Source organism: Notamacropus eugenii, chromosome Y (genome assembly GCF_028372415.1).
Source record: "Notamacropus eugenii isolate mMacEug1 chromosome Y, mMacEug1.pri_v2, whole genome shotgun sequence".
NCBI lineage: Eukaryota > Metazoa > Chordata > Mammalia > Diprotodontia > Macropodidae > Notamacropus > Notamacropus eugenii.
In genome coordinates this window covers 11,086,482-11,374,839 of record NC_092880.1, presented here as the reverse complement: position 1 = coordinate 11,374,839, position 288,358 = coordinate 11,086,482, and the positions used below count along the sequence as shown (strand labels likewise).

General features: G+C 37.2%; 8 protein-coding genes, 1 long non-coding RNA gene and 3 pseudogenes across 10 annotated transcripts; 4 read left to right on the top strand and 8 right to left on the bottom strand.

Annotated features, from left to right (window-relative positions):
- Positions 1-30,710: 30,710 nt before the first annotated feature.
- LOC140516867 (olfactory receptor 14A16-like) lies at positions 30,711-31,667 on the bottom strand. The gene has a single exon (XM_072627734.1). The coding sequence runs from the start codon at positions 31,665-31,667 to the stop codon at positions 30,711-30,713; it is 957 nt and encodes a 318-aa protein (XP_072483835.1).
- Positions 31,668-53,846: 22,179 nt separating this feature from the next.
- LOC140516550 (olfactory receptor 14A2-like) lies at positions 53,847-54,926 on the bottom strand. The gene has a single exon (XM_072627496.1). It carries the CDS (start codon positions 54,923-54,925, stop codon positions 53,969-53,971), a length of 957 nt encoding a protein of 318 aa, XP_072483597.1. The 5' UTR covers position 54,926; the 3' UTR covers positions 53,847-53,968.
- A 36,253-nt stretch (positions 54,927-91,179) lies between these two features.
- LOC140516659 (uncharacterized) lies at positions 91,180-195,955 on the top strand. 2 transcript variants are annotated; one of them, XR_011971414.1, is made up of 4 exons: positions 91,180-93,097; positions 93,959-94,115; positions 158,887-158,926; positions 195,170-195,955. It is a non-coding gene; the product is annotated as an uncharacterized lncRNA (long non-coding RNA). The 2 variants fall into 2 exon arrangements; XR_011971413.1 differs by having other exon boundaries at positions 91,180-94,115.
- On the bottom strand, positions 95,041-95,973 carry LOC140516679 (olfactory receptor 14A2-like). The gene has a single exon (XM_072627667.1). The coding sequence runs from the start codon at positions 95,971-95,973 to the stop codon at positions 95,041-95,043; it is 933 nt and encodes a 310-aa protein (XP_072483768.1).
- Positions 104,484-105,440, bottom strand: LOC140516678 (olfactory receptor 14A2-like). The gene has a single exon (XM_072627666.1). It carries the CDS (start codon positions 105,438-105,440, stop codon positions 104,484-104,486), a length of 957 nt encoding a protein of 318 aa, XP_072483767.1.
- Positions 119,072-120,028, bottom strand: LOC140516677 (olfactory receptor 14A2-like). The gene has a single exon (XM_072627664.1). It carries the CDS (start codon positions 120,026-120,028, stop codon positions 119,072-119,074), a length of 957 nt encoding a protein of 318 aa, XP_072483765.1.
- Positions 135,601-140,562, top strand: LOC140516569 (L-lactate dehydrogenase B chain pseudogene; annotated as a pseudogene).
- A 621-nt stretch (positions 195,956-196,576) lies between the features above and the next one.
- LOC140516658 (olfactory receptor 14A2-like) lies at positions 196,577-197,546 on the bottom strand. The gene has a single exon (XM_072627656.1). It carries the CDS (start codon positions 197,544-197,546, stop codon positions 196,590-196,592), a length of 957 nt encoding a protein of 318 aa, XP_072483757.1. The 3' UTR covers positions 196,577-196,589.
- A 32,102-nt stretch (positions 197,547-229,648) lies between these two features.
- LOC140516865 (olfactory receptor 13G1-like) lies at positions 229,649-230,338 on the top strand. Its single transcript, XM_072627733.1, has one exon. The coding sequence runs from the start codon at positions 229,649-229,651 to the stop codon at positions 230,336-230,338; it is 690 nt and encodes a 229-aa protein (XP_072483834.1).
- A 36,046-nt stretch (positions 230,339-266,384) lies between these two features.
- On the top strand, positions 266,385-267,014 carry LOC140516864 (olfactory receptor 13G1-like). The gene has a single exon (XM_072627732.1). The coding sequence runs from the start codon at positions 266,385-266,387 to the stop codon at positions 267,012-267,014; it is 630 nt and encodes a 209-aa protein (XP_072483833.1).
- Positions 267,015-275,238: 8,224 nt separating this feature from the next.
- LOC140516863 (ribosomal RNA-processing protein 7 homolog A pseudogene) lies at positions 275,239-281,025 on the bottom strand (annotated as a pseudogene).
- Positions 281,026-288,044: 7,019 nt separating this feature from the next.
- Positions 288,045-288,358, bottom strand: part of LOC140516862 (cyclin-dependent kinase 1-like) — a 1,127-nt pseudogene continuing 813 nt past the window's right edge.

The window sequence follows — 288,358 nt, the reverse complement described above, 5'->3', positions numbered from 1 at the left end:
GCTTGACCTCTGAATGTTCTCCTCACACCCACCTCGCCTCCTGGTCCTCCCAGCCAGCGTTTGGGGAATGAGATTCAAATGCTGCTTCCCGCCTTAGGGCTTTTGGTGGGGGCAGGGCTGCTATTCAGTGTGAGAATTAAGTTCAGATGGTCAGGTTGGGGCAGGGCCACCTCTCTGGCTCAGTTCCCTCAGGGGGTTCATGCACAGACCTTCCACAATGGATCCAGGCTCCCGCCCGCTTGGGGAGCCCCTGTCTGCAGCCGCCTCTCAGCTTCTATCTCCCGGGGGGGCCCGAGCCATGGGGGCACCCCACTCCACTCTCGACCTGCCAAAGAGACTTTCCCACCGACCCTCACCTGTGGGTGGAGGGGCTTGTGCCGCCGCTGGAGATCCCGTCCCTAAAGCCTGCTCGGATCTGTACCTCTCGGAGCTGCGGCTGCCGCAGGTCCGGGCTGGGCTCCGCGCCTGCAGTGTGACGGACCCTCCACGAGAGGTTTGCAGGTCCCTCTGTGGGTGGAGGGACCCTCGTGGCCGCAGGATATCTCGTCCCCGTAGCCTGCTCGGATCTTTTCCTCTCAGTGTCGCGGCCGCTGCAGGGCTGCCCTCAGCTCCCAGTCCCGGTGCCCAGTCCACAGCGCGAAGGACCCCCCGCGAGAGGTTTGCAGGTCTCTCCGGAACAGAAATCTCCCTCGCTCCAATATTCCGTGGCGTCTGGGTGCAGAATTCACCGTGGGTTGGTCCCCTCTAGCAGTTCTGTGGGTTGTGAGTTCGGAGCTATGTGTATGTGCGTCTTTCTACTCCGCCATCTTGGCTCCACCTCCTGAACCTGCAATTATTTCAAGGAATGAAAGGACAGAGCTGTGTAGAAGAATTACTATGAGTATTACCCAGGTTGAACAAAAGCTTGGAGATGTTATTTTACTAGACAGTGTTGTCAAAAATTTGATGGACCATTCTCACAAGATCATCCCACACAAATGTTCCACAGGGTTAATAAAAAAGTTAATGAGCAAGGGAATGTAAAACTGTGCATACCATTTGGTCCAGTGATACCACTGCTAGTTTTATATCCCAAAGAGATTTAAAAAATGGGAGGAGGAGCTACTTGCAAAAATATTTATAGTAGCTCTTTTTGTGGTTACTTAGAATTGGGAATGGAGGGGATGCCCATTGATTGGGGAACAGCTGAACAAGTTGTGGTATATGATTGTGATGGAATATTATAAGAAACACCACACAGGATGATTTCAGAAAAAAAGCTGGAAAGACTTACATGAACTGATGTCAAGTGAAGTGAGCAGAATCAGGAAAATATTGTACACACTAATAGCAATATTGTACAATGAAGAATTGTGGGTGACTTTGGTATTCTCAGCAATACCATGATCCAAGACAATCCCAAAGGACTTATGAAGAAAGATGAGAAAGAAATGACATTGTCTGAATACAGACTGAAGCATACTAATATTTTTTACCTTCCTTCCTTCCTCCTTCCTCTCTCTTTTTTCTTCCTTTCTCTTTTCTCTTCCTCCCTTCCTTCCTTCCTTCCTTCCTTCTTCCCTCTCTTTCTTTCTTTCTCTTTCTTTTTCTTTGTGCTTTCCTCTCTTCCTCCCTCACCTTCCCTCTCCTCTCCTTTCCAGTTTTCTTGTACAAAATGATTAATATGGAAATGTTTTACACGATAAAAATGATAATGGACAGGAGAGAATTTTCTTTGGGGGTAAGATTCCAGAAGAAAAATAAAAATGGCAGAGAGTTTGGCCACTTATATAATTAAAATAACAAAAAGGAAGGAACTTAATTCTTGGATGAAAGTTGTTAGAAATGTTAAGCAATGTGGAAGGGGAGTATATAAAATTTAAAAGTATATTTCTGTCCTAGACAAAAAAGAGTTAAACAGTAAATATAAGAATAAGATTTGGAATTAACTGAATTAACATCTTGAAGCCAGGATTAGGTTTGTGAGTATGTCTTGGAAAGATACTGTACTATGTTCAGATTGTATGTTGGTGAAAGAGCTAGTGTCTTGGTGTGTATGCCTGTGGCCATAATAACAAAAGAAAAGTAGATCTTACATTTTACTGAAAAAAGAAAGATTATAACAGGATCATAGAGGAAAAACAAAACATACAACTATAACCTTAATTATTAATTGATTGAATTAACCTATAAAAAGAGAGCAAGCTAGAAACATATTTTAAAAAAAGAGAAGGCTCAACAATATATTTCCTATCCCTAAAACATCTAAGAGAAAATGACATTTATAGGCTTAAAATGAGTATGAAGAAAAATATGCATCAGATGACATTAATCAGCAATTGCAGTTATAATTTTAGCTAAAACTAATTTCAAATTAGAAAAAAATGCCATAATATGGCAATCACATTATGATGAAAGGAATTATTGATTGAAAAAGGATATGCCAATGTATGTGTGACCTCATTGATGGGGATATTACCAATGATATGATTATAACCTATCCAGATCTTCACATCCTATGTGGCTCTTATCTATGCGTTCATATTAATACATGATGTGTCCAATTGTATGTGTATGATTTGATCTATTATATGTTACTATTTGTTCAGTACCTATACAAAGAAAGGAGGGAAGTACATTTTCTGTATAGTGAAATAAGCAAGTCCAAGGAAATAAATAAGAATTACAACAATATAGATGGTAAGAACAACAACAACAAAAATACATATATTGTTTTCTATATTTTATGTCCCTGGGCTACATGCTTACCAGGGTTCTCTCTGGGTCATTTAGATAGGATGTTTAAGTCACCTTTTCTTTTTATTAGAATTTCAAATTGCTTTTCACATTGGTGGAATCAGTGTACAGCTTTATCAAACACGTATTAATGTACTTTCTTTTCATAGCTCCTCCATTATTTTTCTACATTCTTGGATGTTGAGGGAAAATCTCAATTTTTAGTACTGGTTATTTGGAGCAAACTTTATAGGGTTTGAATACTAATCCCTTGGGAACAGTGGCTTTTGCTCTTGCATCTTTATAAATGCCCCAAATATCATATATATCAGAGAAGAAGCATAGAATAGTGGATAAAGGGCCAGCCTCAAAGTTAAAAGACCTGGTTTCAAGGTTTACCTCTAGCACATACTAATAGTCTCTCTCAGATCCTCAAGCAATTCTCCAAATATAAATTACAGATTAGTTGCTGATGTGTTTTGCTAAAGGAGATTTGCTCATGGAGAGTTCTCTCCATCAGTAACATAAGAGGTTTGGAGAAATGTTTGATTTGGACCCAAGTAAAACTAAATCAGAGAATCATCAGAGATATTTCCTGCAATGATTCCTTACTGCAAGTTGATGGTTTTTTAATTTTTGCAAAAGCTTTTCAATTTTATATTACTGAAATTACCTGTTTTAAGTTTTATACTCTGCCCTAACCCACAGCTATGAAAGACAACTAATCTCATTTTTTTTTGTGATGTGATCTTTCACATTCCAGTTAGATATCCAATTTTAGTCTATTGTGATATCAAGAATAGAATGTTGAATTAAACTTAATTTCTACTGAACTGATTTCCAGTTATTCCACCAGTTCTAGTCAAACAAAACTCTTCCTCAAATAATTTATTCTAAGGACTATTGGACTCTGTTATTGATTTAAGTTATTTTGACTCTTGCTCATCTGATTCATTCTGCTGATTTACTTTTCTATTTTTTATCCAGCAACAAACAGTTTTGATAATGACTATTCTGAAATATAATTAGAGCTCTGAATATGCTATTTACCTTTAATTGTTACTTTGTTCATTTTTTCCATTGAGATTATAAACTTTTTCTTTTTCCAAATGGATTTTTTAAAATCTCTGTGAAGTAACCCATTAGTAATGTGATTAGTATAACACTAAATCTGTGTAGCGGCATGCTACTAGATGCCAGATATAGGGCAGTTATTTAGCTATGAATTTTTTCAGCTACAAAAGCATAAAACAAAGAAAGTGTTATAAACATGTAATAACAAAAATTTAAAACATAAACTGTACATTATCTCAGCAGATAAAGATTGCCAGAAGATTTGTGTATTACCAAATGAATGTTTCATATTCTATAAACAGAAGATTAAGATCCTTGTCTTTTGGTCATCTAAGAATATGTGTATATATATATATTTCTTTTGATGGTGACTACCACCTCTGAAAAGGGGATAGTTGCACGAATCAGTGTTGTTATGAATATTTTATTGTATGAGGGCCTTTCTCTCTGTTATTTCCTTGAGACCTATGCTTAGTAGTCATACTGCTAAGGCAAAATATGTGTACAACTCAGTGACCTTTTGGGTATAACTCCAATTTACTTTACATAAGAGTTGGACCAATTCATAAATCCATCAGCAGTGTATTTGCATGCATGTCTTACTGCATCCCTTCTACCAAATCTCATTTCCCTTTTTTTGAGTGGTGGGTGGGTCATCTTTGCCAATCTAATGGATATGAGCTGAAATCTTAGAGTTATTTTAATTTTCATTTCCCTTATTTTTGATTTGGAGCATTTTTTTTCACATGAGTAGTAGCTTGCCCTTCTCTTGGGAACTGTTTATTCATATTCTGTTAGTACTTATCGGTTAATGATTGTCTTTTTTTCTCACATATTTATACCTATTCCCTGTATATCTTAGATCTCAGAACTTTATCAGAGAAATTTGCAGCAAAGACTGTTTTCCCCTTCAGGTAACTATTTGCCTTCTAAATTTGACTGCATTAAATTTTGTTAGTGCAAAAGCTTTTTAATTTTACATAATCGTAAATTTCCCTTTTATCTCTTGTAATTTCTCACATATCTGAGCTCTTGCTTTGTAACATCTTTCTAACATCTCTTGAATATGCCTCCCATTTTCCTCTGACGCTGCCACCACTGCAGTTCAGGTCTTCATCACCTCACATGTTGATTATTGTAATAGAGTTATCTCTTTCATATTGTGGGGATTAGGGGCACAGTTCCCCCATGATCTGGAAAATCCATGTAAAAATTTTGGTCCTCCCTTAGTTCCAGAAGTCTGAATTATAATGGTATTAAAAGGTAAAACATATTGATATTATGTAATGCTATACGTATATTTTATATATTTCTGAATTTCTGAACTTTTTCTGTGTCATCCACTGACCCTTGTGTGTCATCTGTGACTTCCACAAAGCTCCCCTCAAATTCACATTTAATTTCTTATGCAGACCCGTGATTTATTGAAACCTGGGATATGGAACGGATAACCATACTCTGCTAGTGGGCATGTCTGACTCAAGTCTCTCCCCATTTTAATCCATTCTCCATTAAATCACTAAAGAGATTTTCCTAAAATGCAAGTCTGATCCTGTTATCTCCTACTCAATAAATTCCAGTGACTTCCTTTTGCTGCCAGGCACAAATACAAAATGCTCTGTTTGGCATTCAAAGCCCTTTATAACCTAGCTGTCTCCTACCTTTCTAATCTTTTTACATCTTGCACTCTGCTATTTACTCTTCAGTCCAGTGACATTGGCCTTCTGGCTGTTTCACAAACAAGACACTCCATCCCTTGGCTCTGAATGCTTTTCCTGGATGTTCTCCATACTTCTAGGAGGGGAAGTGAGCCCTCTCTCACTCAAAACAAAGTCAAGTGCAAGTCATGTCATCATTTCTCTGATGTCATGGTCTTCTTCAGAAATGAAGGACAAACATGGACCCGTGAGTAGACTGAGCTGTCCTGCTAGGTAACTCAGCCTATCTGCTCCCTTCTGTTCCCCCTCCCGCCCCCCACCTCTCCCTCACCTTTTTCTCCTCTCCAAAGGAAGGTAAATTTGAATGGCAAGAGGATGCCCAGTTAATGTAGAGTTTATGGACCAGATTCCTTCCTTCCTTCCTTCCTTCACTCTTTCCCTCCTTCTTTCCCTCCCTTCCCTTTGCCAAAACCTTAAACCCAGTGCACTCTGAAACCCATATATTGCACAATAGGTCTCTGCCCAAACTCCATTTCAGGACACTCCTGGCTTCAGAATAATTATCAATAGTAACTGTTGCTCTTTCCCTCCTAGCTCCATTTACTTATTCATTTTTTCTTTCTTTTGCTTATTAAAGGGGTCATTCCCTGTTTACTTAAAGAGGACTATTCGCTGAATGGCCATTACCTCACTCTAAGTGATTACCTGAATAGGCCAAGGTCTCCCAGTGCATCCTGGGCCTTCTCCAGTCATCCTGATGAATATCTGATCACTGGATCCAGATGGCCCAGGAGGGAAAGTGAGGTTGATGACCTACACAGCCCTCCCTCACTCAAAACAAAGTCAAGTGCAAGTCATGTCATCATTTCACTGATGTCATGGTCTTCTTTGAAAGTGAATGATGAACACAGACTGATCTCCATACCTGGAATGCTCTCAGTCTTCCACTCTGCCTACTGACCTTCCTGTCTTCCTTAAAGTCTTAACTGAAATGCCATCTTTTGTTGCTACTTCTTTAACCCCTTTTAATTGCAGTCCCTTCTTTTAGTTAATTATTTCCTATTTATCCTGTGTGCAGCCTGTTTTATATGTGTTTGTCTTTTCAGGATTTCTATTTTGATAGTTAGGGTTTTAAAGTCTTACTCTTTATTTTTTTTTTTAGTTACATGTCCAATTCGCTGTTCTGTTCTTTTTCTTTTTAGTTGATGGAAATGTTTAATCGGAATTTTTCCCTAAGAATATTTTTGACTGCATCTCAAAAGTTTTGGTATGTTGTGTCTTTGACTGTTAATGACACAATCGATTGTTTCTGTGATTTATTCTTGTACCTACCCATTCATTAGGATCAAGTTATTTAGTCCTTATTTAAGTTTTAATCCTTTAAAATATTATATTATGATTTTATTGTTTTATTCAGTAAAGTATGTATTTAATTTTTTGCTTTTGCATTTAACAATTCTATGCACTTCATCAATTTTTGTAAAGGTGCCCTGTATAGAGAAGAAATATGTGTATTCTTTTCTATTTCCATTCAGCAATCACTAGACATCTAGTGTATGTAACTATTCTGAAGTTCTATTAATGTCCTGAACTTCATCTTTTTTATCTTTTTGCAAATTTATCTAGGTATGAGTGGGGTAAATTTAGCTTCCTAAGTATTGTAGTGTTACTTATAATTACATTGGAATTTTAAAAAAGTACTATGCCACTTGTGGTGTGTTATTAATATTGCTGTATTAGCATTAATATATTAGTATTGATACATAACTGTTTATGTTAAATTTAGGCATACTGTACTCTCATCATTGATCTCTCCTAACCAAAGCAGTTACTTTCTCCGAACTCATAATTACTACTCATGCTTTTAGAATTTACCTGAAGCCTAATAAATTTTACACCAGGTTCACATTTTCTTGCTTTGTGACATTTCCACTTGGCTCCCAGTGCTTCAAATAGTTTATTGCTTGTCTCTGATTTCTGTGCAGTGAAACGTAGGCTGCTTCTATTCTCTGCTTCTATTCTGTTTGTTTATTTATTTTCAATTTTCAACATTCATTTCCACAAAATTATGAGTTCCAAAATTTCTCCTCTTCCCCACCCCAAAATGGCATGCATTCTGATTACCCCATCTCCAAATCTGCCCTCCCTTCTATCACACCCCTCCCTTCCCTTATCCCTATCTTCTCTCTTTTCTTGTAGGGCAAGATAGAACTCTGCTTATATTCTGACAGGCCAGGGCTAGGACGAGGGCCAGGATCTGACTTTAGACTTTAATAACTGAGCTTGGATTGGATTCCCTCCCTCCCACCCCTTTTACCCTGAGCATATTCATGATCATTCCCATGACTTCAGGTATGTTTACTGAAATTTGTATTGGCTTTCCTGGCATTACCCTTCTCCTAGACTCCCCTGAGTTCTGGCCATCTTTTCATGAAATTGTGGACAGGACAAAAAAGTTTATTTCTCTTTCCTTTCAATTTTCTTTATCATTGCTCTCTCTGATGCTCTTTTAAGATAGTTTTTGGGGCATAAGCATGAATGCTGAGAACCATTATGATCTTTCCTGTACCATCTTAACTGGAAGTTAAGAACTGGATGCTGTTTTCTGTGAAATTATGGGTATCTCAACTACTATTCTTCTTTCATTGTAGCTACTCTTTACGCTATTTAGTTTGATGAGTAGCCATGGGAAGTTTTTCTCCCTCACCCAATCCTTTGGATTGGACCAGGGCTGGTGAACCTGTGGCCTTGAGGCCACATGTAGCTCTCTGGATCATCAAGTGCGGCCCTTTGACTGAATCCAAACTTCACAGAACAAATCCCACAGGTTCCCCATGCCTGGATTAGACCAGGTCATTTGATTAGATCTATGACATCTGAAAAAAACATTTATACCAACGTTAGGTAGGTGTAGTCTATCCCTGGCAAAGAGTTTGTCATTCTTCTAGTTTAAGTGATGGCCCAGAAATCCAAATCCTAATCTCAGGTACTATTTTATTAGCCAGATCATAATAAACTTGTGAGGTAGGTCCTACAAATATTTTTATACGCATTTATCAGATGTGGAGACTGAGGTTCTGTGAATTGAAGTTATTTCACACGGGCACACTTCTAGTGAGGGTAAGAGGCTGAATTCAAACTTAGATGTCTCCTAAATCAAAGGTAACTCAATTTTCTAATGCAACGCTAATCTCAGTTTCTGTCAAACTTTATACCTCTTGCTCTCTGAATATGTGTTATGCTCTTGAACCATCATGCTTTTTGTTTTTTCAGGGTGTTCCTTATTTTTTGGAATAACCTCCTTTCCTCCTTTCATGCATTGAGTTCCAACTCAAACTTAAAGTCCAAATCAAATGCCATTTCCTTCAGGAAGTTTTCCCTGACTCTCCAGGGTGATGACATCCTTGTCCTTTAGAACTCTCATAATATTTTCCATCTCTCTAAAGTATGTTACACTCAAACATGCTCCTCATATGTGACATTTATCTCCTGTTGCACAGATGATCCCTCATACCTGGAATGCACTTTCCATATTTACTTATTAGAATATCTAGTTTTCCTAAAGGCTTAGATTAAATGTTACTTCTTACCTGGGACTTTCTGTGATAACCCCCACCCCCAGCTACTAATAATTTCCAAATTACTTTTTATTTGCTTTGCTTACAGTTTGTGCTTACTTTATGAACACATGCTGTTTCGCCAAATAGAATGTGAGCTCCTTCTGGGCATGGATTTTTTGGTTTTTCTTTTTGTTTACTCAGTTCCTACCACGCAGTAAGCACTTGAAAAGGTTGTTAATTGTTTGACTCATACAATATTCTGTATTGGTTTCTTATCCCCTTCTAAAATTATAGACTATTTGTCAAATTTTCATTTACACCTTGGCAATTGGCAAATGCTATAAATCAGAGTTTGGTTTATGTCTACACTTAAGAAAGCAGTGGGGAAAATGTTAATCAAAAGTGTGACTTAGTTATATATTTTTATTTTCAGAGTAGCAATTGTTAGACATTTATAAGGACATAGCTGGCTCTGCACCCAGTAATATTCAAATGCTCTAATGAATCTGTGATCTCAGTGAAGTGAGCATTTCCTCCAGTAATACAGATCACCCTCCCATCCATGTCTGCCCAACCTGTGGGACTCTTGCCTTCATTCTCCTATAAGGTCACCTTAGGAGTTCCACCCAGTGTGCCAGAGAGCTGCCTTGCTTTCTGTAAATGATACCCATTGTAGGGTTCAGTTTTACCTCTACTGGTGCTTCTCTAGGGTGTTTGACTTCGGATGTCTGAAAACTTTGCTTTTACCAGGAAACATTTTAGCAGCAATCTTATACATGAGTGCAAAAGCTTGACATTCTTAGGGATGGACTGACAATTAGCAAGATTGCTTCCTCATAAGACTCAAGAGAATTTCATTTCTCTGTATTGTTAACTTCTTGACTTCTCCAGAAAGATTTTTTTAAAAATGAAGGCAGAGTGATATGGATTGAGCCAAGATTAAATTATCACTGAGAAAGCAACAAATAGTTAGCAGAAACAACTTTGTTTTCCTTATTTAGCAGCTTGAGTCACAAATTGTTTCCTTAGAACTTAGTGATTAATCCCTCCCTGTAGAGAAAGGTTATTGCTGGAGTGGCACAGTGGGACTTGTTAAAAGTGTTGCTGATCCAGTGATTAAAAAGTTATTAATAAGAAGGACTGATTACATGTGTGTGCTTCTGCAGTCTCTGTTCCCAGCATCAAGGGTTTTATTATGGAGTCTCCAGAGTTTTCAAATCAGCTCTGACAGCCTAAACAATGATGAAGACATGAGAGCATGGAAAAATTGCCCACAACGATACAATGATAGAGAAACTTCAAGGATGAAGTATCACTTGTCCTTTTGGGATTTCTTGTGTATCTGATCTACTACCTGTGAACTGCTAAACCCAGTGGATTTTTTCAGTCCTTATCCTCCTTGCACTCTTTGCAGTTTTGAAATTGACCAGTCCCTCCTCAACATCTGTGATACTGCTGTAATAACACATCAATGGCTTCTGCCACAGTGACAGTATATACTGTTACTCTTATCTTTAAGAGGCAATGTAATCTTGGAAGTTAGAATTTGACTGTCATTATGTCCTAGTCCAGTAGTTTTAAGGGTACAGAGGCTGGAGTATGATTGTTCAGGCAGTCTGCTAGAGGAAAAGAAAGGTTGAGATCAAGAGTACAAATAAAGGGATGGCCTATTTGGAAAGAGTTGTATCTTCATCAGCAGTTGGAAGAAAGAGTAGAGAATGATGTCCATGGTTTTTGAGATTTGCAACAGGGGAAACGAGGAACTTGCAGAAAAATAGTCTCTATTTCTTCAGTAAAATAGGAAATAAGGATCTTAGTTGAGAATGTGGGGACCAAGGGACATGCTGTGGGAGGCTTGAAGAGAGAAGAGGTTTGAAATAGAGAGAATCAGAGAGGATTAAATAGATCCTCTGCTGAAGTGGATGGAATGGAGGATGGAATTGAGAGTAGATAACATTAATTTGTAATGGACCCAGTCATCTTGGTAGTTTCTATTCCTCAACTGTTTTCAGAAGCATGGGATAGGAGTGGAGGAGAAAAAATGGGTGGCAATTTCAGTGAGGTTAATTTAGGCTTGATATAAAGAGGAGCATACTAACAATGAGTACTCTGTCAAAGTGTAATGGGAAGTGATGGGTTTTTCCTTATTGGAAGTCTTTAAGGAGAAGTCCCTCCTCAAAAGTGTTTGCTTCTGATTACTCCCTCCCCTAATCTGTCCTCCCTTCTATCATCCTCCCCACCTTTATCCCCTTCCCCCTCTACTTTCCTGTAGGGTAAGATAGAGTTTCATACCCAATTGAGTATGCATGTTATCCCTTCTTAAGCCAAATCCAATGAGAGGAAGGTTCACTAATTCCCTTTCACCTCCCCCTTCTTTCCCTCCACTGTAAAAGCTATTTCTTGCTTATTTTATGTGAGATGATTTGCCCCATTCTACCTCTCTCTTTTTCCTTCTTCTAGTACATTCCTCTCTCACCCCTTAATTTAATTTTTTAGGTATCATCCCTTAATATTCATCTCACCCACTGCCCTCTCTCTCTCTCTCTATGTTCCCTCCAACTACCCTAATACTGAGAAAGGTCTCATGAGTTACAAATATTATATTTTCATGTAGGAATATAAACAGTTCAACTTAAATAAGTCTCTTATGATTTCTATTTTCTGTTTACCTTTTCATGTTTCTGTTGATTCTTGCATTTGAAAATCAAGTTTTCTATTCAGCTCTGATCTTTTAATCAAGAATACTTGAGAGTGCTCTGTTCCATTGAACATCCATTTTTTCCCCTGAAGTATTATACTCAGTTTTGCTGGGTAGGTAATTCTTGGTTTTAATCCTAACTCCTTTGACCCCTGGGATATCATATTCTAAGACTTCTAGTCCCTTAATGTAGAAGTTGGTAAATCTTGTGTTATCCTGATTGTGTTTCCGCAATACTTGAATTGTTTCTTTCTGGCTGTTTGCAATATTTTCTCCTTGACTTGGGAGCTCTGGAATTTAGTTGCAATATTCCTAGGAATTTTCCTTTTGGGATCTCTTTTCAGGAGGTGATCTATGGATTCTTTCAATTTCCATTTAACCCTCTGGCTCTAGAATGTCAGGGCAATTTTCCTTGATAATTTCTTGAAAGATGATGTCTAGGCTCTTTTTTTGATCTTGGCTTTGAGGTAGTCCAATAATTTTTAAATTGTCTCTCCTGGTTCTGTTTTCCAGGTCAGTTGTTTTTCCAATGAGATGTTTTACATTGTATTCTATTTTTCCATTCTTTGGTTCTGTTTTATAATTTATTGATTTCTCATATAGACTATAGCTTCCATTTGCTCCATTCTAATTTTTAAGGACTTATTTTCTTCAGTAAGCTTTTGGATCTCCTTTTCCATTTGGACAATTCAGCTTTTTGAGGCATTCTTCTCCTGTTTGAATTTTTGGATATCTTTTGCCATTTGGCAAACACCTTTTTTTTAAGGTGTTATTTTCTTCAGTATTTTTTTGGGTCCCCTTTAGCAAGCTGTTGACTCATTTTTTCATGACTTTCTTGTATCATTCTCATTTCTCTTCCCAATTTTTCCTCAACTTCCCTTACTTGATTTTTAAAATCCTTTTTGAGCTCTTCTATGGCATGCAACCTATTCATATTTTTCTTGGAGACTTTTGATGTAGGAGCTTTGACTTTGTTGTTTTCTTCTGGTTGTATATTTTGATTTTCTTAGTCACCAAAGTAAGATTCTAAAGTCTGTGTTTTCCCCCATTCTTTGCCCATTTTCCCAGCCAATTACTTGACTTTTTAAATCTTTGCTAAGGTAGGACTCTGCTTTCAGTGTGGAGGGTATACTGTCCCAAACTTCAGGGTTTTGTGCAACTGTTTTCAGAGATACTTCTAGGGACCTGTAAATTTTCAGTTCCTCCAAGGTGGTATGATTAAAGGAGAGGTGTTTACTCCTTTCCTAGCCTGTGCTCTGGTCTGTGAGTGACTACAAGCACTATTTTCTGCCTTAGAACTGTCTGGAGAATTCCCTCTCCACAAACACTACAAGTTCTGCCATGCCAGTACCTCCCACCCTCACCCCAGGACTGCCACCCAGGACTGCAACCCAGATCCAGCAGGGCAAAGCAAAGAGAAGCCTTCCTGAGCACCAGCAAAGAGATCTCTGCAATGCCCTGCTGATCAGCCATTTGGTCCTCACATCTTCTATGGTCTGAGAGCTCTGGAAGCAGCCACTGCTGCTGCCCTGGGGCTAAGCCAAAGCATGTTTCTCTGTCACCTGGGTCTGACAGACCTTTCCTACTGAACTTGCAAATTGTATTTGGTGTTTGTGGGTTGAGAAGTCTGGAAACTGCTACAGCTGCCAGTAATTCAGTCCCCTGAGGCCTGCTCCAGGTTTGCTGAGGGGCCTGGTCTGTACTAGCATGCTAGTGTTGGTCCACGCTTTCTTCCAGACTGCTGCAGTAGATCTTTCTTGTTGACCTTCCAGGTTGTCTTGGGCTGGAAATTTGTTTAACTCTGTCATTTTGTGGGTTCTGCTGCTCTAGAATTTCTTTAGAGTCATTTTTACAGGTATTTGGAGGGGTTTAGGGGAGAGCTGAAGCAAGTCCCTGCTTTTACTCTACCATCTTGACTCCACCCCTATGTCAATTTCTTTAAATGTAAAATGACACTTGAGAGTCTTTTTTTTGCTCTGTCTATGATGTTTTACAGAAAAGTTGATGATTTTGTGAATTTATTTTATATCCCTATATTTTGCAGAATCTATCTTCTCAATTTTTGTTGAATCTATAAAATTCTCTAAGTAGATGACTTATTTTTAAATAACAATAGTTATTTCTTTTTCAATGATTCTTTTGCTTTGCCTTATTTTAATTTCTTTTTCTTCTCTTTTTGATATAGCTGGCATATCTAGCAGTTTGTCAAATAAGAGTGGAAATAATGAACAACTTTCTTTTTCCTTTGTGATATTATTGGGAAACCTTCCAAAGTTTTAGCTTTCAGCTCTTAGTATTAGATCAATTGTAACTGATCTCTCCAGTTATTTCTTAGTTGCCAAATCCAACGACCTTTTCTCAAAACCTTTTTGACCTTAATAGTATTTGGTAGTGTGTATGGGGTGCTTGGGAGCACTAGTATATCTGTGTGAGTGCTTGCTAAGCCCTTTTCAAGGCTGTTCATCTACCTTTGGAGTCCACCTGATTTACTCTTGTGGCTCCAGTTGCTATAGCATGCACAGTGGCCTCATACCTGTAAACCATAGTGGAAAATAGGCTCAATCAGGTTCAGGGTAACTGGCAAGCATCAAATATACTAGTGAGTTGGGGTATATCTACCCCAAGTGTGTGAAGACTTACCCTGGTGGAATAGGTGTATGAGAATGTTTTGTTCCAATGGCCAGGTGGCTGAAGCAGGCATCACGGAATGGTTAGAGTTTGGCTAGTCCTTGAAGATGCCAAGGTCATCCACTGTATCCCAGCCTATCACCAATTGTCTTGACTTGTTTTCCTGTCACTGAACTTTGATGACTCAGGAAGAGAGAAGGTTGAAGATGTTGTGCAGCTCTACTTCACTTAAATCCACTTCACGAGCAAGTCAAGATATTATTGGTGATATCATTGGTCCCTTTAGAAAACAAAAAAGACCCCAACAACAGGATTTCATACTTTTGATCTTCTTCTTTTGGATACTTACTACTCCTTGGGTTTTCATGACCTTGATCTCTCTTGGTTCACTTCTCCCTCTCTGAATCCTCTCATTGATTATCTAGGTTGAAGACCATGCAAAGTTTATTAACTTTTGGGTCTAGTTTCATATTGATCTCCAGAATTTCTGGGCCAGTTCACAATTCTTCGAGTAGTGCAGTAAGGTACCAGTCTTCATTGTCAGTTTCCTTTTACATTAATTTCACCAACCTAACGGGTGTGAGGTGGAACTACAGCATTGCTTAATTTTCATTTCTATAATTTTTAATGATTTAGAGCATTGTTTCAATATTATTGATAGCTTATATCACCTCTGAAATATTCCTGTTCATATCTATCTACTATTTATCAATTAAGGAATGACTTATTATTTTAAATTTTAATCAATTCCCTTTATGTCTTAGAAATGAGGTCTTTATTAGGAACTTTCTGCAAAGATTTTCCCATTTATCTGCTTTTCTTCTAATTTTATGTTTATGTTATCAAAATTTACCATTTTATGTCCTGTGATCCTACCTATCCCTTGTTTGGTCATGAACTCTTATTCTATTCAGAGATTTAACGGGTTGTTCCCTCCTTTTCCCTCTAATTTGTTTATGACATGACCTTTTGGTTCTGCTCACTTCACTTTGTGTCAGTTCATGTAAGTCTTTCCGGGTTTTTCATCATTTCTTTTAGAATATTAAGTATTTATATGCCACAATTTGTTCAGCCATTTCCTAACTTATGGGTATCATTTTACTTTTCTGTCATATTAGCTAACGTGATAGGTGTGATGTGGTACCTCAGAGTTGTTTTAATTTGAATTTCTCTCATCAAGAGTGATTTAGAGCAGTTTCCCATATTACTATAGACAGTTTTGATTTCATCTTCTGAAAACTGCCTGTTGATATCCTTTGACCATTTAAAATTGGGGAATGATTTTTATTCTTGTAAATTTGACTCAGTACTCTTACATATTTGAGAAATGAGGTCTTTATCAGAAAAACCTACTACAACAAATTCCCCCTAGTTTTCTATTTTCCTCCTAATCTTGGCTGTATTGGTTTTGTTGGAGCAAGATCTTCACTTTTGAATCCATTTGGTCCTAGGGATTTTTTCTTAGGGGGTTCATTGCTGTCTCGTTCTATTTCTTTTTTAAGATAGGGTTATTTAAGTATTATTTTTTTTCTTTTCAATCTGGGCAATTTATTTTTTATAATTATTCATCCATTTCACTTTTATTGTCAGATTTATTGGCATATAATTGGGCAAAATAGCCCCTAAACATTGCTTTAATGTTTTTTTTCTCACTTGAGCCAAAGCATAAGAGATTCTGCTCCAGCTTCTTAATTTTATTCTTTGTGTGTCTCTCTGTTTCTTGTAAGCAAAATATTGCTGGATTCAGGTTTTTTAATATGTTCTACTGTCCTTTTCTATTTTATGGGTCACTTAATTTTATTCACATTCATTGTTATAATAATTGACTATGTATTTCTTTCCATCCTATTTCCCCCTTTATCCTTCTCTCTCTCCTTTTACCACATCCCTCCTCAGAAGTTTGGTTTACTTCTGACTACTGCCTCACTTAATCTACCCTCCCTTTTATCAACCCCCTTTCCCTTCCCTTATCCTCTTCCATAGATTTCTATATCGTGCTGAATGTGCATGTTATTCCCTTCTTGAGCTGATTGTGAGAGTAAAGTTCAAATGTTGTCACCCCTCCACCTTTCTCTCCTTCATAAAAGCTCTTCCTTTCATGTCTTTTATGTGAGATTTTTTGTTCTTCCCTTTCCTTTTACTAGTGCATTCCTCTTTCTTGTCCCTTAATTTTATTTTAAAAAAATTATCCTGTCATAATCATGTCACACCCATGCCCTCTTTCTAACTTTTGTCTAACTCTTCTAATAATGATAAAGTTCTTTGGAGTTAAAATTATCATCTTCCCACATAAACATGCAAACATTTTAACTTTATTAAATTTCTTATTATTCCTCTTTCATGTTTGCCTTTTTATTCTTGAGCCTTGTATTTGAAAATCAAAATTTCTATTCAGCTCTAACCTTTTGAATCAGACATGCTTGAAAGTCCTCTGTTTCATTAAGTATCCATTTCTTCCCAGAAATACTATACTCAGTTTTCTGGGTAGGTTATTTTCGATTTTAAATTCTAGCTTCTTTGCCTTTCAGAATATCATATTCTAAGCCCTCCAATCCTTTATTGTTGGAAGCTGCTAAATCTTGTGTGAACCTGGCTAGGGTTATATGATATTTGAATGATTCCTTTCTGGCTGCTTGCTAGGTTTTCTCCTTGACTTGGAAGCTCTCGAATTTGTCTATAATAATAGAGACATCTTTCCTGCCAACCTCCTAAGTTGCTTTGGGTTGAAAAATTGTTTCACCTGATCTTATGCTAGTTTTGCTGCTCCAGAATTTGATTTAAGGTGTTATTTTATAGTTGAGTGGAAGGGAATTTGGGAGAGGTTGGCTGAGTTAACTCTGCCATCTTGGCTCTACTTCCACATCTCATAAGTTTTTGTCTGGACTATTTTAATAGCCTTGTAATCAGTCTGCTTCAATTCTTGTCACAATAAGTTTGTGATTAAGGGAAACTGAGGTTTTGTTAAGTTATTTTTCAGTCATGTCTGACTTTCTGTGACCTCATTTGGGTTTTCCTGGTAGAGATACTGGAATGGTTTGCTATTTTCTTCTCCAGCTCATTTTATAGGTTGAGGAGCTGATGAGGGTTAAGTGGCTTGCCCAGGCTCATGGATATCAATTACCAACAACAGAGATCAATGGTCTCTTATTGATCAAAGATCTTCTCATACCATCAGAGCATCCTTTTATAGAATTTGATTATAGAAGTTCATCACACAATGTCAATTGGTGCCAATTAAACTGAAATTGTATTGATTCATAATTACCCTGACTTGCAACAGAGGTCTTCCAGAGTCCATGCTAATTCAGAGTTAATTAATACCTTTTGGAAAGTCCCCAACTCAATATTTCCCTGTACCAGAGAAACCCATCTCCTTACAAGGATGTATCATCCTCCCTTCATTTTCTTTATCTCCTTCAAGAGACAGGTTTGCTCAAAATTACATGAATAGTCTCCTATCAAGTATCATGCTATCAAGTCCTATATAAAATGACTCTAAATCTAAGCCTTTAAAAAGTAGTTACAATGGTAAATGCTTAAGTATTAATAAGTAATTGATAAGTGTAACAACCTCACCCACTTTAATCCTTCATGTCAGAAGGGTTTTTGAAAATTTTAAAATGAATATAACAATAGTTACCCTGGCCCTCATTGCCTGGAAGGTTAGTTATGTTCCATTTCACCTCTTTTCCAGGGTTCTTTGTTTTTCTTTAGATGCTTAGAGTGTTTAGGCTTACAGCAAATAGTTCTTGCCATCAGGAATAGTGCTCCTCCAAGTATGAGGGGTTAATTCCTTACACCCCAGTTCCAATTATCCACTAGATTAACTTTACAAAGAAATGTTTATTTTAAAAGGTATAATCACAATTATATGAATTTACTTACCATGTGTGGGAGTCATAATCTCACCTTTTGTGACCTGGTCAGGGGAAAGAATTTATAACTTATATCTCTGGCCAAGGCAGGGTTTGTAGCTTAACTCAGTTTTTATAAGGGTCAGCTCCAAGTTCCAAGTTTACAACCCCCTTCAGACTTAAGTCCAAGGGACCCTGGTTTTTCTGCTTGCTTGCTTGATTGCAATATCCTATAATCCTGTCTCCAAGGTCACCATGGCTCAATCTCCTAGTTCCACTGGGATCACTATTTGCACTTGAAACTAAGAAAAACAAATGACATGGAACACAAACAAATATTTCCAGAACCATTTCATGGAACTAGGGTAAAAGAATGGGAGATCAGGGGAAGGAAGTCTTTTCCCTATCACTAGTTGAGTTCATAGTGACACCATGACATCACGTTGTGAGTGAACTCTGATCTTCACCCTCTGAATGCAGCCGGAGGGAGGAAGGGAGGAAGGGAGGAAGGGAGAGAGAGAGAGAGAGATAGGGGAAGAGAAGGGAAAGGAAAAGAAAGGGAAGGGGAGAAATGGGAGGGGAAAGAAAGGAGAAGGAGGAAAAGGGAAGGTAAGAAGTAGAGAAAGAAAGACTATATCAGTCTAGTGAGTTTTAAAGATGTATGTTGTTCTTGTTACAGCCAGTCAAACGAGGCTACTCCCAATCATTTGGTATGAGTGCAAAAGTCATTCCATATTAGACAATCTGGATATACCCAAGCAAGCCCCATTACACTAAAGCATGAGTCTACCCCTCCAAACTCCAATGGTTCCCTGTTACTTCTAGGATCAAATATAAACTCTACCTTTAGATGTACTTTACATTCTAGTCCGAGTGGTCTACTTACTATTTTTCATACATGACACTTCACTAATAAATGTCTTTGCACTGACTGTCCTTATACCTGGAGTGCTTGCTCTCCCCTTTCCCCAGTCCTTCCCTCTCTTAGAAAGTCTAGCTCCTCTCAAGACTAAGCTTAAGAGTCACATTCTATATGAGTCTGATCTCAGTCTCTCTAACTGCTAGTGTTCCCCCATCCAATGTTATCTTCTACCTGTTACATATATATCATGTTTGTACCAATATGTATATGCATGATGCCTCGCCAATAAGGAGGTAAGCCCTTTGAGTCCTTACTATTTTTGCTTTTTCCTCATAGCCTCAGTGCTTTGTACTGTACCTGGCACAGAGTAGGTGCTTAATAAATGTTTATAGATTTACTGATTTCTAAAATATATACAATAATGGACCAGCTCCAGTAATATGCATCCAAGTGAATATTTTATTAAATGCTGGGCATATAAAAAAGATGTATGTGGGGGAAGACAGCTGCCATTATTGAGCTTATAATGTAAGAAAGGAGACAATAAGGAAAGAGAAGTGTGGCCATAAAGAAGTATTTAGGTTTAGAAAGGCATAGGGATTGTGAGTAGAGTTATCAAGGAGTAGGTTGATACTTTATTCCTTCCACAAAAGTAATGAAAGGTTTGATATGATTATAATTTCAGAACTACAAACAGAAGGTGGGGATAAGAAAGGGCTACATGAAGGATATCAGCAAGACTACTGGTTAGGTGTTGTCTGGGGAGTAAAGTTAACATAGTTAGAGTCATTTCTGATATTTATTTACTTCTTATTTTTTTTTTATTTTTATTTATTTATTTATTTTTTTATTAAACTTTTAACATTTATTTTCACACAATTTTGGGTTACAAATTTTCTCCCCTTTTTTCCCCCTCCCCCCCCAGACCCAAGTTTTCTAATTGCCCCTGTGACCTGTCTGCTCTCTCCTCTCTCCTCCCTCCCTGCCCTTGTCTCCGTCTTCTCTTTTGTCCTGTAGGGCCGGATAGCTTTCTTGACCCCTTAATCTGTGTTTCTTGTTACCCAGTGGTAAGAACATTACATTTGGTCCTAACACTTTGAGTTCCAACTTCTTTAGCTCCCTCCCTCTCTACCCCTTCCCCTGGGAAGACAGGCAGTTCAATATAGGCCATATCTGTTTAGTTTTGCAAATGATTTCCATACTAGTTGTGTTGTATAAGACTAACTATATTTCCCTCCATCCTGTCCTGTCCCCCATTACTTCTATTTTCTTATGGTCCTTTCCCTCCCCGTGAGTGTCGACCTCGGATTGCATTCTCCTCCCCATGCCCTCCCCTCTATCCTCCCCCCCTTTCTGCTTGTGCCCCTGTTCCCCACTCTCCTGTATTATGAGATAGGTTTTCCTATCAGAATGAGTGTGCATTATATTCTTTCCTTTAGTGGAATGTGATGAGAGTAGATCTCATGTTTTTCTCTTGCCTCCCCTCTTTATCCCACCACTAATAAGTCTTTTGCTTGCCTCTTTTATGAGAGATAATTTGCCCCATATAACTTCTCCCTTTCTCCTCCCAATATTTCTCTCTCACTGCTTGATTTCATTTTTTTTTTTTTTTTAGTATATGATCCCATCCTCTTCAATTCACTCTGTGCACTCTGTCTCTATGTATGTGTGCGTGTGTGCATGTGTGTGTGTGTGTACTCCCACCCAGTGCTCAGATACTGAAATGTTTCAAGAGTTACAAATATTGTCTTTCCATGTAGGAATGTAAACAGTTCAACTTTAGTAAGTCCCTTATGATTTCTCTCTGCTGTTCGCCTTCCTATGGTTGTCTTCATTCTTGTGTTAGAAAGTCAAATATTCTTTCCAGCTCTGGTCTTTTCATCAGGAAAATTTGAAAGTCTTCTATTTCATTGAAAGACCATTTTTTCTCCTGAAGTATTATAGTCAGTTTTGCTGGGTAGGTGATTCTTGGCTTCAGTCCTAGTTCCTTTGACTTCCGGAATATCCTATTCCATTCCCTTCTATCCCTCAATGTAGAAGGTGCCAGATCCTGTACTATCCTGATTGTATTTCCACAATACTTGAATTGTTTCTTTCTAGCTGCTTGCAATATCTTCTCCTTCACCTGGGAACTCTGTAATTTGGCCACAATGCTCCTAGGAGTTTCTCTTTTTGGATCTCTTTCATGTGGTGTTCTGCGGATTCCTTGAATATTTATTTTGCCCTCTGGTTCTAGAATCTCAGGGCAGTTTTCCTTGATAATTTTGTGGAGGTTGATGTCTAGGCTCTTCTTTTGATCATGGTTTTCAGGTAGACCCAGAATTTTTACATTGTCTCTCCTGATTCTATTTTCCAGGTCAGTTGCTTTTCCAATAAGATATTTCACATTATATTCCAATTTTCTAATCTGCGCGGTATGTTCTGAAATATCTGTATTTCTTGAAAAGTCCAAAGCTTCCATCTGTACCATTCCAGATTTGAGAGATATATTTTCTTCAGTAAGCTTTTGAATGTCCTTTTCCATTTGGTTAATTCTGCTTTTGACAGCATTCTTCTCCTCATTGGCCCCTTGCACCTCCCTTGCCAGCTGAGTTAGGCTAGTTCTCAAGGTGCCAATTTCTTCAAGATTTTTTTGGTTCTCCTTTAGCAGGGAGCTGATCTGTTTTTCATGCTTCTCCCTTATCCCTCTCATTTCCTTTGCCAGTCTTTCCTCCACCTCTCTAACTTGATTTTCAAAATTCCTCTTGAGCTCTTCCATGACCCGAGCCCATTGGGTGGGCTGGGGCACAGAGTCCTCGATTTCTGTGTCTTTGCCTGATGGGAAGCCTTGTTCCTCCCCATCAGAAAGGAAGGGAGGAAGTGATTTTTCTCCCATAAAGTACCCTTCGATAGTTTTATTTCTTTTCCCTTTTCTTGGCATTGTCTCCAACCAGTGACCTGACCTCTGAATGTTCTCCTCACACCCACCTCTCCTCCTGGTCCTCCCAGCCAGCGTTTGGGGACTGAGATTCAAATGCTTCTTCCCCCCTTAGGATTTTTGGCGGGGGCAGGGCTGCTATTCAGTGTGAGAATTAAGTTCAGGTGGTCAGGTCCGGGCAGGGCCGCCTCTCTGGCTCAATTCCCTCAGGGGGTTTATGCACAGACCTTCCACAATGGATCCAGGCTCCCGCCCCCTTGGGCAGCCCCCGTCCGCAGCCGCCTCTCAGCCCCCACCTCCCGGGGGGCCCGAGCTATGGGGGCACCTCACTCCCCTCTCAACCCGCCAAAGAGACTCTCTCACCTTCCCCCGTCAGTCACCTGTTGCTGGGGGGCCCGTGCAGCTGCTGAAGATCCCGCCTCCGGAGCCCTCTCAGAACTTTGTCTCTCGGAGCCGCCGCAGGTCCGGGCTGGGCACCGTGTCTGCAGCGCGACGGACCTTTTGTGAGAGGTTTGCAGGTCCCTCTGTGGGTGGGGGGACCCGCGTGGCCGCTGGAGACTCCGTTCCGCAGCCCTCTCGGATCTCTTTCCCATGGTGTCGCTGTCGCGGCAGGGCTACTCTCCTCTTCCCGCCCCGGCGCCCAGTCCCTGGCGTGAAGGACCCCCCGCGAGAGGTTTGCAGGTCTCTCCGGAACAGAAATCTCCCTCGCTCCAATATTCCGTGGTCTCTGGGTGCAGAATTCGCCCTGGGTTAGTCCCCTCTGCCGTTCTGTGGTTTGTGGGTTCGGAGCTATGTGTATGTGCGTCTTTCTACTCCGCCATCTTGGCTCTGCCCCCAACTTGCTAATTTCAAAGAGGAAAGGGTTAAGTCATCCAGGGCATCATGTTTAATCTGGGCAGCAAGATGACTGGCAAATAGATAGCTGAGAAACACATTTCTCAAAAGTGGAAAGCACAATGGGTCTTCTTGATCCACTTGGCAGCTAAATGACAGAGTGGTTAGAGCACTGGACTTGGAATCAGGAAGACCTTAGCTCAACTCCTATCTCTGACCTAGTTGTATGAACTTGGGTAAGTCACTTAACATTTATTTGCCTCAGTTTCCCCAACTGTAAAGTGGGGATAATAACGGCATCCACTTCTCATGGTTTTTGTGAATATCAAATAATATTTAGGAATCAGCACAGTACCTGGCACAGAGTGGGTGTTATATAAATACTAGTTATTATTGTAACTTGTTCTGGGTAATTTGTTTGGCTAAATTCTCTTGGACAGGCACCTCGTTTAAGGGATTCTGAAGTATTTTTAGACTTGAAGAAATCAGTGGAACTTCATCCATGAACAGGAGTATTAGAGGATTTCATCATTAAAAATTCTTATTTCATTGTGAAGTTATATTGCATATTCTCAATGACAGGAAAATGGATATATCCCCTTTTTATGTTTTGTTTAATAATTGGAGGATCATTGAAAATAGTCTTCAGTGCTTGCATCTCTCAAAGAAACTGGCATGATTGTATCACATATATGGAAGACAGAACAATGGACCTTTTTAATCTAATTTGCACCTAGGTCATGCATAATGAATAGATTGCTGGGCTTGGAGTCAGGAAAACCCGAGTTAAAATCCAGCCTCATACATTTACTAGCTTTGGGATTTTGAGCAAATCACTTAACCTCTATTTGCCTCAGTTTCCTCCGCAGTAAAATGTGGATAGTAATGGCACCTCTAGGATTATTGTGAGGTTCAGTTGAGCCAATATGTATAAAGTGGTTATAACTATGTGCTTTGCATATAATAGGAGCTGTATAAATGCTTATTCTCTTCCTCTCCTCCCATTGTGATTTACTGAATTAATTGTTCTACTGAAACAAATACACTCTGTGCAAAATTGGATGTTATATTCTGTGTAACTTTCAGTCAATTTGACTGTAAGTATATGATTTACTGTATAGTGTTCTTTGTGAAAGCCTGTTCATTCACTCTGTAATCTACAGCATTACCAAACTGGTTTTCTTGCTGTTGCTTTCTTTTTATGTTTATTTATTTATTTTTAGTTTTCAACATACATCTTCACAATATTTTGAATTCCACATTTTCTTCCCATCTCTCCCCTTCCCCCCACCGGAAAACACTGAGCATTCTGATTATCCTTCCCCCAATTTGCCCTTCCTTCTATCACACCCCTTCTTTCCCTTTTCCCCATCTTCTCTCTTGTCTTTTAGGGCAAGATAAATTTCTATACTCCATTACCTGTATTTTTTATTTCCCAGTTGTAAGCAAAACCAATTCTCAACATTCGTTCTTAAAACTTTGAGTTCCAACTTCTCTCCCTTCCTCCCTCCCCACCAAGATGGCAAGCAATTCAATATAGGCTATATATGTATAGTTTTGCAAATGACTTCCATAATAGTCATGTTGTGTAAGACTATCTTTCCCTCTATTCTATCGTGCCCCCCATTTTTTCTCTTCTCTCTTTTGACTTTGTCCCTCCCCAAGAGCATTTACTCTAATTGCTTCCTCCTCCCATTTCCCCTCTGTTCCATCATCCCCCCCCACCCTGCTTATCTCCTTCTTCCCTACTTTCCTGTGGTTAGAGCACCAGTGCAGGAGTCAGGAGGACCTGAGTTCAAATCTCACCTCAGACACTTGACACTCACTAGCTGTCTGACCTTGAGCAAGTCACTTCACCTCAGTTGCCTCATCCTGGTTCATCTTCAGTCATCCTGATGAATATCTGGTCACTGGATTCAGATGACTCTGGAGGAGAAGTGAGGCTGGTGATCTGCACAGCCCTCCCTCACTCAAAACAAAGTCAAGTGCAGGTCATGTCATTATTTCTCTGGTGGCTTGGTCTTTGGCAATGAAGGACGAACACATTTTCCTGTAGTGTAAGATAGGTTTTCATATCAGATTGAGTGTGCACGTTATTCCTTCCTTAAGCCAAAAGTGATGAGAGTAAGCTTCACTTTTTCCCTCTCACCTCCCCCCTTTTCCCCTCCATTGAAAAAGTTTTTTCTTGCCTCTTTTATAAGTGATAATTTGCCCCATTCCATTTCTGCCTTTCTCCTCCCAATATATTCCTCTGTCACCTCTTAATTTTATTTATCTTTTTAGATATGATCCCTTCTATTCAACTCACCCTGTGCTCTCTGTGTATACATATATATATATATGTATATATATATATATATATATATATATAAAATGCGTGTGTGTGTGTGTGTGTGTATGTGTGTGTGTGTGTAATCCCTCCAACTACCCAAATACTGAGAAAAGTTTCAAGAGTTACAAATATTATCTTTCCATGTAGGCATGTAAACAAACTTAGTAAGTCCCTTAAGATATCTCTTTCCTGTTTACGTTTTCATGTTTCTCTTGTTTCCTGTGTTTGAAAGTCAAATTTTCTTTTCAGCTCTGGTCTTTTCTTTAAGAATGCCTGAAAGTTTTTCTATTTCATCGAATGACCATTTTTTTCCCTGTGGTTGCCTCTGCCACTGCCTGGGGCTGGGACTAGGGTAGGACCCTGCTCCCTTCTCACCCAGTTGAAAAAGCTTTCTTACTGACCTTTGAAGTTGTCTTTGGCGTTTGCAGGTTGAGGGATCTGATAACTGCAGCTGCTGCTGGGTACGCCACCACCAAGGCCTATTCTGGTGCTGTTCCTCCTGGTGCTATATGGCCAAGCTGGGCTGCACTCTGCTCTTTGCCCCATGGGATAGATCTTTCCTGTCAGTCTCTCAGGCTATCTTGGGCTGGAAATCTTTTTCACTCTGTCATTCTGTGGCTTCTGCTGCTCTAGAATTTGTTTAGAGCCATTTTTTACAGGTATTTTATGGGCTGTGTGGGAAGAGCCTAGAGTATGTGCATTTTTCTACTCCACCATCTTGGCTCTACCCTCAGCTTATTTTACTTGCTGTTTCTTGATTATTATATCCTGGCTTCTACCTCTTTGTCTTTGCCTTAGTTGTGACTTGTGACTGGAGTGTGTTTCCTCCTCACCTCTTCTAAAATAAATAAGTCCCTTCAATAATTCTTTTTGTTTCACTTAGTTGTTACTGTACTTAGCACTGAAAACAGTATTTATTTTGTATGTATCTTACATTTATGTATTTACTTATTCTTGAACAAGTTGCACACATAAGTAGAATGTAAATTCTTTTTTTTTTTAAAATTTATTTTTAACACAGTTTATAACAGATAAAGCAATTCAAACTTTTGGTCAGGTGATACATCTTTTTAAAGCATTTACAATATGGACCATGAAAGAATTTTTTTTTTTAAACATAAGCCAACTGAGACACAGATAATATTTATGTTGCTAATTTCACAATCTCTTGATCTAATTGTCTCCACAGTATTACTAAGAATAAAAGGACCCTAACTTGATATTGTTGGTCTAAAGTCCTATGCCTAATAGCTTAATTTTAGACAGCCTGGGATGTTCCTCTACCCATAATTTATAATTGAATGGATCTGGTATTAAGCTTACAAACCTTTTGACTATAGGAAATTGCCACCAAGAGTAGGGACATTGCAGGGAAACAGTATCTCCCCAACTTCATGTCTATTTCAGGCAGGATTAGATTGTCCACTTGCATTCAGTCAGGCTTAAAGTCTGCCAGGTGTCAGTGGGGAAATTGAGTCTGGAGAATCCCACCTCAGCCCATGCTGAACAGCTGCTCTCCCACTCTTCTCTTGAGATCATCTGTGCAGTTCATACCAGCATCTCATGAGCATACTGGCATCATGTAATGGAGGCTCAGATCGCCTTTCTTGCTTCCCATACCTGGAGTTAGACTCAGAAGAACAGTCACTTAGTAGTCCCATAGTATCTAAGAATGGCAAATTCCTATAAGCAGGTTTGAAATATGATTATAGTTTCACTTTGGCTAAGGAACATCTTTTAGGCAAGTCTTAAGTGGCTTACATGCCTTTCTATACATGTTCTAGTTCCTGATTAAATGGTAGTCATAAAATCAAATTTACCATTAAAACCTTGACTTTTCCATCAATGGCAAATTTTATCAGAGGTTACCTTCCTCTTGGAAAGTTAGACTGAAATTCTTTTCTCCAAACTAAAGATGTCATTGATTTATTCTCAGTAATTAATTCAGTCTATTGTTTTAATAGTAATTGCTTTTACCTCACTTTGTAACGTGACCAATTTTTCTCCCCATCACCCCTCTCCCCCAACTTCCTAATACCTTGCATTCTGGTTGCTCCTTCCCTCAATGTACCCTCCCCTCGATCACACCCCACCCCTGTCCTATCCCCATCTCTCTCTTTTCTTGCAGGGCAAGATAAATTTCCATATCCCTATCCCTGTAATTCTTATTTCCCGATTATATGCAGTAAAAATTCTCAACATTTGTTTCTACTACTTTGAATTCCAACTTCTCTCCCTCCCCCCCTCCGCAGCCCCACTAAGAAGGGAAGCAATTCAATACAGACTAAACATGTATTGTTTTGCAAAAGACTTCCATAGTAATCATGTTGTGTAATACTAATTATATTGCCCTCTGATCTACCCTATCCCCCTTATTTTTTCCCCCTACAATTGACCTTGCCCCTTCTCAAAAGTGTTTATTTCTAGTGACTCCCTTCTCCCATTTGCTCTCCCTTCTAACATTCCCCTCACTCCACTTGTTGCCTCCTCTCCTACTTTCCTGTGGTGTGATATAAATTTTCATATCAAATTTAGTGAGCATGTTATTCCTTCCTTCAGCCACATATGGGGAGAGTAGCTTTATTCCCCCCTCCCTCCACTTCTCCCTTATCTCCTCTATTGAATAAGATTTTTCTTATCTATTTTATGAGCTATAGCCTGCCCCATTTCATTGCTCCCTTTCTCTTCCCGGTATTTTACTCCTTCACCCCTTAATTTTAATTAAATTAAATTAATTAATTAATATTTGTGTGTATGTGGATATCATCTCTTCTGATATAACACACCCTGTACTCTCTATCTATCTGTGTGTATGTGTGAGTGTCCAACTACGCTCTCCAACTACCCAAATACTGAGAAAAGATTCAAGAGTTAGAAATATTCTCTTTCCATGTAGTAATGTAAACAGTTCAGCTTTAGAGAGTCTTTTATGATTTTTATTTTTTTTCGTTTACCTTCTCATGCTTCTCTTGATTCTTGTCTTGGGAAGTCAAATTTTTAAATGCAGATCTCATCTTTTCCTCAATATGAAATCTTCAAATTTGTCTCCATCATTGAATGTCCATTTTTTCCCTTGAAGTATTATGTTCAGATATGCTGGGTAGGTGATTCTTGGCTTCAATCCCAGTTCCTTTGACTTCTGAAATATCCTACTCCAAGCCCTTCATTCATTTAATATTGAAGCTGCCAGATCCTGTGTTATCCTGATTGTATTTCCACAGTACTCAAATTGTTTCTTTCTAGCTGCTTGCAGTATTTTCTCCTTGGTCTGGGAACTCTGAAATTTGGCCACAATATTCCTAGGAGTTTCTCTGTTTGGGTTTCTTTCAGGGGGTGAGCGATGAATTTTTTCTGTATCCATTTTGCCCTCTGATTCTATAACATCAGGCCAGTTTTCCTTGATAATTTCATGAAAGATGATGTCCAGGCTCTTTTTTTCATCATGGCTTTCAGGTAGTCCAATAATTTTTAAATTATTTCTCCTGGATCTATTTTCCAGTTCAGTTGTTTTTCCAATGAGTTCTTTAAGGTCTTCTATTTCCTGAGCCAAGTTTCAGTCCCCTTTGGAGGGAGGGCCCTTGACTTTCTCTGACAGTATGCCATTTTCCCAGCCAGTTACTTGACTTCTGAGTTTCCTCTCCACACCCACCTCACCTCCAGTTCTGCCCAGCCAATGCTTGGGGGTTGAGATTCAAATGCTGCTTCCCAGCCTCAGGGTTTTCGGCAGGGGCAGAGCTGCTATTCAGTGTGAGATTAAGTTCAGGTGCTTAGGTGGGAGCAGGGCCACCACACGGGGCTTAGTTCCCTCAGGGGGTTTATGCTGACCTTCAACAATGGACCTGAGCTCCTGCCTGCTTTGGGAGCCCTTGTCTGCTGCTGCCTCCACTGCTCCCTCCTGAGGGGGCCTGAGTTATGGAGACACCCCACTCCCCTCTCAGCTGGCCAAAAAGACCCTCTCACTGACCTTTGGTGCCTGTGGGTGAAGGGACCTGTGCTGCTGCTGGAGATTCTGCCCCTCAAGCCTGCCCAGATCTGCTCCCCTCGGTGCTGTGCAGCCAAGGCAGGTCTGGGCTCTGCTCTGGGTCTGATGCATGACAGACCTTTGGTGTTGGTTTTTCAGGTCTCTCTGGAACAGAAATTGCCTCCACTCTGTTGTTCTGTGGCTTTTGCTGCTCCAGAATTTGTTGGGAGTTCTTCTTTACAGGTATTTTATGGGCTGTGGGTTAGGAGCTAGCATATGTATGTCTTTCTACTCCACCATCTTGGCTCCTCCCTCAGAATGTAAATTCTTTAAGAGCAGGGCTGATTTTGTTTTTATCTTTGTATGCCCAATTCCTATCATAGTCCCTGTCATTTAATAAAGATTTATTGATTGATTCTCATAGTTTCATGAAAGAAATCATTGATACATATGTAGCTCATTCTCATAAAATGCTTAGAGAAATGAAAAAGAAAGGACATAGTTTAATAGTTATCATGCCTTCTTAATTTTTTTTTTTTTTTTTTTGGTACTGATGTCCTTCTGGATTTTGTGTATCAGTTGTCCCTTCTTCACTACAAATTACAAACCCAAATAACCTACATCTGAGTGCCTTGAAAGGAGTGGTGGAAGTAAAACAACTGTCAGAAATTGCAGGAGGGCAATGTTTGGTCTAATGTGAGGAAAGTATCTGAATGATTAGCCTTGCATGAAGTTACTGTCTCTTATTTAACATACTCACATGATGTTTGGATGGGTAGGAATTGCAGATGTTTTATATAGAAGCCAAATTCAGGTACAGGTTGAACTGGAAGAATGACCTTTGGTGCTCTCCCAATTCTGGATTTCTCTGCTTATGTTCTAAATTTGAAGGTAAAATTAAGAGGATACCATTTTTCTGAAAGAAAATTAACTATTTGAAAGTAATGTATTTAAATCATGACATCATCACTCATTGTAGACCTTGAAAGAATTTAGTTTTCTTAAATATAATATGGTGATAATAATACCTTTCCTTACTATTCCTTACTGCTACTGTGCAAATAAAATATAAGATTGTGAAACCTCTTAAAATGTATAGCAAAGTAGAGATATAAAGCACTTTTGATGTTTCATAGTAAGTTAAGGAAACCTGTTTCAAATGCTTCATCAGTTTTCAAGTTAGATGATAATTTCTATTATTCCATGTAGTCAATTGTTCAGCAAATCGTTGACATGAGTTGATAAGAGTATCTTCATATGTTATTTTCAAATAAATCTACCTGTTTCCCCAGAAATTCAGTGATCTCTTGATTTTAGGACTGGAATGGGTGTACATACTTTAAAAAGCATATTTTTATCATATTCCAGTCCCTTTGAGAGTCAATATTTTAAAACTGATGAGATTGACATGCTCATGTAAGTGAAGAATTCAAGTAAGTAAACACATAAAGTGAAGTGATATATCAACATATAAGAAATATATGCATCAATACATACACATAAATATGTAGGAAGTGTATACAATATGCATGTCTGTGTGTGTATATATATACATGTATATATATATATACACATAGGTGTATACATAGGCATGAACATATCTGCACAGGCCTACCATCATGGAAAAAACTTTGGTATTAATCCCTTTGAGAAGTATTTCCAGGCTGTTAGCTTCCTCAAAGAAGTCTTCATGTCCTTATTTCTCAGACTATAAATAACCGGGTTCAGAGTTGGGGGCACAACTGTATAGAACATGGACAACAACAGGTGCAAAACTGTGTCAGATTCCTGGGGGGGCATTAGATAAGCAACGACACCTGTTGTGATAAAAAACGTGAAAACAATGAGGTGGGGCAGGCAAGTGGAGAATGCTTTTGATCTACTTTCTTTGATTGGAATCTTCAGTACAGTTGAAATGATGTGGCTGTAAGAAATTGTGATGTAAATAGAGCAAAAAATCCCTAAACTAAATGCCAAAACCATAATGACATCAACTGTAAGGTGTGAGTCAGAGCAGGAGATCCTGAGCAAGGCAGGGACATCACAGAAAAACTGGTGGATCTTCTTGGAGCCACAAAATGGCAATGTAAAAGTACTAACTGCATAGAGGACCCCAAAGAAACCTCCAGTGAGCCAGGAAGTAGTTACCATCTTCACACAAGTTTCACTGTTCATAATGACTTCATAGTGCAGGGGTTGACAGATGGCTACATAACGGTCATAGGACATTACTGTGAGCAGAAAAAGTTCTGATGCGGCAAATAACATCATTAAAAAGAGCTGTGACACGCACTCCCAAAAAGTTATGGAATAGCTGTTACTCAGGGAGTTTGCAATTGATTTGGGGACTGTGACAGAAACAAGACAAAGATCTAAAAAAGACAGATTCTTTAGAAAGAAGTACATGGGAGTGTGGAGTTTCCCATCCAGAGAGATGAGGGTGAAGATGAGCAGGTTTCCCATCAGAGCCACCAGGTAGATCAGCAAGAAGAGGATGGCATGTAAGACCTGCAGCTCCCAGGTGTTGGAAAAGCCCATGAGTAAGAACCCTGTCACCACAGTGAGATTGGCCATGTTCTAGGGGTGGAGTGCTCTTGCCACTAACTGCATGAAGAAAAGAAACAGATGTAAAATGATGAGAACAGTCATTGTTTGGAGAGTCAGATTCCCAATTACTGTGTGACCTTGGGCAAATGGCAGGTTCTCTGTCGGCATTTAGTTTCTCATTTTTTACATGAAGTGATGGAGGTGTTTGTTCCTGAGGATTTTAACCCAAGGTTCATGTACCTAAAAATATTTTGATAAATTCATTTCCATTTTAATCTATTTTATACATTTGTATATACATGATTCTCAGAAATGAGGCCATAGACTTTAGCAGAGTTCCAAACAGGCCCATGAAAATAAAAATGGCCAGTATAACTGAAGCAGATTATGTTTAAGGATCTTTTGTATCTTAGATGAACTAGGAATTTTGAACAAATTGATAAAAATAGCTCTATCACTCAGTGGATAATTTTTATTTTCTTGAAGTACTTTCATCATAAGACCTCTTTAGGTAGACAATTCTAGTAACATTATTGCTAATCTATACACAAGACGTTGGAGCTCAGAAAAGTTATGTGACTCTATAGTGGTTTCACAAGGAGTGTCAGAACCAAGATGTTAATCCAGGTTTTCTGATTCCAAGGCTGTCTGGAGAGCTCCTCTAGGTTCCTTTGCTGAAGTTTCCTTCATATGCTTTTCCTAAACAAATGATCATTTTCCCAATCTTCAAGAGTGGCAGTGATATAGATCCTCTAGTAATTTTATATTATATCCACTGCTCTGGATTGGTTTACTTTCCAACACATTTGACAACATAATAAGCCCTGTAGACTGGAATTGTCATGTACATGAAGACAGTGTCATATCTAAGACTTCCGCATAGCTTATCTAATTTCAAACTCTCCTTAGGTCACTACCAATGCAGACCAGCCATTCTGAAATGCACATCTGTCCTCAAATGGAAAAATAACTCACAAAGTTTTCTCTATTGTGTTGGGTCCCTTCTGTTTCTTTGTAGAATGCAGGATGTAGAAAGTTTTCTCTCCCCTGCAGTCCTCACTGTGGATGTTGATTCTCCTTATCCTACTTAAAACACTCTTGTATCTCACATCCAGAGACTCACATCCTCAAGAATTATTTCCTAAGCTATATTTCTTGGAACAATTGTTCATATCTACAAGACTGTCATAAACAGAAATTTGCATTGTGGCCATGGGGTAAAGGAATTACCAATGATGGATCAACCATGATATTTGAGAAAACATTTATAGAGTGCTTGCTCTATATAAGCCTTTGTAGTAAAACTGGAAAGTTTAAAAAACATGAATCACTTTGCTTTTCTGGTTCTGGGAGCCAAAATAATGAAGTGATTGGTAATTACTTTCTCCCTCCCCTTGTTGACCTTGATGAGCCCAGAGAATAACTCCCTGGGAAAAGCCCTGAAACAGTGGGACCAGCAGAAGAGGTAAACAGACTCTTAGCCTGTGGGGCTAGAAAGATTGCTAAGGAGGGCTCCTCTTGCTGTGGCTGAAGGGGACCAGTGTAGCATAAGAGCTGTCCCAGACATCCCCCCCCAAGAAACCAGGAGAAGATCCTGAGCCCCAGGGGGGTGAAACCAGCAACTGCCAACACTAGTACCCCATGTGTGCCTCAGCACTCCAAGGTAATTGGGAAGACACTAGTGCAGACAGGATCACCAACCACTGAACTTGCCTATGCTCTAGCTCAGCAGAGGAGACCTCTGGTGGCCAGACCCCCCCCACACTTAATGAGCTAGCTCCAGGGTAACTGCTGGGAAAACCGAAAAAGACCTCACCTGGCCCCTGTGTTCCAACACCAGCCCGCTCAGCACCAGGTAAGCTGCAGAATTTTACCTTCTACCTGAAAGAACCAGAAGCCACAACACACAAAGCCTTAGGTGTTAGGCACAAGAATTGTGGGACAGAACTCCTTGTGCCCCAGATGCATAGATCTACTATAAATGCCAGAAAAATGGTTATTATCATGAGTAAGAAGCAAAGCAGAATAGACCATAGAATTCTTCTATGGGAACCAGGACCAAAACACAAACATCAAAGAGGTCATCATTAAGACTATACTCCCATCTGAAACTTCAGAAGGGAAGATGAACCGGTCTGAAGCAAAAAGAGCCTTCTTGGAAGAGCTCAGGTTGGATTTTACAACCCAAATTAGAGAAACAGAAGAAAAACTGACCAATGACTTTAAAAATATGAAAAAAGAAATCACAAAAGAAATCAAAAGGACAATTGGACAAATGGAAAGGGAAGTACAAAACCTAACTGGAGAAAATAACTCCTTAAAAAGAACAATTGGATAGATGGAGAAGCAGATGCAAAAGTTAACTGAAGAAAACAATTTGATAAAAAATAGAATTGGGCAAGTAGAAGCTAATGACTCTATGAGACATCAAGAATCAGTCAAACAGAATCTAAAGAATGAAAAGATAGAAGAAAATGTAAGATATCTAATTGGAAAATATCTTACTGACCTGGAAAATAGATCCAGGAGAGAAAAAAAAAAAATCTAAGGATTATTGGTCTACCAGAAGGCCACGATGAAAAAAAGAGCCTGGACAATATCATCGAAGAAATTATCAAGGAAAATTGCCCAGAAGCCCTAGACCTAGAGGGCAAAATAGTCATTGAAAGAATCCATTGTTCACCTCCTGAAAGGGACTCCAAACTAAAAGCACCAAGGAATATCATTGCCGAATTCCAGAAGTATCAAGTAAGCAGATAATACTGCACGCAGCCAGAAACAAATAATTCAAATATTGAGGAGCTACAGGATCACATAGGACCTTGCAACTTCTACATTAAAAGATCAAAGGAATTGGAATATGATATTCCATAAGGCAAAGGAGCTGGGACTATAATCAAGGATTAATTACCCAGCAAAGTTGAGCATAATATTCCAGGCAAGGAGATGGACATTCAATGAAATAAGGAATTTCCAGACCTTCCTGATGAAAAGGCCAGAATTCAATAGAAAATTTGATCTTCAAATGCAGTTCTCAAGAGAGGCATCAAAAGGTTAACCAGGAAAAAAAAACTTGTTACATAATATGGGCAAACTGTTTACATCTCTATAAGAGAAGATGATATTTGTTAATCTTGAGAATTGTATATTTATTATGAAATATAAAAGGGATATATGTAGATAGAGGGAGTGGGTATAAATTAAATGATGTGATGATAACACATGTGATATAAGGGTGCAAAGGGATTGTAATGGGAGATGTGAAAGGGAGGAGGTAGAAAAAAATAAATTTCATCACAGGAAGAGGAACAAAAATATATTACAATAGAGTGAAAGAGGGGAGGGAGATGAGCATTGTTTGAGAGGTACTCTCATCTGATTGGATTCAAGGAGGGTACAATAAACTCAGTTAAATATAGAAATACAATTAGCTCTATAGGCAGTAGGAGGGAAAGGGGGAAAGAAAAGGGAGGAGAGGCTAAAAAGGAGGGAAGAAGTAGTAAGGGAAAAGGGGATTAAAAGGGAGGGGAGCAGAAAGGGAAGGAAGACTGAGGGAGGCCATGGTCAAAAATTAAAACTCTATTGTGGAGGGGAAGGGAGAAGGGAGAACTAAAAGCATGAAGAAGGGAAAAGAGGATGGAAGGAAAGACACAGATAGTAATCATAACTGTGAATGAGAATGGATTGAACTCTCCCATAAAATGGAGAAGGATAGCAGAAAGGATTAAAAACCATAATCCAACAATATGCTGTTTGCAAGAAACACATTTGAAACAGGCATAGACACAGGGTAAAGGTACAAGGTTGGAGCAGCATATTCTGTGCTTCAGTGAGTGTAAAAAAAGCAGGGGTAGCAATGCTAATCTCAGACAAAGCAATAGATCTAATCAAAAGAGATAAAGAAGGAAACTATATCTTACTAAAAGTCACCATAGTTACCAATACAACTTCATTACTAAACATATACGCTCCAAGTGGTGTAGCATCCAAATTCTTAGAGGAGAAGTTAAGGGCATTACAAGAAGAAATAGACAGAAAAGCTATACTAGTGTGGGACCTCAACCTCCCCCTCTCTGAGCTTGATAAATCTAACCTCCAAATAAACAAGAAAGAAGTTAAGGAGGTAAATGGAACTCTGGATAAGGTAGATATGATAGATATCTGGAGAAAATTGAATGGGGATAGAGAGAAATATACCTTTTTCTCAGTGGTACATGGTACATATACAAAATTGGACAATATACTAGGGCACAAATACCTCACAGTCCAGTGAAGCAAGGCAGAAATAGTCAATGTATTCTTTCAGATCATAATGTAATAAAATTTATATGTAATCAAAGACCATGGAAATATAAACCAAAACTAATTGAAAACTAAACAATCTAATCCTAAAGAATGAGTGGGTTAAACAAGACATTATAGAAACAATCAACAGTTTCATTCAAAAGAATGACAATAATCAGACAACCTACTAAATCTTATGGGACACTGCAAAAGCAGTTCTTATGGGAAGTTTTATACCTTTGAATTCAAAGGTATAAAATAATGAATATGAATTAATGAAAATAATGAAATATGAATAAAATAGAGAAAGAGGAGACCAATGAATTGGGCATGCAGCTGAAAAAGCTTGAAAAAGAACAAATTGAAAATCCTCAAGTTATTACCAAATTAGAAATACTGAATATAAAAGGAGAGATTAATAAAATTGAAATTAAGAAAGCTATTGAACTAATAAATAAAACTAAGAGTTGGTTTTATGAAAAAACCAATAAAATTGATAAACTTTTGGTCAATTTGATTGAAGAAAAGAAAGATGGAAGACAAGTTACCAATATCAAAGATAAAAAGGGTGAAGTAACCTCCAATGAGGAGGAAATTAAAACAATAATTAGAAATTACTTTGCCCAACTGTATGCCTATAAATTTGACAATATTAATGAGATTGATGATTATTTTAAAAATTTAAATTGCCCAGATTAACAGAAGAAGTTGAGTACTTAAATAACCCCATCTCAGAAAAAGAAATTGAACAGGCCATCAATGAACTCCCTAGGAAACAATCTCCAGGGCCAGATGGATTTACAAGTGAATGCTATCAAACATTTAAAGACCAGTTAATTCCTATACTATATAGACTATTTGGGAAAGTTGCCGAAGAAGGAGTCCTACCAAATTATTTTTATGATACAAATATGGTTCTGATACCTAAACTCAAAGAGCCAAAACAGAGAAAGAAAATTATAGACCAATTTCTCTAATGAGTATAGATGGAAAATTTTTAAATAAGATATTAGCAAAAAGAATACAGCAATTTATCATGAGAACAATACATTATGATTGGGTAGAATTTATACCAGGAATTCAGGCTGGCTCAATATTAGAAAAACTATTAGCATTGTTGATCATATCAACAACAAAACTAATAGAAGCTACATGATTATGTCAACAGATGCAGAAAAAGCTTTTGTCAAAATATAACACCCATTCCTATTGAAAACACTAGAAAGCACAGGAATAAATGGAACCTTCCATAAAATAATAAGCAGTATCTACCTAAAACCATCAGAAAGCTATATGCAATGGGGACAAGGTAGATATATTTCCAATAAGATCAGGGGTGAAACAAGGATGTCCATTATCATCACTGTTATTCAATGTATTACAAATGCTAGCTGTGGCAACAAGAGAAGAAAAAGAAATCTAACAAATTAGAATAGGCAAAGAAGAAACTAAGTTATCACTCTTTGCAGATGATATGATGATATACTAAAACCTATTTGAAATAATCAACAACTTTGGCAAAGTTGCAGGTTACAAAATAAACCCAGATAAATCATCTGTATTTCTATATATTACTAACAAAGCCCAACAGCAAGAGATAGAAAGAGAAATCCCATTTAAAGCTATAGTAGACACTATAAAATATCTGGGAGTCTACCTGCCAAAACAAACCCAAGGACTATATGAACACAATTACAAAACACTATTCTCACAAATAAATTCAGATCTAAGTAACTGGAAATACATCAGTTGGTCATGGGTAGGCTGAGTTAATATAATAAAAATGACAATTTTACCTAAATTAGTTCATTTATTCAGTGCCATATCAATCAATCTACCAGATAAGTATTTTCTATAGCTAGAAAAAATAATATCAAAATTCATCTGAAGAGCAAAAGTTTGAGGATATCAAGGAAACTAATGAAAAAAATGCTGGGGAAGGTGGCCTAACCCTACCACATCTCAAATGGTATTTTAAAGCATCAATCATCAAACCACTTGTTACTGGTTAAGAAAAAGAGGGGTAGACCAGTGGAATATGTTAGGTACTCAAGACATAGTAGTTAATGAATATAGCAATCTACTCTTTGATAAACCCAAGAACCCCAGCTTCTGGGATAAGAACTCACTGTTTGCAAAAATTGCTGGGAAAACTAGATAACAGTGTGGTGGAAAATGGGTATAGACCAATGCCTGACACCATACACAAGAATAAAGTCCAAATGGATACATGATATAGGTATACAGATTGATACTGTAAACAAATTAGGGGAGCAAGGAATAGTATATTTGTCAGATTTATGGAGAATGGAGAAATTTATGACCCAACAAGAGATAGAGAACATTATGAGTGCAAAATGGATAATTTGATTACATTAAATTGAAAAGTTTTTGTACAAAGAAACCCAGTGCAACCAAGATTAGGAGGGAAGCAGAAAACTGGGAAAGGATTTTTGCATACAGTGTCCATGACAAAGGCCTCATTTCTGAAATATATAGAGTACTGAGTCAAATGTACAAGAATACAAGTTATTCTCCAGTTGATAAATGGTCAAAGGATATGAACAGGGAATTTTCAGAGGAAGAAATTAAAGCTATCTATAATCATATGAAAAAATGCTCCAAATCACTATTGATTAGAGAGATGCAAATCAAAACAACTCTGAGGTACCACATCACACCTATCAGAGTGGCCAACATGACAAAACAGGAAGATGATAAATGTTGGAGAAGATGTGGGAGAGTTGGAACAGTAATTCATTGTTGGTGGAGATGTGAGCTGATCCAACTGTTCTGGAGAACAATTTGGAATTTTGCCCAAAGGGCTACAAAAATGTGCATACCCTTTGACCCAGAAATATTGCTTCTGGGACTCTATCCCAAAGAGATCATAAAAATGGGAAAGTGTCTCACATATACAAAAATATTTATAGCCTCTCTCTTTGTGGTGGCCAAAAACTGGAAATCAAGGTAATGTCCATCTATTGGGAAGTGGCTGAACAAATTGTGGTATGTGAATGTAATGGAATGCTATTGTGCTATAGAGAAATGATGAACAGGAAGACTTCAGAGAAACCTGGAAAGACTTGTATGAACTGATGCTGAGTGAAAGGAGAAGAACCAGGAGAACTTTGTACACAGCAACAACCACAGTGTGTGAGGAATTTTTCTGGTAGACAAAGTACTTTGTTGAAATGCATGGACTTAAAAAACTTCCAATGAACTCTTAAGGCAAAACACTGTCCACATCCAGAGAAAGAACTGTGAAACTGGATCGCAGTCAGAAACAGACCATTTTCTTTTGTATTACGTTTTGTTTTGTTTTATGATTTCCCCCATTCATTTTAATTCTATGCAACATACATTTAATAGGAATGTATGTGTAGAACCTATATAAAATTGTACAGCATCTCAGGGAGAGAGTGTGGAGGGATGGGGGAATAAGGTGGAGGGAGTGGAAAAAAATCTAAGTTATTTGGAAGTGATTGTCGAACACTGAAAACAAAATAATTCATTTAAAAAAAACCATGAATCATCTCCAGTCACAGGTCTCAAGGTGTTTCCAGTCTGTTAGGAGGACAAGAAATATATGCAAATAATTATGGTATAGAGTAGAATGGGATAAATGCCTTGGAGGAGATCAAGGAGCTCAGAGAGATGTGAGACAGCTTATTCCTGACTGTGAAGAAAAAGGGAGAAATTCATCCTTTATAGAGTTTGGTTTCTAAGGAATTTCTTGGGGTTGGGTAGTATTTCAGGAGGCATAAATATTGATGTCAGAAGAGGAGATACTCCATTTATGTTATGAGCATTAACATGAAAGCCGTGATGAGCAGGACAAAAAAGAGGGATTGTCTTTTTTCTTAATATAAAGTCATTTTGTAATTCATATATGGATTTCAAGATGTGTAATTTCAGTCAAAGTTCTTGTACTTTTACTTCTTTTCCAGTGCATTATTTTTCTTAAGCTTATTCTTTATTTTTGTTTGGCTCTCCAGTTCCTGTACCACTCAACCATGTGTCTGGCTATCATTCTTGATCTGATTTTACTTTCTTGCTTTCCTGTACTTAGCCAATTTAACTGAATTATTTAATTTTTCTCTTGAATCACTTACTGCTTGGTCCTATTACAGATTATACTGAACTAAACTCCAACACCTGGTTACTTTAGTTATCCATCTCTTATAATTTTACTTATATACTCTTGAATGGAGCTGGGCAAAGTCACAAAACTCTACTGACTTAGTTCACTACTAATTTATGCCATACAATTAACCTGTTGCTCACTTTAGCCAGGCACTCGTTTTGTTCCTTTCATGTTGATTTTTGTCCCACTCCTTACCTTGGCTGCTCCTCGTCTTACATTGCCCCCTTATACCTCCTCTACCTTCTGCCCCAAATATTTGTATCAGAGAAGACTTCATATCACACTTCATTTAGAATACAGAGAACGTTTTTGGTGAGAAACTTATTTCCTCTTTCTTTTCAAATCACAACTTTTTGTCATTGTCCCCCATTTTCTCCTGCTTTATTCTAGTTTCCAATGATGTTTCAAGGTGTCCCTGCTGCCGACAAAAGTGAAATCGTCCATGTATGTACCTTTGATTCTATTCCCCTTTCTAAAGTTTTCCCTCTATTGTTAGTCTCTTCTCTTTCTCTAATATTCGGTCTTAATCTATTCAGTCCTTTTCTGCTACCTAAAATTTCCCTTATCTTTAGAAACCCCCAAATAGGTAATATACTTCCTTTCAAAGCTGTCTTTCAATATTGCTTTTTTTCTCTGTGAAAATCCCATAAAGTTATGTCTGTCTGTGTGTTTGTGTATCTCTCTCTCTCTCTCTCTCTCTCTCTCTCTCTCTCTCTCTCTCTCTCTCTCTCTCTCTCATTTTTTGATTTCCACTGCCTTTCCTTTCCATCCTTATGAACCCTCTATTATCTGACCTATGAACTCGTGAATTAACTAAATCTACCATTTCCAAAATAACCATTAACTTATTAATGTGTAGATCTGATTTCTTTTTTTATTCTTCTCTTGCCTTCTGTGCAGTATTTGACAGTTGAGCACTCTCTTTACCTTTATAGTCTTTTGTCTCTAGATTTTTGTTTCTCTGCTATCTCTTGGTTGTACCAATTCCTATTTGATAACTAATTCTTAATTTCTTTTGCTAGATGGTAATCATCCCCTTGTGATCTCTACAAGGGTGTATGCTGAGGTTCTGTTTTAGGCTTTTTTCTATACTCTATATGTGCTCTATGTTAGTGATCTTATTATTTCACATGTCTTTGTTCACGTTCCCTATGATACTGAGTCCTACAGCTATATTACCTGCACTAGTCTCTCCATTGCCATTTACCATTGCTTTATGTATTAGATATTTCAAAATGTATGTCCTTTATCCCAAGCTCAATATATCCAAAACCCACCCATTAATTTCCCCATTCTCGAAAGACCCTGTGTTTCCTTAACTTTCTTATTTCTTTGTGAGTACCACACTCCTTTATATCACTGGGCTCATACATTCTTTGCTATCCTTTCCACTTCATTCTTGTCTCTGTCTCCATATACTTCCTTCAATACCTCCATCACGGATCTGCCAAATCAATTTTCCTAAAACACCAAATAGAGCATGTCCCTCTTCTACTCACTGAATCCCAGAGGGCTCACTAATCCTTACAGAATGAAGTATAAACTCCTCTGTGTATTTTTTAAATGCTTTTTGAAAGATGACCCAAACTTTATTTCCAGAGGTACACAAACACATAACGTACACATTCCAGTGCATGTTAGTCATCTCTATCTCAGTTGAAACTCATGTTTGACCAAATTGACCTTCTTGCTTTCCTCATATACAGCACTCCATTTCCCATTTCTGTGCCTTTGCCCTGCTTGTTCAAAAGGCTAAAATCAAATACTGTTTTCTCTTTTATCATTGAATGCCTAGCCCATAGTACAGTGATTGACCCATATTATAACCTTAGTAAATTATTGTTGATTGGTTTTTATGGTTAGTCATTTAGTGATCACTTAGTCTGAAAATCACAAGAAGCATTGCAAAGATCATTGTACTTCCAAATATAAGCTTAAATAGACTGAAATGCTCAATTTCACTCTTTTGTGCTTCTGGAATTTTACCATTAGGTATATAGTTTTGTTGGTCAGGCTCTTTTTCTTTTCAAATGTTATGGAGAATAGGTATGTAATTTGGAACTGGCTACAACATAAAGAAAATTAGTCATGAATGAGTAGGGTGATAATTGGGGAGGGAAGGGGAGTCTAAGTTGGAAGTTCACTGGGTAGCAAGGAAGCAATATGAGGGATCTGGGCTCCTAAAGAGTAGAGAAGAAAGAGTTCTAAAACTTTGTAAAGAATATAAACATGTAGAGGATTACCTAAAGCAATTATCACATTCTCTTTAATTTTTGTCCACTGGGCTTTGATTTTCATAAAATTTCGGATAGATGTTGCCATATTTTGCTTTTGCCAACACAGGTTTTTCATATTCCTAGAAATTTAAGATGGGTTTTGTCATGGTTGTTTCTAATCTTGGGCACAAAATCACTGATGCATCTACATTTGGATTAAAAACAAGTGGAAATTTATACCTTTTATTCTGTTCAATTCTTTCATCCCTTGCTTGAGATAAGACTATCTGTTCTCCATTCAGGCACCAAATGCTTATGTAGAGATGGAGTAAGTGTTCCAAAATGAAGAATATTCATATATCCAGTGGTAAAATGTGCTGTTAACACTTTTCATTTCCTTGTAATTTTTGGTACTAGTAGTATCTCACCATAATCTTAAGTCATTAAGGGACACTGAAGTGGGAAGCACTGATGTCTTCTTAGCTATGTTTACCACTTTTCTTCTTCAACTGTAACATTTAAAGTGTTTTTAAGGTATCAAGTTTCTTAGTATCTGGTTCAGTTCTTTCTCTGAGGTTGATACATTTGCTGTATTCTTACATCATTTTATTTTCCTTCTGAGATTCAAGCACTCTAAATTTGCTGGGATTCTCTGAGGATGATAGAACTAAAGATCTCCTGAGTGTTTATTTAGTTACTCAGTGTTAAGGATCGCACAGTCCTTGAGAAGCTCAAATCCCAGAACCCATGTCAGCTTATTAGCATGACCCTTGGGAATTAGAGGGTCACTTGAGAACTTTTTGATACCTAGATCCTATAACTTATCTTAATAATACCTCAAACATCCCAGTAATCATTGGATCCTATATAAAATTATTGTTTTTTGATTCAGAGACTATTTTCATATGCCACAGAGAACATAAAGTAACATTCTGCTGCTTCCCCAAACAACAGAACAAATGAAAACAAAAGACATTTCTCTGTAGCTCTTAAGAAAAATAGCATACCTTATAATAACCATTGTCTTTTATAATTTTCATTTGTTATAAGAAGGGCCTTCATTTCAAAATTTGGCACAGATTTTGTCCCTGTTTCTAGTAGTGCCCAGCATATGTAAGAACACATAATTGACATTTATTGAGATTTCAAAATGTATGAGGGAGTTAATCACTTCTGCCCCACACCCACTCACTCTCACACACACATATATGCAAATAAATAAATAAATGTACATATAAAGAGAGACACAGAGAGAGACAGAGACAGACAGACAGGGAGGCAGGGGGAGAGAGGAAAAATAAATAGATGAAGATGATATAAATCTGGTCAGTTATAAAGATGTAGACTATTCTTGTTACAGTCAGTCAAAGGAGGCTATTCCCACCCATTTGGTATGAGTCAGAAAGTGTTCCCATATTAGACAATCTGGATATACCCAGGTAAGCCTCGTTACATTAAAGCATGGGTCCATTCCTCAAAACTCCAATGGCTCCCTATAACTTCTAGGATCAAATATAAAGTCGTCCTTTAGATGTACTTTAATTTGAGCCCTAGTGGTCTGCTTACTATTTTTCATACATGACACTTCACTAATACATCTATATCTTTGCATTGGTTGTCCTCATACCTTACTCCAGGTATACTTCCCCTCCCCTGTCCCCTTCCTTTCTTAGAATGCCTAGCTACTTTTTAAAACTAAACTTAAGGGTCACATTCTATATGAGTTCTATCTGAGTCCCCCTAACTGCTAGTGCCTCCCCATCCAATGTCATCCTCTACTTGTTACATATATATCATGTTCATTCCAGTGTGTATACATGATGCCTCTCCAGTAAGGATATGAGCTCTTTGAATCTTCACTATTTTTTCTTTTTCCTCATACTTTCAGTACTTTGTACTGTATCTAGAACATAGCAGGTGCTTCATAAATGCTTACGTGTTAACTGATTTCCAAAATATATACAATGATGGCTCAGCTCTAGGAATATGCATCCAAGTGAATATTTTATTTAATACTGAGGATTTAAAAAAGATATATAGGGAGGAAGGCAGCTGGCATCATTGATCTTATACTCAAAGATGGGAGACAACAAGGAAAGAGAAGTGTGGCCATTAAGAAGTGTGTGTGTGTGCCTGTGTGTGTGTGTGTTCGTGTGTTCGTCCTTCATTGCCAAATAAGACCATGCCTCAGAGATATGATGATGTGACTTGCACTTGAGTTTGTTTTGAGTGAGGGAGAGCTGTGCAGGTCACTAGCCTCACTTCTCCTCCAGAGTTATCTGAATCCAGTGACCAGATATTCATCATGATGACTGGAGATGACCCAGGATGATGCAATTGGGGTTAAGTGACTTGTCCAAGGTCACAAAGCTAGTGAGTGTCAAATGTCTGAGGTGAGATTTGAACTTAGGTCCTCCTGACTCCTGCATTGGTGCTCTATCCACTGCACTACCTAGCTGTCCCCCATCAAGAAGTACTGTGTCTAGAAAAGCATAGGGATTGTGAATAGAGCTATCAAGGAGTATATTGACTCTTCTCCCCCCCAAAATAGTAATGGAAGTTTTGATTTGATTATAATTTCAAAACTACAAACTGAGGATGAGGGTAAGAAAGGGCTACCTGAAGGATACAGGTGCATCACCAAGACAAGTGGTAAGGTGTTATCTGGGGAGTAAAGTTAACCGTAGCTAGAGTTAGTTTGTTCTGATATAGTAGGCCATTTGACATACTCACCACATTGCTAATTTCAGAGATGAAAGGGTTAAGTCATCCAGGGCATCATCTTTGATCTGTGCAGCAAGATGACTGGCAAGTAGATAGCTGAGAAACATGTTTTTCAAAAATATAAAGAGCAATGGGTCTTCTTTATACAATTGGCAGCTAAATGACAGTGGTTAGAGCACTGAGTCCAACTCCTATCTCACCCTCTAGCTGTATGACCTTGGGCAAGTCACATAAATTTTATTTGCCTCAGTTTTCCCAAGTGTAAAGTGAGGATAACAATAGCACCCACTTTTCAAGTTTGTTGTGAATATCAAATAATATTTATAAATCACTTAGCACAGTGCCTGGCATACAATGGGTGCTGTATAAATGCTAGTTATTATAATTTATTCTGTATAATCTGTTAGACTAAATTCTCTTGGACAGGCATCTCATTTCAGAGATTCTGAAGTATTTTTGGACTTCAGGAAATCAGTGGAACCTCATCCATGAACAGGAGAAACAGATGATTTCATCATTAGGAATTCTTGTTTCATTGTGAGCCTATATTGCATATCCTCCATGATGGGAAAATGGATATATCCCCTTCTTATGTTTTCCTTAATAATTGGAGGTTCATTGAAAATTATCTTTTGTACTTGCATCTGTGAAAGAAACTTGTGTGATCATAACACATACATGGAAGATAGAACAATGGGTCTTATTGATCCATTTGACATGGGCTTGGAGTCAGAAAAAACTGAAATAAAATCCAGCCTCATCCATTTACTTCTTGGGTAAGCCACTTAACCTCTGTTTGCCTCAGTATACTCCACAGTAAAATCTGGATAATAATGGCACCTCCAGGATTGTTGTGACAATTCTTAAATATCTTAAAAAGTTTTCTTAAATACAAAATGGTGATAATAATACCTTTCGTTACTATTCCTTACTGCTATTGTGTTTGTGTGGGGTACCAATAAATCAGAGACTTAGAGATATTTACAGAAAGAGTAGTTCATTTATTGACTTTCTTGAGAGAGGGCTCCCTCAGAGCACCCAAAAGATGGCACTGACCAAAGAGAGCTGAGGTGTGTTCACCTATGATTATATGGATCCTTACTGTGATCCCCTCCTCACTAGCCCCTCTCTTCAGTGCTCATTGGTGCAAGCCCTGAGGGTATAATCTATTATGGGCAATCTACCCCAGCAGTAGAGAACAAAGACAGCTTTCAAGGACTTTTCAAGAGTAAACAGTTTTACAAAAAAAAGAGAAAGAGGTGGGGAGGTGTTATTCCTCCCCTGCTATGTGTCTAAAAATAAAGGGGGAAGTCTGGGAAAGTACAGAATATGTTGAAAATATTTCTGTGCAAAGTCAACCTACTGCAAATGTTTCAACAGGACAAGAAACAATGAACTCTCTGAGGAGGCTTCTTTCCTGAAAGATCCTCAGAGATCATCTTTCACACTTCCTCCTCTTATCTTTTACCCTTTGAAGACTCCTCACACCATTCCTGATATACTTCTTCCATCAAATTATCTTCTCTGGCCTCAGGCTCATTTAGATCTTGAGCATCTACAGGGGTCCACCCCTGACTTTTCAAAATCATCAGTAGCACGGACCCCTCTGCCTTTCCTTCTAATCTGATCATTTTGGACAGGGCATCTTGAACAGTTTGAGTAATTAGCTGGATCAGACAGAAGAGACATGCAGGGAGTAATATTATACCACAAACTGCAATTAACACAAACCATACAATTTGTTTCCACCAACTTCCCCCAAACCAGGACCACCATGACATTAAGAGGGGAAGATCATATCTGGAAAGGCACATGGACAATTTTGCTGATACTTTCTGCTATATTTTTTGCAATGTGGTCATTATCATCTGTCTTCATACAACAGGTGGAGAGATTCAACTTCCCACAAACTCCACCTTCTTCAGTCAGCAAGTGATCTAATACTAACCTATGTTGCATAATAGCCTCTCTGCTTTAAGTTAATTGGTCTGCCAATAAATGGAGAGCTTTGACAGGGTGGTTAGTTATTATTTCAACCACATCTTCGAGGCAGATAATCCTGTTTAGCATATTAGATAGGGGTTCTATACCCTCAACTCCCATCCTGCACCTACGTTGCTGGTCCATACTCTTTAATGATCCTTTCAGGTGGCCAAGTATCACCCCATCCATTATCATTCCCTGTGGTAGCAATGAATGTGTCTGTAGTCCTCCTTGATTTCTCTAGATTATCATACAACTTTATTCCTAAGTGGTCTCCCTCTTGACCTAGTAGGAGGGTCTAATTTGGGTCTAATTAGGCCTATGTAGTCCCATTAGTAAGCCCACAAATCCAATAATGTCCTTTCAATGCAGAATTCCTACTTTGAAATAGCTTTTGCCCAAAAGCAGGTAGAAAATAGTGCAACTCCTCTGGACCCAGTGGTCTCCCTTTCATAAATGTTGAGTTACACCTCCACAATTGCTGCTTCTCTTTCCAAGTACAATTATATAGCTTCCCAGTTTTGTTACCTGCACTCCAGATCTCATTAAATAACATTCTTGTTCAATTCCTTTCCCACCTCCATTTCAGTCTCTTAATTTCTATATTATCCTTAGTACTATTAGCCTCCATACAATGCCGCATGTCTGGCTCTACACATATTGATTTTGGTCCCCTTATAGGAGCTCTGAATCTGCAGCTACTGTCTGTATGAGACTGGTACATGGTATAATGAGTGCATTTTATTACAGTACCATTTGTACAAGTTACCCCAGTCAGGGTCCACCTTCCCTTATACTTAGTACAATCGAGAGTACATGGTGACAGGATATTGAGTTGACACTCTGGCCTCAGTATGAATGTCCATTCACAATTACTTTCTCTAGGACGTGTCCCTTCTCCCATTTGGTTCAAACAATATTTTCCCCGGACTGATTTTGACAAAGGCCAGCGATGTTCCTCATATTTGGCCCAAAAGCCAGTACCAAAATGTACCTCAGACTTGTTGCTGAGGAGCCACTCAGGTTTTCAAAGATACTGGGACCCAGGACCAACATTCTAATTGTTGAGGCTCCCCACATATCCAACAACGGATGAGGTTAAAACTGCCTGCTATTGCCTCAATCAGCTGTTCAAATTTATTCCCTTCCTCCTGCTAGGGTGCTCAGATGGGGGCAAGGGCTCCTCAAGATAAGAGAGATCTACTACTAAGATCGATATTAAGGAAAGCCCCATGGTGTTATGCTGTTATTACAAGTAAAGCGATTATGCAGATCATTGGAGATACAAACAAAAATACTGTGATTAGAAACAGCAGCAGCAAGGTTGGGATCAACACGTTCAATAATATATAGAGTCTCATAGGTAGGGATAGATCAGGGTTCATGCGTTCAGCCTGTGGGCGGCCTCGCCTCAGGTGTATCTTTAGTCCCTCCAGCCCCTCAGTGCCTGCAGAATCAACTATCCACTCTGCTGGAGGAGTTACCTGTCCTTTGACTTGGAGATGATGACTCCAGTCAAGCTCTTCAGTTCAGATTGTTGTGTCAGAAGTCAATAGGACTTGGAAACGATCCTCCCAGGATGGAGCAAGCTTCTCCTTCTTCCAGCTCCGAATCAATACTCAGTCACCAGAGTGGTATCAGTGAACAGGAAATCCCAGAGGTGGGGTCTGGGCCATCAGCCCCTTTTTCTGTAATGAAAGTAAAGTTCTGGCCAAAGATTATACATATTCTCTCAGAAATCTGTCCTTATTAGGATGGGAATATCAGTCAAAGTAGTAGTTGGGTAGGGGTGCCTGTATAAAAGTTCATATGGGGACAGTTCAATATCCCTTCGGGGTTTAGTTCTAATTTTTAACAAGGCTAAGGGAAGACATTTAGTCCATGGAAGCTGAGTTTCTAAGGCTAATTTGATCAGCTGCCTCTTAATTTCTTGATTCATCCTTTCTACCTTGCCTGAGGATGGGGAATGCCAGGGAGTATGGAAGTCCCAAGATATCTCCAGGGCTGTCATAATAGATTGGAGGATCTTTGAAGTAAAGTGCATTCCCTGATCCAAATGTATCCTCTCCATCAGGCTGTATCTGGGAATGATTTGTTCTAAAATAATTTTACTTACCATCGCAGCAGTGGCCTGAGCCAAGGGATAGTCTTCGACCCAAAAGGTTAGGTGATCTACTACCACTAGGAGGTATTTGAGTCTTCCAACAGGAGGTAGCTTGGTGAAGTCCACCTGGATGTTTTGGAATGGCTGAATACCCGGAGGTCTCTGTCCTCCCTGTGCCTGGCATAGAACAGCCTTATTCGTCCTTCAACAAATAGTGCAGCCATCCACCATCTGATCAACCAGGGTATAAATCCCAGGAGACACAAATCAGGTCAAAATTTCATCACACAGGTTTTGGACATCCCAGTGATGTAGGTGTTGTAAAACCTGCCTCATACTGGCCTTATTGATCACCCCTCTCCTATCTGGTAGGAGCCACTTCCCTTTGGCATTTTGTATGGCTCCTAAATTCTGAGCCATTTTCTTTTCATCCTCAGATATGCTAGGGGGGCCAAGATTTGAGGGAAGGTCAGGAATGAAAACTAATATCTAATCCTCCATTGTTCCATACTCCCCTTCACCTGCCCTCTTTGCTTCCATATCAGCTAATTGATTCCCTCTTGCCTCAAATGAGTGCCCTAGCTGATGTCCCTTTACATGGACCAAGACAACTTTAAATTTTTAAGAACCTGAGAGAAGACATGGGTCAATTCTTTCTCCTTACTGTTTATCATACCTCTTTCTTCCCAAATATTTCCAAATCTATGTACCACTCCCCAAGCATGCTTGGAATCTGTATATATGTTTCCTCTTTTTCCTCTTAAAAATTTTAAAGCTTGATTCAAGGCATGCAGTTCACAGGTCAGGATTGACCAAGTTTTTGGCAGCTTAGCTGCCTCTACCAAGGCTGTTCTATCCTATCCACAACAGCATACCCATTCTGACTCTGTCCCTCCAGTACCCTGGAGGAATCATCAATAAATAAATTAACTGCCTCAGGGATGGGAGACTCTTGAAGGTCCTCTCTAGTTTTGGTCTGATAATCCATCATTTCCATACAATAATGTTCCACCTGTGCCTGCTCCTGGTTAGGCAAGCCTGACAAGAAAGAGACTGGATTCAGGTTAGGGTCTTGTAGCTCCAGTATCAATTAAAAACACAGCCTCCTCACCTAATGACCCCACCCTCAGGTTTATTAAGGGTTTGGGGTGGGTTTGATCCATGAACACCTGACACCCCTAATCCTCCATTTCTATGAGGGAGAAGATTTTCTGATCCTTACTCAGTTGGGGGCAGTCTCATTTTAAATGACCCTCCTGGCCACATACCCAACAACTAAGTGGGGTCCTCAGACCAGCCCCTCTCCCTTGTCCCATTCCTGGGTGGGGCCTGGGGTACCATCTGGAAGATTATCCATGCCCACTTCCTCTTCCCTGAAACCCTAAACCTTGATTCCCTGGGTTCTTCTTTACTGTTCCTGACACAGTATGAACTGTCTGTAGCATGTTAATGTATTCCTCCTGTTGTTTCAAAGTTTGTAGCATAATAAGGGAATGCCTGTCCCAGCCCTTCTTCTCTTCCTCTCCTCTTGTTACATACGCTTTCTGAGCCACTCCCAAAAGTTCTTCCATGGGCTTATTCTTCCATATTTTGTAGCTTTTTGCTAACATCAGGCCATGAAATAGTCACAAAATAAACCCAGAGGAGGCTTTGAGCCATAGGGTGCTGCAGATTAAGGCCCGAGAATTTTCTTATACTCTCTTTTAGTCTGTCTAAGAACACAGAAGGGGCCCCCTTTCTCTCCTGATGTACTTCTTGTATCTTGTTTAAGTTCTGGCTCTTTGGTACTGAGTTTCTAATTCTCTGAACAATGATCTCCCTGAGTTCTTTCATATTTCCCCTAAGAGCTGCATTATTATGATCCCAGTTAGGATCCTGGAGAGGAAACTTCTCTTCACCTCTGGGACCCCCTTGTGCTACTGGGGGTATGTCATCCCAAGCTTTCATTGCAGCCCTCCTAATCTGCTCTTGTTCTTCCTCTGTGAACGGAATATCTAATATTGCCATTATCTCTCCCCAAGCATGCACATTTGGTTCTAAAAACTGATTAACCTGATTAGCGACCCCAGAGGGGTCCTCAATTAATTTCTTCATATCCTTTTTGAAACTTCTAATTTCTTTGATACTTAGGGGAGCATTCATATAACCTATACCCCTCTGGGCTAATGGGACTTCCTTCAACATGAATGCCTTAGCACTTTCAGGGAGAGGAAAGTTTTCTTGGTCTTTGAGCAATTGCTTCAATTCCCTCCTGAGAGGCATGTAAGGAGTGTCACTTGGCCCTACTAAATCAATCAGATCTTCTCTGTCCCTTCCTCCTGTGGGGGGCAGGGGGAGTAAGGGGGAGGGTATTGGGACCTGTTCAGGGTGGGGGCTGGTAGAGGAAGGTAAGGAGGAGGAAGAGCAAGAAGCAAGTCCCACTGGTGGGATTCTTATCTCTCCTCATCCTTGTCCTTAGGCTTCTCTTGCACAACGAATTGACCCGCCAAAGAGCTGCATAGGAACTTTCTTCCTCATTAAAAGGCTCCTTAGAATTATCATAGAGGTTCAATTTTTGGCAAACCCAGCCCTCAGAGGATCCGTACTTGGGCCAGAAGATGTTTGCTCCGAGTTTGGGCGCCTGTCCAAACAAAACAACAATCATAATTATTTTCTTCTTATCCTTACCCCTATAATTTGGAAGTTCATCCCAATGACTAAGTCTAGATCCCAAGGGACTATCAGCCAGCACATCTGGTAGCATTTTGAATTTGATTTCCCCTCCTCTTGGATGGCTGCTTTACCAACTCAAAAGAGTCTAGGTGGGCTCACAGGGCTTCCCCTCACTAGACGTCGGCTCCCTCAGACATCTTACGGACCTCTCTGCTTAGAGTCTGGGGAACCCTGTCACCCAGATGGTTGCCCTGGCCTTGTGACACCTTATGGGCTCGTCCAGCTTAGGTTCCAAGTCCTCCCGGTCCGCTTACCTGAGTCTGTGCACACAAACTTATGTGACCAAAAATTTCTTTCACTTCACACGGTGGCCGAGGTAGTCTTCTGTTGGGACTGGAAGCTCAATTCCGTGTGGACGGTCTCGGGCCGGTAAAAGTGGGACTTCTAAATCTTAGAGTCTTACGAGGCCCTCCATGAACAGCGGGGGTTCGAGAAGGTCAGACTGAGCTAGCTCGGCTAGCTCGGGTATTTCCGCCTCTCCCCGGGAGATACGTGATGGGTGGAGTCTCCCTGCCCTCGAGATTGTCCCGGATTGGAGCACACCTAGTTACCTAACAGCACGGTATTGAGATGCAAACTGTGTGGCTGAAGGTTAAGTAGGATTGAGGAAGCCTGAAAGCTCTCTTAGCACGTGTGGAGCCAAGAGGACAGTAGGCTCCGCTTCTTTTCTTTCCTCTCTCCCCTCCCCCTCTCTCCCCGCTTGTACTTCTACTTCCAATCCCTTAAGCTTAGCCTCCTTAGGAAATCTCCCCCTCTTCCTCCTAAGGAAGACCACCCCCTGCACTTGTAACCGATTCCCTGGAATAAAGCTCAACCCCTGTTCGACTCTGGAACGTCCTTTCTCTCATATGTGCATCCGGCGTGGCCAGCCGAAGACCTGGGACAGGTAGGAAAGACTCGGGTAGCCCAATACAGGCCTCTAGGCTTGGCAGTCTTCTGCTATTGGTGCTGCGGAACTTTCATTCTGCTACTCTCAGATCTCCCTTTGGGTGTTCTCCTCAGGGGAAAGTCCCAAACTAGCCAAAACCCAGAGGCCACCAGAAAAGTCTGGTGTGGCACCTGTCCCCAAATTTGGGTTTAGGGAGTCCCCCAAAAGGGGTACAAAATCCCAGATGAGCCCCCCAAACTGTGTGGAGTACAGAGACCTTACCAATAAATCAGAGACTCAGAGATATTAACAGAAAGAATAATTCGTTTATTGACTTTCTCGAGAAAGGGCTCCCTTAGAGCACACAAAAGATGGCACTGACCAGAAAGTTGAGGTGTGTTCAGTTCAGCAGATTATATAGATCCTAACTTCAGTCCCTCCTCCCTAGTCCCCTTCCTCAGTGCTCATTGGTGGAAGCCCTGAGGGCACAATCTATTACTGGCAATCTACTCCACCGCAGAGGACAAAGATATTTTTCACAGGCTTTTGCAAGAGTAAACAGTTTTACAAAAAAAAAAAAGGGGGAAGGGAGGTGTGTGTTATTCTTCCCCTGCTATGTGCCTGGGAAAGTACAGAATATGTTGAAAATATTTTTGTACAAGATCAACCTATGCCAAATGTTTCTATAGGACAAGAAGCAATTAACTCTTTGAGGAGGATTCACTCCTGAGAGATCCTCGGAACTCATCTCTCACATGTTGATCCCATATCAGATTGTAAAACCACTTAAAATACTGTATAGCAAAACAGCCATGTAAAGAACTCTTGCTACTTCATAGTAAATTTTGACAACCTGATTCAAATATTTTCAATTCATATTACGTTTTCTATCATTCCATGTAGCCAATTGTTCAGCAAACATTTGAGGTAAGATTATAAGAGAACCTTCAAATGCATTGTTGTCAAATATATCCACCTTTATCCCCCAGAAAAGTGGTGATCTCTTGATTTTAGGACTGGAATGGGTATACATACTTTGAAAAGCATATTTTTATGATATTCCATTTCTTTTGAGAGTCAATATTTTAAAATTGGTGAGGTTGACATGGGCATATAAGGAAAGAATTCAAATCAGTAAAAACATAAAGAGAAGTGATATATCAACATGTAGGAAATATGCATATCTATGCATACATATACATATGTATACATATGAAATTTACACAATATGCATGTCTGTATGCATATATATGTGTATACATAAGTATAACTATATCTCCACAGACGTAATCATGGAAGTAACTTTGGTATTAATCCCCTTGAAAAGTATTTCCAGGCTATGAACTTCCTCAAAGCATTCTTCATATCCTTATTCCTCAGGCTATAGATGACAGGATTCAGGACTGGAGGTACCACTGTATAGAACATAGAGAATAACAGGTCCAGACCTGGGTAAGATTCCTGGGGTGGCATTAGATAAGCAATGACACCTGTTGTGATAAAAAACATGAAAACAATGAGGTGGGGCAGGCAGGTGGAGAATGCTTTTGATCTACTTTCTTTGGTTGGAATCTTCAGCACAGTTGAGATGATGTGACTGTAAGAAATTGTGATGTAAATGGAGCAGAAAATCCCTAAACTAAATCCCAAAACCATAATGACATCAACTGCAAGGTGTGAATCAGAGCAGGAGATTCTGAGCAAGGCAGGGACATCACAGAAGAACTGGGGAATTTCTTTGGAACCACAAAACGGCAATGTGAATGTATTAGCTGTGTATAGGACCCCAAACAAACCTCCAGTGAGCCAGCAAAGAGCGGCCATCTTCACACAAGTTTCACTGTTCATAATGTTTTCATAGTGCAGGGGTTGACAGATGGCCACATAGCGGTCATGGGACATCACTGTGAGGAGAAAATGTTCTGATCCTACTAATAACATCATTAAAAAGAGCTGTGATGCACACCCCCAAAAAGAGATGTTGTAGGTATTACTCAAGGAGTTTGCAATTGATTTGGGGACTGTGACAGAAACAAGACAAAGATCTAAAAAAGACAGATTCTTTAGAAAGAAGTACATGGGAGTGTGGAGTTTCCCATCCAGAGAGATGAGGGTGAAGATGAGCAGGTTTCCCATCAGAGCCACCAGGTAGATCAGCAAGAAGAGAATGGCATGTAAGACTTGCAGCTCCCAGGTGCTGGAAAAGCCCATAAGTAAGAATCCTGTCACCACAGTGAGATTGGCCATGTTGTAGGGGTGGAGTGCTCTCTGCACTGTCTGCAAGGACAAAACAAATAAATGCCAAATGATGAGAACAGTCATTGTTTTGAGGGTCAGATTCCCTTGATTCAGATTTACTGTGTCACTTTGGGTGAATGGCAGCTCTTCTATCTGCCTTAATTTTCTCAATTTTTAAATGATGTAATGGAACTAGTCCTGAGAATTTTAACCTAGGTTTCATGTGCCTCAAAATATTTTGATAAGTTCATTTCCATTTGAATCTATTTTATATATTTAAAGATAGGATTATCAGAAATGGGGCCATAGGCTTTATCAGACTGTCAAAGGGGCCTACAAAACAGAAAATGGCCATAACACCTGAAGCAGATGATTTTAAGACTTTTTTATGATCTAGGAGTTTTTGAACAAAATTCTTACACTGAAAAAATTGGTAACAATTGCTCTCTCAGTGGATAATTTTATCATCCTGAACTAGTTTCATGATAAGACCTCTTTGGGTAGACCATTTTTGTAAAATTATTGCCAATATATGCACAGGACTCTGGACCTCAGAAAAGTTATGTGACTTTTCAGGGGTTATACAAGGAGTGTCAGAACCAAGATGCTAATCCAGGTTTTCTGATTCCAAGGCTGTCTGGAGAGCTCCTCTAGGTTCCTTTGCTGAGGTATGCCTTAACACGCTGTTCCTAAACAAATGACTGTCTTCCCCCTCTTCAAGACTGGCAGTGATATAGATTCTCTAGTAATTTTATATGATATCCACTCCTCTTGATTGGTTCACTTTCCAAGACATTTTCACACCATACTCAGCCCAATTGGCTGGAATTATCATGTAGATGAAGACAGTGTCACATATTAGAGTTCCACATGACCTGTCTAATTGCTAACTCTCCTCTTGTCACCACCAACCCAGACTAGCCATTCTAAAATGCAAGTATGTCCTCAAATAGAAAAATAACTCCCAAGGTTTTTTCTATTGTTTTGAGTTTCTTCTGTTTGTTTATAGAATGCAGGATGCAGAAACTGTTTCCTCTACTCCAAAGCTCACCTTGGATTTTGATTCAACTTTTTCTACTTAAAACACTCCTGAAGATCCTGTCCAGACACTCACATCCTCATGAATTGTTTCCCAAGCCCTTGGGAACCATTGTTCCAATTTACAAGGCCATTCATAAACAGAAATTTTCATTTTTCCCTGGGGCAAAGGAATTACCGAGGATGGATCAGCCATGACATTTACCAAAACATGTATGGAGCGCTTGCTCTATACAAACCCCTGTAGTAAGCCTGGATGGTTTAAAAAAACATGAATCATCTGCAGGCACAGACCTCAAGATGTTTCCAGTCTGCTGGGGGACAAGAAATATATGCAAATTATTGAAATACAGATTAGAATGGGATAAATGAATTGGAGGAGATCAAAGAACTCAGAGAGATGTGAGACTGTTCATTTCTGACTGTGAAGTTTAAAGGACTACTTGATGCTTTACAGAGTTTGGTTTCTATGGAAGGTCTTGGAGTTGGGTAGGATTTCAAGAGGCATAAATATCGAGTTCACAAGAGGAGATATTCCATGTTTGTTATGAGCATGAGCATAAAAGCACTGATGAGCAGAACAAGGAATAGGAATTGTCTTTTTTTAATATAAAGGCCTTTTGTAATTCAAATATATATTTCAATAGGTTTAATTTCAATCATAGTTCTTGTATTTTTACTAAATTTTCCATGCATCATTCTTAAACTTATTCTTTTTTGTTTTAATTTGGATCTCTAGTTCCTGAACCACTCTACAATTTGCCTGGCAATCATTCTTGATCTCATTTTACTATCTTCCCTTCCTACAGTTAGTCAGTTTAACTCGATATTTAATTCTCCTCTTGAGTTGCTTGATCCTTGGTCCTATTGCAGATTATACCTTACCAAATTCCAACTCCTGGTAATTTTAGCCATCCAATTCTTATAATTTTACTCATATAGTACTGAATGGAGTTGGGCAAAGTCACTACACTCTGCTGACTGAGCTTTCTACTAATTGAAGCCATACAATTGCATCTGGTCCTCCCTTTAACCAGGAACTCGTTTTGTTTCTTTCATGTTGATTCTTTATCCTATTCCTTACCTTGACTGTTCCTCATCTTATGTTGTCCCCTTACACCTTCTATATCTTCTGTCTCAAACATTTGTACAAGAGAATACTTCTGATCACACTTCATTTAGAATATAGAGACCATTTTTGGAGAGCTATTTATTTCCTCTTTCTTTTGAAATTCAACTTTTTGTCATTGTCTCCCATTCTCTCCTGCTTTATTCCACTTTCTAATGATGATTCAAAGTGACCTTGCTCCTGAGAAAAGTGAAATCCTGTTTATATATACCTTTGATTCTATCCCCTTTTCTAAGGTTTTTTCTCTATTCTTAGCCTCTTCCCTTTCTCTAATATTCAGTCTTTTTCTATTCAGTCCTTCTCTGTTGCCTGAAATTTCCCTTATACTTAGAAACCCTCAAATAGTTAAATCAATTTGCTGCAAAACTATCTTTCTACCTTGTTATCTTTTCTTGGTGAAACTCCCAGAAAGATTCTCTCCTTTTCTCTCTATTATCTTTTGATTTCCACCTCCTCTCTTTTCCCTCTTTATAAACCCTCTATTATCTGTCATATGACCTCATGAATTAACTAAAACTATACTTTCCAATGTAACCAATAATTGTTTAATGTGCAGCTATGATGACTTTCTCTCAAGACATATTCTTTTCTTTACTTCTGTGTAGTATTTGACACTGTTGAACACTCTCTTTACTTAATTGTATTTTCTTCCTAGGTTTTTATTTCTCTGCTCTCTCTTGCTTGTCCCAATAGGTATTTGCAACTAATTTTTAGTTTCTCTTGTTTGATGATAGTTATCCAATTGTGTCCTCTAACTGGGTTTATGCCAAGGTTTTGTTATAGGCTTTTTTCTATAATCTACGTGTGCTCTGCCTTAGTGACTTTATTATTTCACATATCTTCTTTCATATTCCCTGTGACACTGAATTCCACAACTATATTTCCTGCCCCTAGTCTCTCCCTTGAGATTTAGCACTGCTTCATGTATAAGATATTTCAAAGTTGATGTCCTCTATCTATCACAAACTCAACATATCCAAACCTGATCCCATTATTTCCCCCATTTTCTAAAGACCCTCTGTTTCCTGAACTCTCTTATTTCTTTGTGAGTACCACACTCAGTCCCTGGTTTCATAACTTCTGTGCTATTCTTTTCATCTCAGTCTTACTCCCGTTACCTCATCCAATCGGTTTTCAAAGAATTTTCTATCACTGCAATGTCTCCCATGTTTCTTTGTTTACTTCATTTACTTAGCCAGTACTGTATAGGTCATACCACTGTCTTATTATCTAGAATATTGCAGTATCATTCCAGTTGGTTTCCCTGTGCCATCTCTCATCTCTTCAATATCTCATCTTCTCATCACTGAACTGTCAAATTAGCTTTCCAAAAATGCAAATTTGAGTATGTCCCTCTTCTACTCATTAAACCCCGGAGGGTTCACTAATCCTTACGGAATCAAATATAAACTCTTCTGTTTGGTTTTTAAGTCTTTTCTGAGAAATTAACCAATCTTTATTTCCAGTCCATGTTAATCCTTTCTATCTCAACTGAAACGAATCTTCAACCAAACTGACCTTCTTGCTTCCTTAACATGGAGCACTCCATCTCCCATCTCCTATCTCTATGCCTTTGCCCTGCCTGTTCAAAAGACTGAAATGAAAGACTATTTTCACTTTTATTTTTGAATCCTTAGTCCCTAATACAGACTGACCTACAATATAACTTTAGTAAATCATTATTGATTTCATTTTTTGTTAGTCATTCAGTGATTACTTAGTGTATTAACCATAAGAGGAATTGGAAAGATCATTGTACTCCCAAATATAGCCTTGAATTGCCTGAAATGCTCAACTTTACTCTTTTGTGCTTCCTGAATTTCATCATTAAAGAAGTAGTTTTATTGCTCAGGTTCTTTTTATTTTTAACACTTAGTTGTGAGCAAATACTACAAAGAGTGTTTTGACAGAATGTTATGGAGAATAGATGTATAATTTTGAAATCGACTACACCATAAAAAATTTCTCTTCAGTGAGAAGGGTGATTATTGGGAAGGGGAGACTAAACTGAAAGTTCGCTGGGTAGAAAGAGAGCAGCGTGAGGGAACTGGGTTCTGAAGAGAAAGGACTAGGTTCTAAAGCTTAGTAAAGAATATAAAGAAGTAGAAGCTTACCTAAAGCAGTCTTCCCATTCTCTATAATTTTTGCCCCACTTGGCTTTGACTGTCATAAAATTTCAGATAAAAGTTGTCACACTTTGTGCTTACATAGCTTTTAATATTTCTAGAAATTCAGTCTGGATTCCATCACACTTATTTTTAATCTTGGGTACAAAATCACTGATGCATCCTCATTTTGACTACAAAAAAGTGGAAATTTGTACCTTTTTTCTGGTCACTTCTTTAGTTCATCACCTGAGATAAGACTAACCCTTCTCCATTCAGCCACCTACAAGCTTACGTATAGATGGATTAAGTGTTCACAAAGGAAGTATGTTCATATACCCAAAGGTAAAATGTGCAGTTAGAAACACTTTTCATTTCCTTCTAACTTCAGGTACAAGTAGTATCTCACCATATATTTAGTCATTATAGAATACTGAAGTGGGAAGCCCTGATGCTTTCTTAGCTATGCTTACCTCTTTTCCGCTTCAACTGTAGCATTTAAAGTGTTTTGAAAGAATCAAGCTTCTTAACATGTGGTTCGGTTCTTTCTCTGAGGGTGATATATTTGCTGTATTCTTACATCATTTTATCTTCCTTCTGAGATTCACGCTCTCTAAATTTGCTGGAATTCTCTGAGGATGGTAGAACTATAGATCTCCTGAGTGTTGTATAATTATTCAGTGTTAAGGGTCCCACAGTCCTTGAGAAGCTCAAATCTCAGAACCTGTAGTCAGCTTGTTAGGTTGGCCCTTGGGAAATAGGGTTCACTTGAGAACTTTTTGATACCTGTATCCCATGACTTATCTTGATACCACCTTAAATATCCAAGTAATCATTGGATCATATTAAAATTATTGTTTTTTTGATTCAGAAAATATTTTCATATGCCGTAAAGGAATTTAAAGAAATATTCTATCACTTCCCTAAATTGCATAACAACCCCCAAACAAAAGATATTCCCCTCCAGCTCTTTGGAAAAGCAGTATACCTCATGATAACCATTATCCTTTATAATTTTCCATATGTTATAAGAAGGGGTATCATTTAAAATTTTGGCACATATTTTGTCTATTTCTAGTCCCCAGCATATTTCTTGACACATAATTGGCATTTATTGAGATGTAAATATGTATGATGGACTTATTCCCTACTGTGAGAGATAGAGAGAGAGAGAGGGAGAGGGAGAGGGAGAGGGAGAGGGAGAGGGAGAGGGGGAGAGAGAGAGAGAGAGTGGGAGGGAGGGAGGGAGGGAGGGAGAGGGCAGAAGGCAGGCAGGAAAAGGAAATAGAGAAAGACTATGTCAACCTGGTCAGTTATAAAGATGTAGACTGTTTCTGTTACAGTTAATCAATAAAGACTATTCTCATCCATTTATTATGAGTCAGAAAGTGATTCCATATTAGACAATCTGGATAAACCCAGGCAAGCACTATTAGACTAAAGCACTGCTCTAACCCTCAAAACACCAATGGCTCCCTGTTACTTCTAGGATCAAATACAGACTCTTCCTTTTGATGTAATTTACATTCAAGACTAAGTGTTCTACTTAATATTTTCATACATGATACTTCACAAATAATTCTCTGTCTTTGCACTGGCTATCCTTATGCCTGGAGTGTGTTCCCCCTCCCCTGCCCCCTTCTTCTCTTAGAATGCCTAGCTTCTTTTAAGACTAAGCTTAAGGAACACATTCTGTAGGAGTCTTATCTCAGTTCCCCTAACTGCTATCACCTCCCCATCCAATGTTATCTTCTACCTTTTGCACATGTATCATGTTTGTACCAATGTGTATGTACCTGATATCTCCCCAGTAAGAATATAAGCTCTTTGAGTCCTTACAAGTTTTGCTTTTTCCTCATAACCTCAGTGTTTTGTGCAGTACTTGGCACAGAGTAGGTGCTTAATAAATGCTTGTGGATTTACTGATTTCCAAAATATATGTACTAATGGACCAGTTCTAGTAATATACCTGCAGGTGAATATTTTATTAAATGTTGCATATATAAAAAAGATGTGTGTGGGGAAGACAACTGCTATCATGGAGCTTATAATCTATGAAGGGAGACAACAAGAAAAGGGAAGTGTGACCATGAAGAAATATTTGGGTTTAGAAAGGCATAGGGATTGTGAGTTGAGCTATCAAGGAGTTCATTGACACATTCCCCTTCCACAAAATAATGGAAACTTTGATTCAATTAGAATTTCAAAACTGCAAACTGAAGGTGGCATAAGAAAGGACCACATGAAGGGTACAGGTGTATCAGTAAGGAAACTTGTGAGGTGTTGTCTGGGGAGTAACATTAAGCATAGCTGGAGTTAGTTTGTCCTGAAATAGAAGGCCATGTGACCCACTCACCAACTTGTTAATTTCAGAGATGAAAGGGTTAAGTCCTCTAGGGCGTCATCCTTGATCTGGACAGCAAGATGAATGGCAAGTAGATCGCTGAGAAATATTTTTTTCAGAAGAGGAAAGTGCAAAGGTTCTTCTTGATTCATTTGGCAGCTAAATGACAGAATGTTTAGAACACTGGACTTGGAGTCAGGAAGACCTCAGTTCAATGCCTTTCTCAGACTCTAGCTGGAGGACCTTAGGCAAGTTACTTAACATTTATTTGCCTCAGTTTCTCCAAGTGTAAAGGGAGGGGTAATGACAGCATCTACCTCTCAATGTTGTTGTGAGTATCAATAATATTTGTAAATCACTTAGCTCAGTGCCTGGCACAAAGTTGAGTTCCATATAAATCCTAATTATTATTATAATTTGTTCTTTGTAATATATTAAGCTAAATTCTCTTGGACAGGAATCTCATTCAGCAGATTCTATAGTATTTTTGAACTTGAGGAAATCAGCGCAACCTCATCCATGAACAGGAGCATTAGATTTCATCATTAGAAATCTTTATTTCCTTGTGAAGCTACATTGCATATCCTCAGTGACAGGAAATTGGTTATATCCCCTTTTTATGTTTTGCTTAATAGTTGGAGGATCATTGAACACGGTCCTAAATGCCTGCATCTGTCAAAGAAGCTTGCACGATTATGTGTATGTGTTCCTCCTTTGTTGCCAAGGAAGACCATGCCATTGGAGAAATGGTGACATGACTTGCACTTGACTTTGTTTTGAGTGAGGGAGGGCTTTGCAGGTTACCAGCCTCAGTTTTCCTTCAGAGCCATCTGAATCCAGTGACCAGATATTCATCAGGATGACTGGAGTTGACCCAGGATGAGGCAATTGGGGTTAAGTGACTTGCCCAAGGTCACACAACTAGTGAGTATCAAGTGTCTGAGGTGAGATTTGAACTCAGGGCCTCCTGACTCCTGCACTGATGCTGTATCCACTGCACCACCTAGCTGCCTAAATAACACATACGTGGAAGACAGAACAATGGGCTTTTTGATTTATTTGGCATCTAGGTCATAGTGGATAGATTTTTGGACTTGGAGTCAGGAAAGCCTGAGTTATAATCCAGTTTCAAATATTTACCAGCTATGTGATCTTGGGCAAGTCACTTAACCTTTGTTTGCCTCAGTTTCCTCCACAATAAAATGTGGGTAATAATGGCACCTCCAGGATGGTTGGGAGGATCTTAAACACAGTTTTCTTAAATATCTTAAAAAAGTTTTCAAAAATATAAAATCATAATAATAATACCTTTCCTTGCTATTCATTATTGTATTCTGTTGATCAAATATCAAATTGTGAAACCACTTAAAATATAATACCAAAACAGAAATATAAAGCACTATTGATGCATCACAGCAAATTGTGGTAGCCTAATTCAAATGCTTCAGCTATTTTCAAGTCTGATTATGTTTTTATCATTCCATGCAACCAGTTGTTCACCAAACAACTGACATAAGATGATCAGAAGTCTTCTAAACTCATTATTTCCAAATTAATCCTTGTTTTTTTCCCCAGAAAAGTTGTGGTATTTCGATTTTAGGACTGGAATGCATGTATATATTTTAAAAACCATATTTTTATGATGTTCCATTCCCTTTGAGAGTCAGTATTTTAAAATTGGTGATGTTGAGTTGGGCATATAGGGAAAGAATTTAAGTCAGGAAACACATAAAGAGAAGTGACATGTCTATATATATGTACATATATGTGTGTGTATGAAATATGTACACATATATATACATCGATATGTATATATATGAAATGTACTCAATACACTTGTGTATATCTATTTCTCTATTTATCTATACTTAGGTGTGAATATATCGGCACAGGCATATAATCATGGAGAAAACTTTGGTAGTAATCCCCTTCAGAAGTATTTCCAGGCAATGAGCTCCCTCAAAGCAAGGCCTTGTTCCTCAGGCTATAGATGAAAGGATTGAGGGTTGGAGGCACCACTGTATAGAACATGGACAACAAAGAGGTCCAGAACTGGGTAAGCTTCCTGGGGCAGCATTAGATAAGCAATGGCACATGTTGTGATAAAAAACATGAAAACAATGAGCTAGGGCAGGCAGGTGGAGAATGCTTTTGATCTAATTTCTTTGGCTGGAATTTTCAGTACAGTTGAGATGATGTGACTGTAAGAAATTGTGATGTAAATAGAACAGAAAATCCCTAAACTAAATGCCAAAACCATAGTGACATCAACTGCAAGGTGTGAATCAGAGCAAGAGATCCTGAGTAAGGCAGGGACATCACAGAAGAATTGGTGGATGTCTTTGGATCCACAAAAGGGCAAAGTGAACGTACTAGTTGTGTATAGGACCCCAAACAAACCTCCAGTGAGCCAGGAAACAGCTGCCCTCTTCACACAAGTTTCACTGTTGATAATGATTTCATAGTGCAGGGGTTGACAGATGGCCACATAGTGGTCATAGGATATCACTGTGAGGAGAAAAAACTCTGATGCTGCAAATAACATTATTAAAAAGAGTTGTGACACACACCCCCAGAAAGAAGTTATAGCTGTTACTCAGGGAGTTTGCACTTGATTTGGGGACTGTGACAGAAACAAGATAAAGATCTAGAAAGGACAGATTTTTTTGGAAGAAATACATGGGAGTGTGGAGTTTCCCATCAAGAGAGATGAGGGTGAAAATGAGCAGGTTTTCCACCAGGTGGATCAGCAAGAAGAGGATGGCATGTAAGACCTGCAGCTCCCAGGTGTTGGAAAAGCCCATGAGGAAGAATCCTGTCACCACAGTGATATTGGCAGTGTTGTAGGGGTGGAGTGCTCTCTGCTCTGTCTGCATGGAGAAAAGAAACAGATTCCAAATGATGAGAACTGTTATTGTTTTGGGGGTCAGATTCCGTTGGTTCAGACATTGTGTCACTTGGGGGGAATGGCAGTTCCTCTATCTTCCTTAATTTTCTCAATTTTTAAATGATATAATGGAACTAGTTCTGATGATTTTCACCTATGATTCCTGTGCTTAAAAATATTTAGATAGATTCATTTCCATTTAAATCTGTTTTGTATATTTAAAGACATGAGTATCAGAAATCAGGCCATATGCTTCACCAGACTGCCAAAGGGTCCATAAATCAAAAAAGGGACAAGAATCCCTGAAACAGATGATTTTTAAGGTGCTTTTATATCTTAGATGACCTAGGAATTTTTGAGCAATCTTCTTAACTTGAAGAAATTAATAACAATAGTTATATCTCTCGGTGGATAATTTTTTATCATCCTGAACAACTTTCATCATAAGACCTCTTTGGGTAGATAATTCTTGTAATATTTTTGCCAATCTGTACACAAGGCACTGGAGCTCAGAAAAGTTATGTGAATTTCAGTGGTTATACAAGGAGTGTCAGAACCAAGATGCTAATCCAGATATTCTGATTCCAAGGTTGTCTGGAGAGCTCCTCTAGGTTCCTTTGCTGAGGTATGCCTTAACATGCTGTTCCTAAACAAATGACTGTCTTCCCACTCTTCAAGACTGGCAGTGATATAGATTCTCTAGTAATTTTATGTGATATACACGCTCTGAATTGGTACACTTTCCAAGACATTTTGATGCCATAATTGGCCCAGGAAAGTGGAATTGTCATGTAAATGAAGGCAGTGTCACACATTAGACTTCCGCATGGCCTGTCTAATGCCAAACTCTCCCTTGGTCACCACCAACCCCAACTAGTCATGCTGAAATGCAAGTCTATCCTCAAATTGAAAAATTCACTCCCATAGTTTTTTCTATTGTGTTGGGTCTCTTCTGTTTCTTTCTAGAATGCAGAGTGTGGAAACTGTTTCCTCCACTCAAAACCACACTTTGAATTTTGATTCACCTTGTCCTACTTAAACTACTCTTGGAGCTCACATCCAGATACTCGCTATACTCATGCAAGCTTGTTACACTAAAGCTCAAGTCTACCCCTCCAAAATCAAATGGCGAGCAATTACTTCTAGGATCAAATATAAACTCTTCCTTTAGATATACTTTAAATTCCAGTTGAAGTTGTCTACTTACTATTTTTCATATATACCACTTCACTAATAATTCTGTATCTTTGCACTGGCTTTCCTTATGCCTGGAGAACTCTTGCTATCCCATTTTCACTTCTCTTAGTATGTCTTCTTTCCAGACTAAGCTTAAGGATCACATTGTGGAGGAGTCCTATCTCATTCCCCCTAACTGCAAATGCCTCCCCATCCAATGTTATCTTCTACCTGTTACATAGGTACTATGTTTGTACCATTGTGTATATACATAATGCCTCCCAATAAGGATGTAAACTCTTTGAGTCCTTACTATTTTTGCTTTTTCCTCATAATCTCAGTGCTTCGTTTTCTATCTGGCACAGAGTAGGTGCTTACTAAATGCTTATAGATTAAGTGATTTTCAAAATATATACACTGATGGACCAGCTTTAGTATGATACATCCAAGTGAATATTTTATTAATTGCTGGGGATATAAAAAAGATGTATATGGGGGAATCCAGCACCTATCCCTGAGCTTATAATTTAAAAAGGGAATCAACAAGGAAAGAGAAGTGTGACAATGAACAAGTATTTGGGTTTTGAAAGGCATAGTGATTTTCAGTTGAACTCTAAAGGAGTATTTTGACACTTTTTCCCACACAAAATCATGGAAATTTTGATTTGATTTTAATTTCTGAACTACAAACTAAGGGCGGGGCAAGAAAGAGCTACATGAAGGGTACAGGTACATCAGCAAGACAACCGGTGAGGTGTTATCTGGGGAGTAAAGTTAATCATAGCTAGAGTTAGTTCGTTCTGATATAGTAGAACATGTGACATACTCACTGACTTGTTAATTTCAGAGATGAAAGGGTTTAGTCATCCAGAGCATCATCTTTGATCTGGGTAGCAAGATGACTGGAAAGTAATTAGCTGAGAAAGATATTTCTCAAAAGTGGAAAGAGCACTTGGCAGCTAAATGACAGAGTGGTTAGAGCCCTCGACTAGGGGTTAGGATGACCTTAGTTCAACTCCTGTCTCAGACTCTAGCTCTATGACTTTGGGTAAGTCACTTATCATTTGTTTGCCTCAGTTTCCCCAATTGTAAAGTGGGGATAATAATGGCATCTACTTCTCAACATTGTTGTATCAAATAATATTTATAAATCACTTAGCACAGTGCCTGACACAGAGTGGGTGCTATGTATATGCTTCTTACTATTGTAATTTTCTGTGTAATCTTTGCGGCTAAATTCTCTTAGACAGGCATCTCATTGAGGAGATTCTAAAGTATTTTTGCACTTGAGGAAATCAGTGGAGCCTCATCCATGGACAGGAGTATTGGAGGATTTCATCATTAGGAATCCTTATTTCCTTGTGAAGCTATATTGCCTATCTTCAGTGACAGGAAGATGGATATATCCCCTTTTAATGTTTTGCTCAATAACTGGAGGATCATTGAAAATATTCCTCAGTGCTTGCATTTGTCAAAGGAACTTGCATGATTATAACACATACATGGAAAACAGTACAATGGGCCTTTTTGATCCACTTGGCACCTATGTCACAGTGGATAGATTACTGGGCTTGGAGTCAGGAAGCTTTGAGTTAAAATTCAGCCTCAAACATTTACTAGCTCTCTGATGTTGCACAAGTCACTTAGCCCCTGTTTGCCTCAATTTCCTCCACAGTAAAATGTGGACAGTAATGGCACTTCCAGGATTGTGGCGAGCATAAGTTTAGGACTATGAAATGCTTCAAAATTTGTGCCTTGCACATAGTTGGAGCTATATAAATGCGTATTTTCTTCCTTCCAATTTTACTTTACTGAATGAAATGTTCTACTGTAATCAATACATTGTATGCAAAATTGGATGTTATATTCTATGTAGCTTTAAGTCAGTTTGAGTGTACGCATATATACGATTCACTCTGCAGTGTTTTCTGGGGAAGCCTGCTCATTCACTTCCTGCACTCTACAGTATCACCAAACTGGTTTTCTTGCTGTTTCTTAGATATGACATGCTATCTTCCACCTCTGTGTCTTTGCCTGGTTATTACTCATGGCTGGATTGTTTTTCCTCCTCATCTCTTCTGGAATATGGAAGTCCCTTCTAGAATCCTTTTTGTTTCACTTAGTTGTCACTGTACTCTGCACTGAAAACATTATTTTGTATGTATCTTATATTTATATATTTTATTATTCATGGACATGTTGTACACATCATTAGAATGTAAATTCTTTAAGAGCAGGGATGATTTCATTTTGTTCTTTGTATGTTCAATTCCGATTAGAACACCTGGCAGGAAACTGCCCCTTAATAGTGGTTTATTGATTGATTTTCATAGCTGCATGAAAGATATCCTTGTTACACATGTGGCTTATTCTCATAAAAAAGTTTACAGAAATGAAAAAGTAAGGACATAGTTTAGTAGTTATAATGCTCTCTTAATTTTCTTGTTTTTGGTCATAATGCCCTTCTGGATTTTGAGTATCGTTTGCCCCTCCTTCATTCCAATATTATAAACTCAAATAACCTACATCAGAGTGCAGTGAAAGGAGCGGTGGAAGTAGGAGCAATGGGTAAAAATTACAGAGAGGCAATGTTTGCCCTAATGTGAGGAAAATATCTGAATATTTAGCCTTACATGAAGTTACTTCCCCTCTCTGAAAATAGGTGAAAGTTGGATGGGTAGGAATCCAGATGTGTCATATATAGGCTAAGTTCAGGTAGAGGTGAAACTGGAGGAATGACCTTTGGTGCCCTCACAGTTCTGGACTTCTGTGCTTATGTTCTAAATTTTAAGGTAAAATTTCAAGGCTCCCACTTTTCTCAGAGAAAATTAATTATTTGAAAATGATGTATTTAAGTCATGACATCATCATTTGGTGTTGACCTAGATAAAATTCAGTTTTCTTCAATATGAAATGGTGATAATAATACCTTTCCTTACTATTGCTTACTGATATTGTTCTGATCAAAGATGAGACTGTGAAAACTGTACAGCAAAATAAACATATAAAACACTTTTAATGTTTCATGGTAAGTTGTGCCAACCTGATTCAAATACTTCATCTATTTTCAAGTCAGATAATAATTTCTATCATTCCATGTAGTCAATTGTTCAGCAACCAGTTGAAAGAAGTTTACAAGACCATCTTTAAATATGTTATTTTCAAATAAATCCACCTATATCCCCAGAAAAGTGGGGATCTCCTGATTTGAGGACTGGAATGCGTGTACGTACTATAAAAAACACATTTTTATGATGCTCCAGTCCCTTTGAGAGTCAATATTTTAAAATTGGTGGGATTGGTATGGGCAAATACGCAAAAATTCCAGTCAATAAACACATGAAGAGAAGTGGGTATATCAATATATATGAAATATGTACACCTATCCATGCACAAGATATATTTAGAGGAAATGTGCAAAAAATATCCATGTCTGTATGTATGTGTGTGTGTGTGTGTGCGTGTGTGTGTGTGTATATATAGGTATGAATATATCTGCACAGGCATATAATCATAGAAAAAACTTTAGTATTAATTCCTTGAGAAGTATTTCCAGGCTATCAGCTTCCTCAAAGCAATTTTCATGTCCTTGTTCCTCAGGCTATAGATGAAAGCGTTCAGGGTTGGAAGCAACACTGTATAGAACATGGAAAACAATAGGTCCACAACTGGGTCATATTTCTGGGGGGGAGTGGGCATTAGATAAGCAGTGTGACCTGTTGTGATAAAGAACATGAAAACAATGAGGTGGGGCAGGCAAGTGAAGAGTGCTTTTGATCGTTTTTTTTTGTTGTAATCTTCAGCACAGTTGAGATGATGCAACTGTAAGAAATTGTGATGTAAATAGAGCACAAAATCCCTAAACTGAACGCCAAAACCAGAGTGACATCAACTACAAGGTTTGAATCACAACAGGAGAACTGGTGGATCTCCTTGAAGCCACAGAAGTGCAAAGTGAAAGTACTAACTGTGTATATGACCCTACACAAACCTCCAATAAGTCTGGAAGCAGTTCCCATCTTCACACAAGTTGACACCTTCATGCGAGTTTTGCTGCTCATAATGACTTCGCAGTGGAGAAGTTGACAAATGGCCACATAGAGGTCATAGGACATCACTGTGAGGAGCAAAAGCTCTGATGCTGCAAATAACATCATTAAAAAGAGCTGTGACACACACCCAGAAAAAGAGGTAGCTGTGGCTCAGGATGTTTCAATTGATTTGTGGACCGTGACAGAAATAAGACAATGATCTAAAAAGGACAGATTTTGCAGAAAAAAGTACATGCAAGTGTGAAGTTTCTCATTGAGAGAGATGAGGGTGAAGAGGAGTAGGTTTCCCAAGAGAGCCACCAGGAGATCAGCAAGAAAAGAATAGCATGTAAGACGTGTACCTCCCAGCTGTTGGAAAAGCCCATGAAAAAAAAATCCTTTTACCACAGTGAGATTGGCCATGTTGTAGGGGTGGAGTACTCTCTGCAATGTCTGCTTGGACAAAAGTAACAGATTCCAAATAATGGGAATAGTCATTGTTTTGAGGGTCAGATTCCCTTGTTTCAGGCTTACTGTGTGACCTTGGGCAAATGGCAGTTCCTCTATCTGCCTTAATTTTCTCATTTTTAAATGAAGTGATGGAGCTAGTTCTGAGGATTTTAACCTAAGGTTCATGTACCTCAAAATATTCTGATAAATTCATTTCCATTTGATCTGTTTTATATATTTAAAGACATGATTCTCAGAAATGAAGCCATAGGCTTCACTAGACTGTCAAAGGGCCCATGAAATAAAAAAGGGCCATAACACCTGAAGCAGATGACTCTTAAGGCTTTTGTATCTTCGATGATCGAGGAATTTTTGAACAAAATACATACCTTGAAAAAACTGGTAACAATAGCTCTATATCTCAGTGGATAATTTTTATCTTCTTGTTCTTTTATCATAAGCTCTCTTTAGGTAATTGTCAATCTAAACACAGGACACTGAAGCTCAGAAAAGTTATGTGACTTTTCAGTTGTTATACAAGCAGTGTCAGAGCCAAGATGCCATTCCAGGTTTTCTCATTCCAAAGTTGTCTCAAAAGCTTCTCTAAGTTCCTTTGCTGAGGTATGCCTTAATATGCTGTTCCTAAACAAATGATTCTCTTCCCATTCTTCAAGACTGGCAGTGATTTCCCCTTTTCAAATCACAACTTTTTGTCATTGTCCCCAATTTTCCACTGCTTTATTCCAGTTCCTAATGACGATTCAAGGTGGACTTGCTCTTGGCAAAAATGAAATCCTCTATGTGTACCGTTGATTATATACTCCTTTCTAAGATTTTTCCTCTATTATTATCCTCTTCCCTTTTCTAATATTCTGGTCTTATCTATTCAATCCTTTTCTGCGACCTGAAAATTTCCTTATACTTAGAAACCCCCAAATAGGTCAATTGATTCACTGCAAACTCTTTCTATATTGTTTTTTTTTCTCAGTGAAAGTCCCAGAAAGATTCTCTCTCTCCCTTTCTCTCTCTCATCTTTTAATTTCCAATACCTCTCCTTTCCCTCTTTATAAAACCTCTAAAATTTGACATATGGCATCATGATTGAACCAAAGCAACACTTTCCATAATAACCAGTAATTGTTTAATGTGCGGCTCTGATGACTTTCCCTCAAGACATATTCTTCTCTTGACTTCTGTGTAATATTTGACACTGTTGCATATTCTCTTTACCTTTATATTTTCTCTCTAGATTTTTGTTTCTCTTCTCCCTCTTGTTGTTTCAATACCTGTTTCACAACTAATTCTTAGTTTCTCTTGCTGGATCATTATCATCCTATTGTGCTCTTTAATTGGGTTTATGCCAAGGTTCTGTTTTAGGGTTTCTTCTGTACTCTACATGTCTTAGTGATCTTATTATTTCACAATTCTTTGTTCATATTCCCTATGATGCTGACTTCCACAGCTATTTTTCCTGTCCTATTCTCTCCTTTGAAATTTAGCATTGCTTCATGTGTAAGATATTTCTAAGTGAATGTCCTTTATCTATCTCAAACTCAATATAACCAAACCCCATGCTATTATTTTCCCCATTCTCCGAAGACCCTCTCTTTCCTGAATTCTCTTAGTTCATTGTGAGTAACACTCTCAGTTCCTGGCCTCATAACTTCTGTGCTATCCTTTGCACCTCCCTCCTATCCCTGTCCCTACATCCTATCAGTTTTCAGAGAGTTTTCTGTCACTACAATGTCTCCCTCATTTTCTCTGTTCTCTTCTTTTACTCAACCAGTATTATAGTTTAGATTACTGTCACTTCTTATCTGAAATATTGCAGTATAATTCCAACTGGCATCCCTGTGCCATCTTTCATCTCTTCCATACATCCATCATAAATCTGGCAAATTACTTTTCCTAATACACAAAATTTGAGTATGTCCCTCTTCATCTCATTAAATTGCAGAGGACCTACTAATACTTATAGAATCAACTACAAACTCCTCTGTTTGATTTTTAAAGCCTTTCTGCAACATGACCCAGTCTTCATCTCCAGCCATAGTGCATGTTGATCCTTTGTATATCAGTTGAAACTAATTTTCAATCAAATCTTCAACCTTGTTGCTTTCCTAACATGCAGCACTCCACTTCCCATCTCTATGCGTTTGCCGTGCCTATGCAAAAGACTGAAATCAGACTGTTTTCACTTTTATCTTTGAATTCCTAGCCCCTAGTACAGTGACTGACCTACAATATTACTTCAGTAAATTATTGTGGATTTCATTTTTTTTTTGTTAGCCTTTCAGTGGTTGCTTGATGTATTAACCATAAGAGGATTTGGAAAGATAGCCTTAAATATAGCCTTAAATTGCCTGAAATGCTCAACTTCACTCTTTGTGCTTCCTGAAATTCACCATTGAAGATGTAGTTTTGTTGGTCAGCCTCTTTTCATTTTTAACATTTAGTTGTGAGCAAGTACTGGAAAGTGTGTTTTGATAGAATGTTATGGAGAATAGTCATGTAATTTTGAAACTGAGTATACCATTAAAAAATCCTATTGAGTGAGAAGGATGATTACTGGAGAGGGAAGGGGAGACTAAACTGAAAGTTCTCTGGGTAGCAATGAAGCAGCATGAGGGATCTGGGCTCATAAAGAGGGTCCTAAAGCTTAGTAAAGAATATAAAGAAGTAGAAGCTTACCTAAAGCAGTCTTCACATTCTCTTTAATTTTTGCCCCACGTGTCTCTGACTGTCATGAAATTTCAGATAAAAGTTGTCACACTTTGTTTATCCTTACGTAGTTTGTAATATTTCCAGAAATTCAGGATGGATTTTGTCACACTTATTTCTAATCTTGGGCACAAAGTCACTGATGCATCCTCATTTTGACTACAAAAAAGTGTAAATTTATTCCTTTCATTCTGTTCCCTTCTTTAGTCCATTGCTTGAGATAAGACTATTTCTTTTCCATTGAGGCACCTACAAGCTTATATATAGATGGATTAAGTGTTCAAAAGTGAAGGATATTCATATATTCAATGGTAAAATGTGCATTTAACAAACACTTTTCATTTCCTTCTAATTTCTGGTACAAGTAGAATCTCACCATATATGTAATCATTATAGAATACTTACGTGTGGTGCACTGATGCCTTCTTCGTCATACTTACAACTTTTCCACTTCAACTGTAACATTTAAAGTGTTTTGAAGGAATCCAACTTCTTAGTATGTGGTTCAATTCTTTCTCTGAGGGTGATATATTTGCTGTATTTTTGCATCATTTTATTTTCCTTCTGAGATTCAAGCTCTCTAAATTTGCTGGGATTCTCTGAAGATGATAGAACTACAGATCTCCAGAGTGTTTGTATAGTTGTTCCGTGTTACGAGTCCCATAGGCCTTGAGAAGCTAAAATCCCAGAACCTTGAGTCAGCTTGTTAGCATGACCCTTGGGAATTAGGGAGTCACTTGAAAACTTTTTGATACCTAGATCCTATAACTTATCTTGACACCACCTTAAACATCCCAGTAACCACTGGATCATATTAAAATTATTGTGTTTTATTTAGAAAATATTTTCATATGCCATAAGAAATTTAAAGAAATGTTCAGCTGCTTCCCCAAACTGCAAAACAACCTACCAAACAAAAGACATTCCCCTCCAGCTCTTAGGAAAAGCGGTATACCTCATGATAACCATCATCATTTATAGTTTTCCAAATGTTATAAGAAGGGGTATCATTTATTATTTTGCCACATTTTTTGTCTGTTTCTAGTTCCCAGAACGTTTCCTGACACATAATTATTTATTGAGATGCAAATATGTATGATGGAGTTATTTCCTGAAAGAGAGAGAGGCAGAGAGAGGGAGGAGAGAGAGAAAGAGAGAGGGGGGAGAGGTGCAGAGAGGAAAAAGAAATAGAGACAGACTGTGTCAACCTGGTCAGTTTTAAAGATGTAAACTGTTTTTGTTACAGTCAATCAAAGGAGGTTATTTCCACCCATTTGTTATGAGTCAGAACGTGATTCCATATTAGGAAATCTGGATATACATAGGCAAGCCCCATTAGACTAAAGCACAGGTCTACCCCTCCAAACTCCAATGGTTCCCTATTACTTTTATGATCTAATATAAACCCTTCCTCTAGATATACTTTACATTCTAGCCTGAGGGGTCTACTTGCTATTTTTCATACATGATACTTCACTAATAAATCTCTATCCTTGCAATGGCTATCTTTATGCCTGGAGTGCTCTCCCCCTCCACTGCCCCCTTCCTCTCTTAAGATGCCTAGCTTCATTCAAGACTAAGCTTAAGGGTCATGTTCTATATGAGCCCCATCTCAGTCCCCCTAACTGCTAGTGCTTCCCCCTCCAAAGTTATTTCTACCTGTTACACATATATCATGTTTGTACCAATGTGTATATACATGATGCTTCCCCAATAAGAATGTAAGCTCTTTGAGTCTTTACTATTTTTACTTTTTCCTTATAATCTCAGTGCTTTGTAGTGTATCTGGTACAGGGTAGGTTCTTAATAAATGCTTATAGATTTGCTGATTTCCAAAATATATGCACTTATGGTCCAGCTCTAGAATATGCCTCTATGTGAATATTTTATTAAATGTTGGGGGTATAAAAATATGTATGTGGGGAAGACAGCTGCCATCATGGACCTTATAATCTATGAAGAGAAACAACAAGGAAAGGGAAGTGCGGCCTTGAAGAAGTATTTGGGTTTAGAAAGGCATAGGGATTGTCCATAGAGCTATCAAGGAGTACATTGATATTTTCCCTCTCCACAAAATAATGGAAACTTTGACTTGATTATAATTTCAGAATTGCAAGCAGAGGGTGGGATAAGAAAGCACCACATGAAGGGTATAGGTGCCTCAGGAAGAAAATTGATGAGGTGTTGTCTGGGGAATAACATTAAGCATAGCTAGATTTAGTTTGTTCTGATATGGCAGGCCATTTGACACACTCACCAACTTGTTAATTTGAGAGAGGAAGGAGTTATGTCATCCAGGGCATCATCTTTGATCTGATCAGCAAGATGCCTGGCAAGTAGATAGTTGAGAAACATATTTTTCAAAAGTGGAAAAAGCAATGGGTTTTCTTGATCCACTTGAAAGCTAAATGACAGAGTGGTTGGAGCACTGAACTTGGAGTCAGGAAGACCTTAGTTCAATTCCTATCTCAGACTGTAGCTGTATGCCCTTGGCAAGTCACTTAACATTTATTTGCCTCAGTTTCTCCAACTGTAAAGTGGGGGTAATGTTAGCATCTACTTCTCAACGTTGTTGTGCATATCAACAATATTTATAAATCACTTAGCACAGGGCCTGGAACAGAGTTGGGCTCTACATAAGTGCTAATTATTATCATAATTTGTTCACTGCATTCTGTTTGACTAATTCTCTTGGACAGTCATCTCATTTATTAGATTCTGAAGTATTTTTGTACTTGAGGAAATCAGTGGAACCTCATCCATGAACAGGAGCATTAGAGGATTTCATCATTAGGAATCCTTATTTCCTCATGAAGCTATGTTGGATATCCTCAGTGACATGAAAATGGTTATATCCCCTTTTTATGTTTTGCTTGATAATTGGAGGATCATTTAAAATAGTCCTCAGTGCTTTCATCTATCAAAGAAACTTGCAAGATTATGATGCGTACACGGAAGATGGAACTTCAGTGCCTTCCTCTATGAAAGAAACTTGCAAGATTATAACACATACATGAAAGACAGAACCATGGGCCCTTTTGATCTACTTGTCATCTAGGCCACAGTGGATAGATTGTTGGTCTTGGAGTCAGGAAAATTTGAGTTAAAATCCAGCCTCATGTATTTACTAGCTGTGTGATCTTGGGCAAGTCACTTAACCTCTGTTTCCTCAGTATCCTCTACAATAAAAGGTGTATAATAATGGCACCTCCAGGATGGTTGGGATAATCATAAATACATTTTTCTTAAATATCTTAAAAAAGTTATCACAAATATATAAAATTGTAATAATAATATTATCTTTTCTTACTATTCATTATTGCTGTTGTGGTGATCAAATATCAGATTATGCAACCACTTAAAATTGTATACTAAAGTAGAAATATAAAGCAATATTGATGCTTCTCAGTAAATTGTGGCAGCCTCATTCAAGTGCTTCATCTGTTTTCAATTCCAATAATGTTTTTATCACTCCATGTAGGCAGTTGTTCAGCAAACACTTGATATAAGATGATCAATAGACTTTCAAATTCATTATTTTTAAATAAATCCACCTTTTTTCCCCCCAGAAAAGTTGTGATATCTCCATTTTAGGACTGGAATACCTGTATATATTTTAAAAAGCATATTTTTATGATTTTCCAGTCCCTTTGAGAGTGAACATTTTAAAACTGATGACATTGACTTGGGCATATAAGGAAAGAATTCAAGTCACTAAAGAGATAGAGAGAAGTGATGAATCAGCATGTATATATATATATGTATGTGTATATATATATATGTATGTATATTTGTGTGTATGAAATATGTATACTTATATGTATGTACCACTATATATATATATACATATATATATATGAAATGTATGCAATATGCTTGTTGCTAAATATGTATCTAACTATTTTTACTTAAGTTTGGCTATATCAGCACAGACATATAATCATAGAAAAAAATTTGGTATTTATCCCCTTGAGAAGTATTTCCAGGCTATGAGCATACTCAAAGCAGTCTTCATGTCCTTGTCTCTCAGGCTATAGAAAGGCTTCAGGGTTGTAGGCACCACTGTACAGAGCATAGAAAACAAGAGGTCCGCAACTGGGTAAGATTCCTGGGGTGGCATTAGGTAAGCAATGATACATGTTGTGATAAAAAACATGAAAACAATGAGGTGGGGGCAGGCAGGTAGAGAATGCTTTGATGTACTTTCTTTGACTAGAATCTTCAGCACAGTTGAGATGATGGAACTGTAAGAAACTGTGATGTAAATAGAATAGAAAATCCATAGACTAAATGCCAAAACCATAGTGACATCAATTGCAAGGTGTGAATCAGAGCAGGAGATCCTGACCAAGGCAGGGACATCACAGAAGAACTGATGGATCTCTTTGGAGCCACAAAAGGACAAAATGAATGTACTAGCTGTGTAGAGGACCCAAAGCAAACCTCCAGTGAGCCAGGAAGCAGATGCCATCTTCACACAAGTTTCACTCTACATAATAACTTCATAGTGCAGGAGTTGACAGATGGCCTCATAGTGGTCATAGTACATCATTGTGAGAAGAAAATCTCACATGCTGCAAATAGCATCAATAAAAAGAGCTGTGACATACACCCTCAAAAAGAGATGAAATAGTTGTTACTCAGGGATTCTGAAATTGATTTGGGACTGTGACAGAAATAAGACAAAGATCTAAAAAGACAGGTTCTTTAGAAAGAAGTACATGTGAGTGTAGTTTCCCATGAAGAGAGATGAGGATGAAGATGAGCCAGTTTCCCATCAGAGCCACCAGGTAGATCAGCAAGAAGAGAATGGCATGTAAGTCCTCCACCTCCCAGGTATTTGAAAAGCCCATGAAGAAGAATCCTGTCACCACAGTGATATTGGCCATGTTCTAGGGGTGAAGTGATCTCTCCAGTGTCTGCATGCAGAAAAGAAACAGATGCCAAGTGATGAGAACAGTCATTGTATTGAGGGTCAGATTCCCTTGGTTCAGGCTTATTGTGTGACTTTAGGTGAATGGCAGTTCCTCTAACAGCTTTAATTTTCTCAGTTTTTAAAATGATGTGATGGAACTAGTTTTGAGGATTTTAACCTAAAATTCATGTGTCTAAAAATATTTTTGTGAATTAATTTCCATTTGTATCTGTTTTATATATTTAAAAATATGTTTCTCAGAAATGTGACCATAGGCTTCACGAGACTGCTAAACAAGCCCATCAAACAAATATAGGGCCAAGAACCCCTGAAGCAGATGATTTTTAAGGTTCTTTTATATCTTAGCTGATCTAGGAATTTTTGAACAATCTTCTTACCTTGAAGAAATTGATAACAATAGCTGTATCTCTCAGTGGATAATTTTATCATCCTGTACAACTTTCATCATAAGACTTCTTTGGGTAGACAGTTCTAGTAATATTATTGCCAATCTATACACAGGATGCTGAAGCTCTGAACAGTTATGTTACCGTTCAGTCATTATACAAGGAGTGTCAGAACCAAGATGCCAATCCAGGTTTTCTCATTCCAGGATTGTCTCAAAAGCTCCTCTAGTTTCCTTTGCTGAGGTATACCTTAACATGCTGTTCCTAAACAAGTGATTGTCTTTTCTTCAAGACTAGCAATGATATAGATCCTGTAGTAATTTTATGTGATATGCAATGCTCTGGATTGGTTCACTTTCCAAGACATTTGGACACTGTAATCAACCCAAGAAAGTGGAATTGTCATGTAAATGAAGACAGTGTCACATATTAGACTTCCTCATGGCTTGTCTAATTACAAGCTTTCCCTTAGTCACCGCTAACCCATACCAGTCATTGTGAAATGGAAATCTATCCTCAAATGGAAAAATTACTCCCAAGGTTTTCTCTATTGTGTTGGGTCTCTTCTGTTTCTTTGTAGAATGCAGGATGTAGAAACTATTTCCTTTACTCCAAACCTCATTTTAGATTTTGATTCAGCTTACCCTAATTAAAATGCTCCTGGAGCTCACATCCAGACACTCACATCCTCATGTGCCAGGCCTAGAGGCCTGAGGGCTACCCGAGTCTTCCCTTACCTCTATCCCGAGGTCTTCGGTTGGCCAAACCGGATGCTCGTATGAGAGAAAGGACGTTTCAGAGTCGAACAAGGGTTGAGCTTTATTTCAGGGTCCAGTTACAAGTGCAGGGGAATTCTTCCTTAGGAGGGAGCGAAGAATCTCCCAAGGAGGCAAAGATCTTACAATAAGAGATTGGAAGTAGAAGTATAAGTGGGGAGAGAGGGGGAGGGGAGAGAAGAGAGAGGAAAAGCGGAGCCTTGTTGTCCTCACTGCTCCGCGCCCCTCCACCCAAGAGAACTTTCAGGCTTTCCTGATCCTACTTAAACCCTCCAGCAGCATAGTTTGCATCTGAATACCGTGCTGTTAGATAACAATAGTGTGCCCAGATCCGGGACAATCTCAAGGGTGGGGAGAGCTCTCTCCCATCACGTTTCTCACGGGAAGAGGCGGAAATACACGAGATAGCTCGGTTCACCTCGATTCCCAGTCGTTTCCTGGGGGGTCTCGTGAGAACTCTAAGATTTAGAAGTTCCCACCTTTACCCGCCCGAGACTGTCCACCTGGAATTGAGCTTCCATCCCCAACACTCATGAATTATTTTTCAAGCTATTCCTCTTGAAACCATTGTTCATATCTATAAGGTCTTACATAAACAGAAATTAGCATTTAGCTATAGGGCAAAGGATTTACAAATGCTGGATCAACCATGACATTTGACAAAACACTTATAGAGTGCTTGCTCTGTACTGGCCTCTATGGTAAACCTGGACAGTTTCAAAAAACATTAATCATCTTCAGTAACAGGCCTCAAGATGTTTCCTGTCTGTTATGGGACAAGAAATATATGCAAATAATTAAACAACTGAGTAGAATGGGATAAATGCCTAGGAGAAGATCAAAGAACTCAGAAAGATGTGAGAGCTCATTTCTGACTATGAATATTAAGGGACAACTGCATGCTTTACAGAGTTTGGTTTGTATGGAAGTTCTTGGGGTTGGGTAGGATTTCAAGAAGCATAAATATTGAGGTCAGAAGAAGAGATATTCCATGTAAGTTATGAGCATGAACACAAAAGCCATGATGAGCAAGATAAGGGAGAGGTATTGTCTATTTTTTAAAATATAAATGTGTTTTTGAATTCAAATACTGATTTCAAGAGGTATAATTTCAATCAAATTCTTGTACTTTAACTACTTTTCCCTTGCATGAGTCTTCTTAAGCTTATTCTTTTTTTTTATTTGGCTCTCCAGTTCCTGTACCACTCAGCAATTTGCCTAGCAATCATTTGATCTGATTTGATTGTCTTCATTTCCTAAAGATAACCACCTTAAATGTGTATTTAATTCTCCTCTTTTATCACTTGCTGCTTGTTCTTACTACAGATTATACCTTACCAAACACCCACCCTTGCTTACTTAAGCCATCCACCTCTTACAATTTTACTCACATAGTGGTGAATGGAGCTGAGTGAATACACCAAACTCTACTGACTGGGTTCTCTACTTGTCCTGGGCTTTCTACACTAATTTAAATGTCCCAGGCTCCCTACACTAACTTTCCCTCCCTGGGCTTCTCTTGCAATCTTACCTCAAGATCTAGATCTAGATCTCTGTTAGTCTTCAGACATCTCTGGCCCCTCCTGTGGGGGAGGGGGAATAACTAGACAGAGCACCCGAGTTGGCAGCTGCACACACTTTAATGGCTACATCACTCCCCTTGGGATCCCCCCAATGCCCCAGTATATCTTTGGGCACCCGAGCTCCTCCCATGTTCCTCCCCAAAGGTGGAGCCTATCCTGTTACTGAGGCGTTCCCAGTACCACGTAGCCTACTAGACCAGCTAGCGTGCCACGTAAGCAGGTTAGCACCTCCAGGTGTCTCAACTTTCCATACAGGAGGCCACAGTCCAGAGCTGGGCCCCAACATCTCCCCCTTTTTGTTTTATGCAGGAGTTATCTCTGGTGTTATGGGGATCTTGGGGTTATGCATAAGGTTTTGAAACTCAGCTTTGGTATCAAGTACAGCTCGTCTTATCAAACTACAAGCACATTGTAACATGCAAGGAAGAAAAAGGCATAGGAATAGGAAAAAAGGCTATAGGTCCTAGAAATGCGGTAAGCCACTGGAAGTTTACAAGACTGTCAAGCAAATGAACCAAGTCCGTGGCTTCCCTTGTTGTCTCTTCTTCATATTTCTTTGAGACATTATGCATTTCTTATAGTGGCATTGAAGCTGCAGATAAAGCTGGGTAAGTTGCAGTTCATCTCCTATGTTTGAAGAAGGGGTGCAACATGGTTGCATAGTAGGAGTGTTGCGAGAAAGATCAGGAGCACCATTATGTTGTAGATGGCTAAAGGCCTGACAAAGTTTCTGTAACTTTCTTTGTTGTCTCTATCGTGTCCCCTGTGACTTCTTCATCGTGATTGCTGTCTTCCAACACTTGGATACGTTTCACTGGAACCCACACTTCTTTGTTGTCATCTGTTAAAACACAAACATATCCTTTTCCCCAAGTTAATACTATATGAGGTCCAAACCATTGTTTATTCTCATCATGCCACATCACCTTATGGGCTTTGGCATTCAATGCATTTGCTGTAATTGACTTGGTCTTAATAGACTCAGTCTTTGTAGGAGATGTTAAAAATTTCACAGCGGCTGATAAGCCATCATCATCAAATTTCAAATAATTTAATGTGTAAACAGCCAATTGTAATTTGTCATCAACTCCTGGTCCAGCTCCCCCTTTTTGTTTTTGCAAATAAGTTTTCAATGAGCGATTCACCTGCTCTACTATAGCTTGACCAGTAGGATTATGGGGGATTTCAGTAACATGTGATATAGAGAATTCTGCCATGAACTGTTGAATGGCTTTGCTAGTATAAGCTGGACCATTGTCTGTTTTAATACTTGGCACACCATGATGGGCAAAGCAATGTAAGAGGTTTGCTCTGACATCCTTGACAGCCTCTCCACACCTCACTGACATCCTTCCACAACACCTATTGTTGCTGGGGTGCAGTCTGCTTTTTACTAATAATTCTGATATTATTACGGCACAAAAATGAAAAGAATGTTTGTGAAGGGGTAAGGTTGTCATAATCTAAGGTTAAGTTGTTCATAGTATATATAGCCTGTGCCAATTGTTCCCGAGGGGACCTACCCTTTTTGGTTTTGAAGGAACAGGTTGAGAGTTTTATTCTTCCTATATACTATTGCCTGACTCATAAAGTTATATGGTATTTCTGAAATATGAATGATTTATAAAAAGAAATTCAATATTAGAACTGGAGCCCAAGTATAGGCACTCAAGCACCACACCCTGTCCCCCTATAAACAGATGGGACTCAACATATTTTTGGGATAAGGGATGAAGGTCTCAACTTCTGAAATTGCTTCCTGCTGAGATTGGACGTAGAGCTGACCCTGCCTCACAGGGTCCCAACATTGGAGGGGTTGCGTCTTTAACCAATATGAGGAACTTGATGATTCAGAGGGTGATAGGTGATGGTCTTGGACAAAGAAACCTAGAAAACACAGATCTGGCACAAAGATTAAACAAACAAGAATCAAAAAGGAGTAAGAATAAAATAACTAGAAGTGAGGTGGGTGTGAGAATACTGTCAGACATCCTCACACTCTCTTGACATACTTAGTAACTATCTAGGATAGGAGGGGCTTGGATGATTCACATTTGTCTCCAACCTCCTTATCTGCTTTCTATATATTTTAATCAAGCTTGTATTTAGCTTTCCAAATCTCTAGAACTGATCATTTAGGCTGCTTCATATTCCCTTATATTTCTACCATAGACAAGATAGTCCATAAGTTATTACTGTTAACTAGCATAGCTGTATTATCTTAAACAAAAGAGATTTCTAAGTTGAATCTCACAACTGAATAGATGATCATCGTTGTTTCATCAGCTTGTTTATCTTTTTCTGATTATATTCACTCTGGAAGAAAAAACTTTAGAAATTAAGTTGTTAATAAGTTCACACATTAATATTAACTTTTGCTTATTAAAACAACAAGATCTGTTCTGCTTTATAGATCATTACATATTAAGTAGCAATACATTATCTTGAAAATGAAAATTTTAATAGGCTTTATCCTTATTTTGAAAAATATTTCTTCTAAAAATATTCCTTGTTCTTTTTTTTTTTAAAACAGTTGAAATTTTATCATAATGTTAAGAGTTACTAAACTTTTTTAAAAAAAGAAGATTAGGTGAAGCCTTTTAAAATGATGGTTGTCTTTTCACTTCGAAGCAAAAATAAACCTTTTAAAATTAAAATTTATTAAAACTTAGTTGGTATAAAAATGTTCTAAAGAATATAAATTCCCAAAGTATTATAAGAAACCAAATTCTTAGATATTCCAGAATTCCTAAATATCACAAAATGTTTTAATAAAAGTGCATAATAGAATCTCACATTGGTAACAGTAAGAGACTGATTACAAAAAAAATTACTGCTTTTAAACAATAGGGACATCTTAAGGTGAGTCTTAAATCATTTACATAAATTTCTGAACATGTTCCAGTTTTAGATAAAAATAATATTAAGTTTTCCAGTAAGATTACACAAAAGGGCTCACATGTTATACTGACTACTTGTAATTGATCATAGAAGTTTGCTATAAAAGGAAAAAATACGGACATGTGATATAGCAAATATGATAGTATAAAACATCTTTGACTCTGTTTGAATTCAAATAGGAGTGAAATTTTCCAATCATGCAGTATCTGTATTATTTTCTCAGATACTGATCTAATGCAGACAACTATACCCAAATTCACACTTAAACAAAAATATTTATGGTTCCAAATGCTTTTACCTTAAACAGCAAATTTCACTAATCTCAACTTAAAGCCAAATACAGTTATTTGTAATTCCATGGAGCTGCAATAGGCAATGAAGATTAACAGGATTCACATACATATGAGATTTCATTTAAGATCCTTCCTTCTCAAATTTAAAACTTGTCCTGATATAAAAATCAATTATTAAAAATCTTTTCTATCTATTACAACTATTGAGCACGCCACATTCATTGTTTATGAATTATATAAGCCAAACAAATTTCTTTCTTGGGACTGATGACCTTGTCCACATGAAAGAGGCCTTGGCAGTTTTAAAAATAAAAGAAATTGGCATGAATCCCATGCTTGCCAAACCCCAAACATACCATCTGGATTGTTCTGAATGGGCAGAACCAGTCTAAATAAAATTTTTACTCCATTCTTTTCTTTCTATACACAGTAATCAATTAACAATTTTAGGTTTAGCATTAAAACAGCAACTTCAAAAACTTAGTTAAGAGTCTTACAACTTTTATAAATGATAAATTATTTTTGCTATAATTTCTTTAACAGGCAAAGGTGAAAATACCTGGTTTTCTAAATGGTAATTACGAAACATTATAACATAAGGTTAGTAGGACTGATAACAGTTCTAAGCAACGTAACTGGCTACACACAATTTTTCCAACATCTTTTAGTGTCAATGAAATTACCATGAATACTTCATTTTTACAATACAAGACAGTGTTATTACAACTTAGAAAGACAATAGTAACCCAAACAGTGAACTTCAAGCACCATTATTTCCAATATACAAATTATGCATAGAAGACTAGGCTTACCAAATGTGGAGGCTGGTTGGCTTGTGATCTTGTACTACCTTGGTTTGCCCCCTACTCCCAGGGAGGAGGGCTTAACTTCCCTATCATCATCCCCTCTACCCTACCACTAATCCGGGAAGAGAGGAGTTAACAGAATCCACTAAATGTGTCCGCTATACTACCAGCCACTTCTTTCCACTGATCAACAGTGAGACTCCTCTGCACTGTCTAACAGTGACTTCTTCCCACTATGCGAGTGGGGCTCCCCTTTCCCGCCAACACACAGCGAGGCTTCCCACTGACTAACGGTGAGGCTGTTTGGTCCTTCTCCCCAGCTACGGGGAGGCCAGGCGCCGTCGCCTGGAAGCTTACCTTTCCTGTAAGCGAACCGATTTCCCAGTCTTCGGACCTCTCCGGCCCCTCCCGACACACAGGAAGGGAATCCCCTCCTCCTGAGGGGGAGGGGAATGACCAAACAGTTCACAAGGAGGCTGCTTTTCTTCACATTATAGCCTACCTCAGTCCCTAAAACTTCGTGAATCTGCCAGTGGAAATGAGGGAGACTTCTGGAACAAGGTCCAGTCGCGCCTAGCCTCCTCCTTTCCACTTGCGAGTTCACATCTTCATCTCCGAGATGTCTTTTTTCATTTTTAGTTTCATGCATATTCTCAATTTGCCTTTATGCCAAATAATACAATAAATTCTGACCTGTCTTAAACATCCAATTAGGAGTGACATGTTTCACTTAAAATATGACCAGAATAACTACCTTTTAGTTGTATCCCATACACAAAAACTTTTCTCTTTTAGGTGAGGCATGAGATAATTAAAATGCTATTCAATCTGCGTTTGTGATAGGAGGGGAAAAATTTCCCCAATTTCTTCTTGTCTTTCTCTCCACCTTCATAACTTGGCCAGAGTTAGAAAGTAGAAAGAGAGAGAGAATTTTACCTACAGCTTTCCAATAAATTCCAAAACTTTTATGCTTTCCTTAAACTTCATACCCATGTTGTACTCCTAGTGGGCTTTGATTAAAGCTCCTTTAAAACTTCACATATCATTGCCTTTTATTTCTTATGAAAAACTACATTCAGTAGTCATATAAACTAAATAATTATAAGATTAGTTCCTCTCTTTCTCTCTCCCATTCTCCTCCCTGATGCTGCAGCCATCAGAGAGAAGGGATGAGGGGGAGGGAAAGAGATAACACTCTGAATTCCAGCTACAACGGAGCTGGCCGTAATAACTCACAAACACATGCACGTAGAGCATGTAAAGACTGAACACATATACAGACAATAAAAAAATTCAAAAACTGAGAAAAGATTGTCAGAAATCCTCTGCACAAACTAGACCTATGGCGTGATTTCTTTTACTTAGTTCCAAACATAATTTTAAACTTGTTGGCTCCATATATTCAGCATGAGACTCTATAATGTCCTCCTTAAACGACACATTCTTTCTAAACTCTAATTGCTTCATTTTTTTTTTTTTGCTTATCTTTAGAAGCTCAGTCTCCAAATTATTAATTTTTTCTTTTTCTTTCCACTCTGATAGCTCCTTCTGCAAATCAGGATACATTTTTTCTGGGCTATGCTCTCTTGAGCTCTCTGAAGAGCTTGAAGGAGTGGTCTGTGTCGAGGTGAAAAATTGTCTGACTTGTTTATAGAAACTGCCTCTTTAAGTTCTTTCAATAGTTTAAAGGGCACCGGCCGATGATAAGGCTTCCCAGTTCCTTGTCCATTTTCATTAACACAAACGGGGAATAAGAGGGAAGGGTTTCTATTCCACACATCCCAATCTATCTCCTCTCCCTCCTCTAAAGCAGCCTTTAGGCTCTGAGTAAGCATGCTTTTTGAACGGGGATTCGTCGGTAATTTTTGAGACCCCATGGTCATAGCTGCACAAGCTGTACAGGGATCTCCATCAGAATCCTCCGTTTCCCCCTCCTGAGTAACGTCCCACTGTACAGGACGGATCTCACTTCCTCTATTCTTTCTGTGCTGCGCAATAGCCCTCTCTCCCCTCCCTGATTCCTCACTCCCTGATTTCTTTGTTTGCTGCACAGCCAATAGAATTGAAGCAGCTCCCCCTTTTGAGCCTCCCCCTCTCTCCTCCAGTTTTGCTTCGTTCCTCGTGACTAATTCTTTGTTCCCTTTTTTTCCAACACCATCTTTCTTAATTCCCCTTAACTCTTCCCAAGGATAGATAGGTGGTAGGTCATCATCTGAAGTTTCCCCCAAAGAATCTCCCTCCTGGGTGCCCGCTGTGCTCAGTGAGAAAAGGGCACTGTGGCTCCTGCAGCAACAGCCTTATCAGGGAGTAAAAGGTGAAATCATGATCGGTCAGAGTGCCGGGTTTAGTTTCAGCATAAGAGACCATCTGCCAACCGACTACACCCCAATTAGCCTTGTTTATTCCAGGGTGTTCTAACCAAGGAGAAATCTCCCAAATCTTTTCTACAAAACTGCGGCATTGTCTCATATGGGGCTTAATGTGCTGCTGCTTACACAACTTATATAACTGGCATGCAAGCACTGCCTTTTGCTCGGGTTTGATCAGGGGGATATTATACCCCTGACCCATGTTTGCTTCCCCGCCTTCCCAGGAAATTCCTGAGGCTGTCTAGCTCTTCTCCTCAAAGTGAGGAGGCCAAGCGGATTTCCTAGCGTAGCAGTCCCTGTTTGGGCGCCAAAATGTCCCGGGCTTTCTACACTAATTTAAATATCCCAGGCTCCCTACGCTAACTTTCCCTCCCTGGGCTTCTCTTGCAATCTTACCTCAAGATCTAGATCTAGATCTCTGTTAGTCTTCAGACATCTCTGGCCCCTCCTGTGGGGGAGGGGAATAACTAGACAGAGCACCCGAGTTGGCAGCTGCACACACTTTAATGGCTACATCACTCCCCTTGGGATCCCCCCAATGCCCCAGTATATCTTTGGGCACCCGAGCTCCTCCCATGTTCCTCCCCAAAGGTGGAGCCTATCCTGTTACTGAGGCGTTCCCAGTACCACGTAGCCTACTAGACCAGCTAGCGTGCCACGTAAGCAGGTTAGCACCTCCAGGTGTCTCAACTTTCCATTCAGGAGGCCACAGTCCAGAGCTGGGCCCCAACATCTACTAATTTATGCCATATAATCATAACTGTTTCTCACTTTAGCCAGGCACTCGTTTTGTTCCTTTCATGTTGATTCTTTATCCCATTCCTTACCTTGGCTGCTCCTCATCTTCTGTTGTCCCCTTGTACCTCCTAAACCTTTTTTTCCGCAAACATTTGTACAAGAGAAGACTTCATATCACATTTCATTTGGAATATAGAGAACCTTTTTGGTGAGATACTTGTTTCCTCTTTCTCTTCAAATCACAAGTTTTTGTTGTTCTCTCTCATTCTGTCCTGCTTTATTCCATTTTCTAATGATGATTTAAAATGACTCTCCTGGACAAAAATGAAATCCTCTATGTATATCTTTGATTCTAACCCCCTTTCTAAGGTTTTTCCTCTATTGTTAGCCTCTTCTCTTTCTACGATATTCAGTCTTTATCTATTCTGTCATTTTTTGCTGCCTAAAATTTCCCTTTAACTTAAAAACCCCTAAACCCCCAGTTTCTATGATTCCTTGTCAAAGCTATCTTTCTATATTGTTTTCTTTTCTCAGTGGAAGTCCCAGATTCTTTTTGTCTGTCTGTCTGTCTGTCTGTCTGTCTGTATCTATCTATCTATCTATCTATCTATCTATCTATCTATCTATCTATCTATCTATCTATCTATCTATCCATTCATCCATCCATCCATCCATCCATCCATCATCTTTTGATTTCCACTCCCTTTCCTTTCCCTCTTTATAAACTCTCTAAAAATTGACATATGACATCATGAATTAACTAAAACTATCCTTTCCAAAGCAACCACTAGTTTATTAATGTACAGCTCTGATGACTTTTTCCCAAGACTTATTCTTCTTTTGACGTCTGTGTAGTATTTGACACTGTTGAACACTCTCTTTTCCTTTAGTGGTATTTTCTCTCTAGATTTTTGTTTCTCTGATTTCTCTTCATTGTCCCAATATCTATTTGACAACTAATTCTTAGCTTCCCTTGATGGATCATCATCATCCCATTGTGCCCTCTAATTGGGTTTATGCCAAGGTTCTGTTTTTGGCTTTCTTCTGTATTCTATATGTGCTCTGTCTTAGTGATTTTATTATTTCACATGTCTTTGGTCATTTTTCCTGTGATGCTGAGTCCCATAGCTATATTTCCTGCTGTATAATCTCCCTTGAGATTTTTCATTGCTTCATGTATTAGATATTTCAAATTGGATGTCCTTTATCTGTCTCAAACTCTATATCCAAAACTCACTCCATGATTTTCCCCTTTCTTTAAAGACCCTCTGTTTCCTGAAATTTCTTAATTCTTTGTGAGTACTACAGTCTTTTCAGTCAATGGATTCATAACTTCTCTGCTGTTCTTTTCATTTCACTCTTTCCCTTGTCCCCACATGCAATCAGTTTTCAAAGAGTTTTCTATCACTACAATGTCTCCCACATTTTCCCTTTTCATTTCATTTACTCAGCTAGTACTCTATTTCAGATCACTGCCTCTTCTTATCTTGAGTATTATAATATCTTTCCTATTGGATCTCTATGCTGTCTTTCCTCTCTTTAATGCATCTATAATGGATCTGCCAAATTGGTTTTCTTCAAACAAAAAAATGAGCATGTCCCTCTCCTACTCATTAAACCCTACCTATTAAATCCTCACAGAATCAAATGTAAACTCCTCTGTGTGGTTTTTAAATCTTTTCTGAAAGATGACCCAATCTTCGTTTCTAACCATAGTGCATGCTAATCCTCCGTATCTCACTTGAAACTGAAATTCACCCAAACTGATATTCTTCATTTCCTCTTTTACAGGACTCCATCTCCCATCTTTGCCTTTACCCCCTGCCTGTTCAAAAGGCTGAAATCAAAGACTTTTCACTTTTATCTTTGAATCCCTAGCCCCTAGTACTGTGATTGACCCACAGTATGACTTTAGTAAATTATTGTTGATTTTTTTCTTTGTGGTTAGGCATTCAGTGATCACTTAAATCTATAAACCATAAGAGGCAATGGACAGATGATTGTCTTCCAAAATATAGCTATAAATTACTTGAAATGATTAAATTCACTCTTTTGTGCTTCCTGAATTTTATCATTAAAGTTTTGTTCATCACACTCCTTTTATTTTAAACACTTAGTTGAGATCAGATACTGTTAAGAGTGTTTTCACTAAATGTTATGGGGAATAGATATGTAATTTTAAAACTGGCTACAACGTAAGGAAAATTACTCTTGTGTGGTCATGGTGATAATTGATGGCAGGAGAAAAGGAGACTAAACTGAATGTTCAGTACGTAGAAAAGGAACAGAATGAGGGATGTGGGCTTCTAAAGAGTAAAAAGTGGGAGTTCTAAAGCTTAGTAAAGAATGTAAAGAAGTAAAAGCTTACCTAAAGTAGTCTTCACATTCTCTTTTATTTTTGCCCTACTTGCCTATGATTTTCATAAAATTTCACATAAAAGTTGTCACACTTTTCTTTTGCTAACAGAGTTTTTTAATACTTTTGTAAATTCAAGATGGGTTTTGTCATGGTTATTTCTAATCTTGGGCACAAATTCTCTGATGCATCTACATTTTGTTTCCAAAACAGTAGAAATTTGTACCTTTTGTTCTCTTTACTTCTTCAGTCCTCTGTTTGGCCTAAGATTATCTCTTCTCCATTCAGACACCTACAGACTTATGTACAGATGGAGTAAGTGTGCAAAAGTGAAGGATATTCATGTATTCAATGGCAAAATATGCAGTCAACTAACACTTTTCATTTCATTCTAATTTCTGGTACTAGTAGTATCTCACCATATTCTTAGTCGTTATAGGATATTGATGCCTTCTTAGCTATGTTCACCAGTTTTCTACTTTAGCTGTAACATTTAAAATGTTTTGAAGGAATCAAGCTTTTCAGTATGTGCTTCAGTTTTTCCTCTGAGGGTGATATATACTTTCTGTATTCTTACATAATTTTATTTTCTTTCTGAGTTTCAAGCTCTCTAAATTTGCTGAGATTCTCTGAGGATGATACAACTATAGATCTCCTGAGTGTTTGTATAGTTATTCCATGTTTAGGGTTCCACAATCCTTGAGAAGCTCAAATCCCAGAACCTAAATATAGTCAGCTTGTTAACATGACCCTTGAAAATTAGGGGGTGCTTGAGGACTTCTTGATACCTAGATCCTATAAATTATCTTGATAACACCTTAAACATCCCAGTAATCATCAGTATTTAAATAATTATTCACAAAAAAGTTTTGTACACCTCAAAGGAATAAAAAGTAATATTCTACTGCTTCCCCAAACAACAAAACCCCAAAACAAAAGACATTCCTCTGCAGCTCTTATGAAACATACCGTACCTCATAATAACTATTATCTTTTAGAATTTTCCATTGATTTTAAGAAAGGCTATCATTTAAAAATTTGGCACAAATTTTGTCTCTCTGTTTCTAGTGCCCAGCATATTTACTGATACATGATAGGTGTTTACTGAGATGTAAAAATGTATGATGGAATTATTAACTTCTGCACGATATATATATATATATATATATATATATATATATATATATATATATATATAAATATAAACTTACATATATACACATATATAAATACATACATATACATATATACACATATATGAACACACATACAGAGAGAGAGATAGAGACAAGGGGACGGAGGAAAAAGAAATAGAGAAAGATGATATCAATCTGTTCAGTTTTAAAGATGTGGACTGTTGTTATCATAGGTAATCAAAGGAGGCTATTACTACCCATTTTCTATGAGTCAGAAAGTGATTCCATATTAGACAATCTGGATATACCCAAGCAAGTCCATTACACTAAAGCATGAGTCTACAACTCCAAATTCCAATGACTCACTTTACTTCTAGGATCCAATCTAAACTCTTCCTTTAGATAAACTTTACATTCTAGCCTGAGTGGTCTACTTATTATTTTTCATACATGACACTTCACTAAAAAGTCTATATCTTTGCATGGGCTTTGCTTATGCCTGGAGAACTCTTGCTGTCCCCATTCAACGTCTCCTCTTAGAATGTCTATGTTCTTTCAAGAATAAGCTTAAGGGTCACATTCTGGAGGAGTCCTATCTCAGTCCCCCTAACTGCTAGTGCCTCCCCATCCAATGTTATCTTTTGTTACATATGTATCACGTTTTTACCAATATGTATATACCTGATGCCCCCCAATAAGGATGTAAACTCTTTGAGTCCTTACTATTTTTGTTTTTTTCCTCATAACTTCAGTGCTTTCTACTGTATCTGGCACAGAGTAGGTGTTTAATAAATGCCCGTAGATTAACTGATTTCCAAAATATATACACTGATGGACCAGCTTTAGTAATGTCTCCAAGTAAATATTTTATTAAATGCTGGGAATATAAAAAAGATGTATGTGGGGGAAAGCAGCTGTCATTATTGAGCTTATAATCAAAGATGTGAGACAATAAGGAAAGTGAGTGTGGCCATCAAGAAGTATTTGGGTTTAGAAAGGGATAGCAATCATGATTTGAGCTATCAAGGAGTATTTTGACACTTCCCTCTCCAGAATAGTAATGAAAATTTGATATGATTATAATTCCAGAACTACAAACTGAAGGAGGGAGTAAGAAAGGGCTACATGAAGGATACAGGTACATTAGCAAGACTACTGGTGAGGTGTTGTCTGGGGAAGAAAGTGAAACACAGCTAGAGTTAGCTTGTTCTGATATCATAGGCCATGTGACTCCCAAACTTTCTAATTTCAGAGAGGAAAGGGTTAAGTCATCCAGTACATCTTCTTTGATCTGGATAGCAAGATGACTGGCAAGTAGATAGCTGGGAAACATATTTCTCAAAAGTGGAAAGAGCAATGGGTCTTCTTGATGCACTTGGCAGCTAAATGACAGAGTGGTTAGAGCGCTGGATTTGGAGTCAGGAAGACCTTACTTCAACTCCAGTCTCAGACTCTAGTTGTAGGACGTTGGACCAGTCACTTAACATGTATTTGCCTCAGTTTCCCCAGTTGTAAAGTGAGGATAATAATAGCATCAATTCTTAAGGTTGTTGTGAGTATGAAGTAATATTTATAAATCATTTAGCACAGAGCCTGGCACAGAGTGGTTGCTATATAAATGCTTGTTATTATTATAATTTGTTCTGTGTAATCTGTTCAGTAAATTCTCTTGAACAGGCATCTTATGTAGGAGATTCTGAAGGATTTTTATACTTGAGGAAATCAGTGGAGCCTCATCCATGAACAGGCGCATGAGAGGATTTCATTATGAGGAATTCTTATTTCCTTGTGAAGCTATATTGCCTATCTTCAATGACAGGAAGATGGATATTATTCTCTTTTTATATTTTACTCAATAACTGGAGGATCTCTGAAAATATTCCTCAGTGCTTGCATCTGTCAAAGGAACTTGCATGATTATAACACATACATGGAAGACTGAAAAATGGGCCTTTCTGATCCACTTGGCACCTACGTCATATTCGATGGATTGCTGGGCTTGGCGTCAGGAAACCCTGAGGTAAAATTCAGCCTCAAACGTTTGCTAGGTGTGTGATGTTGGGCAAATCAGTTAACCCATGTGTGCCTCAGTTTCCTCCACAATAATATGTGGATAATAATAACGCTTCCAGGATTGTTGTGAGGATCAGTTTAAGCACTATCAAGTGCTTAAAACTTTGTTCCTTGCACATAGTAGGAGTTATATAAATGCTTGTTCTCTTCCTTCCAATTTTACTTTACTGAATGGAATGTTCTATTCTAATCAATAAATTGTATGCAAAGTTGAATATGATATTCTATGTAACTTTCAGTCAATTTGACTGTAAGGATATGATTTACTCTACAGTGTTGTCTGTGGATGCCTGCTCATTCACTTCCTGCACTCTACAGTATCACCAAACTGGTTTTCTTGCTGTTTCTTAGATATGACATGCTATCTTCCACCTCTGTGTCTTTGCCTGGTTATTACTCATGGCTGGATTGTTTTTCCTCCTCATCTCTTCTGGAATATGGAAGTTCCTTCTAGAATCCTTTTTGTTTCACTTAGTTGTCACAGTACTCTGCACAGAAGACATTATTTATTTTGCATGTATCTTATATTTATATATTTTATTATTCATGAACATGTTGTACACATCATTAGAATGTAAATTCTTTAAGAGCAAGGCTGATTTAATTTTGTTCTTTATATGTCAAATTCATCTTATAATGCCTGGCGAGAAGCCGGCCCTTAATAAATGTTTACTGATTGATTTTTCATAGATGCGTGAAAGATATTCTTGTTGCATATGTAGCTCATTCTCCTAAAAAATTTAGAGAAATGAAAAAGTAAGGACATAGTTTAGTAGTTATAATGCTCTCTTAATTTTCTTGTTTTTAGAGATAATACCCTTCTGGATTTTGTGTATCATTGCCCCTCCTTCACTCCAACATTATAAACCCAAATAACCTACACCAGAGAGTAGTGAAAAGCATGGGGTAAAAGGAATGAAAGGAGCAATGGGTAAAAATTGCAGAGAGGCAATGTTTGGTCTAAGGTAAGGAAAGTATCTGAATGGTTATTCTTGCATGAAGTGACTTCCCCTCACTGAAAATACATGAAGTTTGGACGGCTAGGAATTGTGGATGTTTCATGTAAAGGCTAAGTTCAGGTACAGGTGAAACTGGAGGAATAACCTTTGGTGCCCTCACAGTTCTGGATTTCTGTGTTGATGTTCTAAATTGTAAGGTAAAATTAAGAGGTCACCACTTTTCTCAAAGAAAAATTAATTATTTGAAAATTGTGTGTTTAAATCATGACATCATGATTTGTTGTTGCCCTAGAAAAAATTCACTTTTCTTAAATATAAAATGGTGATAATAATACCTTTCCTTACTATTGTTTATTGCTGTTGTTCTGATCAAATATGAGATTGTGGAACCACTTAAAAATTGTATAGAAAAATAGACACATAAAGCACTTTTGATGTTTCATGGTAAGTTGTGGCATCCTAATTCAAATGCTTTATCTGTTTTCAAGTCAGATCATAATTTCTATCATTCCATATAGCCAATTGTTCAGCCAACAGTTGACATAGGTTTATAAGAGCGTCTCTAACTAAGTTATTTCAAATAAATCCACCTATTTCCCCAGAAAAGTGGAGATTTGAGATTCTGAATTGGGGAGTAGAATGCATGTACAAACTGTAAAAGGCACATTTTTATGATGCTTCAGTCCCTTTGAGATTCAATATTTTAAAACTGTTGCAGTTGACATGGGCATATTAGCAAAAATTCAAGTCATTAAACACAAAAAGAGAAGTGATATATCAATATATATGTAATAAGCACACATACACACACAAAATCTTTATACATAGGAAATGTACATAGTATTCATATCTGTATGTATCCATGTATATGTGTATACATAAATATGCATATATCTGCACAGGCATATAATCATGGAAAAGATTTTGGTATTTATCTTCTTGAAAAGTATTTCCAGGCTATGAGCTTGCTGAAAGCAGTTTTCATGTCCTTGTTTCTCAGACTATAGACGACAGGGTTCAGGGTTGAGGGTATCACCGTATAGAACATGGACAACAACAGGTTCAGAATTGGGTAAGATTCCTGGGGTGGCATTAGATAAGCAATGATACCTGTTGTGATAAAAAACGTGAAAACGATGAGATGGGGCAGACAAGTGGAGAATGCTTTTGATCTGCTTTCTCTTGTTGGAATCTTCAGCACAGTTGAGATGATATTAGTGTAAGAAATTGCAATGTAAATAGCACAGAGCATACTTAAACTAAATCCCAAAGCTATAGTCTCATCAAATGCAAGGTGTGAATCAGAGCAGGAGATCCTGAGCAAGGCAGGGACATCACAGAAGAACTGGGGGATCTTGTTGGAGCCACAAAAGGGCAACGTGAAAACACTAACTGTGAATAGGACCCCAAACAAACCTCCAGTGAGCCAGGAAGCAGCTGCCATCTTCACACAAGTTTCACTGTTCATAATAACTTCATAGCGCAGGAGTTGACAGATGGCCATGTAGCGGTCATAGGACATCGCTGTGAGGAGAAAAAGCTCTGATGCTGTAAATAACATCATTACAAAGAGCTGTGTCACACACCCCCAAAAAGAGATGTAGCTGTTAGTCAGGGAGTTTGCAATTGATTTGGGGACAGTGACAGAAACAAGACAAAGATCTAAAAAGGACAGATTCTTAAGAAAGAAGTACATAGGAGTGTGGAGTTTCCCATCCAGAGAGATGAGGGTGAAGATGAGCAGGTTTCCCATCAGAGCCACCAGGTAGATCAGCAAGAAGAGGATGACATGTAAGACCTGCAGCTCCCAGGTGTTGGAAAAGCCCATGAGGAAGAATCCTGTCACCACAGTGAGATTGGCCATGTTCTAGGTTGCTCTCTGCACTGTCAGCAGGGGAGAAAAGAAACAAATGCCAAAGGTGAGAACAGTCATTGTTTTGAGGGTCAGGTTCCCTTGTTTCTGGCTTACTCTATGACCTTGGGCAAATGGCAGTTTCTCTATCTGCATTAACTTTCTGTTTGTTTAAATGAAGTGATGGAACTAGTTTTGAAGATTTTAACCTAAGGTTCATGTACCTCAAAATATTTTGATATCAATTCATTTCCATTTGAATCAGTTCAATATATTTAAAGAAATGATCATTGGAAATGAGGCCATAGTCTTCACCAGACTGCCAAGGGGGCCCATGAAACAAAAAGGCTGAAAACCCCTGATGCAGATGATTTTTAATGTTATTTGATATCGCAGGTTATGTAGGAATTGTTGAACAGTCTTCTTACCTTGAAAAAAATTGATAACAATAGCTATATGTCTCAGTGAATAATTTTTATCATCCTAAACTGCTTTTATCCTAAGTCCTCTTTGGGTCAAAAGTTCTAGTTATATTATTGCCAATCTATACACAGGCTTTTGGAGCTCAGTTAAGTTATGTGACTTTTCATTGGTTATGCATGGTGTTTCAGAACCAAGATGTTAATCTAGATTTTCTCATTCCAAAGTTGTCTCAAAAGCTTCTCTAAGTTCCTTTGCTGAGGTATGCCTTAATATGCTGTTTCTAAACAAATGATTGTCTTCCCATTCTTCAAGACTGGCAGTGATATAGATCTTCCAGTAACTTTTTATGATATCTACTGCTCTGGATTGGTTCACTTTCCACAATATTTTGACATCCTAATCAGTCTAATGGACTGAAATTGTCATGTAGATGAAGATGGTGTCACCTATTAGACTTCCACATGGTCTGTCTAATTACAAGCTTTCCCCTGGTCACCACCAACCCAGACCAGTGATGCTGAAATGCTAGTCTATCCTCAAATGGAAAAATAACTGCTAAAGCTTTCTCTATTATGTTAGGTCTCTTCTGTTTCCTTGTAGAATGCATGATATAAAAATTGTTTCCTCCACTCTAAACCTCATTTTGGATTTTGATTCAAGTTGGCCTATTGGAAACGCTCCTGGATCTCCCATCCAGACACTCACATCCTCATGAATTATAACCCAAGTTATACCTCTTGGAATCATTGTTCATATCTACAAGACCATTCATAAACAGAAACTTTTATTTGGCCATAGGGCAAAGGGTGGATCAACCATAACATCTGACAAAACAATTGTGGAGTCTTTGTTCTATACAAGTCTCTATACTAAACCTGGATAGTTTATTTATTTCCTCTTTTATTTCAAATCACAACTTTTTATCGTTGTCTCCCATTCTTTTCTGCTTTATTCCAGTTTCTAATGGTGATTCAAAGTGGCCGTGTTCCTGACAAAAGAGAAATCCTCTATGTACACCCTTGATTCAATCCCTTTTTCTAAGGTTTTTCCTTGATTGTTAGCTTCTTCCCTTTTCCTAATATTCAGTCATGATTCTGTCCTTTTCTGCTTCCTAAAATTTCCCTTCTACTTAGAAACCCCAAAATAGGTCCTATAATTCCCCTCAACGCTATCTCTCTATATTGTTTTCTTTTCTCAATGCAAAGCCCAGAAAGATGCTTCCTTCCTTCCTTCCTCCCTCCCTCCCTCCCTCCCTCCCTCCCTCCCTCCCTTCCTTCCTTCCTTCCTTCCTTCCTTCCTTCCTTCCTTCCTTCCTTCCTTCCTTCCTTCCTTCCTTCCTTCCTTCCTTCCTTCCTTCCTTCTTTCCTTCTTTCCTTCCTCCCTCTCTTCCTTCCTTCTTCCTCTCTTTCTTTCTTATCTATCATCATTGATTTTTACTATGTCTCTTTTCCCTTTTTATAATCACTCTAAAATCTGACATATGACTTCATGAATTTACTTAAACTATCCAAAGCAGTCAATAATTTATTAATGTACAGATCTGATGACTTTTCCCCAAGATTTATTCTTCTCAATACTTCTCTGAAGTTTTAGACACTGTTAAGAACTGCCTTCCTTTATAGTATTTTCTCTCTAGGTTTTTGTTTCTCTGCTCCCTCTTGGTTGTACTAATACGTCTTTGACAAGTAATTCTTAGTTTCTCCTGCTGGATCATCAACAACTCATTCTGCCCTCTAACAGCATTTATACCAAGGTTCCATTTAGGTTTTCTTTTGTTCTCTATATGTCCTCTGTCTTAGTGATCTTATCATCTCACATGCCTTTGTTCATGTTCCCTATGATGCTGAGTCCTACAGCTATAATTCTTGTACCAGTCTCTCCATTGATATTTAGCATTCCTTCATGTATTAGATATTTCAAAGATATTTATCTGTCTCAAATTCAATATATCTGAAATTCACCCTATTACTTCATGAATTCTCTAAACATCCTCTGTTTCCTAAACTTCCTTTTTTTCTTCGTGAGTACCACATTCCTTTCAGTTACTGGATTCCTAATTACTCTATCCTTTTTACCTCATTCTTGTCCCTGTCCCCACATCAGTCAGTTTTGAAAGAGTTTTCTATGACTACATTGTTGCCCACATTTTCCCATTTCTCTTCATTTACTCAGCTAGTACTGTAGTTCACACCACTGTCCCTTTCTATCTAGAATATGGTAATATCATTCCACTTGGTATCTTTGTACCATTTCTCCTCTCTTCAATACATCCATCACAGATCTGCCAAATTCGTTTTCCTAAAACACAAAATTGAGCATGTCCCTGTTCTGGTCCTTAAAACCCAGAGGGCTCAAATGTAAACTCTTCTGTGTGGTTTTTACATCCTTTTGAAAAGATGACCCAATCATGATTTCTACCCATAATTCATGTTAATCTTCCCTAACTCAGTTAAAACTTATGTTCAGCCCAAACGACGGTCTTGCTTTTCCTCACATACAGCACTCCATCTCCTATCTCTATGCTTGTTCAAAAGGCTGAAATCAAAGACTGTTTTGACTTTTATCTTTGAATCCATAGAACCTAGTACAGTGACTGACCCACATTATGACTTTTGTAAATTATTGTTGATTGCTTTTTCATGGTTAGGCATTTAGTGATCACTTATTGTGTAAAACATAAGAGACATTTGAAAGATCACTGCACACCCAAATATAGACTTAAATTGCCTGAAATGCTCAACTTCAGTCTTTTGCGGTTCCTGAATTTTACCATGAAAGCTGTAGTTTTGTTGGTCAAGCACTTTTTTAGTATGTAGTTGAGATCAGGTACTGGAAAGTGTGTTTTGACTGAATGCTATGAGAAAAAGTTATGTACTTTTGTAACTGGCTATACCATAAAGAAAATTAGTCATGAGTGAGTAGGGTGATAAATGCGTAAGGAAATATAGTCTAAACTGAATATTCAGTGGATAGTAAGGGAGCTGCATGAGGGATCTGGCCTCTTAAGAGTAAAAAAGAGGGGGTTATAAAACTTAGTAAAGAATATGAAAAAGTAGAAGCTTACCCAAAGCCGTCTTCACATTCTTTTTAATTTTGCCCAAGTTGGCTTTTCATAAATTTTTCATAAAATGCCAAATAAAAGTTGTCACACTCTACTTGTGCTAACTTAGTTTTTAATAGTTCTGGAAATTTCAGGTGGGTTTTATCATGGTTATTTCTAATCTTGGGCATGAAGCCACTGCTGCATCTACATGTTGATTACAAAAAAGTAGAAATTTATACCATTTTTTTTCCTGTTCACTTCTTGAATCCATTGCTTGAGATCTTGTCCATTCAGGCACCTACAAGCTTATGTATAGATGGAGTAAGTGTACGAAAGTGCAGGATATTCATACATCCAATGGTAAAATGTGCAGTTAGCACTTTTCATTTCCTTTTAATTTCTGATACTAGTAATATCTCACAATATTCTTAGTAATTATAGGATACTGAAGTGAGAAGCACTGAAGTTTTCTTAGCTATGCTGACCACTTTTCTACTTCAGCTTTAACTTTTCAAATGTTTTTGAGGAATCAAGGTTCTTAGTATTGGGTTTACTTCTTTCTCTGAGGTTGATATATTTGATATAGTTCTTACATCATTTTATTTTTCTTCTGAGATTCAAGCTGTCTAAATTTGCTGGGATTCTCTGAGGATGATAGAACTATAGATCTCCTAAGTGTTTTCATAGTTATTCAATATTAAATGTCCCACAGTCCTTGAGAAGTTCAAGTCCCACAACCTATAGTCAGCTTGTTAGCATGGCCCTTGAGAATTAGGGGACACTGGAGACTTTTTTGACACTTAGGTCCTATGACTTATCTTGATTACACCTTAAACATCCCAGTAATCATTGCATCATATTCAATATGATTACTTTTTTGTTTCAGGGAAATTCTATGCCACAAAGGAATAAAAATTAATATTCTACTGCTTCCCCAAACAACAAAACCCCAAAACAAAAGATATTCATCTGCAGCTCTAAGGAAAGCAGCGTACCTTGTAACAAAAATTATCTTGTAATTTTCCATTTGTTATAAGAATGGATATCATTTAAAAATTTGGCATAGATTTTGTCTCTCTGTTTCTAGTTTCCAGCACATTTCCTGACACATAATTGCCATTTACTGAGATGTAAGAATGTATGATGGAATTATTCACTTTTGCCAAAGTGAGAGAGATGTTGAGATATATAGATAGATAGATGGATAGAGAGAAAGAGAGAGAGTGACAGAGGCAGAGACCGACAGAGACAGAGACAGAGATAGAGATGGGGGGAGGGTGAAATGGAGAATGATTATGTCATTCTGGTCAGTTTCAAAGATATAGACTGTTCTTGTTACAGTGAAGCAAAAGAGGCTATTAACACCCATTTGGTATGAGTCAGAAAGTGATTCCATTTTAGACAATCTGCATACACCTAGGCAATGTGTATATTTTACACTAAAGCATGGGTTTACCCCTCCAGACTCCAGTGGCTCCCTCTTACTTCTAGGATTAAACATAAATTCTTCCTTTGGATGTACTTTACATTCTACCCAGAGTGGTCTACTTACTATTTTTCATACATGACACTTCACTAATAAATCTCTATCTTTGTACTGACTGTCATTATGCCTGGAGTGTTCCCGCCTCCCCCAATCCCTCCCTCTTTTAGAATGCCTAGCTTCTTTTAAGACTGAGCTTAAGGGTCACATTCTATATGAGTCCTATCTCAGTCCTTCTGACTGCTAGTGCTTCCCTATCCAAAGTTATCTTCTACCTGTTACACATTTACCATGTTTGTATCAATGTGTATATACACAGTGACTCCCAATAAAGATGCAATCTCTTTGAGTTCTTACTATTTTTGCTTTTTCCTCATAGCCTCAGTGCTTTGTACTGTACCTGGCACAGTGCAGGTGCTTAATAAATGTTTATAGATTTATTGATTTCCAAAATGTATACGCTGATGGACCAGCTCTACGAATATGCATCCAAGTGATCATTTTATCAAATGCTAGGTGTATAAAAGATGTATGTTTGGGAAGGCAGTTGGCATCATTGAGCTTATAATCTAAAAAAGGAGACAACAAGGAAATGGAAGTGTGGCCATGAAGAAATATTTGAGTTTAGAAAGTCATAGGCATTGTGAGTAGAGCTATCAAGGAGTAGACTGACACTTTTTTCCCTCCATAGAAGTAATGGAAATTTTGGTTTGATTATAATTGCAGAACTAGAAGCTGAGGGTGGGGTAAGAAAGGGCTACACTAAGGGTACAGGTGCATCAGGAAGACAACTGGTGAGGTGTTATCTGGGGAGTAAAGTTAAGCACACTTAGCATTAGTTTGTTCTGATATATAGTAGGTCATCTGCTAATTACCAATCTGCTAATTTTGGAGATGAAAGGGTCAGGTCTTCCAGGGCATCGTCTTTGATCTGGGCAGCAAGATGACTGGTAAGTAGATAGCTGAGAAACATGTTTTTCAAAAGTGGAAAAAATCATTGGGTCTTCTTGATCCACTTGGCAGTTAAATGTCAGAGTGGTTAGAGCACTGGACTTGGAGTCAGGAAGACCTGAGTTCAACTTCCATCTGAGCCTCTTGATGTATTACCTTGGGAAAGTTATTTCACATTTATTTGCCTTAGTTTCCCCAAATATAAAGTGAGGGTAGTAATAGCATCCAAAGCTGAAGGTTGTTGTGAATATCAAATATTTATTAATCACTTAGCATAATGCCTGGCTCAGAGTAGGTTCTATACAAGTGCCAGGTTTATTATAATTTTTCTGCATTATCTGTTAGGCTAAATTAAATTCTCTTGCATAGGCTTCTCATTAAGGAGATTCTGAAGTATTTTTGGACTTAAGAAAATCAGTGGAACCTCATCCATGAACTGGAGCATTAGAGGATTTCATCATTAGGAATCCTTATTTCCTTGTGAAGCTATATTGCATATCCTTAATGATGGGAAAATGGATATATCCCTTTTTGTCTTTTGATTAATAATTGGAGCATCATTTAAAATAATTATCAGTGCTTGTATCTGTCAAAGAAACTTGCATGATTATAATACTTACATGGAAGACGGAACAATGGACCTGTTTGATCCACTTGGCACCTAGGCCACATTGAATGGATTGCTGGACTTGGAGTCAGGAAAATCAGAGTCAAAATCCAGCCTCAAACATTTACTAGCTGTGTGATGTTGGGCAAGTCAATTAAACTCTATTTGTATCAGTTTCCTCCTCAGTGAATTGTGGATAGTAATGGTATCTCCTGGATTGTTTTGAGGATCAACTGAGCTAATATCTATATGGTGCTTATAGTTATGTGCCTTGCACCCAGTAGGAGCTAAATAAATGCTTCCTCTCTTCCTCCCCCCCCCCCCAGTTTGCTTTACTGAATTAAATGTTCCACTGTAATCAATAAATTATATTTATTGGATAATTGGATGTTATATTTTATGTAACTTTAAGTCAATTTGACTGTAAGCATATGCTTTACTCTCTAGTGTTATTTGTGAAAGTCTGTTCATTCATTTCCTGTACTCTGCAGTATCACCAAACTGGTTTACTTGCTGTTTCTTGGATATGACATACTATCTTCTACCTCTGTGTCTTTGCCCTATTTATTTCTCATGGCTGGATTGTTTTTCCTCTTCATGTCTTCTAGAAAACATAAGTCCTTGCAAGAATTCTTTTTATTTCATTTAGTTGTTACTGAACTCTGAGCTGAAAATGCTTTATTTTGCACGTCTCATATTTCTATTTTTACTTATTCATGATCAAGTTGCACACATCAGTAGAATGTAAATGCTTTAATAGTACGGATGATTTTGTTTTTAATCTTTGTATGCCCAATTCCTAGCATAATGCCTGGCACATAGCAGGCACTTGATAAAGGCTTACTGATTGATTCTCATAGTTTTTTGAAAGATATCCTTCATACATATGCAGCTCATTCTCATAAAAAGTTTAGAGAAATGAAAAAGTAAGGATAAAGTTTATTAGTTATAATACCCTCTTAATTTTCTTTTTATAATAATGCCCTTCTGAATTATGCATATCATTTGCCCCTCCTTTACTCCAGCATTACAAACCCCAATAATCTACATCAGAGTGTAGAGAAAGGAGTGGTGGAAGTAGGAACAATGGGAGAAAATTGCAGAGAGGCAATGTTTTGTCTAATATGAGAAAAGTATCTGAATGGTTAGCCTTGAATGAAGTTACACTCTCTCACAGAACATACTCACATGAAGTCTGGACGGTTACGAATTACAGATGTTTTATATAGAAGCCAAGTTCAGGTACAAGTACAGGTACATGAAGCCCTTCCAATTCTAGATTTCTGTGCTTCTGTTCTAAATGCCAAGGTAAAATTATGAGGCCACCACTTGTCTCAAAGAAAATTATTTATTTAAAAATGATATATTCAAATAATGACCACCTCTTACTGTAGACCTTGAAAGAATTTACTTTTCTTAAATATAAAATGGGGATAACAGTACCTTTCCTTACTATTCCTTACTGCTATTGTGCTGATCAAATATGATTTTGTGAAATCAATTAAAAATATGTAGCAAAATGGACTTATAAAACAACAGCAAATTGTTGCAACCTGATTCAAATGCTTCATCTATTTTCAAGTCAGATGATAATTTCTATTATTCTGTGTAGCCAACTGTTCAATAAACAGTTGATATAAATTGATAAGGGTATCTTCAAATATGTTATTTTTAAATAAATTCACCTTTTTTCCTTATTAAACCTGTGATATCTTCATTTGAGGACTGGAATGCATGTACATACTATAAAAAGCACATTTTTATGGTGCTCCAGTCCCTTTGAGAGTCAGTTTTTTAAATTATGAGGTTGACATGGACATGTAAGGAAAGAATGCAGATCAGTAAACACATAAAAAGAAGTGATATATCAGTGTATATGAAATATGTCTACCTAAACATACGTATAAATATATATACATAAGAAGTGTATACAGTATATTTGTATGTAAATAAATATGTTTGTGTGTGTATGTATGTGTGTACATAAGTATGAATGTATCTTCACGGGCATATAATCATAGATAAAACTTTGGTATTAATCCCCTTGAGAAGTATGTCCAGGCTATGAGCTTCCTCAAAGCAGTTTTCATGTCCTTGTTCCTCAAGCTGTAGATGACAGGGTTCAGGGTTGGGGGCACAACTGTATAGAACATGGACAACAAGAAGTCCACAACTGGGTCATACTTCTGGGAGGGCCTTATATAAGCAATGTCACCTGTTGTGATAAAAAACATGAAAACAATGAGGTGGGGCAGGCAAGTAGAGAATGCTTTTGATCTACTTTCTTCTGTTGGAATCTTCAGCACAGTTGAGATGATGTGACCGTAAGAAATTGTGATGTAAATAGAGCAGAACATCCCTAGAGTAAATGCCAAAACCAGAGTGACATCAACTGCAAGGTGTGAATCAGAACAGGAGGTCCTGAGCAAGGCAGGGACATCACAGAAGAACTGGTGGATCTCCTTGGAGCCACAAAAGGGCAAAGTGAGCGTACTAATTGTGTATATGACCCCAAACAAACTTCCAGTGATCCAGGAAGCAGCTGCCATCTTCATGCAAGTTTTACTGCTCATTATGACTTCATACTGCAGAGGTAGACAGATGGCCACATAGCGGTCATAGGACATCACTGTGAGGAGAAAATGCTCTGATACTGCAAATAACATCATAAAAAAGAGCTGTGACACACACCCCCAAAAAGAGATGGGATAGGTGTGACTCAGGGAGTTTGAAATTGATTTTGGGACCGTGACAGAAACAAGACAAAGATCTAAAAAGGACAGATTTTTTAGGAAAAAGTACATGGGAGTGTGGAGTTTTCCATCAAGAGAGATGAGGGTGAAGATGAGTAGGTTTCCCATCAGAGCCACCAGGTAGATCAGCAAGAAGAGGATGGCATGTAATACCTCCAAGTCCCAGGTATTGGAAAAGCCCATGAGGAAGAATCCTGTCACCACAGTGAAATTGGCCATTTCCTTGGGGTAGAGTGCTCTTTCTACTGTCTCTGCATGGAGAAAATAAATAGATGCATTATAGTCATTATTTTGAGTGTCAGATTCCCTTGGTACTGTGTGACCTTGGGCACATGGCAGTTCCTCAATCTGCCTTAATTTTCTCATTTTTTAAAAATGAAGTGATAGAAGTAGTTCTAAGGATTTCAACCTAAGGTTTATGTACCTAAAATATTTTAATAAATTCATTTCTATTTGAATCTGTTTTATGCATTTAACATCATGATTTCCAGAAATGAGCTGATAGTGTTCACCAGATTGGTAAAGGATTCCATGATACAAAAAAGGGCCAAGAACCCCTGAAGCAGATATGTTTTAAGACTCTTTTACATCTTAGACAATCTAGGAATTTTTGACAAGCTTCTTACCTTGAAAAAATTGGTAACAATAACTCTGTCACTCAGTGGATAATTTTTATCATCCTGAAGTACTTTCATCATAAGACCTCTGTGCCTAAACAATTCTAATAATATTATTGCCAATTCAAACACAGAGTGTTTGAGCTCAGAACAGTTATGTTATTGTTCAGTCATTATACAAGGAGTGTCAGAACCAAGGTGTTAATCCTGGTTTTCTGATTCCAAGGCTGCCTGGAGAGCTCCTCTAGTTTCCTTTGCTGAGGTATGCCTTAACATGCTATTCCTAAACAAATGATTATCTTCCCATTCTTCAGGACTGGCAGCGATATAGATCCTCTAATAATTTTATTTGATATTCACTACTCTGGATTGTTTCACTTTCCAAGACATTTTGATACCATAATCAGCCCAATAGATTGGAATTGTCATGTAGATGAAGACAGTGTCACATATTAGACTTCCACATGGCATGTCTAATTTTAAGCTCTCCCTTGGTCTCCACCAACCCAGACTAGTAATTCTGAAACATAAATCTATCCTCAAATGGAAAAATACCTCTCAAGGATTTCTCTATTGTGTTGGGTCTCTTCTGTTTGTTTGTAGAATGCAGGATGTAGGAACTGTTTCCTGGACTGCAAATCTCACTTTGGATTTTGATTCAACTTGTCTTAAAACACTCCTGGAACTCACATCCAGACACTCACATCCTCATGAATTATTACCCAAGCTATACCTCTTGAAGCTATTATTCATATCTTCAAGGCCATACATAAACAGAAATTTGCATTTAGCCCTGGGGCAAGGGAATTACCAAGAACTGATCAACCATAACTTTTGTCAAAACGTTTGTAGAATGCTTGCTCTACGCATGCCTCTGTACTAAACCTGGAGAAGGTAAGTAACATGAATCATCTCCAATCATAGGCCTCAAGATGTTTCTCTAGCCTGTCAGGGGGACAAGAAATATATACAAATAGTTCTACTACAGTATAGAATGGGATAAATGCATAGGAGATCAAAGAGTTCAGAGAGATTTGAGACAGCTTATTTCTGACTGTGAAAATTAAGTGACAACTTCATTCTTTACAGAGTTTGGTTTCTATGGAAGGTCTTGGAGTTGGCTAGGATTTCAAGAGGCATAAATATTGAAGTAAAAAGAGGAAGTATTCCATTTATGTTCTAAACATGAACAAAAAAGACTTGATGAGCAGGACAAGGAAGTTGTCTATTTTTTTTTTTTTTTTTAGTATGAAGGCCTTTTGTAATCCAAATATTGATTTCAAGAGGTATAATTTCAATCAAAGTTGTTGTCCTTTTACTACTTTTCCCATGCATTATTCTTCTTAAGGTTCTTTAGTTTTATTTGGATCTCCAGTTCCTGTACCACTGAACATTTTGCCTGTCAATCATTCTTGATCTAATTTTGCTTTCTTCCCTTCCTAGAGTTAGCCAGTTTAACTGGATATTTAATTCTTCTCTTGAGTCACTTTCTGCTTTGTCTTGTTGGGGATTATACCTCACCAAACTCCAACCCCAGATTATTGTAGCTATCCACCTCTTAAAATTTTACTCATATCCTGTTGAATGGGGCTGGGCAAAGTCACAAAACCACTGATTGGGTTCAGTACTGATTTATGCCATGTAATTATAACTATTTCTCACTTTAGCCAGGCACTGCTTTTGTTCCTTTCATGTTGATTCTTTATCTCATTCCTTGCATTGGCTGCTTCTTATCTTCTGTTGTCCCCTTATAACTCCTAAAACTTTTGTCTTCATATCACACTTCTTCATTTAGAATATAGAGACCCTTGTTGGTGAGATATTTATTTCCCCTTTCTTTTCAAATCACACCTTTTTGTCTTTGTCCCCCATTCTCTTCGGCTTTATCCATTTTCTAATGATGATTCAAAGTGGCCCTGTTCCAGACAAAAGTGAAATCCTCTATATTTACCCTTGATTCTATCCCCCTTTCTAAGGTTTTTCCCTCTATTTTTAGCCTGTTATCTTTCTCTAATATTCATCCTTCCTCTATTCAGTCCTTCACCGCTGCCTAAAATTTTGCTTATACTTAGAAACCCCCACATAGGTCAATTAATTCCTCTCAAAGCTATCTTTCTTTATTGTTTTTTTTTCTCACTGAAATTTCCAGAAAGTTTCTTTCTATCTATGTGTCTATCTGTATATCTGTGCATCTTTCTATGTATCTATCATCTATTATCTTTTGATTTTCACTGCCTCTTCTTTCTGTCTTTATAAACCCTCTAAAATGTTACATATGACCTCACGAGATAACTTAATGTTTCCTTTCCAAAGAAACCAGTAATTTATTACTGTATAGATTTGATGACTTTTCCCCAAGACTTATTCTCTTGACTTCTGTGCAGTATTTGACACTGTTGAGCACTCTCTTTACCTTTATAGTATTTTCTCTCTAGATTTTTGTTTCACTGCTCTCTATTGGTTGTCCCAATACCCATTTGACAGCTAATTCTTAGTTTCTCTTGCTGGATCATCATCATCCCATTGTGCCCTCTAACTGGGTTTATGCCAATGCTCTTTTTTTGCATTCTTCTGTATTATACATGTGCTCTGTCTTAGGCATGTTATCATTCACATGTCTTTGTTCATGTTCCCTATGATGCTGAGTCCCACAGCTGTATATTCTTTGTCCTAGTCTCTCTCTTGATATTTAGCATTGCTTCCTGTATTAGATATGTCAAAGTGGATGTCCGTTATTTATCTCAAACTCAACATGTCCAAAACCCATCCTATTATTTTCTACATTCTCCACAGACCCTGTGTTTCCTCAACTTTCTTATTTCTTTGTGAGTGCCGCACTCTTTTCAGTCACTGGATTCATAATTTCTATGTTATCCTTTTCACTTTTCTCTTGCCACTGTCCCCACATCCAATCAGTTTTCAAAGAGTTTTTTGTCACCAAGATGTCTCCCACATTTTCCCTGTTCTCTTCATTTACTCAGTCACCACTGTAGTTCAGAGAGGAGAAGTGAGGCTGGTGACCTGCACAAAACTCACTCAAAACAAAGTCAAGTGCAAGTTATGTCAACATTTCTCTGATGGCATGGTCTTCTTTGGCAACGAAGGATGAACACTCTAGTTCAGAACACTGTCACTTCTTACTTAATGTATTGCAATATTTTTCCAAATGGTATCCCTGTCCCATCTCTCCTCTCTTCAATACATCCCTCATGGGGGGCAGCAGGTAGGTGGTGCAGTGGATAGTGCACCAGTGCCGGAGTCAGGAGGGCCTGAGCTCAAATCTCACCTCAGACACTTGACACTCGCTAGCTGTGTGACCTTGGGCAAGTCACTTAAACTCAATTGCCTCATCCTGGGTCATCTCTAGTCATCCTGATGATCCAGTCACTGGATTCAGATGGCTCTGGAGGAGAAGTGAGGCTGGTGACTTGCACAGCCCTCTCTCACTCAAAACAAGGTCAAATACAAGTCATGTCATTATTTCTCTGAGGGCATAGTCTTCTTTAGCAATGAAGAACAAACACACACACACACACACACATCCCTCATGGATCTGTCAAATTCGTTTTCCTACAACACAAAATTGAACAAATCACTCTTCTACTTATTACACCCTAGAGGGCTCACTTATCCTCAGAAAATCAAATGTAAACTTCTCTGTTTGGCTTTTAAATCCTTTCTCAGAGATGACCCAATCATTATTTCGAGCCATAGTGAATGTTAATCCTCTCTATCTCAACTGAAACTTAAGTTCAACCTAACTGACTTCCTTGCTTTCCTCACATACAGCACTCTATCTCCCATCTCTATGACTGTTCAAAAGGGTGAAATCAAAGACTGCACTTTTATCTTTGAATCACTTTCCCTAATACAGTTATTGACTCACATTATGTCTTTAGTAAATTTTTTTGTGTGTGATTAGGCATTTATTGATCATTTAGTGTATAAACCATAAGAGACATTGGAATAATCGTTGTACTCCCAAATATAGGTTTAATTGCCTGAAATTCTCAAAATCACTCTTTTGTGATTCCTGAATTTTAGCATTAAAGATGTAGTTTTGTTGGTCAGGCTCTTCTTTTTTTTCTTTTTTTGACACTTAGTTGAGTTCATGTACTGGAAACAGTGTTTTGACTGAATGTAATGGCGAAAATATATGTAATTTTGGTACTGGCTGCACCATAAAGAAAATTAGTCATGAGTGAGTAGTGTGATAATTGGGGAAGGAACTGAATGTTTACTGGGTAGCAAGGGAGCAGCATGAAGTATCTGGGCTCCTAAAGAGTGGAAAAGAGGGAGTTCTAAAGCTTAGGAAAGAATATAAGGAAGTAGAAGCTTACCTAAAGCAGTCTTCACATTCTTTTTAACTTTTCCCCAACTTGGCTTTGATTTTCATAAAATTTCAGATAAAAGTTGTCACACTCTGCTTGTGCTAACATAGTTTGTAATATTTCTGCAATTTTAAATGGATTCTGTCACAGTTATTTCTAATCTTGAGCACAAAGTCAATGATTCATCTAGATTTTGATTACAAAAAAAGTGGAAATTTTTGCCCCTCATTCTCTTCACCTCTTCAGTCTACTTACTGCTTGAGATAAGACTATCTTTTCTCTATTCAGGCACCTGCAAGCTTAAGTATAGATAGAGTAAGTGTTCAAATGTGATGGGTATCCATATATCCAGTTAACAAACACTTTTCATTTCCTTTCTTCTAATTTCTTTTCCTAGTTCTATATCACCATTTTCTTAGTCATTATAGGACACTGAAGTGGGAAGCACTGATGTCTTCTTAGCTATGCTTATCACTTTTCTACTTATCTGTAGCATTTAAAGTGGTTTTAAGGAATCAAGTTTCTTAGTATCTGTTTCAGTTCTTTCTCTGAGGTTGATATATTTGCTGTATTCTTACATCATTTTATTTTCCTTCTGAGATTCAAGTTGTCTAAATGTGCTGGGATTCTCTGAGGATGATAGAACTACAGATCTCCTGAGTTTTTGTATAGTTATTCAGTGTTAAGGGTTCCACAGTCCTTGAGAAGCTCAAATCCCAGAACCTAGAATCAACTTGTTAGCATGGCCTTTGGGAATTAGGGGGCACTTGAGAACTTTTTGATACCTAGATCCTATGGTTTATCTTAAGAACACCTTAAACATCCCAATAATCATTCAATCGTATTTAAAATTATTATTTTTTGATTCAGAAAATTTTCAATATGCCCCAAAGGATTATAAATTAATAGTCTACTGCTCCCCCAAACAACAGAACAACGCCATAACAAAAGACATTCCTCTGCAGCTCTTAGAAAAAATAGCATACCTCACAACAATCATTATCTTTCATAATTTTCCACTTATTGTAAGAAGGGGTATCATTAAAAATTTTGGCACAAATTTTCTCTCTCTCTTTTTATCCAACATATTTCCTGACACATAATTGACATTTTTTGAGATATGAAAATGTTTGATGGAGTTATTCACTTCTGAGAGAGAGAGAGAGAGAACTTATCTTAATACTTAAAGTCTCCCCATCGCTATCATATCATGTCTCTGTGCTAGGCTTCTGATCATTTCCCTTTATTCATCGTTGCTTTTGTCTTTTTTATGTAATTATTGCTGTTACTATCTCCACTGATCTCCACTTAAATGTTCTTTACCATTCTTGTGCCCTACCTTGAAAAAGAATTTAGAAAGTCAAATGTTTGGCTGGGAAGATGTGCAAACAGTGTAAAAAATTCAGACTATAGAATCAGACTTTGGTCACAATAAATATCAAAACATACAACCAAAAGACAACAAAGTAAAATTTCCTACATCAAAAGTTTTCAAGAAAAATATGAATTGGTTTATATTTCCATGACCTTTGATTACATATAAGTTTTATTGCATTATGATCTGAGAAAGATGCATTGACTATCTCTGCCTTTCTGTACTGGATTGTGAGGTTTCTATGGCCTAGTACATGGTCAGTTTTTGTATACGTGCCCTGTACTGCTGAGAAAAAGGTATATTCCTTTTTTTCCCCATTGAATTTTCTCCAGATATCTATTATATCTGCTATATCCAGAGTTTTATTCACCTCCTTAACTTCTTTCTTTTTTATTTTGAGGGTAGATTTGTCATGTTCAGAGAGGGAGAGGTTGAGATCCTCCACTAGTATAGTTTTGCTGTCTATTTCTTTGAGTAACTCCCTTAACTTCTCCTCTAAGAATCTGGATGCTATACTACTTGGAGCATTTATGTTTGGTAATGAAATTACATCATTTAGCAGAAGATAGTTTCGTTCTTTATCTCTTTTAATAAGATCTATTTCTGCTTTTGCTTAGTCTGAGATTAAAATTGCTTGCTACTCCTGCTTTTTTGCATCAGCTGAAGGACAGAATAGTCTACTCCAAGCTTTTACTTTACCCTGTGTGTATGCCCCTGTTTCAAATGTGTTTCTTGTAAACAACAATTGTTGGATTATGGATTTTAATCCATTCTGCTATCCTACTCCATTTTATGGGAGAGTTCATCCCATTCACATTCAGAGTTATGATTACTATCTGTGTCTTTCTCTCCATCCTCTTTCCCCCTGTTTATGCTTTTAGCTCTCCCTTCTCCCATCCCCTCCACAATAGTGTTTTAATATTTGATCAATGCATCCCTGAGTCTTCCTTCCCTTCTTTCAGTCCCCCTCCATTTTAATCCCCTTTTCCGTTATTACTTCTTCCCTCCCTTTTAGCCTCCCCTCCCTTTTCCTTCCCCCTTTCTCTTCTACTGCCTACAGAGCTATTTTTATTTCTGTAATTAACTGAATTTGTTGTACCCTCCTTGAATCCAGTCTTCCTGTGATGGAATTTATTATTTTCTGCCTCCTCTCTTTCACATCTCCCATTACAATCCCTTTGAATCCTTAAATTACATTTGTTATCATCACATCATTTAATTTATACACACTCCCTCTATCTATGTATATCTCTTTTGCATTTTATAATAAATATGCAATTCTCCAGATTAACAATCATCATCTTCCCTTATAGGAATGTAAACAGTTTGCCCATATTGTGTAACAAGTTTTCCGCCTGTTTACCTTTTTGTGCCTTTCTTGAGGCCTGCGTTTGAAGATCAAACTTTCTATTGAGTTCCAGCCTTTTCATCAGGAAGGACTGGAAATCTCTTATTTCATTGAATGTCCATCTCATTGCCTGAAATATTATGCTCAACTTTGCTGGGTAATTAATCCTTGGTTGTAGTCCCAGCTCCTTTGCCTTATGGAATATCGCATTCCAATTCCTTTGGTCTTTTAATGTAGAAGCTACAAGGTCCTGTGTGATCCTGACTGTAGATCCTAGATATTTGAATTGTTTCTTTCTGTCTGCGTGCAGTATTTTCTCCTTCACTTGATCTGAAATTTAGCAGCGATATTCCTTGGTGTTTCTAGTTTGGAGTCTCTTTCAGGAGGTGAACATTGGCTTCTTTCTATGACTATTTTGCCCTCTGGGTCTAGAACTTCCGGGCAACATTCCTTGATGATTTCTTGGATGATATTGTCCAGGCTCTTTTTTCATCATGGCTTTCTGGTAGACCAATAATCCTTAGACTTTCTCTTCTGGACCTATTTTCCAGGTCACTTGGTTTTCCAATTAAATATTGTACATTTATTCTATCTTTTCATTTTTAGATTCTGATTGACTGATTCTTTATGTCTCATAGATTCATTAACTTCTACTTGCCTGATTCTAATTTTTATCATATTGTTTTCTTCAGTTAACTTTTGCATCTTCTTTCCATCTGTCCAATCATTCCTTTTAAGGAGTTATTTTCACCCATTAGGTTTTGTACTTCCTTTTCCATTTGTCCAGTTCTCCTTTTTAAGGATCTGTTCTCTTCAATGAATTCTTTTTTTCGTATTTTTAAAATCATTACCCAGTTTTTCTTCTACTTCTCTATTTTGGGTTTGAAATCTTCCCTGAGCTCTTCCAAAAAGGCTCTTTGTCCTTCAGACCACTTCATCTTCCGTTCTGAAGTTTCAGGTGGGAGTACAGTCCAAGTGCTGACCTCGTTGGTATTTGTATTTTGGTTCTTGTCCCCATAGAAATATTCTGTGGTCGTTTCCGCTTTGATTCTTACTCATGATAATAACCCCTTTCCTAGCTTTTATAGTAGATCTCTGCATCTGTGGCACAGGGAGCTCTGTCCCACAGTTCTTGTGCCTAAAACTTGAGGCTTTGTGTTTTGTGGCCTCTGGTTCTTTCAGGTAGAAGGTAAAATGCTGCAGCTTACCTGGTTCTTAGCTGGTTGATGTTTGCAAGCAGAAGCCAGGTGAGGTCTTTTTGGGTTTCCTTGCAGTTGTCCTCGAGGTTGTTCTGGATGCTGGTGGGTTCTCTGCTGAACTAGAGCATAGGCAAGCTCAGCTTTCTGCTTTAGAGTCTTCCTGGTTCCCCTTGGGTGCTGAGGCAAGCCTGGGGTCCTGGTGTTCGCAGTTGCTGGCTTCAACCCTCTGGGGTTCAGGAACTTCTCCTGGTTTGTTGAGGCAGCATTGTCTGGGGCAGCTCTGATCCTGCACTGGTCACCTTCAGGCACTGCTCTGTTGTGTGCTGCTGTTCCAGATACCATTACCTTAATAGAAAAGATCCAGAAATACTCTAGGACTTGGTACACAGTTATTGAGGTAGCCATCGCTTTCTTTAGTATCGCAATAGGTACAAAACAGTGGGATCAATTTGTCTTCATTTGACAAGGCTGATAATATACCTTTCCATGCTTTCCACAAGGATATCTACATAGCCCCACTATTTGTCATAGGATTGTGGCTGAACATTTGGATGAATCAGAGCTACCCTCTGAATTATATCAACAGTTGTTACAGTCCTCTGTTAAATGAAATGAGGAATATGATGAATTAACTGAAGAACAGAAGAGACAAGCATGGTTTACTGATGGGAAAGCAAAATATTTGGGCCACAAAAGATGTTGAAAGAGAAAATCTATAACTCATGTATTAGGAATACTTTGGAAAGTACTGGGTTATGTGGAAGTAGTCAATATGCTGAACTTATGGCTGCACATCAAAGTATCAAAAAAGAACAAGGTGAACAGTGTTATATATTCACTGATTCATGCATGGTAGCTAATGGAATAGCTACATGGATGTCCATGTGGAAAAATAAAAATTGGGAAATTCATGGCAGATAAGTCTGAGGCAAAGAATTATGGGAAGCTATAAGCTAAATGGAATATGTCTTTGATTACTAATTTTTTAGTTTTTCATGTAGATGCTCACATGGACCTCACCATGCCATAGTGTGAGTACAATGCACAAGCTGATTGACTAACAAAGATTGTTATGCAATATATTGTCCATTCTCTGACTGCAACTGATGATCTTGTACTAGTAAAATGGGTCCATCAAACAGGCATCCATTTAGGGGTTCAGGCCACATACCAGTGGGCACAAGAACAAGATATTAGTATCTTTCATTCATTGTTTAAACAAGTAGCAGAAGAATGTTATATGTGTCATTTAGAAAAGGAATGAATTGCTCCTTGGGGAGTAACTGGAGAAATAGAAATGGGAAAAGTACCAGTCTAGATTTGGCAAATTGATTATATTGAACTCCTACCACAAGTTAAAAAGTGCAAATTTGTACATACTTGTGTTGAAACCTATTCAGGTATACTAGTGGCTTGTCCCTCTAAGAATAAAAACCCAGAAAAACACCTGTAAAACTTTAGATATCATTAATCTGTACTATGGAACCCCAATGCAGACACAAAGCAACAATGGATCACATTTCAAAGGTAAGGAAATGAAGAGATATGGTGTATTATATAACATAGAATGGATATATTATATTCCATATTATCCACAAGTGTCTAGATTAGTTGAAAGAATGTGTATTTGTTCTTTGTTGCCAAAGAAGACCATGCCATCAGAGAAATGATGACATGACTTGCACCCCACTTTGTTTTGAGTGAGGGAGGGCTGTACAGTTCACCAGCCTCACTTCTCCTCCAGTGTTATCTGGTTCCAGTGACCAGATATTAATGACTAGAGATGACCCAGGATGAGGCAATTGGGGTTAAATGACTTGCCCAAGGTCACACAGCTAGTGAGTGTCAAGTGTCTGAGGTGAGATTTGAACTCAGGACCTCCTGACTCCTATACTGGTGCTCTATCCACTGCACCACCCAGCTGACCCGATTGAAAGAATGAATGGATTATTGAAAGAACATTTAAGGAAGTTAAGTTTTAATAATCCTTATCAAAGTTGGAAATATTATTTTTCATTGCTTTATGTAATTTGAATAATAGACCATTGGGAAGAAGTACACCTCTGGCCAGATTGATGACCCCCAAATCTGCAAATTAGGAAGGAACAAGCAAATAAGATCCTAAAAGTTGAGTATTGAACTGTGAGGCCCGATGTCCTGGCACTCTATCCAGGGATACCTGGTTTGGCAGGATATGATTTACATTGTTTAGAGGACTTTTGATTGTTTAGGAAAGAAATAAGAATAATCTATAATGGTATATGTATGAGAATCCCTAAGAATCATTTTGGATGAATATTACCTAAATTAGGATTAGCAACTCGAGGAATACATGGATTGGCTGTAGTAATAGATTCTAATTATCAAGAAGAAATTATTGTGACATTCCAAAATGTAGGTGATGAACTCATACAGTTTTATAAAAATTATAGAATAGTTCAAGTGATCATTATTCCTTGTGAAACAATAGCCCTTGTGAAAACTCACCCTTCTGCTGAAATAACTAGCAGAGAAACTGAAGGACTGTGTACTACTGATAGAATAAAATTGTGAGATAAAGTATTTGTAAATCAGAAGCCAGACGATATTCCAAAGGCTGCAGAAATTATAGCACATAGGAAAGATAATACTGTAATTGTTGTTTATTCAGGAGAGGATGATTACCAAATTGTACCCTTAACTCATATATTCTAGCATGAATGAGGCTATAATGGTGGGTTCATGGACTCCATGTATCTGCCCTGCTTCTCGTTATTGTCTTCTGGTTTCTTTTGGGATTTTTGTCTGTTAACTTGTTTACTAGATTTGTTTCCTATAGGCTTAGTACCCTCCATCTGCAGATGTCTCATTGCTTAAGCTGATGTCCGCCCCTATCCACGACAGTGATATGTCATCTCTAGACCTGAAGTCAACCAAACTCCAGATGCCAGTTAAAGAACTGATCTCTCAAATGGGACCTCTTGAGGGCAGGGACAGCTCTATGTCCAATTTCAACAGGAATTAGCAATGGAAGAAGAAATCTTTGCCCCTTACCCCATGCTCTATTCATTCGAGGGGGGAATGATAGGGTACTTATGCTTAAGCCCCACAGAAAAATATTGTTTTATATGATCATTTTTGTGTGATCCCTGTTGTACTGATATGAAGTTCTATTAACACCAATTACCTGAGATATTGTTTTACATGCTTATTCTCTGTTATCCCTGTTGATACCCATTGCCCCACCAACCTATGTAATGAATTCAAAAGATCTTGGGGCCATATGTAATAGCAATTTAAATGGAAAGATCTTTCTGATTCATTAATATGCCCTTGTGACCTGCTTAAATAACCTGGAAGTCCAAGTCACATGTGGTAGGAGGAGCTTGCTGAACAGGTGGAACAGGAAGGGTGGAGCAGAACCTAGAGGAAATTACCAACAGTGGTCAGGGCAGAAGAGAGAGGATGTAGGCAGGCAGGCATGGTAAGGCTCAGGATTTTGAGCATTTGCTTGTGAGGAGGCCCCAGCAGAGTGGGGGAGGCTTGGGAATGACTTTGCCCCCTGAAGTGATCATGTTTATTAACTTCTTGGTCACCATGACAGATTTTGCTTTCTGCTTCTGAAATTTGGCTTTATGGAGTCTAAATAATTGTTTTTCTTCTGCCTTCTATATGAAGAATCTTTTATACTTCGCAGTTGAGAACTACGCCGGCATATTCATAGTCACCATCGAGTCATAGCTTAATTCAAAAGTCCCATACAGTGGGCACACACTTGGTGTAATTTTAAATATATGTGAACAAATGGATTTACCTGTGTTTAAAATTAGAGTGCAGAGAAATAATGTTAGATGAGGTATGGCACAGATTTAAATTGAAGTTCTACATATTCTTTAAAATGAAGTTCTACATATTAGGTGAATCTGACAGTTATGTAATTAGATCCTAACTTTCTATAAGACCTTATGCTGCTCCAAATATGACAGACCCATGAGAATTAGATCTTAGATACTGACAGGATTGGGCCAGCTAATCAGTGGGCATAGTAAAGAGGAAGTTTTTAGTTTAGGGCAATCTTCCCAAGTATTAGAATAATCGTAATGTGGAATGAGCTTCCTCATCAATTTTCCTCCCATAAAAGCTGGATGATGGCTTGTTTTGGATGTTTTAGATACAGGTACAGCCTAAATTAAATGTGATTTGATATCCTTGGCTGGATTTCTGATCCTTTTTTATATTTGTAAGTGCAATCAAAAGTATTTTTTTTCTTTGTGGACAGAAAAGCAATTCTCAGAAAGTAATGTGTTTGAAGGTCCTTACATTATGAGTTTACTTTTGAGGCAGTGCTGTGGAGCAGATGAAGTATGTGTCTCAAAATCAGGAAGACATGGATTCTAGTCCTATATTTTCGTTGTGTGACTATAGTCAAGTCATTTAAGCTATCACTTCCCCTGTAACTTTCTAAAACTATGTTGGTAGAGAATTTCCCCTTTAGGAGTTTCCTAGGCCATTAAAATCACCTATCTAGACCAAAAAACCCCCACTTTTGGTATGAAAACTTTTTATTTAACAATCATTTGCATGATATGGTAATATTGAAAGTAATTTTACCTGAAAGTCTTGATTGAGTCAAGATTATGACATTTCTTATGTATGACCTTGAACAAGGCACTAAACATGTAGAGATAGCTACGAAATAACTTTATTTAACTCTCATTTAAATCTAAAATAGTGCTAATTATATCTTTATTAATCACCTCTTACAGTTATTATAGGGATCAGATTCTAGGTTGTGAAAGCACTTTAAAATTATAAAAAATCACAGAAATGTAAAATATAGTTATAATTTGGGTAACATGAGTATATGCAGTTATCATATATGATGATCTTGATAAAAGCACACAAGGAATAAAAGCTTGTCAGTAAACACATAAAGCATAATATAGATTTCCTCCCTCCTTTTCTTCTTCTTTCTTTCCTTCCTTCTTTCATTCCCGCTGGTCATGGAAAAGACTTTGGTATTAATCTCTCTGAGAAGTATTTCCTGGACATTAGCTTCTTCACAGAAATCTGTATGTCCTTATTCCTCAAGCTATAAATGACAGGGTTCAAAGTTGGGGGCACTACTATATAGAACACAGGTAACAGCAGATCTAGAATGGAAGCAGAGTCCCAAGGTGGTTTTAGATAATCCATGAATGCAGTTGTAATAAAAATCAGTAGAACAACGAGATGAGGAAGGCAAGTGGAGAAGACTTTTGATCGCCCCTCTGTGGTTTGAATTTTCAGTACAGTTGAGAATATATGGCCATAAGATATAGCTATGGAAATACAGCATAAAGTCCCTATGATGATTCTAATAGCCACAGTCACATGAACTGCAATGTATGAATCAGAGCAGAAGATCCTAAGTAAGGAAGAGGTATAACAGAAGAATTGATGGATCTCATTGGAGCCACAGAATGTCAATGAAAATGTATTAGCAGAATATAGGACTCCAAACAAACCTCCAGTGATCCAGGAGACAACTGCCATCCTCAAACAGTTTCCTTTGTTCATGATGACATCATAGTGCAGGGGCTGACAGATGGCCACATAATGGTCATAGGAAGTTGCTGTGAGGAGAAAAATCTCCAACCCTGAAAATAAAATCACTAAAAAGAACTGTAACATACACCCTAAGGAAGAAATTGAATGGCTACAACTCAGAGAATTGACAATAGATTTGGGAACTGTGGTAGAAATAAGGCAAAAATCTAAAAAGGATAGATTCTTCAGAAAAAAGTACATGGGATTGTGGAGGTGCCCATCTAGAGAGATGAGGGTGAAGATGAGTAGATTTCCCATCAGAGCCACCAAGTAGATCAGTAAGAACAGCATGGCATGCAAGACCTGCAACTCCCAGGTTTTGGAAAAACCCATGAGGAGGAATCCTCTCACCATTGTGAAGTTGGCCATATTCTGGGTCTTCTCTTGACTTTATCTTCAGGGAAAAGAAGCATCTGCCAAATAACAAGCACAACATTCATTTTATCAGATGCCAGTGGACCTTAGTTCAGGTCTTCTGTGCAATGTTGGGCAATTCACAGCTCCGTCTACCTATTTTATCATTTGGTAGGTTAGGGCATTGATCTAGATCAGAGGATATTAACCTGAAGTCAATGAACATGTCTTTATTTTTTATAATTGTTTTATATATAAAAGGTTTCATTTTTAGTCGTATGTATTTTAATTTTATATAAGAATTTATTTTTGCAAATTTATTTTTCATAAAAGTGACCTCTGACCCAAAAATGATCAAGAACCACTGAAGTAAATTATCTTTAGGGTTGTTTAATATTTCAAAGCATTTGAGAATTTATGAACAAGGTTCTCATATTGAAAATAACAGTAATAATATATCTTAAATATATGATGTCCAGTGTTTTCAAGCACATTCATCTCAAGATTTCCATGAAATAGGTTTCCTCAGTAGTCTTTTTACTATTTTATTCAGAAATTACTTAGGAAATTACATTATTCAAGTGTTCCAGCAAGTTATATCATTTTCCAGGGGTCACAAAAGAAGTCTCAGAATCTTGCTGACTAAGTTGGGTTCATGATTCCAGGGCTGACTTGAAGTTTTGAGGCAAGGGCAAACTTGTTTTTTTTATAAACAAATGATTGTTTTTAAGCCTAATAGTTATATAGATTCTCTAGCAATTTTAAATTATATTCACTGCTCAGAATGTGTACTCCATTCAAGATATTTTGATGTCATAATTATGCCAACAGCTTGGAATTTTTATGCAAATGAAGACAGAAGTAGGGATGTGACCTCCACTTGACTCATTTAATTTTCTGCTCTTCTTTGGTCAAAAAAATATGCCATCTTGAAAAGCAAATCCATTCCCAACTACAGAACTCACAAAAGCCCCTCCATCAGTAAGAGGTATGTTTCACATTTTATACAGAAGGCAGCACAGATAATAACTGCTCTTCTGGATTCTGATTCATCTTGCCTGATTTAAAATAACCATCTTTCCTCATGGACTCATGAATTACACCCTAATTCATCCATTATGGACTTACTGCTCTCTGTAAGGTCATACAGAAACTCATCCATTTATTTAGACATAGAACAAAGGAATTGCAAGGTAGTATGAATCAATGATAATTTTTTTTAGCAAACTTTTATCAATATCTACTGTGTACAATCATCTATCATAGACCAGGATAGTTAAAAGATGAACGTTTTCTAGTCATAGGCCTCCACAAGCTTCCAGTCTTTCAGGGTGTCAAAAAATGTGTGAATAATTGCAATTTTAAGTAGAAAAAGATAATTACATGGGAAGATTAAAAGAAGTTCAGAGATATTTATGAGAGGGAGAGCTTAATTCTGCTTGGCAAGATCAGAGATGATTTCATATTTCTGGAGACAATAAAACTTTCAGAAAGTGGGTAAGATTTCAATAGGCAGAAATAGCACGGTTGATGTTGGAGATATTTTGTATATATTGTAGAAAAGACAGAATCAGGGACAGGCAGGACAAATTTGAGAATTTCTAATTTTTTAATATAAATGAATTTTGGCATCCCAAATATTCATTTATGAAGGTATATTTTAATATTATCTCTCATCTCCCCTCCTTTACTCCAGTCTTTTATGAAGACATCCTTCTCCTGAAAAAGTGGAATCCTTTATTTGTACCCTAAATCACTTTCCCTCCTGACCTTATTGCCTCCATTATAATTTCCATTCCTCTAGTATTCCATCTACTAAGGTGATCTTTCCTCAAGCATTCTTCTTGACTATTGTGCAGCATTTGACACTCTGAAACACTTTTTCCTATGTTATCTCTTGGTGTTATTCTGACCCTGCTCTCTCTGTTTTCCTGTCAGTATGATTATTTATTGTTGGTGTCTCTTAGTTAATCATCATCATCATCATCATTATGCTCTCTGTGGGCATATTCCAAGGCTTTGTTCTAGGTAGTCTTCTATAATCTCACTAAATGCTCTTTCTTAGTGCCCTTATTGTTTCATGTGGGTTTATTTAATGTCTCTTTGATGATAAGTACCATATCCACATGTCTTTCCCTTGTCTCTCTCCTAAGTCCCAGAACCATATTATTGCTTATTTGATATATACTGGATATCTTGTAAATATCTCAAACTCAGAGTGTCTAAAACAAAAGTCATTATTTCTACTCCCCAACAGAGTTCCTTTTTTGAATTTTCTTATTTCTTTCAGGGACACCACTATCCTTTTAGTGACTCAGATTTATCAGTATATTATATCTTTATCATATGATTCCCATCCCACATATCCATTCAGTTTCCACATCTTGTTCTTTCTATCTCTAAAATACCTTTCATATCAACCCCACTCTCTTCACTCATTAAGTCTCCTCTCTACGTTAGAGATGCTTTAGTCTATCCCAGGGTTGAGGAACCTGTGGTCTTGAGGCCACATATGTCCTCCTAGATCCTTAGGTGTGGTCTTTTGACTGAGTCCAAGTTTTTGAGAACAAATTCTTTTATTGAGGGAATTTGTTCTGTCAAATTTGGATTCAGTCAAAGCGTTGCACTTGAGGACCTAGAAAGCCACATGTGGCCTTGAGGCCACAGGTTCCCCACCCCTGATAGACTATTGCAGTAGCCTCCTAACTGATGCTTCTGACTCAACTGCCCCCTCTTCAAGTCATCCTTTACGCAGCTGCCAAACTGGTTTTCCTAAAACACAAATCTGAGCATGCCACTTTCATACTCAAACTCAAGAATCTCTCTAATACATAGCATTCCATCTCCCAACTATGTGCCTTTCATATATCTCTTCCCTCTGCCTCGAATGCATTTTCTCTTCACAAAGTCTCTCAGAATCCCTAGGTCTTAAAGGTATTAGCTCAAATGCTACCTTCCACATGAGCTCTCTCCTGATTCACTCAGCTTCTTGTACTGACCCCTGAAATTGATTTGCATCTATTTTATATTTATTTTTATATATTGTTACAGACATATGTACCTACATATACATATATTCATACAAGCATATACATCTATATGTATATATATTTGTGTATATATACATACTTACATACACACATATCCAATTTTTCTCATCTAGACTCTAAAGTCTTTGATGTTAAGGATGATTTTTACTTTTGCTATTGTATCACCAGCACAATGTCTGGTCCACAGTAGTGTCTTACAACGTGCTTATTGATTGACAGACTGTGATCACTCTTTCAGTAGTCACTTAGGCCATAAGCTTTAAGAGGACATTGGAAAAGTCATTGCAATTGCAATATAGCCCAAACTCCCTTAAATGTTCAAGTTCTCCGTTTCATGCTGCCTGAAGATTCATGATTAAAGATATTGTTTTGTTGTATGTAATCTCTTTAACACGTGATTTAGATCAGCTGTCAGAATATTACTTAGGAACTAGGAACCACACATGCAAGGAAGTTCTGAGCGAGTAGGTTGGTAACCAGGCAGAGAGAAACCAGCACCCCATGTAGATTAAATAATAAGGTATTATAATGAAAGGAATGAGTTTGTAAAAAGTGGAAGATAGAATGGACCAAAGCTAACTAAAACGGCCATAAGAGACCACCTACATCAACCTGCACCTTCTCTTTAATTTTCTCCATGTTTGGTCTTGATTTTCATACCCAAGGACCTATTTATTGCATTAGAGATAAGCAATCCAAAACACCTTCTGAATGTACTCATATAGTCTGTCATAGCCCTAGTCATTTCAGATTGATAGTTGCACTTTTTGTTTTCCTAATCTTGGTCATAAAGACATTGAACCATATGTAACTGCTACAAGAAAATGCAAATTCATAGCTTTTAATTTGAATACTTGCTCAACTGATTGCTTGAAGATCAGAAATCAAATTTCCATTCAGGATTCAATACATTTATGCAAATGTAGAATAATTTTTTTAAAAAATCTAAGAGATTCATATACTTAATGGAGACATAGCAAGATACAAATAATTCATATTTCATTTATTCTTATTGTTGGTCCTCATATAAGCCTACCATAAGCTAAGCCCACTGCAATTATACTGAGATAGGAAGCATTGCTGTCAATATAGCTATAATTATTACTTCCCTACTTTGGGTAAATATTTAAAAGGTCTGTAAAGAACTATGTTTCTTCTTCAGATGTAAAATACTTTTCAGACTCTTACATCATTTCATTTTCCTTCATAGATCCTAGTCCTTTATGTTTTTTGATGGTATTTTCTGAGGATGATAAAGCCAGAGTTCTCTTGTGTGTTCATAAAACCATTCTGTCATGGGCTTCTAGTCCCTGAATAGCTCAGGCTCCAGAACCTACAGTCAACTTATTAGATCTTTCCTGAGAATTTGGGTGGGTGTAGAGGACTCCATGATCTCCAGATTCTATGATTCATCTTGAAAACATTAATATCCTAGTGTCCATTGAATTGCATTTAAGATTATTTTTTCAATTTATAATAAAGTTATATTCTACAGAAAAATACTAAAGAGTATCCCCCCCCCCAAACCCGAGGGGAAACAAAACAAATCTAGCAAGAAAGTATATTTAGTTTCCTACAACTACTAGGAAGAGAAGCACAGAAGAGTGATTTCTACCCATTCCATATAAAACGTTTATCTGTTATAATTTATCATTTAATAAAAGAGAGGAAGGGCACTTACCTTCTGTAAGTTGGCATAAATGTCTTAGTATTCTCAATGCTCAGTACAGAGCCTAGCACATAGTAGGAATTTTTTAGCTATGGAAACAAGACATGGAATTATTCACTTTACTACTTTTGACAGAGATAAAATACTTTAGTATAAGTCTTAACAATTAGAGTTCCATGAAACTACCATGTCATAGATCTGTGACAAATTTTTTTTTTATTTTTTAATGTTTAACAATCACTGCCATACAATTGTGATTTTATCCCCCCCACCTACCCCCCACTCCCCCCCTCCCTCCCCACGACTGCATATAATTCTGTATAGATTCTACATATACTTTCCTATTGAGTATATTTTCACTATAGTCATGCTATGTAGTCAGACTAAGATAAATGAAAGAAATCATATAACAAATCAGAACATGATACACAAACACATACACATACACAAACATGATCTGTTACATTATTTGAGTGACTTCCATATTTCTCTCTCTGAGTGTGGAAGGCATTTTGCCTTGAGAACCACCATTGGGATTTTTTTTTTTTTGTAAGAAGTTCTTGTGTTATTACAAAAATCTAAGTCTACCAGAAAAAACTCTCACACACTGTGGTTGTTGCTGTGCATAAAGTTCTCCTGGTTCTGCTCCTTTCACTCAGCATCAGCTCATATAAGTCCTTCCAGGCCTCTCTGAAGTCTTCTTGTTCATCATTTCTTATGGCACAATAGTACTCCATTACATTCATATACCATAATTTATTCAGCCATTCCCCAATTGATGGACATCCCCTTGACTTCCAGTTCTTGGCAACTACATAGAGTGCTGCTATAAATATTTTTGTACATGTGGGACCCTTTCCCATTTTTATGATCTCTTGGGGATACAGTCCTAGTAGCGATATTGCTGGGTCAAAGGGTATGCACATTTTTGTAGCCCTTTGGGCATAGTTCCAAATTGCTCTCCAGAATGGTTGGATGCACTCGCAGCTCCACCAACAATGAATTAGTGTTCCAACTCTCCCACATCCTCTCCAGCATTTATCATTTTCTTGTTCTGTCATGTTTGCCAATCTTATAGGTGTGATGTGGTACCTCAGAGTTGTTTTGATTTGCATCTCTCTAACCAATAGTGATTTAGAGCATTTTTTCATATGATTATAGATAGCTTTAATTTCTTCTTCTGAAAATTGCCTGTTCATATCCTTTGACCATTTATCAATTGGGGAATGACTTGTATGATTATACATTTGGGTCAGTTCTCTATATATTCTAGAAATGAGGCCTGTATCCCCGAGCTTAGCTGTAAAAATTCTTTCCCAATTTACTACATCCCTCCGGATTTTGGTTGCATTGGGTTTGGTTGTGCAAAAACTTCTCAGTTTAATGTACTCAAAGTTATCCATTTTGCATTTCATAATGCTTTCTATCTCTCCTTTAGTAAAGAATTCTTCCCTTCTCCATAGATCTGATAAATACACTATTCCTTGCTTCTCCAGTATATTCATGGTATCAATCTTTATACCTAAATCATGTACCCATTTGGACTTTATTCTTGTGTACGGTGTCAGGTATGAGTCTATGCCTAATTTCCGCCACACTGTTATCCAGTTTTCCCAGCAATTTTTGTGAAACAATGAGTTCTTATCCCAGAAGCTGGGGTCCTTGGGTTTATCAAACAGAAGGTTGCTATATTGCTTGCCTACTGCATCTTGAGTGCCAAGTCTATTCCACTTGTCTACCTCTCTGTTTCTTAGCCAATACCAAGTGGTTTTGATAATTGCTGCTTTATAGTAGAGTTTGAGGTCTGGTAGCGCTAGGCCACCTTCCCAAGCATTTCTTTTCATTAGTCCCTTTGATATTCTGGACCTTTTGTTTTTCCAAATGAATTTTGATATTATTTTATCCAGCTCTAGAAAGTAATTGTCTGATAGTTTAATTGGTATGGCACTAAATAAGTAAATTAATTTAGGTAGAATTGTCATTTTTATTATATTAGCATGGCCTATCCATGAGCAACTAATGTTTTTCCACTTACTTAAATCTGACTTTATTTGTGCAAAAAGTGTCTTGTAATTGTGTTCATATAATCCCTGGGTTTGTTTTGGCAGGTAGACTCCTAAGTATTTTATACTGTCTACCCTAGCTTTAAATGGGATTTCTCTTTCTATCTCTTGCTGTTGGACTTTGTTGCTAATATATAGGAATGCAGAAGATTTGTGTGGGTTTATTTTGTAACCTGCAACTTTGCCAAAGTTGTTTATTAATTCAAGTAATTTTTTACTTGAATCTCTGGGATTCTCTAGGTAAATCATCATATCATCTGCAAAGAGTGATAACTTAGTTTCTTCTTTGGCTATTCTTATTCCTTGAATATCTTTATCTTGTCTAATTGCTACAGCTAACATTTCTAGTACCATATTGAATAATAGTGGTGATAATGGACAACCTTGTTTCACCCCTGATCTTATTGGGAATGCATCTAGCTTATCCCCATTGCATATAATGCTTGCTGAAGGTTTTAGATAGATACTGCTTATTATTTTATGGAAAATTCCCTTTATTTCTACGTTCTCCAATGTTTTTAGTAGGAATGGATGTTGTATTTTGTCAAAAGCTTTTTCTGCATCTATTGAGATAATCATGTGGTTTTTGTTAGCTTTGTTGTTGATGTGATTGATAATGCTAATAGTTTTCCTAATATTGAACCAGCCCTGTAGTCCTGGTATGAATCCTACCTGATCATAATGTATTAATCTCGTGATAAGATGCTGTATTCGTTTTGCTAAAATCTTATTTAAAATTTTTGCATCTATATTCATTAGGGAAATTGGTCTATAATTTTCTTTCTCTGTTTTGTCTCTTCCTGGTTTGCGTATCAAAACCATATTTGTATCATAGAAAGAATTTGGGAGGACTCCTTCTTCCCCGATTTTCAAAAATAGTGTATGTAGTATTGGAATTAACTGTTCTTTAAATGTTTGATAGAATTCACTTGTGAATCCATCTGGCCCTGGAGATTTTTTCCTAGGGAGTTCATTGATGGCTTGTTCAATTTCTTTTTCTGAGATGGGGTTGTTTAAGTATTCCACTTCCTCTTCTGTTAATCTGGGCAATTTGTATTTTTTAAAATATTCATCCATCTCATTTAGATTATCGAATTTGTGGGCATAAAGTTGGGCAAAGTAGTTTCTAATTATTGTTTTAATGTCCTCCTCGTTGGAGGTGAGTTCACCCCTTTCATTTTTAATATTAGTAATTTGGTTTTCTTCTTTCTTTTTTTTAATCAGATTGACCAAAGGTTTATCAATTTTATTAGTTTTTTCATAAAACCAACTATTGGTTTTATTTATTAAATCAATAGTTTTCTTAATTTCAATTTTATTAATCTCTCCTTTGGTTTTCATTATTTCTAATTTGGTATTTACTTGGGGATTTTCAATTTGTTCTTTTTCTAGCTTTTTCAACTGCAAGCCCAAGTCATTGATCTCCTCTTTCTCTATTTTATTTATGTAAGCATTCAAAGATATAAAACTTCCCATAATAACTGCTTTTGCAGTATCCCATAAGTTTTGGTATGTTGTCTCACTATTGTCATTCTCTTGAATGAAATTTTTGATTGTTTCTATGATTTCTTCTTTAACCCAACCCTTCTTTAGAATTAGATTATTTAGTTTCCAATTGATTTTTGGTTTCTCTTTCCATGGCCTTTTATTACATGTAATTTTTAATACATTATGATCTGAAAATGATGCATTGATTATCTCTACCTTTCTGCACTGGATTGTGAGATTTTTATGTCCTAGTACATGGTCAATTTTTGTAAATGTTCCATGTACCGCTGAGAAAAAGGTATATTCCTTTCTATTCCCATTTAATTTTCTCCATAGATCTATCATATCTACCTTATCCAGAGTTTTATTTACCTCCTTAACCTCTTTCTTGTTTATTTTGAGGTTGGATTTATCGAGTTGAGAGACGGGGAGGTTGAGGTCCCCCACTAGTATAGTTTTGCTATCAATTTCTTCCTTCAACTCCCCCAACCTCTCCTCTAAGAATCTGGATGCTATACCACTTGGAGCATACATGTTTAGTAATGATATTGCTTCATTGTCTATGGTGCTTTTTAGCAGGATATAGTTTCCATCCTTATCCCTTTTGATTAGATCTATTTCTGCTTTTGCTTTGTCTGAGATTAGGATTGCTACTCCTGCCTTTCTTACATGAGCTGAAGCACAATATATTCTGCTCCATCCTTTGGCCTTTATCCTATGTGTATCCCCCCATTTCAAATGTGTTTCTTGTAAGCAGCATATTGTTGGATTATGGCTTTTAATCCATTCTGCTATCCGTCTCCGTTTTATGGGAGAGTTCATTCCATTCACATTCACAGTTATGATTACAATCTGTGTATTTCCCTCCAACCTCTTTCCCACCATTTGTGCTTTTAGCTCTCCCGTCTCCCTTCCCCTCCTCAATAGTATTCACTTTTCTCCCCCTCCTCCTGCAGCCTTCCCCTCCTTCTTTTAGCCCCCCTCCCTTTTACTCCCCTTTACTCTTATTGCTTCTTTCCTCCCTTTTAGCCACCCTCCCCTTTCTTCCCCCTTCCCCTCCTACTACCTATAGAGCTAATTAGGATTATCTACTTAAGATTATTGTTCCCTCCTTTGAACAAATCAGATGAGAGTACTTCTCAAACAATGCTCATCTCCCTCCCCTCCTTCCCTCTACTATAGTTTTGTACTTCTTCCTGTGATATAATTTGCCATTTTCTGCTTCCCCCTTTCCACACCTCCTATTACATTCCCTTCTCATACTTAAATCATATTTTTGACATGACATCATTTACTTTATGCCCATTGCCTCTACATATATCCCTTTTATCCTAATAGCTGCACAGTTCTCAAGATTAACAGGTATCATCTTCCCTTACAGGGAGGTAAACAGTTTGCCCTAATTGAGTAGTAAGTTTTTGTTTTTGTTTTTTCCCCTCTGCTTACCTTTTTATGATTCTCTGGAGACCTGCATTTGAAGATCAAATTGTCTATTGAGTTCTGGCGTTTTGGTGAGGAAGCTCTGGAAATCCCTTATTTCGTTGAATGACTTTCTCCTTGCGTGAAATGTTATGCTGAACTTTGCTGGGTAGTTGATCCTTGGTTGAAGTCCCAACTCCTTTGCCTTACGGAATATTGGGTTCCAGTTCTTTCGATCTTTTAATGTAGAAGCTGCAAGGTCCTGTGTGATCCTGACTGTGTGTCCTTGATATTTGAATTGTTTCTTTCTGGCTGCTTGTAGTATTTTCTCCTTCACTTGATAGCTCTGGAATTTGGCAACTATATTTCTTGGGGTTTTGAGTTTGGGATCCCTTTCGGGAGGATAACGGTGGATTCTTTCGATGAGTATTTTGCCCTCTGAGTCTAGTACTTCTGGGCAGTTTTCCTTGATGATTTCCTGGAAGATGTTGTCCAGACTCTTTTCTTCATCATGGGTTTCTGGCAGGCCAATAATTCTTAGATTTTCTCTCCTGGATCTATTTTCCAGGTCAGTTGTTTTTCCAATTAAATATTTTACATTTTCTTCTATCTTTTCATTCTTTAGATTTTGTTTGACTGATTCTTGTTGCCTCATTGAGTCATTAGTTTCTACTTGCCCAATTCTAATCTTCATCGTATTGTTTTCTTCCGTTAGCTTTTGCATTTCCTTTTCCATCTGACCAATTTTTCCCTTTAAGGAGCTATTTTCTCCATTTAATTTTTGTATTTCTTTTTCCATTCGACCAATTTTCCCAGTTAGGTTTTGGGTTTCCTTTTCCATCTGTTCAATTTTCCCAATTAGGTTTTGGGTTTCCTTTTCCGTTTGATTAACTCTTCCTTTTAGGGAGTTATTCTCTCCAGTTAATTTTTGAACTTCCTTTTCTATTTCTTCAATTTTTCTTTTCAGAGTGATGTTCTCATCAGTGAATTCTTTTTTTATAATTTTAAAATCATTGGCCAGTTTTTCTTTTATATCCTTCTTCAGACGTTCCAGGTAATCTAGTTGTGCTTGCGAGAAATTCATAGTCCCATCTGAGGTTTCAGATGGAAGTACAGTCTCAGCTCTGACCTCTTTGGTGTTTGTGTTTTGGTCCTTATCCCCATAGAAAGATTCTATGGTTTTTTTCACTTTTCGTCTGCTTTTTCGGATTCATGATGTTGGCTGAGTGTTGTAGCTTTTGGTTCTTTCAGTCAGAAGATACAGATCTTTTAAGTTGGGCTGCTGTGTGTCTAGGCTGAAAGCAGGCTTTTTTTTTTTTTTTTTTGGTTGTTTCCCAGATCAACCCTGGGGTTAGCTTGTTAGGTGTGTGGGAGGGGAGGTCTGGTCTCAGGAGATCTCCTCAGCTGACTTGAGGCAAAGGCAAGGTCAGGGGATGGTGATCCCAGCTTCCCTATTGTCTTCCCTTTTCCCCTGGAGGGCTGGGCTACGCCTAGAAGTTAATGCATGTTCCCGCCCCTCCTGGGGCTTGTCTCCTGGCTCTGAGGCTTGCCTGGGTCTCAGTGCGAATTTTCTCTGCCCTGGGTCGTCTGTCCCTCCAGATCGCCTCCACCACAGTAGGAAGAATCCCCCCTTGCCACTTTTCCAGCCTCTGGTGTTGTGAGACCACCCACCCCCTTCTACTGTTCCCGCTGATCCAGGATTAATCTGGGGAAGAATTTTGTGGTTCCCTCACGGTCATCAGGGGGGAGGAGAGAGCACTTACTGATCACTCCGCCATCCCAACTCCTGGAAGTTCAAGTAGCTGACCCACCGAAGTCCAGTCTTCAGGCTGAAGGTTTTAAGGGCTGCTGCGCTGATATCTGGCACTCAGTGGCTCTCATCGGCTTGGCCTGGCTTATCTCCTGCTCCGCTGGTCTCGCCCGCCACTCTCGGGCCCCTCAGGTCCCCTCCGCCCTGTCGCGCCGACCACTCTGCGGTGTGCGCCGGGGTCTTACCCCCGCGGAACAGATCCCTCCCGTGGACCCTCCAGTCCAACCAGGGCTCCGAATCCGTCAAAGTCCGTCACCCACTGGATTCTATACCTCCAAAGTCTGGTCAGACTCTCCCCCCAGAAATATCCAGAGGAGTTTTTCCAGGAGCTTGGGTGAGTCGTTGCTTTCACTTCGCCATCTTGGCTCCGCCCCCCTCTCTGTGACAAATTTAAGATCAATTTCATGAATTTTTTCATTGCTAGTCTCTTTATGTCCATTCTATTCGTAGCATATTCTGTTCAAGCAATTACTACTGCCTCTATTGCTCTTTATCCAAATCCTCTTCACTATTTTTCTCCCTTCTGATTCTTGGATTTCTTCACATGAGTGTAGCGTCTTAATTTGTAATGCCAGCTTTCCACATTCCAATTGTTTTGCCTTTCATATTTCTTTTGAAAAAAAAATTCCCATCCCCCAAATTTACTTATTGGAGCTACTTATAAAAAAGATATATTGTTGGAGTACACTTTCCTTTCTACCATATGACCTTAAATACGTATAGATCCAATATATCATTTTTGAATGTGGAAGACAAATTGAGGAGTAAATTTTCTGTCCCCATCCCCATTCTGATTCACCTTGTTTGAGTTAAAATATCTATCTATAAAATGATGTCATCAATTACATTCTGATGTCCGCATTTTAGACCTACTATTCTTAGTAAGGCCAGACAGAACCATACTTGTACAACTGGGCAAGGGGAAATGGTATAAAAAAGAATCTTTCTAAAATCCCGCTCAACAAAACCAAGTATTTGTTCTGTGCAAGCATCTGGAACACGGATAGTTTAAAGATATGAATCATCTCCAGTCGCAGACCTTAAGGAGCTTCCAAAATGTCAAAGGGACAAAAAATATGTGCAAATAATTATTGTCCAAACTAAAATGGAATAAATTCATTGAAGAGAACAACACTCAGAGATGTGCATGAGAGAGAGAGAGAGACAGAGAGAGACAGAGACAGAGACAGATAGAGATTACTTTTGATAGAATCAGAGATAACTTCATTCTTTATGAAACCTGTAAGCTGGGTCTTAGGGAGTAGTAGGATTTCAATAATCCAAGAAGTATTGAAGAGGAACACAATTCCTGAGTATTGCAAGCAATTATGAAGATACAGGTATATGTAGGGCAAATGTTAGGAGAAATTATTTATATACTTAATGTCATGCCTTATCTTAGGCCTTATACTAATAAGCCCTTTATAAAACAGCCTTATGAAACTTGAAATAATTGACTTCCTCCTATTGATTTCAAGAGGTATAATTTAAATAGGCAATATCTGTACTTCCAAAAAAGATTTTCGAGAAAATTTGCTTAGGAGGGTTCCCCTTGCTGTGACCAAAGGTGACCAGTACAGGTTCAGAGCTTTCCCAGATATCCCCACCTCAACAAACCAGGAGAAGATACTGAGCCCCAGGGGGGTGAAGTGAGCAACTGCCAACACCAGGACCCCAGACTTGCCTCAGCACCCCAGGGGAAACAGGAATAAACTAGTGCAGACAGCTGAGCTTGCCTATGCTCTAGTTCAGCAAAGGAGCTGCCAGTGTCCAGATCATCTCTCCCCCACATTTAACGAGCTAGCTCCAGGGTAACTGTATGGAAACCCCAAAAGACCTCACCTGACTTCTGCTTTCCAACACCAGCCAGTTCAGCCCCAGGTAAGCTGCAGCATTTTACCTTCTAGCTGAAAGAACCAGAGGCCACAACACACAAAGTCTCAAGTTTTAGGAACAAGAACTGTGGGACAGAGCTCCCTGTGCCACAGATGCAGAGATCTACTTTAAAAACCAAGAAAAGGGTTATCATCATGAATAAGAAGCAAAGCAGAAAAGAAAAGAACATAGAATTTTTCTGTGGGGACAAGGACCAAAACACAAATACCCAAGAGGTCAGCATTGAGACTGTACTTCCATCTGAAACTTCAGAAGGGAAGATGAACTGGTGTGAAGGACAAAGAGCCTTCTTGGAAGAGTTCAGGAAGGTTTTCAAACCCAAAATAGAGGAACAGAAGAAAAACTGGCCAATGATTTTAAAAATATGAAAAAAGAATTCACTTTAGAGAACAAATCCTTAAAAAGGAGAATTGGACAAATGGAAAAGGAAGTAAAAAACCTAACTGGTGAAAACAACTCCTTTAAAGGAACAATTGGACAAATGGAAAGGAGATGCAAAAGTTAACTGAAGAAAACAATGTGATAAAAATTAGATTTGGGCAAGTAGAAGCTAATGAATCTATGAGACACCAAGATTCAGTCAAACAAAATCTAAAGAATGAAAAGATAGAAGGAAATGTAAAATAAGTAATTGGAAAAACAACTGACCTGGAAAATAGTTCCAGGAGAGAAAATCTAAGGATTATTGGTCTACCAGAAAGCCATGATGAAGAAAAGAGCCTGGACAATATCATCCAAGAAATCATAAAGGAAATTTCCCAGAAGTCTTAGACTCAAAGGCCAAAACAGTCATTGAAGGAATTCACCATTCACTTCTTAAAAGGGACCCCACACTAAAAACACTAATGAATATCGCTGCCAAATTTCAGAACTATCAAGTGAAGGAGAAAATACTGCAGGCAGTCAGAAAGAAACAATTCAGATATTTAAGATCTACAGTCAGGATCACACAGGACCTTATAGCTTCTACATTAAAAGACCAAAGGAATTGGAATACGATATTCCATAAGGCAAAGGAGCTGGGACTACAATCAAGGATTAATTGCCCAGCAAAGTTGAGCATAATATTTCAGGCAAGGAGATGGACATTCAGTGAAATAAGGAATTTCCAGACCTTCCTAATGAAAAGGTCAGAACTCAATAGAAAATTTGATCTTCAAACGTAGGTCTCAAAATAGGCACAAAAAGATAAATGTGGGAAAAATCTTGTTACACGATATGGGCAAACTGTTTACATCCCAAAAGGGGAAGATGATACTTGTTAATCTTGAGAACTGTATACTTATATTGTGAAATATAAAAGGGATATACATAGATAGAGGGAGTGGGTATAAATTAAATGATGTGATGATAGCAAATGTGATTTAAGGGTTCAAAGAAATTGTAATGGGAGATGTGAAAGGGAGTAAGCAGAAAAAAAAAAACAAGTTCCATCACAGGAAGAGGCACAAAAATATATTACAGTAGAGGAAAAGAGGGGAGGAAGATGAGCATTGTTTGAGAGGTACTCTCATCTGATTGGGTTTAAGGAGGGTACAACAAACTCAGTTAAGTATAAAAATAAAAATAGCTCTATAGGCAGTAGGAGGGGAAGAGGGAAAGAAAAGGGAGGGGAGGGTAAAAGGGAGGAAAGAACTAGTAAGGGAAAAGGGGATTAAAAAGAGGAGGGGTACTGAAAGAAGGAAGGGAAGACTAAGGGAGATCATGGTCAAAAATTAAAACTCTATAGTGGAGAGCAAGGGAGAAGGAAGAACTAAAAGCATAAACAAGGGGAAAAGAGATGGAAGGAAAGACACAGATAGTACTCATAACTGTGAATGTGAATGCGATGAACTCTCCCATAAAGTGGAGAAGGATAGCAGAATGGATTAAAAACCATAACCCAACAATATGTTGTTTACAAGAAGCACATTTGAGATAGGGGCATACACACAGGGTAAAGATAAAAGGTTGGAGCAGAATATTTAGTGCTTCAGCTGATGTAAAAAAAAAAAACAGGGGTAGCAATCCTAATCTCAGATACAGCAAAAGCAGAAATTGATCTGTTCAAAAGAGATAAGAAAGGAAACTATATCCTTCTAAAAGGCACCATAGGTAGCTAGGGCATGGCTGGAGAAAGATATAGTTGCTTCTCTTCTCTCTTTGGGACAAACTTCATCCCAGGCAATCACCTACTCTTTAGGCAGAACAAAATGGCTACTCTTAAAGAAAAACTGTTCCAGTTGCAGAAGAGGAGGCAGCAGCCCCAAACAATAAGATTACTGTTGTGGGTGTTGGACAAGTTGGTATGGCCTGTGCTATCAGCATACTTGCAAAGAGTCTTGCTGATGAACTTGCCCTTGTTGATGTTTAGGAAGACAAACTCAAAGGAGAAATAATGGATCTACAGCATGGGAGCTTGTTTCTTCAAACTCCTAAAATTGTGGCTGATAAAGATTACTCTGTCACTGCTGGTTCCAAGATTGTTGTAGTCACTGCCAGAGTCCACCAGCAAGAGGGAGAGAATTGCCTCAATTTGGTACAAAGGAATGTGAATGTTTTCAAGTTTTTTATTCCCTAGATTGTAAAGTATAGCCCAGACTGTATCATAATTGTGGTTTCCAATCCGGTAGATATCCTTACATATGTCACCTGGAAACTGAGTGGCCTGCCAAAGCCCCAGGTGATTGGGAGTGGATGCAATCTGGATTCTGCCAGATTCCGCTATCTTATGTCTGAAAAACTTGGCATCCATCCAAGCAGCTGCCATGGCTCGATCCTTGGAGAGCATGGAGACTCAAGTGTGACTGTATGGAGTGGAGTGAATGTGGCAGGCATTTACCTCCAAGACCTGAATCCAGAAATGGGAACTGACAGTGACAGTGAAAACTGGAAGGAGGTTCATAAGCTGGTGATTGAAAGTGCCTACGAGGTGATCAAACTCAAAGGATACACTAACTGGGCTATTGGATTAAGTATTGCTGATCTAATTGAGACCATGTTAAAAAATCTTTCCAAGATTCATCCTGTATCCACTATGGTGAAGAGGATGTATGGCATCGAGAATTAAGTTTTCCTTAGCCTTTCATGCATTTGAATGCCAGAGGACTGACCAGTGTCATCAACCAGAAGCTGAAAAATGATGAAGTAGCTCAACTCAAGAAGAGTGCAGATACCTTGTGGGACATCCAGAAAGACCTGAAAGACCTGTAATATTCTGTAGAAACTCAATCAACATGGGAATCCCTGTGCCCACTTAGTAATTAGCCATGGAGGTGGATAGAATTTTTCTGTTGAATTCAACTCTGGCCACAGCATCAAAGTACATGATTAAAAGGCTTGTTATATGAACCTATGAACCAATAAATATACTACTGAAGTGCGAAAAAAAATAAAAGGTACCGTAGACAATGAAGCAATATCATTAATAAACATACATGCTCCAAGTGGTAAAGCATCCAAGCTCTAAGAGAAGTTTAGGGAGTTACACGAAGAAATAGACAGCAAAACTATACTAGGTTGGGACCTCAACCTCCTGCTCTCTGAAATCAACAAATCTATCCTCAAAATAAAAAAGATGTTAAGGAGGTGAATAAAACAATGGATATGTTAGATATGATAGATATCTGGAGAAAATTCAGTGGGGATATAAAGGAATATACTTTTTTCTCAGCGGTACATGGCACGTATATAACAATTGACCATGTGCTAGGCCATAAAAACCTCACAATCCAGTGCAGAAAGGCAGAGATAGTCAATGCATCCTTCTCAGATCATAATGCAATAAAACTTGTGTGTAATTAAAGGTCATGGAAATATAAACCAAAAAGTAATTGGAAACTGAGCAATCTAATCCTAAAGAATGAGTGGGTTAAACAACAAATTATAGAAACAATTAACAACTTCATTGAAGAGAATGACAGTAATGACACAACCTACCAAATCTCATGGGATATTGCAAAAGCAGTTCTTCGGGGAAGTTTTATATCTTTAAATGCCTATGTGAATAAAATAGAGAAAGAGGAGATCAATGAATTGGACATGCAACCGAAAAAGCCTGAAAAAAAACTAATTGAAAATCCCCAAGTAAATACCAAATTAGAATTACTGAAAAGCAAAGGAGAGATTAATACAATTCAAATTAAGACAAGTATTGAACTGAGAAATAAAATTAAGAGTTGGTTTTATGAACACAGCAATAAAATTGATAAACCTTTGGTCAATTTGGTTAAAACAAGGAAAGAAGAAAACCAAATTATCAATATCAAAAATGAAAAGGGCAAACTCCCCACCAATGAGGAGGAAATTAAAACAATAATAAGACATTACTTTGCCCACCTGTATGCCCATAATTTCGACAGTCTAAATGAGATGTATGATTATTTTAAAAGACATAAATTGTCCAGATTAACAGAAGAGAAAGTTGAATACTTCAATAACTCCATCTCAGAAAAAGAAATTGAACAGGCCATCAATGAACTCCTTAGGAAAAAAAATCTCCAGGTCCTGATGGATTCACAAGTGAAATCTATCAAGTATTTAAGGAATAGTTAATTTCAGTACTATATAGACTATTTGGGAAAATTGGGGAAGGAGTCCTCCCAAATTCCTTTTATGATACAAATAATCATTTTGATACTTTAACCAGAAAGAGCCAAAACAGAGAAAGAAAATTATAGACCAATTTCTCTAAAGAATATAGATGAAAAAAATTTAAATAAGATTTTAGCAAAAAGAATACAGTCACTTATCATGAGAATAATACATTATGATCAGGTAGGATTTATACCAGGAATGCAGGGCTGGTTCAATATTAGGAAAACTATCATATCAAAAACAAAACTAACAGAAACCACATGGTTATCTCAATAGATGCAGAAAAAGCTTTTGACAAAATACAACACCCATTCCTATTTAAAACACTGGAGAACATAGGAATAAATAGAACTTTCCATAAAATAAAAAGCAGTATCTACCTAAAATCTTCAACATGCATTATGTCCAATGTGGATAAGTTAGATGCATTTCCAGTAAGATCAGAGGTGAAAGAAGGTTGTTCATTATCACCACTATTATTCAATGTAGCACTAGAAATGTTAGCTGTAGTAATAAGAGAAGAAAAAGAAGTTTAAGGAATTAGAATAGGCAAAGAAGGAGCTAAGTTATCACTCTCTGCAGATGATATAATATACTTAGAAAATTCAAAGAATGATGGAGAAACTACGTGAAAAAATAAACAAGTTTGGCAAAGTTGCAGGTTACAAAATAAACCTACACAAATCTTCTGCATTTCTATATGTTAGTAACAAAGTCCAATAGCAAGAGACAGAAAGAGAAATCTCATTTAAAGCTGCAGTAGACACTATCAAATATTTGGGGGGTCTACCTGCCGAAACAATCCCAGAACTATATGACCAAAACTACAAAACAATTTTTGCACCAATAAAGTCAGATCTAAGTAAGTGGAAAAACATCAGTTGTTCGTGGGTGGGCCAAGCCAATATGATAAAAATGACAATTCTCCCTAAATTAATTTACTTATTCAGTGCCATACCAATCAAACTATCAGATAATTATTTTGTAGAGCTAGAAAAAATAACAATGAAATTCATCTGGAAGAACAAAAGGGCCAGGATATCAAGGGAACTAATGAAAAGAAATGCTAGGGAAGGTGGTATAACTCTACCAGATCTCAAATTTTATTATAAAGTAGCAATTATCAAAACCACTTGGTACTGGCTGAGAAACAGAAGGGAAGACAAGTGGAATAGGTTAGGTACCCAAGACACAGTAGTCAATTAATATAGCAATCTACTGTCTGGTAAACCCAAGCAGCCCAGTTTTTGGGATAAGAACTCACTGTTTGACAAAAATTCCTAAGAGAACTGGATAATGGTGCAGTGGAAACAAGTTATAGACAAATGCCTGATACCATACACGAGAATAAATTCCAAATGCGACATGATCTAGGTATAAAGATTGATACTATAAGCAACTTAGTGGAACGAGGAATAGTGTATTTATCTTATTTATGGAGAAGGGAAGAATTTTTAACTAAAGAAGAGATAGAAAATATTATGAAGTGCAAAATGGATAATTTTGATTACATTAAATTGAAAAGTTTTTGCACAAGCAAATCCAATTCAACCAAGATTAGGAGGGAAGCAGAAAACTGGGAAAAAATTTTTGCAACTACTCTCTGTGATAAAGGCCTCATTTCTAAAATATACAGTGAACTGAGTCAAATGTACAAGAATACAAGTCATTCCCTAATTGATAAATGGTCAAGGGATATGAACAGGTAGTTTTCATAGGAAGAAATTAAAGCTATCTGTATTCATATGAAAAAATGCTCTAAATCACTCTTAATTAGAGAGGTGCACATCAAAAGAACTCTGAGATAACACATCACACCTATCAGACTGGCTAACGTGACAAAACAGGATGATGATACATGTTGGATAAGATGTGGGAGAGTTGGAACACTAATGCCTTGTTGGTGGAACTGTGAGCTGATCCAACCATTCTGGAGAGCAATTTGGAACTATACCCAAAGGGCTACAAAAATGTGCATACTCTTTGACCCAGCAATACTGCTTCTAGGACTATATCCCCAAGAGATCATAAAAATGGGAAAGGGTCCCATATATACGAAAATATTTATAGCAGCACTCTTTCTGGTGGCCAAAAACTGGAAATCAAGGGGATGCCCATCATTTGGGAAATGGCTGAATAAATTGTGGTATATGAATGTAATGGACTACTATTGTGCTGTAAGAATTGATGAACATGAGGACTTCAGAGAGGCATGGAAAGACTTACATAAACAGATGCTGAGTAAAAGGAGCAGAACCAGGGGAACTTTGTACACAGCAACAACCAGAGTGTGTGAGGATTTTTTCTGGTTGACTTAGTACTTCATTTCAATGCAAGGACTTAAAAAAATTTCCAGTAGTCTCAAGGGAAAATGGCTTCCACATCCAGAGAAGAACTAAGCAATTTGATCACAGAATGTAGCAGATTATTTCCTTTTGTATTATGTTTTGGTTTGTTTTATGATTTCTCCCATTCATTTTAATTCTTCTATGCAGCATGACTAAGATGAAAATGTGTTTAATAGGAATGTATGTGTTGAGCCTATATAAAATTATATGCTGTCTCCAGGAGGGAGGGGAGAGGGAGAGAGGGGAAGAAATTTAAATTGTATGAAAGTGATTGTAGAACACCGAAAACAAATGAAATAATAAAAAAAATTGTGAAATATATTTAAAAAACAATACAGTGTTCCTGGTACTACAATGAGCACTTTTACGAGTACTGTCTCATTTTATTCTCACAACAGTCTTAAAAGTCAGGTATTATTACCCTCATTTTACAAATGAGGAGACTGGAGTACACAGAGACTGATTTTCCAAGAGTCATAGTTATTAAATGTCTGAGGTCAAATTTGAACTTATGTCTTCCTGACTCCAGGCCCACTGTCTATTGATTATGCTTCCAGATATCTTTGGGAGAATGAGAAGAAAGAAGGACTGTAAGAAATAGATATTAGAAATATGTAAACTGTGGGAACCAAAAACTGATTAGATTGAGGGAATAAAAGAAGACACCTAGGATGTGAGCCTGGGTCACTGGGACGATTATGTTCATAAGGAAGGAGAGGGCAGAGTAGAAGCTGAGACTTGCCAGAGCTCTACACTCAAACCCAGGCAAATGCCTGTAAATATGATTCTTAAAAAATTCTGAAACTGCATAACCCATAGAATAATGGAGTGAAACAAATCTCCAGCCCAAGACAGCCTGCAAGGTTAATGGGAAGCATCTATTGCACCACAATGGAAGCAGAGAGTATGGGCTGTGCCTGTGAGATCAGACCTGAGCAGGCATCCAGCGGACTGAATCTCTGGCACCAGTGGCTGTTTCCAAACTTCATAACCCCAAAACACAGAGGACAAATTGGAAGGTCAGTGGAAAAAAAAAAACTGTGGGACCTCTGTGAAAGAATAGAGTGGTCTGGCCCCAGCTCCAGGGCACAGAGCAGGTGGAGGAGCCTGATGCAGCAGCAGCACCAGGGGCAGTGGCAGCAGTTGTTTCTGGAGCTTTAGGCCTCCAGATTGTGGGGGGAATCTAGTGGCTGACAGTACACTCCTCACTCCTACTGAAAGCAGAGAATTACCTTGACAGAGCCCAAAAGCCAAATAAATGGCTGGGGAAATGAGCAAAAACTGGAAAAAGAATCAGACTATAAAATCATACTTAGGTGACAATGAAGATCAAAAAATAGAAACAGAAGAAAACAAAGTCAAAGCTTCTACATCCAGAGCCTCCAAGAAATATATGAATTGGTGTTAGGTCATGGAAGAGCTAAAAAAGCTTGAGAATCAAGTAAGAGAAATAGAGGAAAAATTGGGAAGAGAGATGAGAGCTATGCAAGAAAATCATGAAAAACAGCTGCTTGCTAAAGGGGATCTAAAAATGCTGAAGAAAATAGCACATTAAAAATAGACTAACACAAATGGCAGAAGAGATCCAAAAAGTCAATGAGGAGAAGAATGCCTTAAAAAGTAGAATCAGCCAGATTGAAAAGGAGGTCCAAAAGCTCACTGAAGAAAATAATTCCTTAAAAACTAGTATGGAGCAGAAGGAAGATAATGACATTATGAAAAAATCAAGAAATTATAAAACAAAAACAAAGGAAAGAAAAATAGCAGACAATGTGAAATATCTAATTAGAAAAACAACTGAAAAATGCTCTAAATCACTCTTGATTAGAGAGATGCAAATCAAAACAACTCTGAGATACCACATCACACCTATCAGATTGGCTAACATGACAAAACAGGATGAAGATAAATGTTGGAGAAGATGTGAGAGAGTTGGAACACTAATTCTAGGACTGTATCCCCAAGAGATCATAAAAATGGGAAAGGGTCTCACATATACAATAATATTTATAGTAGCACTCTTTGATGAACATGAGAACTTCAGAGAGGCCTGGAAAGACTTACATGAACTGATGCTGAGCAAAAGGAGCAGAACCAGGAGAACTGTACACAGCAGCAACCACAGTGTATGAAGATTTTTTCTGGCAGGCTTTGAACTTCATTGCAATGCAAGGACTTACAAAATTCCTAATGGTCTCTTAAGGCAAAATGCCTTCCACATCCGGAGAAAGAACTATGGAATTCAACTGCAGAATGTAGCAGGTAATTTTATTTTATATTATGTTTTGGTTTGTTTTATGCTTTCTCCCATTCATTTTAATTCTTCTATGCAACATGACTCAGGTGAAAATGTATTTAATAGGAATGTATGTGTAGAACCTATATAAAATTGTATGCCATCTCTGGGAGGGAGGGGGGAGGAGGGGAATGGAGGGGAAAAAAATCTAGCATATGGAAGTGATTGTAGAACTCTGAAAACAAATAAAATAATAAAAAAGAAAATTATGAATTGACCACAAGCCATAGAAGTCCTCAAAAACAATTTTGAAAATCAAGAAAGAGAAGTGGAGGAAAAATTGGGAAGTGAAATAACATGATGCAAGAAAATAATGAAAAAATGCATCAATAGCTTGCTGAAGGAGATCTCCAAAAGTACTGAAGGAAATAACCTTTTACAAAATAGACTAACCCAAATGGCAAAAGAGGTTCAAAAAGTCAAGAATGAGAAGGATGTCATAAGAAGCAGAATTGCCCAAAGAGAAAAGGAGGTCCAAAATCTCACTGAAGACAATAGTTCTTTAAAAATTAGAATGGAGCTGATGGTAGCTAATGACTTCATGAAAAATCAAGAAATTATAAAACAGAACCAAAAGAATGAAACAACGTAAGACGATGTGAAATATCTCATTGAAAAACCACTGACCTAGAAAATAGACCCAAGAGGGAAAATTTGAAAACTATTAAATTGTCTGAAAGTCAAGATCATAAAAAGAGCCAGACATCATCTTTCAAGAAATTATCAAGGAAAACTGCCCTGATATTCAAGAATGAGAGAGTAAAAGAGAAATTGTAACAATCCTCCAATCACCTCTTGGAAGAGATCCCAAAAGGAAAATTCAGAAGAATATTTTAGTCAAATTCCAGAGTTCCCAGTTCAAGGAGAAAAATATTTCAAGCAGCCTGAAAGAAACAATTTGAGCGTTGTGAAAATACAATTAAGATAACACAAAATCTGGCAGCTTCAACATTAAGTGATAGAAGGCGCTAGAATATGATATTCCAGAGGGCAGAGGAATCACCTACCCAGCAAAACTGAGTATAATCCTTCTGGGAAAAAAGTGAATATTCAATGAAATAGATGACTTTAAACATTCTTGATGAAAGACCAGAACTTAATAGAAAATATGAGTTTCAAATACAAGAAACAAGAGAAGCATGAAAAGGTTTATAGGAAAGAGAAATCATAAAGGACTTAGTAAAGTTGAACTAATTGCATTCCTACTTGAAAAGATGATATTTGTAACTCATGAGACCTTTTGCAGTATTAGGGTAGTTGGAGGAAATAGATAGATAGATAGATAGATAGATAGATAGATAGATAGATAGATAGATAGATAGATAGATAGATAAATAGATACAAGAGGGTGAATTGAATATGAAGGAATGATATATAAAAAATAAAATTAAAGGATGAGAGGAATATATTAGAAGAAGAAGAAATGGAGAGACAAAAATGGAGTAAACTATCTCACATAAAAGAGGGAAGAAAAAGGTTTCACAATGGAGGGTAAGAGCAGGGAGGAGTGAGGGAAGAGGGAATGAATGGGCCTTACTCTAATCAGATTTGGCTTAAGGAGGTTATAACATATACACTCAATTGGGTATCTTATCCTACAGGACTGTAAGGTGGAAAGAAGTAAAGGCTGGGGATGATATAAGGGACGGAAGATTGGAGGAGGAGGTGGTCAGAAGCAAACACATTTGAAAAGGGACAGGGTCAAAGGTGAAAATAGAATAAGTGGCGTTGGGATAGGATGGAGGGAAATATAGTTAGTCTTTCACAATATGACTATTATGGAAGTGTTTTGCATAACTACACATATATAATCTATATTAAGTTGCTTGCCTTCTCAATGAGAGTGGGTGGGGAGGAAAAAGGGAGAGAATTTGGGACTCAAAATTTTAAAAACAAATGTTAAAAATTGTTTTAACATGCAACCAGAAAATAAGATATAAGGCAATGGGGTATAAAAATCTATCTTGCCCTACAAGAAAATTGTTTGATTGGTTGTTTTCCTTCATCTTCGAATAGGACCAAAATGACATCACCACTGTAAAGTGAAATTTCAGTGTGTGCGGCTGTAGCTAATCAGACCAATACAAGCTCGGAATGCTCTACCACAGGTTGGGCACAGATAGTCCGTTTGCATATTTGGGATGGATATCCCAAATTTGTGCATCCTGTGTTTACTTTGTGCTGTCTCAGTTCTGCTTTGCTCAAAGAACACAAAACCTTTTCTTATGTGGGCATGCCATGCTGAGCAGTCCTGTGCCAGTGTCTCCCATGTTGCACAGTTGAGAGAGACCTTGAGAGAGTCCTTGTATCATTTCTTTTGGCCATGATGTGATTGCCTGCCCCATGCAAGTTCTTCATAAAAGTCTTTTTGGCAAGCATACATTTTGCATTCAAACAACGTGTCCAGCCCATCAGAGTTGTGCTCTCTGAAGCGTAGTTTGAATACTTGGCAGTTGAACTCTAGCAAGGAGTTCAGTGTCTGGTACTTTATCATGCCAGGTGATCCTCAAAATGTCCCAAACACAATTCAAATGGAAACAATTCAGTTTCCTGACATGTCACTGGTAGACTCTCCATGTTTCACAAGCATATAACAATGAGGTCAGCACAACAGCTCTGTAGTCCTTCAGTTTGGTAGTCAGTCTAATACCTCTTCTCTCCCAAACTTTTCTTTGGAGCCTCCCAAATACTGAGCTAGCTCCCTGGAATGTACGCTACCAAGGTAAGTGAACTTATCCACAGCATTCAAAACTTCTCCATTTGTTGTAACCAATGGTTCCACATATGGATGTGTGGCAGTGGCTGATGGAGCACTTGTGTTTTTTTGGTGTTAATTATTAGGCCAAAATTACCACAGGCAGCAGAGAATTGATCCATACTTTGTTGCACCTCAGCTTCAGAGGTTGCATTGAGTGCACAATCATCTACAAACAGAAAATCATGCACAAACACTCCCTCTACTTTGGTCTTGGCTTGTAACCTTTTCAAATTGAAGAACTTACCATCAGTACAGTAGTTGGCTTTGATGCCGTGTTCATCTTCATTGAAAACAGTTGTTAACATGGCTGAAAATATCATGCTAAAACATGAGAGCAAGCACACAGCCCTGTTTCACTCCATTGGTGACTGGGAAGGCACAAGAGCTTTGTCCATTATCCAGGACGCGGGCAAACATGCCATCATGAAATTGACATACAATACTGATGAACTTCTCCAGGCAACCCAATTTTGACATAATTTTCCATAAGCCCTCACAACTAACAGGGTCAAAAGCCTTGGTCAGATGCACAAACGTTGTGTACAGACCTCTATTCTGCTCCTAGCATTTCTCCTGGAGTTGTCAGGTAGCAAACACCATATCAACTGTTCCTAGGCCCTTTCTGAAGCCACACTGGCTCTCAGGTATGTGCCCATCTTCCAGGTAAAGGATCAGCCTATTAAAGAGGACTCTAGCAAGAATTTTGCCAGCAATGACTAAGAGAGAGATCACCCTGTTATTGTCACAAGACAATCTATTCCCTTTACCTTATAGAGATGGACAATGGAGGCATCCTTGAACTCCTGGGGGATAACCTCCTCTTGCCATATTACCTGGAAAATTTCAGTCAGCTTTTGTATGAGCAATGGTCCCCCTTCCTTGTAAATCTCAGCTGGAGTAGAATCAGTACCAGGTGCTTTGCCACATGAGAGGAGCCTAATGGCCCTGAAAACCTCTTCTTCAGTTGGAAGTTTAGCTAAAGAGAGATTGACTTCAACCTGAGGTAAATAGTCAATGGCCTCAGCATTGATTCATGATGGTCTGTTGAGAACACTATGGAAGTGTTCAGCCCATCTCTCTAGGACCATGTCCTTATCACTAGTTAATGTGGCTCCAACAGCACTGAGTAGTTGTAAAGCACCATAAGTTTTTGGTGCTTTCAGGGAATCATAAAAGTGCTTTGGATTGTTATTATCAGCATAAAACTGAATTTCATCTGGTTTCTTACTGAGCTAGGAATCTTGCATCTCTCTAAGCTTTGCTTGCTCTTTGCTTTTGATGGAATTAAATGCTGCCCTCTTAGAGGTGGATGAACTATCCTGCTGGTAAATCCTCTGGAGTTCAATTTTTCATTTAGCAGCTTCTGAATTTCCCCATCATTTTCATCAAACCAGTCTTGGTGTTTGTGAATGTTCTGACCCAGATGAACAAATGCGGTACTGTACACTAATCTCTGAAAGCTGCCCACTCCTTTTCTACTCCACTGTGGCCAACTGTATGTGGGCTCAACTTTCCCTCCAAGTCAGCAGCAAACTGTTCATACTCAGAGAAGAGCTCTAATTTGTTGACATTAATGCTTCTGGTAGTCATTTTGCCTGGGGGGGGCGGGGCAGCGCTTTTGATGAATGTGAACATTTAGCTTAGAAAGGATGTCTATGATCATTCCAGCACTCTGCACCACACATTGCCTTTGTAATTCTCACACATTGCCTATCTCTTCTCCTTACAATCATATAATCTATTAGATGCCAGTTTTTGCTTTGAGGGTGCATCCATGAAGTTTTTTTGCTTTTAGGTAAACAGAACACAGTGTTGGTGATGAGAAGGTCATGTGATACACAAATCTTCAGCAGTAAATGACAATTGCTATTGCTGTTTCCAACTCCATTCCTCCCTAGGACTCCCTGCCAAATCTGGTAGTCTGAGCCTAGTCTAGCATTAAAGTCACCTAGAATTATAAGATTGTCCTCTTTTGGCACATTGACGATAATGGTCGCTAGGTCTTCATAAAAATTTTTCTTTGACTTCATCAAGGTTTGTCATGATGGGAGCATAGGCACTGATGATGGTGGCATGGTGTTTTCCTGCAAGTGACAATTGCATTTTCATGAGCCTTTCATTCACTCCTTTTGGCAGGCTTACCAGCTTGCTGGTAAACTCAGACCAGCTTCATGGTGCTCCCTTTCACTGCACCCCCTCCAGAAAAAGGTGTATCCAGCTCCAACTTCAGTAAGCTGGCCTTCATTTGCCAACCTTGTTTCACTCAAGGTTGCTATTTGGATGTGATATGTGTTGAGTTCTCTTGCAATAAGAGCAGTTCTTTCAGGTCTTTTGGGCTTTTGTGTTGTCTATTATTTTTCACATGATCCATGTGCCCATGATGAGTGGAATAATCTTTGCAGATGTTTTGTACATTTTTTTTTGTGTTTTGATTGCATAGTGGGATACCCCAACCACTGCAGTAATCAGGCCAGGGTTGGGTAAGCAGGCAATGTTAAGAGCACCTTTTCTAGCCCCCTTCCTCACACCAGGAGGTGAGCAGTACTATCCTTAAAAGGCTGCTCAGACACCCAGGGGGCTGCTGAGTCCCACTGCTGCTTCCAGTGAGAAACGACCCTATGTCCTGGGCCGCCTGTGTGCAGGGTCGTGACTACAGCTCCCAGTGTATCTGCACCTGCTGCTTCATCGCTTGCCTATTGCCACAAGACTTTGAGGCATAATAGTGAAAAGGTATGGGTGATGTTTTTTATTTGTGGGTAAATTGAATTTAAGTGAGGCAGAGTTGCACAAAGTCATCAGCCTTACTCTCTCCTCCTGAGTCATCATAGTCCAGTGGCAGGGCAGGGTCAAGACAGATGGTGATGGCTCAGGATGCAGTGGATGACCTTGGTGTCTTTGGTGTCTAACCTGGCTGTAAGCGCTCCATATCACCTGCTTCATCTGCCTTCGTGGTCATTAGAACAAATTGTTCTCATCTGCTCATTCCACCAGAGGAAGTCTTCACACGCTTGGGATATACACCCCCCCCCCCCCCCCCCAATTCACCAATGGGTTTGAGAACCCTTGGTTACCCTCAACCTGGTTTGGCCCATCTGCTGAAACAGTTTACTGGGATGTGGCTGCTGTGCTTGCTGCAGCTTCTTGGAGACACATGAGAGAGTTAGGTGAAACAGGTGGACACCAAAGGTGGAAAAAGCCCCCAAAAGGGCTTGGCAGCCATCATACCAAAGGTACTGGTCTTCCCTGAACATACCCTACACCCCACAAGAAAGTAAGGGAGAAAGAGATGGGGGGGTGATGGAAAGGACAGACTGGGGGAAGGAGTAATCAGATTGCATGGCATCTGGGGTGGGGGGAAGTGAATGATGGGGAGAAAATTTGGAACTCAAAATATGATGGAAATCAATGTTGAGAAGTAAAAATAAATTAATAAAATAGAAAAAAAATTGTTGTAAATTTCCCCCAAACTGGAGACATCCTGATCCAAATACAAATAAAATCTCCAGAGTCAAGGGGACAAACCTTTGTGGATTATCTACCATCTGAAGCCTCACACAAGTGGCCTAACAGCACAGATAAGCTGAAGCACTTTTGTATGGACTTTATTTTAAATAAAAGAAAAGATCCTGACAATTAAAAAAAATGCTTCTTACCATTCTTGTTTTTTGTTTCTTGGATTTCCTTATATGAATATAAGTTAAATTATAATCCTATCCTACCAAACTTCAGTATTTTTTAGCTTTTCTGCCACTGTTACATAAAGTAGTGTAACAGCAAGCATCCCGGCATACACAGGAGGGCCTGTTGCACAGATTCTTAGATTTGCTTTTCTAAGGAAAGCAGCCTTAAAAGAGGTAAACAATCTTACTTTAATCAAGTACATATATTATTGACTTAGTTCAGGGGAAAAATTCAGGACCTTGAACTTCAGAGAAAATACAAACAGAAATTACAAGCAGAAATTGCAAACAGAAAGACCAACAGACAGGGCTTCCAACTGTCTGACCATAGCACATACATCTTTATCAGAGAGACAATCACCAGCATCTGGGTTTTCAAATCTGTGGGGCTTCTTAATGGCTCCCCAGAGTCTTGTCTTTTCTAATCAGACACTCTTCCAATGATTTGAGCCCCAAAGCAAAATCTCACCCCAGAGAATACATACACTTTTCAGAGCAGGAGGGCAGAACCCTTGTGACACAGTGCCTCATTAACAATCAACAAAAGGTGTGGGCCTTCATACAAAACCTTATCAAGCTTTTCTTAATAGCCCCACCTGAGGCCTATTAATGGGCAGGAAAGATTTTTAACTCGCATTACAAGTAGTCCCCTTGATAGTGATATTCCAGTCATGGATTTCATGACACAAAGAATTGGTGATAGTATGAAGTCAGGTTTTCTTCTTGAATTATGACCTCTAATTCTTCTTGTTTATTACCTAAATTTTGATATTTATACAGGGACTTTTAAGCCCATGGATTTTATTTTCTGTTTCTTTCTTAGAATTTTTATTGTGGTCTTCTAGGCTTCTCATCTGCCAACCTTCCTCCTTCATTTTACCTATCCTTCATGCCATTTATCTTGGTGAATGTGTATAGGAAATGTTCTTCTCTGCTTTCCACCCAATTACAAGAAAAGCAATATGCTATTGAGTATGATGTGAAGCCATGCAAAATCTATTTCTATATTAGCCATGTCACAAAACACAAATAAAATAAAACAATAAAAATGAAGAAAATGAAAAAAAAACGTATAGTTTGCATTTGGAGTTCAATTTTCTCACTGGAAGTGGGTAGCATTTTTTCATGATGGGTTCTTTGGAATTTTCCTGAATAATTATCTTAGTCAGATTAGCTAATTTTGTCACACTCTACCTTTGCTCTTACTATGGGCAATGTCTTCCTGGTTCTGCTCACTTCACTTTTCATGAGTTCATATATGTCTTCCCAGGTTTTTCTGAAACCACTTTGCTAATCATTTCTTATAGAAAAATAGTTTTCTATCACAATCATATCCCACAACTTGTCCAGCCCTTCTCCAATTGATGGGCATCCCTTTGATTTCCAATTCTTTGCTACAACAAACAACTGCTGTACATATTTTTGTACAAATACATCTTTTTTTCCTTTTCTTTGATTTCTTTGGGATACAGACCTAGTAGTAGTGCTGTTAGACCAAAGAATATGCACAGTTTTATAACTCTTTGAATGTAATTCCAGGTTTTTCTCCAGAATGGTTGAACTACTTCACAGCTCCATCAACAGGGGCATTGATGTGTTCCAATTTTATTAATGGTTTTCATTTTCTTATAGATTTAAGAAATGAGGTCTTTACCAGATAAATTTGTTGTAAAAATCTCTCCCTCCCAGTTTCCTGTTTTCCTTTTAGTTCTGTCTCTATTATTTTTGTTTGTGCAAAAGATTTATGATTTCATGTAATCAAAATTATCTATTATACTTCCCATAGTCCTCTTTACTTCTTGTCTCTCCTCATCCATAGTTCTGATAGGTACATTTTCCCATGTTTTCCTAACTTACTTAGGATGTTACCTTTCATGTCTAAATCTGGTATCCATTTTAGACTTTATCTTGACCTATGGTTGGAGATATTAGTCCATGCCTAGATTCTGCCAAATTGTTTTCCAATTTTTCTAGCAATTTTAATCAGATGGTGAGTTCTTACCTTAAAAGTCTGGATCTTTGGGTTTATCAAATACTAGAATACTATGACCATTTACTAATGTGTCTTTTATACCTTATCTATTCCACTGATCCACCACTGTGTTTCCTAGTCAGTACCAGGTTGCTTTGATGATTACCACTTTTTAATATAATTTAAAATCTGGAACTGCTATGCCACTTTCCTTCATATTTTAAAATTTATTTCCTTGATAATCTTGCCCTTTTGTTCTTCCAGATGAATTTTAGTATTATTTTTCCTTAGCTCTGTAAAATATAGGTTGGTTGGTATGATTGAATAAGCAAATTAATTTAGGTAGAATTGTCATTTTTATTATATTGACTTAGTCTACCTATGAACAATTATTATCTTTCTACCTATCTAGATCTGACTTTGTTTGCATGAAAAATGTTTTGTAAATATGTTTTTAATAGTTCCTGGGTTTGTCTTGGCAGGTATTATATATTATTAGCAGTTATTTTAAATGGCATTTGTCTTTCTAGCTTTTGTTGCTGGAATTTGTTGGTAATATGTAGAAATGGTAATGATTTATTTAAGTTTATTTTACATCCTGCAACTTTGCTGAAGTTGTTAACTATTCAACTAGTTTTTTAGTTGATTTTCAAAGTACACCATTCTTTCCTTTGCAAAGTGATAGTTTGTTTCCTTGTTGCCTATTCTGATTACTTCAATTTCTTTTTCTTGTCTGATTGTTATAACTAGCATTTCTAGTATGATATTAGATAGTACTGATGATATAGACATCCTTATTTCACTCTTGATATTATTGGGAAGACTTCTAGCTTATTCCCATTATAGGTAATGCTTCCTGATGGTTTTAGAGAGATATTACTTATCATATTAAGGAAAGCTCCATTGAGTCCAATGCTTTCTGCTATTTTTCCACAAATAGGAATGTGTTATTTGGTCTAAATCTTTTTTTGCATCAATTGAGATAATCATATGATTTTGTTATTGATATGGTTGATTTTACTGATAGTCTTCCTAATGTTGAACCAGCCCTGCATTCACGGTATAAACAACATGTGGTCACAGTCTGTGATATTTGCAATATATTGATGTAACCTCCTTGCTAGGATTATTTCTAAATTTTGCATAGCTATTCTTTAAGGAAATTGATCTTTAGTTTTCTTTCTCTCTTTTGCTCTCCTTGGTTTAGGTATCCACATGATATTTGTATCATAAAAGGAATTTGGTAAAACTTCCTTTTTTGCCTATTTTCCCAAATAGTTTTTGTAGTATTGGAATTAATTGTTATTTAAATGTTTGTTAGAATTCACTTGTGAATCCATCTGGAACCGAGTATTTTTTCTTAGGTAGTTCATTGATCTCTTGATCAATTTCTTTTTCTAGGATAATATTATTTAAATACTGCATTTCCTCCTCTGTTAATTTGGGCAGTTTAGATATTGTTTTTTTAAATATTCATCCATTTCACTTAGATTGTCAGGTTTATTAGCATATAATTGGGCAAGATACATCCTAATAATTGCTTTTATCCCTTCTTCATTGGTGCTGAAGTCACCATTTTAATTTTTGATACTGGTACTTTGGATTTCTTCTTTTAGCAAAATCAAATTAGCCAATGTTTTATATATAAAACCAATTTATAATTTTATTTATTAGTTCAATCTTTTTTCTCACTTTCAATTTTATTAAGCTCCCTTGGATTTTCAGGATTTCCACTCTGGTGTTTAATTGGAGATTTTTATTCACTTTGTTCTAGATTTAAAAAAAATATTATGTGCCCAATTTATTGATCTACTCTTTCTCTACTTTATTTATTTCTCTACATTTACAGATATACATTTCCCCCCAAGTATTACTTTAGTTGCATTCCATAAGTTTTGGTATATAGTCTCATTATTGGCGTTATCTTTAATAAAATTGTTGATAGTTTATAGGATTTGTTCTTTGACTCATTCATCTTTTAGGATTAGATTATTTAATTTCTAGTTAATTTTAATTAATTTTTAATCTATGTTTCCATGGCTCTTTATTGAAAACAACTTTTATTGTATTATGATCTTAAAGGGATGCATTTGTCTGCTTTTCTGCACTTGGTTGTGAGGTTTTTATATTCCAGTATATGATTCGTGCTGTGAATTCTCTATGTACAACAGAAAAAAATATGCTCCTTTTCATTTCCATTCATTTTTCTCTGGAGGTCTTTAATGTATCCAACTTTTCTGAAATTCTTTTAATCTCCTTAACTTCTCTCTTATTTATTATATGGTCAGATTTTTCTAGTTCAGATGGTGAAATTTGAAGTCCCCCACAAGAATAGTTTTAATGTCTGTTTCTTTATTTAACTCATTTAACTTTTGCTTTAAGAATCTGAATTCTTTGGGATATCAATCTGTACTGCTTTTCAGAGTTCCCCCTCCCTTGGGACCTGACGTGAAATTTCCCCTTGGAGCTTACACTTCCTCTTGACTGAAAATGCTCCTGTCTTCTTAAAATATGACTCAGAAGTGGGTGTAGGCATTGAGGTTACCAAATAGTATTTGGTCCTGCATACAGTGCTAGCACAGGGGTAGCCTGTAATCTCTTTTTGATCAGTTGCCAGATCATTTTACCACCTCTAGTTTTAGCTCCTGAAGCTGTTGCACTTTTTGTCATCACCACCTAGTCCCACAAATGGTGTTTTTATACATGTGTGCTCCAGGCCAACCTCCTCCTCTGTGTCACAAATCTCTGTTTTCAACTTGTTTTGTCTTGAGCTGGAAGAATGTCTCTCGCCTTTTGTTAGTTCTGCAACTTCAGAATTCAATTTGATCATTATTTTAACGTTGTCTAGAGGAGAATTTTGGGAGAACTCAGCTGAATATTTTCTCTACCATCTTGGCTTTGCCCCCCAAAGTCCTGAATAAAATGTAACAATCTTAACTGCAACCTCACTTCAACCGGAAATCCTTCCTCTCCACTTGTCTTTTCTCTGTACTCCAGCTGCTCTTACAGATCTCTTCTATGTCCCAGCTTCTTACAACACTTCTTTATTCCATCCTTTTAGAAGAGGACTTTGCCTCAGAATTCATGGAAAAAATCAAGACCATATGTTGAGAGTTCCTTTCTCATTTGATGTCTCTGACACTACCTTTCTTCACTCCAATCTCTGATGAAAGGCAATTTTATTACTGGCCAAGGACAACTCCTCTACCTGTACCCTTGATCCCTCCTTCTCATCTTCTCCAGTGTATGCCCCCCCCTTCCATCATTCTAGTAATTCTTTCCAACCTTCAATCTTTTGCTATCTACTTGTTTCTTCCTTGTGTCCTACAAACGTGCTTAACTTCCCTGAGCTTAAAAAACCTCACTAGCACCTATCATCCTTTGCTCTTTATTATCCTTCCTTTCTCAGATATGTCTGTAAAAGATATGGGTACAAGATATGCTCCTTTCTAAAATGCAGTTTTGTTAAAGTTTTTAAAAATACAATAGTAATAATTCACCATCTGGAATACAAATGAATGATTTTAATCAATCAGTCAACAAGCATTTTTAAAAGTGCCTACTATGCGGCAAACATGAGAGACACAAAAACAAAACCAAGAATACTTCCTCCTTATACATATACATACATATATATACATGTATGTATATATATATGTTTACATGTAGGTATATACAAAGTAGGTAAAAGGTGATTTTTAGAGGAAGTTACTTGCAGCTGATGAGCATTAGGAAAGACTTCATGTAATAATTGACTTTAGGTTTGAACCTTGAAGAAACTTGTTATTCTGAGAGACAAAATTGAGCAGAAACTTCATTTCAGGCACTGGGAAAACCAGGATAAAGGCATAGAGACAGGAGATGCAGTGTTGGTTATTAGGAACAGTGAAAAGGCCAATATGACTGGACCACAACATTTCTGGAGGGGAGTAATGAGTGGGTAGGACACGTAGTTTGGGGTCAGGTTGTGAATGGCTTTAAATACCAAACAGAAAATTTTATGCTTGAACCTGGGAGATTGGAAGGGTGGTATTTCCCTTGACAGAATGAGGGAAACTCAAAGATGTACTTTTGAGGAAACATAAAGAATTTATTTTTGGATATATTCAATTTGAAATGTCTGGGAAATACTGTTTGAGATATTCAGTAGGCAGTTGGCAATTTGGGATGGGAGCTCAGGAAATAGGGTTAGACTGGAAATAAAGAATTTGAGAATAACCTGTGTATAGATGAACACTGAGATGATAAAATAGACGAGGAGAGAAGGAAAAGGAGAGAGGAGTGAGAAGATGAGAGAGTAGAGAGTAAGGAGGGGAAATGATGAAAGGAGATGGGAAGGATCAGTTGGGGAAAGGGGAAAGGGAGAGAGTAAAAAGAAAAGACAGCACTTTGGAGGACATCAACAATTAGAGGTTGTTGTGGAGAGGATGATCCATGAAGAATGCTGTTCATCTCATGGTGAATGGCCTCTATGTTTTCTATTTTCAATAAGAATAATAATAACCATTAACATTCACATAATATTTTATGGTTTACAGTAAACTTAACATGCATTATCACATTGATCTTCACAATAGTAATGTGAGCTTAGTATGGAAGTATCATTATCTCTTTCTGTTAGATGAAAACACTGAAAGTCAGAGAGATTAAATGACTTGCTTAATATAACACAGGAAGTCCCAGGTTTTTTGATTTCTAGGCCATCACTCTTTATATTACACTATGTTGTCACAGGTGTAATTTCTTTTATTACTGAGAAAAAAAATTATTTTCTTATTATATTTATAGCCAATTTAATATACAGGACCCAAATATCTCTTTTTGATGATTAATAACCAATTATTGGTAGGTTAGCTATTAGCAAAGTCTTTTCCCCTCTCATTGTACATCCTTATTCAGAGCCCAGTCCTTTTTAAGGATGGGGCTGACAATGAGATGCTCTCAATCCTGGGTGGCGCTCCACCCAACTGGGAGAGCTAATTTCTGATTAACTGGTAAAAAGGATCTAATCTAGGTGAATTTTGGCCTGTTGAACAATTTAAGTGGTCTGAATGAAGATGAATCTCTTTATCTAGATATCTGGAGGCAGCTGAATCTAATCAACCCACGTCCTCAGCAGGAGCAGCTGAAGACTTTGACCACCTCCATATTAATATGTTCACCCCCTCATTAATTTTAATGACTCAGAGTTGATTACTACCTTCAGAAACCACCTCTTTCCAAAGATGTTTAAACATTCAATAATCTCAAAATGGAATCTCTCAGAGAGAGGCCATTGATCATCAATTTATTGATTATTTTCTAGCCTAATTAATAAAGTGATTATTAATAACACAGAAACTCTGTTTCTTGGGCTTTTCATTTGATTCACTATAAATAAAAGTGACTTTAACTGTGCCTGTCTTTTTTTGGGGGGGAGAGTGTGTACAGAATGAACAACAATCATTCAGCATCCTTCTCAGTATTGTAGCAATGAAATGAAATCTCCTAGAATGTGGTTTTCTTTGTATTCTGGTAATTTCATAAACATTTAAAATTTGTTGAAAAGTGTTCCAACTATTGGCATCCCTTTGGGAAAGGAGGAAAAGCAACTAAATCGAGTTGATCAGTTTCTTCCCCTAGAGGTGTCAGTGCATTATTTGAGTCATTTCATATCTATTCTCTCTTTGGAAGTATGGCTCAGACAACGATGAGCAGGTTTGTAATAACCACTCAAATTGAAAAGATTCATTTGAAAAAAATCCTAAGATTTTCTTTTGACTTTGGTCTTATAATAATAACTAGAAATTGTAAAATTTTGCCATTTCTACCTCCATAACATTTCTTGAAATTGACCTCTTCTCTCTAGTCACACAATAACCACTTTAGTTTGGGATTACTGCAATGGCCTCCTAATTGGTTTCTCATTTTTCGGTATTCTAGTTCATCCTGCACATTGTTACCAAATGGGAGTGCTGGAGTCATCTCGACCTGGCTAGGGGAGCACAAAATGTTAAATTTTCAGTATGAGCATTTACACTTCAGAAATAAAAACAAAAACAACTCTACAAACCACGGCTTGATTTATTATGTTGTTGATTGTCCAGATTTAATAAAATAATACAAAAAATTCTTAATTCAGTTTCAATTTAAATTTAAAAATGTCTGGCATACATTTTTTTTTTTTTTGTGGCTAGCCAGTTGCTAAACATTTACTAGCACATACTTGCCTGAGTGAAGATCTGTTCATACCACTCTACTGCTCATTAAATTCTAATGTCTTTCTATTGCCTCTAGGAAAAAAAGGTTTGAAAAGCCTTTCACAACTTTTACCCAACCTATATTTCCAGTCGTTGCACATTGTTCTGTCTCCTACACTATAACCCACCTACGTTGGCCTTTCTTTTGTTCTTCAAATATGACACTTTCATCTCTTTGCCTTTGAACTGGTTATTCCCCTTGCCTGGAATGTATTTCTTCTTTACCTCTACCTTCTAGAATCCCTTTCTGCATATGTAGGTGTACATTACAAATATGTATGTATGTGTATATATGACTATATAAGCAGCAAGCATATATATGAGTATACATGCTAATAGCATTTTATGAGTATATATGCAAGTATATACATAGAGCATTATATATACAGTAAGTATACACATGCATATGTATACACACACAAACCACACATGTATTACATATAATGTATGTGTGTGTGAGTGTGTGTGTGTATGTGCTTTACTGGTTACTTCTCTTGCTTGAATGTAAGCTCTTTCAGAATAGGGACTGTTCCATTCTCTGTATTTTTATCCTCAGTGCCAGGTATACAGGAGGTACTTAATAAATGTTTGTGACTGTTTAATATCGTGTTTTAAATCTCATAAGCGTCTGATCTCATTTGAGTCTTCTGTAACATAGACGCATTAGAGATTATCTCCATTTAATGGGAGAGAAAATTAAGGCTCAGAGAAGTTACATGTAGGAATACATGAGAAGCTAAAAACACGCATACATCATTTAGAAATAAGAAAGACTATTAGAGTGATAAAGCAATACAATGGGCTCCCTAGGGCGGGAGTGGAATCTCGATCCCTGAAGACCTTCAAGAAGAAGATAGACAATCCCCTGTCCAGGATGTTAGAAATTTATTTGCCTGAATATAGGAAACTTGACTAAATGGTATTCCAAGACTGCTCCTAATTGTTGAAGTCTGTAATTTTTTACAGGGTCCACTATAAACCAGGGCAGCTCTGAGTGCTACAGCTCACTATTTCTCCATCTCTAAGAAGGACAGACAAAATCAATAGAAATCAATTGTACTGTGAGGAACTCAGATTAACTATAAGGAAAAAATACTGATGCAGTCTTTGAGATTGGAATAAATAGTATAGGAAATTTGTGTCTCCCACCACTCTGACTGTGGGCAAAAGGTAGCAGCATCTTGTACAGCAGCAGGAGGAAAGGCCTTCAAAACCAGGAAGATGCCATGGCATTCTGTCTGGGGCTGTAATTTTAGCCTATATAATAAGCTCAACTTAAGAGTGAGCAACAACTGCTCCAATAAAGCCTTTCATGATGTGGACCTATAGATGTGTCTGTTTAGACACCCTTTATTAAAATTGAATTTTATTTTTATTATAAATTTTATTACCAGTAAATGTAAGCATTGCAATACACAAAGAAAAAGACATATGGAACACTGTAAACTTTTGTTACATGCTTTATAAAAAATGTATTAAATTTAGCAACATTGTTTTCTTTGTGTCTCGCCTTCTGATATCCATTTCAAATGATGAAAATGATGATGATAGCTGCCTTCTGTATAGAATTTGAAGTTTGCCAACCTTGAAATCCTTTCTTATTTTTCCAGAAAATCTACTTAGAAAGAAAAGTGACAGTCTTTGGCATAGGTGAGTAGTTATCTTTAATTTGTGCCAAAGTCTATTTTATTCATTGTATCTAGTAATGTTAAGTACCACAAGTGATAATAGTAGACAAGAGTTGTTCAAATTGTAGGTTTTTTATTGTTTACAAAATAGTTTATGCTGATTATTTCTTTTGATCTGCCTAGTAATTCTGTAAATATTTTTATTAAGCATATGTGATCTCTCTTACAGAAATGATATCTGAGACTCAGAGAACACGTAGTGTAATGTGGAATAAGTAACTTCAGTTTCTTTTTTTTCCTTAAGGGTCTTAGGGCCCAATCTTAAAATCACTTAAAATGCATTTTCTATAGAGGTAATGCAAATTGTCCATTTCTTATTTAAAATGTAGAAATTTAAAAAAAAATTCAATATGAAATTACCAGCAATGTAAAAGTGTTAACTATACCCAACAATATAAAAACTTCTGTATTTTCTAATGTGCACAAGTTGTGTGAGATAAGTCTATCAGAATCTAGAAAATGTAGTAGTAGCGATTTCCATAATCTTATTATGCTTTTGCTTCATTCAGCCTCTGAGTAATATTTATGCTCATTGAAAGAGCTAAGGATATGAGTCTTCAACTCACTTCTCTAATCTAGGTCCAGTCATCATAAGTTGTATACTACTGATTAGTCCTACTTGCCAAAAAAATTAGATTGACTTTTAAAGGTGCTTTTAAAACTGAAAACATTTTAATAGGTCTTGTAAGGATAGGTCATATAATGATCTGGAAGGGATTTATAAGATCAATTACTACTCCCCAACCCCATTTTGCAGATGAGGAAACTGAAAACAAGAGAAGACAAGTAGTCCACCTAAAATTACATAGCTGATTCCTAGACTAGGATGAACACCTGAATTTCCTACTCCCAGTTAAGAAATTTTATGTAATCACTGATTCATTTATTTAAAACCTATTTATAGATTACTTACCACATGCAAGTTGGTATTCATATTCATCCATGTTCAGTGCTTCAAACTCTTTAGCTTTTCTCTTTCACCTAATAATCTTTGAACCTGAATGTCCTTCACAGTCCTTTCTCATACTGACTCTAAGTGTTGATTCATATAGATCCCCTCTCTGACTCTTCAAATCCTTATTCAAGGTCCAGTTCATGTTTCAGTTCTTCCCTATACCCTTTACTCTAAATATCCCCTGCATGCACCAATCTCTTCCTCCACTGAATGCTTTCTGCAGCATTGTGAAGTAGAAGGCACTTGAATAAAAATAAATTAACAAACCCCCCTGACCCCTGAATACATGGATTTGTTGTGTGAATTTGGAAAGGTCAATGAATGTCTATGAACTTCAATTTTCTCACCTGTACAATGGAAATAATTACCTCAAAAGATTATTGTGAAAAATCAGAATAAATAAAATATTTTGTAACTATAATTTACTGTGTAAATATATTTTATTATAGTATTCATTTAGGCATTTAATTATCTTATTTTTCCTTGCTGCATAACTTTGTCTATGAGTGTGTTGTCTCCTCAAATATGTCTTAGAGATGAGATATATTCCTTGGTATTCCCCTTCCTCCCACACCTCCATTGCCTCATAACAGTGCTGTGCATAGAGAATGCCCTCATGATAGGCTTAATAAATAAATGTGTGAGATAAAAAAAATGATGTAAAATAAGGGCTCTAAGGTGACATTTTTAAGAGGTCATCCTATGATCTAGAATAAAATAAGAAGTATTAAAGTACTTATTGAAATGACTTGAACAGAATCAAATGAAAGAGAGAATGAATCTAGCTCATAATTCTTTTGACTTCTTTTCAAGGCCAGTCTTTAATTTATTGGGATGAAGAGCCAGTCAATGGAAATAGAATTTATACTGGTAGGCATCTCCAGCCTCCCCGAGCTACACCTATTTTTGTTAGTGTCCTTCCTGTGTACCTATATAACTGCTGTGGTGGGAAATTCTCTCATCTTCTTCACCATCTATGCCAGTCAACAGCTTCCCACACCCATGTACTTCTTTCTGGGCAACTTGTCTGTCATTGACCTCTTATGTACATCTACGATCGTGCCCAAGATGTTAGTCAACCTTTTTTCTCAGAAGACTGCCATTTCATTTGCAGGCTGTATGGCTCAGATGTATATGTTCACATGGGCTTTAGTCTCAGAGGCTCTCCTCTTGGCCCTCATGGCATTTGACCGTTATGCTGCTATCTGTCATCCCCTCCATTACCCAATGGTCATGAGTAGTCATGTCTGTCTTGGGATGGCGGGAAGCATCTGGGCCATTGGTATAAGCAACTCAGCAGTCCATACCAGCTTGGCAGTTCCCTTGTCCTTCTGCAAATCCCTTGTAATTGACCATTTCTTCTGTGAGCTGCCACCTGTACTGAAGCTGTCATGCTCTGACACCCGTCTCAATGAAGCTCTAGCTTTCTGTGCTGATGCGATATTTGGGGTGGGGAGCTGTTCCCTTATCCTGGTTTCTTATGGATGTATTATTAGGACAATTCTGAGGATTTGCTCCTCTGAAGGCAAGAAGAAAGCCTTTTCCACTTGCTCTTCTCACCTTACTGTGGTCTCCCTCTGTTATTCCACTGTAATTTATACCTACATCCGCCCAACCTCCAACCTCTCTTTGGAAAGGGACAAAATCATCACTGCCCTCTACTCTGTCATCATCCCTATGTTCAACCCAATTATTTATTCCTTCAGGAATAGAGAAGTGAAAGGGGCTTTGCAGAAACTGTTGGAATAGATTTCACTCTTTTCCCCAGGCAGAACTTTATCATTTAGTCTAAAAAATCATCCATCTTAGCTCTAACTTAATACTTTATGTCTAATTTTTTAATTGTATCAGGCATACTGTTGTGACATGCTTGTCTTATCAATGAGGGGCCTTTCACATATACTGACAGACATTTATTTGCTTAAATAAGGAAACAATGCTACTATCCATTTATTTTCTCTTGGTAATTTGTATAACATGTCTTAGAATCCAAAGAAAATTTCAGGAAAGCTACAACACATGTTGAGAACAGGAGCATTGTTTGTGACTTTCATTCTTTGATTAGGAAGTGGTGATTGAATATTTAAACAGTGAACAGTGAGCATTCAGTTGAACATTAAACATGATGGATGGCATATTTATTTTATTCTTTTACATTATGGTTTCCAGCACCATCTGGCACCTGCATGGTATCATGTAGCTAGTACCTGTATTATGTTACGTAGCTTGTCCTAGGTCCTATTTTTTAGTAGTAATAAAAATTATTGATTTAAATATGATTTCATTTAGCTGGATAGAACAAAGAGGATAGGCTCTGACCTGTTCTTATGTCCTTGAGATCATAACATGTGTACTTTATTGACATAGCATGCATCCTGAGAAGAGGAACCCTTTGAGAACTGACCAACTATCAATGAGACATATAGTCTAGATAAGGCAATGCTGTTCTTATGGTTTTTATGCTTCTTATGCTTTTTCTATTGAAAATATAATAGAGTTGATTAACAAAGCAAAGTTGATCTCTCAATTTCATGCAATCTCAAATGATGTAGCTTTTTTCCCAGTTAGAGAAACCTGCTGTGAGAGCTTCAGAGCTAAGAATCTTGGAGCCTTGGGATGACTGTATGTGTGAAAGGGCTTGAATACCTCTATATTTCCATCCCCATTCTCTATTAAATAATTAAAGGCTTTTTGTCAGTGAGCCCATTTTTCCCATTTCCTCTCCTCACACCCCCAATACCCAACTTTTGCACAAATGCAGTGCAAATTGGTTATCTAGATTGAGAGGGACAGCATTTCAAAGCCTTGATGATTCTCAGCTATGCTGTCAGTCATGGACAGACAGAAGAGAAGGGAAGAGAGGTTGGCATTGATTGTTCATATGCACGCTTCTCCTAAATGGTCCAGCCAAGCCTGTCAGCAAGGGATGATCAGGGACATTGCAGAGGAATAGGACTAATGCTCTAATCCAGGCATTTTGTGTGCCAGACCATGGATAGAGATTGATGACCAGAGGAAAGGGATGTATTAGCTCTTCCACTGTCATTCTAGCAGGGGACAGCAACACTTCTGAAGTATCTATCAAGTCTTTCCTTGTTGGAGTTAGGTGTTGGAGGACAGGAAGGCATGGCAGGAGTGGTTCTTTCTCATCGTGATATGCCCGTGTGTATTGTAATAATAGTGATGATGGTAATGATAACAACAATAACGACAATTTATGTGGCAATTTAGGGTTTGCGAAGCACCCTACACATATCATCTCATTTGATCTTCACAAAAGCATTGTAGGTAGGTATTATTATTATCTCCATTTAACACATAGGGGCTGCTACATTGTACAGTGGATAGAGTATTGGGCTGGAGTCAGTAAACCTCATCCTCCTAAGTTCAAATCTGGCCTCTGACACTTACTAGCTGTGTGATCTTGGGCAAGTCACTTAATCCTGTTTGCTGAGAGTTTCCTCATCAACAAAATGAGCTAGAGGAGGAAATGGTAAACCACGTTAGTATCTTTGCCACGAAAACCCTAGAAAGGGTCAAGAAAGTTAGATGTGACTGAAACAACTGAATAACAACCATTTGACAAATGAAGAACCTGACTCTGAATGAAAGTCACTTGAATAGTAAGCATATGAGGTCAGATTTGAATTTGTGTCTTCATAACTCCTTTCTAGCACTCCATCCACTACACCCACCTATGTTATGCAGAACCCTTACTCCATTTCTAGAAGAATAAATATCCTATGTGCCATGCAATGATGTATTCACCTATTTAAGTGTTGCAAGTTGCCTCAGTTTACCTGCATTCATCATCTCTTTCCTTGTCTTTAGAATGATTCTAAAATAAAGGATTAATCTGATAAACGCAATCGTATGGTTCCTCTCATTGTTTGGTCTGGACCTATGATGCAGTGCAACAATTTGTCTATAACAGGCAGTTTTAGATAACATCCTGTGATACAGAGATGTTAAGTGACTTGCTAAGCATCAGACAGCTAGTCTTTGTCAGAGACAGGACATGAACTCAGGTCTTCCTGATTTTAAGGCCAATGTTCTGTTTTGACATGCTATCCTTTTAGCTACCACTTTAGCTAATGGATTAGGAATCAATTGAATGGACAGTTTAGTTCAGACAGTAGATTAGGCTAGCAGAACTCTGGCCTAGGTGAGCAGAGGGTGATCTTTCAAAAAGATGGAATAAAGGGAGCACCTTTTTGACTAGAGAAAATGATAATTCACAATAGACTTAGGAAAATTGTGACTAGAAAGTCTTTATATTTGTATGATGTCTTGTAATTACAAAAGATCTTCACACATATTAAATCGTTTGATCCATACAGCAACTCAGTGAGATTGCTAGGAAAAATTATTTATTCCTATTTTTAGGACAGAATATGAAAACTCAGTAAATTCCAGTGACTTTACATCATGTTACACCTAGTAACTGGCAAAGATACAACTAAAATCTAACTAGTTCTGATGCTAAATCCAAGGATCTTTCTTTTATTCCAGCTAAAGCTCTACTCATCAGCAATTTGGGGACAGTTTTAAAAATGTAACATTTGTGAATAGTGTAAGGAAAGAGTGTGACCACCCTAAGAACTAATTAAAATTGTGCAAATGAGAGGCAATTTGGAATAAATGATAGAAAGCTAACCTTGAAATGAGGAAAACCTTGGTTTAAATCCTGTTTCCAGTATTTACTAGTTATATGACTCTTGGCAAGCCAGTTAAACTCTTTCATTATATAGGAATTAAGATGATTTGACTAGATGGTGGTGTCAAACTCAAACAGAAATGGATCTGTGTAGTCATGGGTTCATTAAGAAAATGACAAATTAACATTATCTTTGTTAATATATTTTCATTTGTTTTATTAAAGATTTCTCAATTATTTTTTTATCTAGTTATGGCCTGCACTTAGTAGTTTTGTAAAAGGTGGTAAATTGTGCACTTCTGGACTAAGCTACTGTCCAAATCTCTTCCATTTCTATATTAATGATCCTAGGACACAATGAAAAAGGTGAACTTGATGAGAAATGTTGTTAGGATACCTTCACTACTCTCCACAGAGACTCTCCATGACTCTCTAAATCAAAGTTTTGGGTGTCTTGTCAGGATTTTCTGGGATCATGAAATTATGATTCACCAAACTTCCAAGTTTCATGAGAATATTCCCACCATTGCTCTAATCCCATAAACTCACCAAACAGTTTTTTAAATTTTAGTTCAATTTTAAGAAGTAGATTTCCTCATTGGAAAGATTATCTCTCCATCTGTCTATCTGTCTGGGCTCTAGCTTGTTAATAATATTTCTCATACAAATTGGAAAAAATATCTTGGCTTAATTCAGACTCTTATAAGTTTCTTTTTAAAAAAATTAATTTATGGAATCAAAAAAGTGTTTCCATAACATAGTATAATAAAAAAAGATAATTTCACATGAAAATGGAAATGTCTTATATACACTTGCTATTCCTTTTAAATATATAGTAAAATTATTAAGTGATGTTTTTCTCTCCCCTCCATCCCAGAGATGGGTACCATTAGACACAAATAGGTATATACAAATAGTGTGTGTGTATGTCTGTATATGTATATGTATATATATATATACATATTTAAAATTATTCTATACGTCTCCTTATCAGTTCTTTCTCTGGAGTGAAGTAGTATCTTTCTTGTTATGTCCTTTATTTTTAATTTGTATATTTAAAATAGTCAGAATGATAGTCACTCAAAATCATCCTTAAAACAAAATAAAGTCTAATGACATTGCCACTCAGAAAGATAGGTTGTACATGAGAAGGGAAACATCAAACCTGATGATACTCAACTTGATCCTTAGTCTGCGTATATATTTTAAACGAATAAATATGCCAACTTCATCATGTTGCAGTCTTGGATACCATACTCATAGTAGATATGTGTAAAACCCTACACAAGATCTAGAGCTGGGCTATTGTGGGAGAGAGAGAGTGCTATTCTTTAAGCATTAGTAGAAAGAATTTAGAGGCTAACATATCCCTGACCATGAGTGCTATAAGGACAGGTACTGGGTTTCAAGTATAGTTAATAATAATAATGATAACAATATTGGCTCACATTTACGTAGTTCCTTAAGTTTTCCCAGGTGCTTTATACACATTGTTTGATTTGATTCTTACATAGTACTGTAAGTTGGGTGCTATTGTTATCCCAGTTTTATAGATGAAGAAACAGGGTGAGAGAGGAAAAGTCTAAGGTCCCACAGGTAATAACTGTCTCAGGGTTCAAACTTAGGCCTTCCAGACTCCAAATCTAGTACTCTAAATCTCTACTAGATTAGTCATGAGGGCAGTTTGTTTTGATGTAAATATGAGTGTCTTGTTCATTATCACTTGGATGAAGACCTCCAACTAGACTGGTTCTCTCTGTTGTTAGACAGTAATAACGTATTTTAGCTAGTAATTGTCCTAAAGTAAAAATAATAGATATTAGATAGAAGTAAATGTAAGTGATTTCATAGACATTTTAAGCTGTCATCCTCTCGTTGCAGATAGAGATTTACTACAACTGACAATATCTAGCCTTGCACAATTGCACCCAATCAAAATCTAATATATGTATATATTTTAATTACCCAGTGATGTTAATAGCCTTCCATTGGAGAGTTCTATGTTCACCTGGGTGGTTTGCAGGTGTCCTTATGAGCAGAAGTACTGGATAAATACTGTGTTGTGTATGGTTCTCAGAGAATCAGTGCTCTTTTATCATTCAGTTCCATTTCTTTTGCCAGGGTGGCATTAACTTGGTGTCAAGAGATGTGTGAATTTATGGACCTAACCAATTAGAATTTAGCTCTGATCCCCCATCCATTGATAGGAAATCTCATTTTTTAAAAATTTTATTTTTTTCAGTGTTCTACAATCAATTCCATGTATCTTGGATTTTTCCCCCCCGTCCCTCCTTCCCACCTACTTCCCCATTGCCTCCCTGAGATGGTATATAATTTTATATAGGTTCTACACATATATTTCTATTAAATACATTTTCACCTTAGTTATGTTGCATAGAAGAATTAAAATGAATGGGAGAAATCAAAAAACAAACCAAAACATAATACAAAAGAAAATGATGTGCTACATTCTGTGATCGAATTCCATAGTTCTTTCTCTAGATGTGGAAGGTATTTTGCCTTGAGACCATTGGGAATTTTTTAAGTCCTTGCATTTCAATGAATTACTAAGTCTGCCAGAAAAATTCCTCGCATACTGTGGTTGTTGCTGTGTACAAAGTTCTCCTGGTTCTTCTCCTTTTACTCAGCATCAGTTTCTGTAAGTCTTTCCAGGCCTCTCTAAAGTGTTCCTGCTCATCATTTTTTAATGCACAATAATATTCCATTACATTCATATACTACAATTTATTCAGTCATTCCCCAATTGATAGACATCCCCTTGATTTTCAGGTTTGACCACCACAAAGAGAGCTGCTATAAATATTTTTGTACTTGTGAGATCCTTTCCCATTTTTATGATCTCTTGGGGATACAGTCCTAGAAGTTATATTTCTGGGTCAAGGGGTATAAACACTTGTTTACTTGTCTATGCTGCTTGATTTAAACTTTGTTTTTTCTCCTAATTTTCCTCTTTTTCTTTCCTACTCTTTCTGTCCTTCTTTTAAGATGATCAAACATTAGAATACTACTCTCAGGTTCTCTGTTTCATTAGAGTGCCTCTATGATCATTGGTTCAGGAAATAAGGATCAAAAGGGACAAATTTATCATCTCCCCATATTAGAATATTGATAATTCATCCTTGTTTGGTCCTTTGTAATTTTTCATTTGTGTTTCCATTTTTACATTGTTATTAACTTCTGTATTTGAAATCCAGAGTGTTTTCTACTCAGGTGTGGTCTTTTAATCAGGAATGCTTGGAAGTCTTCTATTTCGATAAAAGTCTATTTCTCCCTCCTTTCTTCCTCTTGTCTCCCATCTGGAATATCAGATTCCAAGTTGTCCATTCTACTATATTTGTGGCTGGTAAATGGTGTGCAATTCTGAGAATGACATATCTAGTCCATTTTCTAGTCATGTTTGGATAAATTTTGGCATGGAACTCACTGTACTTCTTCCTACTACTCTGCCATCTCTTATTCCATCTTCTCTACTGTGAATTAGAGGACTCTATAAGGAAGGCCAAGGGAAAAAAAAAAAACACCACTCTTTAGAGAGGTGAGGGAATTGTATCTACTTTGAGTTCTTTTGTAAGGTTTGTGTGCCCCAATACATGGTCAATTTTGTGCCAAGTACCACCAAGAAAAAGATATATTCTTTTCTATCCTCATCCAGTTTTCTCCAGAGATCTACCATATCTAAGTTTTCTAAAATTCTATTTTTGACTTCATTCTTGTTTATTTTGTGATCAGATTTATCTAGTTCTGAGAGGAGGAGGTTGAAGTCCCCACTGATATACAGTTTGCCCTTATTAATAACATATTGTTGTTTTTTCTTTCCTGTTTATCTTTTTATATCTCTCTTGAGTTTTGTATTTGAAGATCAAATTTTCTCTTGAGCTCTGTCTTTTCATCAGGAAGGTTTGGAAGTCCCTTATTTCATTGAATGTCCATTTCCTTCCCTGAAAGATTAAGCTCAGTTTCACTGGGTAGTTAATCCTTGGTTGTAATTCGTGTTCCTTTACCTCATGGAATATTGTATTCCCTGCCCTTTGATCTTCTAACATAGAAGCTGCAAGTTTCTGTGTAATACTGACTGTGGTTCTATATATTTAAATTGTTTTCTTTTCTGGCTGTTGCAGCCAGTTTCTCTTTGGCAGTTTCTCTTTGAACTGGTAACTCTGGAATTTGGCTATGATATTCCTTGGAATTTCCAATTTGGGATATCTTTCAGGAGGTGATTGCTGGATTTTTAATGAATTGCTTTCTTCAATAAGATTTTATGCCTCCTTTTCCATTTGGCCCATTTTACTTTTTAAAGAGTTCTTCTCTTCACTGATTTTTTTTGTACCTCTTTTTCCATTTCACCAATTTTACTTTTTAAGAAGTTGTTTTCTTCAGTGTACTTTTTTCCATTTGACTAATTGTATTTTTTAAGCTTTTTTCTACAGTCAGTTTTTCTCCTTCCTTTTTCAAGCTATTGACTCTCTCTTGCATACCTCTGTGAGTTCTTTTGGTTGTCCTATTTTCAGTTCAGTGAAAAAAAAATCTGCACTATATCAGATATACTGGGTTACCTTGAGCCAATTCATGGGAACCATGACTCTTTTCAACCACATTTGTAGATATATGTGCATAAACTTGTGGTTCTGGAAGACAATTAAGTGGGAAGATTAATCCAAAGAGATATAATTCTTGGGCAAATCTTCAGATTGATCTTATTTCCATTAAGCCCAGATCAAATGGTATTTAGTTATTAGTTTCAAATGAAAATACTGATGATTTCTAGAGTAATATTTTATATTCTCCTACTTTGATGGAGGTGTATATTATTTTTTAAAGATACTTTTAAAAATTTCATCTTAAACTTGAATGCCAGAAATAGAAAAAGAATATGAATAAATAGAAAAATAAAAAAAAACATGTCTTAAACTTAGATATTGCAACTTCAATACAAAGTTAAAAAGAAAAAAATGTCATGTGCATAGCAGAACGTAAGAGAGGATTCAAATTATGTAATAATACATTTTCATTTTAAGAAAGCCCGTATGATAAATAATATTTTTGTTGAAAATTTTACATTTTTCCTTTGCTTTCTTGTGAGTTCTTTTGTTCTATGCTAAAACCATTCTAAACTTTGCTCTTTTTCCCTGCTCCCACCCCCAGAAGGCTACAATAAGGTTCAGATATTTTTCTCTATATCTATAGATACATACATGCACATATACATATATATATATAGACATATATACTTTCATAAACCTATTCTACCCCTGATGTTTGTTTTTTATGTTTGTGTATATCTCATTTCCTATCCCTCCTGCCTCCTTTGCTTTACTTCTACCTACTACCTTGCCCTCCTATTACCTGCCTATTCCCCTCCAAGGATTCCTTCCCTATCCTCCCATTCCCATAAATCTAAACAATCTTCTATACCCTCTATTACCTATTCCCTCACCCTCTCCTCTATAAATCCCTCCCTTGTCCTCTCCCCATCCCTATGCCCTTAACAGTTTATTTCCTTTATTTAGAAGATTTTTATATTCTTCTAAATACATATGTATTGTTCTCTCTTAAACCCATTCCCAATGAAAGTGAGTTACCAGAACTACCAGCCCTCCTCCTTCATCCATCCAATTCCTCTGTATCATTTCTTCCTCTAGTACCTCATTTGTATAAAATTATTTCTCTTTTAGCTATTCCTACATGGTTTTACTTTTAAAATTAATATCAAAATCAGGTTTGCCCCAATCTTTGTTTTGAGGTACCCAGTTATCAATAAGAGTCTTAGACATACATTGTACGTATATAAATGGTAAACAGTCTATCTTTATGAATCCCTTATAATCAGTCTTTGGCACATACCTATATTTCTCTTGGTTCTTGCATGTCAAATCTTCTAGCAAATTCAGGATTTTTGTTAATGAAGTCTTGAAAGTCTGAGAGTTTATCAGATGTCCATTATTTTCATTCCAAGTAATACTTAACCTTACAGGGTGTGATATTTTTGGCCAGAGGTCCAGTTCTTTTACTTTTCAATATATTGTCTTCCAATACCTGTGATCCTTTAATGTCTCTGTCGGTAGGTCTTGTGTAATTCTAAATGTGGCTCCTTCATATTTGCATTGTTTTAATGTTGATACTTTTAATATTTTTTCCTTGAGCTGGAAGTTTTGGAATTTATCTGTGGTATTCTTATGAGTTTTCCTCATAGGATCTCTTTTAAGTGGTGATCGATGGATTTTTTCTGTTTCTACTACCCCCTGCCCTTGTTCTAATGCTTCAGGACAATTTAGTTATTACGTATATTATTGTATGAAGATTCTTTTTTGATCATAACTTTCAGTTACTCTGATTATTTTTTATAATTTCTCCTCTTGATCTATTCTCCAAATCTGTTGTTTTTCTTAAAAGATGTTTCACTTTCTCTTCTATTTTTCATTATTCATATTTTATTTTATTATTTCTTGATCTCTTATAATTTTGCTGGCTTCACTTTGCCTAGTTCTAATTTTTAAGGTGTCATTTTCTTTCTTACGATTCTGGATCTCCTTTTATAATTAGTTGACTTTCCTTTCATAACTTTTTTTTCTTGAATTATTGGGGTCTTTTGTGTTTTTTTTTTCCCTCCATCTCTGTCATTTGATTTTTAAAGTCTTTTTTAAAGATCTTCTATAAATTTTTTTTGTTCAGGGGATCATTTGATGTTACTCTTCGGGACTTTCTTTACTTCAATATCTGCCTCTGAAGATAATCTCTGGTCATCTCTATTCCCATAATAGCTTTCTATGATTGGATTCTTTCTCCTTTGCCTCTGCATTTTTTGTGTGATAATAGCTTTATTTTTGTAACCACCGCTAGCCAAGGGATATGGGAAATGGTGCTTCTTGCCACAGATCTTCAGTTCTCCCCTCTAGCCTGGAACCAAACCTCCAACTACCTGTAAGTGCCCACAGCCAGGGGCTGTCTGCTCCACTGCTTCTGCACTCACTGGGTGTGTGCTGGTTCCTTCTTACCCTGCCACTCTTCACAGCACAGCTTGGTCTGGCATTCCTTATCAGCAGTGGTTCCCTCAATCTTCCGTGGCTCAAATGCCCAACTTCCCCCACTATCTGGGGATAAAAGTTCCTTTTTCTGGGGCCCATGAAGCCTCCAAAATCAACTAGCCCCATGGCTTGCCATCTGTTGTTTAAGGGCCTTGCAGCTTGTTATGCTGGAAGTGTTTATTCTTCACTAGAACCAAACCTCTTCCTGGATTTTTTCATCTGATCTTCTCAAGTTGTCCCAGGAACACCCCTGTTGTGCCCCTATTCTTATTTATCTCCACCCACACTTTTTTTCACCCTAAGTTGCTATTTTAACTTTTTTGTGTGGGGAAAATCTTGAGAGCTTGGAATTTTGACTTATTTCATCATCTTCCCAGAATCCCCTCCTATCTCATCTTAATTTATTAGTTTTTAAAAACTTCTCCTTGTTCCTCAATGAATAATCATTATCCATATACCAGTATTTTCCACTCCTCTAATCAATAATTTATTTTTCTTGTTATTTTTGAATAACTAGAGTTTAAATAATAAAGATGATGATGAGAATCCTTTTCACCTTTGGTGGCTTTTCTGAGAAAGGCAAAATTGAAGAATGACAAAGGAAATAATACCAATTTGGATAGGAGAGGGAGATGAAACTTGGTGTTTCAGAAACTTCAAGTTTTAGTTGTTCACAAAGAATGTGGAAACAACAGGGTTGTCTAAATCCCACAAAGACAATTCAGGTAGATTAGAAGGCAAGAGAAATGATGATAATCATTCAATTAATCAGGAAGTATTGTATACCTACTACGTGTCAGGAGAACCATTTAGCGTAAGGATATAATTACAAAGAATGAGACAATCCCTACTCTCAGGAAGCTTATGTTCTAAAGATGTTGATACCAAATACTTGAACAAATATTTGTAATAAAAATATAAAGAGAATACATATTGATACTAATGGTGGTTAAATGTATAGCATATGATGGAGTGCACCAGCAGATGAGGGAGATTAGGAAAGTATTCATAAGATAAAAATAAAGAAAGAGATGGGGCTTTGTTATGCAGAAATAAGGAAGGATGCAGAAATAATGCAGAATGTTTAGTCAAAAACATGGAGAAAGTTGATGAAGTATTATCTGGGCAACTGAGTGAAGGTGAATTCAGCTGATCAAAGTATGTGGGGTAAGATATAATGTCTAAAGAGGCTAGAAAGATTTGTGTGAGGTCACTTCTTAAAGTGCTTTAACAGCTGAATTAAGGAGTTTATATTTTATCCTTGAGGCAATAGGAAGCTAGTAGAATTGATTGAGTTGGATAGTGATATTGTCAGATCTGCTCCTAAGTAAAATTATTTTGTCAGCAGTGTACAGAATGTTCTAGAGTGATGAGAGACTTGAAATAGGGAGGGTTGGTAGGAAACTGTTGCAGTTATCTAGGCTAGAGGTGATGAAAGCTGAAAGTAAGGCGATAGCTGCGTCAGTGGATAGAAGGGATCAAACCTGCATGATTTTTTGCAGGACAAAGGACAAATAGGCAACAAAAAGTTGCCTATTCACCACTGATTAAATAGGCAGCCTACCTGAGTAGCAAAATGTGGAAAACAATAGGAGATTGCATGTGCCAGGCAAGTCAAACTACACCCCCATCTCCATATCAATCAATACTTCCTCTCAAACTTTGATAGAGACACTCCTGGTCTTTGAGCCCAATGGCTCAAAATAATAGCACACTAGACAAACACTGTTTCTAGGCCAGTCCCCCCAGCTGCCATATAGAGGATTACCCTTTAGGATGGGAGACCTCCTAACTCCATCTGCAGGTGTTTTTTCAGTAGCCATAGCTACCAATTATCTAAAAAAAGTCTTCTGCGTTGTCAGATGGTGTGATATCAGAAGTGGTTGTGGTTTTATAAATGAAAATAACAGGAAAAAAGTTATCTTACCACTTGTCTCACTGTTCTAACCTCAGGACTACTAGACCTTCTCATCTCTCTTGTATATGAATTCTATTATTGTCTTCCCTTATTTGTAGATGGGCTCCTTGAGAGAAAAGACTGTGGCAATAATAAATATAAGGGAGCCTCTGGTTGGCCTCGATGAATTCAAGTTAACATATGCTTTTAGGCAGTGATTTATAATTGGGAGTCTGAGAGGTTACTGTTATCTCATGTCCAATCATTATTTATATTGCCATATGGCAGCAGGCAGCCCCATTAGAAAAGTGAAAGAAAAAAACTAATATAATTCTCAACAAATCCTGGTAACATTTGTTGGAGAATACATGGAATCACAAGATTACTAGTTTTCAAGTTGACAATGAAGGCTAAGAATGCAGTTACTTTTCCCCCAGTTTTTTGTTACTTTCAGGTGAGGGACATTTTAATCTTGGCTTATGGAGGAACCCATATATCTACTGGTCCCCATCGACTCTTTTTCAATTACCAATTTTAGTGTATCCATTCAAGGGAGAGCAGTATCAGAAATTTGTCTATTTATTTTAAACTACTCTCCGGTTTGAGAATACTTTCCTACTTACCTCATCTCTTCCAAATTTCCCATCTCTGGTCTTTCTACCATTGTGACTTATTGAGATACAACGGCTTATCTATTGTCTCCATTCAAGTGCATACTTTGATATTTTAGTATTTGATATGTATTGTAGATATTAGTGGGCCATCCTCTGAATCCATGGCTAGTTTTGCAGATGCCCCTTTTCTTCACTCTGATAACTTTTTTTTTTAACAATGGGAAGCCTGGAAAAAGACTGCCCTTAAAACAGTTTAGGAATGTTGCAGAGAACCTTCTCTCCAAACTCCCTCACCCTAAAAACCAAGGTTGAGAGTATATTTTAAAAGTAAGCAAATATCTTCTGCTTATCAGCCTATCTCTAATATCGAATATTATGTAATATAAACATTGTATTCATATGTAATCATATAGTGTAAATTAATAAAATGTTCACATAATACTATACATGCACACACACACACACACATATGTATATTGTTTACTCATTCAGTAATGTACAATTCCTTGTGGCTTCATGGACCTCAGTTTATGGAATTTTCTTGGCAGACACATTGGAGTGGTTTGCCATTTCCTTCTTTAGTAGATCACCAATCCATAGGCAAACAGAGGTTAAGTGAGTTGATCAAAGTCACACAGCTAGGAAATTCCTTAGGCTAGATTTGAACTTAGGTCTTTCTGACTTCAAGTCCAACACTCTGTTCACAGCACCATCCACTCTCTGTGTGTATTATATATATTATATATGTGCATATATATTTGAATATGAAAAATTTAATGTAAAGGTCCTTTTTGAGTTATCCTGTATGGGGATATATGTTCAAAGAAACTTTAAATACACATCTAAATATATGGACTTAGCAGAACATTTTAAAATATGGTCTTAAATATATATATTTATTTTCTTCCAAAGTAGACATATTGTTATAGTCTCTGGGGTAACAGGTTTATAGCAAAAAGAGTGTCTTTTCTGTATATAATGATAACAGAAATCAAGTTATTTTTTTGCTTTTGTAAAATTTTGCTGTTTAAATGGGATTCTACAAGTTTAATGTATCATAGATTTATATGATCAGAACACATGGCTTACTTAGCTTTTATGCTCTTAATATAGCCAACCCAAACAACGTACATTTCAGTGAAAGGACTTGTGGAAGTAGTAGCAATGGGTAAAAATTGCAGAGAGAGCAAGGTTTGGCCTAGTGAGAAGAAAGTGTTCAGACATTTAAAAAATCATAAAAGTGAAATGGTTTGCCCTTGCATGAAGTTACTCTCCCTCACTGAAAATACTCACATGAAGTTTGGATAACCATGAATTGTGGATGTTTTATAGGGGTATCAAGCAGCAGTGGGACTCAGCAGCCCCCTGGGTGTCTGAGCAGCCTTTTAAGGCTTGCACTGTTCACCTCCTAGTGTGAGGAAAGGGGCTAGAAAAGGTCTCTAAACACTGCCTGCTTACCCAACCCTGGCCTGATTACCGCAGTGGTCAGGGAATCCTACTATGCGGTCAAAACACACACAAAAAAGTATATTTTATGGAGAACCCACATGGTGGCCAGAAGAAGCAAAATGATACCAAAAAAAAGAAAAAAAATCTTAACTGACAACATGAAATAGAAGAAAACATTATCTGACTTAAAATAGATGAAACTTGAATCAGAATGCCATAATTTACTGTAGATTTGGAAAATGTTAATTATCCTTAACTATAAAGTGATGATAACACTTTCCCTAATTATCCCTAACCATTATTGTGGTTATCACATATTGGATTGTGAAACCATTTTTAAAAACTGCAAAGCAAAATAGACATATAAAGAACTTTTTGTGCTTCACTATAAGTTATAGCATCCTGAGTCAAATCCTTCCATGCAACTACTTGTTAAGAAAATAGTTGACATAAATTGTTCACTAGTCCTTCAAATACAATTTTTTTTTTCAATTTGGTATGCTTTTTTTCCAGATTTTACTTATTTTAGGACTAGAATAAACATATATTACAAACATATTGTTATGATTCTCCAGACAATCTGGGAGTCAATATTTTAAAATTGGTGACCTTGACATGGATATGATAGCAAGGAATTTAAGTCAGTAACATATATTGAAGTGCTATATCAATATATATGAAACATATACACATGTGTAAACACAGATATGTGCAAACATGAAATACATACACATATGCATACGTATATGCATGTAAATGTGTGTTTATATACGTGTTTAAATGTATATGCACAGGCATATGATCATGGAAAAGATTTCTTTGGAGCCACAGAAGGGCAAAATTGCCACGGGGAGCCTGCATCTATGGAGTGCTTCAGTGCGCAGTGAAAAAGAAAGCCATGGGGCAGGCAGGATGCAAGCAAGCAATCCATTTATTAATCTGAGGGTGAGGGTTTATATGGATTTTCTACAGGCAAGTAAGCAAGGTTATTCCCATGAGAACATCAAGCAAGCAAGGTTATTCCCAATGAGAACATTTTTAGTTTACTTCTAAAACTTCCTAATCTAGTTCCTCCAGCGAGAAAGCCTTGGGGTACACAGGCAGACTCAGGATGTTCTCATCCTTGCATATCAGGAGTACAAGTCTCAAGTAAAACCAGGAAGCAGCTGCCATCTTCATATAAGCTCCTCTGGTCATGATGACTTCATAGTGCAGGGGTTGACAAATGGCCACATAATGGTCATAGGACATCACTGTGAGGAGAGAAAGCTCTGATGCTACAAATAACATCATTAAAAAGAGCTGTGATATATACCCCAAGAAAGAGATGGAGTTGCTGCGAGTTAGGGAGTTTGCAATTGATTTGGGGACCATGATGGAAATAAGACAAAGATCTAAAAAGGATAAGTTCTTTAGGAAGAAATACATAGGGGTGTGGAGTTTCCCATCAAGAGAGATGAGGGTGAAAATGAGTATGTTACCCATCAGAGCCACCAGGTAGATTAACAAGAAGAGGATAGCATGTAAGACCTGTAGCTCCCAGATGTTGGAAAAGCCCATGAGGAGGAATCCTGCCACCACAGTGAGACTGGCCATGTCTAAGGGTAGAGGATTTTCTCTACTGTCTGGAAAGAGATGGCAAATGATGCGAAGAACCTATCAGGTAACTTTGGTTCAGGTCCACTTTATGACCTTCGATAAAAGACAGTCCTTTCTTAATTTTCCTATTTTTAAAATGAAGTGATAGAACTAGTTCAGAGGATGTTACCCTGAAGGTCAGGGACCTAAAATATTTTGATAAATATATTTTCCTGCAGTTTGTTTCCATTTCATTCTTACACATTTTAATAGCATTTAGGGAACTAATTCTCAGAAATTGTCCATAAGTTTCCCCAGATTGCCAAAGGAGCTCATGAAGCAAAAAAAAAGGGGCTAAGAACCCCTCAAGTAGATGTTTTTAAGACTCTTCTACATCTCAGATTGTCTAGGAATCTATGAACAATACCCTTACCTTGAAAAAGTTCATAATAATAGTTATATCTCTCAGTGGATGATTTTCATTACCATGAAGTACTTTCATTATAAGACCTTTTTTTAGGTGGACAATTCTAACAATATTGTTACTAATTTATATACAAGACACTGGAGCTCAGAAGAGTTAAATGACTTATCAGTCATTATCCAAGGAGTATTAAAAGCAAGATGTTACTCTAGGTTTCCTGCTTCTAAGACTATTTATAAAGTTCCTCTAGTTTATTTAGCTGAGGCATACCTTAACATGCTGCTCCTAAAAGAAAAAAAAATTGTCATTTTAAGATCGTCCTTTACAGAATAATCATCTTTTAAGACTGAGAGTGATATAGATTATCTAGGAATTTTAGATGACATCTCCTGCTCTGGACTGGTCCACTATCCAAGCCATTTTGATACTATAATCAACCCAATAGACTAGAAATGTAATGCAAATGAATGTAGTGTTACGTATTAGACTTCCTCATGGCCTTTTCAATTTCAAGCTCTCTGTTGATTACCACCAACCCAGATCAGCCTTTTTGAAATGCAAATCTATCCTCAAATGGAAAAGTAATTCCCAAAACTTTCTCTTCTGTGTTAGATTTCTTCTGGTTTGAAGAATACAGCTTGTGAAAAAACTGCTCCTTCCACCTCCAAACGTTGCTTTAGATTGTGATTCATCTTGCCCCAGTTAAAACACACCTGGAGCTCAAATACACATATTCTCATATACTCATGAATTATTTCCCAACCTATGCCTCTTGGACCCATTACTTTTTTTTTGTCTATAAGGTCATATGTAATTAGACACTTGTATTTGGGCATGAGGCAAAGAAATTGCAAAGGATAGATCACCTGTAACATTTGACAAGGCTTTTATCAATGAGTTGCTCTGTACAAGCCTCTGTTCTAAACCTGGATAGTTTAAGAATATGAATCATCTCCAGGCCTCAAGATGTTTCAAGTCCATTAGGGAACAAATAGTATATGCAAATGAATATAATTCAAAGTAGAATGGGATAAATGGATGGGAGGAGGAAAAAGAGCTTAGAGAACTGTGAGACAGAGTGCTTGTTTCTGACTGGCAAGATCAAGTGACAGGTTTTTACTCAATGGAATTTGTAGGGAAGTTCTTAGAGTTGGGGGAGGATTTCAAAAGGCATAAATATTGAGGTTGCAAGGGGAGATATTTCATGTATGTTATCAGCATCAACACAGAAACAGTGATGAGCAAGACAAGGAAGAGGGATTGTCTATTTTCTTGATATGAAGATCTTTTGGAATTCAAATATTGATTTTAAGAGGTACAATTTCAATCAAAGTGCTTGTACTCTTACTAAAATGCCCATGTTTTCCCATGCATTTTTCTTCTTGGACCTGTTGTTTATTTTTATTGGACCTCCAGTTTATGTACCACTCAAAAATTTGCTTGGCAATCATGTTTAATTTGATTTTACTTTCTTTCTTCCCTGATTGTGTTCCAATAATTAGCCAGTTTAACTGGATATTTATCTCTCTTCTTGAATCACTTGTTGCTTTGTTTTATTGCAGATTATAAACAACTTGCCAAATCCTAATCCTTAGTTACTTCAGCCACTCACCTCTTATAATTTTACTAATGTACTGCTGGATAGAGCTGATCAAAGTCACAAAACTCTATTGACTGAGTTCACTACCATTTTATGCCAGAGAATTGCAACTGTTCCTTTTGGCTTTTCCTAAACTTATGTTCTCTCCTGGTATCTCCCATACTTTCCCTCCCAAACAAGTGAAGACTTCATATCATACTTCAACAAGAAAATACAGACCATTGTGATTGAGGGTTACTTCCTCTTTCTTTTCAACTCACAACTAATTGATATCTTGCCCCATTCTCTCCCACTTTAGTTTCTGATGAAGATTTAAAGTAGCCTTGCTCCTGACAAGAGTAAAATCCTCTATGTATACTGCCAGGCCTAGAGGCCTGTGTGGGCTACCCGAGTCTTCTTACCTCACCTCCGAGGTCTTCGGTTGGCCAAAACCGGATGCTCATATGAGACAAAGGACGTTCCAGAGTCGAACAAGAGTTGAGCTTTATTTCAGGGTCTCGGTTACAAGTGCAGGGGGGTCTTCCTTAGGAGGAAGAGGGGGAGATTTCCTAAGGAGGCTAAGATCTTAAGGGATTGGAAGTAGAGGTACAAGCGGGGAGAGAGGGGGAGGGGAGAGAGGAAAGAAGCGGAGCCTACTGTCCTCTTGGCTCCTCATGTGCTAAGAGAGCTTTCAGGCTTCCTCAATCCTACTCAACCTTCAGCTGCATAGTTTGCATCTGAATACCGTGCTGTTAGATAACAATAGTGTGCCCAGATCCAGGACAATCTCGAGGGCGGGGAGATCTCTCTCCCATCACGTTTCTCACGGGAAGAGGCGGAATTACTTGAGCTAGCTCGGTTCACCTCGATTCCCTGCCGTTTCCTGGGGGGGGTCTCGTGAGAGCTCTAAGATTTAGAAGCTCCCACCTTTACCCGCCCGAGACTGTCCACACGGACTTGAGCTTCCAATCCCAACAGTATACCCTTGATTCCATTCCATTTTTAAGGTTTTTCTTCTATTATCAACCTCTTTTCTACCTCTAATATTCAGTCTTTCCCTAACTATTCAATCCTTTTCTGGGTCCTAAAATTCCCTTTATCCTTAAAAACACCCAAATAGCCTCTATAACATTTCTATACCCAGTAAAAGACTTAGAAAAATGCTATCCATGTTTTTTATCTCCACTGTCTCTTCTTTCATTCTTATAAACCCCTTTTAATCTGACATATGACCTCTTGAGTCAACTGACATTATCATTTTAAAAGTCAACGATAATTTATTAATGTTTATCTGATAGATTTATAAAACTCATTCTTCTTGACTTTCTGTATAATATTTGTCCCTCTTGAGTACTCTCATCCTTTATAGAGTTCCCTCTCTGGTTTTTTATTACTTTGCTGTCTCTTGGTCATCCTAATATGTATCTGACAACTAATTTTTAGTTTCTCTTGCTGTATCATCACTGTCCCCTCATGCCCTCTAACTGAATTTATGCCAAAGTTTTTTTAGACTTTCTTTTATCTTTTCCTTTCCCGTTTTCTCAATGATCTTATTATTTCACATGGGTTTGTTCATGTTCCCTATGATGATGAATCCAATACCTATTTTTCCTGCCCTAGTCTTTCTCTCTTAAGCTTTATCATTGCATCGTGTATTGGACATTCCAAAGTGGATGTCCTCTAGCTGTCTCAAACTCAGCATGTTCCAAACACATCCATTATTTTCCCCATTCCCCACAGATCCCCTGCTTCTCAACTTCCTTATTTCTTGAAGAGAACCATCATCCTTTCAGTCACCAGATTCATAACTTCAGGGCTATCCTTTTCATGCCACACTTAGCCCATTTCCCGACATTTAATCAGTTTTCACAGTGTTCTTTCTATCACCACAGTGTCTCCCATGTTTGTCCTTTTTGCTTCATTTGCTAAGCCACTACTCTAATTCAGACATCTGTCACTTATTATGTAGAATAATGCAATGTCTTCCTAATTGGTGTCCCTGTCCCAAGTCTCTCCCCTCTTTAATCCATCTATCACGTCTGCCAAACTGGTTTTTCTAAAGCCTAAAATTAATCATGTCCCTTTTCTATTCATTAAACCACAGAGAACTCACTAATTCTCACAGAAACAAATACAAACTCTTAATTTTGATTTTGGCATGCTTTCTGAAGGAGGACCCATTCCTAATTTCTGACCATAGTACATTGTTATCTTCTCTGCTTTAATCCAATGTAATGTCCAGTCAAAATAACCTTATTGCCTTTCCTTATATTGTTGTTCAGTCATTTCAGTCATATTCCACTCTTCATGATCCCATTTTGGGTTTTCTTGGCAAAAAATACTGGAGTAACTTACCATTTACCTCTCCAGCTCATTTTTTTTAACAGATGAGGAACTGACACAAATATGGTTAAGTGACTTGGCCAGGGTCACAGAGAATGGTACGTGTCTGAGGCTGTATTTGAACTCACAAAGATGATTCTTCCTGATTCCCAGCCTAGTACTCTATCCACTGCACCTAGCTTCCCTTCTTTCCTCATATACAGTGTTCAGTTTCCCATCTCTATGGTTTTGTCCTGCTTATTCAAAGGCTGAAGTTAAGGACTGTTTTCCCATCTCTCCCTGAATCCCTAGCTCCTAGTATAGTGATTGACCTGCTTTGGTAAATGCTTGCTGATTCATTTTTTTATGGTAAGCCTTTCAGTGATCACTTAGTCTATAAATCATAAGTTATTAGAAAGATCATTGTATCCCAATGTGTGGCCTAAGATTGCCTGAAATGCTCAACTTCACTGTTTTGTGCTTCCTTTCTTTTACTATTAAAGATATAGTCTTATTGGAGGTGCTTTTTTTTTTTTAATACTTAGTTGTGATCGGTTACTGGAAAGAGTATTTTTGCCTGAATATTATGGAGAAAAGATATGTGATTTTGGAACTGACTACACCATAAAGAAAGATAGTCCTGAGTTCATAGCAGGATAATTTTCAGGGAGAGGAATGCTCCCTGAGTGGCAAGGAAACAATATGAGTTACCTGGGTGCTAAAACCTAATAAAGAATATAAAGATGTAGGAACTTACCTAAAGCAATCTTCATATTCTCTATGATTTTTACCACACTTGACTATATTGTCATACGTAAGAACCTGTTTAAATTTGCAGATGCAAGTTGTAACAATCTCTCTCCCTTTGATAATATAGTTTTTTAATATTTCTGGACATTTGAGATTAGTTTTGTCAGTTTTTCTAATCTGGGGCAGAAAGTATCTATATTTTGATTACAGAAAAGGTAGAAATTTATACCTCTTTCCATTCATTTCTTTAATCCATTGCTTGACATAAGATTATCTATTCTCCATTCAAGCATCTACAGACATATATAGAAATGGAGTAAGCTCTGGAACATAAAGGGTACTTGTAGACCCAATGGTAAAATGTGCAATTGATGAAAACTTCATTTCCTTTCTTCTAATTTCTGGCCCTAGTAGGCTCCTGCTATTTTCTCAGTCACAGTAAGTATACTGAGCTGGGAAGCACTGGTGTTTTCTTAGCTATGCTTAGTACTTTTCTACTTCAACTGTAGCATTTAGGGTATCAAGTTTCTCAGTATCTAGTTCAGTTCTTTTTCTGAGATTGATATATTTGCTATATTCTTACATCATTTTATTTTCCTTCTGAGATTCAAATTCTCTAAATTTGCTGGGATTCTCTGAGGGTGATTGAACTACAGATTCCTTAGTGATTCTATAGTTGTTCAGTGTTAAGGGCCCTATAGTCCCTGAGCAGCTCAAATCCCAAAACCTATAGCCAGCTTGTTAGCATGGCCCTTGGGAAGTGGGGAGGACTTGATGACTCTATGATACCTAGATCCTATATAACTTATATTGATAACAACATAAACATTCTAGTAATCATCAGATAACATGTAAAACTATTTTTTAATTCAGAAAACGTTTCATATTCCACAAAGCAATATAAATCAATGTACTTCCCCTTTTCCAAACAATAAACAAACCCAATAACAAAAGGTATTCTTCTGTGTCTCTTAGGAAAATGCAGCATACTTTGTTACAACCATTGTCTTTTATAATTCTCCTTTTGTTATGTTGTGATTGTCCTTTGTTTTTGAAGAGAATATCAGGGAAATTATGACATGACTTGCAGATGACTTAGGGACAGCTGTGCAAGGTCACCAGCCTCACTTTCTCCTCCAGAGCCATCTGGATCCAATGACCAGATATTCATCAGGATGACCAGAGATGGCCCATGGAACTGTTTCTCTTTGGAACAGCAATCCTTTGGACTTCCCCTCCCAGCTTGAATTTTTTTTCTACTTAATGGGGCTGTTGCTTGACTCACTTCTTAATGAGGACAGGTCTATTCTCTGAGTGCACATTACCTCACTTTAAGTGAGTACCTGAAAAGACCTTAGCCTAAAAGGGGAAGGGTATCCCATTTGTTTTAAGAAAAGGGGTGTCATTTAACAATCTGGCACAAATATTGCCTCTCTGTTCCTAGCACCCACCACAGTGCTTCATATATACTAAGCATTTATGAGATGTAAAAAGAAGTCATGAAGATATTCACTTTTCTGAAACAGTGAGAGAGAGAGAGAGAGAGAGAGACAGAGAGACACAGAGAGAGACACAGAGACACACAGAGAGAGAGACAGAGATAGAGATAGAGAGTGCTTTAAGAGATGTCTTAATATTTAAAGTCTCACAATATTTAATATTGTGTCTCTTTTCCAGGTTTCTGATCATTTTCCTCAATTCCTAGTTTTTATTCAGTCATTTAATCATAGCTAACTCTTTATGACCCCATAAACCAAAGTACCCCAGTCCCTTCTATCCTCCACTATCTCTTGAATTGTTTCCATGAGCTTTCACCCTCTGCCCTTCTCTTTTCCTTTTGTCTTCAATTTCCCTGAACATCAGGGGATGCTTACCAATGAGTTCTGTCTTCTCATTATACAGCCCAAGTATTTAAGCTTCGGTTTTGGTATTTAACCTTTCAGTGAATAGCCTCAATGAATTTCTTTCAGGATTGAAAGTCTTCTCAAACACCACAGTTTGAAAGTGTCACTTCTGTGGTGCTCAGCTTTTCTTGTAGTCTAACTCTCTTAGCCATGCATTGCTACTGGATAGCACTGTCTTGACTATCTGGACCTTTGTTGGCAAGGTGTGATATATTTGTTTTTTAGTATATTGTCCCAATTTGCCATAGCTCATCTTCCAAGGAGCAAGTGTCATTCAATTTCATGGCTTCAGACCCTATCTAAAGTGATCTTTAAGTCCATGAATATAAAATCTGACAGTGCTGCCATTTATTCTCCCTCTATTTGCCAAGAAGTGATGGAATCTGTTGCCAATATCTTAATAATTTTTATGTTAGGCTTCAAGCCAGCTATTATAATCTCTTTTACCCTCATAAAGAGTCTTCTTAATTCCGCTTCACTCTCTGTCATCATATAATTCCTCATTGTTTTTCTCTTTATGTTTAGTTCTTTTGTACATTACTCTGCACACAATTGCTGTTAGTACTTAAATTAATTTCCACTTAAATGCTCTTTACCATTCTTGTTCTGATGTTTCTAGGATATCTTCACTTGTGTATCATCATTTATAATCTTCCCTTACCAAACTTCATCACTTTTTTGCTCTCCAGCTACTTTTAGTAGCGTTATAGTAGTTGTCCCATTGATAGCACTATTCCAGTAGTTGGGTTCATGACGCAAAGATTTGGTGATATGCATGAGGTCATATTTGCTTCTTGAATCATGTCCTCTATTTCTCCTTGTTTGTTACCTAATTTGGATTTGTACTGAACTTTTTAGCCCATGAATTTTATTTCTGGTCCTTTCTTGGACCCTGTCTTGTGGTCTTCTGAAAAGCTTCTTAACTGCTATCCTTCTTTCATTTTGGCCACACTTTATGCCATTTATGCTGATGGATGTGAATACTTAATTTTCTATCATTTTTGTAAACTTTAAAGCAGTTTCAATAAGCATATATATTCTTATGGACTTTTGTTTCTAGACAAGAACCATTACTTTGTACTATGCCAATATCCAGAAAACTGAACCCAATTTTCTTTTATCATCTTAGGTAGCTTTCATTACCCAAATTAATTTTTCTTTTCTGTATAGGGAAAATACCACCTGCTTCCTTTTGTATTGCGTGACAGTTCTTTCTAAGTTCCTTCTGACAACATTATTTGTATCCATGAGAGTTGTAAAAAATTGGAAGTTATTCTCATTTTGACAACTGTCAGCAATTTCCTGGTGTGTCTTCAAGCACCTGTTCCAAGTAGAAAAAAAATTTGCTAAGAGTACTAGCTGCTTCCCTACCTTTGAGCATAATTATAACTGCCCTTCCTTTATATACCTATTCTGACTCTTACTGAGATTCCTAATAAGCTGGAGTAAATGTCATGTTAGTCAATCTGATAGGTGTGAGATGGTATCTCAGAATTGTTTTAATTTGCACTTCTGTAATAAGCAGTGATTTAGAACATTTTTTTAAGGTGACTATTTCTAATTTGGATATCTTTTGTAAACAGCTTATCCATATTGCTTGAACATTTATCAACTGGGGAATGTCTCTTATTTTTATAAATTTGGCTCAGTTTTCCTATATATTTGACAAATGAAGAGTATGAGAGAAATTCAGTGTAATTATTGTCCCCAATTTCTTATTTTCCTTCTAATTTTGGCTGCATTTGTTTTGTTCATGAGATAGCCTTTTAAATTCTTGTCATCAAAATGATCTATTTTATTTCCAGTAATCCTTTCTATCTGTTTGGTTGCAAACTCTTCTTTTATTGATAAAACTTGATGGGGTGCTTGGTTACATGTGCTTGGGCCCCAACTCTAAAATCATATTTCTCTTTAAAAATCACATTTCTCCCTACCCTCAAAACAGTATCCCAGGCAGTTTCTCCCCAGTCCCAGTACACAGGGTGCCCTAGCAACAACCGTTATCTCCCTTCCTGCTATAGTAGCCAGCTATACCTATAGAACTTATTAGGCATAACTAGGTGTATACTGGCTTAATAGGCTCTGTGCTGGATCATAAAGACGCTACTCACTCACCAATCATATGTATCCTAGACTTGGTCATACCTATATTCTCTTACATTTATCTTGTCTAACAAGACACTGACGAGAGAAGCCTGATTTTTCCTGGTCAGCCCTGACCATTGATTGACTTAGTGATGTTTCAGGCCTAAATCCACACCTCCAGGTAGCCCGCCTTGGGCTATTTTCCAATGAATTTTGGGTAAAATACCTACGCAGTAGATACCAAAAGTGCATGTTCCTTTAAGAACTGACTAATCCTTAACCACTCCCTTATCCCACGCCAAAACATCTAGTTAGCATATTTGGCACAAGTGATACTATAGAATACCCTATATAAACTTTCCCTGTACCCCTTTAAGGTTGCAGGTTCCCTAAGAACTCTTGCCTGCTCAAAAGCATAATAAATCTTTACCTGGACTTGAGCAATGCTTGAATCTGTGAATTCTTCTCCAGATGACCTGCCCCTGCTACCCTGGTCTTTGTGGGGTTCTCACACCCCTTTTCCAGCCCTCATCAATCTGACAGGTATATTTTTCCATGTTCCCCTAATTTACTTATGATGTCATTCTTTATATGTAAGTCATTTATGCATTTTGACTTTTTTTTTTTTTGGTGTACAGTGTATAATGTTGCTCTTTCCTTATTCTGTCAGACTACTTTTCAGTTTTCCCAACAATTTTGGTCAAATGTCGTGTTCTTATCCCCAAAGCTTGGATCTTTGGGTTTCCTAAATACTAAATTACTATGGTCATTTACTTCCGTGTATTGTATACCCAGTCTCTTCCCCTGATTCACCACTCTGTTTCTTATCCAGTATTAAATAATTTGATGATTACTGTTTTGTAATAGATTATGAAACCTGAAACTATTAGGATGCTCTCATTCACATATTTTTCTCATTAATTTCCATTTTGTTTTCACTTTTTTTTCTTTCAGATGAATTTTGTTACTATTTTTTCCTAGCTCTATAAAATAAATCTTTGATAATCTGTTTGGTATGACACTGAATATATAAATTAAATTAGGTAGAATTCTTATGTTTTTAAATTGTCTTTGCCTAGTCTTGAGCAATATAATATTTCTCCAGTTCTATATAGATCAGCTTTTATTTGTGTGAAAAGTATTTTCTAATTGATTTCTTTGAACTAATCCCTGAGTTTGTCTTACTGGTAGACTCCCAAATATTTTAAATGGTGTTCGGCCTAGAGGCCTATGAGCTACCCGAGTCTTCTTACCTTTTCACTGGTCTTTGGTGATCAGCTGGATAAACATATTGAGAGAAGAGACCTTCCAGAGTCAAACAAGAGTTAGGCTTTATTCAGGGTCTTAGTTACATATCCATATGCAGGGTGAAATTCTTCCTCAGGAGAGAGGAATCCTCCTCCTCCCAAGGGGCAAGGATCATACAGCAAGAGGATGGGAGCGGAAGAGGGGAGGGACCCTCTTCCCTCTAAGGGCTCTGCAGAAAGAAGAGAACCTTCAGGCTTTGCTGCCCCTACTTAAGCTCTCCCACCGCATAGTTTGCACATGAATACCGTGTGTGCTCTCAGCCCCTAGCTAATTAACAACAGGTACGCTCAGACCACGGACCAAGCTCAAGGGTGGGATGCTCTCCCCAGCAAGTTTCCCACTGAGAAGAGGTGGAAATACACAAGATAGCCCGTGTTTCATGCCTCAATCCCCAGCTGTTCCCTGGGGGGCCTTGTGAGAACTCTGAGGTTTAGAAGTAGTCCTCACTTTTACCTGCCTGAGACTATTCACATGAAAACTGAGCTTACACCCCCAACAAAATGGAATTTCTCTTTCTGTCTCTTGCCACTGGGCTTTGTTGATAATATATGGAAATACTGATCATTTATATGAATTTACTTTATATCTTGTAACATTGCTTTAGTTGTTAGTTGTTCCAACTATTTTAGTTGACTTCCTAGGATTTATTAGTATTCCATCATATCATATGCAAACAGTGATAGTTCTGTTTCCTCACTGACTATTTTTATTCCTTCAATTTATTTTTCTTTCCACATGGCTATAATTAACATTTCTAGTTCAGTCTTGAGTAATATTGGTGATAATAGACATCTCCAGTTCTTATTGGGAAAGCTTCAAGTTTATCCCCATTACAGGTAATACTTGCTCTTGGCTTGAGATCGATACTACTTATGACTTTCAGAAAAGTTTCATCAATTCCTATGCTTTCTAGTGTTTTTATTAGGAATGAATGTTGTATTTTATCAGAATCTTTTTCTTTACCTATTGAGATAATAATATGATTTTTTAATGTTTTTTGTTATTGATATGTTCAATTATTCTGAGAGTTATCAAAAATATTTACAAGTATTGAAACAGCCTGGCATTCCTGGTATAAATCCTACCTGTTCATGGTATATTAACTTTATGACAAATTTCTATAATCTCTTTGCTTGCATTTTATTTAAGAGATGGAGAAGCTGTCATTTAGGGATTTTGCAACACTTTTGGGCAGAGGATGGAAAGAAGGCAGTTGTTTAAAAATGATCAGTTCTTTGGTCAGAAGTATATGGAGATATGGAGATGATTATCTAGAGAGATGAGGGTGAAGGTGATATGCTACCCATCTGAGCCACCAGGTATATCAGTAAGAGTAATGTTGCCTTTAAGACCTGTAGCTCCCAGGTGTTTGAAAAATCCAAGAGGAAGAATCCCATCATCAAAGTGTTTTGCCAATGTGATATTCACAGAGCTTAAGGCAGCCATGAATATCCCAGCACAATTCTGAATCGTGAAATACAACAGACTCTCCACATATAAGACAGAACCAAAACGTTTATTCAGGCACCAGAAAGCCAAATCCATCATAGTAACAAAAATCTATACCCAACAACAATGCAGAGGATAACACCATCCCCAAGCCTTCCCCCTGCTAGGCTTCCCACAAACCAGCTCCATTAAACAAATCACAGGCAGTCTCTCTTAAACAAAATCACAAAGAAGTTCTTTCACTCACACTACCCAGATGTCTGCATCCTTCCTAGCTTTGACTAGAGTCTGACCAATTTCCTCTCAGCTCTGCTCTAGCTTCATCTTTTTCTGTTCCCTTCATATTCCACCCATTCAGAAAACTACTCCCATCCCAGGCTCCATGTGACTCAGACTTCCATGTGACCCAGGCAGGTCACATGGGCCTATTAATGAATGGAAAAGCTCTCCCTATTTAAATCACCATCACACATCTTGAGGTTGGCCATATTTGACAGTTCTTTTCACCATCCACGCAGATAAAAACATGCAACTTTTAATTGATGAGAGGAACACTCAGTGTGCTGGTTATCAGATGACCTTATTTTAAGTTCAAGGCATCATGTTGGGCACAGCACAATCCTTTTGCTTGCCTCAGTTTTCTTATATGTTAATGAGGAGATTGGACCTCGGACCCAAGAAATAGAGGACCAGACCATGAGATACATGAGTTTTTATAATATGTTGACAAATTTATTTCCAAAGAGTTAGTTTCCTTTGAAATCTATTCATTTAATTTTTATGCATTTAAAGATATTATTCAAGAAAGATCCCATGTACAGAAGGGCTCCAAACCACATGAAAGGCCAAGAACTACTGAACTAGATGATTTCTAAATACTCTTCTACCTTACAAAGAAAGTACAAATTGATGAACAGGATCTTTCTATCAAATTCTTGTACTTTTACTACTTTTCCCTGTCATTACTCTTCTTAAGCTTATTATTTTTTTATTTGTATCTCCAGTTCCTGTACCACTGAACATTTTGCCTGACAATCATTCTGGATCCGATTTCATTTTCTCCCTTTCTTATAGTTAGCCACTTTAACTGGATGTTTATTTCTCCTCTTTTATCACTTGTTGCTTGGTCCTATTATAGATTATACTTTTCTGAACTACCACCCTCAGTTACTAAAGCCATCCACCTCTTAAAATTTTACTTACATAGTGCTGAATGGAGCTGGGCAAATACACAAAACTCTGCTGACTGGGTCCCCTACTAATTTTTGCCATATAATTTTAACTGTTCCTCATGGTAGCCAGGCACTCATTTTGTTCCTTTCATGTTGATTCTTTATCCCATTCCTTACCTTGGCTTTTCCTCCTTATGCCTCCTACACCTTTTCCCCAAACATTTTTATGAGAGAATTCTTCATATCACACTTCATTTAAAATATGGACACCCACTTTGGTGAGATATTTATTTTCTCTTTCGCTTCAAATCACACCTTTTTGTCATTGTCCCCTATTCTGTCCTACTTTATTTCAGTTTCGAATGATGATTCAAAGTGGCCCTTGCTCCTGCCAAAAGTGAAATCCTCTATGTAAACCGTTGATTTTATCCCTCTTTCTAAAGTTTTTCCTCTATTGTTAGCCTCTTCTCTTTATCTAATATTCAGCCTTTATCTATTCTGTTCTTTTCTGCTGCCTAAAATTTCCCTTATACTTAGAAACTCCAAATAGTTCCCATGATTTCCCCTCAAAACTGTCTTTCTATATTGTTTTCTTTTCTCAGTGAAAGTCCTATAAACATTCTATCTACCTAACTGTCTCTCTGTCTATCTATCTATCTATCTATCTATCTATCTATCTATCTATCTATCTATCTATCTAATCTCTCTTTGATTTCCACTGTGTCTCCTTTCCCTCTTTATAAACCCTCTAAAAGCTGACATATGACCTCATGAATTAATTAAAACTATTCTTTCCAAAGCAACCAATAGTTTATTAATGTGCATCTCTGATGACCTTTCCCCAAGACTTATTCTTCTTTTGACTTCTGTGCATATTTGACACTGTTGAACACTCTCTTTACCTTTAATAGTATTTTCTCTCTAGATTTGTGTTTCTCTGCTCTCTCTTGGTTGTCCCAATACCTATTTGACAACTAATTCTTAGTTTCCCCCATCATCACCCCATTGTGCCCTCTAATTGGGTTTATGCCAAAGTTCTGTTTTAGGCTTTCTTCTGTATTCTATATGTGCTCTGTCTTGGTGATCTTATTATTTCACATGTCTTTGTTCGTGTTTCCTGTGATGCTGAATCCCATAGCTATATTTCCTATCCTAGTTGGTCCCTTGAGATTTTTCATTGCTTCATGTATTAGATAATTCAAAGTAGATGTCCTTTATCTCAAACTCAATACATCAAAAAAGTACCCCATTACTTTCCCAATTCTCCAAAGACCTCCTATTTCATGCACTTTCTTTCTTCTTTGTGAGTACCACAGTCTTTTCAGTCACTGGATTCATAACTTCTCTGCTATTCTTTTTTCCTCACCCTTGCCCCTATCCCCACATCCAGTCAGTTTTGAAAGAGTTTTCTGTCACCAATAATGTCTCACCCATTTTCCCCTTTCACTTCATTTGGTCATTCAGTACTGTAATTCAGACAGCTGTCACTACTTATCTAGCATATTGCAATATCATTCCAGTTGGTGTGTCTGTGATGTCTCTCCTCTTTTCAATACATTCATCATGAATCTGCCAAATTAGTTTTCCTAAAACATAAAATTGTGCATGTCCCTCTTCTACTCATTAAAGCTTGGAGGACTTTTATAGAATCAAATGTAAATGCCTCTGTGTGGTTTTTAAGTCTTTTTTGAAAGATAACCCAATCTTTATTTCCAGCAATAATTCATGTTAATCCTCTATATCTCACTTGAAACTAATGTTCAACCTAACTGATTTTCTTCCTTTCCTCTTTTATAACACTACATCTACCATCTCTATGTCTTTGTCCTGCCTGTTCAAAAGGATCAAATCAAAGACTATTTTCATTTTTTTCTTTGAATTCATAGTCCCTAGTACAGTGTTTGGCTCACAGTATGACTTTAGTAAATTATTGTTTAATTTTTCTTTGTGGTTAGGCATTCAGTGATCACTTAAGTCTATAAACTATAAGAGGCATAAGAAAGATCATTGTCCTCTAAAATACAGCTTTAAATTGCCTGAAATGCTCAACTTCACTCTTTTGTGCTTCCTGAATTTTACCATTAAAGATGTAGTTTTGTTGGTCAGGCTCTTTTTTTAAATACATAGTTGAGATCAGGTACTGGAAAGAGTGCTTTGACCAAATGTTATGGGGAATAGATATGTAATTTTAAAACTGGATACACCATCAAGAAAATTACTCTTATGTGGGAACCGTCATAATTGGTGGGGAGACAAGAGGAGACTAAATTGAATGTTCCCCGGGTAGCAAGGGAGAAGAATGAAGAATCTAGGCTTCTAAAGAGTAGAAATGAGGAAGTTCTAAGGCTTAGCAAAGAATATAAAGAAGTAGAACCTTACCTAAAGCAGTCTTCACATTATCTTTAATTTTTGTTCTGCTTGTCTTCGATTTTCACAAAATTTCAGAAAAATGTTGCCATACTTGTGCTTTCCTTGTGCTAACATAGTTTCAATACTTCTGGAAATTTAAGATGGGTTTTTACATGGTTATTCTTAGTCTTAGGCACACATTCTCTCATGCATCTACATTTTGATTCTAAAAAAGTGGAAAATTGTACCTTTTATTCTGTTTACTTCTTCAGTCCATTGCTTGAGATAAGACTATCTCTTCTCCATTCATGCACTTACAAGCTTATATGTAGATGGAGAAAGTGTTCAAAAGTGAAGGATATTCACATATCTAATGGTAAAATGTGCAGTTAATAAACTCTTTTCATTTTCTTCTAAATTCTGGTGGTAGTAGTATCTCACCATTCCTAGTCATTATAGGGTACTGATGCCTTCTCAGCTTTGCTCGCCATTTTTCTACTCCAACATTTAAAGTGTTTTGAAGGAATCAAGCTTCTCAGCATGTGAGGGTGATATATTTGCTGTATTCTTACATAATTTTATTTTTCTTCTGAGATTCAAGGTCTCTAAATTTCCTGAGATTCTCTGAGGATGATAGAACTACAGATCTCCTGAGTGTTTGAATAGTTATACAGTGTTTCTGGTCCCACAATCCTTGAGAAGCATAAATCCCAGAACCTAGAGTCAGCTTGTTAGCATGGCCTTTGGGAATTGGGGATTATTGGAGAACTTCTTGATACCTAGATCCTATGACTTATCTTGATAACACCTTAAACATCTCAGTAATCATTGGATTATATTTAAATAATTACTTTGTAATTCATAAAAATTGTCATATGGCACACAGTAATAAAAATTAATATTCTATTGCTTGCCCAAACAACACAGCCCACATACCTTATAGTAACCATTATCTTTTATAATTTTCCACTTGTTATAAGAAGGGCTATCATTTAAAAATTTGGTACAAATTTTGTCTCTGTTTCTAGTGCCCAGCACATTTACTGATGCATAGTAGGCATTCACTGAGATGTAAAAATGTATATGTATGATGACTTCTGCCAGATGTATACACACACACACATACACACACATACATACAGACACACATATATAGGAGGGGGAGGGAGGAATAATAAATAGAGAAAGATGATATCAGTCTGTTCAGTTTTCAAGATGTAGACTTTTCTTGTTATAGTCAATCAAAGGAGGCTGTTCCCACCCTTTTGGTATGAATCAGAAAGTGACTCCATATTAGAAGATCTGGATATACCCAGGCAAGCCCCTTACAATAAAGCTCGACTCTACCCCTTCCAAATGCAATGGCTCATAATTACTTCTAGGATCAAATATAAACTCTTCCTTTAGATGTACTTTACGTTCTAATCAGAGTGATCTCCTTACTATTTTTCATACATGACACTTCACTAACACATCTATAACTTTGCTCTGGCTGTCCTCATGCCTGGAGTGCTCTCCCCCTCCCCCAGTTCCTGCTTCTCTTAGAATGCCTAGGTTCTTTCAAGACGCAGCTCAAGGGTCACATTCTGAAAGAGGCCTATCTCAGTTCCCCTAAATTCTAGGGTATCCCCATCCAGTGTTATCTTCTACCTGTTACGTACATATCATCTTTGTACCAATGTGGATATTCATGATGCTTCCCAATAAAGATGTAAGCTCTTTGAGTCCTTATTATTTTTTCTTTTTCCTCATAACCTCAGTGCTTTGTACTCTATCTGGCACAGTGTAGGTGCTTAATAAATACTTATAGATTAACTGAATTCCAAAATGTATACACTGATGGACTAGCTTTAATAATTCTCCTCCATGTGAATATTTATTAAATGCTAAGGATTTAAAAAAGATGTATGTGGGCTATAACAGAAGCCATTTTTGAGCTTATAATCTAAAAAAGGAGACAACAAGGAAATGGAAGTGTGGCCAGGATGATGTATTTGGGTTTAGAAAGGCATAGCAAATGTGAGTTGAGTTATCAAGTTATCATGACACTTTTCCCCCAACAAAAGTAATGAAAAGTTTGATTTGATTATTATTTCAGAACTACAAGGTGAGGGTGGGGATAAGAAAGGCCTACATGAAAGGTACAGATGCATCAGCAAGGTAACTGGTGAGGTGCTGTCTGGGGAGTAAAGTTAAGCATAGCTAGAGTTAGTATGTTCTGATACAGTAGGCCATGTGACACACTCACTAACTTGTTAATTGCAGAGATGAAAGGATTAAGTCATCCAGGGCATCATCTTTGATCTGGGCAGCAAGATGACTGGCAAGTAGATAGCTGAGAAACAAATTTTTCAAAAGTGAGAATATCAGTGGATCTTCTTGATCCACTTGGCAGCTAAATGACAGAGTGATTAGAGCACTGAATTTGGAGTCAGGAAGACATTAGTTCATCTCTGATCTCAGACTCTACCTCTGTGGCCTTGGGTAAGTCACTTAGCAGTTATTTGCCTCAGTTTCCCCAACTGTAAAGTGGGGATAATAATGGCATCTACTTCTCAAAGTTCTCGCATCAAGTAATATTTATAAATCACTTAGGACAGTGGTTGACTCAGAATGAACGCTACTTAAATGCAAGTTTTTATTATAATTTTTTCTGTTTAATCTTTTCAGGTAAATTCTCTTGGACATGCTTCTCATTTAAGAGATTCTGAAGTATTTTTGTACTTGAGGAAATCAGTGGAACCTCATCCATGAACAGAAGCATTAGAGGATTTCATCATTAGGAATCCTTATTTCCTTGTGAACCTATATTGCATATCCTCAATGACAGGATAATGGATATAACCCCTTTTTATATTTTGCTCAATAACTGGAGGATCATTGAAAATATTCCTCAGTGCTTACATCTGTCAAAGAAATTCAAATGTTTTAACACATACATGGAAGACCGAAAAATGGGCCTTTTTGATCCACTTGGCACCTACGTCATATTCGATGGATTGCTGGGCTTGGAGTCAGGAAACCCTGAGTTAAAATTCAGCCTCAAACATTTACTAGCTCTGTGATGTTGGGCAAGTCACTTAACCCCTCTTTGCCTCAGTTTCCTCCACAGTAAAATGTCGATAACAATGGCACTTCCAGGATTGTTGAGAGGATCAATTTAAGCACTATCAAGTGCTTAAAACCTTGTGCCTTGTGCATAGTAGGATCTATATAAATGCTTATTCTCTTCCTTCCAATTTTGCTTTACTGAAGAAAATGTTCTACCATAATCTATAAATTGTATGCAAAATCTGATGTTATATTGTATGTTACTTTCAGTCAATTTGACTGTAAGGATATGATTTACTCCATAGTGTTTTCTGTGGAAGCCTGTTCGTTTGACTTCCTGCACTCTACAATATCACCAAACTGGTCTGCATGCTGTTTCTTAAATATGACATGTGATCATCCACCTCTAAGTCTTTGCCTGTAATTACTCATGACTGGATTGTTTTTCCTCCTCATCTCTTCTAGAATATGGAAGTCCCTTCTAGAAACCTTTTTGTTCTGATCAAATATGAGATTGTGAAACCACTTAAAAACTGTACAGCAAAATAGACGTATAAAGCACTTTTGATGTTTCATAGTAAGTTGCAGCAATCTGATTCAAATACTTCATCCATTTTCAAGTCAGATAGTCCTATCATTCCATGTAGCCAATTGTTCAGCCAACAGTTGACATAAGTTTATAAGAGCATCTTTAAATAAGTTATTTTCAAATGAATTTGCCTATTTCCCCAGAAAAGTGGGGATCTCCTGATTTGAGAACTGGAATGCATGTATGTATTATAAAAAGCACATTTTTAGGATGCTTCAGTCCCTTTGAGAGTCACTATTTTAAAACTGGTGAATTTGACATGGGCATATAACAAAAAATTCCTGTCAGTCAACACATGAAGACAAGTAATGTATCAATATATATGAAATATGTACACCTCTACATACAACCAATATCTATACGTAGGAAATGTACACAATATGCAGGTCTGTATGCATATATACGTGTATGTGTATACATAAGTATGAATATATCTGCACAGGCATATTGTCATGGAAAAAACTTTGGTATTAATCCCCCTGAGAAGTATTTCCAGGATATGAGCTTCCTTAAAGCAGTCTTCATGTCTTTGTTCCTCAGACTGTAGATGACAGGATTCAGGGCTGGGGGCACCACAATATAGAACATGGACAACAACAGGTCCAGACCTGGGTAAGATTCCTGGGGATTCATTAGATAAGCAGTTTCACTTGTTGTGGTAAAAAATATGAAAACAATGAGGTGTGGCAGACAAGTAGAGAATGCTTTTGATCTACTTTCTTTGTTTGGAATCTTCGGTACATTTGAGATGATATGAATGTAAGAAATTATGATGTAAATAGAACAGGAAATCCCCAAACAGAATGTCAAAACCAGAGTGACATCAACTGCAAGGTGTGAATCAGAGCAGGAGATACTTAGCATGGCAGGGACATCACAGAAGAACTGGTGGGTATTCTTGGAGCCACAAAAGGGCAACGTGAAAATACTAACTGTGTATAGGACCCCAAACAAACCTCCAGTGAGCCAGGAAGCAGCTACCATCTTCACACAAGTTTCACTGTTCATAATGACTTCATAGGGCAGAGGTTGACAGATAGCCACATAGCGGTCATAGGACATCACTGTGAGGAGAAAAAGCTCTGATGCTGCAAATAACATCATTAAATAGAGCTGTGACACACATTCCCAAAATGAGATGGAGTAGTTGTTACTCAGGGAATTTACAATTGATTTTGGGACTGTGACAGAAATAAGACCAAAATCTAGGAAGGACAAATTCTTTAGAAAGAAGTACATGGGAGTGTGGAGTTTCCCATCAAGAGAGATGAGGGTGAAGATGAGCAGGTTTCCCATCAGAGCCACCATGTAGATTAGCAAGAAGAGGATGGCATGTAAGACCTGCAGCTCCCAGGTATTGGAAAAGCCCATGAGGAAGAATCCTGTCACCACAGTGAGATTGGCCATGTTCTAGGGGTGCAGTCCTCCCTCCACTGTTTGCATGGAGAAAAGAAACAAATTCCAAATAATAAGAACAGTGAGAATTGTTTGGAGGGTCAGATTCCCTTGATTCAGGTTTACTGTGTGACCTCATGCAAATGACAGTTCCTCTATCTGCCTTAATTTTCTCATTTTTTAAAATGAAGTGATGGAACTAACTTTGAGTATTTTAACCTTCGTTTTATGTACCTCAAAATAGTTTGATAAATTCATTTCCATTTTTATCAGTTTAATATATTTAAAGACATGATTGTCAGAAATGAGGCCATAGTTTCCACCAGACTGCCAAAGGGACAGTATGAAACAAAAAAGGGCTTTATTACCTGAAGCAGATGATTTTAAGACTCCTTTATATCTTCAAAGATGTAGGAATTTTTGAACAAGATTCTTACCTAGAAAAAATTGATAACAATAGCTGTATGTCTCAGTGAATAATTATTATCATCTTAAACTACTTTCCTCATAAGACCTCCTTGGGTAGACATTTCTAGTAATATTATTGCCAATATATACACAGGATGTTGGAGTTTCTAAATGTTACGTGACTTTTCAGAACCAAGATGTTAATCCAGATTTTCTGATTCCAAGGATATCTGGAAAACTCCTCTAGATTCTTTTGCTGAGGTGTGCTTCAGTATACTGTTCCTAAACAAGTGATTTTCTTCCAGTTATTCAAGACTGGCAGTAATATATATCCTCTAGCAGTTTTATGTGAAATGTACTTCTATAGATTGGTTCACTTTCCAAGACATTTGGACACCATAATCAGCCCAAGAGAGTGCAATTGTCATGTAAATGAACACAGTGTCATATATTAGACTGCCACATGGCCTGTCTAATTTCGAGCTCTTCCTTGGTCACCACCAACCCAGACCAGTCAGTCCGAAATGCAAGTCTCTCCTCAAATGGAAAAACAACTCCCAAAGTTTTCTCTATTTTGTTGGGTCTCTTCTGCTTGTTTGTGGAATGCAGGATTTAGAAACTATTTATTCCACTGTAAACCTCACCTTGAATTTTGATTTACCTTGTCCAAATTAAAACACTCCTGGATCTCACTTGCAGACACTCACATCTTCATAAATTATAGCTATATCTCGAACTCAATATATCTGAAACCCACCCCATTATTTTCTGAATTCTTTATATATCTTCTGTTTCCTGAACTTTCTTTTTCTTTCTGAGTATCACATTCCTTTCAGTTACTGGATTCATAATTTCTCTGCTATCCTTTTCATCTCACTCTTGTCCCTGTCCCCACATCCAGTCATTTTTCAAACAGTTTTCTTTCACCTACAATATCTCACCCATTTTCCCCTTTTACTTCATTTACTCAGCTAGTACTGTACTTCAGACCACTGTCACTTCTTATCTAGAATATTGCAATATCATTCCAATTGATATCTCTGTGCCATCTCTCCTCTCTTCAAGAAATCCATCACGAATGTGCCAAATTCATTTTCCTAAAACATAAAATTGAGCATGTCCCTGTTCTAGTCATTAAAACCCAGAGGACTCACTAATCCTTATAGAATCAAATGTAAACTCCTCTGTGTGGTTTTTACATCCTTTTGGAAAGATGACCCAATCTTTATTTCCTTCCAGAGGTCACGTTAATCCTCTCTATCACAATTGAAACTTATGTTCAACTCAACTGACCTTTTTGTTTCCTCACATACAACATTAACTCTCCCATCTCTTTGCCTTTGCCCTACCTGTTACAAAGGCAGAAATCAAAGACTGTTTTCACTTTTGTCTTTGTATGGATAGGCCCTATTATAGTGATTGAAGCACAATATGACTTTAGTAAGTTATTCTTGATTGTTTTTTCTTGATTAAACATTTAGTGATCTTTTAGTGTATAAACCATAAAAGGCATTTGAAACCTCATTGTACTCCCAAATGTAGCCTTAAAATTCCCTGAAGTGTTCAACTTCACTCTTTTGTGGTTCCTGAATTTTACCATTGAAGATGTAGTTTTCTTGGTCAGGTTCTTTTTTTTTTTTTTTTTCTTTTAGCACTTACTTAAGATCGGGTACTAGAAAGTGTGTTTTGAGCAAATGTTATGGGGAACAGGTACGCAATTTTGGAACTGGCTAATAAAGAAAATTAGTCATGAGTGCGTATGGTAATAATTGGGGAAGGAAGTATAGACTAAACTGAATGTTCACTGGAGAGCAAGGGGGCAACTTTAGGGATCTGAGCTCCTAAAGAGTAGAAAAGAGGGGCTTCTAAAGCTTAGTAAAATATAAAGAAGTAGAAGCTTACCTAAAGCAGTTTTCACATTCTTTTTAATTTTGGCCCAAGTTGGCTTTGATTTTCATAAAAGTTGTCATGCTCTGCTTGCGCCAATTTAGTTCTTAATATTTCTGGAAATTTAAAACTGTGTATAGTGAAAGGAGTGGTGGAAGAACAGTGGATAAAAATTGCAGAGAGGCAATGTTTGGTCTAATGTGAATAAAGTATCGGAATGTTTAGCCTCGAATGAAGTTACACTCTCTCACTGAACATACTCACATGAAGTCTGGATGGCTAGGAATTACAGATATTTTATATAGAAGCCAAGTTCAGGTACAGGTGACCTTTGGTGATCTTCCAATTCTGGATTTCTGTGCTTAAGTTCTAAATTTCAAGGTAAAATTATGAGGCCACCACTTATCTCAAAGGAAATTAATTATTTGGAAATGATATATTTAAATCATCAAATCATCTCTTATTGTAGACCTTGAAGGAACTTAGTTTTCTTAAATATAAAATGGTGATAATACCTTGCCTTACTATTCTTTACTGCTATTGTGCTGATCAAATGTGAGGTTGTGAAACCAATTAAAATATAGGGTAAAATAGACTTATAAAGCCCTTTTGATATTTCACTGCAAGTTGTAGCAACCGGATTCAAATACTTCATCTATTTTCAAGTCAGATGGTAATTTCTGTTATTGCATGTAGCCAACTGTTCAGCACCTGTTGACATAAGTTGATAAGAGGATCTTCAAATATGTTATCTTCTAATAAATTCATCTTTCCCCCATTCAAATGGTGATCTCTTCATTTGAGGACTGGAATGCATGTACATACTACAAAAAGTACATTTTTATGATGCTCCAGGCCCTTTGAGGATCACTTTTTAAATTGTTGAGGTTGACAGGGGCATATAAACAAAGAATTCAAGTCAGTAAACACAAAAAGAGAAGTGATATATCAATATATATGAAATATGTACACCTATACAAGCACATAAATATGTGTACATAGGAAATGTATGGAAATGTATACAATATATATGCTTTCATGTGTGTGTGTGTATATATATATATGTGTGTGTGTGTGTGTGTGTACATAAGTATGAATTTATCTGCACAGGCATATAATCATGGGAAAAGCTTTAGTATTAATCCTTTGAGAAGTATTTCCAGGCTATAAGCTTCCTCAAAGCAGTTTTCATGTCCTTGTTCTTCAGGCTATATATACATCACAGAGTTCAGGGTTGGAGGCATCACTGTATAGAACATGGAAAACAACAGGTCCACAACTGGGTCATATTTCTGGGGTGTCATTAGATAAGCAATGTCAACTGTTTTGATAAAAAACATGAAAACAATGAGGTGGAGCAGGCAAGTGGAGAATCTTTTAATCTACTTTCTTCGGCTGGAATCTTCAGCACAGTTGAGATGATGTGACCGTAAGAAATTGTGATGTAAATAGAGCAGAAAATCCCTAAAGTGGATGCCAAAACCAGAGTGACATCAAGTGCAAGGTGTGAATCAGAACAGGACATCCTGAGCAAGGCAGGGACATCACAGAAAAACTGGTGGATCTCTTTGGAGCCACAAAAGGTCAAAGTGAAAGTACTAATTGTGTATATGACCCCAAACAAACCTCCAGTGAGTCAGAAAGTAGCTGCCATCTTCACACAAGTTTCACTGGTCATAATGACTTCATAGTGCAGAGGGTGACAGATGGCCACATAGCAGTCATACACCATCACTGTGAGGAGAAAATGCTCTGATCCTACTGACAACATCATTAAAAAGAGCTGTGACACGTGCCCCCCTAAAAAGAGATGGGGTAGCTGTGGTTCAGGGAGTCTGCAGTTGATTTGGGGGCTGTGACAGAAACAAGACAAAGATCTAAAAAGGACAGATTCTTTAGAAAGAAGTACAGGTGAATGTGGAGTTTCCCATCAAGAGAGATGAAGGTGAAGATGAGCAGGTTTCCCATCAGAGCCACCAGGTAGATCAGCAAGAAGAGGATGGCATGTAAGACCTGCAGCTCCCAGGTGTTGGAAAAGCCCATGAGGAAGAATCCTGTCACTACAGTGAGATTGGCCATGTTCTAGGGGTGGAGTGCTCTCTGCACTGCCTGCATGGAGAAAAGAAACAAATTCCAAATAATGGGAAGAGTCATTATTTTGAAGGTCAGATTCCCTTGTTTCAGGCTTACTGTGTGACATTGGGTAAATGGCAGTTCCTCTATCTTCACTCATTTTCTCATTTTAAATGAAGCGATGGAACTAGTTCTGAGGATTTTAACCTAACCTTCATGTGTCTAAAATATTTTGATAAATTCATTTCCGTTTGAATGTGTTTTATATATTTAAAGATGTGATTCTCAGAAATCAGGTCATAGACTTTACTAGACTGCCAAAGGTGCCCATGAAATCATAAAAGGCCATAACACCTGAAGCAGATGACTTTTAAGGCTCTTTTATATCCTAGAGAATCTAGGAAATTTTGAACAAAATATTTACATTGAAAAAATTGAGAACAATACCTCTGTCTCTCAGTGGATAATTTTTATCTTCCTCTTTGGGTAGACAATTATAGTAATATTAATGGCAATCTAAACACAGAACATTGGAGCTCAGAAACGTTATATGACTTTTCAGTTTTTATACAAGCAGTGTCAGAACCAAGATGCCATTCCAGGTTTTCTCATTCCAAAGGTGTCTCAAAAGCTTCTCTAAGTTCCTTTGCTGAGGTATGCCTTAATATGCTGTTCCTAAACAAATGATTGTCTTTCCATTCTTGAAGACTGGCAGTGATTTCTCCTTTCTTTTCAAGTCACAACTTTTTGTCATTGTCCCCAATTTTCTACTGCTTTATTACAATTCCTAATGATGATTCAATGTGCCCTTGCTCCTGGCAAAAGTGTAATCCTCTATATATACCTTTGGTTCTATCCTCCTTTCTAAGATTTTTCCTCTGTTGTTAGCCTCTTCCCTTTCTCTAATATTCAGGCCTTATCTATTTTATCCTTTTCTGTGGCCTAAACTTTCCCTTATACTTAGAAACCCCTAAATAGGTCAATCGATTCACTACAAAACTATCTTTCCATATTGTTTTTTTCTCAGTGAAAGTCCCCAAAAGATTCTCTCCCTTTCTCTCTATCATCTTTTAACTTATGTTGCCTCTCCTTTCCCTCTTTATAAACCCTCTAAAATGTGACATATGGCGTCATGATTGAACTAAAACAATGTTTTCTATAGCAACCAATAATTATTTAATGTGCAGCTCTGATGACTTTCCCCCAAGACGTATTCTTCTCTTGACTTCTGTGCAATATTTGACACTGTTGAATACTCTCTACCTTTATGGCATTTTCTCTAGACTTTTGTTTCTCTGATCTCTCTTTGTTGCCCAATATCCATTTGACAACTAATTGTTAGTTTCTCTTGCTGGATCATCATCATCCCATTGTGCCCTTTAATTGGTTTATGCCAAGGTTCTGTTTTAGGCTTTCTTCTATACTCTACAGGTTTTAGTGATCTTATTATATCATATGTCTTTGTTCATGTTCTCCATTCTCCAAAGACCCTTTCTTTCCTGAATTCTCTTAGGTTTTTGTGGGTACCACTGTCAGGCCCTGGACTCGTAATTTCTGTGCTATCCTTTTCACCTCACTCCTACCCCAGTCCTGACATCTAATCAGTTTTCAAAGAGTTTTCTCTCACTACAATGTCTCCCACATTTTCTCTGTTCACTTCTTTTACTTGGCCAGTATTGTAGTTCAGACTACTGCCACTTATTATCTGGAATATTGCAATATAATTCCAGTTGGTATCCCTATGCCATCTCTCATCTCTTCAATGCATCTATCATGAATCTAGCAAATTAGTTTTCCTAATATGTAAAATTTGAGTATGTCCCTCTTCATCTCATTAAACTGCAGAAGGTTCACTAATCCTTACAGAATCAAATATAAACTCCTCTGTTTGATTTTTAATGCCTTTCTGAAAAATGACCCAACCTTTATTTCCAGTCATAGTGCATGTTGATCCTTTGTATATCAGTTGAAACTAATCTTCAACCAAACTAACCTTGTTGTTTCCTAACTCCATCTCCCATCTCTATGCTTTTGCCCTGCCTGTTCAAAAGACTGAAATCAAAGACTGTTTTCACTTTTGTCTTTGAATTCCTAGCTCCTAGTACAGTGACTGACCTACAATATTACTTTAGTAAATTATTGTTGATTTCATTTTTTGTAAGCCATTCAGCAATTACTTAGTGTATTAACCATAAGAGGAATTGGAAAGATCATTGTACTCCTAAATATAACCTTGAATTGCCTGAAATGCTCAATTTCACTCTTTTGTGCTTCCTGAATTTCACCATTAAAATATAGTTTTGTTGGTCAGGCTCTTTTTATTTTTAACACTTAGTTGTGAGCAAGTACTGGAAAGTGTGTTTTGACAGAATGTTATGGAGAATAGATATGTAATTTTGAAATTGACTACACCATAAAAAAATTCCTTTTGAGTGAGAAAAATGATTATTGGGGAGGGAAGGGGAGACTAAATTGAAAGTTCTCTGGGTAGCAATGAAGCAGCATGAGGGATCTGGGTTCCTTAAAGAGTAGAAAAGATTGGATTCTAAAGCTTAGTAAAGAATATAAAGAAGTAGAAGCTTACCTAAAGCAGTCTTCAGATTTTCATTAATTTCTGCCCCACTTGGCTTTGACTGTCATAAAATTTCAGATAAAAGTTGTCACACTTTGTTTATCCTTACATAGTTTGTGATATTTCCGGAAATTCAGGATGGATTTTGTCACACTTATTTCTAATCTTGGGCACAAAGTCACTGATGCATCCTCATTTTGACTACAAAAAAGTGTAAATTTATTCCTTTCATTCTGTTCACTTCTTTAGTCTATTGCTTGAGATAAGACTCTCCTCTCCGTTTAGGCACCAACAAGCTTATGTGTAGATGGATTAAGTGTTCAAAAGTGAAGGATATTCATATATTTAATGGTAAAATGTGCAGTTAACAAACACTTTTCATTTCCTTCTAATTTCTTGTACTAGTAGTATCTCACCATATTTTTAGTCATTATAGGATAATGAAGTGGGAAGCACTGATGCCTTCTTAGCTATGCTTGCCACTTTTTGACTTTAACTGTAACATTTGAAGCGTTTTGAAGGAATCAAGCTTCTCAGTATGTGGTTCAGTTCTTTCTCTGAGGGTGATATATTTGCTGCATTATTACATCATTTTATTTTCCTTCAGATATGCAAGCTCTGTAAATTTGCTGGGATTCTCTGAGGATGATAGAACTATAGATCTCCTGAGTGTTTGTATAGTTATTCAGTGTTAAGGGTCCCACAGTCCTTAAGAAGTTCAAATCCCAGAACCTATATTCAGCTTGTTAGCATGGCCCTTGGGAATTCAGGGGTCACTTGAGTACTTTTTGATGCCTAGATCCTATGATTTATCTTGATACCACCTTAAACATCCCAGTAATCATTGGATCATATTAAAATTATTGTTTTTTGACTCAGAAAATAGTTCCATATGCCATAAAGCAATTAAAAGAAATATTCTACCACTTCCCCAAACTGTGAAACAACCCCCAGACAAAAGACATTCTCCTACAGCTCTTGGGAAAAGCAGCTCATAATAGCCATTATCCTTTGTAATTTTCCATATTGTATAACAAGAGGTATCATTTATTATTTTGGCACAGTTTTTCGTTGTCTGTTTCTAGTCCCCAGAACATTTCCTCACACACAATTGACATTTATTGAGATGTAAAAATGTATGATGGAGTTATTCCCTTAGAGAGAGAGAAAGAGGGAGAGAGAGGGAGGGAGGCAGGGATGAAAAAGAATTAGAGAAAGACTATGTCAACCTGGTCAGTTTCAAAGATGTAGACTGTTTTTTATCCATTCAATCAAAGTAGGCAATCCCCACCCATTTGTTATGAGTTAGAAATTAATTCCATATTAGAAAATCTGGATATAGCCAGGCAAGCCCCATTAGACTAAAGCACAGGTCTACCCCTCCAAACTCCAATGGCTCCCTGTTACTTCTATGATATAATATAAACTCTTCCTCTAGATATACTTTGCATTCTATCCTGAGGGGTCTACTTACTATTTTTCATACACAATACTTCACTAATAAATCTCTATCCTTGCACTGGCTATCTTTATGCCTGGAGTGCTCTCCCCCTCCCCTGACTCCTTCCTCTCTTAAGATGCCTAGCTTCTTTCACGACTAAGCTTAAGGCTCACATTCTATATAACTCCTATCTCACCTCCCCTAACTGCTAGTGCCTCCCTATCCAAAGTTATCTTCTACCTGTTACATATATGTCATGTTTGTACCAATGTGTATATACATGATGCCTTCCCAATAAGAATGTAAGCTCCTAGAGTTCTTACTATTTTTACTTTTTCCTCATAATTTCAGTGCTTTATACTGTACTTGGCACAGAGCAGATTCTTAATATATCCTTATAGATTTACTGATTTCTAAAATATATGCACTTAGGGTCCAACTCTACCCAACATGCCTCTACATGAATATTCCATTAAATGTTGGGGATACAAAAAAGATATATGTGGGGAAGTCAGCTGCCATCATGGACCTTATAATCTATGAAGGGACAGAACAAGGAAAGAAGTATTTGGGTTGAGAAAGGCATAGGGACTGTGAGTAGTGCTATCAAGGTATACATTGACATTTTCCCCCTCCAGAAAATAATGGAAGCTTTGACTTGATTATAATTTTAGAATTACAAACTGAGGGTAGGTTAAGAAAGGGTCACATGCATCAGCAAGAAAATTGGTGAGGTGTTGTCTGGGGAGTAGCATTAATCATAGCTAGAGTTAATTTGTTCTAATATAAGATGATCAAGAGACTTTCAAATTCATTATTTTCAAATAAATCTGCCCCTTTTCCCCCAGAAAAGTTGTGATATCTCCATTTTAGGACTGGAATGCATGTATATTTTTTAAAAAAGCATATTTTTATTATGCTCCTGTCCCTTTGAGAGTCAATATTTTAAAACTGGTGACATTGACTTGGATATATATTCAAGTCAGTAAACAGATAAAGACAAGTGACATATTGGTATGTTTGTATATCTCTCTCTCTATATCTATATATGTATATATGTACATATATATGTATGTGTATGAAATATGGATACTCATATGCATGTATCATTACGTATATATATGAAATGTACACAATATGCTTGTCTCTATGTGTTTATCTATGTATGTATGTATGTTTACTTGGGTTTGAGTATATCGGTACAGGCATATAATCATGGAAAAAAGTTTGGTATTTATCACCTTGAGAAGTATTCTGAGGCTATGAGCTTACTCAAAGCAGTCTTCATGTCCTTGTTCCTCAGGCTATAGATGAAAAGGTTAAAGGTTGGAGGCACCACTGTATAGAACATGGAAAACAAGAGGTTCAGAACTGGGTAAGATTCCTGGGCTGGCATTACATAACCATTGATACATGTTGTGATAAAAAACATGAAAACAATGAGGTGGTTTAGGTAGGTGGAGAATGCTTTCCATATACTTTCTTTGGCTGGAATCTTCAGCACAGTTGAGATGATGTGACTGTAAGTAATTGTGATGTAAATAGAAGAGAAAATCCCTAAACTGAATGCCAAAATCATAGTGACATCAACCGCAAGGTATGAATCAGAGCAGGAGATCCTGAGCAAGGCAGAGACATCACGGAAGAACTGGGGAATCTCTTTGCATCCACAAAAGGGCAAAAGGTACTAGCTCTGTATAGGACCCCAAGCAAACCTCCAGTGACCCAAGAAACAGCTGCCATCTTCACACAAGTTTTACTATTCATAATAACTTCATAGTGCAGGGGTTGACAGATGGCCACATAGCGATCATAGAATATCACTGTGAGGAGGAAAAACTCTGATGCTGCAAATAACATCAATAAAAAGAACTGTGACACCACGGCCTCCAAAAAAAAAAAAAAAGAGATGTAGCTGTTACTCAGAGTTTGTGTTTGATTTGGGGACTATGGCAGAAACAAGACAAAGATCTTCACATTCTTTAAGACCAGCAGTGATATAGATCCTCTACTAATTTTATGTGATATGCACTGTTCTGGATTGGTTTACTTTCCAAGACATTTTGACACTCTAATCAACCCAAGAATGTGGAATTTTAAGGTAAATGAAGACAGTGTCACATATTAGACTTCTGCATGGCCCGTCTCATTACCAGCTCTTCCTTGGTCACTGCTAACCAAGACCAGTCATTGTGAAATGGAAATCTATCCTCAAATGGAAAAATAACTTGCAAGGTTTTCTCTATTTTTTAGGTCTTTTCTGTTTCTTTGTAGAATGCAGGATGTAGAAACTATTTCTTCCACTCCATACCTCACTTTGGATTTTGATTCAACTTGTCCTAATTAAAATATTCCTGGAGCTCACATCCAGACACTCACATCCTCATGAATTATTTTCCAAGCTATTCCTCTTGAAACCATTGTTCATATCTACAAGGCCTTACAAAAACAGAAATTTGCATTTAGTCATGGTATAAAGGAATTACAAAGGTTGGACCAATTATGATATTTGACAAAACATTTATAGAGTGCTTGCTTTATACAAGTCTCTATACTAAACCTGTACAGTTTAAAAAACGTGAATCATCTTCAATCATAGACCTCAAGATACTTCCAGTCTGTTAGGGGGACAAGAAATATATGCAAATAATTATACCCCTGAGTAGAATGGGATAAATGTGTAGGAGGAGATCAAAGAGTTCAGAGAGATATGAGACTGTGAAAATTAAGGGACAACTTCATGCTTTACAGAATCTGGTTTATATGGAAGTTCTTGGGGTTGGGTAGAATTTCAAGAGGCATAAATATTGAGGTCACAAGAGAGGATATTCCATGTAAGTTATGAGCATGAGCACAAAAACTGTGATGAGCAGGACAAGGGAGAGGTATTGTCTATTTTTTCAATATACATGTGTTGTTTAATCCAAATGCTGATCTCAAGAGATGTAATTTCAATGAAATTTTTGTACTTTAAGTACTTTTCCAATGCATGAGCCTTCTTAAACTTATTCTTTTTTAATTTTGATCTTGAATTCCTGTACCACTCAACAATTTGCCTGGCAATCATTCTTGATCTGATTTTATTGTCATTTCCTAAAGATAGCCACCTTCAATTATATTTAATTCTCCTCTTTTATCACTTGCTACTTGTTCCTACTGCAGATTATACCTTACCAAAAACCCACCCTTGGTTACTGAAGCCATCCACCTCTTAGAATTTTACTCGCATAGTGCTGATTGGAGCTAGGCATATACACCAAATGCTACTCACTGGGTCCACTAGTAATTTATGCCATGTGATTATAATTGGTTCTCACTTTAGCCAAGGACTTGTTTTGTTCCTTTCATGTTGATCTTTTACCCTATTCCTTACCTTGTCTACTTCTCATCTTCTATTGTCCTTTTATACCTTCTCTACTTTATTTGCCAAACATCTGTACAAGAGAAATCTTCATATCACCCTTCATTTAACATATAGAGACCCTTTTTGGTGAGATATTTATTTCCTCTTTCTCTTCAAATCACAAATTTTTGTCATTGTCCCCCATTCTCTCCTGCTATATTGCAGTTTCTAATGATGATTCAAAATGACTCTCCTGACAAAAGTGAAATCCTCTATATATGCCTTTGATTCTAACCCCCTTTCTAAGGTTTTTCCTCTTTTAGCCCCTTCTTTTTCTCTAATATTCAGTCTTTATCTATTCTGTCATTTTCTGCTGCTTAAAATTTCCCTTAAATGTAGAAACCCCCAAATACTTCCTTTGATTCCCCATCAAAACTATCTTTCTATATTTTCTTTTCTCAGTAAAAGTCCCATATTCTACCCAGGAGCCAAAATTGTGGAGTGATTGGTAAATTTTCTATCTCCCTCCCCTTATTGACCTTGAAAGAACCATAAAATATTTCCCCAGAAAAAATTATGGATTGGTTGAATCAGCAGAAGGGGAAAACAGTCTAGTAGCATCTGAGGATTGGTAAATCGCTAAAGAATATTCCTCTTACTGTGGGGGAAGACCAGAGCTCCAGGGGAGTGGAGCCTCACAATCAACACCAAGACCCAGGTACCTCAGTGCTCCAGGAGAAACGGGGAGTCACTAGAGCAGCCTGGGATCACCAAGCCCTGAGCTTGCTTTTTCTCTAGCTCAGCTGGGGAGATCTTCTGTGACCAGACTATCACTCCTCCACACTTAACAAGCCACCTCCAGGGCTAATCCCATAAAACACAAGTAGAATTCACCTTTGCTTTCTCACACCAGGCAGCTCAACACCAGGTTCTTTAGTGTCTAGCTGAAAGAACCAGAAGCCAAACACACAAAGCCTCACCATCATGAGCAATAAGAAAAGGAGGAAAGAAAAGACTACAGAATCTTTCTCTGCAGACAGGGACCAAAACATGAATACCAAAGAGGTGAGTATGGAGACTGTACTCCCATCTGAAAATTCAGAAGGGACTATGAACTGTTTGCATGCACAAAGAGCACTCCTGCAAGAGTTGAAGAAGGAATAGAAGAAAAAATGGCCAATGATTTTAAAAGTATGAAAAAAGAATTCAGTGAAGAGAACAGTTCTTTAAAAAGGAAAATTGAACAAATGGAAAAGGAAGTACTAAAACTTAACTGGAGAAAATAATTCCTTAAAAGGAATAATTGGATGGATGGAAAGAGATGCAAAAGTTAACTGAATAAAACAATTTGATGAAACTTGGAATTGGACAAGTAGAAGGTAATGACTATATGAGAGACATTAAGAGTCAGTCAAATAAAATCTAAAGAATGAAAAGATAGAAGAAAATGTAAAATATCTAATTGGAAAAACAACTGACCTGATAAAAAGATCCAGGAGAGAAAATTTAAGTATTATTGGCCTTACAGAAAACCATGATGAAAAAAAGAATCTGTACAATATCTTCCAAGAAATCATTAAGGAAAACTGCCCAGAAGTGCTAGATCCAGAGGGCAAAATAGTCATTGAAAGAATCCACTGGTCACCTCCCAAAAGGGATCCCAAACTAAAAACACCAAGAAATATTGTTGCCAAATTCCAGAACTATGAAGTGAAGGAGAAAATAGTACAGGCAGCTACAAAGAAATCATTCAAATATCGAGGAGTTACAGTCAGGATCACACAGGACCTTGTAGCTTCTACATTAAAAGATTGAAGGAATTGGAATATGATATTCCATAAGGCAAAGGAGCTGGGACTGCAACCACGGATCAGTTACCCAGCATATGTTCAGCATAACATTTCAGGCAAGTAGATGGACATCCAATGAAATAAGGGATTTCCAGACCTTCTTGATGAAAAGGCCAGAACTCAATAGAAAATTCCATCTTCAAATGCACATGGCAAGAGAGCCTTTAAAAGGTAAATAGAGGAAAAGAAAACTTGTCACCCAATTTGGGCAGACTCTTTACCTCCCTATAAGGGAAGATGATGCTTGTTAATCTTGAGAATTGTATCTCAATTATGAAATATAAAAGGGATACACAGAGATAGAGGAAATGGGTATAAAGTAAATTATGTGATGATAGAAATGTGATTTAACCATGTGAAGGGATTGTAGCAGAAGATGTGAAAAGGAGGAAGCAGAAGATGGTAAATTACATCACAGGAAGAAGTACATAATTATATTACAGTATAGGGAAAGAGGGAAGAGAGATGAGTATCGTTGGAGAGGTGCTCTCATCTGATTTGGTTCAAGGAGGGAACAACAAACTTAAGTATATAAATCTAACTAGTTCTATAGGCAGTAGGAGGGGAAGGATGAAAGAAAGGAGAGGGGAAGTTAAAAGGGAGGGAAGAAGTAGTAAGGGTAAAGGGAATTAAAAGGGAGGGGGGCTGAAAGAAGGAAGGGAAGACTGTGAGAGGTGGTGGTCAAAAATTAAAACTCTGTTGTGAAGGGGAAGGGAGAACTAAAAGGACATGTGGTGGGAAAGAGGATGGAGGGAAAGACACAAATAATAATTATAATTGTGAATATAAATGGGATGAATTTTCCCATATAACAGAAGTGGATAGCAGAATGGATTAGAAACCATAATCCAACAATATGTTGTTTACAAGAAACACATATGAAATGAGGGGATACACACAGGGTAAAGGTAAAAGGTTGGAGAAGAATGTATTGTGCTTCAGCTGATGTAAGAAAAGCAGGGATAGCAATCCTAATCTCAGACAAAGCAAAAGCAGAAATAAATCAAATCAAAAGAGATAAGGAAGGAAACTATATCCTGCTTAAAGGTACCCTAGAAAATGAAGCAATATCATTACTAAACATATGTGCTCCAAGTGGTATAGCATCCAAATTCTTAGAGGAGAAGTTAAGGGAGTTACAGGAAAAAATAGACAACAAAACTGTACTAGTTGGGCACCTCAACCTCCCCCTCTGTGAACTTGATAAATCTAAACTTAAACAAGAAAGAAGTTAAGTAAGTGAATAAAACTTTGGATAAGGTAGATAAGATAGATCTCTGGAGAAAGTTGAATGAGGATAGAAAGGAATATCCCTTTTTCTCAGCAGTACATAGTACATATACAAAAACTGACCATGTAGCAGGGCATAAAAAAACTCACATTCCAGTGCAGAAAGGCAGAGATAATCAATGCATCCTTCTCAGATTATAACGAAAAAAAAATCATATGTAATAAAAGGCCATGGAAAGATGCACCAAAAATTAATGGAAAAGTAAATAAACTAATCCTAAAGGAGTGGATTAAACAACAAATCATAACAATCAAAAACTTCATTCAAGAGAATGACAATAATGAGACAACCTACCGAATCTTATGGGGCACTACAAAAGCAGTTCTTAGGGGAAGCTTTATATCTTTGAATGTCTACATGAATAAAATAGAGAAAGAGGAGATCGATAAATTGGGCATGCAGCTGAAAAAGCTAGAAAAAAAGCAAATTGAAAATCCCCAAGTGAATACCAAGTTAGAAATATTGAAAACCAAAAGAGAGATTAATGAAATTAAGAAAACTATTGAACTAATAAATAAAACTAGGAGTTGGATTTATGAAAAACCAATAAAATAGATAAAATGTTGATCACTTTGATAGATAAAGAAAGAAGAAAACCAAATTACCAATATCAAAAATGAAAGATGTGAACACACCTTCAATGAGGGTGAAATTAAAGCAATAATTAGAAATTGCTTTCCCCAACTTTATGCCCATAAATTCAACAATCTAAATGAGATGCATGATTATTTAAAAAAATATATAAATTTTCCAGATTAACAGAAGAGGAAGTTGAATACTTAAACAACCCCATCTCAGAAAAAGAAATTGAACAAGCCATCAATGGACTCCTTAGGAAAAAATCTCCAGGACCAGATGGATTTACAGGTGAATTCTATCAAACATTTAAAGAGCAGTTAATTCCAATACTGTATAGACTATATGGGAAAAATGAGGAAGAAGGAGCCCTCCCTAATTCTTTTTATGATACAAATATAGCTTTGATACCCAAACCAGGGAGAGACAAAACAGAGAAAGAAAATTATAGACCAATTTCTCTACTGAATATAGATGCAAAAATTTTAAATAGAATTTTTGCAAAAAAGAGTACAGCAACTTATCCCGAGAATAATACATTATGTTCAGGTATGATTCATACTAGGAATGCAAGGTTGGTTCAATATTAGGAAAACTATTAGCATTATTGCTCATATCAACAAGAAACCTAACAGAAATCACAAGATTATCTCAACAGATTCAGAAAAAGCTTTTGACATAATACGGTACCCATTCCTATTAAAAACACTGGAAAGCATAGGAATAAAAGGAACTTTCCATAAAATAATAAGCAGTATCTACCTAAAACCTTCAGCAAGCATTACATGCAATGGAGATAAGCTATTTGCACTTCCAATAATATCAAGGGTGAAACAAGGATGTCCATTATCACCACTATTTTTCATTATAGTACTAGAGATGGTAGCTGCAGCCAAAACAAATATGAACACAATTAGAAGACACTTTTTGCACAAACAAAGTCAGATCTAAGTAAGTGGAAAAACATCAGTTGCTCAGGGGTAGGCCGAGCCAATATAATAAAAATGACAATTCTACCTAAATTAACTTACTTATTTAGTGCCATTCCAATCAAACTGTCTGGTAATTATTTTCTAGAACTTGATAAAATAACATCAAAATTCATCCTGAGTAGCAAGGGAACTAAAAAAAGAAACAATAGGGAAGGTGGTCTAGCCCTACCAGATCTCAAATCACTTAGGACAGTGCCTGGCACAGAGTGCGTGCTATATATGTGCCTAGTTATTATTATAATTTGTTCTGTGTAATCTGTTTGGCTAAATTCTCTTGGACAGGCATCTCATTTAGGAGATTCTGAAGGATTTTTATACTTGAGGAAATCAGTGGAGTCTCATCCATGGACAGGAGCATTAGAGGATTTCATCATTAGTAATCTTTATTTCTTTGTATGTCCTTAATGACAGGATAATAGATATATCTCCTTTTCATATTTTGCTCAATAACTGGAAGATCATTGAAAATATTCCTCAATGCTTGCATCTTTCAGAGAAACTTGCATGATTATAACACATACATGGAAGACAGTACAATGGGCCTTTGTGATCCACTTGGCACCTACATCATATTGGATAGATTGCTGGGCTTGGAGTCAGGAAAACCTGAGTTAAAATTCAGCCTCAAACATTTGCTAGGTGTGTGATGTTGGGCAAATCAGTTAACCCATGTGTGCCTCAGTTTCCTCCACAGTAATATGTGGATAATAATGACGCTTCCAGGATTGTTGTGAGGATCAATTTAAGCACTATCAAGTACTTAAAAGTTTGTGCCTTGCGCATAGTAGGAGCTATATAAATGCTTATTGTCTTCACTCAGATTTTCCTTTACTGAATGAAATGTTCTACTCTAATCAATAAATTGTATGCAAAATTGGATGTTATATTCTATGTAACTTGTGGTCAATTTGACTGTAAGAATATGACTTACTCTATATTGTTTTCTATGGAAGCCTGTTCATTCACTTCCTGCACTCTATAATATCACCAAACTGGTTTTCTTATTGTTTCTTAGATATGACATGCTGTCTTCCACCTCTATGTCTTTACCTTTTTATTACTAATGACTGGATTGTTTTTCCTCCTCATCTCTTCTGGAACATAGAAATCCCTTCTAGAACCCCTTTTGTTTCACTTAGTTATCACTGCATTCTGCACTGAAAACATTATTTATTTTGTATGTGTCTTATATTTATATGTTTACTTATTCATGAAGAAGTTGCACACATCATTAGAATGTAAGTTCTTTAAGAGCAAGGCTGATTTAATTTTGTTCTTTGTGTGTCCAGTTCCTATTATAACACCTGGCAGGAAGCTGGCCCTTAATAAAGGTTTATTGATTGATTTTTATAGATGTATGAAAGATATTCTTGTTACATATGTAGCTCATTCTCATAAAAAGCTTAGAGAAATGAAAAAGTAAGGACATAGTTTAGTAGTTATACTGTCTTCTTAGTTTTTTTTTGTTTTGGGTAATAATGTCCTTCTAGATTTTGTGCATCATTTGCCCCTTCTTCACTCCAAAATCACAAACCTAAGTAACCTGTATCTGAACGTAGTGAAAGGAGTGGTGGAATTAGGAGCAATGAGTAAATTGCAGAGAGGCAATGTTTGGTCTGAGATGAGGAATGTATCTGAATGGTTATCTTTGCATGAATTTACTTCCCCTCACTGAAAATACATGAAGTTTGAATGGCTAGGAATTGTGAATGTTTCATATAAAGGTTAAGATCAGGTACAGGGGAAATTGGAGGAATAACCTTTGGTGCCCTCACAGTTCTGGATTTTTGTGCTTATGTTCTAAATTATAAGGTAAAATTAAGAGGTCACCACTTTTCTCAAAGAAAATTAATTATTTGAAAATGATGTCATCATTGATTGTTGATCTTAAAAGAATTCAATTTTCTTAAATATAATGTGGCGATAATAATACCTTTCCTTACTATTGCTTACCATTGTTGTACTGATCAAATATGAAATTTTGAAACCACTTAAAAGCCGTATAGCAAAATAGACACATAAAGCACTTTTGACATTTCAGGGTAAGTTGTGGCAACCTGATTCAAGTGCTTCATCTATTTTCAAATTAGATAATAATTTCTATCATTCCACGTAGCCAGTTGTTCAGTCAACAGTTGACATAAGTTTACAAGAGCTTCTTTAAATAAGTTATTTTCAAATAAATTCACCTATTTCTCCAGAAAAGTGGTGATCTCCTGATTTGGGGACTAGATTGCGTGTACATACTGTCAAAAGCACATTTTTATGATGTTTCAGTCTCTTTGAGTCAATATTTTAAAATTGGTGAGGATGACATGGGCATAGCAGCAAAAATTCAAGTTTGTAAACACATGAAGAGAAGTGATATATAAATATGTATGAAATATGCACACCTATACATACCCAAAATATATACACATAGCTAATGTACACAATATTTATGCCTGTAAGTGTATATATATACATATATAAGTATATATATATATATGTATATGTGTGTGTGTGTACATAGTATGAATATATCTACACAGACATATAATCATGGAGAAACCTTTGGTATTCATCATCTTGAGAAGTATTTCCAGGCTATGAGCATCCTGAAAGCACTATTCACATCCTTGTTCCTCAGGCAGTAGATGACAGGGTTCAGAGTTGGGGGCACCACTGTATAGAACATGGACAACAACAGGTCTAAAACTGGGTAAGCTTCCTCAGGGGTCATTAGATAAGCCATGCCACTTGTTGTGATAAAAAACTTGACAATGATGAGGTGAAGCAGACAAGTAGAGAATGCTTTTGATCCAGTTTCTTTTGTTGGAACCTTCAGCACATTTGAGTTGATGTGACTGTAAGAAATTGTGATGTAAATTGAACAGAATATCCCTAAACTACATGCCAAAACCATAGTGACATCAACTTCAAGGTGTGAATCAGAACAGGAGATGCTGAGCAAGGCAGGGATATTACAGAAGAACTGGCAGATCTCTTTGGAGGGAAAAAAGGGTAATGTGAATGTAATAGCTATCTATATGACCCCAAATAAACCTCCACTGAGCCAGAAAGCAGCTGCCATCTTCACACAAGCTTCATTGTTCATAATGACTTCATAGTGCTGGGGTTGAGAGATGGCCATATAGTGGTCATAGGACATCACTGTGAGGAGAAAATGATCCCACTGATAACGTCATTCTGATAACGTCTTTAAAAAGAGCTGGGACATGCAATCCCAAATAGAGATGTTGTAGCTATTATTCATGGAATTTGCAATTGATTTTGGAACTGTGATAGAAACAAGACGAAGATCTAAAAAGGACAGATTCTTTAGAAAGAAGTACATGGGAGTGTGGAGTTTCCCATCAAGAGAGATGAGAGTGAAGATGAGCAGGTTTCCCATCAGAGCCACCAGGTAGATCAGCAAGAAGAGGATGGCATGTAAGACCTGCAGCTCCCAGGTGTTGGAAAAGCCCATGAAGAAGAATCCTGTCACCATAGTGAGATTGGCCATGCTCTAGGAGTGGAGTGCTCCCTCCACTGTTTGCATGAAGAAAAGAAACAAATGGCAATGATGAGAAAAGTCATCGTTTTGAGGGCCAGATTCCTTCGGTTCAGGTTTATTCTGTGACCTTGGGCAAATGTCAGTTTGTCTATCTGCATTAATTTTCTGTTTTTTCAAAATGAAGTGATGGAACTAGTTCTGAAGATTTTAACCTAAAGTTCATGTACCTCAAAATATTTTGATAAATTAACTTCCATTTGAATCAGTTTAATATATCTAATGACATGATTTTCAGAATTGAGGCCATAGTCTTCACCAGGATGCCAAATGGGCCCATGAAACAAAAAGGACCCCAAAACCCCTGATGCAGATGAGTTTTAAGGTAATTTTATATCTTAGATTACATAGGAATTTTTGAACAATCTTCTTACCTTGAATAAATTGATAACAATAGGTATATCTCTCAGAGCATAATTTTTATCATCCTCAACTTCTTTCATCATAAGTCTTCTATGGGTAGACAGTTCTAATAATACTATTGAAAATCTATACACAGGATGTTGGATCTCAGCAAAGTTATATGACTTTTCAGTGGTTATATAAAGTGTTTCAGAACCACGATGTTAATCCAGGTTTTCTCATTCCAAGGCTGTCTCAAAAGCTCCTCCAGGTTCCTTTGCTGATGAATGCCTTAATATACTGTTCCTAAACAAATGATTGTCTTCCAGTTCTTCAAGACTGGCAGTGATATAAATCTTCCAGTAATTTTATGTGATGTCTACTGCTCTGGATTCGTTCACTTTCCAAGACATTTTGACACCATAATCAGCACAATAGACTGGAGTTGCAATGTAAATGAAGACAGTGTCACATATTAGACTTCCACCTGGCCTGTCTAATTACAAACTCTCGGTTACCATCAACCCAGATCAGTCATTGTGAAATGCAAGTCTATCCTCAAAAGGAAAAATAACTCACAAAGCTTTCTCTAATGTGTTAGATCTCTTCTGTTTCTTTATAGATTGCAGGATATAGAAACTGTTTCCTCCACTCTGAACCTCATTTTGGATTTTGATTCAAGTTGTCCTATTGAAAACATTTCTGGAGCCCCCATCCTGACACTCATATACTCATGAATTATTACCCAAGCTATACCTCTTGGAACCATTGTTCATATCCACAAGACCTTTCATAATGAGAAATTTTTATTTGGCCATGGTGCAAAGGATGGATCAACCATAATATTGACAAAACATTTATGGAGTGCTCGTTCTATACAAGCCTCTACACTAAATCTGCTTCGTCTTGTTGGGGATTATACCTCACCAAACTCCAACCCCAGGTTATTTTAGCTACCTACCTCTTAACATTTTACTCACATCCTGCTGAATGGAATTGGGAAAAGTCACAAAACTGCTGATTTGGTTCAGTACTAATTTATGCCATATGATAGTAACTGTTCCTCACTTTAGCCAGGCACTGCTTTTGTTCCTGCTATGTTGATTCTTTGTCCCATTCCTTCCCTTGGCTGCTCCTCATCTTCTGTTATCCCCGTATACCTCCTAAACCTTCTGTCCCAAACATTTGTATAAGAGCAGTCTTCATGTCACACTTCATTTAAAATAGAGACCCTTTTTGGTGAGGTATTTATTTCCACTTTCTTTTCAAATCATAGCATTTTGTCGTTGTCCCCCATTCTCTTCTGCTTTATTCCAGTTCTGAAGGATGATTCAAAGTGGCCCTGCTCCTGATCAAAGTGAAACCCTCTATGTACACTCTTGAATTTATCCCCCTTTCTAAGGTTTTTCCTCTATTTTAGTCTGTTCTCTTTCTCTAATTTCCAGTCTTTATCTATCCAGTCCTTTTCTGCTACCTAAAATTTCCCTTATACTTAGAAACCCCCATAAAGGTCAATTAATTCCTCTCGAAGCTATCTTTATTGTTTTCTTTTCTCATTGAAATGTCCCAGAAAGTTTCTTTCTATCTCTGTATCTGTCTATATATCTGTGTATCTTTCTATCTATCATGTATTATCTTTTGATTTTTACTGCCTCTTCTTTCTCTCTTTATAAACCCTCTAAAATTTGACATATGACCTCATGAGATAAGTAAAACTTCTCTTTCCAAAGCAACCAATAATTTTTTAATGTGCAGATTTCATGACTTTTCCCCAGGAATTATTCTCTTAACTTCTGTACAGTATTTGACACTGTTGAGTACTCTCTTTTCCTGTATAGTATTTTCTCTGTAGATTTTTGTTTCTCTGCTCTCTCTTGGTTGTCCTAATACCCATTTGACAACTAATTCTTAGTTCCTCTTGCTGGATCATCATCATCCCATTTTGCCCTCTAACTGGGCTTATGACAATGTTCTTTTTTTTTGCTTTCTTCTATAATGTACATGTACTCTCTCTCAGGGATCTTATTATTTCACATTTCTTTGTTCATGTTTCTTATGATGCTGAGGCCCACAGCTTCATTTCTTGTCCTAGTCTCTCCCTTGACATTTAGCATTGCTTCCTGTATTAGATATGTCAAAGTGGATGTCCTTTATCTATTTCAAACTGAACATACCCAAAACCCACCCCATTATTTTCTCCATTCTCCAAAGACCCTGTGTTTCCTGAACTTTCTTATTTCTTTGTGAGTCCCGCACTCCTTTCAGTCACTGGATTCATAATTTCTATGTTATCCTTTTTCACTTCACTCTTGCCACTGTCCCCACATCCAATCAGTTTTCAAAGGGTTTTCTCTCACCAAAATGTCTCCCACATTTTTCCCGTTCTCTTCATTTACTCAGCCACCACTGTAGTTAAGAGCACTGTCACTTCTTATCTAGTGTATTGCAATATTATTTCAAATGATATCCTTGTCCCATCTCCTCTCTTCAATATGTCCTTCATAGATCTGTCAGATTAGTTTTCCCAAAATACTAAATTGAGCAAGTCATTCTTGTACTCATTACACCCAGAAGACTCACTAATCCTCAGAAAATCAAATGTAAAGTCCTCTGGTTTTTAAGTCCTTTCTGAGAGATGACCCAGTCTTTATTCCCAACTAATCCTCTCTGTCTCAGCTGAAACATGTTTAACCCAACTGACCTCCTTGTATCTTTATGCCTGTTCAAAGCGCTGAAATCAGACTGTTTTCACTTTTATCTTTGAATCACTTTTACTCGTACAGTGATTTACTGACATTATGTCTTTAGTAAATTTTTTTTTGTGATTAGGCATTTAGTGATCATTTAGTGTATAAACCATAAGAGACATTGGAATGATCATTGTACTCCCAAATATAGCCTTAAATTGTGTGCAATGCTCAACTTCATTTTTTTGTCATTCCTGAATTTTACCATTAAAGAAGTAGTTTCGTTGGTCAGGCTCTTCTTTTTTGACACTTAGTTGAGTTCATGTACTGGAAAGAGTGTTTTGACAGAATGTTAGGATGAAAAGATATGAATTTTGGAACTGGTTGCATCATAAAGAAAATTAGTCATGAGTGAGTATGGTGATGATTGGGGAAGGAACTGAAAGTTCACTGGGTAGCAAGTGAACAGTATCAAGTATCTGGGCTCCTGAAGAGTAGAAAAGAGGGGGTTCTAAAGCTTAGTAAAGAATTTAATGAAGTAGAAGCTTACCTAAAGCAGTCTTCACATTCTTTTTAATTTTTGCCCAACTTGGTTTTGATTTTCATAAAATTTCAGATAAAAGTTGTCACACTCTGCTTGTGCTAACATGGTTTGTAATATTTCTGCAAATTTAAAATGGGTTTTGTCACAATTATTTCTAATCTTGTGCACAAAGTCACTGATTTATCTATAGTTTGGTTACAAAAAAGTGGAAATTTATACTTTTAATTCTCTTCACTTCAATCCATTGCTTGAGATAAGACTATCTTTTCTCTATTCAGGCACTTACAAGGTTAATTATAGATGAATTAAGTGTTCAAAAGTGAGGGATAGTCATATATACAATATTAAATGTATAGTTAACAAAAATTTTTCATTTCCTTTCTTCTGATTTCTTTTCCTAGTTGTATCTCACCACATTCTTAGTCATTATAGGATACTAAAGTGGCAATGACTGATGTCTTCTTTGCTATGCTTACCACTTTTCTACTTATCTGTAGCATTTCAAGTGGTTTTAGGGAATCAAGTTTCTTAGTATCTGCTTCAGTTCTTTCTCTGAAGTTGATGTATTTGCTGTATTTTCAGATCATTTTATTTTCCTTCTGAGATTCAAGCTCTCTAAATTTGCTGGGATTCTCTGAGGATGATAGAACTATAGATCTCCTGAGTTTTTGTGTAGTTATTCTGTGTAAAGTGACCCACAGTCCTTGAGATTCTCAAATCCCAGAACCTATAGTCAGCTTGTTTCCATGGCCCTTGGAAATTAGGGGACACGAGAACTTTTTGATACCTAGATCCCATGGCTCATCTTGATAACACCTTTAACATCCCAGTAATTATTGGATCATATTTAAAATTATTATTTTTTGACTCAGAAAATGTTTTACATGCCCCAAAATAATATAAATTAATATTCTGCTGCTTGCCCAAACAAAAAAAAACCCATAATAAAAGATATTCCTCTGCAGCTCTTATAAAAAGCAACATACCTCACAACAATCATTATCTTTCATAATTTTCCACTTGTTATAAAAAGAAGTCTCATTAAAAAATTTGCACAAATTTTGTCGTACTGTTTTTATGCCCAACACATTTCCTGACATGTAATTGACCTTTATTGAGGTGTAAAAATGTTTGATGGAAGTTTTCACTTCAGAGAGAGGGAGAGAGAGAGGCAGAATATGTGTCTTAATACTTAAAGTCTATCCATTGCTATCACGTCATGTCTCTGTGCTAGGTTCCTGATCATTACCCTTAATTCATCGTTGCTTTTTTCTTTTTTATGTAATTTTTGCTGTTTGTACCTCCTTTGGTCTCCACTTAAATGCTCTTTACAATTCTTGTGCCCTACCTTGACAAAGAATTAGAAACTCAGTATTTGGCTGGGAAGATGAACAAACTGTGTAAAAAAATTCAGACTATAGAATCTTACTTTGGTGACAATAAAGATTAAAACACACAACCAGAAGACAACAAAGTCAAATCTCCTACATCAAAAATTCCAAGAAACATATGAATTGGCCACAGGCCATTGAAGTGCTCGAAAAGGGTTTTGAAAATCAAGTAAGAGAAGTAGAGGAAAAATTGGGAAGAGAAATAGTGTGATGCAAGAAAATAATGAAAAATGCATCAACAGCTTGCTGAAGGAGACCTCCCCAAAATACAGAAGAAAACACTTTAAAAAATAGACTAACCCAAATGGCAAAAGAGATTCAAAAAGTCAAGAAGGAAAACGATGTCTTAAAAAGCAGAATTGCCCAAATGGAAAAGGAGGTCCAAAATCTCCCTGCAGAAAATAGTCCTTTAAAAATTAGAATTAGGAGCAGATGGAAGCTAATGACTTTATGAAAAATCAAGAAACTATAAAACAGAGGCAAAAGAATGAAAAAACAGAAAACTGTGAAATATCTCGTTATAAAAACGCTGACCTAGAAAATAGATCCAGGAGGGAAAAATTTGAAAGCTATTTAAGTGTTTGAAAGCCAAGATCATAAAAAGGGCCAGACATCATCTTTCAAGAAATTATCAAGGAAAACTGCCCTGATGTTCGAGAACCAGAGGGTAAAAAAGAGATTGTAAGAATTCAATTTAAGTAGAATTGTCATTTTTATTATATTGACTTGGTCTGCCCATGAGTAATTGATATCTTTCCAACTATTTCGATCTGACTTTATTTGCATGAAAAGTGTTTTGTAATTATGTTTTTAATAGTTCCTGGATTTATCTTGGCAGGTATTATATATTATTAGCAGTTATTTTAAATGACATTTTTCTTTCTAGCTTTTGTTGCTGGATTTTGTTGGTAATATGTAGAAATTGTAATGATTTATGTAAGTTTATTTTATATCCTGCAACTTTACTAAAGTTGCTAACTATTTCAACTAGTTTTTTAATTGGTTCTCAAAGTACACCGTGATATCATTTGCAAAGTGATAGTTTTTTCCTTGTTGCCTATTCTGATTCCTTCTTTTTCTTGTCTGATTGTTATAGCTAGCATTTCTAGTATGATATTCGATAGTACTGATGATGTAGATATCCTTACTTCACTCTTGATCTTAATGGGAAGGCTTCTGGCTTGTTCCCTTTATAGATAATCCTTGCTGATGGTTGTAGAGAGATATTACTTATCATACTAAGGAAAGCTCCATTGAATCCAATGCTTTCTGCTATTTTTTTAAAAATAGGAGTTGTTATTTGGACAAAATCTTTTTTTTTTGTATCAATTGAGTTAATCGTATGATTTTGTTTGCTTTGTTATTGACATGGTCAGTTTTGCTGATAGTTTTCCTAATGCTGTAGCACCCCTACATTCATGGTATAAATATCATGTGATCACAGTCTATGATATTTGTGATATATTAATTTAATCTCCTTGCTAGTATTTCTTTTAAATTTTGCCTAGATATTCTTTATGGAAATTGATCTTTAGTTTTCCTTCTCTACTTTGCTCTCCTTGGTTTAGGTATCCACGTAATATTGTATCATAAAAGGAATTTGGTAAAATTCCCTTTTTGCCTATTTTCCCTAATAGTTTTTGTAGTATTGGAATTAATCATTCCTTAAATGTTTGTCAGAATTCACTTGTGAATCCATTTGGAACTCGGTATTTTTCTTAGGGAGCTCATTGATCTCTTGTTCAATTTCTTTTTCTAAGAAGATATCATTTAAATACTGCATCTCCTCTTCTGTTAATTTGGGCAATTTATATATTGTTTTTAAATATTCATCCATTTCACCTAAATTGTCAGATTTATTAACATACAATTGGGCAAGATAAATCCTAATAATTGCTTTAATCTCTTCTTCGTGGGTGTTGAATTCACTGTTTTCAGTTTTGATACTGGTACTTTGGATTTCTTCTTTAATAAAAATCAAATTAACTTATGCTTTATCTATAAACCAATTTATTAGTTCAATTTTTTTTTCTAACTTTCAATTTCATTTACCTCTCTCTTGATTTTCACGATTTCCAGTTTGATGTTTCATTGGAGATTTTTAATTTGCTTTTTTCTAGATTTAAAAACAAATTACATATTTTATTGATTGATTTATTGATCTATTTATTGATTTTCTCTTTCTCTACTTTATTTGTTTCTCTACATTTACAGATAAACATTTTCCCCCAAGTACTGCTTTCGTTGCATTCCATAAATTTTTGTATGTAGTCTCATTATTGGCATTACCTTTAATAAAATTGTTTATAGGATTTGTTCTTTGACCTATTCATTTTGTAGGATTAGATTATTTAATTTCTAATTAATTTTTAATCTATATTTTCATGGCTCTCTACTGAAATCTTTTCTTGTATTATGAACTTAAAGTGATACATTTAGTAGTCTGCTTTTCTGCATTCAGTTGGGAGGTTTTTATGTTTCAATATATGATCAATTGCTGTGAAGTTTCTATGTACCACAGAAAAAATATACTCCTTTTGCTTTACATTCATTTTTCTCTGGAGGTCTTCAATATATCCAACTTTTCTGAAATTCTATTAATCTCCTTAACTTCTCTCTTGTTTATTTTATTGTCAGATTTTCCTAGGTCAGATAGGGGAAAGTTGAAGTCCCCCACTAGAAGTTTTAATATCTGTTTCTTTATTTAACTCATTTAACTTTTTTCCTTAAGAATTTGAATTCCTTGGGATTGCAAACAATACTGCTTCTCAGAGTACCCCCTCCCTTGGGACCTGAAGAGAAACTTCCTCTTGGAACTTACACTTCCCCTTGACTGAAAATGTTTCTCTATGACTCAGAAGTAGATGTGGGCAGTGAGATTACCAAATATAATTTGGTCCTACATCCAGTACTAGCACAGGGGTAACCTGTAATCTCTTTTTGATCAGTTTCCAGGTCCTCTTGCCATCTTTGGTTTCAGCTCCTGAAGTTGTTGCATTTTTGTCATCCCCACCTAGTCCCACAAATGGTGTTTTTATACATGTGTGCTACAGGTCAACCTCTCCCTCTGTGTCACAAATCTATGTTTTCAACTTCCTGTTTTGTTTTGGACTGGAAGAATGTCTAACTCTCACCTTTTGTTAACTCCGCAACTTCAGAATTCAATTTGAACATTATTTTAAAGTTGTCTAGAGGAGTATGAGCATTTATACTTCAGAAATAAAAGAAAAACAAAACACTACAAACCAGGGTTTGATTTATTATGTTGTTGATTGTCCAGATTTAATAAAATAATAAAGAAACCATTGATGCAGATTAAATTTAAATTTAAAAATGTGTCTGGCATATATTTTTTTTCCTGTGGTTAGCCAGTTGCTGAATATTTATTAACACATACTTGCCTAAATGAAGATCTGCTCATACCACTCTGTTGCTCATTAAATTTTCACGTCTCCCTATTGCCTCTAGGAAAAAAAATTGGTTTTTAAAGTCTTTCACAACTTTTACCCAATCTATATTTCCAGCATTGTTGTACATTACTTTGCCTCCCACAGTATAACTCACCTACATTGGCCTTTCTTCTCTTTGAATATGACACTTCCATCTCTTTGCCTTTGAACTGGTCATTCCCCTTGCCTGGAATTTATTTCATCTTTATCTCTACCTTGTAGAATCCCTTTCTACATATGTACATGTACATTATATGTAAGTATGTATGTGTATATATGATTATATAAGCAGCAAGCATATATATGAGTATACATGCTAATAACATTTTATGAGTATATATACAAGTACATACATATAGGATTACATATGCAATAAGCATATCGATATCTTTATATCTCCATATACATACACACACAGCACTCATATAATGTATATATATATATATATATATATATATATATATATATATATAGTGTGTGTGTGTGTGTGTGTGTGTGTGTGTGTGTGTGTGTGTGTGTGTATGCTTTACTGGTTACTTCTCTTGCTTGGGTGTAGCTCCTTTGGAATTGGGTTTGTTCCATTCTTTGTATTTTTGCCCTCAGTGCCAGGTATACAGGAGGTACTTAATAAATGTTTGTGACTATTTAATATAGTGTTTTAAATCTCACAAATGTATTATTTCATTTGAGTCTTCTGTAGCACAGATACATTAGGGATTATCTCCATTTAATGGAAGAAAAAATTAAGGCTCAGAGAAGTTACATGTAGGAACACATGAGAAGCTGGAAACACGCATACATCATTTAGAAATAAGAAAGACTATTAGAGTGATAAAGCAATACAATGGGCTCCCTAGGGCGGGAGTGGAATCTTGATCCCTGGAGACCTTCAAGAAGAGAATAGACAATCCCATGTTCAGGATGTTAGAAATTTATTTGCCTGAGTATAGGGAACTTGACTAAATGGTATTCCAAGACTGCTCCTAATTGTTGAAGTCTGTAATTTTTTACAGGGTCCACTATAAACCAGGGCAGTTCTGAGTGCTACAGCTCGCTATTTCTCCATCTCTAAGAAGGACAGACGAAATCAATAGAAATCAATTGTATTGTGAGGAACTCAGATTAACTATAAGGAAAAAATACTGATGCAGTCTTTGAGATTGGAATAAATAGTATAGGAAATTTGTGTCTCCCACCACTCTGACTGTGGGCAAAAGGTAGCAGCATCTTGTATAGCAGTAGGAAGAAAGGCCTTCAGAAACAGGGAGATGCCATGGCATTCTGTCTGGGGCTGTTTTTTTAGCTTATGTGATAAGCTCAACTTAAGAGTCAGCATCAACTGCTCCAATAAAGCCTTTCATGATGTGAACCTATAGATGTGTCTGTTTAGTCACCCTTTACTAAAATTGAATTTTCTTTTTATTATAAACTTTATTATCAGGAAATGCAAGCATTGCAATACACAAAGAAAAAGACATGGAACACTGTAAACTTTTCTTACATGCTTTTTAAAAATGTATTAAATTTAACAACATTGTTTTCTTTGTGTCTCCTCTTCTGATATCCATCTCAAATGATGGAAATGATGATGATAGCTGCCTTGTATATAGAATTTGAAGTTTGCAAACCTTGAAAACCTTTTTTATTTTCCAGAAAATCTTCATAAAAAGAAAAGTGACAGTCTTCTGAATAGGTGAGTCTTTATCCTTAATCAATTTGTGCTATTTTATTCATTATTTCAAGTACTGTTAAGTGCCAGAAGTGATAATAGTAGAGATAATTGTTGTTTAAATTTGTAGGCTTTTTATTATTTACAAAATTATTTATACTGATTATCTCTTTTGATCTGCCTAGTAATTCTGTAAATACTTTTTATTAAGCATATGTGATCTCTCTTACAGAAATGATAACTGAGACTCAGAGAAGAGGTAGCGTAATATGGAATAAATAACCTCAGTTTCTTTTCTTCCTTAAGGGTTTTAGGGCCCAACCTTAAAATCATTTAAAATATATTTTCTATGGAAGTAATGCAAATTCTCCATTTATTATTTAAAATGTAGAAATTAAAAAAAATTCAAACTGAAATGATCAATAATCTAAGTGTTAACTAGACCCAACACTATAAAAACTTCTGTATTTTCTAATGTGCACAAGTTGTGTGAGATAAATCTATCAGAATCTAGAAAATGTAGTTGTAGTGATGATTTCCATAATTTTATCATGCTTTTGCTTCATTAAACCTCTGAGTAATTTTTATGTTCATTAAAAAAAGTAAGGATACGAGACTTCGACTCACTTCTCTAATCTAGGTCCAGTCATTGTAAGTAGTATACTACTGAGTAGTCCCACTGGTCAAAAAATTAGCTTAACTTGTAAAGGTTCTTTGAAAATTTTAAACATTTTAATAGGTCATATAATGATCTGGAAGGGATTTATAAGATCAATTCATACTCTGCAACCCCATTTTACAGATAAGGAAACTGAAAACAAGAGAAGTCAAATATTCCCTCTAAAATTACATAGCTAATGACTGGGCTAGGATGAAGACCTGAATTTCCTGTTCCCAGTTAAGGAATTTTATACAATCATTGATTCAGTCATTTAAAACCTATTTATAGATTACTTATGCGGCAAGGTGGTATTCACATTCATCCATATTTAATGCTTCAAACTCCCTAGCTCTTTCACTCAATAACCTTTAAACCCCAGTCTTGTTCCCAGGCCTTTCTTGTCCTAACTCTAAGTGTTGGCTCATATAGATCCTCTCTCTCACTCTTCAAAACCTAATTCAAGGTTTAAGTTTAAGTTTCAGCTCTTCCTTAAGCCCTTTACTCTAAATATCCCCTGCACACACCAATCTCTTCCTCCACTGAATATTTTTGGCAGCATTGTGAAGTAGAAGGCACTTGAATAAAAAAAAAAAATTAACAACCCCACCTCCGAATACACGGATTTGTTGTGTGAATTTGGAAAGGTCAATGAATGTCTATGAACTTCAATTTCCTCATCTGTAAAATGGAAATAATTTCCTCAAAAGATTATTGTAAAAAATCAGAATAGATAAAATATTTTATAACCATAATTTACTATGTAAATGTATTTTGTTACAGTATTTATTTAGGTGCTTAATTATCTTGTTTTCCCTTTTCGGATAACTTTGTCTATGAGTGTGTTGTCTGCTCAAATATGTCTTAGAGAAGAGATAAATTCCTTGGTTCACCCTTTCCTCGTACACCTCCATTACACCTATAACATTGCTATGCATAGAGAATGCCCTCATGATACGCTTAATAAATAAATGTGGGAGATAAAAAGATGATATTAAATATGGGCTCTAAGGTGACATTTTGAAGAGGACATCCTATGATCTAGAATAAAATAAGAAGTATTAAAGTACTTATTTGAATGACTTGAGATGAATCAAATGAAAGAGAGAGTGAATCAAGCTCGTTATTCTTTTGACTTCTTTTCAAGAGCAGTCTTTATTGGGATGAAGAACCAGTCAATGGAAATAGAATTTATACTGGTAGGAATCTCCAGCCTCCCAGAACTACGCCTTTTTTTGTTAGTGTCCTTCCTGTGTATCTATGTAACTGCTCTGGTGGGAAACTCTCTCATTTTCTTCACCATCTATGCTAGTCAACAGCTTCACACACCCATGTACTTCCTTCTGGGCAACTTGTCTGTCATTGATCTCTTATGTATGTCTACAATAATGCCCAAGATGTTAGCCAACCTTTTTTCTCAGGAGGTTGCTATTTCATTTGCAGGCTGCATGGCTCAGATGTATATGTTCACATGGGCCTTAGTGTCAGAGCTTCTCCTCTTGGCCGTCATGGCATTTGACCGCTATGCTGCCATCTGTCATCCCCTCCATTACCCAATGGTCATGAGTAGTCATGTCTGCAGTGGAATGGCTGGAAGCATCTGGGCCATTGGTATAAGCAACTCAGCAGTCCATACCAGCTTGGCAGTCCCCTTGTCCTTCTGCAAATCCCTTATTATTGACCATTTCTTCTGTGAGCTGCCACCTGTACTGAAACTGTCATGCTCTGACACCCATCTCAATGAAGCTCTAGCTTTCTGTGCTGATGCGATATTTGGGGTGGGGAGTTGTTCCCTTATCTTGGTTTCATATGGATGTATTATTAGGACAATTCTGAGGATTCGCTCCTCTGAAGGCAAGAAGAAAGCCTTTTCCACTTGCTCTTCTCACCTTACTGTGGTCTCCCTCTATTATTCCACTGTAATTTATACCTACATCCGCCCAACCTCCAACCTCTCTTTGGAAAGGGACAAAATCATCACTGTCCTCTACTCTGTCATCATCCCTGTGTTCAACCCAATTATTTATTCCTTCAGGAACAGAGAAGTGAAAGGGGCTTTGCAGAAACTGTTGGGATAGATTTCACTCTTTTCCCCAGGCAGAACTTTATCATTTAGTCTAAAAAATCATCCATCTTAGCTCTGACTTAAAATTTTGTCTGATTTTAAAATTATATCAGTTAGGTATACTTTTGTGACATGTTTTTCTTATCAGTGAAGGGCTTTTCACATATATAGATAGATATATATTTGCTATGATGAGGAATCAGTGCTACTAGCCATGTATTTGCTATTGGTAATCTGTATAACATGTCTTAGAATCCAAAGGAAATATCAGGTAAGCTACAAGCCATGTTGAGAACAGGAGCATTCTTTTTGACTCCCATTCCTTGTTTAGGAAGTGGTGATTAAATATTTGAACAGTGAACATTCAGTTAAATATTGAACATGATGGATTGCATATTTGTTTTATTATTTTACATTATTGTGTCTAGCACCATCTGGAAGATGCATGGTATCATGTAGCTAGTAGCTGTATCATGTTATGTACCTTGTCCTAGGTCCTATTATTTAGTAGTAATAAAAATTATTGATTTAAATATTGATTCATTTAGCTAGCCAGAACAAAGAGGATAGGCTCTGACTTCTTCTCATAATATAAGATCATAATATGTGTTATCTATTGACATAACATGCAGCCTGAGCAGAGGAACCCTCTGAGAACTGACCAAATATCAATGAGACATATGGTCTAGATAAAGCAAAGCTGTTCTTATGGACACTTTTTCTATTCAGAATATAATAGAGTTGATTAACAAAGCAGAATTGGTTTCTCAATTTCATGCAATCCCAAATGATGTGGAGTTTTTCCAGTCAGAGAAGCCTGCTGAAAACATCAGAGTTAAGAATCTTGGAGCCTGGATGTGACTGTATGTGTGGAGGGACTTGAATATCCCTATATTTTCATCCCCACCCTCTATTACATGATTAAATCCTTCTCGTCAGTGAGCCCATTTTTCCCATTTCCTCTCCTCACACCCCCAATCCCCAACAGTGATGATAAGCTACTTGCTAAAGGCCACATAGCTAGTCTTTGTCAGAGATAGGACATGAACTGAGGTCTTTCTGATTTCAAGGTCAATGTTCTGTTACGACATACTACCACTAGTTGCTTTAGCTAATGAGTTAGAAATCAGTCAAATGAACAGTTTAGTTCAGCCAGTATATTAGGCTAGTAGGACTCTGTTGTAGCTGAGCAGAGAGTGATCTTTCAAAAAAGATGGAATTAAGGGAGCACATTTTTGACTAGAGAAAATGAAAATTCACAACAGGTTTAGGAAAGCATTGTGGCTAGTAAGTCCTTATATTTGTATGATGTCTTGTAATTACAAAGGATCTTCACATATATTAAATCATTTGATCCATACAGCAACTCAGTGAGATTGCTAGGAAAAAATATTAATCCCTATTTTTAGGAGAGGATATGAAAATGCAGTAAATTCCAGGGACTTTCCATGATGTTACACATAGTAACTGACAAATATACAACTAAAATCTCACTAGTTCTGATTCTAAGTCCAGGGCTCTTTCTTTTATTTCAGCTAAAGCTCTACTCATCAGCAATTTGGGGACAGTTTTAAAAATGTAACTTTGTGAATAGTGTAAAGAAAGAATGTGACAATCCTGAGAACTGATAAAAATTTTGGAAATGAGATGCAGTTTGGAACAATTGATAGAGAGTTAACCTTGGATTGAGGAAAACCTTGGTTTAAATCCTGTTTCAGGTATTTATTAGTTGTATGACTTTTGGCAAGCCACTTAAGCTCTTTTTGCCCCACTTTCCTAATATGGTGATTTGACTAGATAGTGATGTCACACACAAATAGAAATGATTCCCTGTAGTAATGAGTTGATTTGGAAAACTACAAATTAAACATTCTCTTTGTTGTGTTATATTTTTGTTTTATTAAAATTTCTCAATTATATTTTTATCTGATTATGGCTTGCACTTAGGAGTTTTGTTACAGATGGTAAGTGGGACACTTCTGGACTAGGATAATATCCAAGTCCTTTTCATTTCAAAATCAATGATCCTAGGACACAATGAAAAAGGTAAACTGGATAAGAAATGTTGTTAGTATACCTTTACCACTCTCCATAGAGAGGTTTCAATGACCCTCTGACCCTAAGTTTTGAGTGTTTTGTCAGGAATCTCTGGGATCATGAAATTATAATTCACCAAACATCCAAGCTTCATGAGAATATTCCTATCATTGCTCTAATTCCATAAACTCACCAAACAGTTTTTAAAAGTTTAGTTCAATTAAAGAGTTAGATATCCTCCCTGGAAAGATTATCTGTCTGTCTATCTGTCTTCTGGTTTGTGAATAATATTTCTCACGCAAAGTAGAAAAAATAACCTTTTGGCTTAATTCAGACTGTTATAAAGTTTCCTTTTTAAAAAATTAATTTATGGAGTAAAAAAAGTGTTTCCATAACATAGTATAATAAAAAGATAATTCCATATGAAAATGCAAATCTATTACGTACAATTTTCTATTCCTTTTAAATACGTAGTAAAATTATCATGTAATTTTTTTCTCCCCACCACCCTAGAAATGGCTACCACTAGATACAAATAGATGTATATATATATTTATATAGATATAGATATACACATATGTATTTATTTATATATGTAAAAATATGGTGTACGTCTACTTATCAGTTCTTTCTCTGTTGTTAGGCAATGTCTTTCTTCATATGTCCTTCATTTTTAATTTATATATTTATAATAGTCAGAATGACAATCACTCAAAATCATCCTTCAAACAAAATAAAGTCTAATGTCACTGCCACTCAGAAAGATAGGTAGTCCATGAGAGGGGAAAGCATGAAGCTTGATGCTACTCTACTTAATTGTTGGTCTGAGCGTACATTTCACATGAATAAATATGTCAATTTCATCATGTTGCAGTCTTGGATACCATGACTCATAGCAGAAATCTGTAAAACCCTAAACAAGACCCACAGCTAGACTACTGTGGGAAAGATGGAGTGCTATTCCATAAGCATTGGTAGGCAGAATGTAGAGGCTAAGATATCGGTGACCATGGGTACTTGGATTCACGTATAATTACTACTAATAATTATAGTAATAGCTAGTAATAATGATAGTAATGCTAGCTAACATTTACATAGTTCCTAAAGTTTTCTAAAATGCATTTTACACATTGTTTCATTTGATCTTTACATAGTGCTGTAAGTTGGGTACTATTGTTATTCCCATTTTACAGATGAAGAAACAGGGTGAGAGAGGAAAAGTCTAAGGTCACATAAGTAATAACTATCTCAGTCAGGGTACAAATTTAGGTCTTCCAGATTCCAACTTTAGCACGCTAATCCTCTACTAAGTTAGTGATGAAAGGCAGTTAGTTTTGATGTAAATATGGACATCTTGTTTGTTATTACTTGGATTGAGGCCTCCCGCTAGACTTGCTCCCTCTATTGTTAGACAGTAATAAGGTATTATAGCTAGTAATTATCCTAAATTAAAAACAACAGGTATTAGAGAGAAGTAAATATAAGTCATTTCAGAGATGTTCTAAGCTGTCCTCCTCTCGTTGCAGATAGAGATTTACTATAACTGACAATCCCTAGTCTTGCACAATTGAACCCAATCAAAATGCAATATATGTATATATTTTTAACTTCCCAGTGATGTTAATAGCCGTCCATTGGAGAGTTCTGCGTTCAGTTGGGTGGTTTGCAGGTGTCCTTATGAGGAGAAGTAATGCATAAATATTGTACTGTGTATGGGTCTCAGAGAATCGGTGCTTTTTTTCATTCAGTTTCATGTCTTTTGCCAGGTTGACATTAACTTGGTGTTAAGAGATGTGTGAATTTGTGGACTTAACCAGTTAGAATTCATCTCTGATCCCCCATCCACTGATTGGGAATCTCTTTTTTTTAAAAACTTATTGTATGTCCACAAGGTCTAGTGGAATTAACTCTTCATAGATATAGACATACATACTTTAATACTTTAAAATTTACTTTTAGCAAAAAATCGCTAAGTAAATAAACGGCATATAAGAAGTAGAGAACAATGCATAATAAATGTATAACATACTTTCCAACTGATCATGCATTTGCTTATTTCCTAACCTTTGGAAACCTTCATATATAGAATTGATATTAACTCATCAACCTTTTAGATTCTCTTTCTACAGTTGTAGAAAGTGTAAGCTTTGATTCATCCCTTGAACAGATAAGGTTGAGTAAACTTATATAGTTTCCACAAGAAGTTTTCTTCATGCTTTTTATATAATAGCTCATAGGGGGCACCTAGGTGGTGTAGTGGATAGGGCATCAGTGCAGGAGTCAGGAGGACCTGAGTTCAAATCTCACCTCAGACACTTGGCACTCTCTAGCTGTGTGACCTTGGGCAAATCTCTTAACCCCAATTGCCTCATCCTGGGTCATCTCCAGTGATCTTGATGAATATCTGGTCACTGGATTCAGATGACTCTGGAGGAGAAGTGAGACTGGTGACCTGCACAACTATCTCTCATTGAAAAGAAAAGCTAAGTGCAAGTCATATCATCATTTCTTCGATGGCATGGTCTTCTTCGGCAACAAAGGACAAAAACACACATAATAGCTCATCAAGTTCTTAGGGCAAAACTTTAAGGGAATTCTGGTTGTGCTGTGCATGGTAAAATGATTCACTTGGGGTCTGAGTAGACTCAGAAGATGAAAACTTTCCTCAGTCTTGGGTTGTTCTGTCCCTGGAGGGAACCACCAATATTTTCGGTCCACAGGTAGCTCATTAGTAATAGTACAGGGAGGATAGACCACATCGCCAGTCTTAGCATATAATTGGGAGCCTTTGAATCTTCTTAAGCGAGAGAAACCTAGATTTTTTTTAAGGACTCCACACAATTTTGCATCTGTGTGGAGTATGAATTGGAGAAGAAGAGACCAGAGGCAGGAAGAAAAAGTGCCAAGATATTGGAATACTGCTGGTGAGAACTGACAAGGGATTGAGCTACAGTAGTGACTTGTGAGATGGGAGAGGTGGTAAAAATCTTGAAGCAGATTCAACAAATAGGTCATATTCATTGACACAGATATTCCTTGTCTAGTCACACATTCTCTGGAAGCAAAAGATAGAAAGAAAATAACATATACATCAAAATATTTACAGCAGCCTTTTCTGTGGTAGCAAGAAATTCTAAAGCATGAGTGTATTCAATTAGGGAATGGTTAAAAAAATTTTTAAATGTGTATAATGGACTATTACTACATCATAAGAAATTATGACTGTGAAGCATGAGAATACATATTACAATGTGATATAGAATTAAAAAATTAGAGTCAGGAAAACTGTGTACAATTGTATCAGTATAAAATGAAATAATAAATAAAATTGAACTGAATACTATGTAATTATGGCTACTCTTTGTTTCCATTGAAGACCTGTTAAAAAAAAGTTGGCTTCCATTTTTGTCCAGAGTTATGCAACAGTTACAGAATGTTGCTTAAATCATTACATATAGTTGATGTGTTGGTTTTCCTGAATTTCTTTTCCTTTTTAAAATCTTTGCTATTTATGATTGCTCACTGTGTAACCCAGGAGGTTGTGTGTTCATCCTTTGTTGCCAAAGAAGATCATGGCATCAGAGAAATAATGACATGACTTGCACTTGACTTTGTTTTGAGTGAGGGAGCATTGTGCAGGTCACCAGCCTCACTTCTCCTCCAGAGACATCTGAATCCAGTGACCAGATATTCATCAGGATGACTGGAGATGACCCAGAGTGAGGCATTTGGGATTAAGTGACTTGCCCAAGGTCGCATACCTAGTGAGTGTCAAGTGTCTGAGGTGAGATTTGAACTCAGGTCCTCCTGATTCCTGCACTGGTGCTCTATCCAATGCAATTTCAGACACTATGGTAAACAAAAGTATCACAGTGCCTAGAGAAAGGACATCCTTTACCACTTGCCTGAAGGATCCAGGAAATGAAAGAGAGAAATAGGCAGCCCTTACCAATTTCCTGTGAATCACTGGGAAAAGAAAAAAAAAAGCATGTGATGTCTGGGGTACTCAGTAGAGTATGAATTCTAGAAACATAAGAAATATATAAACATCTCTTCCAGAGCAACCAAAGTAGCTGAACATTTCATGAACTCATGTCCCCTAATATTCCAGAGATTATATAGAACAAATCTTAATGTACTTTCAGGATACAATCTAACTTTGCTGGGGTCCAGAGAAAGGCTTCTCTCTCTAATGCAGACTGAATTCTTATAAATAAAGAGGGTTTATGTCTCGGTTTTCCAGAATTTCCAAGTTATATGTATGTGAAGATTTAGTGGGTAAAGGATACAGAATATTCTCCAATATCACAGTAATGTTACTGAATCTCTTTCAGAGTTGTTGGAGGAATATGGTAGGAGCAAGAAAGAGAGGGAAGGATGTGTGTGTGTGTGTGTGCGCGTGAGAGAGAGAGAGAGAGAGAGAGAGAGAGAGAGAGAGAGAGAGACAGAGAGAGAGACAGAGAGAGAGACAGAGAGACAGAGAGAGAGACAGAGAGAGAGACAGAGAGACAGAGAGAGAGAGAGAGAGAGAGAGAGAGAGAGAGAGAGATAGGTAGACCTATCTTTATTTCAGAGAGTTACTTTGGAGCAATAAAATGATTTTGCAATTGCCTTTCAAAGGCAATCTCATCAATTTTCTTCTTCCTGTTCACTTCTGAGCTCAACTCATTGTCCATATACTGTAAGTATAGGGAGCTCCCTTCAAGTTTTGCCTGTGAGATCTCTCTGTCTGTTATGGTTTATAGGAGCCTGTGTGCTTCCTTATTATATCAGGATATGTAGATTATTTTTTTTTGAAAGACTGTCTGTCCTTTATTTATATCCTCCAGAGAATGGCTGCAGCCTTATGGAGACAGGGTGCCCCTCAAAAGACAGAGCACCCCCAGAGAGTTTGATTCCCAAACCACATGCTGAGAGCTTTGCTCTCTCCTCTTCCAGGCTGGCCAGCTTCTTTCCCTGTCCTCCCAGACCAGGCATGGATGATGGCACTGGATCCCTCTCTACAGGGGGCCTGGTAGCCTGGCCCAACTCACTATGGACAGAACTTGCACTGGGCCCAAAACAGGGCGATCCTCTGCTTATCCTACTCAAACTTCTTCCACAGCTGGGCCAGGTGCTCCATCTTGTTCTCGAGGTGCTGCCATGCATAGAAATTGAACAGTTCCCTACCAGCCTTCTTGCACTTTTCCTTCTCCAGCACGTGCAGGCTGGCAGCCTCATAGCAGGGCAGGCCAGACCAATGGCCTCTGAGGGTCACCTTCACCCAGCCTTCCTCATCCTGGACTCCATCTTCCACCTCTGCCTTGGCATCTTTCGCAGCTATCTTCTTGTTGTAGTCCTCCATAAACTTGTCCACCTCCAGCTTGAGGACCTTCAGGTTGTGCAGAGTCTGGTAGTACGCTATCAACTTTTCAATGCCAGTTTTCACTAGGTGGCTATCTGTAGGGATGATCAGGGGTCCTTGCAGAGCCACAACTAACCCTCCCTTCTTTCCCTCTTTTGTAATAACTCTTTGTGCCTTGGCATATGATGGCCTTGTCTGCCTCCTCCTTTCCTCTTCTCCCAGTACAATCCCTTTTCACCAATTAATTAGATTTTTTATCTTCACAAAAAAGTCAACTTGCACCCATGTCCACTAACTATGTATACCCTTTTGAATGCCATAATAATGATACAGTTCTCCACAGTTACTAGTGTCATCTTCCCTTGTAAGGATGTAAACACTTTGCCCTTATTAGTAATGTACTGTTTGTTTGTTGATTTGTTTGTTTTTGGTCTTTCCTGTTTGCCTTTTTCTACTTCTCTTCAGTTTTGCATTTGAAGATCAGTGTTTCTGTTGAGTTCTGGTCTTTTCATCAGGGAAGTTTGGAAGTCCCCTATTTCGCTGAATGTACATTTCCTTTCTTGTAAGATTATGCTCACTTTCGCTTGGTAGTTAATCTTTGATTGTAATCCAGGCTCTTTTGCCTTATGGAATATTGTATGCCATGCCCTATGATCTAATGTAGAAGCTGCAAGGTCCTGTGTAATACTGACTGTGGTTCCATATATTTAAATTGTTTCTTTCTAGCTACTGCAACATTTTCTCTTTGAGCTGGTAATTCAGGAATTTGGTTCCAGTATTCCTTGATGTTTTCAATTTGGGATCTCTTTCAGGATGCAGTTGGTGGATTCTTTGGATGACTATTTTATCCTCTGGTTCTAGGACCTCATGGCCTTTTCCTTGATGATTTCTTAGAAGATGCTGTCCAGATTCTTTTGTTTATCATGGTTTTCAGGTAGACCAATAATTGTAAAATTATTTCTCCTGGATCTAGGTTAGTTTTATTTATTTATTTTTTACCAAGGAAGTATTTCACATTGTCTTCTATTTTTTAATTCTTTTGTTTTTGTTTGAGTGATTCTTGATATTTCATAGAGTCATTAGCTTCTCAATTCTAATTTTTAATGAATTCTTTTCTTCTATAAGATTTTATGCCTCCTTTTCCATTTGGCCCATTTTACTTTTTAAGAAGTTGTTTTCTTCAGTGTACTTTTTTCCATTCGACCAATTGTATTTTTTTAGGGCTTATTTTCTACAGTCACTTTTTGTCCTTCCTTTTCCAAGCTATGGACTCTCTCTTGCATACTTCTATGAGTTCTTTTAGTAGTCCAATTTTCAGTTCAGTGAAAAAAAAAGACAAGTTATATCAGATATACTGGGTTACCATGGCACTTTTCAACCATATATGTAGATATCTGTGCATGAAACTGTGGTTTTGGAAGACAATTAGGGGGGAAGATTAATCCAAAGAGATATAGCTCTTGAACAAATCTTCAGATTGATCTCCTTTCCGTTAAGCCCAGATCAAATGGTGTTTAGTTATTAGTTTCAAGTGAAAATGCTGATGATTTCTAGAGTTCTATTTTATATCCTACTTTGATAGAGGTATATATTATCCTTTTTAGAATGTTTTAAAAAATTTTATTTTAGAATCGAATGCCAGAACAAAAATAGAGAATAGAAAAAAAGAAACAAAAACCTGTCATGAACTTAGGTATTGAAATTTAAATACAAAGTTAAAAAGAAAAAAAAATATCATGTGCATAGGAGAATGTAAAAGAGGATTCAAATTTTGTAATAAAACATTTTCATTTCAAGAAACCCTGTATGATATATAATGCTTGTGTTGAAAATTATGCATCTTTGCTTTGCTTTCTTTTGAGTTATTTTGTTCTCTACTATGCACTTTTTTACGCTTTTCTTTTTTCCCTTCCCCCACCCCTAAAAGGCTACAATAAGGTTCATATATGTTTCTCTATAGTTGTAGATAAATACATACAAAAATGTATATATATATACAAGCATATACTTTCACAAACCTATTCTACACCTGATCTTTGTTTTATATGCTTGTGCATATCTTGTTAACTATCCCTCCTGCCTCCGCTACTTTACTGCTACTCACTGCCTTGCCCTCCTATTACTTGCCTACCCTGCCCTCAAGCATTCCTCCCTGGTCCTCCCATTCCCATAAATCTGAACACCCTTCCATACCCTCCTAATGCCTATTCCTTCACCCTCCCCTGTAAAGATCCCTTGCTTGTTCTCTACCCCTTCCTTATGCCCCTACCATTTTATTTCCCCTGAATTTAGAAGATTTTTATGTTCTTCTAAATATATATGTATATAAGTGCATATATATTTAGAACACAAAAATATATATATTTAAAAATGTTCAAGATATATATGTATTTATAGTTCCCTCTTAACCCCATTCCCAATGAAGCTGTCTCCCACCATCTAATTGCTCTGTACCATTTCTTCCTCTTGTACCTCATTTGTATAAAATTATTGCTCATTTTAGCTTTTCATATATGGTTTTACTTTTAAAATTAACATCAAAGTCAGGTTTACTCCAATCTTTGTTTTGAGGTACCCAGTTATCAGTAAGAGTCTTAGACATACAGTATACATATATAAAAGATAAACAGTCTATCTTTGTGAATCCCTTATAATTGGTCTTTAGTACATACTTTATATTTTTCTTGGTTCTTGAATGTCATATTTTCTATTAAATTCAGGATTTTTGTTAATGAGGTCTTGAAAGTCTGAGAATTTATCAAATGTCCATTTTTTTTTTTATTCCAAATAATACTTAACCTTGCAGGGTATGATATTTTTGGCCAGAGCTCCAGTTCTTTTGCTTTTCAATATATTGCGTTCGAAGACATGAAGTCCTTTAATGTCTCTGCTCCTATAGGTCTTGTGTGATTCTAATTGTGGCTCCTTCACGTTTATATTGTTTTAATACTTTTAATATTTTATCCTTGAGCTGGAGATTTGGGGATTTGACAATGGTATTCTTATGGGTTTTCCTCATAGGATCTCCTTTAAGTAGTGATTGATGCATTTTATCTATTTCTACTTTCCCCCCTTGTTCAAACACTTCAAGAAAATTTAATTATTTCTTGTATTATTGAATCAGGATTCTTTTTTTGATCATAATTTTCACTCAGTTCAATTTTTTTTTATTTGTTCTTCTTGATCTGTTCTCCAAATCTGTTGTTTTCCTAATAAGATTTTTCACTTTCTCTTCTATTTTTTCATTATTCATATTTTGTTTAATTATTTCTTGATCTCTTATAATTTTGTTGGCTTCACTTTGCCCAATTCTAATTTTTAAGGGGTCATTTTTTCCTTAAGATTTTGGATCTCTTTTTCTAATTGGTTGACTTTCCTTTCATAAGTTTTTTTTTCTGTAATTATTATTTTTTTGTGTTTTTTCCTCCATCTCTGTCATTTGATTTTTAAAGTCTTTTAAAAAAATCTTCTATACTTTCTTTTTTTGCAGGGAACCATTTGACATCACTCTTTGGGGGTTTCTTCAACATCTTCCTCTGAAGGTGATTCTTGCCCATCTCTATTCCCATAATATCTTTCTATGGTTAAATTTTTTTCTTCTTTCCTTGTGCATTTCTTTTTGTGGTAATAGTTTATTTTTGTAACTACCTCTAGCCAAGGGATATGGGAAATGGTGCCTTTTGCCCCAGATCTTCAGTTTTCCCCTCTAGCCTAGAGCCAAAGCCAAACCTCCAACTGCCTGTCATTGCCCACAGCCAGGAGCTGTCTACCCCACTGCTTCTGCACTCACTGGACGTTTGCTGGTTCCTTCTCACCCTGCCACTCTTCACAACACAGCTTGGTCTGGCATTCCTAATCAGCAGAGGTTCCCTCAATCTTCTCAGGCTCAAAGGCCCAACCTCCACTATCTGGGAGCAAAATTTCCTGTTCCTGGGGCCCATACCACCTCCCAAACCAACTAGCCCCAGGACTTGCTACATGTTGTTCAAGAGGCTTGCAGCTTGTTAGCCTGGACATGTTTATTCTTCACTAGAACCAAACCTCTTTCTTGGTTTTCTTGATCTTCTCAAATTGTCCCAGGAAGACCCCTGTTGTGCCCCTATTCTTATTTATTTCCACCCATACTTTGTTCGTACTAAGTTTCTATTTTAACTCTTGTATATATGTTCAAAAAAACTTGAAATACATGTTTTAATATATGGACTTAGTTGAACATTTTAAAGTATGGTCTTAAATATATATTTACTTTCTTCCAAAGTAGACATAACGTTACAATCTCTGGGGTAGCAGATTTATAGCAAAAAGAGTGTCTTTTCTGCATTTAATGACAACATAAATCAAGTTATATTCTGCTCTTGAAAGAATTTTACTGTTTACATGGGATTCTACATGTTAAATGTATCATATATTTGTATAGTTGGAACACATGGCTTAGTTAGCTTACATGCCCTTAATATTACCAGCCCAAACAACCTACATTTCAGTGAAAGGAATGATGGAAATACATACAATGGGTAAAAATTACAGAGAGAGCAATGTTTCCACTAATGAGAGGAAAATGTCTGAATAATTAAAAAAACATAAAAGTGGAATGGTTTGCTCGTGTATGGAGTTACTCTCCCTCACTGAAAATACTCACATGAAATTTGGATGATCCAGAATTGTGGATGTTTTTTATGGGTGCCAAGTTCAGGTATAGGATAGCCTAGAGGATTGACCTTTGACATCCCTCCCAATTCTGGATTTCTGTACTTATTTTCTAAATTTGAAGGTTAGATAAAGAGGCTAACACTTTTCAGACAGAAGATTATTTGAAAAATAGTATATTTGAAAATCTTCTCATCAATTTATATCAATTGTTTACTTAACAACTGACAACATGAAACAGAAGAAAACATTATCTGACAAAACAGATGAAACAAATCAAAATGCCATAATTTACTGTGGATTTTAAAAATGTTAATTATCCCTCAACATAAAGTGATGATAATACTTTTCTTAATTATTCCTGACTACTATTGTGGTGATCACATATTGGATTATGAAGCCATTTTAAAAAACTGTAAAGCAAAATACACATGTAAAGAACTTTTTGTGCTTCACTGTAAGTTATGGCATCCTGAGTCATATCCTTCATCTGCTTTCAAAAGAGATAATATTTTCTATCATTCCACGCAACTACTTGTTAAGAAAACAGTTGACATAAATTATCACTAGACCTTCAAATACAGTTTTTTTAAATTAAGTACCCTTTTGTCAGATTTCACTGATTTCGGTACTGGAATGAATATACATTATAAACATATTGTTATGATTCTCCAGAAAATCTACGAGTCAATATTTTAGAATTGGTAACCTTGATATGGATATAGTAGCAAGCAATTTAAGTCAGTAACACATATTGAAGTGCTGTATCAATATATATGAAACATGTACACTTACATAAACATAAATATGTGTAACATGAAATAAATACACATATGCATACCTGTATGTATGTAAATGTGTTTTATATGTGTGTGAATATATATTCACAGGTATATGATCATGGAAAAGTATTAATCCATTTGAGAAGTATTTCCAGGCGATAAGTTTCATCATGTCCTTGTTCATCAGGCAATGGATGATAGAGTTAAGCATTGGGGGCACTATTGTATAGAACATGGACAACGATGGATCTAGAACTGAGTCAGATTCCTAGGGTGGCTTTAGATGAGCAATGACACCAGTTGTGATAAAAATCATGAGAACGATAAGCTGGGGCAGGCAAGAGGAGAAGGCTTTTGACCTACCCTCTGAGGTTGGTATCTTCAGGAGAGTTGAGAATATGTGGCTTTAAGAGATTGAGATATAAATAAAGCAGAAAACTGCTAAACCAAACTCAAAAGCCATAGTGACATCAGCTGCAAGATATATCCCCAGACCAGGAGATTCTGAGTGAGGGACATCACAGAAGAACTGGTGGATTTCCTTGGAGCCAAAGAATGGCAAAATGAAAGTACTAGCTGAGTACAGGACCCCAAACAAACCTCCATTGAACCAGGAAGCAGCTGCCATATTCACACAAGCTCCTCTGGTCAGGATGATTTTATAGTGCAGGGGCTGACAAACAGCCACATAGTGGTCATAGGACATCACTGTGAGAAGAGCTCTGATGCCACAAATAACATCATTGAAAAGAGCTGTGATATACACCCCAAAAAAGAGATGGAGTTGCTGCGACTTAGAGAGTTTGCAATTGATTTGGGGACCGTGATGGAAATAAGACAAAGATCTAAAAAGGATAAGTTCTTCAGGAAGAAATACATAGGGGTGTGGAGTTTCCCATAAAGAGAGATGAGGGTGAAAATTAGTATGTTACCCATCAGAGCCACCAGGTAGATTGACAAGAAGAGGATGGCATGTAAGACCTGTAGCTCCCAGATGTTGGAAAACCCCATGAGGATGAATTCTGTTACCACAGTGAGATTGGTCATGTCTAGGGGTAGAGAATTTTCTCTGTTGTCTGCATGGAGAAAACAAACAGATGCCAAATGATGTGAAGAGCATGTCAGATAACTTTGGTTCAGGTCTACTTTGTGATCTTCAATGAAAGACAGTATTTCCTTAATTTTCCTATTTTTAAAATGAAGTGATAGAACTAGTGCTGAGGATTTTTTTATTTATTTAACTTTTAACATTCATTTTCACAAAATTTTGGGTTCTACATTTTCTCCCCTTTTGTCCCCTTCCCCCACCCCAAAACACCGAACATTCTACTTGCCCCTATCACCAATCTGCTCTCTCTTCTATCATCCCTCTCTGCCCTTGTCTCCATCTTCTCTTTTGTCCTGTAGGGCCAAATAACTTTCTATACCACTTTACCTGTATTTCTTATTTCCTAGTGGCAAGAATAGTACTCGACAGTTGTTCCTAAAACTTTGAGTTCCAACTTCTTTACCTCCCTCCCTCCCCACCCCTTCCCTTTGGAAGGCAAACAATTCAATATAGGCCACTGTGTAGTTTTGCAAATGACTTCCATAATAGTCATGTTGTATAAGACTAACTATATTTCCCTCCATCCTATCCTGTCCCCCATTACTTCTATTCTCTCTTTTTGATCCTGTCCCTCCCCATGAGTGTTGACCTCAAATTGCTCCCTCCTCGCCATGCCCTCCCTTCCATCCTCCCCCCCACCCTGCTTATCCCCTTATCCCCCACTTTCCTGTATTGTAAGATAGGTTTTCACACCAAAATGAGTGTGCATTTTATTCCTTCCTTTAGTGGAATGTGATGAGAGTAAACTTCATGTTTTTTTCTCTCACCTCCCCTATTTATCCCTCCACTAATAAGTCTTTTGCTTGCCTCTTTTATGAGAGATAATTTGCCCTATTCCATTTCTCCCTTTCTCCTCCCAATATATTTCTCTCTCACTGCGTGATTTCATTTTTTTAAGATATGATCCCATCCTCTTCAATTCACTCTGTGCACTCTGTCTCTATGTGTGTGTCCGTGTGTGTGTGCATGTGTGTGTGTGTGTGTAATCCCACCCAGTACCCAGATACTGAATAGTTTGAAGAGTTACAAATACTGTCTTTCCATGTAGGAATGTAAACAGTTCAACTTTAGTAAGTCCCTTATGGCTTCTCTTTGCTGTTTACCTTTTCATGCGTCTTTTCATTCCTGTGTTTGAAAGCCAAATTTTCTTCTCAGCTCTGGTCTTTTCGTCAAGAATGCTTGAAAGTCCTCTATTTCATTGAAAGACGAGTTTTTCCCCTGAAGTATTATACTCAGTTTTGCTGGGTAGGTGATTCTTGGTTTTAGTCCTAGTTCCTTTGACTTCTGGAATATCCTATTCCATGCCCTTCGATCCCTTAATGTAGAAGCTGCTAGATCTTGTGTTATCCTGATTGTATTTCCACAATACTTGAATTGTTTCTTTCTAGCTGCTTGCAATATTTTCTTCTTGACCTGGGAACTCTGGAATTTGGCCACAATGTTCCTAGGAGTTTCTCTTTTTGGATCTCTTTCAGGCAGTGATCTGTGGATTCCTTGAATACTTTTTTTGCCCTCTAGTTCTAGAATCTCAGGGCAGTTTTCCTTGATAATTTCATGAAAGATGATGTCTAGGCTCTTTTTTTGATCATGGCTTTCAGGTACTCCCATAATTTTTAAATTGTCTCTCCTGGATCTATTTTCCAGGTCAGTTGTTTTTCCCATGAGATATTTCACATTATCTTCCATTTTTTTCATTCTTTTGGTTTTTTGTGATTTCTTGGTTTCTCAGAAAGTCATTGGCCTCCATCTGTTCCATTCTAATTTTGAAAGAACTATTTTCTTCAGTGAGCTTTTGCACCTCCTTTTCTATTTGGCTAATTCTGCTTTTGAAAGCATTCTTCTCCTCATTGGCTTTTTGAACCTCTTTTGCCAATTGAGTTAGCCTATTTTTCAATGTGTTATTTTCTTCAGCATTTTTTGGGTCTCCTTTAGCGGGGTGTTTACTTGTTTTTCATGCTTTACCTGCATGTCTCTCATTTCTCTTCCCAGTTTTTCCTCCACCTCTCTAACTAGATTTTCAAAATCCTTTTTGATCTCTTCCATGGCCTGAGCCCATTGAGTGGGCTGGGATACAGAAGCCTTGACTTCTGTGTCTTTCCCTGATGGTAAGCATTGTTCTTCCTCATCAGAAAGGAAGGGAGGAAATACCTGTTCACCCAGAAAGTAACCTTCTATAGTCTTATTTCTTTTCCCTTTTCTGGGCATTTTCCCAGCCAGTGACTTGACTTCTGAGTATTCTCTCCACACCCACTTTGCCTCTGGATCCTCCCAGCTAGTGCTTGGGGTCTGAGATTCAAATGCTGCTTCCCAGCCTCAGGGCTTTGGGCGGGGGTGGGGCTGCTATTCAGTGTGAGATTAAGTTCAGGTGCTCAGGTGGGGGCAGGGCCACCTCATGGGCTCACTTCCCTCAGGGGATTTATGCAGAGACCTTCAACAATGGATCTGGGCTCCTGCCTGCTTGGGGAGCCCTGGTCTGCTCCCGCCTCTGCTGCTGCCTCCTGAGGGGGCCCGAGCCATGGGGACACCCCACTCCCCTGTTGGCCACCCAAAAAGACTCTCTCACTGACCCTTGTTACCTGTGGGTGGAGGGACCCGCACAGCTGCTGGAGATTCTGTCCCTGAAGCCTGCTCGGATCTGCTTCTCTCAGCGCCGTGTGGCCACGGCAGGTCTGTGCTCCGCTCCCAGTCTGGGTGTGATGGACCTTTCGCATCAGGTCTCTCTGGAACAGAAATCTCGTCCGCTCAGTTGTTCTGTGGCTTCTGCTGCTCCAGAATTTGTTGCTCCAGAATCTTTTTTACAGATATTTTATGGGCTGTGGGTTTGGAGCTAGCGTATGTGCGTCTTTCTACTCTGCCATCTTGGCTCCACCCCCAAGTTCTAAATTTCAAGGTAAAATTATGAGGCCACTACTTGTCTCAAAGAAAATTAATTATTTGGAAATGATAAATCATCAAATTATCTCTTCTTGTAAACCTTGCAGGAAGTTTGTTTTTTAAAATATAAAATGATGATAATACCTTTCCTTACTATTCTTACTGATATTGTGCTGATCACATATGAGACTGTGAAACCAATTAATATATATATAACAAAATAGACTTATAAAACCTTTTTATATTTCACAGCAAGTTGTGGCAAACTGATTCAAATCCTTCATCTATTTTGAAGTCAGATGAGACTTTCTATTATTCCATGTAGCTAACTGTTCAGCAAACAGTTGACATAAGTGGATAAGAGGATGTTCAAATATGTTATTTTCTAATAAATTCACCTTTTCCTCATTAACGTTGTGATCTCTTCACTTGAGTACTCGATTGCGTGTACGTACTATAGAAAGCACATTTTTATTATGCTCCAGTACCTTTAAAAGTCAGTTTTTTTAATTGGTGAGGTTGACATGTCTTTATGTATACATATACATATATATGTATGTGTTTGTGTGTGTGTGTGTGTGTACATAAGTGTGACTTTATCTTCACAGGCATATAATCATACAAAAAAACTTTGGTATTAATCCCTTGAGAAGTATTTCTAGGCTATGAGCTTCCTCAAAGAAATTTTCATGTCCTTGTTCCTCAGGCTACAAATGACAGAGTTCAGGGTTGGGAGCACAGCTGTAAAGAACATGGACCCCAACAGGTCCACAACTGGGTCATATTTCTCAGGGTGGCCTTCGATAAGCAATGTTACCTGTTTTGATAAAAAACATGAAAACGATGAGATGGGGCAGGCAAGTGGAGAATGCTTTTGATCTACTTTCATTTTTTGGAATCTTCAGCACAGTTGAGATGATGTGACTGTAAGAAACTGTGATGTAAATAGAGCAGAAAATCCCTAAACTAAATGCCAAAACTAGGGTGGCATCAACTGCAAGGTATGAATTAGAACAGGAAATTCTGAGCATAGCAGGGGCATCACAGAAATGGTGGAACTCCTTGGAGTCTGAAAAGGGCAAAGTGGAAGTGCTAATTGTGTATATGAGTCAAACAAACCTCCAGTGAGCCAAGAAGCAGCTGCCATCATCACACAAGTTTCACTGTTCATAATGACTTCATAGTGCAGGAGTTGAAAGATGGTCACATAGCAGTCATAGGACATCGCTGTGAGGAGCAAAAGATCTGATGCTACAAATAACATCATTAAAAAGAGCTGTTACATACATCCCTAAAAAGAGATGGAGTAACTGTGGCTCAGGAATTTTCCAGTTTATTTGGGGACAGTGATGGAAATAAGACAAATATCTAAAAAGGACAGATTCTTTAGAAAGAAATACATGGGAGTGTGGAGTTTCCCATCAAGAGAGATGAAGGTGAAGATGAGCAGGTTTCCCAGCAGAGCCACCAGGTAGATCAGCAAGAAGAGGATGGCATGTAAGACCTCCAGCTCCCAGGAGTTGGAAAAGCCCATGAGGAAGAATCCTGTCATCACAGTGATATTGACCATGTTCTAGGGGTGGAGTGCTCTCTGCACTGTCTGCACAGAGAAAAGAAATAGGTGGCAAATGATGAGAACAGTTAATGTTTTGAGGGTCAGATTCCCTTGGTTCATACTTAATGTGACCTTGGGCAAATGGAAATTCCTCTATCTGCCTTAGTTTTCTCAATTTTTAAATGATGTAATGAAACTTGTTTTGAGGATTTTAACCTGAGGTTCATCTACCTGAAAATATTTTGATACATCATTTCTGTTTGAACCTATTTTGTATATTTAAAGACTTTATTCTCATAAATGAGGCCATAGGCTTCTTTAGACTGCCAAAGGAGCCCATGGAGCAAAAAAAGGCCAAGATCCCTGAAGCAAATGATTTTTAAGGTTCTTTTAGAGCTTAGATGATCTAGAAATTTTTGAACAATGTTCTTACCTTGAAAAAAATTGATAACAGTAGCTCTGTCACTCAGGGGATAATTTTTATCATCCTGAAGTACTTTTATCATAAGGCCTCTGTAGCTAGACAATTCTAATAATATTATTTCCAATCCATACAGAGGATGTTTGAGCTCAGAAAAGTTACAACACTTTTCAGTGGTTACACAATGAATGTCAGAACCAAGATGTTAATCCAGGTGTTCTGATTCCAAGGCTGTCTGGAGAGCTCCTCTAAGTTCTTTTACTGAGATATGCCTTAACATGATGTTCCTGTGCAAATGATTGTCATCCCATTCTTCAAGACTGACAGTGATATAGATCGTCTAGTCATTTTATATGATATCCTCTGCTGTGGATTGGATCACTTTCCAAGACATTTTTACACCATAATCAGCCTAATAGACTGAAATTGTCATGTAGATGAAGACAGTGTCACATATTAGATTTCCACATGGCCTGTCAAATTTCAAGCACTCCTTTGGTCACCACCAACCCAGAGCAGTCATGCTTAAATGTAAGTCTATACTCAAATGGAAAAATAGCTCTCCAAGTTTTTTGTATTGTGTTGGGTCTCTTCTGTTTGTTTGTAGAATGCAGGTTGTAAGAAGTGTTTCCTGGACTGCAAACCTCACTTTGGATTTTGATTCAACTTGTCCTAATTAAAACACTCCTGGTGTTCACGTCCAGACACTCAAATCCTCATGAATTATTACCCAAGCTATACCTCTTGGAACCATTGTTTATATCTACAAGATCATACATAAACAGAAATTTGCATTTGGCCATGGGACAAAGGAATTACCAAGAATCAATCAACGTTAACTTTTGCAAATCATTTATAGGGTGCTTGCTCCATAGAAGCCTCTGTACTAAACTTGGATAGTTTAAAAAAACATAAATCATGTCCAATCACAGGCCTTAAGATGTTTCTCCAGTCTGTTAGGGGAAGAAGAAATATATGCAAACAATTATATTACAGAGTAAAATGGTGTAAACTCATTGGAGAATATCAAAGAGTTCAGAGTTTTGAGATAGCTCTTTCTGACTGTGAAGATCAAAGGCCAACTTCATTCTCTACAGAGTTTTCTTTGTATGGAAGCTCTTTGGAGTTGGCTAGAATTTCAAGAGGCGTAAATATTGAGGTCACAAGAGAAAATATTCCATTTATGTTATAAGCATGAACACAAAAGGTGTTGAACAGGACATAGAATTTGTCTATTTATTTTTAAATATTAAGGCTTTTTGGAATTCAAATATTGATTTCAAGAGGTATAATTTCAATCAAAGTTCTTGCACTTCCACTACTTTTCCCTTGCATTGTTCTTCTTAAGTTTATTCTTTATTTTGATTTAGATTTCCAGTTCCTGTCCCACTGAACATTTTGCCTGTCAATCATTCTTGATTTGATTTTACTTTGTTCCCTTCCTATACTTAGCCAATTTAAATGGATATTTAATTCTCCTTGAATCACTTTATGCTTGGTTTTGTTGCAGATTATACCTTACCAGACCCCAACCCCAGATAATTTTAATTATCTGCCTCTTAAAATTTTACTCACATCCTGCTGAATGGACCTGGACAAAGTCACAAAACTCTGCTGATTGGGTTCACTACTAATTTATGCCATACAATCACACCTGGTGCTCACTTTTGCCAGGCACTCCTTTTATCCTTTCATATTGATTCTTTATCCCATTCCTTACCTTGGCTGCTCCTCATCTTCTATTGCCCTCTTATAACTCCCAAAACTTCTGTCCCGAATATTTGTACAAGAGAAGACTTCATATCACACTTCCTCATTTGGAATATAGAGAGCCTTTTTGGTGAGCTATGTATTTCCTCTTTCTTTTCAAATCACAACTTTTTGTCATTGTCCCCCATTCTCTTCTGCTTTATTCCAGTTTCTAATGATGATTCAAAATGGCCCTGTTCCTGACAAAAGTGAAATCCTCTTTGTATACCCTTGATTCTTTCCCCCTTTCTAAGGTTTTTCCTCTGTTTTTAGACTGTTCTCTTTCTTTAATATTCAGTCTTTATTTATTCAGTCCTTTTTGCTGCCTAAAATTTCCCTTATATTTAGAAACCTCCATATAGGTCTATAAATTCCTCTCAAAGATATCTTTCTTTATTGTTTTCTTTTCTCAGTGAAAGTCCCAGAAAATTTCTTTCTATCTATGTATCTATCTATCTATCTGTGCATTGCTCTATCATCTATCATCTTTTGATTTCTACTGCTATACTTTCTTTCTTTATAAATCCTCTAAAATATGACACATGACCTCATGAGATAAGTAACACTTTGCTTTCCAAAGCAACCAATAATTTATTAATGTACAGATCTGATGACTTTTCCCCAAGGCTTATTCTCTTGAATTCTGTGCAGTATTTGACACTGTTGAGGACTCCCTTTGCCTTTATAGTATTTTCTCTCTAGATTTTTGTTTCACTGCTCTCTCTTGGTTGTCCCAATACCCAATTGACAACTAATTCTTAGTTCCTCTTGCTGGATCATCATCATCCCATTGTGCCCTCTAACTGGGCTTATTCCAATGTTCTTTTTTTTTTTTTTGCTTTCTTCTATACTTTAGATGTGTTTTGTCTTGCTAATCTTGTTATTTCACATCTCTTTGTTCATATTCCCTATGATGTTGATTCCCACAGCTATTTTTCTTGTGCTACTCTCTCCCTTGATATTTATCTTTGCTTCTTGTATTAGATATGTCAAAGTGGATATCCCTTATCTATCTCAAAGTCAACATATCCATAACCCACCCCATTATTTTCTCCATTCTCCAAAGACCCTGTGTTTCCTGAACTTTCTTATTTTTTGTGAGTACCACACTCTTTTCAATCACTGTTTTCATAGTTTCTATGTTATCCTTTTTACTTCACTCTTGCCACTCTCCCCGCATCCAATCTGTTTTGAAAGAGTTTTCTCTCACCAAAATGTCTCCCACATTTTCCCTGTTCTCTTCCTCTACTCAGCACCACTGTACTTCAGAACATTGTCACTTCTTATATAGTTCATTACAATATTATTCCAAATGGTATCCCTGTCCCATATCTCCTCTCTTCAATACATCCCTCATGGATCTGTCAAATTTGTTTTCCTAAAGAGGGTTCACTAATCCTCAGAAAATCAAATGTAAGCTCCTCTGCTTGGTTTTTAAATTCTTTCTGAGAGATGACCCAATGTTTATTTCCAGCCATAGTACATGTTAATCCTCTTTGTCTCAAATTGAAATATATGTTCAACCCAACTGACCTCCTTGATTTCCTCATATACAACACTCTATCACCCATCTCTATGCCTATTCAAAAGCCTGAAATCAAAGACTGTTTATACTTTTATCTTTGAATCACTTGCCCTAATACAGTGATTGACTCACATTATGTCTTAAGTAATTTTTTTTTTGTGATTAGACATTTAGTGATCACTTAGTGTATAAACCATAAGAGACACTGGAAAGATCATTTTACTCCCAAATATTGCCTTAAATTGCCTGAAATGCTCAACTTCATTCTTTTGTGGTTCCTTAATTGCACCTTTAAAGATGTAGTTTTGTTAGTCAGTCTCCTCTTTTTTTTTGACACTTGGTTGAGTTCATGTACTGGAAAGAGTGTTTTGACCAACTGTTATTGTGAAAAGACCCAAAAGATGACTCTGGAGGAAAAGTGAGACTAGTGACCTGCATAGCCCTTCCTCACTCAAAACAAAGTCAAGTGTAAGTCATGCCGTCATTTCTCTGATGGCATGAACAATGGACAAAGACAATCCTGTGAGTAGATGGAGCTGGCTGAATGCTACCTGGGTAACTCACCTCCACCTCTTCTGTCTGCCTCCCCCTCCCCTTCCTTCTCCTCTCCAAGGGAAGGTAAACTTGGATGGCCAAAAAACGACCAGTTGACTTGCGTTTTATTGGCTCCTTTCCTTTTTCCTCTCTCCTGTCCTCTCCTGTCCTCTCCTCTCCTGTTCTCTCCTCTCCTCTCCCCTCCGCTCTCTTCATTCCCCTCCCCTCTCCTCTCCTGTCCCCTATCCTGTTCTCTCCCAAAACCTTAAACCGACTGCACTCTGAAACTAGGACTCCATTGGAGCCTTGCCTGAGTAGTCCTCTGGACCTTCCTAGCTTGAGAATGATTATTAATTGTAACTGTTGCTGTTTTCCACCCAGTCTGATATCTTTCTTTTCTTGCCCTCATTAAAGGTGCTATGCCCTGGCTACTTCTTAAACAGGCCTATTCAATGAATGGGCATTGCCTTACCCTAAGTGACTGCCTGCAAAGACCTTGGCCTAAAGGGTCCAAGGTCTCCCACTGCATCCTGGGTCATCTCCAGTCATCTTGAGGAATATCAGGTCTCTGAATTCAGATGACTCAGGATAAGAAGTGAGGCTGGTGACCTGCACAGCCCTCCCTCACTCAAAACAAAGTCAAGTATAAGTCATGGCATTATTTCTCTGATGGCATGGTCTTCTTTGACAATGAAGGACAAACACAATGGCGAAAAGATATGTAATTTTGTAACTGGCTGCACCGTAAGGAAAATTACTCATGAGTGAGTAGGGTGATAATTGGGGAAGGAGCTGACTGTTCACTGGGTGGCAAGGGAGCAGCATGAAGTATCTGGGCTCCTAAAGAGTATAAAAGAGGGAGTTCTAAAGCTTAGTAAAGAATACAAGGAAGTAGGAGCTTACCTAAAGCAATCTTCACATTCTTTTTAATTTTTACCCAAGTTGGTTTTGATTTTCATGAAATTTCAGATAAAAGTTGTCACACTCTGCTTGTGCTAACACAGCTTTTAATATTTCTGCAATTTTAAAATGGGTTTTGTTACTGTTGTTTCTAATCTTGAGCACAAAGTCACTGATTTATCTAGATTTTGATTACAAAATAAGTGGAAATGTACACCTTTCTTTCTCTTCACTTCCTCAGTCCACTGCTTGAGATAAGACTATCTCTTGTCTATTCGGGCACTTACAAAGTTCATTATAGTTGGAGTGAGTGTTCAAAAGTGAAGGATATTCATATATCCAGTAATAAAATGTGTAGTTAATAAAAATTTTTCATTTCCTTTCTTCTAATTTCTTTTCCTAGTAGTATCTCATCCTATTCTTAGTCATTATGGGATACTGAAGAGGTAAGAATTGATGCCTTCTTAGCTAAGCTTACTACATTTCTACTTATTTGTACCATTTAAAGTAGTTTTAGGGAATCAAGTTTCTTATTATCTGCTTCGCTTCTTTCTCTGAGGTTGATATATTTGCTGTATTCTTACATTACTTTATTTTACTTCTGAGATTCAAGCTTTCTAACTGTGCTGGGATTCTCTGAGGATGATAGAAGTACAGATCTCCTGAGTTTTTGTATAGTTATACAGTGTCAAGGTTCCCACAGTCCTTGAGAAACTCAAATCCCAGAACCCATAGTTAACTTGTTAACGTCGCCCTTGGGAATTGGGGGCACTTGAGAACTTTTTGATACCTAGATCCTATGGCTCATCTTGATGACACCCTAAATATCCCAGTAGTCATTGGATCATATTTAAAATTATTAGTTTTTGATTCATAAAATGTTTAATATGCCCCCAAATAATGTAAATTAATATTCTCCCGCTTCCCCATACAAACAACCCCATAATAAAAGACATTCCTCTGCAGCTCTCACAAAAAGCAACACACCTGAGAACAATTATTATTTTTCATAATTTTCCATTTGTTACAAGAAGGGGCAACATTAAAAAAATTTGGCACCAATTTTGTCCTTCTGTTTTTATGACCAGAACATATCCTGACACATAATGGGCATTTATTGAGATGTAAAAATGTTTGATGGAGTTATTCACTTCTGAGAGAGACAGAGAGACAGAGAGAGAGAGAGAGAGAGAGAGACAGAGAGAGAGAGAGAGACAGAGAGAGAGAGACAGAGAGAGACAGACAGAGAGACAGAGACAGAGAGACAGAGACAGAGACAGTCAGAGACAGAGAGAGACAGACAGAGACAGAGACAGACAGAGACAGAGAGAGAGAGAGAGAGAGAGAGAGAGAGAGAGAGAGAGAGAGAGAGGAGAGAGAGAGATAACACATGTCTTAATATTTAAAGTCTTCCCATCACTATCATATCATGTCTCTTTCCTAGGTTTCTGATCATTTCCCTTAATTCACCATTGCTTTTGTCTTTTTAATGTAATTTTTGCTGTTAGTACGTCCTTTGATCTCCACTTAAATTCTCTTTACAGTTCTTGTGCCCTACCTTGACAAAGAATTAGAAAGTCACTATCTGCCTGGGAAGTTGAGCAAACAGAGTAAAAAATAATTCAGACTATAGAATCTTACTTTGGTGACAATAAAGATTAAAACATAAAACAGAAGACATCAAAGTCAAATCTCCTACATCAAAAATTCTAAGAAAGATATGAATTAGCCACAGGCCATTGAAGTGCTTAAAAAGGATTTTGAAAATCAAGTAAGAAAAGTAGAGGAAAAATTGGGAAGAGAAATAGTGTGATGCAAGAAAATCATGAAACATATGTCAACAGCTTGCTGAAGGAGATCCCCCAAAACAGAAGAAAATGACACTTTACAAAATAGACTAAACCAAATGGCAAAAGAGATCAAAAAGCCAAGAAGAAGGATGTCTTAAAAAGCAGAACTGCCCAAATGGAAAAGGAGGTCCAAAATCTCACTGAAGAAAATAGTTCCTTAAAAATTAGAATGGAGCAGATGGAAATCAATGAGTTTATGAAAAATCAAGAAATTATAAAACAGAACCAAAAGAATGAAAAAAAAAACCCAGAAGCCAATGTGAAATATCTCATTGAAAAACCACTGACCTCGAAGGTAGATCCAGGACAGAAAATTTGGGAATTATTAGACCGTCTGAAAAGTAAGATCATAAAAAGAGCTAGACATCATCTTTCAAGAAATTATCAAGGAAAACTGCCCTGATATTCTAGAACCAGAGGGTAAAAGAGAAATTGTAAGAATCCAATTTAGGTAAAATTTGCATTTTTATTATATTGACATAGTCTACCCATGAGTAACAATTATCTTTCCAACTATTTAGATCCGACTTTAATTGCAGTAAAGTGTTTTGCAATTATGTTTTTAATACTTCCTGGATTTGTCTTGGCAGGTATTATATATTATTAGCAGTTATTTTAAATGGAATTTCTCTTTGTAGCTTTTGTTGCTGAATTTCTTGGTAATATGTAGAAATGGTAATGATCTATGTAAGTTTATTATATATCCTGCAACTTTACTAAAGTTTTTAACTATTTCAATTAGTTTTTTAATTGATTCTCAAAGTACACCACTATATCATTTGAAAAGTGATAATTTTTTCCTTGTTGCCTATTCTGATTCCTTCAATTTCTTTTTCTTGTCTGATTGTTAATAGCTAGTATGATATGGATAGTACTGATGATGTAGATATCCTTACTTCACTCTTGCTCTTATTGGGAAGGCTTCTGACTTGTTTCCTTTATCAATAATGCTTGCTGATGGCATTAGAGCGATATTACTTATCATTTTAAGAAAGCTCCTTTGAGTCCAATGCTTTCTGCTATTTTTTAAAAAGAATAGGAATGTGTCATTTGGTCAAAACCTTTTTTTGCACCAATTGAGATAATCATATGATTTTATTGGTTTTGTTATTGATATGGTCAGTTATGCTGATAGTTTCCTAATGTTGAACCAGTCCTGCATTCATAGTATAAATATCATGTGGTCACAGTCTGTGATATTTGTGATATTTTGCTGTAATATCCTTGCTAGTATTTTTTTTTTTTAATTTGGCTATTCTTTAAGGAAATTGATCTTTAGTTTTCTTTCTCTCTTTTGCTCTCCTTGATTTGGGTATCCATGTGACATTTGTATCATAAAAAGAATTTGGCAAAACTCCCTTTTAACCTATTTTCTCAAATAGTTTTTGGAGTATTGGAATTAATGGTGTCTTAAATGTTTGCTCGAATTCACTTGTGAATCCGCTGGAACTGAGTATTTTTTCTTAGGGAGCTTATTGATCTCTTGTTCAATTTCTTTTTCTAAGGTAGCATTATTTAAATACTGTATTTCCTCTTCCATTAATTTGAGGAATTTATATATTGTTTTTGTAAATAACCATTTCACCTAGGTTGTCAGATTTATTAGCATATAATTGGGCAAGCTACATCCTAATAATTGTTTTAATCTCTTCTTCATTGGTGTTGAATTCACTGCTTTCATTTTTGATACTGGTATTTTGGGTTTCTTCTTTAAAAAAATCAAATTAACCAGTGCCTTATCTATAAAACCAACTTCTAATTTTATTTATTAGTTCAATTTCTTTTCTAACTTTCAATTTTATTAACTTCTCCTTTGATTTTCAGGAATTCTGTTTGTTGTTTAATTGGAGATTCTTGATTCGCTTTTTTCTAGATTTAGAATAAACATTACGTGTTTTATTGATTGATTTATTGATCTTCCTTTTCTCTACTTTATTTATTTCTCTACATTTACAGATATACAGTTTTCCCCAAGTACTGCTTTAGTTGCATTCCTTAAATTTTGGTGTGTAGTCTCATTATTGGCATTATCTTTAATGAAATTTTTGTAGTTTATAGAATTTGTTCTTTGATACATTCATTTTTTGGGTTAGATTATTTAATTTCTAATCAATTTTTAGTTTATGTTTCCATGACTTTATTGAAAATAACTTTTATTGTATTATGATCTTAAAGGGATGCATTTAATATTCTGCTTTTCTGCATTTGGTTGTGAAGCTTTTATGTTCCAATACATGATCAATTGCTGTAAAAGCTCTACGTATTTCCATTCCTTTTTTCTCTGAAGGTCTGTAATATATCTAACTTTTTTGAAATGTTATTAATCTCATTAACTTCTCTCATTTATTTTATGGCTACATTTTTCTAGCTCAGATAGGGGAAAGTTGAAGTCCCCCAGCAGAATAGTTTTAATATCTGCTTCTTTATTTAACTCATTTAACTTTTTCTCTAAGAATTTGAACTCCTTGGGATTGCAAGCAATACTGCTTCTCACAGTCTCCCCTCTTTTGGGACCTGAAGTTAAACTTTCCCTTGGAGCTTACACTTCCTCTTGACTGAAAATGCTCTTCTCATCTTGAACTATGACTCAGAAGTGGTTGTAGGCATTGAGAACTACCAAATAGTATCTGGTCCTGCATCCAGTGCTAGCACAAGGGTAACCTGTAATCTCTTTTTGATGAGTTGCTAGGTTCCCTTGCCATCTCTGGTTTTAGCTCCTGAAGCTGTTGAATTTTTTGTCATCACCACCTACTCCCACAAATGGTGTTTTTATACATGTGTGCTCCAGGCCAGCCTTCCTCTCTGTGTTACAAATCTCTGTTTTCAACTTCCTGTTTTCTCTGGGACTGGAAAAATGTCTCACTGTCACCTTTTGTTAGCTCTGCAACTTTAGAATTCAATTTGAGCGTTATTTTGACGTTGTCTAGAGGAGAATTTTGGGAGAGATCAGCTGAATATTTTCTCTACTATCTTGGCTAAGCCCCCCAAAGTCCTGAATAAAATGTAACCTAATCTTGACTGCAGCCTCACTTCAATAGGAAATACTTCCTCTCCACTCTATTTGTCTTTTCTCCGTACTCTAGCTGCTCTTACAGATCTCTTCTATCTACTAGCTTCTTACAACACACCCTCATTCCACTCTTTTAGAAAAGGATTTTTCCTCAGAATTCATGGAAAACATCAAGACCATATGTTGAGAGTGCCTTTCTCATTTGATGTGCCCTAACATTATATCTGACTCTACCTTTCTTCAGTTCAATTTCTGATGAAGAGATAACTTTTATTCCTTGCCATGGATCATTCCTCTACCTGTAACCTTGTTCCCATTTCTGCTCATCTTCTCCAGTATATGACCTCCCTGCCTCCATCATTCTAATAATTCTTTCCAACCTCCATCTTTCCCTATCTACTTGTTCCTTCCTTGTGTCCTACCTAGAAACATGCTGATCTTCCTCATGCTTAAAAACTTTACTAGCATCTATTATCCTTTTTTATTTTTTATCCTTCCTTTCTCAGATATGACTATAAAAGATATGGGTATAAGATATACTCCTTTCTAAAATATAGTTTTGTTAACATTTTAAAAAAATACAATAGCAATCATTCACCGTGTGAAATACAAATGAATGAATTTAATGAATCAATCAACAAGTATTTTTTAAAGTGCCTACTATGTACCAAACATGAGGGATACAAAACCAAGAATAGTTCCTGCTCTCAAGGAGCTTGAAATATATTTGAGGGACACAGCATATACATACATACACACACACACACACACACACACACACATAGGGATAGGTATATACAAAACAGGTAAAAGGTGATTTTTAGAGGAAGTTACTTGCAGCTGATGACCATTAGGAAAGACTTCATGTAATAAATGGCTTTAGGTCTGAACCTTGAAGGAAACTTATTATTCTGAGAGACAAAAGTGAGCAGAAGATTCATTTCAGGCACTGAGAAAGTCAGGGCAAAGGCACAGAGACAGGACATGGACTGACATTCATAAGAAACAGTGAAAAGACAATATGATCGGACCACAATGTTTGTGGAGGGGAGTAATGTGTAGGTAGGACACGTAGTTTGAGGTCAGATTGTGGATGTCTTTAAATACCAAATGGAGAAATTTATATTTGAACCTGGGAGATTGGATGGGTGGTATTTCCTTTGACAGAATGAGGGAAGCTCAAAGATGTATTTTTGAGGAAATATAAAGAATTTAGTTTTGGATGTATTCAATTTGAAATGTCTGGGAAATACTGTTTGAAATGTCTAGTAGGCATTTGCTAATTTGGGATGGGAGCTCAGGAGAGAAGGTTAGACTGGAAATATAGAACTTGAGAACAACCTGCATATAGATGAAGAACACTGAGATGATAAAGTAGATGAGGAGAGAAGGAAAGGGAGGGAAGAGTGAGAAGATGAGAGAGCAGAGAGCAAGGGGGAAAGTGATGAAAGGAGATGAGAAGGATCAGTTGGGGAAAAGGGAAACAGAGACAGTAAAAAGAAAAGACATCACTTTGGGGTACATCAACTGTTAAAGAGTGTTGTGGAGAGAATGATCCATGAAGAATTCTGTTCATCTCATGGTGACTGGTCTCTGTGTTTTCTATTTGTAATAATAACAATAACGATTCACATTCACATAATGTTTCATGGTTTACAGCAAACTTAACATACATTATATCATTGATCTTCACAATAGCAATGTGAGCTTAATATGGAAGTATCATTATCTTTTTTTGTCAGATGAAAACAATGAAAGTCAGAGAGATTGAATGACTTGCTTAATATAACACAGGGAATCTCAGGTGTTCTGATTTCTAGGCCATTACTCTACTATTACACTCTGTTGTCACAGGTATAATTTCTCTTGCTAGTGAGAAAAATGATAATTTTCTTATTATATTAATAACCAATTTAATATACAGGACCCAAATATCTCTTTTTGATGTTTAATAACCAATTATTGGTAGGCTATTTATTAGCAAAGTCTTTTCCCGTCTCATTTTACTTCCTTATTCAAAGCCCATTTCTTGTTAAGGATGGGGCTGACAATGAGATGTTCTCCATCCTGGGCAGGACTCCACCCAACTGGGAGAGCTAATTTCTGATTAATCTAATTTGGGTGACTTCTGGCCTATTCAACCATTTAAGTAGTCTGAGTGGAGATGGATCTCTTTAGCTATCTAGATGCAGCTGAATCTAATCAATCCATGACCTCAGCAGGAGCAGGTGAAGACTTTGCCCACCTCCATATTAATATGTCCACCCCCTCATTAATTTTAATGATTCAGAGTTGATTTCTACCTTCAGAAACAACCTCTTTTCCCAAGATATTTAAACATTAAATGATCTCAAAGTGAGATCTCTCAGAGAGAGGCCATTGATCATCAATTTCTTGATTTTCTAGCCTAAATAATAAAGTGATTATTAATAACACAGAAACTCTGTTTCTTGGGCTGTTCATTTGAAACACTAGAAATAAAAGTGACTTTAACTGTGCCTGACTTTTTTTTCTTTTTGAGGGTATGTATAGAATTAACTACAATCATTCAGCATCCTTCTTGGTATTCTAGCAATGAAATGAAATCTCCTAGAATCTGGTCTTCTTGGTATTCTTATAATTTCATAAACATTTAAAATTTGTTGAAAAGTGTTCTAACTATTGACATCCCTTTGGGAAAGGAGGAAAAGCAAGTAAATTGAGTTGCTCAGTTTCTTCTCCTAGAAGTGTCAGTGCATTATTTGAGTCATTTCATATCTATTCTCTCTTTGGAAGTATGGCTCAGACAACGATGAGCAGGTTTGTAATAACCACTCAAATTGAAAAGATTCATTTGAAAAAAATTCTAAGATTTTCTTTTGACTTTGGTCTTATAATAATAACTAGAAATTGTAAAATTTTGCCATTTCTACCTCCATAACATTTCTTGAAATTGACCTCTTCTCTCTAGTCACACAATAACCAGTTTAATTTGGGATTACTGAAATGGCCTCCTAATTGGTTTCTCACTTTTCAGTATTCTAGTTCATCCTGCACATTGTTACCAAATGGGAGTGCTAGAGTCATCTTGAACTGGCTAGGGGAGCACAAAATGTTAAATTTTCAGTATGAGCGCTTATACTTCAGAAATTAAAAAAAACAACAACACTACAAACCAGGGCTTGATTTACTATGTTGTTGATTTTCCAGATTTAATAAAATAATGGAGAAATCGCTAATGCAGATTAAATTGAAATTTAAAAATGTGTTTCTCATATATTTTTTATTTTTGTGGCTAGCTAGTTGCTAAACATTTATTAGTACACACTTGCCTAAGTGAGGATCTGTTCATTCCACTCTACTGCTCCTTAAATTCTAATGTCTCTCTCTTGCTTTAGGAATAAAAAGGTTTTCAAAGCCTTTCACAACTTTTACCCAATCAATATTTCCAACATCGTTGTACATTGCTGTGCCTCCTGCACTATAACCCACCTACACTGGCCTTTCTTTTGTTCTTCAAATATGAGACTTTCATCTCATTGCCTTTGAACTGGTTATTCCCCTTGCCTGGAATGTATTTCTTCTTTACCTCTACCTTCTAGCATCCCTTTCTACATATGTATATGTACATTGTATATCTGTATGTATGTGTATATGTATATGACTATATAAGCAGCAAGCATATATATGAGTATATATGTAAATGGCATTTATATGAGTATATATGGAAGTTCATACATATATGATTATATAGGCAATAAGTAGATATATATGCATACATATACATACACACAAACCATACATGTATAATATATATATATAATGTGCCAGGCCTAGAGGCCTGCGTGGGCTACCCGAGTCTTTCTTACCTCACCTCCAAGGTCTTCGGCTGGCCACGCCGGATGCACATATGAGAGAAAGGACGTTCCAGAGTCGAACAAGGGTTGAGCTTTATTTCAGGGTCTAGTTACAAGTGCAGGGGGGTCTTCCTTAGGAGGAAGAGGGGGAGATTTCCTAAGGAGGCTAAGATCTTAAGGGATTGGAAGTAGAAGTACAAGCGGGGAGAGAGGGGGAGGGGAGAGAGAAGAGAAAAGAAGCGGAGCCTACTGTCCTCTTGGCTCCTCACGTGCTAAGAGAGCTTTCAGGCTTCCTCAATCCTACTTAACCTTCAGCCACACAGTTTGCATCTCAATACCGTGCTGTTAGATAACAATAGTGTGCCCAGATCCGGGACGACCTCGAGGGCAGGGAGACTCCACCCATCACGTATCTCCCGGGGAGAGGAGGAAATACCCTAGCTAGCTCGGTTCACCTCGATCCCCTGCCGTTTCCTGGGGGGGGTCTCGTGAGAACTCTAAGATTTAGAAGCTCCCACCTTTACCCGCCCGAGACTGTCCACACGGAATTGAGCTTCCAATCCCAACAATAATGTATGTATGTGAGTGTCTTTGTGTGTGTGTGTGTGTGTGTGTGTGTGTGTGTGTGTGTGTGTGTGTGTGTGTGCTTTACTGGTTACTTCTCTTGCTTGGGTGTAAGCTCTTCTGTAATTGGAATTGCTCCATTCTTTGTATTTTTACCCTCAGTGCCAGGTATACGGAAGATACCTAATAAATGATTGTGACTGTTTAATATCCTGTTTTAAATTTCACAAATGTCTTATCTCATTTGAGTCTTCTGTAACACAGATATGTTAGGGATAATCTCCATTTAATGGAAGAGAAAATTAAGGCTCAGAGAAGTCACATGTAGGAATATATGAGAAACTGGAAACACACATACATCATTTAGAAATAAGAAAGACTGTAAGAGTGATAAAGCAATATAATGGGCTCCTTAGGGAGAGTGTGAACTATCGATCCCTGAAGACCTTAAAGAAGAGAATAGACAATCCCATGTCTAGGATGTTAGAAATTTATTTCCCCGAATATGGGGAACTTGACTAAATGATATTCCAAGATTGCTCCTAATTGTTGAAATCTGTGACTTTTTACAGGGCCATTAAAAACAAGGGCAGTTCTGAGTGCTACAGCTCACTATTTCTCCATCTCTAAGGAGGACAGAGGAAATCAATAGAATTCAATTGTACTGTGAGGAACTCAGATTAACTATAAGGAAAAAATCCTGATGAAGACTCTTTGAGATTGGAATAAATAATAAAGGAAATTTGTGGCTCCCACCACTGTGAGTGTGTGCAAAAAGTAGCAGCATCTTGTATAGCAGTAGGAAGACAGACCTTCAAAACTAGGAAGATGCCTTGGCATTCTGTCTGGTGCTGTTTTTTTAGCCTATGTGATAAGCTCAACTTAAGAGTGAGCAGCAACTGCTCCAATAAAGTTTTTCATGATGTGGACCTATAGATGTGTCTGTTTAGTCACTCTTTAGTAAAATTGAATTTTATTTTTATTACAAACTTTATTATTAGCAAATGTAAGCATTGCAATACACAATGAAAAAGACATGAAACACTAAACTTGTTACATGCTTTTTAAAAATGTATTAAATTTAACAACATTGTTCACTTTGTGTCTCCTGTTCAGATATCCATTTCAAATGATGAAAATGATGATGTCAGCTGCCTTGTGTATAGAATTTGAAGTTTGCAAACCTTGAAAACCTTTTTTATTTTCCAGAAAATCTTCATAAAAAGAAAAGTGACAGTCTTCAGCATATGTGAGTCACTATCCTTAATCAATTTGTGCCTAAGTCCATTTTATTCTTTGTATCTTGTACTATTAAATGCCAGAAGTGATAATAGCAGAGATAATAGTTGTTCAAATTTGTAGGTTTTTTATTACTTACAAAATTATTTATACTAATTATCTCTTTTGATCTGCCTAGTAATTCTGTAAATACCTTTTATTAAGCATATGTGATCTCTCTTACAGAAATGATAACTGAGACTCAGAGAAGAGGTAGCGTAATATGGAATAAATAACCTCAGTTTCTTTTCTTCCTTAAGGATTTTAGGGCCCAATCTTAAAATCATTTAAAATGTATTTTCTGTAGAAGTAATGCAAATTCTCCATTTCTTATGTAAAATGTAGGAATTAAAAAAATTTAAAATGAAATTAACAATAATCTAAAAGTGTTAACTATACCCAACACTATAAAACCTTCTGCATTTTCTAATGTGCACAAGTTGTGTGAGATGAGTCTATCAGAATCTGGAAAATGTAGTAGTAGTGATTTCCATAATCTTATCATGCTCTTGACTCATTAAACCTCTGAGTAATTTTTATGCTCATTAAAAGAGCTAAGGATATGAGTCTTCAACTCACTTCTCTAATCTAGGTCAATTCATTAAAAGTAGTATATTACTGAGTAGTCCTACTGGCCAAAAAAATCAGGTTGACTTTTAAAGATGCTTTTAAAACTGAAAAGAGTTTACTAGGTCATGTAATGACAGGTCATATGATCTAGAAGGGATTTATACGATCATTTCATACTCCCTAACCCCATTTTACAGATGAGGAAACTGAAAACAAGAGAAATCAACTGGTCCACCTAAAATTACATAGCTAATGACTAGACTAGGATAAAGACCTGAATTTCCTGTTCCCCAGTTAAGGAATTTTATGCAATCATTGATGCATTTAAAATCTATTTATAAATTGCTTACCACATGCAAGGTGATATTCAGATTCATGCATGTTTAATGCTTCAAACTCCTTAGCTTTTCTCTTTCACCTAATAACCTTTGAACCCGAATTTCCTTCACAGTCCTTTCTCATAATAACTCTTCAGTGTTGGCTCATATAGATCCCCTCTCTGACTCTTCAAATCTTAATTCACGGTCCATTTCAAGTTTCAGCTCTTCACTATGCCCTTTACTCTAAATATCCCCTGCATGCACCAATCTCTTCCTCCTCTCATTTTTTTTGGCAACATTGTGAAGTAGAAGACATTTGTATAAAAAAAAAGTGAACCTCTCCCCCTAATACATGGATTTGTTGTGTGAATTTGGAAAGGTCAATGAATTTCTATAAACTTCAATTTCCTCATCTATAAAGTGAAAATAATTACCTCAAAAGATTATTGTGAAAAATTAGAATGGATTAAATATTTTGTAAGTATAATTACCATGTAAAGGTATTTTATCACAGTATTTATTTAGGTGCTTAATTATCTTATTTTCCCTTGTTGCATAACTTTGTCTGTGACTGGTGTCTCCTCAAATATGTCTTAGGGAGGAGATATATTCCTTGGTACTCCCATTCCTGCTACACATCCATTATCCCTAAAGTGGTATTGTGCATAGAGAATGCCCTCATGATAGGCTTAATAAATAAAAAGATGATGTAAAATATGGGCTCTAAGGTAACATTTCAAAAGTACATCCTATGATCTAAAATAAAAAAAGAAGTCTTAAAGTAGTTATTGAAGTGTCTTGAACTGAATCAAAGGAATCTAGCTCATTATTATTTGACTTCTTTTCAAGGCCAATCTTTAATTTATTGGGATGAAGAATCAATCAATGGAAATAGAATTCATACTGATAGGAATCTCCAACCTTCCAGAGTTACGCCTGTTTTTGTTAGTGTCCTTCCTGTGTACCTATATAACTGCTGTGGTGGGAAACTCTCTCATCTTCTTCACCATCTATGCTAGTCAACAGCTTCACACACCCATGTACTTCCTTTTGGGCAACTTGTCTGTCATTGACATCTTATGTACATCTACTATCGTTCCCAAGATGTTAGCCAACCTTTTTTCTTAGGAGGTTGCTATTTCGTTTGCAGGCTGCATGACTCAGATGTTCATGTTCACATGGGCCTTAGTCTCAGAGGTTCTCCTCTTGGCCATCATGGCATTTGACCATTATGCTGCTATCTGTCATCCCCTGCATTACTCAATGGTCATGAGTAGTCATGTCTGCAGTGGAATGGCTGGAGGCATCTGGGCCATTGGTATAAGCAACTCAGCAGTCCATACCAGCTTGGCAGTCCCCTTGTCCTTCTGCAAATCCCTTGTTATTGACCATTTCTTCTGTGAGCTGCCACCCATACTGAAGCTGTCATGCTCTGACACCCATCTCAATGAAACTCTAGCTTTCTGTGTTAATATGATATTTGGGGTGGGAAGTTGTTCCCTTATCCTGGTTTCTTATGGATATATTATTAGGACAGTTCTGAGGATTCGCTCCTCTAAAGGCAAGAAGAAAGCCTTTTCCACTTGCTCTTCTCACCTTACTGTGGTCTCCCTCTATTATTCCACTGTAATTTATACCTACATCCGCCCAACCTCCAACCTCTCTTTGGAAAGGGACAAAATCATCACTGTCCTCTACTCTGTCATCATCCCTGTGTTCAACCCAATTATTTATTCCTTCAGGAACAGAGAAGTGAAAGGGGCTTTGCAGAAACTGTTGGGATAGATTTCACTCTTTTCCCCAGGCAGAACTTTATCATTTAGTGTAAAAAATCATCCATCTTAGCTCTGACTTAAAATTTTGTCTAATTTTGAAATTATATCAGTTAGGTATACTTTTGTGACATGTTTGTCTTATCAGTGAAGGGCTTTTCACATATATAGATAGATATATATTTGCTATGATGAGGAATCAGTGCTACTAGCCATGTATTTGCTATTGGTAATCTGTATAACATGTCTTAGAATCCAAAGGAAATATCAGGTAAGCTACAAGCCATGTTGAGAACAGGAGCATTCTTTTTGACTCCCATTCCTTGTTTAGGAAGTGGTGATTAAATATTTGAACAGTAAACAGTGAACATTCAGTTAAATATTGAACATGATGGATTGCATATTTGTTTTATTATTTTACATTATTGTGTCTAGCACCATCTGGAAGATGCATGGTATCATGTAGCTAGTAGCTGTATCATGTTATGTACCTTGTCCTAGGTCCTATTATTTAGTAGTAATAAAAATTATTGATTTAAATATTGATTCATTTAGCTAGCCAGAACAAAGAGGATAGGCTCTGACTTCTTCTCATAATATAAGATCATAATATGTGTTATCTATTGACATAACATGCAGCCTGAGAAGAGGAACCCTTTGAGAACTGACCAAATATCAATGAGACATATGGTCTGCATTAGGCAGTGCTGTTCTTGTGGATACTTTTTATTTTGAGAACATAATAGAGTTGATTAACAAAGCAGAGTTGATCTCTCAATTTCATGCAATCCCAAATGATTTGGAATTTTTCCAGTTAGAGAAGCCTGCTGAGAGCTTCAGAGCTAAGAATCTTGAAGCCTGGAGGTGACTGTATGTGTGAAGGAACTTGAATACCCCTATATTTTCATTCCAAGGCTATATTGAATGATTAAATCCTTCCTGTCAGTGAGACTATTTTTTCCCCATTTCCTCTTCTCACATGCCCAAACACCAACTTTTGCACAAATGCAGAACAAATTGGTTACCTAGATTGAGAGGTACAGCATTCAAAACCCCTGATGATTCTGTCATGCTGTCAGGCATGGACAGAGGGGAGAGAAGGGACGAGAGGTTGGCATTGATCGTTCATAGGCATGCTTCTCCTAAATGGTCCAGCCAAGCCTGTCAGCAAAGGATGTTCAGGGACACTGTAGAGGAATAAGGCTAGTGCTCTGATCCAGGCATTCTGTGTGCCAGACCATGGATAGAGACTGATGGACAGAGGAAAGGGAATGTATTAGCTCTTTCACCTGTCATTCTAGCAGGGGACAGCAACACTTCTGAAGTTTCTATCACGTCTTGCCTTGTTGGAGTTAGGTACTGGAGAAGGAAAGAAAGGCATGATAGGAGTGGTTCTTTCTCATCACGATATGCCCACATGTATTGTAATAATAGTGATGATGGTAATGATGACAGCAATACCATTTATATGGAAATTTAGGGTTTGCAAGGCATCTTATACATATATTATCTCATCTGATCTTCACAATAGCATTGTGAGGTAGGTGTTACTATTATTTCCATTTGACAGATAGGGACAGCTAGGTGGTACAGCGGATAGAGTATTGGGGCTGGAGTCAGTAAGCCTCATCTCCCTAAGTTCAAATCTGGCCTCAGACACTTACTAAGTTGTATGATCTTAGGCAAGTCACTTAATCCTGTGGGCCTCAGTTTCCTCATCTGTAAAGTGAGCTGGAGAAGGAAATAGCAAACCATGTTAGTATCTGACACAAAAACCCTGGATGGGGTCAAGAAAATCAGACATGACTGAAAGAACTGAATAACAACCATTTGACAAATGAGGAACTTGACACTGATTGAAATTGTTACTTGAATACTAAATAGCTGAGGCCACATTTGAATTTGTGTCTTCCTAACTCCTTTCTAGCACTTGATCAACTACACCCACTTGTTTTATTCAGAACCCTTACTCCATTTCTAGCAGAATATCCTATATACCATGCAATGACTTGTATTCACCTATTTAAGTGTTGCAAATTGCCTTAGTTTACCTGCATTCATCATCTCATTCCTTGTCTTTAAAATGATCCTAAAATAAAGGATTAATCTGACAAACTCAGTCACATGGTTTCTCTCTTTGTTTTGTCTCAACCTATGATGCAGTGCAACCATTTGCCTATAACAAACAGTTTTAGATAACCTTCTGAGGCACAGAGATGTTAAGTGACTTGCTAACGATCTCACAGCTAGTCTTTGCCAGAGATAGGACATGAAATCAGGTCTGATTTCAAGGCCAATGTTCTGTTACCACATGGTACCACTAGTTGCTTTAGCTAATGAATTAGGAATTAGTCAGATGAACAGTTTAGTTCAGCCAGTAGATTAGGCTAACAGAGCTTTGTTCTAGCTGAGCAGAGAGTGATCTTTCAAAAAGACCGAACTAAGGGAGCACCTTTTGTGACTAGAGAAAATGAAAATTCACAACAGGTTTAGGAAAGCTTTGTGGCTAGTAAGTCCTTATACTTGTATGATGTCTTGTAATTACAAAGGATCTTCACATACATTAAATCATTTGATCCATACAGCAACTCAATGAGATTGCTAGAAAAAATATTAATCCCTATTTTTAGGAGAGCATATGAAAACTCAGTGTATTCCAGTGACTTTTCATAATCTTACAGCTAGTAACTGAGAAAGATAAGACTGAAATCTAACTAGTATTGATTCTAAGTCCAGGGCTCTTTCTTTTATTTCAAGTAAAGCTCTACTCATCAGTAATTTGGGGACAGTTTTAAAAATGTAACATTTGTGAAAAGTGTAAGGAAAGAATGTGATAACCCTAAGAACTGATTAAAATTTTGGAAATGAGAGGCAATTTGGAATAATGGATAGAAAGTTAACCTATGATTGAGGAAAACCTTGATTTAAATACTGTTTCAGGTATTTATTAGTTGTATGACTCTTGGCAAGCCACTTAAGCTCTTTGTGCCCCACTTTCCTAATATATAGAATAAGATGATTTGACTAGATAGTGATGTCAAACTGAAATAGAAATGGATCTCTATAGTCATGGGTTGATTTAGAAAACCACAAATTAACATTATCTTTGTTATGTTATATTTTTATTTTATTAACATTTCTCAATTATATTTTTATCAGATTATGGCTTGCACTTAGGAGTTTTGTTACAGGTGGTAAGTTGGACACTTCTTGACTAGAATAATGTCCAAGTCCCTTCCATTTCAAAATCAATGATCCTAAGGACACAATGAAAAATCCTAAGGACACAGTGTAAACTGGATGAGAAATATTGTTAGTATACCTTCACTACTCTCCATAGAGAGGTCTCCATGACTGTCTGATGCTAAATTTTGGGTGACTTCCCAGGAATTTCTTGGATCATGAAATCATGATTCACCAAACTTCCAAGCTTGATGAGAATATTCTTACCATTGCTCTAATTCCATAAACTCACCAAACAGTTTTTAAAATTTTAGTTCAATTTAAGAGGTAGATATCCTCATTGGAAAGATTATCTGTCTGTCTGTCTATCTATCTATCTATCTATCTATCTATCTATCTATCTATCTATCTATCATCTATCTATCTATCTATCTATCTATCTATCTATCTATCTATCTTCTGGCTTGTAAATAATATTTTTCATGCAAAGTGGAAAAAATGGGATTCTGGCTTAATTCAGAATCTTATAAAGTTTCTTCTTTAAAAAATTAATTTATGGAATAAAACAAGTATTTCTGTAACATAGTATAATAAAAAAGATAATTTCACATAAAAATGCAAATCTGTTATGTACAATTTGCTATTCCTTTTAAATATGTAGTAAAATTTATCATGTAATTTTTTTGCTCCCCACCACCCTAGAGATTGCTACCACTAGACACAAATAGGTGTGTGTGTGTGTGTGTGTGTATGTGTGTGTGTATGTGTGGCATATGTGTGTGTGTATATATATATGTATATATATATACACACACATATATGTGTAAAATTATTCTATACATCTACTTATCTGTTCTTTCTCTTGAATTAGGCAGTGTCATTCTTCATATGTCCTTTATTTTTAATTTGTATATTTATAATAGTCAGAATGACAATCACTGGAAATCATCCTTAAAACAAAATAAAGTGTAATGTTACTGCCATACAGAAAGATAGGTAGTCCATGAGAGGGGAAAGCATGAAACCTTTTGCTACCCTACTTAATCCTTGGTCTGAGTATACATTTCACATGAATAAATATGTCAACTTCATCATGTTGCAGTCTGGAATACCATGACTCATAGCAGATACGTGTAAAACACTAAACAAGACCCACAGCTGGACTACTGTGGGAAAGATGGAGTGGTATTCTGCATGCATTGGTAGGAAGAATTTAGAGGCTAAGATATCTGTGACCATGGGTGCTATATCTGTTCTAGGGGCAGGAACTTTGATTCAAGAGTAATTAATAATAATGATGATAGTAATACTAGCTAATATTTACATAGCTCCGTAAGTTTTCTAAAGTGCTTTATACACATTTTTTTCATTTGATCCTTACATAGTGCTTAAGTTGTGTGTTACTGTTATTCCCATTTTATAGATGAAGAAACAGGGTGAGAGAGGAAAAGTCTAAGGTCACACAGGGAATAACTATTTCAGTCAGGGTTCAAATTTAGGTCTTCTAGTCTCCAAATCTAGCACTCTAAGCCTCTAGTAGGTTAGTGATGAGGGCAGTTTGTTTTGATGTAAATGTGGACATCTTGTTATTACTTCAATTGAGACCTCCCACTACACTGGCTCCCTCTATTGCTAGACAGTAATAAAGTACTGTGGCTAGTAATTGTCCTAAACTAAAAACAACAGGTATTAGATAGAAATAAATATAAGTCACTTCACAGATGTTCTAAGCTGACCTCCTTCCCTTGTTGCAGATAGAGATTTACTACAACTGACAATATCTAGTCTTGCACAATTAAACCCAATCAAAATCTAATGTATATTTTAACTGCCCAGTGATGTTAATAGCCATCCATTGGAGAGGTCTATGTTCAGCTGGGTGGTCTGCAGGTGTCCTTATGATCAGAAGTAATGGATAAATATGGTACTGTGTCAGGGTCTTAGAGAATCAGTGCTCTTTTTTCATTCAATTCCATATCTTTTGCCAGGGTGACATTAGCTTGGTCTCAAGAGATGTGTGAATTTGTGGACCTAATCTGTTAGAATTTAGATCTGATCCCCCATCCATTGATTGGGAACCTTTTTTTTTTTTTAAAAAGAAAAAAAACTTGTTGTATGTCCATGAGGTCTAGTGGAAATAACTCTTCATAGATGTAGACATACATACTTGGATACTTTAACATTTACTTTTAGCAAAAAATTGCTAAGTAAATAAATGATATATAAAAAGTAGAGAACAATGCATAATACATGTATAACATGCTTGCCAAGTGACCATGCATTTGCTTTTTTCTTAACCTTTGGAAACCCTCATACATATTATTGATACAAACTCATTGATCTTTTAGATTCTATTTCTATAGTTCTGGAATGTGTAAGCTTTGATTCGTCCCCTGAACATATAAGGTTGAGTAATAATATAGTTCCCAAAGGAAGTTTTCTTCATGCTTTTTATATAATAGCTTATCAAGTTGTTCGGGCAAAACTTTAAAGGAATTTTGAGTGTGCTATGCATGGTAAAATGATTCACTTGGGACCTGAGTAGACTCAGAAGACAAAAACTTTCCTCAGTCCTGTGTTGTTCTGTCCCTGGAGGGAACCACCAATATTGTCTGCCCACAGGTAGCTCATTAGTAATAGTACAGGGAGGACAGACCACAGGGCCAGTCTTAGCATATAATTGGGAGCCACTGAAGCTTCTTAAGTGAGAGAAACAGATTTTTTTTTAAGGATGCCACACAATTTTGCACCTGTGTGGAGTGTGAATTGGAAAAGAAGAGACCAGAAGCAGGAAGAGAAAGTACCAGGATGTTGGAATGCTGTTGGTGAGAATTGACAAGGGATTTAACTACAGTAGGGACTTGTGAGATGGGAGAGATGGGAAAAACCTTGAAGCAGATTTAAAAAATAGGTCATATACATTGAGACACATATTCCTTGTCGAGGTATGTATTCCCTGGATACAAATGATAGAAAGAAAGATCACATATGTATAAAAATATTTACAGCAGCCCTTTCTGTGGGGCAAGAAATTCTAAAGCATGTATGCATTCAGTTGGGGAATGGTTAAAAAATTTTTGTAAATGAGTACAATGGACTATTACTACATCATAAGAAATTACGACTGTGAAGCATGAGAAGATATAATATGATGTGATACAGAATTAAACAAAACAGAATCAGGAAAACTGTGTACATTTATATCAGTATAAATTGAAATAATAAACAAAATTGAACTGAGTACTATGTAATTATGATGACTACTCTTTGTTTCCATAGAAGACCTATTAAAAAAAAGTTGGCTTCCATTTTTTTCCAGAGTTATGCAACAGCTATAGAATGCTGTTTAAATTATTACATATGGTTGATATGTTGGTTTTCCTGAATTTCTTTTCCTTTTTAAAATCTTTGCTATTTATGATTGCTCATTGTATAACTTAGGGGGTTGTGTGTTCATCCTTTATTGCTGAAGAAGGCCATGCCATCAGAGAAATAATGACATGACTTGCACTTTTTTTGAGTGAGGGAGGGTTGTGCAGGTCATCAGCCTCACTTCTCTTCCAGAGTCATCTGAATCCAGTGACGAGATATTCATCAGAATGACTGGAGATGACCCAGGATGAGGCAATTGGGGTCAAGTGACTTACCTAAGGTCACACATCTAGTGAGTGTCAAGTGTCTGAGGTGAGATTTGAACTCAGGTCCTTCTGACTCCTGCACTGGTGCTCTATCCACTGCAATTTCAGACACTATGGTAAACAAAAATATCACAGTACCTAGAGAAAGGACATCTTTTACCACTTGCCTGAAGAATCCAGGAAATGAAAGAGAGAAAAAGGCAGTCCTTGCCCATTTCCTGTGAATTTCCTGTGAAGAAAAGAAAAAAAAAAGCGTGTGATATCTGGGGTACTCAGTAGAATGTGAGTTCTAGAAACATAAGAAATGTATAAACATCTCTTCCAGAGGGACCAAGGTAGCTGAACATTTCATGAACTCATGTCCCCAAATATTGCAATGATGACATAGAACAAATCTTACTGTGCTTTCAGAATACAATCTGACTGTGCTGGGGTCCAGAGGAAGGCAACTCTCTCTAATACAGACTGAATTCTTAGAAAGAAAGAGGATTTGTCTCTGGGTTTTCCAGAATCTTCAGGTTATATCTATGTGAAGATTTAGTGGGTCAAGGATACAAAATATTCTCTAATATCACAATGATGTTACTGTTATTGAATCTCTTTCAGATTTGTTGGAGGAATATGGTAGGAGCATGAAAGAGAGGGAAGGATGCGTGTGTGAGTGTGTGTATGTGTGTATGAGGGAGAGAGGGAGGGAGAGAGAGAGAGAGAGAGAGAGAGAGAGAGAGAGAGAGAGAGAGAGAGACAGAGAGAGACAGAGACAGAGAGAGAGAGACAGAGAGACAGAGAGAGAGAGACAGAGAGACAGAGAGAGAGAGACAGACAGAGAGAGAGACAGAGAGAGAGAGAGACAGAGAGACAGAGAGAGACAGAGACAGAGACAGAGAGAGAGACAGAGACAGAGACAGAGAGAGACAGAGACAGAGAGAGAGAGAGGAGGGACAGAGAGACAGGTAGACCTATCTTTATTTCAGAGAGATACTTTGGAGCAATAAAATGATTTTGCAATCTTCCAAAGGCAATCTCATCGGCCTTCTTCCTCCTATTCAGTTCTGAGCTCAACTCATTGTTCATTTACTCAAAGTATAGAGAGTTCCATTCAAATTTTGCCTGTGTGATGTCTGTCCGTCTGTCTGTCTGTTCTGGTTTACAGGAGCCTGTCTGCTTCGTTATTATATCAGGATTTGTAGATTAGTCTTTTTTTTTCTTTTGAAGGGCTGTCTGTCCTTTGTTTACATCCTCCAGAGAATGGCTGCAGTCTTGTGGAGAGAGGGTGCCCCTGAAAAGCGAGAGCGCCCCCGAAAAACTGGGATCCCAAGCCACGTGCTTAGAGCTCTTCTCTCTCTTCTGGGCTGGCCAGCTTCCTTGCCGGTTCCCCCAGATCCCCCAGACCAGGCATGGACGATGGCCCCTGGTACCCCTCCCCAGGGCCTAATTCAGTATGGGTGGAACTTGCGCTGGGCCGGAAGCAGAGCATTCCTCTGCTTGTCCTCCTCAAACTTCTTCCACAGCTGGGCCAGGGGCTCCATCTTGGTCTCGAGGTGCTGCCATGCATAGAAATTGAACAGCTCCCTACCGGCCTTCTTGTGCTTTTCCTTCTCCAGCACGGGCAGGCTGGCAGCCTCATAGCAGGGCAGGTCGGCCGCGGGCCTCTGAGGGTCACCTTCACCCAGCCTTCCTCATCCAGGACCCCTTCCTCCGCCTCTGCCTTGGCATCTTCTGCAGCTATCTTCTTGTAGTAATCCTCCATGAACTTGTCCACCTCCAGCTTGAGGACCTCCAGGTCGTCCAGACAGTCTGTGTAGTCCGCTATCCACTTCTCAATGCCAGTTTTCGCCGGGTGGCTATCTGTGGGAATGATCCTGGGTCCCTGCAGAGCCACAGCCTTGGGGACTGACGCCCGCTTCCTGAACACCAGGTAAGGCACCTGGAACCCCTCGGAGCAGTACAGGGGGACATGGAGGACAAAGAGCTTGTGCTCTGGGGACCAGCTGGACCGGGCCCCCCTCGAACTCGGTGCTCTGGGACGCAGAGGAGTTGAGAAAACGCCTGCTCCCGGCGGAATTTGACGGGGACAGCTCCGTACTGGACGGTGAACTCGGAGCCCCTTCCTGGGTCTTTTCCTTATCACACATTTTCTTGTCCGCCACCGTGATGGAAAAGAGAGCAGGGGCTGCTGGGAGTCATAGTTCCTAGTCGTAGATTATTCTTATAAAGTATAACCCATAAAGTAAAAAGCTGGTGACCAGGGATGGTGGAGGTATCATTTACCCTATAACTTAGGGCTTAAGGAACTTGCTATCCCTGCCTTTTCATGGGCTGGAGTATGGACTCCTGGACTATGAATTCTCTTTCCAAGGTACGTACTCCTCATCCCTTCATGGAACAATGACTTACTCTTCAAGCTCAGGATAGTTGTACCACTGCCCTTCCACGGAAATAGGAAATGGCTGTTGATGACTTCCCCCTCCTGGAGTTTTTCCTCTCTTGTTTCTCAGGAGACTATCTGAGTATTGTTTTGTTTTTCTTCCAGATAAACTCTCATCTCTTTTAAACATATGGGTCTTGAATTCCTAGCTACTTTGCACTGGTTTATACAATTTAGACTTGAAAACTCTTTATAATCTAGATTTCTTGCCCTTCTTATTTCCTTCCTCCCTTTACAACCACAGTGTATATGAATATATATTTGAATATATTTTCTTGCTTTTAAAAATCTGAACTTATATACCAAAAAAAGAGAAAATTCCATACACATAGCAAAATACAAAAAGGAGAAGAAAATAATCCCTCTTAACACATAAGCACAGTTAATCTAAATGAACACAAACTGTGACTCTGTCACAAATGTTATTTTATGCATCTTGCATCCATTACATTTCTGTCAGCAATATACTTCATTGAGTAGAGTAGTAGTATACTTCATCGGAGGTCCTCTGAAGACTTTGTTTATCATTGCTTTAATCAAAATTCTTATATATTTTAAAGTTTGGTTTTTTTTTTTGACAGCATGGTTTTCCTTGTGAATATTATTCTGCTTCTGCTCAGTTCAGTGCATCAATTCATCCTGTAGTGGAGAAAAGGAAGTTTTGCTTCTGTGTTAATGAAATCTTCCTAATGGAACTATCTCAATGTGGAATGAGCTGATTTCGAATATGACATATTTTCCATTACTGTCCTTTCTTGATTGAAAAATGGAAGTCCAGTTTTCATGTTGTTTTAGGTAGAATTCTGGTTCATGTACAAACTGGATTAAATGAGGTCTGATATCCATGAGTAGCTATGGAATTCTGATTCTATTTTAAATGTTGAAATATCAAAATCATATACCTTATGGAAACCAAAATATTGTTCTTGCCATATACTTTATGAATGTTCTCGTATTAATGGTTTACTTTTGAGGAAGTGTTGTGTAGATGGAGAGCTTGTCTTGAAATCAGGAAGTCATGTGTTCAAGTCCTGTTTCTGACACATACTTTATGTCCCCAGGCCAGTTATTGAAGCTCTTACTTCCCCAGTTAATTCTCCAAGATTATGTTTGTAGAGTTTCCTCAATGAAGGTACCTAACAACGATAAAGTCTTAGATTTGGACCAAAGAAAGAAAAATTCACCCTAAGCTTTTGACTTAACAGTTATTTTCATTATATAATATAATGGGAAAATAATTTGACTTTGAAAGAGAAAACTTTGTTTTAGTCAAGACTGATCCTTACTGACTGTGTGAAGGCAGAACAGGGCACTGACTGTCTTAGAGATTCAGTTTCCTTAACTATAAAAGGATGGTAATTCTATCTTTATTAAGCACTCTTATGTTTAGTGTAGGGAACCAAATGTTACATTGTGAAATCATATTAAAAAATGTAAAGGACTATAGAAATGTAAAGTAGTTATAACATGAATTACTTATGTGACCGTATATACATTGAAAATAATTTGACATGCTTCTGGCTCTCTCTCTCTCTTTCTCTCTCTCTCCCTCTCTTTCTCTCCCTCTCTCCTTTTTTCCTCCTCTATCTCTCCTTTCCTTTCCTCCTCAACCTCCTCATCCCCTTACCTCTTTTCTCTTCCTCTCTCCCCTCCCCACTCCTCTCTTCCCATCTCTTCCCTTTCCTTTCCTCTGCCATATAGAGTCATGGAAAATACTTTGGTATTAAACCCTTTGAGAAGTATTTTCAGACAATGAGCTTCCTCAGAGTAGTCTTCATGTCCTTATTCCTCAGGCTATAGATGACAAGGTTCAGAGTTGGAGGTACCACTGTATAGAACATTAATGAACTGAGTATAGAACTCAGTCTAGAACTGAGTCAAATTCCTGGGGTGGTTTTATTTTATGTAAAGGATTATCCTTTGTTGTGATAATTATTTATTGGTTATCTTTATGAAATATGATTATACTTTGTAGGGCTTTAAAATTTTTTTCCAATTACACATAAAAACACTTTTTAAAACATTTTTAAAAAATGGAGTTCAAAATTCTTTCCTTCCCCTCCTTTCCCTTATCATTGAAAAGGCAAACAATCTGATATAGATCATACATGTTCAGGATGCAAGATATATTTCAATATTAGCCATGTTGCAAAAGAAAACACAGACCAAAACAAAATAAAAACAAAGTAAAAAAAGTATGTTTCAATATGCACTCAGATTCCATCAGTTCTTTATCTGGAAGTAGATAGCATTTTTCGTCATAAGACCTTTGGAATTGTCTTGGATCACTGTAATACTGAAAATAGTTAAGTCATCCACAGTTGATAATCATATAATATTGTTATTACTATATACTGTGGTTCTGCTCAATTCATTTGCACCCCCTCGCTCAAATGAATGAGGCCCCAAATCTTGGGGTGAAGAGCAAAGGTGTCTTCTTCTGTAGATACTTCCTGCTGAGATTGGACTTAGAACTGTCCCTGCCACAAGAGGTCTGATTTGAGGGGTCAGTTCTTTAACTGGCATCCAGAGCTTGGTTGATGCCAGGTCCAGGGGTGACATATCACAGTCATGGACAGGGGGTAACATCTGGCTTAAGCAATCAGGCATGTGCTGGTGGAGGGCACTAAGCCTGCAGAAAACAAATCTAGCAAACAAGTTTAACAGACAAAAAGCCAAAAAGAAACACGGAGACAGTAATCAGAAGCAGGGAAGTTATAGGTTCAGTCATGCTTCTGGAGTCCATTAACCCACTATCATAGCCTCATTCATGGTAGAATATATGAGTTAAGGATACAGTTTAGTAATCATCTTCCCCCAGAATAAACCACAGTTATGGCATTTTCTTTCCCATGTGCTCTAATTTCCTCAGCTTTTGGAATATTATCTGGCTTGCATTTTATCCATACTTTAGTTCCCAGTTTTATTCTATCAGTAGAACGCAATCCTTCAGCTCTTCAGCTAGTTATTTCAGAAAAAGGGTCAGTTTCCACAAGGGATATTGTTTCACAAGGAATAATGATCACTTGAACTATTCTATTATTTTTACAAAAATGTATGGGTTCATCCCCTAAATTTTGGAATGTCACAATAATTTCTCCTTGATAATTAGAATCTATTACTCCAGCCAATGCAATGGAGCTGCTAATCCAGGTTTGAGTAATATCCATTCAAAATGATTTTTGGGGATTCTCGTACATATTCCAGTAGAGATTTTTCTTATTTCTTTTCTATCCAACCACAAGTCCTCTAAACAATGTAAATTATATCCTGCCAAAATAGGTGTCTCTGTCTATGGTACTGGGAAATCTGGTCTAACAGTCCAATATTCAATATTCAGAATTTTAAATATTTTATAATTTTATAATTTTCAGATTTGGAGTCATCATTCTGGAAAGAGATGTACTTCCTTCCAATGGTTTATCATTCAAATTATATAAAGCAGTGAACAAATTATCTTTCCAGTGTTGATAAGAATTGTTAGAACTTAACTTCCTTAACTGTTCTTTTAATAATCCATTCATTCTTTCAATTAACCCAGATGCTTATGGATAACATGGAATATGATATATCCTTTCGTGTTGTTTAATAGACAATATCTCTTCATTTCATTACCTCTGAAATGTAACCCTTTGTCACTTTGAACATGCATTGGGGTTCCATAACATAGACATGATATCTAGAGTTTTACAGGTGTTTTTCTGGGCTGCATTCTTATAGGGACAAGCCACCATTACACCTAAATTAGTATCAACACAAATACGTATAAATTTATGTCCTTTATCTTGAGGTAGGGGTCCAATATAATCTATTTGCCAGATTTGGGTTGGTACTTTTCCCCTTATCTCTCTAGTTACTACCCAAGGAACAGTGATGTCGCCAATATTCAAATAATCCTATAAACTTTTGGGCCTCTTTCTTAGTGCTGGGAACAAGAAAATCCTAAATTTTTTGTCAGGTTTGTGGGAGAATCTCTTGCAGCCCCCAATTCCATTGCATACACAGAAATTTCATGATTTGAGCTGACCCTTGAATCTTTGCAGGTTTAATATCCTACTCTTTGCTTTTCATATGTTCAATTAAAAGTGTCAAACTTTTCTCCACTTCTTTTACATTTTTTTATGTATCATAATATCATCTATGTAGTGGGTAAACTATACACCAGGTAGCTCTAATTCATCCAAATGTTCAGCCGCAATCCTATGACAAATAGTGAGGCTATGCAGATATCCTTGTGGTAAGTGTATAAAAGTATATTGGTGGCCCTCCCAAGTGAAATTGATCCCACTGTTTTGAATTTATTGGGATAGTAAAGAATGCATTGGCTACCTCAATAACCGCGTACCAAGTCCCATCATATTTCTGGATCCTTTTTATTAAAGTAATGGTATCTGGAACAGCAGCATACAAGGGAGAAGTGACCTTATTCAGTTGTCTGTAATCCATTGTCATCCTCCATGTCACATCTGACTTTTGTACTGGCCAGATAAGATTATTCCATCAAGTGGTTGTATGGACTAACACTCTTGCCTCAACATATTCCTTTATAGTATAGGTAATTTTGTCTTGCCCACCTGGCGCATGATACTGCTTTAAAGTAATTACTTTAGAAGGTTCAAGTAAAATGATTGGGTTGATTTTATTTTACCTGCCAAAACTGTATTGATTCCTTTCTTCCTTACTGCAAATTGATATCTCCTCTCAGGTAAATTTAGAGTCATACCTCTCAATATATCTATTTCAATGATATATTCAGAAATGTGTACAATTACCATGATATAATTTTTCTTAGATAATTGTCCAGTTTTCATAATTGGTTTGACTTGGCTGACTGATATTTCAGCCCTCTCACTCCTGTGATGGTGATATGATTTCCAGGTTTAAAATTATCATGGTTTCCATATATAAGGAAGGCCTCCACCCCGATATCTATTATTACTCTATTTACAGGATTTGATCCTTTTTTCCAATATATGGTCAAATTGGTATGGAGTCTATAATCCTGTCTGTGTATTTTAATCTGAGCTGAGGCTTGACCAATTTCCTATTCTTCCTGAAGGTGTGACAAACTTGGATACAAGGGTTCAGGAGAATCTGTAGGGGCAGTTCTTACTTCTCTATTCTGTTTGGTTTCAAGCCCCTTTTCTTGGTACATTCTATATAGTTCATATTTGAATACCATTTAGGCTCCTGAAATCTACTCCTGCTCTCAGCAGAGCAGTAAACAATTCTTTCCTTGTCAATCTATTCTGACTTTGAATACCCTGGCTATTTACTCTTCTCTCTCAAGGAAATTTTTCTTTCCCCAGTCCCCTAAGTCATTTAACTGTGAAATCTTGTCCAGCATCTCTGAAAGTGAGTCCCCTGTTTCCCCAGTTATAAGAGTGAAAACTAGGTGCTTGTCAGCAGGAGGAGCCATCTTCATTATTACATTCCTACGGCAAACTGCTAAGTGGGTATCATAGTAAACATCTGCATTTCTGGTCATTATGACAGTCTTCATTACCTCCTCCTTTAACTTGCTTATACAGTCCCTAAGTGAATACTGGGTTCTGTCTCTACTAAGCCGCATAGAATCAGTAGGATACTGCTTACTGCATCCTTCTGCAGCCAAAGCTAACAGACTAGTCTTGTTGTTACCTCCTTGCATATTGTAATCTCCAAAGGATTTCTGTCTAAAGAATTCTGACTGATTTCTATAAGTTTCAAACAATCCATGCCATCTATAGATAATCTTCCAGTCCCTTTATCACTGATTCTCACCATCCAAGATGTTAACAATTCTCCCATCCTTTGGGTGAACTGACTCAAAATATCTTTGACCTCCTGCTGAGTAAACTCTTCAATTATTTCCCTTACCACTGTGTAGGCTCCCTTGTTTTTGCCTTAGTATGTAGCAAACTTCAGCCTTAAAAGTCTCCCCTGCAACATTGTTTCATTTTCCAACTTTGCCTGTGCCCTCTCCTGGCAGTTGTCATCATGGCCACTAGGGTGGATCTGTGCAAAGGTAATATGCACACTTTTTTTTTGCCAGCCTTCTGCTTCTCCTTAGCTAAATGAACAGCCTTTCCTTCCACAAGAGACCCCCCTCAACCTGCTCTTCTAAAAGACAGCTTGAACACTGGGAATTCCAATGCAAACTAGCTAACTATTTTTCCATCTGATTTTTTTCCTTCAGGAGCTTCTATCTGCTTTTACACATAGTATGGCAACCTGTTAAGAAAATCTAGCCTCGAAGATGGCAGAGTGAGAGCAATAACTCAATTAAGCTCTTAGACAAACTCCTTCAGATACCTCTAAAAAGAGAATCTGACCAAATTTTGGAGGCACAGAATCCAAGAGGAGACAGATTGTGGCAGATTCAAAGCCCAGGACAGACTGGAAGGTCCACGGGAAGGATCTGTTCCGTGAGGGTGAATCCACAGTGCACAGCACAGTGCATCCAGTGCACTGCTGTGGGAGGGCCCCGGGAAACCTGAGACAGCAGCAGGCAGAACCAATGGAGCCACAGACCAGGGTGGGAGACCAGCAGAGCCCAGCAAGTGGCAGCCACTGAGTACCAGATATCAGTGCAACAGCTCCTGAGACTTTCAACCCACAGATTAAACGTCTGTAAGTCACCTACTTGAACTTCCCGAGAGCCAGGATGATGGAGTGATCAGTAAATGTTCTTTCCTCCTCCCTTGATGACCTTGAAAGAACCATAAAATATTTCCACAGAAAAATCCTGGATCAGTAGGAACAGCAGAGGGGGCAAATAGTCTCAAAACACCTGAGACTAGGAAAATAGCTAAAGGGGATTCCTCCTACTGTGGTGGAGGCCAACCAGAAGAAAAGGGGCCCCAGGGCAGAGGAAACTTGCAGTAGGACCCAGGCAAGGCTCAGTGCCAGGAGAGGAGCCCCAGGAGGGGTGGAAACTCACACTAGGTTCTAGGCTTGCCTCAGCACTCCAGGGGAAATAGGAAGACAATAGGGCAGCTGGAATCACCATCCCCTGAGCTTGCCTTTGCCTCAGTTCAGCTGAGGAGATCTCTCATGACCAGACTAACCTTCCCCCACACTTAAGAAGCTAACCCCAGGGCTGATAAGGGAAACACAAAACAAAAACCTATTCTTAGCTTTTTCACATGTCAGCTCAACACCAAGTTCTACAGCTTCTAACTGAAAGAACCAGAAGCCACAACACACAATCACCATCATGAACAAGAAAAAGCAAAAGAAGGGTGAAAAAAAACCATAGACTCTTTCTATGGGGACAAAGACCAAAACACAAATACCAAAGGGGTCAACAGTTAGACTCTACTTCTCTTTGAAACTTCAGAAGGGAGTATGAACTGCTCACATGAACAACAGCTCTCCTGGAATAGCTGAAGAAGGAAATAGAAGAAAAACTGGCCAAGGATTTTAAAAGTATAAAAAAAGAATTCACTGATGAGAACATCTTTTTGAAGGAAAATTGAACAAATGGAAAAGAAAGTACAAAAATTAACTGGAGAAAATAACTCCTTAAAAGGAAAAATTTGACAGATGGAAAAGGAGATGCAAAAATTAACTGAAGAAAACAATTTCATAAACATTAGAACTGGGCAAGTAAAAACTAATGACTCCATGAGACAGCAAGAATCAGTCAAACAAGATCTAAAGAATGAAAAGACAGAAGAAAATGTAAAATATCTAATTGGAAAAACAATTGACCTGGAAAATAGATCCAGGAGAGAAAATCTAAGAATCATTGGCCTGCCAGAAAGCCACAATGAAAAAAAGTCTGGACAGTGTCTTCCAGGAAATCATCAAGGAAAACTGCCCAAAAATGCTAGATCCAGAGGGCAAAATAGTCATCAAACAAATCCACTGTTCACCTCTTGAAAGGGATCCCAAACTCACAACCCCAAGAAATATAAATTCCAGAACTATCAAGTAAAGGAGAAAATACTACAGGCAACCAGAAAGAAACCATTCAAATATCGAAGAGCTGCAGTTAGGATCACACAGCCTTGCAGCTTGTACATTAAAAGATCAAAGGAATTGGAATCTGATATTCTGTAAGGCAAAGGAGATGGGACTACAACCAAGGATTAACTCCCAGAAAATTCAGCATAACATTTTAGGCAAGAAGATGGTCATTCAATGAAGTAAGGGATTTCCAGACCTTCCTGACAAAAATGCCAGAACTTAATAGAAAATGTGATCTTCAAACACAGGTCTCAAGAGAGGCATAAAAAGGTAAATGGGGCAAAGGTAAATAAAACAAACAAAGAAAAAAAACCTTGTTACTCAATTTGGGCAAACTGTTTACTTCCCTATAAGGGAAGATGATACCTGTTAATCTTGAGAATTGTGCATCTATTATGAAATATAAAAGGGATATACATAGAGGGAACAGGTATAAAGTAAATGATGTCATGTTAGAAGTATGATTTAAGTATGTGAAGGGGTTGCAGCAGGAGGTGTGAAAAGGAGGAAGCAAAAAATGGTAAATGACATCACAGGAAGAAGTACAAAATTATAGTAGAAGGAAAGAGGGAAGAGAGATGAGCATTGTTTGAGAGGTACTCTCATCTGATTTGTTTCGAGGAGGGAACAATAAACTTAAGTAGATAATCCTAATTAGCTCTATAAGCAGTAGGAGGGGAAGGGGGAAGAAAGGGTAGAGAAGTTAAAAGGGAGGGAAGAAGCAGTAAGGGTAAAGAGTAGTAAAAGGGAAGGGGGCTAAAAGAAGGAAGGGAAGGCTGCAGGAGGTGGTGGTGAAAAGTGAAAACTATTGAGGAGGGGAAGGGAGATGGGAGAGCTAAAAGCACAAATGGTGAGAAAGAGGATGGAGGGAAATACACAGATTGTAGAAAATCCAGCCTCTCCTCCATACCTCTGCCAACTCTTTCCCTGGTCTTAATGATATTCCTTGAAAACATTATTTCAAATTTCAAGGTTCCTCCTTCTGTAACCTTGGTTCCCAGCTTTCACAGCATCCAGTGATTTTAGCCCATTCCCTTACTAGGGAGGAATACCATAAATTCTCCCATGCTGGGATATCTGTTTTCTCCTCTAAATCCTTTCTACCTCTACATAGAGATTTTATACCCTGTGATCCTGTTCGTGAGACCAAATGTATTGCTCAGGCAATATTCACAGCACTGGTGGTGACTATAAATATGCTAGTATAGTTCTGAATCACAAAGTATAACAGACCTTCCATATAGAAGGCAAAAGAAAAACATTTATTCAGACACCAGAAAGTCAAATCCCAACACCAGAAAGCCAAATCCATCGTAGTAACCAAGAAGTCAATTCACATTAGCACTGCAGGGGACAAAGGCATTTCCAAGACTTCCCCAACCCCTCCCCTGCTGGGACCTTCACACAAACAAACATTCACCAGCCTAGCTGTGCCTGCTTGCCTGTGTCCTTCTCAGGTCTGATCAGTCTGACTAACTTCCTCCCAGCTCTGCTTCACCCTTCCTGTTTTACTTGTTCAGCAAGCTCCTCCCACCGCATGTGATTTAAGCAGGCCTATTAATGAATGGAAAGCTCTTCCCATTTAAATTACCATTTCACTGATTTACATAGATTGAATTAATATACCCACCTATTCCCATAAATTTATGGATTATATCCCCAAATTTGTCTTCAAACAAAGTATAAGACCATACAGAAATTGTTCTGTACATTTGGACATGAGACAAAGAAATGACAAATAAAAATGACTCAATACTTCTTTTCAACAAGCTTTGATCAATTATTTGCTTTGTGCAAGCCTCTATCCTAAACCTAGGTAGTGAACAAAATGAATCATGTCTTATTATAAACTTCAACGATTTTTAAGTGTCTCAGGGGATAGAAGAAAAATGTGCAAATAGTTACCTTTCAAAATACCACGAGTAAATGCATGAGATGAGAAAAAACTGCTCAGAAAAATGTGTGAGGGTTAACTTCTGACTGATAATATGGGGGACAACTTTATGCTTTGGGGATATGGTAAGGTAGTTCTTACAGGGTATGTACATAGTATTTCAACTGACAAAATTATTTTGGAAGACAATGTTATATACATGGTGTGAGCAAATACACAGAAACTGAGATGGGCAAGACAAATTTGATCTGAGGAACTATCTTTTTTCTCAGCATAAAGACCTTTTGATATCCCATGTATTGGTTTCAAGACCCATACTTTCAAATAAATTTCTCTATTTTTAAATGCCCACATTTTTACCATAGCTTATTCTTTAATTTCATCCTTGTCTTCATCAGGACATTTAGTTCCTCCACCCCTTAGTATGTTATGTTCCCTGGCTATCAACCTGTTTTGACTTAACTTTTTTCCCTTTCCAATTGATGCCCTATAATTAACCAAATCAACTCTATATTTATCTCTTCTTGAATCATTTACTGTCTTGTCAAATTGTAGATCACACCTAACTAATCCAACGTTGGATTATTCCTATTGTCTGTCTCCTTTTACCTTGCTCATGTGTTTCTGGAATAGTACTGCACAAAGTTATAAAACTCCACTGATTAGGTACATTAGATATTGTGTTTTATTATCTTAATTGTTCATTCATTTCACCAAAGTGCAGCTAAGTAGCACTGGATAGAGTGCCAGGCCTGAAGATTTATCTTCACAAGTTCAAAACTGGCCTCAGACTCTTAACTAGCTGTGTGAACCTAGACAAGTCACTTTAACCCTGTTTGCCCCAGTTTCCTCATCTGGGGAAATGAGCTGGAGAAGGAAATGGTAAACCACTCCAGTGTCTTTGCCAAGAAAGTCCCAAATGGGATCACAAAGTCACAGACATGATATAAATTACTAAACAGCAACTACTGGCATTATTCTATTTATATATGCATTTCATTTTCAAAAATACTTACTGTGGTAAAGATGCTATGCTTTGTTAGAAGTAACTAATAATGAAATGGTGATTATGTTCTGTAAGGGTTTGAATTTCACAAAACTAAACTATATGCCCAGCCAACTCCTTCCCATTGTAAACACCTCTACTCAAAGCATAGAAATTCATTTAAATAATTTCTTAGCTAAAACTTTCAGCAGGATAGTTGGTGAATTAGTTACATGATCTTCTCTTATGGTTAGGCTTTGTTTTAGTTACAAAATTTAGTTGTGAAACTTTAGCATGGCCTCATGTTTAGTTTACTAATGTACTGAGGCATACTGCCAAGTCCATATAATTTCTATTATTCAGAGTTATAAAATAGAAAGCCCTTGGAAAGATGTGCATATGCACATGTTATATCCCAGTGCTTGAGTTGTCTAAACTTCAGTAGTGCATTTTAGACTTTTAATTGGGTATATTATTTGGAATCCTTTATCCCTATTTCATCTTTATTGTGATTCATTTTGATGCTGAGAAAAATTTGAATTTTACATTGTTTTAGGCAATTTGAATTCAACTTAAGCACATAGTACACAACAAAAGATTTTAAGGTACTTTGCAATATAATAAAATTCGAGTCTGATTTATGTTCCTAAATAACATGCAAAAACTCTGGGAGAATATTATTTTTAAAATTAGCTCCAATTTCTTTTGAGCCAAGAACATCAATACTATATTTGCAATTTTATTTATAGAAAACAAAATGGCTGAATTATGAGCTCTACATAAAGCCTTACTCATTATAATGATATTTACAGTTTTTTGAGCGGCATTATAGGAAAACAGGACAGCTTCAATTTTACTACAAGGAAAGGAAACAAAAATATGAAGGCAAGTATTGGCAGAGTTGAACAGCTAAAGATTATTCCTTCTTGATATGAAACCCCTTGAAGTAATTGGCTAGTCAACTAGAGTTTCTCAATCTGATTACTCAGTTAATTCATATGCTCCTGGTTTATTTTGATAGAAATTTGTTTGACAGGATCCATAAACCATCATTTTAGAGAGCAAATCTCTTCCATTTTCATCTAGGTTTTTGATATGTGATATCTGGCTTCCTGGTTTCTACTGAGGTGAATAGATTCTTATAATCCTGCGTTGATTTGACTTCTGGCCACACTTAATTCAAAGTTTGCAAAGCCCTGAAGATTCAGAGGAACTGATTAATTTCGGAATCACCGTGGAAAAATATCTTGTTGGTTGCTAATTCAATAAATATTGT

Coding starts and splice junctions, on each gene's coding strand:
- LOC140516867 (XM_072627734.1), bottom strand. CDS start 31,667: ATGGCCAATCTCACTGTGGTGACAGGGTTCTTACTCATGGGCTTTTCC.
- LOC140516550 (XM_072627496.1), bottom strand. CDS start 54,925: ATGGCCAATCTCACTGTGGTGACAGGATTCTTACTTATGGGCTTTTCC.
- LOC140516679 (XM_072627667.1), bottom strand. CDS start 95,973: ATGGCCAATCTCACTGTGGTGACAGGATTCTTCCTCATGGGCTTTTCC.
- LOC140516678 (XM_072627666.1), bottom strand. CDS start 105,440: ATGGCCAATTTCACTGTGGTGACAGGATTCTTCCTCATGGGCTTTTCC.
- LOC140516677 (XM_072627664.1), bottom strand. CDS start 120,028: ATGGCCAACTTCACAATGGTGAGAGGATTCCTCCTCATGGGTTTTTCC.
- LOC140516658 (XM_072627656.1), bottom strand. CDS start 197,546: ATGGCCAATCTCACTGTGGTGACAGGATTCTTCCTCATGGGCTTTTCC.
- LOC140516865 (XM_072627733.1), top strand. CDS start 229,649: ATGCCCAAGATGTTAGCCAACCTTTTTTCTCAGGAGGTTGCTATTTCA.
- LOC140516864 (XM_072627732.1), top strand. CDS start 266,385: ATGACTCAGATGTTCATGTTCACATGGGCCTTAGTCTCAGAGGTTCTC.